We start from the raw sequence: 288358 nt of genomic DNA on the forward strand, positions 1-288358 counted from the left end.
GTCAGCAGCAATGCTGTGGTTTCCACCACCACATGGGTGCTTCCTCTTTTCTGTCGTCATCTCATCTGACATCACCAAGAGCTTTTGTCCTGGCCCAGCTCAGCCACTCTGCCCCTACCCAACTGAGGGAATGCTCCACACGTCACTGATGGGATTGTCACTCTCTGACTTAAAACCCTCCAAATCCTTCCATTGTACCTATGATGAAACCAGACTTCTTACTTTGGTTTCCTAGGACCTCCTACCTGATGAGATCCACCTGGTTCTTCCTTTGTGGAGATCTTTTGCCAATTTTGAGCTGTATTTTGTTCTGTCTTTCCATACCCACGGTGCTTTTCCACACACTTTTTCCCTGTCACTATACCACCACCCCTTCCCAAACTTGACCTCTTGGTGTGAGTCCAAATTAGTGCTACTTTGTGGATGACCGACTCCTTCTTGTCCTCCAGATTTGAACTCGAAGATCGCCTTCTCAGACATAGCTTCTCTATCTGCATAATGTAGCAAGGACCTACTCTGTTTTCTCTAAGAAGGTACCTTGCTTCCTTTATAGCACTTCTCATAGTTGGTACTCATTTAAAAAATGTATTTACTTGGTTTACTGGTTAGATGTCAGGCTCTTCGGCTAGGCTGAAAGCTCTCAGAGGGCAGGAGCTGTGTTGGGTTAGCTCCACTATGCATGCAGTACAGTGTTTGCTCAATAACTCTTAACTAATGTGTGACAGGATGGTTTTGCTTTTGCTTCCCTCCTTTTCGACCTCTGCTCTGAGACTCCGGCAACAAGGCATTTGACCAAGGAAATAGCAACTCAACTCTTGGAAGAGTAAAGAGACAGACTCACTTGGCTTAATAACACTTGGAGTCATGCTAGGAAACCATCCCACTCAGCACTGGGGAGACTCTGGTTGGCTTGCAGGTGCTTGGCCTTGAGGCCAGACAGGGCTGGGAGCTTTCCCTTAACTTCTCTTCCTCCTGCTGAGATTCCAAGTTCAGTTCATCTTCCTTTAGGGAAAACCACTGGAAACTAAATGCCTGCAGGATTGACTGGAAGAAGATGAAAGAGAGTTGGATCTGAGGATATTCTTAAGGTAAGGTTTTTGTCCTTGTCTGTCCCAAAGCTGATTGACATCAGACATGGCCTCCACCCCCAAAACCCCAATAGGAATAGGAGGGGGAAAATGGTAATAATCTGGGAAAAGATCACATCAAGAACTACACATACATCAAAGATAATGGGGGCGGGTGTCCCTGAACCCACCTTGTTCTCGGGGAAGCCAGGCCTCACTCAGTTTTCTTGGAGGCTGAACAATCCCTTTTTTGTGGAGCAGGATGATGTCACCAGCTTGTCTCCTGGGCTGGACCAGGGCTTGTGAAAGGGCTATTTAAGAAGAAGTGCACATTTATAGCCAGGGAATAGGAACCATAAAAATATTCCCATTAGGTGGAAAGCCTTTCGGCGAGGATTTAAAAACTGTCACTAGAGTTTAAATTTCCTTAATAAATTGCTGTTTACAGCACGTCTCCTGACCACCCTGTGTAACTGATGTGTTTATTCCACTGGTTGCTATTTTAAAGTTGCTCTAAGCTGCTGTTTTCCAGAGTGTCTAACAAACAAGTCCATCGTCCTACTTGCTGTTTGTTAGTACTCAAGGCTGAAATCTTTGAAGGCTGTGTTCAGAGGTTCAAGCACAGCATTTAGGGAAAGTGACAGGGCTGAAGTTGGATATAACAGAGGTGAGGTTGAAATGCTTGAAGGAAAGATTGGTTATGGTGTATATGCAAGTTGTCTTGTTTTTACTTAGGGCCTTTACTTGTAGGTGTGATGGGAAAAGTGTCAGGAAATTTGAAGAGAAAACTGAAGACAGGGTTTAGGAATAGGGTTCAAAGACCCTGCTAACATGAGGCAGCACTGGATATACATAAAGAGCCAAGGACTCCAATAGTTTGGGATTAAAATTTCAGCTCTGTTACTTTTTAGTTGTGTGATGTGGTCAGATTTTGTCCTTTCTCCTAACTGGCTTCCTGACCTGTCTTAGAGAATACTAAGAAAACTAGAGCATGTGTACAAAACATGCAAGCCACATCTTGTCACTGTAGGGGATCCATCCGGGGAGCCTAGGCTTCCCTAATAACCATCAGATAGATGCAACAGGTATCTCTGTAAGGTCCTCAGATTCATCCTTGCCCTTACCTCAACCCCATAGATTTGGTTCCATTTACACCCACACTGAAAATACTTTATCATAAAACTTGTCAATATTTTATGATTATTTTATATATTTGTATCTCTCACATTTTTTTGCCTTGGGATGGATCTTGCCAAGATTCTCTGCTGATTTCCTAGACCAACACTGTCCAGTAGAACTGCTCAGTGGCCACATGTGACTAAGAGCTGCCATATTAGACAGCACAATTTTAGTGCCTCACAAAATGACTAATACATGGACATTTAATAAATGTCTATTAAGTGAAATGGTCCAACCAAGAGGATTTGGAGTAAAGAGAGTGGTGATTTAGATTCAATTAATCTCATCGTGACTATTGTGCTAGGATTTTTGTGTGTATGTGTGTAAATCCTATAAGGAAAGCATTATTCTAGGGATAGAAGGTGGACTTAGCCTTAGGGAGTAATGTGACCTTTCTTAGAATCTTCAGCTTCTAAGTATTAGTCAAACTTGGTCTCCTTAAGGGACACCTGGGTGGCTTAGTCAGTTAAGTGTCTGCCTTTGGCTCAGATCATGATCCTAGGGTCCTGAGATTGAGCCCCTGCATTGGGCTCCCAGCTCAGCCTGGAGTCTGCTTCTTCCTCTCTTTCCTCTGTCCCTCCAGCCCCCTGCTGCTCATGCTCTCTCGCTATCTCTCAAATAAATAAAATCTTTAAAACAAAAACCAAAAACCAAAAAGCTTCGTCTCCTCAGTTGAGGGGAGGACCCAGCTGGGGGTGAAGGGGATTTGGGGCTTTTGTAGGCTTACCTAGGAAGTCAGAATGAGATTTTTTTGTAAAGTCAGAGTAGTGGAATTAGAACAATGGAGTCTCAGGTTTGGGAGAGACAAATCTCCACTTTGAATACTTCTCATGATGGAAAATTCACTATCCAGTAAGGCAGCCAATTTTGCTAACCTCTCCCTGAGTTTCTTGGGTTCTGCTCTCGGCCTGTGATAGCTACTCCTTTGAGCTAGTTTCTAGTGTATGATCTCATCTTGAGCCAGCTCCCTCTCCTCTTCTGGGACCAATTTTTCTTCTGGCTCCATTCCATTCTCCCTTCTTGTGGGCCCTCTCAGACAGTGGCTAAACCAGTGAATCCTTGGCCCTGAAAAGCCAGACACCTCACTGAAGTCCTCACTTCCCATAGCAACACAAAGTAGTGGAAAGTGCACAAATGACATCATATGGACCCAGGGTTGAATTGTGGCTCTCTCACTTACCAATTAGGTGATTGGGGCTAGCTCACTAATCTCTCTGAGCCTCTCAGTCCTATAAGTTGTTGGTCATAATAACTGTATGCCACCATTATTGGGAGAATTAAAAAGATTCTCTGAAAACAATCAATATACTGGTTGATACAGAAGAGATATTTCATATGAGCACTTTCTATTGATAAATTAGTTATTGTTATAACCATCATCATTATAATAATGTCCTAGCTCTTACTGACTTCACTCTGAAGTCATTCCTCTGCAGCCATCCAATCTGCCCCCTTATTGTTATCCCTCTACCCCCCCCCCCAAGCACCCAATATAGTGAACAGTTCATTTTTTAAAGAAAGCAAACATTCCATTGGTCTGTTTTTCCTAGGTGTACTAACATTTCAAATTTATTGTGAGTTTTGCCTGGCCCTGCTGCCAAGATGGTCCAAGAATACAAATAAGTCAGTATTCACCTCCCTTCTTCTGGGAGCAAGAGCAGCCCTCAGTGGAAAACCTTCATAATTCCTCTCTGTAGGCCTCCCAAGGTTGGACCTGGTGAAAACAGTTTTCAACCTTCAGGTAACAACAGTGTGATCCTTGTTCTTCCTTAGAATCCAGAGGCTTGCAGACTCTCTCTGTTTAGAGCAAGATGACTGCAGATTGTAGAGTGAACCATTGAGAAAATCTGCTTTTTTGGATATTAACTAAGTTTCCAACTTTTAAGTCCATGACCATTTCACCGGAGGAAATTTAATGATATAACTTAAGCCATCTTGTGTTTCCCTTGAGCTGTCTCAATTAAATAGTCAAGCTATTTCATTTGGTTTAAATGGCATAAAGAGGGATTGCCTCATAGTCATCTCCCCAGAAAGTGCCTCCTGAGGCTGAAACCCTGCATGGCTAAACTGAAGAAATTGTCCTTGATCGGCATACCAAGGAAATTGTGTCCATGATATCTGCTTCTTATAAAGAGTAGGAAAAGTAGCCAAATAGATTAATTGTATGTACAAGGCATTACTTATATTTCTTTGGAATCTGAGATAAGTGAAGAGATAGAGGAAGAGAAGCAGAAGATGGAGAGGATGGAGGAATCGAGACAAGTTTGGTATTGGACAAATCAATCTTAAAGTTTTCATGGGACACTGCTGGATTTGTCTAGTTGATGATAGGAAATAATGATTGGACACTGGAATGAAGTAAAAATAAAAAGAGTTCTTTGAGAAAAATCAATAATTTGTTAATAGCGAATCAATGATACATTAACAGTGGGAAACTGATGATGGGTCTGAAGCCAGGATGCTCCTACGGGGAAAGAGGAGGATCAGAGACAAATCCATGGGGTCCCAGATACTTAACGGGTGGGTAGAGACAGGGAAGGGACTCAGTGGTCAGAAAAGCTAAAGAAAAGCTGTGTTTCCCTTCATTGATTCCACATTTTTTGAACCTGAAGTGAAGGTTCCTGGGGAGGAGAGTGGAGACAGAACTGGCAAATATGTCAAAGAAGTAAAACAGGAAAATGACTAAAATAAACATTGGTCTTGAGAGTTAGAAAAAGGACTCTAGGCAATTTTTGTAAGGCATAAATCATGGAAACTAGATTGCAGTGAGGAAAATCCTAAGTAGAGATTTAAAAGTTAATTTATTTAGTAGAGTTTTTTTTAGGTTCACAGCAAAACTGAACTGAAGATGCAGAGATTTCCAGTATGCACCAGCCCTCTGCATGTATGTCCCTGCTCGTTTTGTCAGGGGCAGGAGAGTAGGTGGTGTATGGTGCAAAGGGGGAGCACCTCTGTCCCTCCACAGTCTCCTGCCTGGTCCCTGCTTCTACCCCATCCTCTATGCAGACCAGGCTCTAAACCCACAATCTCGCGTATCTGTCACTCTCAGTGCAGGAATGTGCTGGCCACGAGACCACACACATCCATGCCCACAGGCCGGTGGGCAGAAGGTGTGCCCACCACAAGCTCTCTGTGGAAATGGCAGGGTTGGGGGTGGTGGTTAAGGCTGAAGACTCTGAAAAGAGACCACCTTGGTTTGAATTCTGTCTTTATGACTTCTCAGCTGTTTGTCCCTGCTACAGTATCTCCTATCTCATAGGAAGAGAAGGTGCAATAATGGCACCCACCTGCTAGGTAGAGATGAAGTTGGTGAATGCCCATAACACACTGGCAACGATGTCTGTTCAATAGCAAATGCTAGCAACACCCATTAAATAGATGGAAATGTTGAGTGGTTCTAACTCTGGGGTGAAATTTTTGTCTATCACGGTGGGACTAATTGTCCATTTGGTGAATTGTCCTACAGCCTCTACTGGGAAGCTGGCCTCCTGATTCTTCTTAATATAGGAGGGCAGTAGGCGGATGGCTGATGGCTCACAGGAACCCAGCTCTCTGCACCATATAGAAGCGTCAGAGGGGTCTGCAATAGCCACAGGTTTGCACCTGGTACTCTGCCAACAATCCAAGTTCTCACACACTGTTTTAATGGATACATAACATGTGCCTTACTTTACTAAACTTCCTCCAGTTGTTTAATTTCCAGTTTTGCCTTTATTATAAACGATGGTGAGATCTACATCTTTGTGTGTTAATTCTTTTTCTGTACTCATGATTATTTTCTTAGGACACTTTAGTCTATAAATGGATTTCCTGAAAGGCAGCATAGTCTAAAGATTGACAACACAGATTGGAGTGTGGATTGCTTGAGATCAAATGTCGACTATGCCGCCGGCAGTTGAGTTTTCTCAGCTCTCCCACGTCTTGGTTTCCCCTATCTATAAAAGAGGGGACAACAGTAGTATTTAAATTATAAGCTTGCTGTGGGACTTAAATTAATTCTTGTAAAGCACTTACTTAAAGCAACAGTTAGCCTGCAGTAAGCATTAGTAATATTTAATGTTACTGAGCCAAAGGGAATGAATATTTTAAGATTCTTGATACATATTGCTAATTATATTTGATGCGAAGGAGGAGAAGGCCTTAGCTTGTCTACTTCCCAGGAGGACGGAGCAGTGATGGGCCAGGAGGAATAAAGGAGAGTCCATTTTAGGACACAGGTTAGATCACATGGCCTGGCAGGCAGGGTCATTGATTCTTAAAAGGGTTCCACATGGGAATGGCTGGCTCTTTCTCTTTGCTTCTTCCCATGAACATTTCTTCCTATCTCTTTCTTCTCTGTAATATGCAATTGGATGGATGGTGTTAAGGTCCTCAGATGTGGGTCTGGGCTAAGAAAGATACAGACGCTCCTAATTTGGGGCAAGGTTCTGTGTTCTAGTTCAGTATACTGTGGAGTGCTCTGAAGTGGATGTTGAGACACAAGCTCTGTGCTGGGCAAATCAGTCCTTGTGTCCATTCACCACTGTCCTTCATGCATGAAGGAGGAGGGTTGGGTGGGCCAAGGCAGGATTCAGGTATTTATGTGCTCACTGACCATAATATCATCTAATAAGGCCCCAAATGCCATCATTGCACATAACTATTTAAAATGAATGTGCCCATTTTCCCACCAGGAAAAAAAAGTATGTAAGAAGCAGATTTCTATGTTATATCCTTGCTTAGAGATGTGGAGAAGTCCCTCAGGTTAGGGAGTAAGATAGTGGCTTATTGGAGAGCCATGTTGCTGTCCTGAAAGCACTGCTATTTTTCTCAGAGCCTTTAGGGCTTTAGAATATGAACCAGTTTTTCTTTGCTTTCAGGAAACCAGTAGCACATCCATTTTGAATGTCTGGTAAACAGTGAAGGAGTCAGTGTTTTATGAGTATCTACTTTTCATCTCAGGAGATTTTTTCAGCTTCTGCTTTCCCCCGATGAACAGAGAGGGGCCATCCAATTTGCATTGGATGCTGGTTTTTGCCAAAGGCTTCCTTCCAGTAGAAACCAGACAGGAAATATTCCCAGAGCCTGGTTTTTTGGGTGTGGAGACAGCAAGTCCAGGAGACAGGCTGATGTCTCTGAAAGACCCACATTCACCACGCCCGCTTCCTTCTATAATTTATTTCTGCCCAAGGAGACTAGGCCACCCTCCAAAATATATACCAGATAACTGGGATTGCAATTGAAAAACCCACTACTTGCCTTGAGTATGCCTTGTTGGAAATAAAGGAGCAAACAGTCCTGGCTTGTGTCTGTTGACAGTTTAGAAGTAAAAGAATTATTTCTATAACCAAAAATTGAAAGAGGATTACTCAAGGGGGATTAATATATCGGACTTCTAAACCATCATTAAAATTCTGCCAAAAAGGATATGGAGCAACATGGAAAATGACCATAGTATATTTCTAAGGGAAAAGAGCAGTTTTAAACCAGAACTTATGGGGTGGACAGTAATAGGTAGACAGAGTGTGGATGAGGGTGTGTGTCTGTAAATAGATTAGAGATAGGTCAAAATACTAATTATGGTTACTTTTGGGTGTTGAGATTATGGCGGGGTTTTTTCCTCTGGTTTTCTAAGCTTTTATAAGTGTAAAACATATATTTAAATACAAACATTTTATTGAAGTATAACATATGCACAGAAATGTGCCCAAGTTGCAAAATACAACTTCCTGAGTCTTCATAAAATTTAAATCTGGCCCTCCTACTAGTACCTAGATAAAGCAAGCAGAAGGTTCCCGACCATCCCCCCCCCCCCCCACCCCGCCCTCCCGCCGAAACTTCTTGAGCCCTGTCCAAGTCACTCTTCCTTAAAAGGTAAAGCACTGCAGTGGTGTTGAAAAATGTCAACTCTGCCCAGGTCAGCTGTTTCCCAGAATTCTCTTCCCTGTATATTTTGGGTTATAGTGAGGCATCAGATTCCCCTGAAGATACTCGCAGCATCAAAGTAAGAGGCAATGAGAGATTGATCAGTGTTTGGCATGTATTTGAGCGTTCTAACTCATTTTCCCTCTCTTTCACTTTACTCCCATCTTCCCCTTTCCCATGGCCAGCCCTATGGACCTTAGGCCTGAAGACTACAGTCTTACAGAGACCATTTAACTAGCTTACACTATTGAATAAGGTCAAATCCCTGCAGTAATCCCTTTATTTATTTTTTTAAAGGTTTTATTTATTTGAAGGAGAGCACAAATGGGGAAGGACAGAGGGAGAGGGAGAAGCAGACTCCTCACTGAACAGGGAGACCCATGCAAGACTTGATCCCAGGACCCTCAGATCATGACCTGAGCCAAAGGCAGATGCTTAATTGACTGAGCCAACCAGGTGCCCCCCTGAAGTAGTCCCTTTAATATGTGGGTGTGTACGTACACGTGTGCATCTTGTAATGGCTTTGCTTCTCGGGTAGAACCCTGTCTGATAAAACAGAATTATAGGGCAGATGATGGACAGTCTTCAGGATGGCTCCCAATGAATAGTCCTCACTTCTTGGGACTACAGTCCCCTCTTATGAGCAACACTGAACTGTGGCACTAGTAAGATGTTCTGGAAATGGCAGTATGGGACTTTCAAGATTAGATCATAAAGCACATTGCAAATTCCTGACCCACAGAAACTATGCAAGATAGTAAACGTTAATTGTTATTTTGAGTCACTAACTTTTGGGGTAATTTGTTACACATGGTAATTCCATTAGACCCATGGAATTCTGAGTAAGCGAAATAGCTATTATTTTAGGTCCATAAGTTTGGGGTGGTTTGTTGCCCACAATAGATGTAAAAATCCTTTCTAAAACCCTGACAGTCTGCACCTTGAACAAAAGGTGCTTTTTTTTTTTTTCTCATATAATAAAAAAATCTATAGGGAGATTGTTCCAGTGTGGGCTCAGTGGCTCACTACTGGGCATGGGTTCAGCATTTTCCCAATCCTCTGGGCCTTCTCCTTAGTTATAAGATGGCTACAATAACTTCAAACATCACATCTTCATAGCATCACTTTGAAAGCAGAGATCAGATTTGTGGGATGGAAGGACAATCCTCACATGCCCCCTTTAATCACAGGAGGAAACTTGCTTTCAGATGTTCCCTAGCAGATTTCCTCTAAATGTGTCATTGGCCTGAGTTGGGCCACAGGGTCATCCCTAGAGAGGTAGGCCCACTTTCTCTGACATGAAGGGCACACTACAAGATCCCTCTTTTTTTCCTTGGGAGACACACACACAGACAGCAGGCAGATGCAGGCAGAGGAAGAAGCAGGCTCCCCGCGGGGAGCCGGATTTGGGACTCAATCCCAGGACCTCAGGATCACTACCTGAGCCAAAGGCAGACACTCAACCACTGAGGCTCCCAGGTGCCCATACTACCAGATTCTTGAATAAAACAGGGTTCAGTCAGCAAGGAAGAGTGTGGAAAGACAGCCAGTAGGGTTTGTCACAAAATCTTTACCTGACAAAATCCCACTTATCTTTCAGATTCCTGCCTCTTTATAAGGAATCCTTCTGTTAAGTCAGAGCTTTCTTTTAAACTCCTGGGGAGGGGGTTGTATGTTGAGTTCTTTCTCTTTGGAACACCAATCACTGTAATCTGGGTAGTTTGTTATTTAACGATGCCTGTATCTCTTGCTATACTATACATCTCATAATTCAGGCCTAAGGATTCAGGATCTGGCACATGGGACTCCAGGAAGTCCCTTCTCCTTCCCTGATCTGGCTTGCTCATTCAGTTTTTTCCTGATCAATAGAAACCATTGTAAGCAGTAAACTTTTCAGTGTTCCACTGACTGTTATTTGTAAATCTGTCCCAGGATTGTTCAATTGACTTGTTGAGCATAACTGTTTAATAAAGCAAGATTCTTGGATGTTTAGCAATTAGAATGTTCCACTGTGAATGAGTAGTCCCATGACAGGGAAATTGGATTTCTCCTTTACTTTGTATAACTGACAAGGCTTGATTAAATATTAATCAGACTCTCCTGGAAACAGGCTCTGAGTTTAGCGATATAATTGTAGCTCATATTCATAACTTAGGATTCATGCTCCTTACTGCTTCCTCTGGAATAATAATGCCATCCCCCACCAAGGCTTGTCGAGTTGATGAGAATAAATAGAGAGGGAGATGGGGCATGTGTCAGACCTGGTTTGCTGGACTGTGAATGGGAAGGCCATTGGTTAGTTTTTACAGGAATATGGCCCTTGTCTGCATCCTTCTTTCAGGTTTGTCCATTTATTAATATAGATTGGGTTCTGCAATGTGCCAGGAAGTGTTCTAGGTGAAAAGATACAACAGTAAACCACACAGACAAAAATCTCTGCCCACATAAAGCTTAAACTCTAATGTTTCCTGACATCTACACTTTTGAGAACTATTACGTGTATTCTCAATTAATGCTCACCTGTGAGATACAATTTCTTATTCCTCCATGATGGACATAAACAGATTTTTTTTCTGCCCATATGTTTTTATTCTCTTGGGTATAAAATCTCTGCTGTAAGGAACAAATTCTGCTTTAGGTAGAGATGAACAGCTCCCATTTCAGGGCTCCAGAAGTAGACCAGTAAACCAGATTTGACTAACCAGAAAATCTTATCTCCAGGCCAGTCATGCCGAGCCAGGCCAGAGTCCTCTCTGGGGCATAAACATCAGAACCATCAGCAAGACTCAATTTTTCCCCTGTTGAGACTACTGAGGAAGTAGTTACTGGCAGACAAAGACTCACATGCTACTCTTTACCCATCTGGACATATCTAATGCACACACACATGTGTGAGAGAGAGTGAACCAGTCTACCAACATCTTTGGAAGTTCTGGACTTAGTTGTTCTAATTTCAAATATCTTCCAGAACCAACCTGGCTGTTTGTTTCTTCAATTTCCCTCTTTCCTCTCTTATCTCTCTGTTTTTTGCCAAATATTTATTGAATACAGTTTTAGTTTCGTATTGCTGTCTAATATGCTACCACAAACTTAGAGTCTTATTTATTACAAACGTAAGTTTATCTTCTGAGTCTTATTGGGTCAAGACAAGGGTCAGGGATTAGCCAGTCCTCTGCTCAGAGGCTTCTATCAAGGCATCAGCTGGGCTGTGTTCTCATCCGGAAGCTTGCTTAGGGAAGCATCTCTTCCTCGTTCACTCAGGCTTTTGGCACCATTTACTTCCTTGGATCTGTATGACTGAGGCCCTGTTTTAGTGCTGTTAGCCATGGGCTACTCTCAGTCCTCAAGGCCACCCATGGCTCTTAGCTATGTGGCCCTTCACAAGCCTACCCATGACATAGTAACTCACTTCCTCAAAGCCAGCAAAGGCTCTAGTTTGCTAAGATGGAATTGTATACAATGTAACCTAATCTAGGGAGTACCATCATCATAGTTGCCATATCCCACTAATTAGAAACAAGTCACAAGTTCCACCTCCTTTTAAGGGGATGGAATTATGTGTGATTCACTGGGAGTCACCAGTAAGTGTGTCTGCTATGGGAACCTACTTTATGTACTGGGCATCACACCAGGGAATACCAAAGTGCAAAAGAGATATGGCTCCTGCTGTCTTGGAGCTTACATTTTTGTAAATTTGGATCTTGTAAATTATATAAGCCAATGCAATGCTGCCTCCTCCCCAGTTTTGTTTTGTTTTGTTTTTCCCTCTAAGCTAGTTTGAGTTCTTGGCAGCAGAAAGAATCCTGGTACAACTCCATTTTGTAGATGGGACAAATATGTAGGTTGTAGGAATTGAGGATCCTATCCTAGGGCTCTTTCCATGGGCCCCTAGTCATGGAATGGGTAAGACTTTGGAGTGAAATGTGGGGGTTATTTATGTCTTGGTTCCACTGTTTACAGGCTCTCTAACCTTAGACACTTCGCCTTTTTGAGCACCAGCCTTTTGGTCTCTGAAATGAGCATAGTACCTATCCACTACAGGCCTATTCTGTATGGTTCCTCTGTGACAATGTTCTGAGAACAGCGCAGACCTAGGCAGATATTGCTCAGGTACTTGGAGACCAGCAACAAGATCATACCACTATGGAATATTTCTGGACCAGCTGGTGGCTTACCTGGATCTTCCCAAAGGACACATCTTGAGAGGAAGGACTCTGCATCTTTGCTTATCCAGTTCTTGACACACAGAATGTGCTACGTGAATGCTGGCTGGTCCTTCCAGGATCCTACGTGTGCTTTCATCAATGCATTTGTGGGAGATGGAATAATGGCCCCTCACAGATGCCTATACCTTGTTCCCTGGAACCTGTATATGGCAGAAGGGACTCTCCAGATAAGTCAAGGGTCTTTAGATGGGGAAATTGTTCTGGATTATCTGGGTGGCCAGTGTAATCGCAGGGTCTTCATAAAGAGAGAAGCAGAAGGGTCAGAGGTAGAGGGAAGGAGATGTGGTAACAGAAGCAGAGTTTGGAGTGATTCCGTAGCTGGGAGGGACCACAAGCTAAGGAACATGGCAGCCTATAGAAGTTGAGAAAGATAAGGAACAGATTCTTTTCTAGAGTTTCCAGGGGAATTTGGCCCTGCTGATGATACCTTGATGTTGGCCAGTAACACTCGTTTCTGAACTTCTGACCTGTAGAACTATAAAATAATAAATTTGCATTGTTTTAAGTTGCTAAGCTTGTGCTAATTTTTAATGGAAGTAATTGGAAACTAATATAGTACTAATCTGATAACAGTATTGTTTTGTATGTGTGGCCGTACTGTGTGCAGGAACCGACTAGTATCAGCACATCAGAACCAGTGTGTAAGTATTTGGGAATTTTGCAAGCTCATTGTCAAACTTGTGATAGGATGGAATTAACCATGTTGGGATTATTTACACAAATCAGCAGCTATAAATTATAACTTAAAAAATTCTGGAGAGCTAGTTTGCCAGCATACTCGCTCTGAGTGGGTGTCTGTGTATTATGGGGAGCAGGGGTGGGGGGCAATTGGGTCTAAGTGGAGATATATGTGATATATGGTGATTCCAGAGGATACCAAGGCCCTTGAAGGCAGGACGCATGTCTTGCTAATTCTAAAGCTGTTCCTCCCCTATGCTTTATACATTGCACATCCCCAAAATATTTATTAAATAGACATTTATCTTTTAATATGTTATCCTTTAATGACTGGCCCACATGAGATCAGTCCTTCAGTCTTGGCCTCTTGCATTACTATTGTCCAACCAACCATCCGACCAGGGGCACAATAGCAGAAAACTATGGGATTTGAAACCGATGAGAATCTGAATTTGAGACACTTCCTTGTCACTGGTCAGTTATGGGACCCTGAGGGAGTAGCCTTTGTGAAGTCCAATTTCCTTATCAGTAAGATGGAAATTATGCTTGCACACTTCCTGTGAAGGTCAAACACAATAATGGATATGTTTGTTGAGGGAGTTTGTAAGCTCTAACGTGCCATATAGACGTCACTATCACATTGAAACTGGGCAAGAGCCTCAGGATGTAAAACTGGTTTCCAACTTAATGTGTGTGTGTATGAGAGAGAGAGACAGAGACAGAGAGACAGAGAGAGAGAGAGAGAGAGAAAGCAAGAGAGAGAGAGAACACGTAAGAAATAAAGATCTGTAGAGTTTTTAAAAATATATTTACTGGGAGGGAGCCCATCTGAGGCTTTCTGAATATGAAGCTTTGGGAGTGGGCCTCTCCTGAAATAGACGGGTGTATTTTCAGAAAAACCCCATGGGTGATTCTAGTTTACACCCCCTGTTCCATGGAGGTAAGAGTGTTTGGGGTGATTTTTCAGAGGAAGCTGCAAGGAACCCTGAACTCAGTTTCACCATTGGGAATGACTTGACTTAATGAAGTGACTGGTAGCATTACTACCAGTGAATAAAAGTCTTATTTACCTTCAGAGTCCTGCGAAGTGCCTGACAATACCATAGGCTCTTGACAAAGGTCTGTTGGATCAGGGAATGAGAAATGATGGGAGGTAAAGATAAATTAGCAGCGTGCCTTTGACTGACCACTAGGTGGTAGGAGCATCGCGCTAAGTCCAAGCTCAGGTATCTCACTGCCTTGGGATGAAGATGGTTGACCAGGCCTTCCTTGGGGCCTTGAATATCTTTCTAGAATAAGGTTTGCATGGGAGTGTTCGGGGGTGGGGGTGTGTGTGCAGGGAGCCAGGAGGCCTTCTTCACAAAAAGCCTCACGCTAAGACTTTACAAATTCACGAAAAGGCCTCACAGACAAATGGATTTATTTCCGTTGTTGTAAAAATACAGAGAGAGGATGGAAAAAAATTTTTCACGCTATTATGATCTGTGCATTTTTTTAAACTTAACATTTCTTAAATTCCTTAAATGTACAGATAATCTCAAAAACATAAGTGGCAAGTTCTCCCCACTTCCCTGCTTCCCCCATTACACATTCACCAGTCTTGCACGCTTTCTCACAGAGCCAGGTATGGGACAGGGCCTGCTCATGGAAGGGGTGGTGGGCTGTAAATTGGAATCCCAGGAAGCACTTTAGTCTGTGGTCACCCTGGCTGTGAACTAGCTGCCTGTGATTCTCATGTACAACCCACGCGTGAGAACCACTCAGCTGGGCTTTCTCAGGAGGCTTCCTGAGATTCTCATGGGCCCTTTCAGAGGTCCAGGGATGCTCCAGCCACCTCCAGCTTCACATACATACACACACGCACAAACATGCAGACAAATGAAGACATATGCACATTCACAGGTTGGTTGGTTTTTTTTTTTTTTTTTTTTTGATTATATGCACCATGGCCCATGGTCTTTTCACAAATTCACACATTATGAAAGTAATTAACACAGGAAACAGAAATCCTCTGTAATGTTGTAGATTAGAGCAAGTTAGAATGTTAGTAGTTGATATTTTACTGCCTTCAATCTTGACCCCTCCCCACTTTTAGGCAGAAAAATAAAGTCGTTTTCTTTTTCCTCCAGAAAAGCTTAATCAAAGCAAATAGGATGCCTAACCCTGAAAGACAGACTTTCAGAGATGTGCAACAGCCGTCTCTGATGCAGGTAGAGGGACCTCATTATTGCAATAGTGTATCTTCCTGAGAAACACACTGGAGTCCAAGTTCAAGGGCATCTTCTGGGACACATTTTTTTTTTTTTGCTGTATAGTGAGGCTTAGAGTTTGTGAGATACACACATGTCATTGTGCTCTTTTGAGATTTCCTTCCTTCCCTGACACCGCGGCTGTCGGCTATGCCCATAAATTGGTGGTGTTTGAACCTTTCCTTGTGCCAAGCACAGGACTAAGTGCTATGTCTGTGATCTCATTTCATTCTCTGGCAACTCTACTGGCTGGCAGCTGTTAGCATCCTCATTCTATGTATAAGGAAAGTGATTATGGTTACATGAGGTGATGACAGGACTGGTCTGTGGGCCCATAGGTAGTAAAGTAGTGATGGCACCAGGATTTCTGAAATCCATGTAGTCTAACTTTAGAGCCACACCCCTTAGTTACTACATTATTAATGGTGCCATCCAACTGTTTGCAACGCCGGCCCAAGAGATTCCTTGTAGGCATCTGCTGTTTTTCTTAAGAGAGAATCAACCATGCTTTACTCATTGTCTAGGATTTCCCACTAATTCTCTCCACAATAGTGCAAGGTGGGTGCTCTTCCATTTTGCAGAAAAGAACTGGTAGTTGGAGAGTATGATAGGCACCGTTCTTAGTGATGATTCCTCCAAACCCTCCCCCTATGATTCCCGCCCTAGGGTCCATGCCCTTGTATAATCTCCTCTCCTTGAATGTGTGAAGAACTTGTAATTCCCTCTCAATTAATATAGGATACAACAGAGGTGAAAGGATTTTGCAGATACATTACAGTTTGCAAGAACTGTCCTTGAGCAGTTGATTTAGAGCTAATAGGGAGATTATTCTGAGTGGGCCTTGCTTAATCAGGTGGGCTGATGAAAGAGGGTCCAAGCCTTCCATCAAGCTAGAAATATTGTTCTACTGACCTTGAAGGTTTATGTTGCCATGTTGTGAGAAGGCATGTGAGCACGTGTGAGCATCGAAAAGGGCCCTGGGATCCAGAAGGGAATACACGTTTCTGATAACCTTGATTACAACCCTGTGAGACAAGCGAAGGACCCATCTCAGTAATGTCCAGATTCCTTATCCATGGAAACGATGAAATAATAACTGTATTGTTTAAAGTCTCCAAATTTGTGGTGATTTATTATGCAGCTTCCCTGTCTTACACACCAGACCCAGTACTGCAGGATCAGCCTACAGGTTCTTTATAATAATTGCCTCTGGGATTCTTTGGCATCTTTCTAGAATTCATACACCACCACCTTTCCACCCCTAAAAAGTTCTGATATGATTGGGCATGTAGATTTTAGTGAAAGATCCCAGAAGACCCAGGTCCTACCTGTATTGTCCAACCCTGTGGCCTAATAGTTAAGTCACACATCTTCAAAGCCAGAGGTGGTAGGTTTGGAAACCACTGTATTTGTGGTTTCCAGAATTAGCAAATAAAAATACAAGATGGATACCCAGTTGCATTTGAATTTCAGATACACAGCAAACACTAGTTTAGTGTAAGTCTATCTTGTGCAATATTTGGGATATTCTTATATTAAAAAGTTATTTGTGTCTGAAATTCAACCTTAAGTGGGCATCCTGTATTTCAGCTGGCAACCCACCAGCGAGGTTCCTCTTTATCTCCCATGAGGCAGCACAGCTTAGTGGTTGATGAGGGCTGAACACATGGATTCTAGAAGCAAACCTGGGTCTGAATCCTGTCACCACACAGCTGGCTGTGGAATCAGGGCAAGTTACTTAACTTCTTCATCTGTAAAACGAGAGCATATAGTGAGAAAATGAGATGAAATAAACCCTGCAGAGCGCTTTTTGGGGTTCTGCCTTGATAAGTGATACATAAATTTTGGTGGGGATGATGCTGGAATCCCTAAGGATGTCCTAACAGCGACAGCAAAATACTCAGTGGGCATGGCTGTGGTTTCTTCCCTAGCACTCTTGGGTACCGCTAAAATTGAGCCCTTTCAAAGTACTGGAATTATGGGGGGGGGGCCTTTGGAGGATTCTATTTTGATTTTGGGACTACAGATGCTTGGCAGTGAGTGACGAGCTACAGAAGCGGCTGACAGATGGTTTCTCTTTACATCTGAGTTTCCTGGTGTGGAGGAAACAAAACTTCTGTCGATGATTCATTGTTGAAGCTGGCCTTAGCCAGCATTTAAATAGAAACGGCTGGCTGAAGAAAACATTGTCACCACCCAGAAGTGAGATCTGTTTCAAAACTGTGGTGTGCGAAATGCATGTCTTAGAGACAAACCAGGGTACTAAATTATATGCACTGGCATGTCTTCTCAAGAGGAGGCAATTTTAATATGATAATATGATGTTGGTATGTCTTTTAAAATCTTTCCCAAACTCGCTTATCTCTTTTTTTATTAACAAGAAACTGACCTGAAGCCCAGAGACTCTAGTAGGCACTAGTTTTTAACTAGACTCTAATAATGTATTATATTAGTTTTTAAAAGTTATTTTATTTATTTATTCGTGAGAGACTCAGAGAGAGAGGCATAGACACAGGCGGAGGGAGAAGCAGGCTCCCCTCTGGGGAGTCGGATTCGGGACTCGATCCTGGGACCCCAGGATCACGACCTGAGCGGAAGGCAGACACAACCACTGAATCACCCAGGTGCCCCATATTAGTGTTTTTAAAGTGTTCTTTTGGTAATTTTTAATTTTGACAAAATTTCCAATTCACAGAAAATATGCAAAAAGGAGTGTAAGGAACTCCTTTATACCCTCCACCCAGATTCACCTACTGATTACCTTTCGCCCCATTTGCTATGTAATTCTCTCTCTCTCTCTTTCCCTTTTTTCTCTTTCTCTCCCTTGCTTCTCTCTGTTTTCCCCCTCCTCCTCTTTCTCTTTCTATATATTTTTTAAACCACTTGAGTGAATTTTGGACAATTATTCCCCTAAAGTACTGACGTGTGTATTCCCTAAGAACCGGGACTTTATCTTAATGATCAAAATCAGGTCATATCCTGTTGATACAGTGCTGTTACATAATTTGCAGTTCATAGTCAATTCCATCAGCTGTCCCAGTAAAGTTCTTTATAATACCCTCCCTCCACCGCCACCCCAGTCCAGAATTCTACTCAGGATCGCCCATTCCTTTAGTTGTCCTGTTTCTTATCTCTTCAGTAGTTTGTAATAGTTTTTCAGCCTTCCTTTAGCTCTATTGATCTGGCCATTTTTGGAGAGTATAGTCCCTTTTCTTTTTGTTTGTTTGTTTGTTTGTTTATTAGAACATTCCTCAGTTTGGGTTTGTCTGGCATTTCCTCGTGAATAAATTCAGTCATGCACATTCTAGCAGGAATGTTACTGAAGTAATATCCTGTCCTTCTCAGTGCATTTTATCAGGAAGCATATAATGTAAGTTTGTCCATATTAGTGATATTGCCTTTGACCACTTGGTTAACACATTGCCTGTCAGATCTCTCAACTATAAAATTATCATTTTTCACTCTGTAATTGATATGTGATTTGTGGGGAACTAGTTTGAGACTAGGTGAATAACCTGTTTGTAATCAAATTTTTTTTTTTTTTGTAATCAAAATTTTAAGCAACTGGTTGATTTTTTAACATTTCCTTTGTATTTATTTGTGGGCATTCAACTGTAATTATTTATCATTTAATAGTAGACTCTTAGATTTTTAGATTTTATTCATAATCCATGACTACCATTATTTATTTTGATGCTCGAATTATCCCATATTTGGGCAGTAGGAATCCCTAACCTACCTTCATTGTATTAATGTTTATGATTACTTTCTCTTCATGGTAAATGATACTTATTTTCCATTTATAGTAGCAATGGAATTTTTTGAAATTTATGTTTAAAAGTGAGTTTATTTAAAGAGAAATATTAATATAATTAACTATATAATATTAATGATATAATAATATATGCATATACATAAAATATTAAGAAAAATATTAGTGATACTTTGGGCCCAAGTATGACAAAAATCACAAAAATGTTGGTATGCAAATAACAGAAATTTGGGAAACACTGCTCTTATATTGTAGTTGGGTCAGCTCTATTTTTTTGTATTTCAAATATTTGACCATTGTGTCCCAATTAAAAACTTGGAATGTTTCCAAAGTGCTTCTGTTTTAACAGGCACACTTTGTCTCTTGCACTGCCTCTTTTCCTCGTTGTGCAATAATAATCCTTTGTCAGGCTTTATGTCCTGACCTTCCTTTGAGAAATGTAGAATACAGCCGGGAAAATAAACTCTCCCCATTACAACCTCACCAAGTTTTTCTTTTTTTTCCTTTTCCTTTTTTTTTTTTTTTAAGACTTTACTTATTTATTCATGAGAGACACAGAAAGAGAGAGGCAGAGACACAACAGGCAGAGGGAGAAGCAGGCTCCATGCAGAGAGCCTGACGTGGGACTTGATCCCAGTACTCCAGGATTACACCCTGAGCCAAAGGCAGGTGTGCTTAACTGCTGAGCCACCCAGGCATCCCCTGACCAAGGTTTTCAAGGCCCAGTTCAAAGACCCCCTTTTAATCAGGTAGGGTTCTTTATGCATGCAATAAAAATTAGGTCTGGCTTACTTAAGCTATACATACAGGATTGCCCACAGAATCTAAGACAAGTCTGAAGATCTAGACTAGGGGAAAATAGAAACATGATATCTTTGGGGACCTGGGTAGCAGGGAGTCATGGGGAGGCTCTTTAGGGTACCACCATTGGGATTATGCACTGCGTTCATTTTCCTGTATTTGCATCCCTCTTCTTAAACTTCATATTACTAGGAGAACATCCATTTGGGCTTTCCCTGGGTCATGAGTCCCATTTGGTAGAGAAGGGAAGGGCACCTTGACTTACCAGACCCTTGAAACAACATACAAAGCAGGGTCATTCCCCAAAGGAAAATCAGGCACAATTGACAAAACACCTCAAAATCACAAGTAGTTTTTATGTACCAGGCACTCATTTAAAAATTCAACATCTGTATTGACTGATTTAATATAAACCACAACCTGATAACATTTTAATGCTGTCATTCCCCTTTTACAGAGGAGACAACAAAATAAGAGATTAAGCACATAATGTGTTCAAGGTCATATAGCCGGTAACTTTTAAGAGTCCCAAACCTAGTGATCTATGGAGTCCCTGCTTTTGACCACTGAACTGTAAGTAAAGTGCAGTCAGTACTTAGCAGAAATCTAGAGTGCCCACCCTCTTCCATTCCATAGAGACTTAACTCTTGTACAAATATCACATCTACCAATTTTGCATCCTAGAGCTGTATGCATCTCTCCCTTTTACACTGCTAGCCTTCTCTGCGTGATTGGGTCCCTGTCTCACTCTGTCTTCTGGACAGTGGGCTCCTTACCAGCAGTGCCAGGCTGTATATATCTCTGAATCCTTAACAGCGCATAAAACAGGGTCATGCACATAGCAAAAGCTGAGTAAATATTTGTAGACTTGAATTGAGTCTCCTTAGTAATATTTCCCTTAGCAAAGATAGAAAGATAATAGATACGTACATACATACTTACATATAGATAGAAAGACAGGTCGCTCCTGATTGAGAATGGGAGCTTTTAAGATCCTCTTAATTCATCTAGTTAACAATAAAATACTTTGTGTCAAAATGATGTACAGTGACTTCCTGTCTTGCTAGTTGATTAATCTCAAAAGATTATTGGGATATCCAGACCTCTGCCCTCAAACAGACAATCAGCCCAGCTCTTAATATCACCAGTCTGAGCTTAGGCTCAGTAAATAGGTATTTATGCTTATTTTTGCAAAGGATTGGTTGTTTTTGCAAAGAGATGAAGAGATCAAGTATGTTGCGATGTGTGTGTTAGTCTGACTCCCTGCTTCCCAGGACAGCTTTTTAATTCATCAGGCTGTTGGGCCCCCTCCTGCTGGCTTTGGATAGAATTCTCTGGAGTCAGGAAAACAGCAATAATCCTTTCTTGCTCCCTGGGCAGGCTTTCGAAAAACTGAGAAGGTCTGGCCCCAGAAGTCATTTTAATTGACACTGGCTTGGCTTTTGAATAAATTTTTTTTTTCCAATTTGTTAAGTGGTATTGTGTGTTTTCAGTGACTCGGGCATTAGAGAGTGCTTAGCTTGATTTCTGGGCCCAAATTCTGGAAACTCAGTTGCTCTGTGTAGTGTTGGGCATTTTACTTAACTTTTCTCAACTTTACTTTGTCATCAGTAAAATAGGAATAATATCACTTACTTTATAAGGTTGTTGTATTTGGAAAATTAATACATCAAAAATGCTGTTTTCTCCCCAAAGTAGCCCCCAAGATAAGGACTTGGGGGCAGGTCATTTATTTAGAAGGTGATATCAAGAAGCAAGAATGGAACCTTTGAGATCCTGTGTGGAACATGCCCCAGAATCACGACAGCGGAGGGAATGTGGGATTTATCCACTGGCTCCCACCCTCTGCTTCCGTGATTGGTTTAGGATAGATGCGTGACCCAGGCCGGAGGAATCAGAGCCTTCTTGAGAGCTCCTTGATTCTCAGCAGAGCTAGTAGATTGGAAGTTTTAGGGGTGCTAAGTTGGAAGTGCTGGGCCCCGTCTTCCCCAGCTGAGTAAACATGGCCAGGTCACCTAACCTGTCAGAAAGATGGTGTGCTTATCTGAAAGCAGGATTGATGCCTTCTATCCAAGGAATTGTTTTGATTCCGCAAGAATATATCTTAAATGCTTGGCAGAAGCAAATCCTCAGTTAAATGTTAGTTTTGTTTTTGTGGTTTGCCTTGATCTGATTCCATTTTGTGGAAATCTCTGAACGCTAAGCTGGGACAGTTTTTTGAAAGCGATTCCCATCTTTATACATGTGAGTGTTTGTGAGCATGCCATGTGGGTCCTCTGTTAGTTTTGACACCCAGCTCTGATAGGTGGTGATTTACGTTCTGGGGACTTCCCATGGACAAGTGTCCCCCAGTCCTCAGGAGAAGCTGCATCAACAGCCCCTCATGGTCTTACCACTCCAGAAAGATGTGTCCTTCTGTTCCCACTCATGCTAGATTGGTAGCTACCTTAATTCATGAGCAAATAGACAATGGGTCGGCCTTGGGGGACAAACCAGAGAACCACTATGTACCAGGAGGACACTGCACCACTATGTCCACCCTCCCAGTCTGTTCTGCCTCCCCAAACTAGACCAAGTAAAATGCTGATATTTATTTTTGGAAGATTTTCTATTGTTTTCTCTTACTTGAGAATATTCTCCAATAATCCCTTGATTAGTCTCTATGCTTTTAGTAAAAGTCCAGAACTCTCGAAGGGACCTTTGTGGCTTTCTATAATCCAATCTAGTTCATCTTTTGTCTCTCCTCTCAATACACACAATAGCTAAAAGGGCCATTCTGTGAACCTACCCCACTGATGTGCCCAAAGATAGTTTTTTCTCCTGGACAACTCTCCTCACCTGCTCTTGATGGACATTATTCAACAATTATAGCACTCTTTACCACTCTGCCCACATAATTTCTCAGTACCAAGGCAGGCTTTCCAAATAAGCTGCCATTTCCAGAAGAGATGTAATTTATTTGTTATTTCATCATTAAATTGTAAGCTTTTGGATGGCAGAGGCTATGTATTTCTTATTTTTCCTAAGACATTAAAAATATTGTGTTGGGAAGATGCTAAGTATTTGATTGATGTTTGTCGAATGAATGAAAAACCTTGTTTGAAAGCATTTACCATCTGGCTTCCAGACTGGAACTTGTGGGTCGTGGTTTCAATCTGCTCACACATACACAGTTAAATTTGATCTTCATAACAATTCGAGGCCATAGACAATATGATTATTCCCATTTTAGTAGGGGAAGGCTCAAATGCCAAGGAATTTGCCCAGATTTGATCCCCAATTTGCAAGATTCCACGTCTTATGCTCCTAATCACAGCACATGTGGGTACATATGCTTGTGGTGTATTGAGGTTGCAGTTGCTCCTGTCTGAGTCATTCTTTCGTTTGGTGTTTGGGTGCCAATTTGAATAACTCGTGGGACATATTTCCCAGCATCTTTGCTTGCCTGATAATGGGAGCTGTGCTCATTATGCAAAAACACTTATGTCTTAGACAATCCAGGCTGCTGTAACAAATTGTTGTAGACTGGGGGGCTTCTGAACAATGGAAATATATTTCTTATTGTTTGGAGACTGGAAGTCTGAAATCAGCCTGCCAGCATTGGTCAAGGTCTTGAGAAAGCCCTTGTCTGGTTGCAGACTGCCAATATCTTTGTATCCACACACAACGGGTGTGTGTGTGTGTGTGTTTGGGGAGGGAAGGGACACTGTCCTGGCTTTCCTAATGGCAGTAATCTCATTCATGAGGGCTCCACCCTCATGACCTCACCTGTTCCTGATTACCTTCTGAAAACTCACCTCCTGATATCATCCCATGGGAGGAGGGGATTGCAACATAAGAATTTTGGAGTGTCACAAATATTCAGTCCATAACAACTATTTTTCTTCCACAATCAAATCTAGAAGCGAGGGGCACCTGGGTGGCTCAGCAGTTGAGCATCTGCCTTTGGCTCAGGTTGTGATCTCAGGGTCTGGGGATCGAGTCCTGTGTAGGGCTGCCTTCGAAGAGCCTGCTTCTCTCTCTGTCTATGTCTATGTCTCTGCCTCTCTCTCGGTGTCTCTCATGAATAAATAAATAAAATCTTTTTAAAAACCCACACAAATCTAGAGGTGAAATATTGAGATCTACGTATTTTCTATTGTTTTAAAAAAAAAAAAAAGGAAGCTACTATTTCCCAAGTATCCCATTTTTCCCTGCACTAGCAAATGGGAAAAGAAGCCAATGTTGATGCTTACTATGTACCAGGCACTATGCCATGTGCATTAAGTACATTATTCTCATGAACAACAGCCACTCATCTTAAAAGTCCTCACTCAAAAAAAAAAAAAAAGTCCTCACTCAAGCATCACTTCCTCTGTGTACACTTTCCTTGACATCCTCTTTTATCATAGAGTTGACCCCTCTCTACTTTGTGCTCCCACTTGCCCCCCTAATATTGTCTCTTTGCATATATTGGTGTCCATTTCTGCCCATTCTCTAGACCTGTCTGTCAAAATGGAAGCCACTAGTCACAAGTGCTACTGAGCATTTGAAATGTGTTCAGTCCAAATTGAGATGTGCTGTATTAAAACACACACAAGACTTTGAAATCTTAGTGTGAAAATTGGAATGTAAAATACCTCATTAATAATCTTTATATTGACTGTATGTTGAAGTGATAACATTCTGTATATTGGGTTAAATAGAATATTAAAATGATTTTTTTTTACTTTTTAAAATTTGTTAGAAAACTTAACTATATGTGTGGCTCATATTCATATTTTTATTGTATAGCATGGTTTTAGACTGTGAATTTCTTAAGGAAAGGTCTGTGTCTTACTTTTTTTTCTATTTCTAGGGCCTGGAATAGGGTCCTACGCCCCGTAAATGTGCATTAAAAATCTGTTGAACAAATATGTCTTCATTTAACATAGAGCCCCAGATCTTCTGGCCCCAGTGATGAGACCTGAAATTTGGCAGGAAGACCCCAACGAAGGAACTCATCACAGTGAAGGTTAGGTGGGGGGCAGGGATTTTGGCTGTCTCTGCGCAGAAACCATATTCTTCAAGTCAAGAGACCAGTTAACAAAACAAATGCAAAACAGAAAGAGTGGTATGAGCTAATGGGATAGCTGGAGTGGGGAAGTACTTAGTAAGCCTGGAGTATGGTTAGTGGAAAGCCTCAACAGCTTCCCCCTGTGACTTCCAAAGAAAGAGCAAATTCCCTGGAAGAGTCACAGTAGGAGCTTTGGGAACTTAGCTGTTCTGAATTCCCTTGCTGCTCCCATATATCCTAATGTCTTCTTGTGGCAATTCATCTGAGGGCACTGTCTGGTGCACGGTTCGCACAAGGCGATGGTCAAGTGCGTCAGGGAATCAACACACTTGTTAGAAGCAGCCTTCTACCAATGATACATTGGAATTGATGGACAAATGGGACAACTTCTTTACCTTTCAAATGAAACAACTATAGGGGCTGTTTACCTCTCCCACAGTGGTAACTTGCTCATCAACATAACCTGAACTGGCTTCTTCCCTATTCCTCTTCCCCACCAGCTGTGCTTCTTGGGAAGCCTCCCAAGACTGCTGACACTCAAGTCCTTGTTCTGACACTCAGTGTCTGATTCTGGAGGATATGAAGCAGGGCAGAGGGTATGAGGTACTTGATGTCTAAGTGGGACCACATTTAGGCTCATCTCCTATTGCTCATCACACTGAACCCCACATTCACTCTTGGTAATCACCTCCATGCCCAAACTTTCATGCCACAACACCACCACACATCCTGTTCCTTTCCACAGAAATCCAAGATTATCAACTTGGCATTCAAAGGCCTCCACACGTGGTACTGACTTCCCATGCTGCCTTCCTCCTTTTCCACTCCATCCCCATGTGTATATTTCAGCTACACTGTTCTACTCTCCACTCCTCGCTATGCCCTTCAGATGTTCTCACCTCCTGGCTTCTACACAAATGTTTGCCTATGGCCCCAAATGGCTTTTTTAAAAAGACTATTTATTCATGAGAGACACAGAGGGAGAAGCAGAGACATAGGCAGAGGCAGAAGCAGGCTCCATGCAGGGAGCCTGATGTGGGACTCGATCCCAGGACCCCAGGATCGTAACCTGAGCTGAAGGCAGATGCTCAACCACTGAGCCACCCTGGTGCCCAGCCCCAAACAGCTTTTTAAAGGTTTACCTCCATTACCACCCAAAGCTCATTCACACTGCTGAAAAGAATTTTGTTTCCAACTGCTTCACTTCTTCCCCCTTCTCAGAGTGGTGCTGGGCTGTGTTTAAATGTGACGGTGTACCAACACTGGCTAAGTGAGACCGTAAGATTTAAGTGGGATACATGAACATTAAATTAGAATATGTAAGAAAACCCTTTGTGGAAGGAATTTCACTGACAATGTGAGTAATATTTCTACCTTGCAAATTCAGGTTTATGTATGTGGCATTTTATTAATATGGGGCTTAGCTCTATTCTTTTGGCTTCCTGCTGAGAATATGGTTAACACAGTGAAGCCTCCCTAATCACGAATTCCTCCTTCATGAAATCTTAGCCTTGGGGATTTACTTTTGTGTATCTCTTTGATAACCTTGAGGATCATGAAAATGAAAATGGTTGAGATGTGTGAGGTGTTTCTTTTGTTTTTGTTTTTTGAGAGAAAGATGTGTGAGTTCTAAAATCAGCACCTCACTGAACACTGGGATGGAGCCAGAAAAAAAAAAGCTTCTTAATATGCATAGTATTTGCTATACAGCAAAACAAATTTACAAACATATCCTTGAAATCAGAGGAAACGGAATACCTGAAGAGTTTCTAGGGAACAAGGGATGGTAATTTGAGATGCATCATATTTCACCCTATTTAAGCCAAGAAGCATGTTAAGGTGGTTAAGAGCATGGGTTCTAGCTTGGCTCAAAATCCTGGCCCCATCACTTACGAGCTGTGGGATCCTGGCCAAGTGCAAAACCTTAATCTTCATTCGTGTCACCTATAAAATGGGTGTAATGATAAACCCCGCCTCTAGGGCTGTTGGGAAGGTAGGAAAGTTACTGTATACAGTATTTAACTTTAGTTTATATATATACAGCTCTCTTAACAGCATATTGTAGGTGCCTTATAAGTGCCATTATAATTATTGCCATTATTATTATACGATGTCTTCAATAGTACTTTTATTTAGTGGTTTTACTTTCTTGCTTGAGGGAACTTGAATATTTTTTTATTTTTTATTTATTTTATTTTATTTATTTATTTTTTTTTTTAATGATAGTCACAGAGAGAGAGAGAGAGAGGCAGAGACACAGGCAGAGGGAGAAGCAGGCTCCATGCACCGGGAGCCCGATATGGGATTCGATCCTGGGTTTCCAGGATCGCGCCCCGGGCCAAAGGCAGGCGCCAAACCGCTGCGCCACCCAGGGATCCCTGAATATTTTTTTAAAGGCTTCTTTCATCCTGACTCCTATTTCCTTTACACAGTCTTTAGTTTCTCATTTGAGAATTCTTCTATCACATATTTTTAATTTTTTTCTTTTTTAGTCACCCACTCCTTGCATTTTTAATAGTGGGGCTGCTTTTCCAACAACTATTTATGTGGAGTCACCAATGCCAGGCGAGGTTATGCTATGCTGAATACTTTATTTATATATTTTATGTAAACATAATTTGCTTTGTAGGCACAATGTAACAAAAGCTCTAAAGCCACAAATACATTAGACAATGTTTCAGTTCACTCCAATCAAGTTTAAATGACAGAGAAGCCTTCACAGTTCCTTTAAGGCAAACTGAGACTTTCTTACACTTCCTTCAGAAAACCAATCACGTGACAGAAAGAAGGTGCTTAAAACGAGAGTGCATTAAATGGCTAATTTTGGCATTATCTTTCTCCTGTTCTTCGCAGCATAACTTGACCTTGATAGTCAAACTCTAGTTTTCTCTTTTCACTCTGTATTCTGAAGAGACCAAAGGGTTTTCTTTAACCAACTGCCATAATTTGTGACGACTATTGATTTTGCTAGTTGAAAAACAGATTTGGGGAAGCATGATTTTCTTTAATGCCTCTCCTCCGGATAGAACAAAGGCCATTTGGATTCTGCACGCAGAGTTCCCACTCCCTTGGCAGAGGACAGCTCTGGTATGGCCAATGGCTCTTTGTTACCCCAGCCCTAGAAAATGCCACTCTGTCCAGCTCACCAGGAATGTCACTTGGGTTGTGGTTCTTCTTAAAACCTCATTGTCAGCTTGGTTATGGGAGAAACATGACCAATAATACAGCATTTAGCAAAAGTGTTGGGGGGAGGTGGGGATAAACCTCCACATTATCTTTCTGAATGGCCCAGAAATGAAATATTGGTGAGCCCTGGGGTACGAACAAAAGATGATGTGAGTGTCTTTTTCTGATACTCTCATCTCTCTGCTCATCAGATGGCAGCACCCTTTCTTGTCTTCATATTTTACAAGTACATTCACAATGAGGAGAAACTCCTGTCAGATAAATATTTGGCATAAATAAGTCATCATCACAAGCTCAGGGTAGGAAAAAAGAACATGATTAATGAGGTGACATTTGTTACAAAAGGACTTTGGAAATAGAAAGGTAATTGCTGGAATGCATTCATTCCCATTGTTTGGGGAAAGAGTTGGGTCTACCCTAAGGCTCACTGGTGGAGAGATGGGGCAATCAGGGAGCCCTCCAAGGTCTTTTAGAAGGCAAAGTGACTTGGGGTGCTAATCATGCGGGCTCCTTGTGTCTCCAGCTTGGTTTGTGAGTGAAGGAGTCACTCTTTGAGCCATAAGGAGTGGGAGGAGGGAATGAGGAGTGCTCTTGTGGAGACATCGAGCATCTCCTTCATCCTCCACAGGAACTGTTCGCCTCATGACATGTCAAGTATTGGTGGGGCAGGTGTGGGGTTTCTTAAGAGTTTAGGAGCTGGAAAATTCGACAAGGGTATACAATCAAGTAGTTTGGTCCCTGATTTCCAAAAAGCAGGGGCTTGCAAAGAGTCTGCACCATAATTTTATGTTTTAGAGGAGAGGAACTGCACATTTGGCATCAGATACTGAACATCAACCGGTTTGTATCACTAGAGTTTGTTACATGTCAGAACATGCTTTGGCAAGAAAAGAGATACTCATTGAATATTTTTCCCAAATATGGTCTACAGGGGAGGTCTTCCTTGGGGGATCCTTGGTAAAGGTAGCTGCTCACTACCTGGAAATGAAAAGAGCAAAATCAGTAATGCCCATGGCACGTGTGCAAACGTAGGCAAATCTCAGTAATGACTTCTGAAATAGTCCTACACATGTGGAGTTTTCTTAAAATTAAAAGAAAATATATATGGTGGGGAAAGATTTTGCTCATGAGACCTGGTTTCAGAGGAGAAATCTCTGTGGCTGATCCTCAAACTCATGCTATTGACCCATCTTCTATCCTGAGAAATCCATATCTACTTTCCGGTATTGATGATTAAGAACCAGCGAAGGGATCAAGCATTGGAGGCTGCGAGGAGAGTGGTTTAACCTTTTGACCATTAAAAAACTAAATGAATGTAAGGAAGTTGCCTCTTAAATGGGGAGAAGGAAAGTACGATTTGGAGAGATCCTACACATATGGGTTCATAAAAGCACCTCCTGGCCTACCCTCGTTCTGCCAGCCACATTGGCAAGTGCTCTTGTCAGAATCATGGGTGGCTGGCAGCAAAAAGTGTCATTGGCCCGAAGAATTCTACAATCTGGACAGTGCTTTTATGATAACACCTTTCAATCCACACTTGTCTTTGCCCATGACTGGTCTCGTAGGCATTGGGCCTGTGGGCTTGTATTAATTTGCAAGGCTGTTCTAGAACTGCTCAAGAAGGACCCGAAGATGGATAGTTTTGAAGTAGGAGAGAGGGGAGAGTGTAATACACAGATGGGGGAGGGACATAATACTGCATGGAATGGGATTGGCACTTAATGTCAAAAACAACAGTGATCAACAGCTTTTTAGCTCAGCTGACTGCAGACAAACACAACACACAGTGGACTACAGCATTTGTTCACTGGGGCACAGAAGAGCTTTCTCAACCGGCTCCTCTTGTTCCAAACCATCCTTCACATTTTCCTGTCTGGGTCCTGGGTTACTGGATAAAGGGCATCCGCTCCTTGTTCTCGCTGTCACCCTCGTGGTCCTCCTCCTCTTCTCCCGCCTCACTGGTCTCTGTGCTGTCATTGGCCATCTACAATTCAACAGAGGATGTGTTAGAGGGTCTGCAGTCTGTCTCTTACCTTCTTCAAGTATCTGAGGACGCCCCTTGGGAAGGACTTCTTTGAGAGCTCAGTGTTAGGGTTGCTTTCTTCCCCAGGAAGGCAGTGTGCTGCTAGCCATCTTCTGTTGGGTGTCCTAAGAAGCAGACTCTGAGATAAGGCTTTGAATGCAAACATTTGGAGTTTGGGAGATGATTCCAGGAAGCACAGGTGGGGAGGGAGGAGATGGGACAGAAAAGGCAAGGTAGTCAGGACGGGGATGTGTTAATAAGTAGGCTCCTACTGTGGGCACCTGGGGCTCAGTCCTGCTGGGGACCACTGGGAGCCAATGAGGGACACACCTCACAGTTGCCCTGCATGAGGGAGAAGAAGCCAGGGAATGGCTAAGGTGGGTCATCTCCCTATCATCTCTGGCCAGTTCTGGACATGCTGGCCCAACATGCTCCTGCCACTAGAGGTTCTCAGGCAGAGGGGTCAGCACTGGGGGAACATGGGTGGGCCGAGAGAGCATACCCTGCACAGACTGGCCAGGGTTTAAGTCCTGGTGCTGTCAGTTACTAAGTCAGAAAAACAATGCTAACAAATGCATGTTTGTCTACTTTGCGGTCTACACTCTTCCCTTGGAAGTTGTTTCTGTGAAGATGTGGAGTTTGGTTCTACCCAAAGCCTCATAAAAGCCCTCCTTAGATTCAGGAGCAAGGCTCTTGGCATATGCCAAAGCAGGCTCTGAGCTCTTACACTCAAAGGTGGGTTTTTCCACTCCTGCTCTGATGAAAATCCCCTGTGGTCAAACAGGCCTTCCTAAATCGCAGGGGTCCCAGTAGGACCTCACGTGTTATGGATACAGACAGGAAGCTGATGTCAACTATCCTGCTTAAAAGCAACACACTGTCCAGGATGGCTCTAGATCTCTTCTACAGACAGGGTAAAATAGAGCTGGTTGTATGTTTTAAGAACAACACAGGTGCACAGAAGACCCGTGACCCAGCCCCCTTCACCCTAGCCTCACCCCCTAATCTGCCTTCAGACATTTGCCGGCACAGTCCTGGAACTTAGTAAGCACTCGCTGAACAATGTCCCTATTGTTATAAGTCACTTGCACTTTGTAAAATGCCTCCTCATGAAGCCATCCTTCATTGAGTGAAATGACCATCACTCCCAAACCACCTAATGGTTACAAAAGCCAAGGAAACACTTAAAAAAAAAAACCCACACGTGGTAAAACATGCAAAGATTTAAAGATTTTAGTTCTTTCTCTTTTACAAACGTCTGATGCAGAGTTGAGACTAGACAGGTGAGAAAGCAAACAAAAGACTCTTCCTAAATATGTTCTTGGTTAAGCCTTCCCTAGGATTTAGTATGAATTCCTGTGTATCATTCTACCCGACTTGTGAGAATTTACCAATCTCCAGTTTACAGCCAGGGGTACTGAAGATGGAGTAGCAGAATGACTGCCCAGGGTCACCCACAGGAGCTCAGAGCCGGGCTTCAGGTGGAGGAGGTCTGAGGGCGCTGTGTGTGTAGACCACCCACCACATTGCCCCCTGTCCTGGACCAGTGGCCACTGCAAGGGGGCTGGGTGTGAGCGTGACATGCTTCATGCCTGGTGGGTTCCATGGGTGTAAGGGTATCATCCTGATGAAAGGAGACGAAAATCAATGCAATCATCAGGAGGCATCTCGGAGGCAGGTGGCATCCTCCTCCGAGTACTGAGTGTGAGTTTATTAGATTTTACCAGGAATTCCTCCCACTTGTGGCAGCCAAGAGACGGCCCTTGTAACCGACACAAGTCGATTATCCGCTCCTTTCCTGACTGCCCTCTGATTGCTCCTCAAATGCTCTCATGGGCACCTTCCTTGCCCTTTCGGCGTGCGTCCCAGCTTTGTGACTAATGGCTCATTTGCAGGATCAGTTGATTAGGCTGGTCGAGAACTGCGGGCTTTCCCTCTACCTGCCCCGTACCTGCCCCGGCAGGCCCTCTTCTGCTGAACTGAACGGATCCCTCGGCTTTTGACTCACCAGTGGAGTCGGGGTCTTCTCCACATCCAGAATTAATTTGCCGATGTTCCCCCGGTCATGGATCCGCTGCATGGCCTCCTTCACCTGAGAGGAGAAAAGCAGAAGCGCTGGGTGGGGGAGAAGCGCCCAGGTGGAGGAGCGACGCCACTCGCCGCCCACCTGGGGGGCTGTGGCTCAAGGTTAGCCGCCAAGCTGCGCTGGAGGGGGGCCAGGGTGCGAAGACATTCCGGTTGTGTCACTCACGCACGCTGAGCTTGTGCAAGCAGCTCAGTCTTCTGGGTCTAAGAAATGAAACTGGTAGTTCCTGAAATAAGACGAAATTTTCTTAAAAATAAAGGTGGGGGGGCACCCCGGGTGGCTCAGAGGTTGAGCGACTGCCTTTGGCTCAGGATGTGACCCTGAAGACCCAGGATCGAGTCCCGCGTCGGGCTCCCTGCATGGAGCCTGCTTCTCCCTCTGCCTGTGTCTTGGCCTCTCTTTCTCTGTTGTCTCATGAATAAATAAATAAAATCTTAAAAAAAAAAAAAGGCGGGGGGTGGTGGAGAGGAGAGGACTGTGTAGTTCTAAGAGACAGAGGACACATCAGCCAGAGTAAATTTTGACCAGCAATATCATTTTTTTTTCAAAGTCACTTGTGATCCTGCTTACCAAAATGTTATATAACTCTGATTCATAGTTTTAACTAAAATAACCCATTGCCTAGGCTAAACCATATTCAGGAAAATTCCCTTCAGTTAGTCCTGGTTATTGGGTGGAAATTTTGTTTCCACCAAAGTAGAGATTTTTCCAGAATTAGTAGTCTACCCAGAGAAGAAGGCCTAGATTCCTTTTCATATGATAGGGGCCTGTCAGACCAAGCCCCTCTAAAAAAAGGGCAACGTGTGCCCTCATCTGATTGATGCTTTAGCCTTTCACTCCGTGGCTGTGAGGAAAATGGACTTGGAGGGGGCGCTGTGCGGGTAAAATGAGATAAGGAAAGGGCCACACTACCCAGTGCTGGGCATGAATAGGTCCTCCACATCTCTTACTGCAATTTTTTTCTTTTAAAGATTTTATTTATGCATTCATGGGAGACACAGAGAGAGAGGCAGAGACACAGGCAGAGGGAGAAGCAGGCTCCCTACTGGGAGCCCGATGTGGGACTCGATCCCACGACCCCAGGATCACACTCAACCACTGAAGCACCCAAGTGTCTCTCTCTTAGTGAAATCTAAATGGAAATACAGCATCTCTTGATTAAAAAACAAAACAAAATAAAACAAAAACAAAACAAAGCTACAAGAGATCTAGCCTAAATATTTTTCCTACAGTCTCAGATTTTTAAATATTTTTGTTTACTCATTCAGTCCACAAAGTATTCACTAAATGTCCTCATAGGCTAGATGCCATGTTTTGTTTTTTGTTTTTAATTTTTTGCTATGATGTCTGTCTTTGAGGAACTCAAACTGGGGCTGATGGAGTAGTGTTTGCTTAAAACCCCAAAGCTGTCTTCTCATTTGGATAACAACTTGACAGAGCCATTTACATGTGCATACTCTAATTGCTTTTCTGGGACTTATCCTAAAGACATAATTCAAATTGTTGGAAAAAAAAAAAACTTAATCACACAAAAGACACTCAATCACAGCATTGCTTTTAATGGCAAAACACCGAAGCAACTTATATATCACAGAATAAGGGAATGGTTAAGTAAACCATGGCTCTTACATTTATCTATGAAATGGAAATATTTTGTTGCTATTAAGCTGCTAATTATAAAGAATGTACAGCAGGATTAAAAGCCTTTATAATATTGCTAACTGAAAATTGAGATGCATATTTTTATTTATATCCCCGTAAAAACATGGACATACTAAAATAACTAGAAAGGGATTTGAATATATATGATAAAGCATTAGGTAGGGGAAATAAGTGCCTTTTAACTCCAAACATTGCTATTTGGTAACATGTTATCAAATTCAAATCAGTACTTAATATAAGTTAAATGCATATTTAAATATAGTCTTTGGAAAACCTAGCATTGGTTGGAATCAGCCTTTTTTATAGACTGAACCGTCATATGATTGTTAAATTTCCTGACCCTAATACATATGCCAATAGATTTATTTCTGCGGTGAACACTGCTTTTCAAAATGCTGTCATGTCTGGTCATAGCCAGAATTTATTTACTGAGAAATTTAAGATATGGCAGACAGCTTCCACAGTGGCGCCCAACCATCCTCTCCTCCTGACACTTACCCTCCCGTGTAATCTCCCTCCCTTGAGTGTGGGCTGGACCTCCTGACTTGCTTCTGACCAGTAGAATATAACAAAAGTGATGGGATGTCACCTCTAAGATCAGGTTATAAAAGACTGATTTCTGCCTGTTAGTCTCTTTCTCTGACTCTTCCTGCCTTCTTCCTCTGATGATAAAAGCTGCATGTTGTGAGCTGCCCTGTGGAGAGGCCCACATGGCAAGGAACTAAGAAAGACCTCCAGCCACCAGCCAGTGAGGAGCCATTACCCTTAATCCAAAAGCCCACGAGGAACTAGATTCTGTCAACAACCAATGGGAGAGCTCAGAAGCAGACCCTTCCCCAGTGAAGCCCAGAAATGAGACCTTATCCCTAGCTGACACCTTGATTGAAGCCTTGGGAAATCCTAAACCAAAGGACCCAGCGAGCCCATGCCCAGATTCCTCACCCACATAAAATGAGATCACAAATATTATTTTTGGCCACCAGGTTTTGGGGATAATTTGTTATGCAGCAAGAGATAACTAACCTTCTTATCTTTCATACACAATTCTTACCCTGCGAGACCTATATTATACCCATTTTACAGGTAAGTACCTTGATGCTCAAAGATATAAGCAAATTGTCCAAAGATGATAATGGCTATCGGTGACAGAATTGTAATTCAAACGCAAGTTTGTGAAGACTTCAAAACTGATGTTTTTTCCAAGTTCCACGCAGACTGTGTTTCATTTAATTCTCAAAGGCAGAGGAAGGTGGTAGGTAAAGTCTCACATAATGACTTCCCAGAATTCAGTTGTTTATTACCCTGGCAAGTCATTAAGCACCTGGAAACTCCTTGGAGATCCAGAACAATTTTTGTGCTGCATCTCCAACTAGACAGAGCCCAGGGAAACTGAAAAGCTGTTTTCCTACCAGTTAAAGCTTATTGTGATGTTACAAAAAAGCCCCCTGAAGGGCTGACTCTAATCTGCATATTTTGGGGACACTTCTTCTTTGAAATGAACTGACTCCTTGAAGTTCCTTTGTGGGGGGTAGAGAAAAAGGTAGGAGTCTTTCCAAGAGGTGACTGAAGTAGTCTGATCCCCAGCCATGCTGTCTGAGTTTATATCCTCTTAGGCTGCTCTTGGAGACGTGCAAGAGACCTTTTGAGGACAGCTTAGAAAGAAAGAAATGACCAGTTGTTGATCAATTCTTTATCAGGTACAGTATGAAGCGTTTTACATACATCCCTTCTTTTTATCTGCACAACCTAGCTTCATAGACGAGAGACCTAAAAGGTGAGAAATCTAAGGAATCTGTCCCAGGTCACCATCTGAAAAGGTGATGGTTCGAACCACCTGGGAACGGAGAGAGCGGGTTCCCCTTGCCCAGAGTCTGGACGAAATCCAGGACAGGGCTCTGCTGTCCACACTCCAGAACTGCCCTCCAGGAAATCCACGGCAAGGTCAAGAGACTTTGCTCCTAAATTACCAGTTTATAAACTGAAGGACCTCAGTAGGTGACAGTGACCAAAAGGTGGTGGCAACAACTTCCAGAAAGCTACTGGTTGTCTCTTTGGCTAGCAGTTGTCGATACAGTACGCTTCTGCTTAAAACTCTCTCCCTTAGGACTCAGGGAAAGCTTGGTAGACCTGCATTGCCTCACACAGTAGCCACAAGTCACATGTGGCACTGGGCACTAGAAACGAGGCCAGCACAGACTTCAGCGCACTGTTGGTGTAAACCACCTGGCCGACTTCAAAGACTTAAGACAGAACAGACACTGTGACATCGATCACATGTTGCAACGATCGTGGGTTAAATATTCTGGGCTAAGTAAGACATACTACTAAAGCTAGTTTTGCTCACTTTTTTTCTTTTCTGAATGTGGCTACTACCAAACTGAAAGCTTCACGTGTGGCTTGCGTTGTACTTCTGCTGGACAGCCCTGGACTTGATCTTCAGGAGCTGCTGCCTGTTGCTCTTTCTGGCTTCTCTCTTTTCCTCTTACACCGCCCTCACTCCTGCTGCTGGAGATTTATCTGAAGTTCACTGGGTTTCTCATCTTTGTGCCTCTGTATGGATTGGGTTCCTTCCTGGAGTCCTGGAGCTAACTCACATCTGTCCTGTGGCTGGTTTAGATGTGAACCCTTCTAAAGCTGCTCTGCACCCCCGCCCCTGCCCCTTGAAATTGGGGCCGAGTCTCCTTTGAGCTCCCTTCACAACCTGGGCCAGCTAGTAATGTCACCCTTGCCCTCGGCTTAGAACTTGGCCCCTCTTCTCTACAGTACAATTCTCTAGACCAGTGCCGTGCAGCAGAAATAGGAAATGAGCTATAGAAGTACTAAAATTTCTCTAGTTACTCACACTAACAAATGTGAAAAGAAACTGGTGAAATTACTTTTAATAATGTTTTTTCTTTAACCAAATCTATCCAAAATATTATCACTTAAGTATATGCCCCATGTAATAATGTCTTAATGAGTATCTTATATTCCTTTTTTCCCCCTTTTGTACTACGTGTTTGGAATCCAGGGTGTATTTTACATTTACAACATGTTTCAACTTTGGAGAGCGCAGCTTCAGATGGTGGGACAGGGCAAAGGGACCCCAGGGCACTGGAGTATTTAGCATATGATAACCTCCAGAATGAATGAATGAATGAATGAGCAAGCGGGTATGTGGAGAGAGTGAGATGCCACGTAGCTGAGCCACACAGGAGGTTTCTGTTTCATCTAACCCATATGCCTCTTGGTGGCCTCCTCAGTGCTGCCTGCCTGGGTGGCCCAATGGATTCTGTTTGTAATCAGGGCCATGGTCCCTTCACATCCAGTTTGAGATGCCACTGCCAGCTGTGCGGCTGGCCAGATCTGGTGGTAGCAGCTGGATTTTCCAGGGTGAAGGATTCTGGGCATACTCAGACTGTCCCAGCCAGAGGTGGTATCCCATCCAGACAGTGGGAGGAAATTTGAGTCATCTCATTAAAACATCTCAAGATGCCAAGATCCTGCACACAGAGGCTACGTGAGCTTTTCCTTGGTACCATCCCAAGTGAATGGCACAGGAGGCAGTGAGATCATCACTGAGTCCTAGGCTCTGCTTTAACTCAGCAATGTCATTCCAGCAAGTTACATCATCTCTACTCTTCACCTTCTTAATATATTAAATGATATTAGCTATTCTATCCATTTATTCATGCAGTCACTCATTCAACAGTGCCAAAGCCCTACTTGGGAGCTGTGTATAAAGTAATGGATGAAACAGATATGCTTTCTCTGTGCCGAGGTACTCAATGCAGAGGTATACAGTGCCTTTGTTTGCTTATTAGATAGGCTAGTCATAATAAAAAGAATCTCACTACTAAAAAATGTGTTCTTGATTTGTTTAGTTAGCCCCCACAGATTGCAGCCCATCAGAGCTGATCCTTTACCATGGGTTCATGCTCCAGCAAAGTCCACTGGCATTCAAAGCGGTATTCAAGCATGACCTATGGGGGAAATGTAATTGATTCAGACCATGTTTGCAGAGGAACAGTAGTTAACGGTCATTCTTATTTCTGTCTGCAGTAGAACTAGGAGTTGCGGCTTCTGGAAGCCTAGGAAGATAACGGTGAGTAAACACCTACAAGATTCCCTGCTGTCATGAAGTTCATGGTCTTATGGGAGACATATGCAATCAAAGAATGATTCGAATAAATGTAAGATTGCTACTTGATAATTCTAAAATGGTGTTAAAAGAAGGTGGGTAGGGAATTTGATCTGGTTGGGAAGATCAGGGTGGGCGTCCCTGAAGAAATGGTAATTGAGCTGGGATTTAAAGGATGAGTAGGAAGTAACTAAGACAAAAAAGGAGACTGACCATTCCAAGTGGAAGGAGCAGAATGTGAAAAGAGAGACTGAAAAGAAACCAGTGGGCATGAGGATGAAGAGCAAATGTGAATATAGGGCAAGGTGCTGGCAAGTTTGGTTAGGGCCTTTGGTATTATATTTCAAAGAGTTTCCAAGGATGCGGTGGCCACACTGACCATACAAATCTAGAATATCTCTCTACCTCCAGTTACTCACTGAGTAGTCAGTTTTTCACACTTGAGTAATGAGAGTTAACAATGCTCAATCTTTGTTGGGATCTCATTTAATGTTTCACGGTATTCAATTTCCTTTTGAATGGTGTGAAAGACAAAAAGTCATTAGGGTATAAATGATACCACTTAATAATCAAAGCATTTGGCTTGTGCTATGAATAATAATAAGCCTAGCCACCTAAAATAGGAAAAAAATTAAGATGGGTTATTCCATGGATCACTGTGCCTATTAGGTGATAAATTAAAAGGTTTGAAAAGGAAGGAATGAGTAATACTATAATTAAGTAGCACATCTACCACTGTCATCTATGGAAGATTACTCACATTAACAACAGCCATCTTTGGGATGGCCTAAAATACAAAGTGGGTATTGAAAAGTAACACATTCGTTGCAAGTGGACTTGGAATCCGGAATTTCTGTGTTCTATCAAGTAGTTCCAGGAGTCTAAAGTGAGTGAGCTCCCAGATTTTGACCTAGATGAAAAAGTGACCAAAAAAGTAAAATGTCAGGGACCATGGATTAACCCACTTGGGAAAACAGAAGATTCAAACAGGCAACTGCTTTCTTGGGGCTAGTTGCACATGGGGTCGTTGCAATAATGCAGAGTCTGGATTAGGGTGGAAAAAGGGAGGTGACAAGGGTGCAAAATTTAAGGACGCACTCATTCTCAGGGTCATGCAGGGGCTGGGTTGGCACCTGAGAGGAAGCCCCTCTTACCTTTTAATCCTTGTCACCTGCCTGGCCCCATCCTAGTTCTACTCCTCAAGGATAGCTGTTATTTTCTTTAAGAAGGGAAACATTAAGTAGCTTTTAGAAGCATCTGTTTGGCCAGTGGACAGAAAATGGAAGTGCTCCAAAAGGATTTTTCAAGAGGCCATTAGTAGGGAACACTTGTTTAAAAGAGGTAAGGAACATTCTGAGTAGGAGGGAGAAGGAAGGGAGAAAACAAGATGGTGGAATCTGGCTGGAGTAACTGGTCCTTCGTCCTTCATGGGTATGTGGATGACACTGACTCTTTTGACTAAATATATATTGTGGTCACGAGGGGTTCAATGAATTGAACCAAAAGCCAGGATATTCTGCAGAAATCTGCAATTAATAATTGAGCCAAACTATATATTTTTATCCATATTGTATTTTGAACTAAAGCAAAAGCGGAAAACAATCTTATGAATTCTCTCCACTGTTTTATCTCATTCAACCGTGCTTCCCAGTGTTGGATTTGGATGGTTGGATAGAATTGAAGTGGACACTCAGTGGACTCTTATTCCAACATGAGAGTGAGGTTTCTGGGGAGGAAAAACGTGCAGAAGATGATTCCTGCTCCCTGCAGAAAAATATCTGTTGTACAGTCCGTAAGAGGGACATTTAAAATATGACAGGGCACAAAAGAGGAAGCAGTTGGGGTTAGGACAAGGATGAAAACCAAGGAAGTAGCTCTTAGTCTGAGACTCATAGGTTGAGTAGAATAGCCAATAGAAGGACACTCAGCCAATAGAAGGACATACACCTAATCCATAGGAGTATTGCTCAACTCAGAGAATGAGTCACTGATGGCCACAAGCACGTGGAGGGTGACTCTCATATCACTACGCTGCTAGGTCCTGAGGTCCATACATTGTGTTAGGAGAAGGCAAGAGTGCCAAGGAAAGAGCTGCATCTAAAAATCAGGTAAATGTAGAGCACAAGAGGGCAGAGGCAGCACCTCCATGGGGTGGAGGTGGGCGTTGTTCGTCATCATCACAGCAGCTGACATAGGACGAACACTCAGCAGGTGCTGTCACCGAGCAAAGCACCTTATAGACATGACCTCATTTCATTGCATCAACCCGGTGAGGTAAGCGGGGGTTTGTCGGACTGTCAGTCAGAAGTACATAAAAAATTCTCCCGTTTCTTCTGGAGTCCCCATTGCTCTTGGAGGACAGCTGAGATGAAACTGAGGTTTAGTGAGGAGAAGCGGCTTGCCCAAGGTGAAACAGTGGAATACGGAAGAGCCGGGCTTCCAACTGAACCCGGTGTAACTCCAGGGCTTAACGCACAGTTGCAAGGTATGCAAGCGTGGGATGCTGCAGGAAACAGGAGGGAAGGCTCTGGGGCCCGGGGCCCTGCACTGTAGGACCAATAATGTGTTACTTCCTCTGTACTTTGGTATACGCCTTACTGGTTTCTTGGTTATGACACTTTCCCTTCCCTCTTGAAGAGTTTCTCAACTGAGGTACTATTGACATACTGCGCCAGAGAATTCTCAGTTGGGAGGGGCTGTCCTGTGCATTACAAGGTGTTCAGCAGCATCTCTGGCCTGTACTCATTCAATGCCAGTAGCACTTCCAAGTTTGACACGTAAAAATATTTCTAGCTATTGCCAAGTGTCCCCTGGAGGGCAAAATCGCCTCCAGTTGAGACCTGTACTATTATGGGAGCATATTCCTCATTATCCCCTCTCCACCCCTCCCACTGGTCTGTGGGCTCAAGGGCAGGCAGTTGCCACACCTCAGTACTCACATGTCACCTTGGACAGGGACTTGCCCACAGGATCCTGGGTTCTGCTCTATTCCTAGGACTAGGAAGAGTGTGTAGTACACAGCAGGTGCTCAATAACAGAAGAACACAAGATGGCCTATGATCTCAAAATGCTCATTGGTTATATTAGGTTCTCTCAAAGTGTGGACTGAAGGCTGCCTGCATCAGAATCGCAAAGCATGGCTTTTAGAGTGGTGTTTTGGCCTCGCCCTACACCTGTTTGTGGAGCCTGTGGAGACACTTCACTTTAGGTGATTCAGGGCTCTTAAGTTTCAGACCCTTGAACTTAACTGGTTCTTCATTTAACAAATATTGACTGCCGACTATAAATCAGGCACTGTGCTTGGCTAACTCATGGCAAGGAACAGGAAAGACAAGCCCCCTGCTCGGCTAAGATCGCTCTTAGAGAATGAGCTTCTATTCCCTTTTCTCATATCTGGGTAGAGCCTAGTTTAACACTTGGCTTATATATCATTGCATGTTAGAAAGTGGCATAGGGCCACAGCTGCAGCCCCTCCCACTCGGGGCTATAGGGGAAGTAATCAGATGTCAGCTTTGGTTCTGCACCCTTGTGTAGACCTCAAACAACCTGATTTCTGCTCAGTGCATCAAGAAACCTTCAGGATATTGTCTTATGATTAATTATACCCATTCACTGGCTCTGTGTGGCCCCTTAAAGGACCCAGCAGCTGAGTTTCATGCACTCATGGTTGGACGGGACGATCACTGTGGTGGTGGGGTCATAGGATGTGTGTGCATCAGTTAGAATTGGTGAGTTATTGAGCAATTCACAACCTGTGGTACAATGCGCCAGATCTTACTGTGACATGAGCGAAAAAATCAGAAGCAGAGTTGCATGCTGGAAATGCAGTGGGAAGGATGGTTTCATTTTGAGGAAGGAAAGTAGGATCTAGTGTGACCCAATGGCTGGTAGAGACGTACATCCTTGAATTAAGAAATGCAAATCAGTGCTCTGCAAGGTGAAAAAAAATGTCCAGAAATAAAAATTGTATTTAGCTATAACTACAACCAAGTAAATAATTGTCTGCATATAGACAGGAATCCGGTAGTAATACCTTGAATAATCATACCCAGTGTACTGCTAAACCATTCTTTTCGTTAAAAAAATTATGAACACGTGGTAAAGTTTGGGTAATAGTTTTGTAGGGCTGCAGAAACAAAATACATCAAACTGGGTGACTTAATAGCAATTTCTCACACGGTTCTGGAGGTTAGAAGTTCAAAATCAAGGTTTGATTGGTTCTCAGCTGCCGTAATTTAGAGGAGACATGTCCCTTTATCCATCATTTAATTACCAGTGATAAACAACAATTCCTATAGCAGAGGCAGAATAAACTATTTATTTTTTCCTTATGTTACTGGTAGCAACAGCTTTTCGAGAGAAGCAAAATGAAAGAAGGAGAATAAATCCGTATGAGTAAAACATCCACTACTTTAATAGTTAATATTCCTTATTTGATATTTAAAGGCAAAAAAACTAGAGAAAGATATTCATTGGGAATAGAATAGTTATGAGAATTGCAGGATATCTCTGTATCTTACTGACATGACAAGGAGAGTAGGTAATTGTATATTCAGTGTGATCACATGTATATAAAATACATATTAATGTAAATAATAATAGGTTGTATCAACCTAACAACCCTGGCGACATCTGAGTGGTAAGGACATGGCTAGTTTTCATTCCCCTCAGTATCTGTGTTTTAAATTTTTATTCATTCATTCATTCATTCATTCATTCATTCATTCCACTTCATTGAAGTATAACTGACATGTAAAAAGCTGTATATAATTGATGATTACAGCTTGATGAGTTTGGGGATAAGTGTACACCTGCGAAACCATCACCACCATCAAAGCCATAAACATACCCATACCCATCACCTCCCAAAGCTTCCTCCTGTTCTCTTCATTATAATTATGTTTTAGTCATATTTTATGAGAAGAGCACTTAATGTAAGATCTACCCTCTTAGCAAATGTTAAGTGTACAATACATACAGTGTTGTTAGCTGTCGGCACTATGCTATATAGATCTCCCGCACGTATTTATCTTGTATAACTGAAATTTGACTTTGCTTTTGACTACTGCCTCTGCAGTCCTCCCTCCGCCAGCCCCTGGCAACCACTGTTCTATTCTCTGCTTCTGTGAGACTAGTTTAGATTCCACATATAAGTGAGATATTTTTTTCTGTGTTTGTAAAAATGTCCACAATGAGCCTGTGTTCATTTTTGTTAAAAAAATTCATTGTGTTCATTGTAGAGTATAAGCGATGGTGAATATACTCTCTAGGTCCATCTGTGTTGTTGCAAATGGCAAGATTTCATTTTTTTTTTTATGGCTGAGTTATATGTGTATGTATATATATGCCACATCCTCTTAATTCATCCGTTACGGATGGACACAGTTTGCTTCCATATCTTGGCTATTGAAAATAACGTTGAAATAAACATAGGGTGCACATATCTTTTTGAATTAGTGTTTTTATTTTCTTAGAGTAAATACTCTGTAGTGGAATTACTGGATCATATGGTAATTCTATTTTTAATTTTTTTTTTTGAGGAACCCACAGGGTATAATGCTAAGTAAACCAGTCAGTCAGGGAAAGAAAAATACCATACGATTTCACTCCTATGTGGAATTTAAGAAACAAAACAAAGAAAGAAAGAAAAAGACAAACCAAAAAGCCAGACTTTTAAATACAGAGAACAAGCTCGTGGCTGCCAGAGGGGTGGTGGGTGGTCGGGTAGGAAAAACAGGTGATGGGGATTAAGAGTAGACCTATCTTGATGAGCACTGAGAAATGTATAGAATTGTGGAATCATTATATTGTACACCTGAAACTAATATAACACTGTACGTTAACTATACTTGAATAAGACAAATAAAAGAAATAATCCCACTTAAAATAAAAGTGATGGTGAGTAAAGCAGCAGCTCCACTTGGATCATCCCAGTAGTGAATGGAGGTTACAGAGCAGCGGCAGAGGGAAGCTTATGGGGGCGGGGGGGGGGGGTGGAAATCTGGTGCCTTTCATGGAGATGTGCAAGTGAATCCAAAGTAAATGAACCAGCAGCCACATGAGAGAACCATGTGCTAGCACAATCAGTGTCTCTTTGAGGATGCCCCATCCATGCTGCCCAAGAGGACACTCATTATTTTCCACCTGACTCTCCCCAGGCCACCAGAATCGAAACTCAACCTTTAACTCCAGAAGGTGCCACCCCTGTGGCAGCTAGTCAGTGGGAGGTCTTTGCTTTCATCTCTTTATGTATGTTGTCTCCCCACCTCAAGCCCCCCATCCTGGAGGGTGATTTTCCCAGCCTCCTATCTGGTCCCAGGCTCCAGTTTTTCCACATTCCAGTCTGCCCTCATTCTGCTGCCAGAGCCATGATTGCTGACGGATACTGTTGTTTGTCTTTCATGCCCCAGATGCTAGGACTGTGCTGTAAATTCAATAATCATTGTGATAATAATCATGATTTTTGATGGCTAATCTTGACCACTTAGCACATGACCTAGGCACATGTTAATAAGCACCAAGTGCTTTTCATGGACTATTCCATTTGCTCCTCATTATAAGTCTGTGAGGGATGTATCATCATTACTCTCATTTTACATCTATAGAAAATGAGGATCAGGGAGGTTAATTAACCTGCCTGAGGTCACAGACACAGTAGCTGGAAGAGCAAGGATTTCTAACCTAGATTGTTTATGAAATATAGACAAATGAAACTATTATGTCTGGGATTGCCTTAAAACACTCCAGATAAACAGTGGCGTGGGGTGGGGGCAACAGAGAAAACAAAACTGACCAAACGTTAATCATTGTAGAAGCTGGGTTGATGGGTGTGTAGTTGGGAGAGGGCAGTTAGTGTTGTTGCTAATTTTGAATACGTTTGGAATTTGGCAAAAAGCTTATAAATATGAACTTTGAGCATTGCTCCCCTAACAGCAACCACAACAACAACTGGAGCACCCAAATGCTCAACTATTACACCATTATTAGGAACCCAGTATATATTTGATGATGACGTTACAACTGAGGGCTTGGGTTCCTTAGAAATTTGGTGCTAGAGAAGTTCGAGGTGTTGATATTTCCCCATAGAGAAGAATGTACCCTTTCAACCAGATAGCCCAGCTATGAGAAGGTAACAACTTCCAGTACTGACCACATGCCAGGCTGCATTAGGGGGGATGATGCACGTAGCCCCTACCCTCCACGAGCCCAGGGCTGCCGACAGGGGAGGCCACGGGAACACTCAATTCCAGGAGAGTGTGGGAAGAGCAAGAGCTATATTGTGGGAATTAATGAAAAGGCGTTGGAGCCAGGAGATGAAATGACTCAGTTTAGAGAAAAATGGCATTTGTGTTGGGTTTTTAAGGATAGGGAGGCGTCTTCCGGGAAGAGGAAATGCGTGTACTTGAGGCAAGAACAGAGTGCTGGGAGGGAATTTATGACTCATTCAGGGAACTGAGTTTAAGTGAGGGGGACACTGCGTGCTGAGTTTTGATGGTTGGGCTCTCTCATGGGTACAGGGAATGGGGCAGGGAGTGGGAGAGCCTTCACCTGGATGCAATCGGAGGTGTACCCTGGCAGGTGGGGCACTGGACAAGGAGAGATTGGAAACCAGTGAGATCCGGGACTTAGGGATGCTGTGGACATGGAACTGCCAAGATGGCAGTGGGATGTCGAGATATGCTGTTAAATCCCACTTCTCCTTTAAGACCATTTCAGGCTATTTCCAGAAGCCATATAATTCCCCACAGCCTAGAAAGATCCTCTAAAATGTCCTATGTTTTGAAAGATTCTCCATCAAGTGGAGATGAGATCTGAGGTAATCTGATTTATCTTCATCCATTTTAATTAGCTTTGCAAACAGATGACCTTGCTAGCCCTGGGACCTTCCTTATGTCAGAGTCTGTGACGCTGAAGTCTAATTTCTAATTATCTGTGCCCATTTGCCGAGGCTCAGAGGAGTACTGGGGGGGGGGGGGCTAGCCTCTTCTTTCCTGCCTCTCTCTCTCTCTTGCTTGTCTGTCAGCTTTTTTCCCTTTAAGCACCAAGGAATAGCTATTAGCCTTGAGATGGGGTTGCCATGGCAACGAGACAGCAAACAGACTCAGTGTGGGGGGGAGGAAGTAGGAAGATGAGGGAGTTGTCATCCAGCAACTTCCCATTCCTGGTCAGGGGTCCCCTGCCTCAGCCAACTTGTTGGCATATAGGGGACAGAGTGGCTGAGTCACTCTTGCTCCAAAGTGGGGTTCAGTGACTGTGTGGTCAAACTGGACTGATCTCTAAGGGATGGCTTTTGGACAAGAGTCAGATCCTCTCGGTTCTTTGGGGGATGGTGGATCTGGGAAGGTCCCCATAACAGACAAAGGGTTTGGTAGTAGCTGGAGAAGCAGATGGCAATTCACCTACACTAATAAGACACTGAGGTCCAGTACTGTAGGAAATGTTTGTAGGGTCTTTAAAAAGTCCTTAAAACACCTTGCAAAGCCTTTAAATTTCCCTGACTTAGTAATTCCACTTTGGGGAATATAGTCCAAGGAAATAATCCTACAAATGGAATAATAATAGAAAAAAATATATCCAAAATGTTTGTTACAGCTCTAAAAATAAAAATGAAATCTAGATGTCCAGAAACAGGGAAACAGTTGAGTAAACTCTGACATGTTAATTTGTTGGCATATTATGTGACCACGATAGTTTAACATGCTTAACATGCTCTGAGAGGCGAAAAAAAAAAAATCAGTCTGCCAAGTTTTCAAAGCAGTGTGATTATGATTTCTAAAAAAAATGTCAAATCCCTGAGCCAAAGAAAAGCAAAGCCAACCCCCCAATATGAAAATATCAGAAGAAGAAAGGAAAAAAGTACAATTGCCCCTTGAAAAGAGCAAGGTTAGAGCAGCAACCCCACCCCCCAGGCCCCACAGACAATTGAAAATCCAAATATAACTTTGGACTCCCCCAAAACTTAACTGCTAATAACCCACTGTTGACCGAAAGCCTTACCAATAACACAGTCGATTAACACATATTTCATACAACACATATTGTATGTTTCATATACCGTGTTCTTACAAAGGGGTAAGCCAGAGAAAAGAAAATCAAAGGGAAGAGAAAATGCATTTATAGTCCTGAATTATAAACAATCCGCGTGTAAGTGGACCTGCACAGTTCAAACCCATGTTGTTCAAGGGTCAACTGTATTCACAAGGGTTTTTATTGGGTGATGCGGATACAGATGGGTTTTTTCTTGTATTTTCTCTTTCTTTAAAGGGGCATATTTTTAAATGTCTCCACTGAATGAATATGTGTTATTTTTCAGCTGGAAGGAAAATTTTAAAATTTCTACAATCTGGAATTGGCCATGTTTTCAAGCAATGAGCTGATAGGCTTAGCAAGTACAGGTGCCACAGGCCCCTTACTATATACTTGTTTTCAGGCCCTTCTATTGTCAAAGCAATTTTAGGCATTGTGGGACCTAAAAGACCGGGTGACACAGCAGTTTTGCCCCATGGATATGACGGATTAGGTCTGTTAGCTTCTGCATGGTTCTGTCACTGAGCATTCAGAACAGACTCCGACTCACCCCAGACAATCTGTACGAACACACAGCAGACAGTCCTGTGTACAATACGGAATCTGTAATTAGCCTCATCATTTCTCATTACTTGGGATTCCATGCAGATTTTAAAGAAATTATCCCTTGGATGAAGAAGGGTTGGGAGAGCGTTCAGTGAATCTCTGCGTGTGTGCAGGTGGAATTATGCAAAACCTGCCCCCGTGAAGGTCCCATCTGCCTGGGTTGTTTTCCTTTGCCACTGCTCATCAGTCTGCAGAGTCTTGGCACAAAAAAGAGGCAGGTATACCTGCCTTTCAGCCACCCACAGCTGTTTAAGAAACTGAAATAGATCCAGAATAATAATGTGGACAAAAATAGCTATTTGAGCTCTGATTATGTTAGGCAATATAATAGTAAAAGTAATGATGATAACGGTTATGTTTTTTGACTAAAAACATGCCAGCAGTGACCAGGTAATGGGTTTAGAGGCATCACCTCCCTTACTTTTCACATCAGTTCTGTACCTGCAGGTGCATTGTTTCTACTTTACATGAGGGAATCAAGAATCCTAGAGCTTCCTATGCTCAAGGTCACACAGTTGAAAAAGTGGAACAGCGAGGATTTAAAGAGGGGAACCAAGGTATTTAAAATATACTTAAAAAAAAAAATAAAATATACTTTAAAAAAGTCTACTTTAACATCACCATTAAGGAAGTCACTTAGTGCTTCCAAAAAAGTCTGAGAAGCTTGGAGCATCATTGCAGTTTCTAAGGATGAGAACCCTGAAGCTGAGAGAGGTTGAGTGACTCTCCCAACATCATGCAGCTGGCAGGCAGCAGAGCTACGATCCAAACCCAGGTAGTGTGTGTGTGTGTGTGTGTGTGTATGACCCCAGAGCCTACTTCCGTCTCCCTCCTACAGTGCAGTGGCCCTGTCACCTGGCAGGGGCAAATATTCCTAACACTCAGCATTGAGCCCAGGACAGGGCAGATGCTTAACAAGATTTGTTGAAAGCCTGAGTAAATGACATATAGAGGCTGAGAAACTGTAAGCAAGACAGTGAGAGTTCCAGGTGCATTCACCCATCCCAAACGTAATAGTCAACCAACCAAACCAAAGCGTCTTTGAATCAACATCAAGAGTGTTGCACACCAAGTATCAGGGTGTTCATCCATACCTTATGACTGGAGAGGTAAAAAAAAAAAAAAAAAAAAAAAAACCTCATGCTCTAAGTGACTGGTTTTGCTGTCCTGGAAACTAAGTGCTGCTCCAAGGTGCCTTGGAGTGTCATATGGGAGGCAGTCACCAGGAGTAAGTGAAGTGAGAGCCATTGTGGAAAGATGAGGGAAGTGCCACTGCAGTCCCAAGATGGTCCCTAACTCCGCCAGCAGAGCACGAGACGTAGTTACAATTCACGGAGGCTATGCCATTCCTTCTCAGCATGGGAACTCCAGAGATGCTTCCACTATCCCAGTAGAACAAACGCATCTTCCACAGTGACCCAGCTCACTAGCTCTTTAGATAGGTTTTGCAGCCTCGACACCGGTGGCATCATGGGGTGGATGATTCCTTGTGGTGGGGAGCTATCCTGTGTATTGTGGGATGTTTAGTACCATCCCTGGCCTCTATATGCCAGTAGCAGTGGGTGAGCAGTAAGTGCCAGTCTCCCCCAGTTGCAAGAACCAAAAACGCTCCCAGACATTGCCAACTACCCCCTGGAGAACAGACTCTCTCCAAGTTGAAAACCACTGCCTAAGAGGTAGGCATTAGAAATTGCAAGCTGCAGGGGAGGACAGGTCTGTGGCCAAGCATCATGTAGCCAAGTATAGGTGGAGTTAACTCTGAAGTTGTATCATCTTTAAGCAGTGCCCCTTTTCCTTGGTACTGCATTCGTGGGAGGTAAATAGGGATGAGGATCCTAACAGCATTCTGCTGGCTACCACTGCAATGGGAGAGCCATGTGTTCTGTGCTTCTAGACACATGATGACACCTTGAAGTTAAATGACTTGCCAGGGACCACACAGCTAGTGAGTGGCAGGTCTGTGGATTCAAACCATGGTGCTGCAGTGTCTACATGTATATGACCGTGGGGCCTCCCTTAACCTGATCCTCCTACGTTGTGAGTTGGAGAAGGAGAGACAGAGCTGTTCCCTCAAAGTATCTCCCCTTCAGTTTCCACTCTCACCACTGCCATTACCACTCCAACCTGTGGAGGGCGCTGCTGTCCTTCCCTGTCTGGCCCGAGTGTGCCATTGCAATTTTTACTTACTGAATGAGTTGAAAATTGGTTATAACATGTAACTAAGGCTTAACCAAAGGCTCTGACTTTACCCTTCCAATAATTTACTCATCTCTGGATGAAGACCATGGCATCTTCTCTTCGTCTCAGGATAACCCGGCAGTGATAAAGAACAAAGAACGCCAAGGAAGAAACCAGCAGTGAGAGGTAAAAGGGACTTGCCTAAGGACACACAGCTACCCAGTGACCAAGTGTGGATTAAGATCCAAGTCTGTCTGACTTGGCCATCCTGGCTCATTCCACTATTCTTGGAGGACTGCAGTCAATGTGGATGCTGAAAATCTCGGCCAGCATACTTAGGGACTCACAAGCAAGCCACGATCACTCTTTCATGAGAGGCAGCAACAAGAAAGAGGGAAAGGTGGCTGAGTTGGGTTCTCAGAAGACCACCAGTGGAGTATGGCTTCGATGCTTCAGAGGACTCTGACTTTTTGCCACTTGCTTCATTTTCATGCCTTTGGTTTTTCTTTGGAAATAGGACTGGGGGCAGGTTCTATCCGACTTGCAGGTACCAGTATTTAAGAACCGCCCCCACCTGCACATCTCATAGATCATCTGGAGAATTGAGATCACCTCCAGAACTGAGAGAGCCACAGCAACCTTTCTAGAAATGACTGCATTTGAGGAGGCTCAGACAAGCTGCCAGGGGTGTGGCCACCTGCCACAGTGTCACACACCAGTTGGCAGAGTCTGGCCTCAGACCACCTGCTCTGCGTCCATGCAGCCTCTAGCCCATCCTTGCTTCTGAGAGCTTGTCTCCAAGACAGTGCACCTGGGCAAATGACAGACACCCCAACACCACCAAAGTTGATCCATGTGATCTATTCACTCAACAAACATCTGCAGGGACATACCACCTCCTTCCTGGCTTAGGAGCTCACTATCAGGGACCAGGGAGGGCCAAACAGCACACTTACATCCAGAATAGTGGGGTCTACTTTGGGAGGATGAAGCAAGCACTGTGACATCCCAAGAAGATGGTCCCTAACTGTGAGGGACTGTGAGGTTTAGTTACAATTCCCAGAGGCTACACCAGTCCTTCTAAGGATGGAAATCCAAGGAATCCCTCTAGTCCTCAGTATAATATGCCTTCTGGAGTGACCCAGTTCAGTAAATCCTGCCAATAGCTTCAGGAGGTCAAGTGGCCTCCTCTACTGCCCTTCTGTTCTGTACCTTGACAAGGAAATTTAGCCTAAATTCAGTGTGTCTGGGCTTGTGCTGGGTCATGGGGCAGAGCTAGCTCAGGGGAGACAGTAACACTGGAGCTCCAATCCCAGCCTCATCGCTCCCAAACGGGGTGACCTTCAATAGGTCACTCAACCTCCCAGAATCTCACTTTTGTCATCTACAAAATGGCATAACAACACCTACTCCATGGAATGGTAATAAGGATAAATGAAAGAGGATCCTGGGTGGCACAGTTGATTAAGTGTTCAACTCTTAGTTTTGGCTCAGGTCATGGTCTCAGGGTGATAGGATCAAGCCCCACACCAGGCTCCATGCTCAGCAGAGAGTCTGCTTGAGATTCTCTCTCCCTCTGCCTCTGCCCTCCCCCACTGATGTGTGTGCACATGCATGCACATTCTTTCTCTTTCTCAAATCATCTTAAAAAAAAAAAAGATAAAATGAGAGAAGAGGGTAAAGCCATAAACAGAAAGCCAGGCATATAGCAGGAACTCAATAAACAATGGGTCTTCTCTTCCTCTTTACCCTAGTGGAAGAGGATATTCAATGACATGGTCAGGGTGAAAGTGAGCTCTACCAGCAGGATGCTGACTGGGACTGTCAGGGGGCTGAATGAGGCCCTTATGAAGTACCAGGTGGATTAAATGTTTTTCTTCCATTTTTCTTACTTGCATGCTGTGTAGATGGGCTTGGGCCAGAAGATGTGCATCATGAGAGATAAGGCAAAAGGGCAAGATGGGCAGAGCTTTAGATGCCACAAAGGGTGTTTTGAGCCTCAAGTGGTAGAAGAAAGGGAGCTCCACTCCTCATGCTGGGGGCTGATGCATCTGAAGGGATGCATGAGGATAAGGCACCGAGTGCAGCGACATCTGCTCCAGGGGTAGAGAAGGATGTTTGTGCTGACTCAGACCTGGTTCAAACCCCAACTCCATCACCTACAAGCCACATGGCCCTGGGCACGTCTTGTAACCTCTCTGTCCCAAAGTAGTTGCTTCTGCAAAATGGGAAATCATTTTTAGCAACTACAGTTTTGGGGATTTGCATGAGATGTCAAGGAAACATGCCCTGTGTCGTGCCTCGCAGCATAATCTGAAACCTATGATACATGGTGTTTAAATCCAACGGTGGGGGATCCCTGGGTGGCGCAGTGGTTTGGCGCTTGCCTTTGGCCCAGGGCGCGATCCTGGAGACCCGGGATCGAGTCCCACGTCAGGCTCCCGGTGCACGGAGCCTGCTTCTCCCTCTGCCTATGTCTCTGCCTCTCTCTCTGTCTCTCTGTGACTATCATAAATAAATAAAAATTAAAAAAAAAATCCAACGGTGTGCTGGAGCCAGCTCCTACTGGTTCATGAAAACTGTGCATGTTTCTTCCCAGTTCTGAATCCTGTGATGTCATGTTGGTTGCTTGAAATCAGCCATGGTAGGAATATTTACACCAGAAAAATTGGCACCTGCAAATCAGCATATGACAGCACACCACCGCTTGAGTCTAAATCTATTTGATTTAGATGAATGGGAGCAGGAGACACCAAAGGTAGAAAATAATTACAAATGCAACCAAGCTGCCTCCAGGCCCTTCTGCCCCCAGAGAGGCTTGCAAGCATACCCCATGGAGGCGGGGTGTCATCTTCTGAAGATTCCCAGATGCAAGTGACTTCTGCTTCATCCAGATACCTCCTAAGGATCAGTAGCACATTTAGTAACATGCTTAAAAGAAAACTCTGAGGGCCGCCTGGGTGGCCCAGTCAGTTAAGCATCCTCCTCTTGTTTTTGGCTCAGGTCATGATCTCAGTGACCTGGGATTGAGCCCCAGCATCATTGGGCTCCATGCTCAGAGAAGATTCTGCTGGGGATTCACTCTTCCTCTCCTTCTGCCCCTCCCACTCATGTTCTCGCTCTTTAAGTACATAAATCTTAAAAAAAAAAAAAAAAAACCCACCAAACTGCTGTGCTGCATAAATGAAAAACATAAGAATCATTTACTATAAAAAGCTAAGCATAGTAAGTAAAATAAGATGCAACAATTTTATTACATCCTAGCTTGATACCACTGCCTGCCTAAAGACTTAAACCTGAGGCCCACTCCCTCTTTGTAAAAGAGGGAGAGGAGCAAGTGTTCTAGAGGTGTTAAAGCACACTAGCTCCCCCGCTGGGATTTTACTCTTTGCAGGGAGGATTAAGGTGGAAACCCAAAGGACATACCTTTCTCACCGGGTGTTTCAACCCTGAGGCTATTACATGTTCAAACCCTACACCATGCCATTGCACGTAAGCAGATGAAACACTGTATCAGATGTTATTAAAAGATCTGAAAGCAGGAGGAAAGCCATTTAAAAAAATTTATGCAGGGATGTATCATTGAGCTGAATGCAAAAATTCTCATTAACCTTAAAACCAAGTCAATGGTGTGTTGGACTTGCTCATGAGAATTAATGGTTAAATTCTCCGGATTTTCAGCAAATCAGTAGACAGCATGTTGGCTGCTTTAAAACCACAATGCTGGGAATCTTTACATCATGAATACTAGCAAGTGCTACAAATAAATCAGAGCTTCCCATACCCCTAAAATCCCATTGTTGAAACATTCGGGAGCATTCCTCCGGCTAAAGCTTTCCATGCCATTTTGGACTTGTAAAGGGGTTTCTTCATTAGGCTTAGAGTTCTGGGGACATCCCTTCCCTTCCTCCTGCCTTGGAGACTCGGTGTGGAACAATCTGAGATGTACTGAATAACTTCTTTAAGTGTGATGACCTCATTTCCATGATTGCATCTTAAAGAAGAGTGATGGAAACCGCTGCTGAGAAATCTGCCGTAATTGATGATTGTGTATAAAGCACCCTGACAATCCTTCTTTCCAACACGCACTCTTTAATGAGCTCTTTTAGTGCTGGCTCTGCTAACTGCTGGAATTTATAACGCCCTGGAAACTCAGTGTCTGAGGCTATAATGGCTGTTAGGGAGCAACAACAAAAACAAGCTATAAGACAATAAATTGAGTGCGTGGATTTTTCACCCTTTGTATTCCCTCGTGTCACCACTGTCTGTTTCATTCCAAGCCTCTCTGTGTATCTTCTTGGTCCAAAATCCCAAACCCTTTGGTCTTCACTAACCCGGGAAGAGTGAGACCACACCCAGGTTACCTGACAAGGAAAGGGTGGGGCTTTATCAGCGTGCTGGTAAGTGGGTAACTACACATTTGTTTTGGATCTGGTGTGTGTGTGTGGCGGGGAATCTGATTTGTGGCACTTGCTGATTACTACGACCACGGCCAAAGTTAAGCTCCATTATAATGTCACTGATGCATAGCTGGAAAGAGGTGCATCGTAAGGGGCTCTCAGGAGCTGGTGCATGGTGGCGCCAGCACACTCCTGAGTGTGGCTTAAGTGAATTTGCAGTCCTTCCAGCATTTCAGAGAACTAACAAGTGCTCAGTTCTGCAGAGAGGTGTGGGCAGGTACTTCCCCATAGTTTGGAAAGGCGGTGACACATTCCAGTCAGCAATGGAAGGGTTGGCCTCCTGTCCTCTGTGGCGGGGTGGAGTCCACGGGGACCGGAAGGGGGCAGCAAAGCGCTTGCAGGGGAAGAAGCTGCTCCGAAAAAGAGGCGGTCCAGGGCTAAGCAGTGCTGATGGGTGCAGGTGGAGAGGCCCGAAGCCTCATTCCAGGAGCGGAGAAAGGATTCTGGGACACATCCGAGCCAGTACACCCCCTTCTCTCCCAACCCTGCTCTCACATTTCCACTTTATCCTTCTATTTTCTTAGCTTCTATTACCTTCTGATACAGAGTGAAAAACAATTTATTTATTCACTATGTTTATTATTTTCCTCCCCCACCCCCATCCAGGAGAATGTAAACCCTAGAGATTTTTTATTTTTTTGTTCTGTTTATAAGCGTAGCTCAAGTGCCTAAAACACAGCTTGGAAAGTAGTTGCAATTCAATAAATTATCCGCTGAATTCGGATCCAGTAGGCAAGGCAGAGAAACCAAGAGCTTAGAGCAGAGGTTCCCGACTTGCGGTGGGAATTAGGGTCGGCAGGGGATTCTGATAAAATGGAAGACTCTGGTCCCCTTTCCAATAACCTCTGGTTTGCTGGGTCAGAGGGGAGGCTCGGGATTGGCTCCACATGGGTCCACACTGAAATGCAGTCTCTGTACTCAGAGGGAGTAACTACCAGTGGCTACAGCTCATAGGAGGAAGGGATCTGCCCTGCATGTTCTCAGCACCCCCCTTCATGGGTGGTGGCGGGCAGCTGAGTGGACCTGTCAGAGGACGCCTGGTCGGGAAGGCATGACCCAAGCAGTGGTCTTCTCTCTGGGTAAGTTCAGAACCATTTTAATTAACTGTGGCTCTTCTAGTGCCAGCACCAGCATCAACAGACGTGGAGGTGAAATAACCATCTTACCGGTTCAGAACGATGCTTTTTATTTTCAGAACTGCACATTTTCCCAGTTCCTAAACCTTTCATGACTTAGCATCTTCCTCAAAGACCATGGTTCTATCTCAAGTCTTGGGAACGTTTTCTTGTTAACTCTCTTAAAACCTCTGGCTTAACAGCCTGTTTTGAATCCTCACCTCCTAGGGGCATCACAGCTGGTTGCAGGCTTGCTGGTCTTCTCCTCTATGTAACTCTAGAGATGCAACTGGCCTTGTCGACAGGCTTTTCCCCTGGTCTCAGAACTTGGCTCCTTCTCTTTGCTGTTGGCTTTTTCATGAAGGTGGGAGGCAAGTGCATTGAGGCAGAAAAAACTTCCTGCGTGGTGATTTGAGAAAATTTGGTGCCTTTCACCAAATTGAACTTAGTGATCCTGGGCAAGTCATGAAACTGCTCTGAGCCTTAGTTTCTTCTGCTCTAAAATAGGACACATACTGCTTCAGAGGTTTAGGCAGAGGAAATATGGCTACGGAAGTACAAGAACCTTTGACCTTCGGTGTCAGTATATTAAGATAACTAGGCTCTCACTGTACCTACCAGGCCTTTCCCCAATCAGCCTAAGGAACCAACAGCCTAAGCATGCCTCCCCCTTTCTTCCTACCTGCTCTCCTTTCACCCAGGCACATGTCACCAATTCTTGAGGGGATCCCTGGGTGGCGCAGTGGTTTGGCGCTTGCCTTTGGCCCAGGGCGCGATCCTGGAGACCCGGGATCGAATCCCACATCAGGCTCCCGGTGCATGGAGCCTGCTTCTCCCTCTGCCTATGTCTCTGCTTCTCTCTCTCTCTCTCTCTCTCTGTGACTATCATAAATAAATAAAAATTAAAAAAAAAAATTCTTGGAAGAGAAAACTCAGGGGGTGTGGAGGATGAGAGGCAGGATGCTCTGGAGAATGAAATGAATATTTATTAGGCATCTACTATGTTTAGACAGTGCTGGGCACTTTACATACATCAGAATGCTTAAACAGCCCTGCACACAGGTGTGATTCCATCAGTCTGATGGATGGAAACCTGAAGCTCAGAGCTTGGACATCTTGCCCAGGGTCTCCCGGATAATTTGCGCCAGACTCTGGTCAGCGTAACTTCGCCACCAGTACTGATTATACCAAGCAGTTCCGCGTCCTGCAAGGGCTGTAGACACAATCCTAGGAGTCTGAACCTCTTTCTCCCATTAGAACTTCCTGTTCTGATCTCCATTTGCTCCCTCCCTCTTTGGAGACAGTCTCTCTCTGAGATTTAGGGTAAGGGCAGGATCTTCTCATAAACATCACTGAATGGGCAGTGGAGTGAATGGGCACAAGGTTCCCGCTGACTGGAAATATTTAAAAACTTTCTGGTGCCCCCAAGAGGCTGCTCACCTCCGATTTCCCTAGGAGTTGCAATTCTGTAGAATATCCGTTCTGCTACCCGCACTGCCAATTTATTTCATTATCTATAATGAGCAGTAATGACATTTCTTAATTGCACTCCATAAAAGTCTCAGTTATCACTTTAGAATTATATCAGATTCGGTGAAGAGACGTCTCCTACAACTGAAAAAAAAGTCACTCTTCAAATAAGTCTGTCATAATTTTTTTTCAGAGATGCCTTACATCCTGTGAGTCATTTGTGCTGGTTTCATTTGAAAGTCAAGAGTCAAGTGGAATAGGCCAAATTTGGTGGGGCTACAGTAAGAGAGAGGAAGACTGTCTAAGGAAACATTCTGGGGGTCTATAAGGCAACAGAGTATTGTGAGGATACTCAAAAATGAAGGCTAGATGAGGGTCCCTTTGAGAGGTCACATGAAAGGTGGGTCCGTTATGCTGCACTGAGATGGCTACGCAGCCTGCAGAGTTCATCCATGACATGTAGCCCTTCCTCTTGCTCATCCTTACCCTTCTGTCATCTGATGCAGGACCTGCCATAAACGGACACCTCCTGCTTGTCTTTGAAACCCTGTGCTACCACACTATTAATTTCGCTTCTGTTTTCCACTTGAACAATAAAGCCATCTGTCTCCCTCTGTCTTGTCTGCTCTAATTCCTAGGTTTCTGTGGTGGCCATTGTTTCATGTTTTACAGTTTTCAAAGCACTGTTCCGCATACCCCTGTATTAGTTTCCTCTTGTTACCACAACCTTAGTGGCCTAAAACGACACAAACCTATTTCTGGAGGTCAGAAGCTCCAAAATGACTTTCATTGGGCTAAAATGAGGATGTGAGCACCTCATTTTCTGTTTCTTTGGATTCTGGCTATGTCCTTTGGCTCATGGCCCCTTCGTCCTCCTCCATAGCCAGCAGCATCCTCAAATCCCTCCCTGACTCTGACCCTCCTGCTTCCTTCTTATAAGGACCCTTGGGGTAACATTGAGCCCACCTGGCTAATCCAAGCAAACACCCCCACCTCGGGACCCTTAACTTAATCACATCTAGAGATCTTTCATTTTGTCCTGTAGAATAACATATTCACCGTTTCCAGAGATTGGAGCATGGACATGTTCGGGGGGCACTCTTCTACTTAACCACACCCACATCCTGAATAGCAAGTGGTACATGTAGGAGTTTAATAAATAAGTCAATGAATGAATGGATTTCTAATTTAGTCCTCAAAACAGCCCTGTAAGGTACATATAGCATCTAGAGTCAGACAGCTATGGGTTTGGTCCTAGCTTTATTACATAATACCTGAAGGACCTTGGGCAAGCTACATTCTGAGCTAGTTTCCCCCAGTTGAAAATTGGAACTAAGGTGAATTACAAGTTGACTCAAATGAAATAGATTAATGAAACTGTTAAAACGCGATACTTGAAGTATTCTATCGCATTAATCTCCTTTTCTTCTCTTGGCCATTGAAATTAGGTACTTGAGGGTTTGAGGTAGAAACACGGGTGCTGCCCAGATCTGGTCCTCTCCTTCCTGGAAACTCGGGAGAACTACATTTCCCAGCCTCGTTAGAGTTAGCCAGGACCATGTGACTGGTTTTAGCCAATGAGACTGGTGTGAGAGAATTGTCCCACTGCATTGTCCCTCAGTGCGCACTTCTAACATGCTTCAGACAACATTGTCTTTTGTGCTCTCTCAGCAATCCTGGTTCAGAAAGACCCCTTTTGTTTTTCTTCCCCCCTTTGGATTTCTGTGAATTCATGGAGGCAAACAAGAATGTAGGTTGGTGGGCAGAACAGAGAGAAAGAGCAGCCTGGGTTCTGTGGCTGGCATAAATAATGCATGGTGATATCTCACGGATTGCTTCGTTGGTAGGAGGTGGTATTCTTTTCCCCAAACGTGCTGCATCTCTACCGTGGATTCGAAGTAGGGAAGCACCATCCTGTCCTTCCCCCAGGTTTGAACTATTCCATTGCCAAGATCTGACAGTCTGATGGCAGAGACATAGATAGCTATATGTCTATAAAGAAGGTATTTTCCCAAACTGTGTTCCATGGGACACTTGTGCCTCAGGAACCTTTAAGTGAACTACAAAGGAAAAGAGTTTCCACAGTCCAAAGTAGGACAGTGCAATAGAACCTGTTAACAAGAAGTCCTGCACCAAGGAGGAAATCTGCTGAACTTTCTTTAAGCTGGCACTTCTTAAACATACCCTAGTTCAAGCTTAAAAGATGCATTTCCTGCATGTCCTCTCCCCACCTTGCAACAAAAGAATAAGAATCCAAAGATCCTGGTATGGATGGGTGAATGAAAACCTGAGGCAAAATAATACTGGATGACTCCCTTAGAGGAAAAATGGGTAGCCGAAAAATAGCCCAGTAAAGATACTTTTTTTTTTTTTTTTTTTACATTAGTTCAGAAGTTTTCTTATCAAAATAGCAAGTTAAAGGCCACATTCTGCTTAGGTATAGAATTTGAGTTTTCTCCCTAACATTTTGAACTTAATTTATTACTACTAAGCCTGCCATGTGCCAACATTCACTAAGGCCCATACAGTCCTGTAAGCTATATAATGTTCATATCCCCTCATGGTTTTGCAAGGAATTACTACATATTCCGATTTTATGGTTTCCAACTAGGATTCCACTATACAACATTCTGTACTTACATGTATATGGGGTTTTTCCTCTCTATAATATCACTTCCTAAAAAGTGATGAAAAGTACTATTTTGCACAAAAATGAAATTGGGATAGATCTCATAAAATCAGTGAATTTTGTACACCAGCAAATATAGTATTTGACTCCAGAACCTTTACTCCCTTCCCTGATCTACCTTTTAAGATCTCGCAGGCCTTACTCTTTCGGGAACACATGCGGGAAAATCTGATGTAAAAATGATTTCTAAGTAGATTGCTACTGTTTGTTTCCCAGATAAAATCTGTGATCTGGGCCAGGTTGTTCTACCTCTCTGGCCCTAAATTTCCTTATCTCTATAGGTAGGTAGATAGTAGATTAGGTAGGTATATATAGCTGGATAGGTTAGGTAGGTAGATAAGTAGGTACAGTAGGTAGGTAGGTAGGTAGGTAGCTTAAGTAGGTAAACAAGTAGGTAGGTAGGTAAAAGAAGCTATTGAACATTTCACTTCCAATATTGTTATTTTGTGTGTGCTAATGTAGTCTTGAATGAACTAAGCTGCTTAATGCCCACTCACCCCCCCTTTAACAGAAGAATGTTCTTCTGAGGCAATAATTCTGATTTGGAAAGTAGTCTAATAAAAAGATTAAGCTCTTAGCCTCTGGAGTAGAATGACTTCAGTTTGAATTTCAGTTCTACTACCAACCGGCTGTGTGCTTCTGAGCAAGTGACCTTTTTTTTTTTTTTTTAGCCTCATCTGCAAAATGAAGTAATACTTTATCCACCTCTAGAATTGTGAGGTTTAAATGAAATAAAATTTAAAATACTTAGTACAGAGCCTGGAACATCACAAGCACTTAAGAAACGAGGCTGAATATTATGTCTTAAGGTTGGGTCAGGGTCAAGCTGAAGAGAATAAAGTTCCAGAGACCAGCCCACCTTTTTTCACCTACAGGACAAACGCACTGGCTGGAGAGAGAACATATATCTTCATGTTCCCTTGGATAACTCTGCAATATCAGGATAGGCCAAGAGGAGATGTACGTCTCCTATGAATAAGAACAAAGGATTTTCTTAGCAGTCAAGACTTTCAGTGCTCTGGGATTAATATTGTCCAAGCACCAAAGGGTGATCCATGCCATGCAAGGCCCATGCATGGGGTTTTACTGGGTGTCAGGGAATTCACTCTGTGATGTAAATTGAAGCAAGAAGAACCCTGAGACCCATCTAAACACTGGATCAGGATTAGGGGTGTGCAATTGAGTATGATTCACTGAGGTATCATCTATATGACACCAACTCCCCCACCCCCGGAACCTGTCTCACATGCTGTGACAATCATTCAAAGCATAATGTTATCCTGAAACCAATACTACACTATATGTTAACTAACTTGAATTTAAATAAAAACAAACAAAGGCCAATGTCTGACTAAACTTCTGCTTGTCCTCCTCAGTGTGGTGAGAGACAGGACCAATGGATGGGAGTAGGGGAAGGTGGCCATTACACAGAAAACTGCCGAGCAGTGTACGCTAAAGAACACGAGGTAGTGGTAACAGTGAAGAAAACCCAATGGCTGCCACTGGGGCCGCGCATGGCTAACAAACTCAGAGTATGGGCTGGGGTGGAATCTGGGTTTCATTCCACAAATGATAAGAAATATGGCCCCACGATAGATGTTGGTGATTCATTTTAGGAAGATGGAATATGGGCTGGGGATGTTGGTGGGAAGTGTTGGTGGCTCATTCCAAGAAGGACAAGATGTGGGTTAGAGAAGGGGCTATATTGGTGGTTCATTCCAAAAAAGATGGGGGCCATGGGTGTGGTTTAGAGGTTCATCTGGAAATACAGTGCTATTTCTAGGAAGGCATGCAGGAAGCAGAGTGTATTATGTTGGATAGGATGGTGGCCTGGGGGGATGGGCATTTCGGAATCATTCTGCTGGCTTCAAATCCCAGTTCTATCATTTACCAGTTGGGTCTCCTCAGACAATTTGCTTAACCTCTAAGTGTTTCCTCAACTGTAAAATAAGGGTAATTATAGCACCTCCCTCATATCACTTTATGAGTATGAAGCACTTATTAAGGGTGAGGGTGGCCTTTGCTTCATTCTGTGAGTCTTCATTCCACCAAAGAATTCCCGTTTGATTCCCTGTCTCCCTCTCCATTCCGGAAATGTCACTGGTTTGAGATATGTTGACTACTTGGGAAAATGGGGCTGTTTGCTTCCATTTCAAATTTACTTTTATATTTTAAATGTTCTCTGGAACATATCCATGATTTGCTAGAGCTGAGAATTGCCACTAAGGCTTTATTTATGAAGTATTAAACACTAAAAGAAATTCAGCATGTCTCAAAACTCCTTAGGGAATAACACAAATATATGTCCTTAAAAACACATGCAGAGAGCTTGTGTAATTCCTGTTCCCACCAGTGTAGAAAAATATTGCTGGTCTTTCCCTTACTAGTGATCTCTGCTTGGAAGAGAATGTCCCACTGTTCAGGTGGCATGGAGCCAAGTGCTAATTATTGAAGAGGGGGCAGGGGATTTCTTGAGACAAAGAAAGATGTCATATTCCATCCATCTAGAGAATTCAGCGCTCAAATAAAGGGCATTCAAAGTACATCAATACCATGTAGCATTAAAATAACAGCTTTCTGATGCAGTAACCTGGAAATTTTCAAATACTCTTTAAAAAAATTTTTTTTACTTGTCTGATTCTATCAATGTAAGATATTTTGCACATTTGTTTTTACAACTGATTTTAGTAAGTCATTATGAGTATGAATATGAAACAAGTTATTTCAGAAGGGATTCTTTCAAATCTTATTCCCCTGATCATAGCTACTTCTTTAAATGTCACCATAGTGGTGAGAGTGAGGTACAAATGTTTTAAGGAGGAAAGGTTGCACGTAACACCCAAGGGAGAGATTTCCATGACACCAATTAACGGGACATTTGGATATGACTTTTGTCTCACATGTAATGTAATGTTATAAAGAGTCTCAACATTTGATGATGAAGTTTTATAAGCTGAGACACAACCTCTTTCCATCCCTAAGTCCTCCCCCATTCATGTGGAATAATAGTGAGAGCCAAATAATCAGTTAACAATAGTAGAATTAGTGAACAGTCTTTACAAGTACTGGGTATGGAGCTAAGTGATTACATAATTTTTCTCATTTAGAGGTATCCATATACACATTTGTCAGAAAGGAATGGTGTCTAGAGAGATTACGGCTTCCTTGGTACCTTATGGGTAGCAAATGGTCCACAGCTGGGTGGGGATGTCCTCACAAAGATTTCACAAAGGGAAGCCAGCTCTGGGGTCTTTGATGGGATTCAACTACATGAAAACTCCCTCGTCAATAAGTCCTGCTATGAAAACGTTCCACATGAGCCAGCAGACACCAACAGAAGAACTGCTTTATTATTCTGATATCGCAGAGAGAGAGGAGGCATCTCATTGGAAAGAACAAGGATCAAACCAGAGGTCAAATGACACTTGATTTCCACACACAAGAGAAAGGGGAGTTAGAATCAGGAATGCTAATTACAAGAACTTGAATTTTGAAATTCAAAAAATTGCCACAGCAATTTTATTTTCTGAACTACAAGTCAGGGCAGATGGCAGGATGTGAATCAATGGGTGTATCTAGAGTGACCACAGGGACACAGCAGTTGTTTGACCTTCATCAGGTCATCAGGTCATCCCTGATGCATTTGTTATTTAAGCTTGCCAAGCCTCAGTTCCTCCATCTGTAAATTAGGGACAATAGCAGTACTCACTGTATGCAAAGCCCTCCTGTGTGCTGGGTACTATCTTCTCAATAAGTAGCGAATGATTATTATATTGTATTGCATACTCCTAGTGGGATAGATGACTATGTGAATGTGTAATTGTCATTAAAAATATGGAGGAAGGGATAGCCATGATCGAGTGACCCAAGGAGCCGCCGGAGTCCTTCCTAGGTCACAAATCGGGGTAAAAGTGCCCCCCACAAAGGGAGACTGCAAGAGGGATTGCAACTCTGAGCTGAAAACAAAGGCTCAGTTAGAGCTGTAGGTCAGGAAGCCACACAGTCATAAAAGCCATTGGGCCTGGTGGTGGGGCTGGGAGGACTGTGAGCCAAGTTTATTTTGTATTCTGAGATACTTTAAAAAACATAACTGCACATACTTAATCAACTACCACATTTTTGAGTGTTCTCTTTTTTCCCCATTATTCTTTAATGATGGATCATTGGCAGGAAAGAATCAAATGGACATGAACCATTGATCATCAAAGGACCAAATAAAGCATCTAGTCAATTTCATGGTCAAGGACTTTCAAAACAAGAAAAGGTAGTGGGGGGGATTAAAGAAAGATGATGCTTCCAGATTTTTATGTTGTTTTAAAGATTTCTCAAAGGGCACCGTCTTGTGATCCAGCAATGACTCCCAAGTCCACGATCTATAATAATCTCAATTTCCTCTAGCCTCTCCTCTAGACTTTATATCATTCACAGTGCTGGGGGAAAGCAAAATTGATTTTAGGAAGGGAAACCGTGAAAATGCTTTGGGTTAGTCTCCTCTCCTGCTGAGTTTCTTTTATTAGGAACAGAGAAAACACTGGAACCCGGGAAGCTGAAAGTGTCCTTTTTTCTTATATTAGCTGGGGCATGAGGAAAGCAGCATTTACTGAATGAACACCTTTCATATATGGACACTTTTCATTCCTCTCAACAACTCTTTACATTTAGGGGTATGAACTCAATTTTATAACCAGGGTGAAGCTCCAGCAACTGAAGTCCAAATAGAGACTATTTGGTAAAGCTGAGCTCAAATTCACAGCTGTCAGAGGCAAGTACCTATGAAGGCAGACAGTGCTGTAACCAGGACCAGAGTAAGATGAGATTTAAGAGGGGGGGGGGGGGGGAGGCGTTCACTCACAAGATTGTACATGAATCTGAGAGTGAGCAATTCCTCACATTTTGCACTGAGTGCCTCCTCTGTCCTAGCCTTGTCCATCCATGCGACTGTCAGGATTCGTTGTTGGTGGGGGAGGGATAGGCAAGTGGGCTCCTAACTTTAGGGGCCTTCTATGAACTGGACAGTCTGCCAGGAGCTTTATGTAAAGAACCACTATCTTCTGAAAAGCCTTGAGAGATGGTATATTTACCTTCCATATGCCCATGATTAGGTAGAAACAATTTTATAAACCAGAATTTCTCTTCTTGAGAGGCCCATATACTTGGCAGGAAATCCTTTTAATAAAAAGAAAAGGGACAGAGAATGAGCTGGCATGTTCCCTGCCCTGGGGCTTAGGTATTTGCTGATAGCAAGTCTAAGAAAAGAAGAAATTACTCTGCCAGACAGAGGGAAAAAGAATTTGAAGGTCTTAGGAGACAGGGTTGAGGGAAGATGGAAAGAGGAGGGAGTGAGTGGCAATTTAAAGAAGGCTGAGGACTCGTGAACCTTGATGTGACCCCTCCCCACACCCTCATATGTTCCTAAGTCTCGAGCAGATTTGACTAAAGCTCAGTGTGCTGGACAAGTGTGGCGGTGTTGGTGGGGTGGGGTCGGGAGGGATGTGTTATGCAGTGATGGTGCTGAATTGATGCCAGGATGGCTCCAGGTGAAACAGAGACCCTGCCACAATCATGGGAAGACCACCAGATCACAACAGAGCAAATCCTGGAGAGTATCAGACTTTTGCAGACCGTGGGAATCGCTGGGCATATGAGCCAATACTGTTTTTTAAGGGGAAAGGAGGTCCCCAGAAGGCTTCTGTATATTAGGTACAATGGAGAAGATGAGGTTTGGAGATCTTGAGTCTTCTGCTCATTGGCTTACAGCTGGAAAGAGTGGGGGTCCAACCTCTGGTGTGTCTAGGTTCAGAGTTGCATGAACCTCGTCCTCATGTGTGCTGGAGGGAGAGAAGGTGGGAAGGCAGGTCCCAAACTATGAGGGAGACATTAAGGCTCGTGGAAAGAGGGCTAACTCGACAAATACATCCCCTACACACCAGTTTGTGGCCACTAAGCTCTGACTAGCTCTCCCGGGATGGTTTTCTCAGCAGCCATTTGTTTTCATGGAACGCACTTTGTTTTCAGAAGCTGCATCTATCAACTCAAGTAGGAAATTTAAGCAGGGAGGGGTATTGGGGGATGTCCTCGCATTTTATGGCTTGGAAAATCAAGGCCCAGAGGAGAAAGTCCAGTGACCACGCAGGAGGCTGCCTTCTGAAAAATGCCAAAGGGATTCTACAGAAGCCCAAACGAGAGCAGAAAAGGTCTTTCGAGTGAGGAGGTCTGCTTGATTTTGTTAAAATCAATCCTTCCTGGGGCAAGGATTTGAAGACCTGATTCTGAGTCTGAGGTTGCTCCTTTTAATGGACGGCCTGTACCCAGTCCCTGGCTACTTACTTGCTGGCTGATAAACTGCCAGCTGCCCCTCCTGCTGAACTACTCTCTAGAAGTTGAGGTGTGTGTGTATTGGGCTGGAGGGAGGGGGATCTTCAAGTTATGAGGTCAGCTGCTGGGGGAGGGCATCATGAATTGCAGAAATTTCCAAACCCCAGCCCTGTGGCAAGATAGCACTGGCTTTGAGAGGCTACCAAGCCTAGTGCCATGGTTCTCAAGATTTAGTGCATGTAAAGTTCAATTAGGATTCTGAATTAGAAGCTCTGGGTTGGGGCCCTGGAACCCACATTACAGAGCTCCCAGGGAATCCAGCTAGGGTGCTTCACAGACTGCGCTCTCAGGAGTACTGATCCAGAGCAAATCACATGGGTTGGGAAGCCCCACAAAGCTGGGTTGAAATCCTGGCTCTCCCTACTAGTAGCTCCCTGGCTGTGGGGAAGGAGCTTTGTCCTTTGTGCTTATTAAGCTGCTGCTGCTTTTTTGGATCTAAATGGAATTCTAAACTGAATTAAAAGAATTTCTATAACATCAAGACAAAAGGGTGCTGATTGTACTTAAGCTTCTTCATGTATCACATGGAAAGGGTTATAGGGGTGTGAAAGTTTAATAAGAATTTCCAAAAAGTGCCTAACACAGTGCCTAGCGTATAGTAGGAGCTTTATAAATGTTCGCACCCATCTCCCCCTCTGCCCGTCTTTGAGAGGTTGCTTGCTTTCCCGCTTTTCCCCCACCATAAGCTCCCACCTCTGCTGTCACTGCCAAACCACCTCTCTTCCCAGCTGCGACAAGCCACCAGCAGCTGCCTGTCTTTTCCTCATAAGGAATTAATCTCCATTCACTGTGAGGCCAAGGCAGAAAAAGAACCTTCCCTTGCAACCATTAATAAGCAGTGCATTTCTCACAATGGCTTAGGCTTCCTTTGTCTGTTCAGTTGAAACATGTCTAGCTCGGCTGCCTTGATGGAACAGGCCCTGGTAATTACTGTACTTTTGTGGCTCTGAAACACTCAGCTTGAACACTGTGCCTTTTAATTCCAAGACCCGATAAGAGCTGCATGCATTTCATGTACATATGCATGTACAGACACACAGATATGCAAGCAGTTATTCTCCATTTACCAAATACAGTGTCCCACATGCTTTGAGTTTTCCAGATTGTAATGACTTGTCTCAATAGGAGCTAATCTGAAAAAAAAAAAAAGTTTTCCTGAAGTGTACACAATTCCCTGTTATTTATTGAAGAGGCATTTGAGATGGCTTAGATACATATGCCCCCAAAGTCTCAAATAAGGACAGAGGGAAAATGTTAATAGAGACATAAAGTTAGGGGTGAGAGGAGCAGACAAAAGGCCTACAAAAGGCCCTACAAGTTTATGGGAGAGCCCACATCTGGCTCCCACAACCAGAGCATAAAGGATTTGCAGTCTCCAGCAGATCAGAGACAACCCGTTTCTTAAGAGAAACACCGTTCCTCCTCCCCCTGGATGTTTTTTTCCCATGGGTCCTCATCAAGGGGAACGGAACCCCTGACATGGTTAAAGTTCTGCAAACACCCCCATGAGATACATAGCAAGTCTCGTCTTATTGCAGCATCTCTCAGGGGAGAACAGGAACATGTCAGCACACCACTCGGTAAAAGCAGTTCCATGAGGAGTCAGACCAATAAGGCCTTGATTTACAGTGTTCTTGGGCTCTCACTTGCTTCAACTAGGAAACCGTCAGAAGCCTGTCAGCACTCGCTTCCCAGGTCCCAAGACACTCCTATCACCTTTCAGTAAGAGCCCTTCTAGCTAACATGAGATTTGGCCTCCGAATCCTTCCCAACACAGATTTCCAGGTAGCCCCTGGCAACCCACTGAAATTGGTATGTGAGAGAAAACTTATCTGCCACTGCCACTCATCTAGAAGAATGGATGTTCATGTTAACTTCTAATGGATTCGTTATACTGTGTGTGTATACGCTCTACATGCACACACTGGATACGCTTGTAGAGTGCATATTCATATACAGAGGCATATTACGTATAAACATATATTTAGTCTTCTGATCATTAGGTAACATCTTGAACTATAATCCAGTGGGGTTTTTCAAGTGCTAATGTGCACACAGAGTTATTTTGTTCCTGCTATAAATGGCAGCTGTGTTTTGCTGAGACCTGTGGACGGCTTTGTGGAGGTCTACTCTGCTTTTTCCTCCCCCGTTGCTGGGCTACTGGCTGTCATACTCCACTCCTTGTAAGTGGACCTGCCTCTGTCAGTTTCCTCCACCTTTTATTTTTTTTATTTTTAATTTTCTTTTAAAGATTTTATTTATTTATTCATGAGACACACAGAGAGAGAGAGAGAGAGAGAGAGAGAGAGAGAGAGGCAGAGACAGGCAGAGGGAGAAGCAGGCTCCATGCAGGGAGCCCGACATGGGACTTGATCCCAGGGCTCCAGGATCACAAGGATCACGCCCTGGGCTGAAGGCAGCGCTAAACCGCTGAGCCACCCGGGCTGCCCTTCCTCCACCTTTTAAAACTTCATATCCCAAAGCAGCCAAGATCTGCAGTGGTTAGAATTGTGTGAAAAGTACAAGTCCCCAGGTACTGAACTAGGTCACAACTGAGTAGGCTTAGGCTTTCAGCACCTCTGTAAAGTTCCAACAGTGAGGTCTTTCCCTCTCTTCTGGAATTATGACGTGTCTGGGTAAGGTTTGCAGTTTAGGTAAATGAGATGTGTTGAACCTGTCCTAATAGGTCCAGGTATTTCTTGCTTTCTGAAGTCCTGCTCTTTGAATCCAAGAACAAGGAGATTTAGACAGAAAAGGATATTTTCTCATTTCTTGCCCTTTCCCTGCTGTCTCTATTTCATATACAGATGCACTTTCAGTCTTGCTCCATGAGATCCCGTTTAAAGAAATGGGGTCCGAGAAGACAGCTCAAACTGACTCAACCATCCTTGCAAAGTCCCACATCCTCCTCACCCTACCTAGCACCGTGGAGCAGGAGAGGCAGCAGGGGTGGGGGGCTCTCCCATTCTGCATATTTCCACCTCTAATTAATTTTAAATAGGCTGCCTGGCAGTGTTGTTGCTGAACACTTCACATTCCAGCTCCTGACTCTATTTCTGTTAATTGGAGAATGTTTTATTTCAACTAATCAGCCCAGCATCCTTTCCAATCAAAACAGCATTCTGGTCTAGGTACAACACCCATCACCAAAGGGCTCAATCAGATTTGCAAATTGGGAAGCACCAGTGGCTTTCTATCCCCCACCTCCACCCCCCACCCCCGACATCCAGGTTGCAGACAACACACACACACACACACACACACACACACACACACACACCTAGAAATTCTCAAGGGACTTGTATCCTTTCACTAGTCTAGTGGCTGGCTGGTTTCAACCCTTCCACTTCCCCACTGGCACAGTTTCTACTGTGAAAGGTAATATTGATGCCTCAGCATTGTTTATCAAACCAAGGCTCTTGTGAATAAATAAGAAGCTAGATAGGAAAGAATGATGGACAATGCCTCCTTCCCGAGCAATTTAATTTTAACTAATAAGCAAGCTAACCTCATGAGAGAAAGAGCGCACTATTCCACTGAGCAAACATTTACTGGGAGCCTATTCTGGGCCAGGTATTGTGCTATACATTGCGAACCCTGAGATGATAAAGCAAGTTTCCTGCTGCCAAGGAGCTCAGAGTTGGATGGATTTGCCATGAAAGGCAAAGTAAGAATTATGTAGGGTGTAATAAGAGATAGGGCAGAGGTCTTGGGAGCATGGTGGTGAGAGTGGCTGGTTCTACATGGGGAGCAAAGAAGGCTCTCTGGAGGAAATGTTTGGTTTGACTATAAAAGAATTCTTGGTAGGACAGGATTTTTTTTTTTTAATTCTTGTGACCTTCTTTTCCACCCTTCCTCATCCATAGTGTCTGTGTTGGAGGGAGGTTGCCTCTGGATAGAAGAGTAGAAAGAAATAGTTTACTTAAAAAGTAATCTATTGAAGTTATATTATGGGAGGGGGTGTCAACAAGGTCACCAAGAAGAGAAACGTGTTTGACTTGTAGATGCCCCTTTTGTAGAGTGTAAAAGGCAATATATCTTTTTGACTACACAGCAGGATGGAAATTGGGATGATACCCATGTGTGCTACTCCAGGATGAAGCCAGGGCCCTGTGGAGTGTCAGGGATGAGGAAGGGCCCAGGAGGCTGTGGGGAAGGAGGGAAGACAAGGAACCCTGAAAGCTCATACCAAAGAGAGTATGGACTGAAAACTTAAGAAGCCTTGTTCACTGCCCCGCGAGATGCATACTCATGATCCCCTTTGGAGGGCTGACATATGTCCCTTCCATTTTAAGACTGTATTTTCAGGGATGGGGCTGGATATTGAGAAACAGTCAGAAGAGGAGATTTTTCCATCCCTCCTACAACTCAGGCACATCGAGTGCATTGTGAGTAGCACCTACACTCCCAGCAGACATTTGCTGGCCACAAGGAAAGCAGGAGTCAATGGGACAGGAAGCAAGGAGACAAGTGGCCAGAGAAGTAGCCTAACAGAGAAAACAGTGAGTGGGCTTATACCAAGTAGCCATAAGCTCCTTTCTCCCTTTTCTATGGGAGAAAAGACTAAATTCAAGAGAAATGCAGAAGAAAGAATGGATAAAATATGTGTCTGTGGAGGAGAGGGTTTTGCCATGGCCGCCTGTGTGGATGATAGTACCGTTAATTGGGATATAATGAGAACAACATATCCAAATGTCTCCATCAGTAACTAGCTTACTGGGCTCACTGTATCATCTTTTCCTAGCCTCTGAGACAACACAGAATAAACAGCTTGCTGGGCCAGCTGGTGTAGGGTCAGTGAGAGAACCTTTCAGTTTCCTGAGCCAATTAGCAAATTCCTTAATGCCTTTGCTTTGCATCCCCACAGCTCCCCATTCACACACTTACTGGACCATGAAATTCTTCAAAATGTGTCTTTTTGATAGAAGAGATTCAGGCTTATGTCTCTTCTCCTCATTTCCCTGTCTAGGTGGGTGTCCTATAATTTATTGTTTCCTAAGATGATGGGAAGGGGCTGCCTACATCTGGAGGGTCTTATAGATCGAGAAATTCAGTGTCTGACTCGGGTGATTTCCATTCCTGGGGCTCCCATGAAGATGGGGAAGTCTGGGAATTCAGGATCCTCCCAACCTGTGTCTCCCACTCAAAGGCAAAACAAATCATATACCTTCCTCATTACTCTTTAACATATTTCAAGAAATTTACTTGGCAGTATAGTAGAGGGACCCTTAGGTTAGAAAACAAGAACCAAATCTCTGCTCCCCCCATACCAGTCTTGTAGAGCCTCAGTTTTCTCTCAGTAGCTATGTAAACTGCCTATTAATGGAAGCTGCAAATACTGCAAAACATGAAGAAAACGTGGTTAGTTCTCTAGCTGGATTGAAAAGTGCTTTCCTGAATGCAGTGATTTCAAGCTGAACAGGGATCTTTGGGACTACATTAGGATGAATTTAATGATCTCAGTTAATTTGCAGTGGGACCTGAATCCCTTTAGCAGTTTCTTTTTACCCAATATTAGAGGAGGTAGGGTTATAGGAACTACTTTAATAAAAGGTATTATCACTGACATTACAAAGCGTAGATATGTCTTTGCACATAATAGGCATATCTTAGAGCTCAATATGCCTTAACCTTCCCTTTTTTGTCTCTTCTAACTTTTCTCCCCTTCTGATTCCACCTCCCATCTCTCTTCATAATACTTACTGAGAAGATGAGCCTAGACTTCCTCTAATCTCTTCCTTTCTTTTCTTTTCATCATCCATCCAAATTGGCCCTCCATTAATAAAGTGAGACTTCCAAGGTGACTCTGAGAATCTAGGTAACATTTCAGAGGCTCTGTTAGGCCAAGAAGACAAATCACTCAAGAATATCTCTTATCTAAATCCTTCAAATGCTGGCAGATGAATCATAAACTTTGATTCACTGAAGTAATACACAGAGATGACTTTTATTTTATTATTATTATTACTTTTTAAAATCAAAGCAGTGTGTGTTAGAGCTCCTGGCTGGCCTGGCTATTACTGTGAGGATGACTAATGTCACCATGAGAGCAATCATCACTAATCAGAGGACACTCTTTGCACAGGATGTTGACAACAAAGTGGAGAAATGACAGAGGTTGCTTTGAAGATGTGCCTGCCTTTCAAAAAAGGAAAGAATTCAATATGTCATAAGAAGGATCCCCTTAGGAGGTTAAAAAAAGAAACTCTGCTATAGATTCCTTTAAAAACCTTTCTTTCTTTGATATTTCTACAGGTGATCAAGATAACAAAATAGCAACTTAGAAACCATCCTCACATTTATATGTATATATTCTTTATCCTCAAACCAATCTTATGGGAGCACAGTAATATTCCCATTTTACAGACAAGGAAGAGACAAGGACCTCCTGAGTTTCATAGTCCTATAGCTACTAAGTGGCACAGGTGGGACTTGAACTTTAATCTTCTGAACCCAAGCCCCTGGTACCTTCTTCTGTACAATGTTGTAGGGATCTTATCATAGGAGAAGTTCCTGTGGAGGCAGCATTTCCAAGGATACTTCTTTGCTCAAGAACATGCTCACGTGAATCTCTACTGTTGAATTCACTAAACCCAAAATTAATGGGTATAGCAGACGCTCATCCTCGCTGATCCCAGAGCGCTGCTCACCCATTTCTTTGCCCAAAGGCTTTCTCTTGCTGATGCTACCAACACAGCAGGCCAGAAGTGTAAAAATATTAATGTTCCTCATCCTTGGAGCATCTGTCAGAAGTTGATACTTAAGTATTCTGGTTCCCCTCATCCCTCAGGTGGGATTACTCTGAGATGGGACTTTTGTGGAGCCTCCTATCTCCCCCATGGGATTAACCTCCATTACCCACAGGGGTAGTTGGTTTGCTAAAGTGCCTTGCAATGATTGCCTTTCTTTTCCTATTCTTTCCTACCTCTCCCAGGATTTGCTGGATCCTAAATAAGTATCTTGTACTTAGATCCCTGTTTCAGGATCTGCTTCTGCCTTCTAAGATCCTTTGGTCCCATCTCATCTTTCCCACCCCTACTTACCATTAGTTCTCCATTCATTCATACAACCCTATAGGCTTAGTCTTGGAGCATAATCAGTCCTAAATGCCAATGATATGTTCTCCTGCCTCTAAGCTTTTGCTTACTCTGTTTTTACTCAACCTTGGCACTGTCATATTCTATGCTTTCTTTAACATTCTACTCCTGTCCATCTTCTCTGTGAGGTCTTCACTGATGATCCCCATATGGGTCCCTTCCACCTACTTACCAGGTTTTCTGCATTATTTCCCCACAGTAAACAATATACTCTTTTGTCATGTTTCTTTGTCCCCTAATTCTTCTTTCATCCATACCATTTGTTTTCCCCAAAATAGACTTTAAGTTCCTATATATTAGGATCATGTGCACAGCCAGCAGTATGCTGGTAAATGTTTAACAACTGACTCTCTGGAAAAAAAATATATATATGCATATACTGACATATATACATTTACTAGAATTTTACTGACATGGAGGATAGTCCACGATTTACGATTGATAATAAGACACACACTACTCTTTATTTTAAAGCCCATATGAGTCAACTGACTCATTTTCACAGAATGCTTTTGCTGATTTTTGCAGAACTGTTCTATCTGTAGCCAACCGATGGTCACAATTCAATCATGACTTGACAAATTGAGTTGCATGCCCAATAGATTCGGTGTTATTGACCCTGATATATGATTGATATCTGATCTACTATTAAGCTATTTCTCACCTCCATCCAGATTTAACTCAATAAACTGTCACGTCTTTCAGCTTCAGCACCAGATGTGACATATTTTCAAATTTAATCTGCAGTATTCACATTTTCTGCCTTACTTTCTTAAGTTTATGCAATCAACGGCAACAAAAAATCAAGCCCTGGTTTCCATGGTGTAAATACTCCCACTGTAGCTGATCTTCAAGCTACCCAAGTGATGTCACTGCATGTAGAGTCATGAAGCACCATTATATAGTACTTTACCCATGCAAATAAAATAAGTAACCTCAAGAGCACAGAGAGTGAAATATAAAATAGTTAAGAACTCGTGAGTTTTAAGTATATATTATCTTTTCTTACAATATAGTTTTTTAAATTATAAGTTTATATACTTTGAAATTTAATAAAATAGTTTTGTTGAATGACTGGCTCACAAAATTCCTGAGTATCTAACAATAGGCTCTTGTGAGCTGGTATGAGCCAGCTCCGGCACACCACTGCATCTATTTTGTAATTCAGAGTGTCTAGCACAGTTCTGGGCTGCAGTAAAAGCTCTCTGAATACTTGCTGTGTGAATGAGCAGCTTTAGTTTTCAAAAGGGCAGAAGACCAAAGAACTTGAAAAAATAAGGCAGCCCTCAGTAAATGTTGTTGCCCAACTGCTCAGGGCACCAAGCCAGAGGATGAGAGGGTCGGTCCTTGCTCTGATAGTGGGGAATAAGGTCAAGTAATAGAAGCTGCTGATTGACCTCTTTGTTACTTCCTTATTATAAACAAGGATTTTGGCCAATTAGCATTTGGATTCCCCTTTTCTCTCCTCAACAGAGACATGGAGCTAACCAAAGATACTGTATGTCTAAGGCTGGGATTATGTTTCTCATTGTCAGTTAAAAACTGGCATTCTGGTTTAGACATTGGCCTTATTGGGTGGTGCAGGCTGGTGTAGATACTGGCTGGTCACTACTGCAAACCACTTGGGCAGCCTTCTTCTGCAGGATGATAGTCGATGTTCACATGTCATGATTATAAGCAAGGCTCTGGAGTCAGACTATTTGGGTTCAGATGCCCATTACTAGCAATGTGACCTCGGGAAACTTATTGAATCTCCCTGAGACACTGCTTCATCCTCTATAAAATGGGGAACGTGATTGCGTCTTACTCACTTGTTGTCAGGGTTCAAGGTGAAACTGAACATAAAGCTCTTAACACGATGCCTGGCATGCAGTATGTGCCCAAATAATGCACGATGCTCATGCTGATGCCAATGTCAGTGATGTGCTAGTGCCTTTGGGCAATGATCATCTAACCGGTATTAATAAGGTTTCTTTAATGCAGACTTCTCCAATCCTTAAGATGTCACATGCCAAGTGATACTATATGCCAAATTTCCCAAACCGCTGGTATTCATGCTTGTGAAACATGCCCTGAGAAGTCCATTTTTAGCTCTATCTGGAACTCTTTGAAACTTCCCTTCAGGAGAAAAGAGCAGGTGCTGTTTCTCAACTTTTCATTTTCCTTCCTTTGAAGTGGAAATGTTATTTGTGCCTGTTTGTCAGATACTGGGGCCTTCGTTAGAGCTCCAGGGAATTGAGAGGAGCTTCAGGCATCCCAGTTTTCCATGTGGGAAGGATGTATATATTTACAAACAATATTCAAGTCTAATTAAATTTCACCCTGTTGGTCATTCTTGTTTCCCAAGAGATCAGAAGAGGAGTCTCCTAGGACTGCCCTCTCTAGCAGTTTGGCTATAGTATTTTCAACTATATTCTTCCAAGAGCCTGAGGTGTCCCTGAGCAGCTCTCAGGAGGAGGGTGGGGAAGAGTTGCTGGCGGGATGGGGTCAATAGGCTGAGGCAGTATGCAGGCATGGACAGATTTAGCATCCCCGTGATGGGGGTTCAAATCCTGTTTCCTCCACCAAGTAGATGTGCGGTGTTGGACAAGTTCTGAATCTCTGTCTCCCTGCCAACCAGGGAGTTGGACTGGTTGGGAGTAGGTTGCAAAGATCACAGGTAGACTGCCTGGCACCTAATAGCTCAAGAAGTCTTTACAATCCTTAATGCTGAGAAGCAAGGCAAAGAAGTGCAAGAGGAGGCAAGGATGAGAGGAAACATACAATTTTTTTGAGAAAGAACTGCCTTCCCATTTTTAAAAATTAATTAAAATTAAACTGATTTTTAAAACCCTCTTTAGAAACAAGAAATTGTCTTCTCTTTCATGTTTGTGTGATCCTGGGCAAGTTACTTTCTTCCTCTGTGTCTCATTTTCTTTCCTCTGAAATAGGGATAAATAATACTACTACTTCCTATGGTTATTGTGAGGGTCAAATATAATTAAATAGTGCATTTAAAGTGTTAAGACGGTGCCCAGGGCAGCCCCGGTGGCGCAGCGGTTTAGCGCTGCCTGCAGCCCGGGGTGTGATCCTGGAGATCCGGGATCGAGTCCCACGTCGGGCTCCCTGCATGGAGTCTGCTTCTCTCTCTGCCTGTGTCTCTGCCTCTCTTTCGCTCTCTCTGAATAAATAAATAAATAAATCTTAAAAAAAAAAAAGACAGTGCCCAATTCATTGCAAGTATTCGATGTGTGTTTGTATTTTTATTATTATTATAGTATTGTTATTAGCATCATCCTTTGCCCGCACCTTCCTGTTGCCTCTTCTCTCAGTTCTCTCCTTGTCTTGTTTTTTGGTTGTTTTCAAGATTTTATTTATTTATTCATGAGAGACACAGAGGCAGAGACATAGATAGAGGGAGAAGCGGGCTCCCTGAGAGGAGCCTGATGTAGGACTCGATCCCAGAACCCTGGGATCACGACCTGAGCCAGAGGCAGACACTCAACCACTAAGCCACCCAGGAGCCCCTCCTTGTCTTATTTGAAGTCACTAAAAGATCATCACTACCAGGTGATGACTGCCCAACCCTTCTGCGCATCCCACAAGTGTTCTCGCCTTCTGAGCTTGGAGATAGATGCTATTATCTGGGCCTTCACTTGAGGGCTAATCATGGAGAGCCTTAGGATGGCTTTTTTATTGTTGTCTGAGCTGTTATTCAATCTTTCATTGCTACTCTCTGCTTCTGTTACCATTCTCCCTAAACAGGTACGAAATAAGAGTTAGAGGTCCTCTCTCTAATCACTGATGCTGAGAAACACAGCTGGGCTTTTGCTCTTCCCAGACCCAACGTACCCTGCTCAGGGGCAAACACAATGCACAGCACAACTCAGTACTCTTTCCTGGGGTAGGGAAGAAGAGGAGAACTAATATTCATGAGGTTTCAGGCACTGAACTATAAGTTCAGCGTTGGGAATATAAAACTCAGCACAGTGTCTGCCCCTGCCTTTAGGAAGCTCACAGTTTGGTGGAGACTATGGATGGTGGAAAGACAGTATATCTCAGTGTTGGAAGTACAGGGTGCTGGGGAGCCCACAGGACAGACTTGAGCTGAGAAAAGTCCAGCAGGGAGTGGGGAGTATCCAAGAAATGCCAGGTAAACAGAAGCCTAAAGACTGACGCAGGGCAGCCTGGGTGGCTCAGCGATTTAGCACCTGCCTTCAGCCCAGGGCACGATCCTGGAGATCCGGGATCGAGTCCCACGTCGGGCTCCCTGCATGGAGCCTGCTTCTCCCTCTGCCTGTGTCTCTGTCTCTGTGTGTGTGTGTGTGTGTCTCTCATGAATAAATAAATAAAATCTTATTTTAAAAAATTATGCAGAAATGGACCTGAGGCAGGCCTGAAGCCTGGATATTGATTTTTTTAAAAATATTATTATTTATTTCAGAGAGAGGTAGAGCAGGAGTGGAGAAAGGAACAGAGGGAGGGGGGAAGGAGACTCCCCACTGAACAGGGAGCCCAATGGGGGGCTCGATCCCTGGACCCTGGGACTATGACCTGAGCCAAAGGTAGATGCCTGACTGAGCCACCCAAGCACCCCCAGATATTGATTTTTTTTAACAGTCTCACAGTAAACATTCTGGAATGTTCTGAGATTGTTTCCGCCTGTGTTATATGGCAACGGTTGGTCAAGCAAGCACATAGCCAGGTTTGCTCACACAGGAGGCTAGCAAGAGTGAGCTCTGTGCCTGGTGGAATGCGTCCTCCAAGTGACCGGACTATCAATCAAGCCCTGGAGCCCGGGGCCGAGGCATGTGTACCAGGGAAGCTCCCGCAGTGGATTATGTGCGCCTCTTCTCAACTGCGCATTCAGTGACGTCCTATTGATAACCTGGTCGTGGTAGGAGCGCTTATGCCACCGACACTGGCAAGTGCGACACATCAAGGCTTTCTTCTCCAGGGCCAGCTGCTGAAGCACTTACTACCATAACCACTGTGTGCACCTCCTGTTGAGAACTTTCTGTGCTACCCCTCGCAAGGTGTATCCCCCTTGAAGCGTCTGCGTCTTATTTCACTAAAGAAACTTTATCGTATCAGACCCCTCCTACTTAGCCCTTCATATCTTCTGGCTTCCCTTCCTACTCTAGCTGCTGCCGCTGGAACCATACAGGTGCTGAGCAACTTTGTGCAGTGCTTCAGTCCTGCTCACACCTGTGCCTCACCCTGAGGGGTCCCTGACGTGGAAGTGGGGGACATGCACGCACAGCCCCGTGGCACCCCCTTTGCTAATGGGGCCTGACGTTCAGTGATCACACCTCCCCTCGGTGTCCTAGGAAAGCAGTTCCAACACACGTTTCCTAAGTGTCCCCAGGAATCGAACACTCTAGCTGTATTTACTCATACAATCTACCCACGACCAGTCTGACTTTGGCAGCTAAAGAGACGAGGGCTCAGAGTGACTCAGTCACTTGTCAGAGATGGTGCATCTGCTCGGGAGGAGACCGAATTTGGACCCGCATCATTGGGACTCTGAGTCTGTCCATACCTGCATACTGCCTCTGCCCATCAACCCGGTCCTGCCTGCTTCCCCTCCTCTCCTCCTCCTGATGCGGCTCGTATGGGATCACCTTGGTCTCGGAAGAGTGTGGTTGGAAACCACTTCCCAACGCACTGGCTGCTTCGATAACACATCCTTTCTTCGGTTCCTGAATGTTCGCTTCCCTCACTTCTCTCTCCTCCTTATCACTTCCCACATAAATGTTTGCACACAAGCCTGAACGCTAGGCTCTGCCTTGAGGGGATCCCAGCCTAAGACATGTTCTGACTGTACCAACACCTGGCACGTGACCCACCTGTTGTGATAACCACAGTGATAAGTAGGAAGTGGCCCAAGACAGAGAACCAGATCAAGGGCCACCTTGAAGCCTTGCCTCGCTTCCCTACCCCGGTCATACTGTGCTCCCCACAGAACCACCCTGTTCTAGAATCGATGGATTTACACACCAGACCCCTCTCCTTCCACACTCGAGACATTAAGGCAGTAGGCACGCTGCTTTTCTCACAGCATTCCCTGGCACAGAGTAGGTATCAGGAAACTTTCTGAAGAGTGAATAAAGAAGGCAGTTTTTAAAAAGTTTACTGTTCGGCACATCTGAGAAGAGCCTATTGGTCCAACACTCACTGCCCAGTGGAAGATGGCAACAAGAAGTCCCGCTGTGTGCCAAGGCCATCCCCAAAAGGCAGAGATGGATGGTGAAAGGAAACACCAACAACTGGCAAGGAAATGTAAAAAATCAAGCCTATAGCAAACATGAGCCCTGACAAAATGCTTGGAATGCCAATGAGAGAAGCGGTGGCCACTGCTCTTGACTATTTTTAATGACTTTTTTTTTTTTCCAACCCTGCAAGTCTGGGATAAGCTCATAAACGCTTTAGGGGAAGCACAGACATTGGTGATGAAAGCGACAGAGTGAGTCATATTTGCAAAGCATTGAGGGAAGATCCTGTAACACAACAAACCTAAATTGCATCTAATGACATAAACAGAGAAGAGGGATGCAGGGAAACCTGCCAACCGGGAAAACAGACCAAAGGAAGTCAACTTGGAAATAACAGGATGGCCAAAGACACTGGGAGCCACCGGGAAACCAGGAGCAGGAAAGCGATGAAAATTGATCTGAACAGAAAAATGATCTCCGTGGGGGCAGCAGGAACTCTTCCCTATTTGCTCTCAGAAGCTTGACTCCGGGGAAGATCTAAAGAAACCTCCGGGTCAAAATTTTAAACTCAAGAAATAAAGGTGGAATCTTGGCAAAGGGAAGGAGGGCAGTAAGAATAATATGCAGCTGTCTCCTCTCAGCTCAGCGATTGCTTTTTCTTTCTTGATTCTGCCTCAAATTCTTTTTTTCCTTAAAGATAACAAAGCCATGGCAAGACACTAACTCTTACTTTTCTTTTTTTTAGCCATAGGAAAATTATTTCAAGATCTGGAGCACCGAAACATCCCATTGTCTCCGCAGGCTGCCCACCAGGGACATGCAAATAAAGCCCGGGTCCTGGGCAGGTAGGAGGCTTTGGTAACCAGGTAACCATTCAGGCAGAGCTGAATTCCTTCTGTTTGCCAGCAGGCTTTCTGGTGAACCTCTCCCATTATTTAGCTTGCAACACTATAGTTTAATTGTCTGTTGACACGTCTGCTTTACCACCAGCTGGTATTCTCCTCAAGGACCCTTTACTTTTCTGCCTCTCCAGGGCCCAGCTCTGGGCTTGGGAGATAGTAGGTGCTCAGTAAAGGCAAGCTGGCTTACAAATGAATGAAGGATTACTACATGCAACTACAGGGAAATTGAAGAAAGCATTTTCTTAAATAAAAAGTGGGTCAGGGAAAGAATCCCTGAGTCTCCCAAGCAACACTGAAAGCGCGCTTCTTTACCTGAAACCCTTGTATTAGAAAAGGATTGATCTAAATGTCTCTAGGGAATCAAGGAGGTGTTTATGGACTGAATGTTTATGGCCGCCCCCCCCAAAAATTTGTATGTTAAAACCCTAACCCCCGATGGGCCAAAGCAAATACCTCCTCCATTTTTAAGGGACACTCTGTCCCTCCTTAAGCAAGCATCAAACACACTCCTAATTTGCTCACACAGGCTCATGAGCACATCTGGGGCACTTAGGACCAGTTTTGTGGGCAGGGGCAGCAGATGTAGGAACAAAGCCAGGAATGGGCTACATTAAAACAATAGCAGTCGTTTTGCTTAGGGTTGCACAACTGAGTGATCTCTTTTCTTTTGTCTTCTAAATGCTGTCTACTGTGATTATATGATATTTATATAACTTATTCTTTTAATTGCAAGGAAAAAGTTATTCTGAGGAAAAAGGCAATATAATCAGCAACACACGCACACAGACGCACAAACACGTACTCACAAACATACATGAGCTCCAGAACAAGAAACCTATTCCTGGTTCTGCTACCTCGTACACATTATCTTGCCCAGTCCCTCTTTTAAAAATTCTCTATGATGGGCATTGTGTCATCTGTCCTGCCTATCACCGTGGGTCTTGATGCCCAAAAGGCCAGTAAAATGCTGTGCAAAGAGAAGGTGCAGGGCAGGGTGCAGCCTCTCCGAACTGTCACCTCTATACTTCCCAGCACAGCTTTGCATTCAGGGGTTTGGATGATAAAAGCCATCGTGTGGAGTACATCCAAGTGCCGAGCAATAGAAATGCAATAACATTAGCCCCAGCTAGCTCATAATTTGTAGCCACTGGTGCAAGACAGGGAAGGGAAATAGCAAGCTCAAGTACCAGCCTTGAAGTCAAGGTAATTGTGCTACCATTAGAGTCCTGTGTCTTGGAGGAAGCATCAGCTTGCCTGGCCTCAGTCTTGTCATCTGAACCATGGACATAACCATGCCACCTACAAAAGATCGAGGTGAGCATCATGTGGCCAACAGCTAAATCATCATGTCCCCATCCTCACATGTCCCCAACCTGAGGGTTTGTTGAGCAAATTCACCAAATGATAATGTGTGTATGTGCTAGGGAAGCCACAAAAATGACCCACATTTGGGAAGAGATATGGCAAGAAAGAAACTAGAGTTGTGTTAAGCACCCACTCTGCGGCATTTCCATACAGCATGCAGTCTACAGCTTACACAAGGCTTGTAACAGACTTTAAAACTGGCAGGAAGAGCAAGGGTTACCAGCCCATTTTTACGGGGCCAGGAAACTGAGGCTTGCAATTCAAAGTCACCCGTTTGCAATCACTGAAGTTAGGGAAGAATGAACCAAGGTCTTGAAAGACTAGTCTTCTTCCCCTGAACCAAGTGCCCTCTAATCAGGAAGACTGGGCAAGCAGGGTGAAGAAGGGCCTGGGACACCCCTAGGAGTCACCCCGACTCCTGAAGGGGCCAAGCTGTGGCCATGAGCACGGATTCAGGAGACAGCCAGCTTGAGAGTTGAATTTTGGCTTTAGCACTTTTGTCTGTATGACCTTATCCAAGCCACTAACCCCTCTCAATGTCATCTGGACAGTGGGGAAATAATAGTTCCTTACAGCACTCAGGATTGCTGCGAGTCTAGATGAGCCGGTGCATGCAAAATGCCCAGGACGATGCCTGGCTCAGGGTAAATGTCAAACTTGAGCCACCATTGTTACTTTGTCGCTTGCCCAGGGCTCCAGAGGCAGCTGCTCACTTGGAGTTTATTAAATGACTAACCAGAGCATGGCACTTTCCTGGCAGCACCACCTCAAACAAGCTAACGGTTTAGTAATCAGAGCTTAGATGGTTGGAGGATCAGAGGATCCAAACACCAGCATGTGTTTATCATTTGTGCTGCTTAGAGCTTCTGTTCCAGAAAGCAGCTCCCACAGATGCCTTTGGAAATGAGTAAAAACAAAGGCAAGAGCAACGGTAAAGCCTGTTCACGTCATGGTGATGGCAAACCAGAGAGGGGCCAGCTCTGGGAGGATGAATTATAAGAGACAGACAGGGCCATACCCTATCCATGCATCCCCAGGTGATAACACAGCTGACTTTTATAGGCTGCCAGGACATGCCCCACAACCTTGCCCTGTACCACCCATGGCATTTTCACAACAACCCCATAGAGGAGGCACCGCTACTATCTCCACTTCACAGATGATCAAAGGGAGCCTAGATTCCTTTCCCAAAGACTCACATCTGTAGCCAATGGAAGGAGGACTTGGCCCTGTTCGGGAGCCTACTCTTAGGCAAAAATTTGTCTCCAGCCCTTTACGGTTCACAAAACATTTTCTCATTTTGAGTGTGTCTGACTTACCATCTGTTGTGTCTTGAATTGCGCTCCCAGGCCCTCATAGAAAATTCATATGTTGAAGTCCTCACTCCCAGGACTTCAGAATGTGACTGTACTTGGAAAGAGGGTCTTTGCAGATGTAATTAGTTGAGATGTTGGAGTAGAGGGAGCCTTATTCCAACAACTGCTGTGCTTCTAAGAAGGGGAGATTTGGAGACAAACTGTCACATAGAGAGCGCCCCATGTGAACACAAAGGCAGACATGTGGTGATATGTCTACAAGCCAAGGAACAACCAAGGATGCTGGTGAAGATTCTTTCTCACAGCCTTCAGAAGGACCCAACCCTACTGACACCTTGATCTGGAACTTCTGGGCTCCAGAACTGTGAGACAATTTATTTCTGTTGTTTCAAGCCATTCAGCCTGTGGTCCTTGGTTCCAGCAGCCCATTTTCAATGGAGGAAAGGGATGCTGAGGGAGGAAAATGCCTCCAGCAGGTGGAAGTAAAGGCAACATCCACAGCACGCCTACCTGCCAACGAGCCACCTTTCTTCACGCATTCTCTGATTTAAATGTGTGCTCTAGTGGTTCAAACGATCTTGGTCTGCCACACGCTTATCTTCGTTATCTGCTTCTAGTGAATAGTTCAGAATCTGTGATTAACACATCAGTACAGATACCTCGGAAAATATTTGAAAACAGTCCTTCTGGTGTTGGCCTTGCAAATGAGACCTATAAAGTGATTGCTCCATCGACTTGGAAAGCAAACAGAAGCAACCAGACATTGCTAGCCTCAGAAGCAGCAGAATTTTGTCTAGGTCTTTTAAAAACACGGTCAAAAACAGCCTGCGTCGACTCTATCCCTGGCTTACAAGAAACTCCAGTTTTGTGATGTATTTTCAGCCAAATGATAGGCTTGGAGGCGAAAGCAATCATTTTCTTCATCACAGAAATGTATTCATTGCTGAGCTCCCAGAAGGAGTACTTAGCTGTGAATAAACCTAATCCCGAATCCTGCTGTGGTCTCTGGTGGAGACGAAATTGGTTAGAGCCTGGATGGTTAGATGCTGTACCAGGCTGGTGGGCACACCTGCCCTGAGGCCCTAGAAATCTTCAGCATGGCGCACCCTGTGTTCTCCTTGCTTGATATTTTGCCTGAGAGTCTCTGGCCCCAAAGATCTCAGCTCTGTGGGGGATACATTTACATCACACTGCAAGAGTAATAGCTAGTGAGCACTTAATTTTTGTCAGGCATTAGGTCATTTAATTCCTCCAATTAGAAACTGGTAGAATATACCATTTTCTCCATGTATCTTTTTTTCCCCCTTTTCCCCATTTTTCATAGGTAACTGTCCATTAACATGTTGATGAAGGAGCAAGCCCAGGGAACCCAAAATCAGAGGTTCATCTCTTGGATTTGGGCGTCATGGCAAGACCATGGGATGTTGAGGATGCTCTTGCAGAAGAGCCAACACCATCCCTGAATCTTGAAAGGGGAGCAGGGACGTCATAGGCTAAGAATGAGGGAAGGGCATGATAAGCAGAAATAAAAGAAAAGCATGAAGACAGGCAAGGGGGCAATAGAGACCCAGGTTCTTGAAGAACCACACAGTCCAGTTGGCAGGAGTGACGATGGCACACTGGGTGGGGGTGGGAGCTTGCATGTGCTCGGTCTTCCCATCCTCCTCTCAAGGTCTGCCTCTTGGCATCCCCACATCACTTCATGCTCAGCCAGATGCGCCTTCTCCCTGTGCTTGGATGTGCCAGCCACCTCCTCTCTCTCAGCGTCCAGGCCTGGGCCTGGGCTATAGCACATGTCTTGGTCACCCCTCCAGCTCTCTCCCTTGGGTTTTATGTCCTGCTTAGGTAACCGTCTGGCTGTTCACTTCTGCTACCTGGCTGCTACCTGAGTGTGGACCCACCGCTTCCCACTTATAAGTGTGTTTTCAAAGCCCAGCCTCTGTGTTTGCTGAATAGATGTTGTCTTAATTCCCAATTGCTGCTGTCACAACCCCCACCCCCACCCCAAACTCAGTAGCTTAACAACACAAATTTATTCTCTTACAGTTCTGTAGGTCAGAAGCCCGAAATGGGTCTCTGCATTAAAATCTGGGTGTCCAGTGAGAATGGAGAAAATTGGGATCCCTGGGTGGCGCAGCGATTTAGCGCCTGCCTTTGGCCCAGGGCGCGATCCTGGAGACCCGGGATCGAATCCCACATCGGACTCCCGGTGCATGGAGCCTGCTTCTCCCTCTGCCTGTGTCTCTGCCTCTCTCTCTCTCTCTCTCTGTGTGTGACTATCATAAATAAATTAAAAAAAAAAGAGAGAGAGAATGGGGAAAAGTAACAAAGCAGGAAACCACAAATGTTAGAGAGGATGCGGAGAAAGGGGAGCCGTCTTGCACTGTAGGTGGGAATGTGAACTGGTGCAGCCACTCTGGAAAACTGTGTGTGTGAAGGTTCCTCAAAGAGTTAAAAATAGACCTGCCCTACAACCCAGCAATTGCACTGTTGGGGATTTACCCCAAAGATACAGATGCAATGAAATCCTGGGACACCTGCACCCCGATGTTTCTAGCAGCAATGCCCACAATAGCTAAATGTGGAAGGAGCCTCAGTGTCCATCGAAAGATGATGGATAAAGAAGGTGTGGTCTATGTATACACTGGAATATTCCTCAGCCATTAGGAATGACAAATACCCACCATTTGCTTCAATGTGGATGGAACTGGAGGGTATTATGCTGAGTGAAATAAGTCAATCGGAGAAGGACAAACATTATATGGTCTCATTCATTTGGGGAATATAAAAAATAGTGAAAGGGAATAAAGGGGAAAGGAGAAAGAATGAGTGGGAAATATCAGGGAGGGAGACAGAACATGAGAGACTCCTAACTCTGGGAAACGAACTGGGGGTGGTGGAAGGGGAGGTGGGTGGGGCGTGGGGTGACTGGGTGACAGGCACTGAGGGCAGCACTTGATGGGATGAGCACTGGGTGTTATTCTATATGGTGGCAAATTGAACACCAATAAAAAATAAATTAAAAAAAATAAAAAAATAAAATAAAGAAGCCAGAGAAGAACAATTTTATATTTCAAAAATAAATAAATAAATAAAATAAAATAAAATAAAATAAAATAAATAAAATAAAATAAAATAAATAAAATAAAATAAAATAAAATAAAATAAAATAAAATAAAATCTGGGTGTCTACAGGACTGGTTCCTTCTGGAGGAGAATCAGCCTCCTTGCCATGTCTGGTTTCTGGAGGTGCCTGCATGCCTTGGCTCATAGTACCACATCATGTCATGTCCTTCCCTCAGCTTCCTTTGTCACATCACCTTCTCTGACTCCAGCTCTCTTGTCTCCCTTTTACAAGGACTCTTGTGATTATGATCACCACACAAATAATCTACAGTAATCTCCTTCCCTCAGAATCCCTAATCACATTTACAAGGTCTCTTCTGCCACATACGGTAACATCTTCAAAGACTTTGGGGATTAGGAAGTGGACATCTGGGCAGCCCGGGTGGCTCAGCGGTTTAGCACCGCCTTCAGCCCAGGGCCGGATCCTGGAGACCCGGGATCGAGTCCTGCATCAGGCTCCCTGCATGTAGCCTGCTTCTTCCTCTGCCTGTGTCTCTGCCTCTCTCTCATTCTGTGTCTCTCAAGAATAAATAAATAAAATCTTAAAAAAAAAAAAAAGGAAGTGGACGTCTTGTGGGGCTGTTATTCAGCCCACGACAGATAGATAAGCTAGCCGGAGCTGTGTCTCAATTTGCTGATGTGTTGGGTAGCTCTGAGCAGGGTTGAGGGCAGGTGCATGGGAGGCTTGTGGGCAGGATGGTCCTGGGATGTTTGAGCTGCGGAAAACACCTGTGACTGGGGCATGCAGGGAGACTGTGCGTGGAAATGGAAATTGAGATTGTGTGTGTGTGCACGTGTGGGGCAGGACTGATTGAATTGAAAAATCTAAGATTCTACTTGAGAGGAAGGGGAACATGAAGTAAAGGAAGAATGAAGTTTAGGGACACAAAGCAGACATAACAGTCGCTTCTGGAGACTCGGTTTCCTTATCTGGAAACTAGAGGAAGGGACCAAGATACGTGGATGGTTTCACAAGGTCATGCAGGTAGGATTGTCTAAGGATAGAGGCCAGGGATCTGGACTCCCCAAGCTGTACCTCCTCCCATCTCTCCCATTCCCAATTCTATGCAACCCCCCACAATATCACAGCCTTACTGAGATATCATTTGCAAACCATACTGCATGATGCATGATAATGCATATAATGTGTATAATGCAATGGTCTTTAATATAGTCATAGAGTTGTGCAACCACCACCACCAGGAATTTTCGACCATTTTCATCCTCCAAACAGAAGCACCATACCTCTTAGAGGTCCCTTTTCATTTCCCCCCCAAATCCTCCAGCCCTAGGCAACCACTAGTCTACTTTCTAAACAGCCCTACCCTGGAGCCTGTTCCTCCTGGCTATTTTCAGGGCTTTTGTTCCACTCAATGTGGAATGGGAGGCTTATGCTGGCTGTCAGCCTGTCTTACCCACACGTTCCCTTCCTGACCCTCTGCATCCAGACTTCTGCCCTCATCATCCTACAGAGAGGGCTTTCTGAAAGGTTAGCATGACCCAGAGTCAAATCCAAAGGCTTTTGCTCTATGTGCTTCCTGACTTGTCAGCAGCCGCCGACACTAATGACCTGTCAGACAGTGGTGGTCCCCATGCCACTGCCGTCTATGGACACCTCATCTTTTGCCTGCTGTCGTGAAGGCCGGGGGATTCTGGGTCTCAGGACTTAGCCCTCTTCCCTCTGCAGCAAAGAAGTGACACGGACTCGAGAACCGATCTGTCTTGGTGTGATTGCCATCGTGGACACATACCAGCCGTGTGACCTGGGGCACCTTACTTCATCACTAATCCCATTTCCTTACTCATGCCACAGTGATAGTAACACTACCCACCCCTCGAGGTTATTGTGGGGATGAAATGAGTTAATTAATGGAAAGTGTTTGGCACATGTAGACACGCGATGCCAAGTGTTTGCTAATGTGATTATTTTGCTTATTCTTTTGTTCAGTGAGTTTACTCATTGCCATTTTTTCAATAACTTCTCTGCATCAGACTTCACTGGGCTTCAAATTTTCATTAAATTCAACATAAGCAGGAGATTTGGACAAGTATAGCTTCCCAAAAGCCTCACATTTGTAACCTGGAGGATGGGGATAATGGCAGCTGGGTCTCAGGGCTTGGGGCAGTCCAAATGATTTAATACATGCAGAACACTTAGAACAAAGTCCGGCACACAGTGAATCCTCTGGAAATGGCAGCAGTAGCCGCAGCAGTAGTCACAGCACCAGTCATGACCCTCCTCTTGCATCTCCATGTGATTGGGGGTTTGAATTGTGGACATCTCCACCTGCATGTTCTCCCATCGCCCTTCAACCAAACTCATAACTAAGTTCATCAGATTTTTTCATGGTAGTATCTACCACTGCTGAGTAAAAATGGTGTTTTCCAGCACCCCACTCCTCGTCTCCTAGATAATAAGACCCTTGGTCATCTCTGACTCTTGCTTCTCTTTTCTCTTTTATTTTCAATTTCCATCCCTTCCAGTGACCCCAACTCACTTATTCTTCCCATTCCACTGCCCTCACTTTTGCCTGGGGCTCACCTACCCCTATTTCAAAACCTGCAGTGACTTCCGGGCCAGATGAGCTGCCCCCAATCCATCCTCCAAACCAACGCGCCCATGATACAGCACACATTGCCTGCTTGGGGATGATGTCTTTAAAATACCCTCCCTACCCCCAAATGTGTCTCAAAAGGAGCTTCTAAATCTTTAAAGATAGTCCATGCTGCCAGCTGCCATCTGCCATAATTAAGTGGGATTTTTCATGGTTTCTCCTTGAATCTTTGCCTCCTTAGCTTGAGTTTAGACAACTGTTTCCGATGCCTGGCTTCATCTTCTGTTAACTTCCCAGTCTGGTGTTGGAGTCGAAACCTGCCATTCTTTCACACTGACAATCACACCCCCACCCGATCTTGTCTCTTGGGTCATTCCACCTTTGGTTGCTGGTTTCAACATTAAACTGTCTCTTACCAAGTTACCCTCCTGCTCCAGGACAGAGAAGTGTCCCTATCAAGCTCAGCATTGTATTTTTTTTCTTCATTAATTCTTTAAGGCAGACCTATCTCTGTATAGGTTTTGTGATAGCTTTGTGATGGCATAGGATGAAAGACACACATGTAATTAAACCATGACTATTAACAAGAAGGGAAAATGCAGGGAAAATATAATGAGGGCTTAGGGGCACTTAAATAAATGACTACATTTGGATAGCAAAGAGAGATACACAAGGAAGGGCATAATTAATATAATTTGCTAAAAGGTAATCATGCCAGATTGCTAGGGAGGAAAATTTTTTCCTACTTTCAAATAGAAGGATGACATCATCTCAAAGATCAGCTCCAGCAGGATTTCTGTAATGACAGGCACGTTCTTCTATCTCTGCATGGTCTAATACGGTAACCACCAGCCATGTGTGGCTATTGACCACTAGAAATGCACCTAGTACCCCTAAGGAACGGAATCTCTAATTTGACTTAATTAACTTACATTTAAATAGCCACATGTGGCTAGTGGTATCAAACTGCAGAGTGCAAACACAGACGATTATGTAAATAATATTGTAAAATGCTACAGACCATGCCTTTAATAAAAGATTTTGAAACTGCCAAGATCTCCATGCAACCCTGTATCATTTTCCTGGGGCTGCCATAATAGAATACCATAGACTGGCGGCTTAAACAGAGATTTATTTTCTCACAATTCTGGAGGCTGGGAGTCCCCGATGAAGGTGCCGACAGGGATGGTTATACTCTGGGGCCTCTCTCCTGCCCCTGCAGATGGCCATCTTCTCATCATGTCTTGACGTGGTCTCTCCATATGTCCTAATCGTCTGCTCTTAGAAGGGTACCAGTCAGATTGGATTAGGGCCCAAGGCCTCATTTTAACTTAATTAATTCTTTAAAGGCCCTATCTCTAAATATAATTCCATTCTGAAGTACTGAAATTAGGGCTTCCACATATGAATGTGTAAGGGTATGCAATTCGGCTCATAACAGAGTCGACCCTGTGCTATGAAATGGCAGATGGGAAAGGCATTTTTAATTAGAGGCCACACCTACATATTACAGGTGTATCATCCTAGTGTCCCACTTGGGACCAGGATGGGCTTCTAGAAATTGAAAGGATCAGATGGTACCATGCTCCTTAGACCATGCTCTCCAAGAGCGATCACCTCACCTAGAACATCAGTCCTACTTCTCTGCTTGGCAGTGAAGGCCTCCAGGATGTGACTCCATGACCAAACCTACCTTCCTCTTCTCCTTAGGCAGCCACCTCTGCTGTGTTTCACTCAGACCTCTCACCCCACCTACCCCCTACTCTTGCTTTGGAGATTTTTCACTGTCCCTCCTGCTTAGAATGCCTTGTTTTTGCTTTTTTTTTTTTTAAAGATTTTATTTATTGTCTGAGAGAGAGAGAGCAGGAGTACAAGAAGGGGGAGGCAGAGGGAGAAGCAGACTCTCCGCTGAGCAGGGAGGCTGACTTGGGACTCAGTCCCAGGACCCTGGGATCATGACCTGAGCCACCCAGGTGCCCCTGAAAGCCTTGTTTTTTTAACCCAACATCATCCAAGGAATTTGTATCCTTCTGATCTCACCTAAGCCCCATCTCATTTTTGGAGCCACTTCTGAGCATTCATTCTTACTTAACAGTAGTCTCTCTAGTTTTTAACCCCATGACTGACACCTTGGTGTTGTCTCAGAAACTAAGTCACAAACATAAGGATCAGGGAATCCTAAAATAGTACTAGCACACAGTAGGTCTCAATAAAGTCACTCCTCCTGGTTGACAAATACAAGTATTTTTCATTCCCACCTCTGAATTGTTTGGAAAGATGAGCTTTTCTCTGACTTAATGTATAGCTACACATTTAATATCTAGAGGCAAACCTGAAGCCGGAGTGTATCTCTGCCTCAAGTATTAAATTTACAATAAAGTCAAAGACAGATGGCTAAAAAGAAACACTAAATTGTTTCTGAAATTATTAAATCTTCTAGTCTGAGGGCTCAGAGAGCCCAAGAAAATTTTCTTTTAATCCCTATGGGCTTTATATTCCATTGATGAAGTTACAGAGCTGGCCTGAAAAGCAATTTTGTGAAATCGTTTACCAAAGGGGAGGGGAAAAATCATTACAGTCATCCTTCTGAGGTTCGCAAGTAATAAGCATGCTCTATTCTCCTCAAGCCCAGAAGAGCCGCGTGGGCTTGATAAATAACCGAGTCTGTCCCAACTGCAGCTCTAAACAGATGTCTGTAAATATTGTAGAAAAGAACCCCCAGAAAGTCGGTGGGTGTTACTGACGAGTGACTGTAGATGTTTTTGTTGGCAAACAGGCAACATCCTCTGTGGATGACTAGCCTGCTACAGGAAATTGTAATTCCTTTGTTATCCTAGTCACTATCTTAACCAATATGGCTTCTTTTAAAGCAGTGTTTCTCAACTAATGGATGCTTTGCCCTTCTTCCCTCTCCCATCTGGGGGACATTTGACAATGTCTAGTGATATTTTTTATTGTCAAATAAAAAATGCTGGCAGGGAGGGGTGCTGCTGGCATCAAGTGGGCAGAAACCACTTGATGCTTTAGATGCTGCTAAACATCCTACAAGGCATAGGGCAACCCTACCCCCAGCAAAGGATGATTTGGCCAAAATGTCAATTGGGCCCAAGTCATCTTAAATAATACCTTGTTTTAGTATGTCTTGTTCATTCATTCAACAGGCATTTATTGTTGAACAGAGACAATACCCAAGTAATCCTATTTCTGTGTATTGCTGGATTCATCAATTCACTCATATAATGCGTGTTTATTGAGCATTGACTCCATGCCAGGCACTGGGATCTTGGAATGGCACAGTCGGGGTCTTTCCTCATCTGAGGTTTATTTCCTAGTGGAGGGAGACTAGAGTCTCCACAAGCCAACAGACCAACTAGATAATTTCAACTAATGGTAAATACAATGTAGATTGTGGAGCAGGGTAAAAAGGGGGAGAATACCTGGGTGGGTGGTTGTGCAGGAAGCTACTTTGAGAAGGGGCTTTGGGAAGGCCTCTTTCTATAGGTCTCATTGAAGTTGATAGACGAATTGGTAGAAGGAAGCAGCTCTGTGAAAATCTGGAGAAGGAGTGTTCAAAATACCCCTATTCACACAGGTTTGGGTAGTTTCAGTACCAGGGACACGCGTGCCACTGAAACTCAGATGGAGGAGGTGAGGTGGACAGTGTAAAGATAGATGGTAAGTGGGGCAGGAGTTGTACAGTCCAGGAAAGAATTCAGACTGTATCTCAGGTGCAGTGGGAAGTCATGGCGGGATTTTAAGCAGGGTGGACGTGTCTGGGTTAGGTAGTGAAAAGTCCACTTGGGCTTCTGGGTGGAGAATGCGCTGTAGAGGGGCAAGATGGAAGTGAGGAGCCAGTCAGGAGCTCACTGCAGGAGGGAGGCCAGCTCAGGCCACAGTGCCATGAGTAGAAAGGAGGGCAGGTGGGTGTATTTGGGAAGCATTTGGAATAAAGTTCCTGGACTTGCCTGGATAGGACCCATTACTCAGTCCATTGCCAACTGCCAGCCTGAGCTACCCATCTCTGGTCAGTGAGCATCCTGAGAGCCTTTGCTCTGCATCCTCGGCTTAGCCCACCCTGTTAACTCCCACCTGCACAGGAGTTCCACAGTCCCCCTGCCTTACATGACCAGATCTTCCCTAATAAAAGCCGGGTTTACGTTGGTGACCCCTCTCATTCCTTGGTCAGGTTGAGAGCTTTCCTGGATATCAGACTTCTACAGCTGGAGCCTGGGATGCAGCCTTAAAATTTTTGCTTCTTCCTTGATGGATAATACCCTTGGGGGTCCCAAATGTGGCAGCTTTTGATCATGACCTGTTAGCAGCCTCCCATGGGACTTAGACTAAAATCCAGATTTCTATCCAGCCCCTGCTCACCTAGTCAGGCACTCCTTTAAAATTTTTTTTTAATTTAAATTCAATTTAATGAACATATACTGTATTACTAGTTTCAGGGGTAGAATTCCGTAATTCATTAGTTTCATACAACACCCAGTACTCATTACATCAAGTCCCCTCCTTAATGCCCATCCCCCAGTTACCCATTCCCCTACCAACCTCCCCTCTAGCAGTCCTTGGTTTGTTCTTTAGAGTTAAGAGTCTCTTATGGCTTATCTTCCTCTCCGATTTCCTCTTATTTTATATTTCCTTCCCTTCCCCTATGTTCATGTTTTTGTTTCTTAAACTCCACATACAAGTCAAATCATACATTTGTCTTTTTTCTGACTTATTTCACTTAGTGTAACACCATCTAGTTCCATCCATGTCATTGCAAAGAGCAAGATTTCATTCTTCTTGATGGCTGAGTAATATTCCAGTGGGGTGTGTGTGTGTGTGTGTGTGTGTGTGTGTATACCCCCACCCCCACCATGTCTTTATCCATTCATCTGTTGATGGACATCTGGGCTCTTCCCATAATTTGGCTATTATAGACATTGCTCCTATAAACATTGGGGTGCATGAGCTCTTTCGAATCACTATGTTTGTGTCCTTTGGATAAATACCATTCCCACATTTGCTCACACCAACCTGTTGAAAGGGGCCACATAATCCATCCCTCTAATCCTTGTCCTTTTACTTTTGTGGGCCTCTGCCTTGCAGGGGCACTTTTTTTGTAGCTTTCTGCCTCTTTCATGTCCCAGCGCAAATGATACCTAACGTTTCTTGTCTGAAGTCACTCATCAGCATGTATTTCCAGTGAGTACAATATGACCCCTCAAAGGGATGGAAATTGATTCTTGGAAGATGAAAAAAATCTTACTCTTCTAATCTGTAAAGCACAGACATACATGCAGGACATAAACAGCAGGGCAGCTAGCTAGATGATAGGTAGGTAGCTAAATTGATACAGAGGGATGGATGGTATATCCATGGTATTAGAATATCGTAGAGGGGCTTCATCAGGAAAAGAAGTCTAAAAAGTCTCCTGAGAGGGCAGATAATAAGGAAAAAGAGGTTGAAAATCAATGGTCTAGGGAAACCATCTCCCTGTTCCACTTACTTGCCAACATATACCCTAATTTAAATTTTTTCAGGAACTTCAGAAAATTGACAAATACCTTGCTTATTTTTGTCTCCTTCCCAGTATTTTCTGGGCTTCCCCCATCCCTCTAAATGTAAGCTCCATGAAACTCAAGGTATCTTGGCTGTCTGGTCACCACTACGTCTCCAGCATGTGCACAGTGCTGGGTATACAGTAATTATTCAATATATATTTGTGACCAAGGAATACCATTGTGACCAAGGAATGATTTCAAATACTAGAATAAGGACTCACCAGGCCAATTGGACCCCTTCTGGATTTCATCTCTTACTTAAATGCTTCCAGATTTGTTGGGTCCTTTGGAACACTGAGTTTAAGTATAAGCCCCCTTCTTTGTCCCATAGTCAAGTCCATCTCTTAGCCCTGGTCTTGACTACCTCCAGTTTTCTCTCCTCTCTGACCACTGAGAACCAGTAACCATGTAGTCCAGGCCTCCTCGATGCCACTGAGATACCACAGTGAATACGGAACAGATGTCTGACTCGGTAAATTAAAATCATTTTTGAGGAAAGCATAACAGTAGGCTAACCATCTTGGAAATTACAAAGCAAAGGAATGCACGATTACTGGATTTAACAAGAAGGCGGATCACAGTGAACATCTGCAAAAGAAAAAAGACTGGAAGGACGCAAACCAAAATGTCAGCAATGTTATCTCTGGAATGTAGACTTGCAGTTTATTTTCTCCTTATGCTTCTGTTCTTAATTTAGGACTTTCCTACAATAAGCATGTATTTCTTTTATTAGAAGACACAAGGGTTTTAGTGGTTGGGTTTTTTTAAAGACCATCCAGGATACTGCAGTATCAGAGAGGCATATACAGGTGCACCCCTGGTCCGTGCATCCAAGACCAGTTCTACTTGATTACATGGGGACCCCCACAAAGCTTTTTGTAGGGCGATTTCTGTGCTTAGGGGAGCCATTTGATCTCAGCTAACCTAGTTCATTAGGCAAATAGCACCAGCTTTATTGCCAGGACAACACATACTATCCATTCCACAGCACATTATGTTTGTTAGCTTTTTCAGGGATGTGTGTGACTCCCAAAAGTACAAAAAATTTCTTGTATTGTAAGGCACTCACCCATGCAAAATCCAAAGACCAAATAAACACAAAACACATTCCCATATTTTTAAAGATATTTCTCAGGGGCTTCATGGCTCCCGGAAGCCAAAGGCCTGACTTAGGAAGATTTCCTACTGAAATGTCTCTTGAAACCTAGGCTGTACCTCTTTATTTTCTCCCAGCAGGTAGCCACCAAGACTGGCCACCCATATGCCCAGAACTTCCCTGGTCCTGGAGGATTTTCTAGACCCTGCCTCCTCCTAGCACATCCTACCTGCACCAATGCAGACAGTTCATGCTTCAATATCCTTAAAGATTCATTAGGGATTCTTGATTTTTTCATGGTCAAAGAAACACTTTCAAATGCTAGAACTTTTGGTAGATCAATTAATACACTCTGATGAATACTAGATCCAACAATTCATTAATAATTACAATGCCCATTGTGACAGCTAATAGCATCTCATCTCCAGGGGTCTCCAAGCATTGGGGTTTAGCACACAAAACATATCAGCTCTGAGTCATTGTCTGACCCCACCTTAATGTCATATGCCCACAAGGTGATATTATAAATGATGCTGCAGTAATATTCATGCCCTCTAAGAACCCAGGTGGATCGTCCACACCCATGAAAACCTGGTGGCCTGAGAAGGGGTCATAGTACAAGTGGTAGTTTGAGGCACAAAGTTTGAAAATCACTATGAAACTGAGAATATTTCTCATATCCAAAGCACGATTCTAGAGGACAACAACTTTTAGGACTCTCATTTAAAAGAACAAGCCCGGAGAATAATATTCGAATAAAAGACTGTATCTGGCTGCCCAGATCTTCTTGGAGTAAAAAGAGATTATTTGCTGGGGGTGGTGACATCATTCTTACCTCCTCTAGGGCCCAAAGGGAGTCTACCACAGGCTTGATCTTCTTCTGGTTGTAGAGCCCAATGAGTTTGTCCACCACTCCTCGAATGAGGCCTGCACGGCCCTGTTTGAAGAGCAGATTTAGGAGGGAAAATCCCGCGATGACTTTGTTCTCTTCATAGAGCTTGATGGGGTTCACCTTCTCGACCTGCCACCACTGGAGGGAGAGCAGGTGTCAGTTAGAGGGAGCCTAAGCCAGCCCTGTCCACAGCACTGCAGGCAGAGGAGGGGGCTGCTATAGTGGGGTGGGTTCCAGCTGGCCCAGGGGTGGTCCTTGTTGGGGTATTTTTTTAAAGCAGCTATTTAGCTGGCAGAGCTATAAGTGCCTGGTGATGCTCATGAGCAAAGCACGAGCTCTAGGTGGAAGTGAGAAACAGACTTCCTGAAAACAGCTACTAGGACACATATCATGGGACCATTGAGGCGTGGGGCTGGTACTGTTAGCTCTGGAGCCAAATCCTGGCTCTCACTTGTGCTCTCTCTTTTTCTGTGTGTTTCATATCCCTTGGCTACGGATAGTGGCTGGGTATTTCCTCAGGTTTCTGGGAGAATTTAGCGTATGAATGGTGATGGCAGTGACCTGGTTGAGGCAGGAGCAGGGTGGCAGAGAAGTCTACCAAGTGTGGTGGGGACTCAGTGGGATGATGATTCAACCACAAGAGCAGCTTTCCTAGGGGGATGATGGCACAGCTGGAGAAGTGGGTGGGAATCCACGAGGAAAAGAGCGAGGGAACATAAAATAGGCAGGAGGAACAGCATGATGTGGCGGCGAAGCCATAGCATTGGGACTAAGCCAGAGGTTCTTATCTGAGGTAAGTTTTACTTCCCATGGGACAGGTGATAACATTTGAGGACGTTTTTCTTGTGGTGACTGGAAGGCAGAGGAATCTACTCCATCTATTGGGTAGAAGCCAGGGGATGCTGGTAAACATCCTATAGTACACAGGACCAGAATTTAGAAACCCCAAGTTCCAATTTCTAGAGGGCTCCAGAAGGGAAATGTGATGGGCACTTAGGAACATTGGTAATGTTTATATTATTGGTGTGTTTATTTACACTGTGTCTCTTTCCTGAATTGTGGGAGCTCACAAAAGATTTTGATTTTTTTTTAAGTGGGAAAATCATATGGTCAGGAAAATCAGTGTGAGAAAAACAAGTCAAAAGCAAGGATAAGATTCATGCACAAAATTTTTTACTAATGCACATTCCCTGAGGGCCTGGAGGCCAGCTCCAAGAGACACATGTATTTGGCCATGGACTGGCTTCCCGTAAAAACAAAGTAGAGATATGATTAATGACTCGTTTCATGGTGCATCTGCGGTGTCTCAGTAAATGTTTGTGAAACGGATGCTTGCTAAATCTCCAATTCCTGCATAGTTGTGGTTAAGTGAGTTCTAGAGCCAAGTGTCTGGTTTTAAATCCCAGTTCTGCCACTTACTAGCTGTGCAATTTTAGGCGAGTCACTTAACCTCTCTAGGCTGTGTTTCCCTCCTGCACCTCATGGGGTCATCATGAGGATTAAATGTGTTAATATACAGAAAGTTCTTGGAACAGTGTCTGACCCAGAGTAGGTTTTCTATAAATATAAAATATTTCCCTTATCTTTGACTTAGTGAGTAGGAGCTCTGAAATTGGAGTCAGATTGCTCTCTAAGCGCTAACCACTGTTAACCATTGCTATAGTCTAAAAGCAAATAGCATGTTTGATAAAGAGTGAGTACAAGCTCTGCAAGAGCTTTAAGGTGGAACATAATTAGGATATCTGAGTGAGAAATTCTTGTATAGTTCTAAGTATGGCTTTAATTTCTAAGCCTTTCTTCAATAGGTAGACGAAAATTCCTTTCTAGAACCTTCTAGAACAATGTCATCATTCCACTCCTTAGCATGCCCTATCTTCATTTTGCTTCTAAATGACCAACTAACATTGGACCAGGTCTCAGAAAGGAAATAGTCTTTGTTCTTGACCTCCAACTATATAGCATTCTTGTAATTGGTACCCCTGTTTCAGGCAGGAGAATCTCAACCTCCATCCTGGCCATGTTTCTATGAGTGCTGTCATTGAACCTGGGCACACTGCAATTATTTCATTAACACTGTGTGTTGTGATTGTGCGTTTAGGGGAGAAAGGGAAAACACTTCTTACAATTGCATGTAATTTGGGATCAATCTGGTTACCCACAGCAGGCTGTCAGCGTCACGTTAATTACAGCCACAGCAACAAAACAGCTGTGAGTGGCACAAAGCCTATCTTCAGGGGACTTGCTCCAGACAGCATCCTTCATTACATGCCATTCTTGCTCCCTTACAGATTCTTTTGTTGCAATGATCTTGACTTAAACTCTGAAGTTTAAGGGCAAAAACAGGCCCTTAATTCTACTGTAACAGGGCAGGCAGTACTAATAATTCGAGAATCAGGGAATGTTTAAGGGTAAAGCCAGCCAATGCTGGCACTTAGGGGGCATATGAATGCCCCATAGTGCCATACTTAGAATGATTTCTATGGCTTTCCCTGGCCACCTATGCAAAATGCCTCCACCCCATCCTGCATCTTCTTTTTAATCCTTTTCAGAGTTCTTATGACCACTTAGAATAATCATCTTATTAATATGTCTTTCTTATTTCAGTTTGTCTCCCTCATTAGAATGTAAGAGTCACAAGGGGCTAAAATGTGCCCATCTCATTCACTGCAATCCCCTGGTGTCTTGCACACATGGCAGGTGCTCAGAAGATGCTTGTAAAGCAAATGAACCAATGAGTGCTGCACTGGCTGCTAAGGCAGTTGAGAGGAGAGGATACAAGAGCAAACTCTCTCATAAGAAGTAGCAATTCTCTATTGAGGGGGCATGGCTAAAAACTGAAGTTCTAGCCCAAATGAGCTTAATTCTAGCAAGTGTTGTTCTAGGTAGGAATATAGATCTGAGTAGGTTTGAATACCCAGGGATGTGGTTTCTCAATCGCAAAGTAAACACTGCATTCAGAGCATGATTATTTAAGCTAGTGGTTCACAAATTTGCCTATGTCTAAAATCACCCTGGGGACTCACTAAAATTGTGGGATCCCATTTGTATCTCCAGCTCAGTAGAATGGTGATACGGAAAAATCTTAAGAACCCCCAGAGGACCTGGTCAAAAGAGGCCACACTCACAGTGGGTTTCTCCATGAAGCAAATAAAATGCACTAATGTAAGTTTATTTTTAACCAATGATGAAAAACACAAGAACTTAAACAATCTCTGCTGAAATCAAAATGCTTTTGTGATTTTCTCAAACGTTCCCACCTCTCCACTTCATTTAGACAAAGCAGCCGAAGTATAGACACAGTCTTGCCCATGTGTAGTGTGCAAGGCAGGAATACACAGGCTTTATTGAAAATGAATGATGCAGATGAAGAACAAAGAAGATTTAGGTGCTTAGTCAATGTCTTTAGTTGGAAGAGTTCACAACATGCAAGTCACTGCATTACCACAGTACATTTGACATGTATGGATACTTACTGATTTTGCAAAGCTAAAGAAGCTCTTGGTCTCTCCAGTCACCATGTTGGATGAACCTGTAAATGGAGGATTCCCAAATCAAGCTATTGCTAATGAAAACCAACATCTCTTGCTATACATGGAAGAATGGCAGTTGTTTGGTCCAGAACTGCCCAACTCAGCCTTGGAAAAATGAGGGAAATGGAGGGAGTGATGACATCAAGTTGACTTAATTTTAGCCAAGTGTCCCTGGATCAAAGAGAAAGTAGTATTTCTCAAGGTGACCACGTCATTATTTTGGAAAATTGGGCATGTAGCAAAAATGTGATTTACATTCTAATACAATGATGAATTGCTTAAAATATTGGTTCTGTTCTTCAAGATTGGGAAGTGAAATTCTATGTGAGCCTAATTCATGGTTTGAATTTGATTTCTTAACAAGTAAGGAGCTTGGGGCTCTGATATGGGCTGGACACTTAAGTGGCAGGGAGAGATGCGACTGCACTAGAATTTAGATGAATGAAAAAATGGCGAACAGGAGAGCAGGTGAGGGTGAAAATAGGTTCAGGAGCCAGGGAAGTGATATGATGAACATGCTAACTCCAAAGATATCTGAGCAGAGAGGTCAAAACCATTTGAGACAAATAGTGTGAGAAACTGAGCTTTGCTAATGGAAACAAACAACATTCAGAAAGAAGATGGGAAATGGTGTTAGGAAGATTTCCTAAGATTCTCTTTCAGAGAGAAAAGACTCCCTTGTGTGGTTCTTAGGAATGTGGAGGGGATGAGAGACATCTTAACAAATCAGATGTCATATTGGTGCCTTTTCAGTGACGTCCTTGCCTTGTCTCCAGAGATTGGGAATAAGCTCTTAGAGAACCATTACTTAATGAAAAAACAATGTACATTTTAAACTTCATTGTTTGGCCTGGGTAGACTAGTTATTTAATCACTGGCCTGCTTTTATGGGGTGACTACCACCAAGCATCATGGTACCAGGTTTTGGTTCCTTAGTAATCAGTGTAATCAGTTAGATACTTGCAAGGTGATAAAATTGTACTCTGCCAAATGCATCATGGAAGTGGGGCAAAAATAGAACTGGTGAATAAGTAAGAAAGAATAAACTGGCCATCGAACATTTAACTCCCAGGTTAGTTCTATCCAATATCCCCCATTGTGCACTGACACAGCTTCTGTTATCAACAGTAATAGTTAAAGAATTATGAACCCACTTCTAAGGACTTTCAGATACTATTGAAGATACCAGAACACTCCAGCAACGGGAGGCTTATTCCCTCTCTTTCTGTCATAATAACAATGACAAAAAGATGCTTGAATATTTATATCTTTCAAATATCTCTTTTATAAGTTTCTCAGGGAATAGCAGGGAAATGAAATTTTTTTTCTGAGTTATACAGAGCTAAGTCTCAATTTTCTATGGGATCTATGGGACAGAACTGCCAAAAATCTCAAATGTTGGCTAACCCCAGTATCATTTGGCTTTGGAATATGATATCTGGCTTCAGATAGGCTTTTTTGACTTTGTAGAGAGACTAATGTTTAAATTGGTTTACAAGCATATTACAGAGGAGAGGAAGAAGATGAGGAGGCGGCTCTGAAGTCTTCTGCTTGAGAAAATCTCCCAGATATCTTTGATAAATCCCCTCAGACTTAAGAGCATACCGGGGACTGCAAAAGCAAAGGTGTGCTTTAACCACCCAGAGCTTCTTTGTGATTTGGGACATACAGGGGTAGTTTCAAATTTGAGAGTTGTATTTTGCAACATCATCTCCACTAGGGAAGAATGGCCCTTAAAACCTGCATATCGTAGCCACCCCTCCCATCCTATTGTGGGTCCTTCATTCCTCCATTTTTAAAATTTCCTTTGAAGCCATTAATATTTCCCACCTGTGCCACCTTCTGTGGGCCAAATCAATGACTGCACTGGCTTGGTCTTTACCCCTTTTGGAATGAGAAGTATTCACAGGGGCAATAGGGCAGTAGACACATATGTTACTTTTATAATTGAAAATAACTAATGGCAATAGCAGTATTATGGAAAACACTAAAAAATTAAGCCCTCCCAGGGCTCCTGGGTGACTCAGTTGGTTGAGTGTCTGACTCCTGATTTCGGCTCAGGTCATGATCTCATGGGTTGTGAGATCAAGCCTCATGCTGGGCTCTGGTGCTCAGTGAGGAGTCTACTTGAAGGTTCTCTCCCTCTGCCCCCCTCTCTCTCAAATAAATCTTTAAAAAAATTAAGCCCTTTCAATCTCATTACCCCAACATATCAACACATTTCATTCATCAGAGCCTTTGTGAGCATATGGACAGTGCTCCCTGCTGCAGACCATCCCCACTTCTCTTTAACACTTACCATATAAAATGTAGGTTCCCAGTGGTTTGAGAAGGCTGAGACCTTTTCCAGTGTTATCCCCACAGAGGCAATCCAAAACAATGTCCACTCCTTCAGCCGAGATTCTAAATGGTGTGAAGACAAAGTAAGATACTGTTACCTGTTAGGGACCAAACTTGATTACTCTCCCTTCCTGTGTCATGCTTCCAGAATCAGGAAGAGCAAGGGCTCTGGGAGTAGCCATAAATAGGATAGCAAAGGGGTGCCTGGGTGGCTTAGTCGGTTCGGTTAGGCATCTGCCTTCAGCTCAGGTCATGATTCCAGGGTCCTGGGATGGAGCCCCGCATCAGGCTCCCTGCTTGGCGGTGAGCCTGCTTCTCTCTCTCCCTCTGCTTCTCCCTCCCGCTCTGCTACTCCCCCTGCTTGTGCACATGTGTGCTGGCTCTCTCTCTCTCTCTCAAATAAATAAATCTTTTTTAAAAATTTGAATTTGTATCTAGCCACCTCACACTGCTTCTCTGAGCCTTAGCTTTCTCCTTTGTAAAGTGGAGTGAGCATGTCTTCTTGTGCTGAGGATGAAGAAGGTGACATGAAATGTGTGGCCCATTGCCAGCCATACAACAACAGTCACTCCGCAAGTGAGTCACTCAACAAGTCTGATCTGTGGAGCTTAGGTTATGGGCTAGACTCTGTCCAAGGTGCTGGAGACAGAGCCGGGGGGTGGGCAAAACTAACATGCTCCTGTCTTCTTGTGGCTTCCAGTCTAGCAGGGACTAGCTTTCCTCACTCTCTCTCTCCATCCTCAGTGCCATAAAGGCACATTAATGTAACTCACAAACTTGTATTCATTCAATCTCTAGGTTCAATCTAAAATGGAATCTTTGAGGAAGAGGGTTAAATAGATAGGACCTTGGAGCCCCTGGGTGGCTTGGTTAAGCAGCTGACTTTTGGTTTTGGTTCAAGTCATGATCTCAGGGTCCTGGGATTGGGCCCCCAAGTTGGGTTCTGCACTCAGTAGGGAATGTGCTTGTGGATTCTCTCTCCCTCTCCCTCTGCCCCTCCTCCCCTAAAATAAAGAAATATTTAAAAATACATAGGATCGTCTTATAACAATAGAAGGTTCCAGAGTATAACCACATTTGTATTGTATTAAGTAGACAAAATATTTTTTGATCCCTTCTTCCATTAATTTATTTATACAGTCATTGATTCACCTACTTACTCATGCATTTAACAAACATACACTGGGCTTCCACTGTTTTTTTTTTTAATTTTTTTTAATTTTTATTTATTTATGATAGTCACAGAGAGAGAGAGAGAGGCAGAGACACAGGCAGAGGGAGAAGCAGGCTCCATGCACCGTGGGCTTCCACTGTTAAAAGATATTATGCAGAAGGGAGCTGTAAACAGGAAGGTTCTGAGGATTGTAGGGGAGCTATTATTCAGGCCCCCAGGGCTCCCAGTTGTGGTTAGGCCTTGTTCTGCTAAGATAAGAATAGCATTTCCCCGGATTTGTGAGTTTGCAGGATCATCTTGTCTTAGCACACTGCTCAACATTTCTACCTCCAACCTCATCCCCAAACCAAGTTCGGCCATTGCAGCTCATGTGGACAGCTAGATCCTGTTTTCAGAAGTAGGAAATTCTGCATGTGCATTTTTAGAGATCAGACACTAAGTCAACTGCCCCATGACCCAAGACAGCTGAGTCATGACTTTCAAAAGCTGAGTCATGACTTTCGAAAGCTGAGTCATGACCTTCAAAAGCTCCAAAATCCAGGCATTACAAAGACTCATCAAAAAATTATCAGCTTTGCTTTTGCCTGATAGGATCCTTATCTGTAAAGGTGTATCTATTCAAGTTCCACCTATAAATTCAGAACCAGGGAGTCAGGCCAGTGGATCTAAACCCTTCGTGAACATCAGAATCTCCGGGGGGGCTCATTAAAAGAGATTGCAGTTTGCCCTCCCTTCCCCTCTTCTCCTAGCTTCTGATTCACTTGGTTTGAGGTGGGCCCCGAAGATGTGCATTTCTAACAGGTTCCCAGGAGATACTGATGCTGCTGATTCTGGCTCTACACTCTGAGAACCACTGGTCTAAGCCAGCTACTCAGGAGCCAAACTGGCATTATTTCTTATATTAATAATTAATTTGTCGATTAAATATTTGGCACTGCACTTGGCACTGGAGACGCAGTGGTGAGCCCAAACAGCTTTGATTTCTCCCCTTTTAGAACTTTTATTAGGTAGATGTTAAACCCACGATTACATGAATAAAAATTAAATTAAAATGCATGGTGTCTAGTGCCACACAGGTGCTCTGGCTCTGAGACCATGTCAATCTAGAGTTTGCCCAGTCAAGTCTGCCAGAGAAGGCATCCCTGGGGAAATGCGAAGTGGAGGAGTTATCTAGGCAAAGACCAGCAGGAATAATGTTCCAGGTGAGGTAACAGCACATGCAAAGGCCCTGTGGTAGGAAGAAGACTGGGAAGCAGCCAGTTTGGCTGGAGCAAAGGAAATGTAAAGAGGCGAGGCCTGAGAGTCAGGTGGGAGTTGGAACACACAGACTCCATTGGTGGGCTCTAGGTTGGTGCCTCACACCGACTGCTCAGGTCTGTACCTTGCATCATGGGCTGGGTAGCTATGCTCCTGCCTTCCTCACTTCTCCCGAGTTGTTTTTTTTTTTTTTTTCTGCCAAGTGTGTTCACTCCTATAGAAGTAGGACCCTCTCCATTTCTACTACCAGCCATCCTGGGCCACCAAGTCTTCCCTGTAAACTGCATTTCTGCAGGACGTGTTTCCTTTACTGCAAGATGCCCACCTGGGCTCAGGAGCAGCCTCCCAAATGCTGGGCTGTGCACACCTTTTGGGTATCCCAAAGGACCTGCCCCCCAAATGCTCACTTCTTGCCTGATGCTCCTCACGTCTGTATTCTGCTTGTGAGTGCACATTTTCTCCCACAAACTGCCAGTCACACCTGCTCATATTAATTAGCTGCCCCATCTAGGCCTGTTGCTCTATACTCTGGTTCTGCAGAAATGCAGGGCAACCTATTGGCAAGGGGTGACCTATAAGCTACAGCCCACTTCCTCATCCTCACTTGCCACTAACTGCTCAAGGCATTCTGACTTTGGAGCTATTCCTAAAACTTCCTTACCTCAGGTCCTTTGCATATGCTATAATCTCTGCCAGAACAGCCTTTCCCCAGTTCTACTTAGAGCTGGCTCCTTCTCATCTTTTAGGTCTTACCCACATGTGACCTCCCTGGAGATGATGTAACTAACCACCCCACCTGCAGTGGCAGCCCCCCGTTATCTCTGCTTCAGTATCTATAATAAAGACTCTTTTCAGTTTGTCATAGGCTGTAATTATTCTATTTCTTTGTCTCTTCCACCAAAATGTAAGCCCCATGAGACAGGACCATGTTTGTGCTGCCTGTTGTTGTATCGTTGGTCCTTCTCATTCTGATGGACAAGGCATTAGATCTCAACATATATTGATTATATGAATGGATGATTAAATAAATGGAGGAGTGAATGAATGCAGAACAATGAAGAAAACATTTTAAGACTGGTATCCCACATTTCTATATATGTGCTTCCTTCAAAGGAAACTCACATTTTCTGAGCTCTGCTATATCCTGGGCATTTCAGAATTAATTTTCAGGACAAGTCTGAGACAGGCATTTTAACTCCCATTTTTTTGAGGAAGAAATGGAGGTTCTCAGATACAGTGCCTTTCCCAAGCTTATGTAACGGGTACAACTGGAATTCAAACCTTGGTCCAGTTTCACTCCAGAGCAATGGCCTTTCACCATTCTGAATTTGAGATTTAATTAATGTTCAAATCAGTCCAACTATGGAAGCATCATTTTAGCAAGCAGCTCCAGGAAGCAGTCAATTTAATTTATTCTTTGTAGAATTCTGGTTTAAATGTTGTCTTCAAAAATAAATATAGATATATCCAGAGTTAGACCATGTTATTCCAAACAGGCCAGGAGGTTTCTATTTTCAAACTGCTTTTTTTTTTCCCCATCCTAGATTATAGAAGAGGCCCAAGGTCAGGGTTGCTATACATTCATCCTGCATTTCCAGCCACTGGACAACCACTCAGTGCTGATACCATGCTGGACAGGGTATATGCTGAGCTGGGGGGACATAGATAGGGGCTCAATTCCTCCCTGACATCTGGGAGCTTATGGATATTAGGGAAAGCAGACTAAACAAATGGCCCAGCCAGTCACCACAGCTTCAGCAGAGCCACTTGGGGCAGTGGAGGAGTATCCTTCTGTTGAGTGCTGATGGATGAGCAGGAATTAGCCAGGTGATGAAGGAAAGGCATTTTGCAGAAAGCACTGTGACAGGTTAACCCAGGGCAATCAGTGCTGAACAGGCCAAAGGAAGAGGCTTTGGGACACCAACCATGGTAATGAGAGACCCTGTCTGTACGCTGTCTCCTTCCAGAAGGACCCAAGAGTGTCTGCCACAACTGACAACCAACACAGAGGTAGAGGGCAGGCATGGGGTTGGCATGGGGGCTGCATAGCACTGGGCTTAGGAATATGAATTTAATCTCCATATTAATCATTTAGTTTGCCTCTCAGTGTCCCCAACTATTGAAGGGGATGATAGTTATAACACCTGCCCCATGCTTCTCTGGGAAGCTTGGATGAGTTGATGCATATGAGACATAGAGCCTAGCTTATGGTAACTTCTGTGTCCATTGGTAGCTTTTTAATTATTTTTTTCAGAGTGGGCCAACTTAAAGAGAATTCTTTTAGTTTGGGAAAGGAGTATAAAGGAAAGACTGCAAAACCTCAACAACCCAACCATTAACCCAAGCAACCTTCAGGGTGGGTGTAGCCACCAGTCCAGAAACCATTAGAGCAGAGGCTTAATACCCTTGATCCTCCTAGGAGAGCATGTCCCACATTCAAAAGCACTTGCTATGTGCCAGGCACAGTGCTGAGCACTTCCTAAATCCCATCTCATTGAGAATGCCTCATGCCAACCCTTTGACTCAGAGGCCATCATTACCCCACTTGTGCATAAGGAAGCTGAGACTCCGTGGAGTCAGGCAACATACCCTAGGACCCACTACAGGGAATGAGGGGACTCTGGTTTGACCCATCGAATCTAGAAACCATGTGAGGGCCCCGGAAGCAGGGCAGGGTTTCATACAGTGAGCTGTGGCCAGCCCTGGTGACCACCGCCGCCACCACTAGGCACGCAGGCTACCAGCAGGGGCTGAGCAAAGCTGGGAGCTGCCTTCTTGAGCTTCTTGCTGGAGGGAGACACCATAGATCCTCTGTGTACCTCTCTCTCAGCCTCTCTTAGCATTGTGATAGCTGAATCAGGTAAGATAGGGTTTGCACAGGCACAAGGGTCATATAAGCCACAAATTCATGCCTCCTTGCTGTCACTGTGTCCTTTTGAAGGTCAGTGGTGGGGTGGGGGTGGTAGGTGAGAGCAAGATGGATAGTGAGCAGAGGGAGATGTCATTTCCCAGGCCCCGAAGGTGAGGATGCTTTGGTTGTTTCTATCAAATCTTCAAGCAGATGTTGCTCCTTTTAAGGCTAGATATGTTCCTTCAGGTGGGTTTCAAAATTGAAAAAATGCTCCATCATGCATTCAATCAATTATAAGCCCAACCAATGAATCAGACGGAATGGGACTCAGTTGCATCTATTTCCAATGCTCCAGGCCCCACAAGAAGTAGCCTTGGAACAGGGCCTCCTTTACTCATGCTCACACTGAAAAGCACCTTAGCAGCTCTTTTTAATGGAATAATCACGAAAATCACAAGCAGAGCTAGGTGACTCCTCGGAAGCTCAGAGGCCATCCTCATTTCTTGGCACCTCCCCAATTCCTGGGGGTGTCAGCCTCGCCTGCATGTGTATAATCATAATCACACAAAAGCAGACAGGATGAGGGCTTTCTCCTGCTGCCATAAATCTCTGCAGATTCAAAAAAGCAAACACAAAGAGCCTCGGTTCAGAGATTCTCTGAGCCAAATTCAGCAGCAAGACATTTTGGAAATGCTGATCCAAGGTTTTCTAAGCCCTGCTGGATCCCCTAAAAAACTATTGCCCCTTTATTGTGAATGCCATCACTTTGCTTCCCACCCACACGGGTGAGTGAAGCATTTCTCCTGAGCAGTGCTAGGTCCAATAGGGCTATTACTGGGAGAGAAGCCCTTGACTTTGCCAGGAAATTAATCCCCCTTTACTCTAACTTTCATCTCCAGCTGATTTCTTGGCTCTCCGCTCAGTGCTTCTCTTTCTGAATTCCTTTTTCTCTGAGAATTCATCTGTGCCATAGCTTTAACCATCACCTCCAAGCTCATGATGGAGGGATGAGGCCATTTCAGGGTGCCCGGCACACTGCGTGGTGCACAGCAGGCTTCTCCCAGAGGGTCCAGCACAGTGTCTGGTGCACAGAAGGCCAAGTGCAGTTCCACACACACATAGCAGCCTTCTCCCAGAGGGCTGTGCACAGTACCCAGTGCACAAGAGGCTATCCAAAGGGTGCTGAGCACAGTGCCTGGCACAGAGGAGGCTTCCTGGTGAATGTGTACAATTACTTAGCAATACCATCTCTAGGAATCCATTCCTGATCGTGGTCTCTGTTCTCTCCAGGTGATTAGATTCCCCTTGATTTCCACCATCTCAGTTTCTTTATCTGAAAAATGAGGAACTTTCCCCTTGCAGGACTGAGAAGCATGCACCATGGTCCAGTCGTATGGGTCAGCAGAGGGAGAGGAGGCCAGCAGAGCCTGGTGCTATGATCCGCCTTGCCTGTGCCCACTTGCCTTGCTGGGATTCATTCTCCACCTCCCTTTACCTGCTGAAATGTGTCCCATCCATCAGGCTCCCTCTCGGGGGCTGCCCACCTTGGTGCTCTCTCTCTATCTTTCTTTACTTTTGAAGTCCTTACAGCCAGATGCACATGACTCAAAGCTTCTAATTCTTCTACTCGGTTTTGAGCATAGTCAAACAGAGAAGAGGCAAGTGACATAAAGGTTAGGTCTATATTACAAATAATCTCCCTCTGCCACTCCATGTCTGGCTGAAGGCTGAGAACGTGTTCAAAAGAAGATTACCAGTTGACTGGCTTATAAAATAATTTTCGTCTCAAGAAATCTTATATTGTTATTTTTTCCCTAGCCTATCACCACAGAACACTATAACAAACAATATCCGCAGTCAAAAACCAAAGAGAAATCACTCTACATTCTGCTCCTACTGCATATTAGTGGTTGGATGTTGGTTTTTTTTCCCACTTTCCTTTCATTTTTTTTTTTTTTGTCTTCATGCGCCAAGAATTTATACAAAGCTGTGATCACACTGTAGCTGGAATTTGGCATTCTGCTTTTTTCCCCACTCAATATGCTACCGTGGGTATTTTTTCATTTTGTCACAGAATCTTCATAATTATCTTTTTTTTTTAAGGGCTGCATAATACTCAAGCGTGTGGGTGTAGCATAATGCACTGAACTGTTTCCCTCCCGTTGATAATGGAGGCTGGTTCTGAAATCTCACCATTACAGACAATGCTACAATTCATCCCGTTGGTATATGCTGAGCACCTACCATGCAGCAGAAGTGGTGCTTGGCTCTGCAACAGGCACCGAATACCTGTTGCTTTTATGTTCTTCTGGATTCTTTCCTGAGGGAGGGTTGGTGGGAACCTATCTGTGGCTTCCTAGTCATTTTTAATAGAACCCTCAGTTCTCTGCTTAATAACATAAGAAATCATTGGAAGTCACTTTTGAAAGAAGATGGTGGCTAAGTGGGTCTCAGATGCTGTCATCTCCGGCTCTTCTGACATAAGCATGAATCACTGACTCAGGCTAGCAAGATGGCAGGTTGACGACAGTGAAGGGATGAGGGGGCTAGGAAATTCTCCAGGGAAAACTGGGAAGGCAGGAGCTCTCTGGTTATGCATTGTCACTTTTTTTCTTTTAAAAGAATGGCTACCTCGTGACCCTCTTTGCCCATTACTTCCTATATCCTACTACCTTCAGTGGCTCTGGTCTCCTTTCAGATTCTTGAATTTACCAAATCATTCCTTTTCTTTTTTTAATTTTTATTTATTTATTTATTCATGAGAGACACAGAGAGAAGCAGAGACATAGGCAGAGGGAGAAGCGGACCCACCACGAGGAGCCTGATGTGGGACTCGATCCCAGGACCCCAGGATCACAACCAAGCCAAAGGCAGATGCGCAGCCACAGAGCCACCCAGGCGCCCCTACCAAGTCATTCCTAACCCTGGGCCTTAGCACATCCAATTCCACTTGGTCAGAAATGCTGTTCCTTTGTCCAGTTTCTCCTCCTTTAATGCTCAGTCTGAACCTCACTCTTTGATGTCTGATCTGCTGCCTGCATGTATCCACCAGCACCTTGCATTTCTCCACCAGAGCACATACCAAAAGTGAAAATCAATACTTAAAAATCAATATTTAAAAATACTGGTTTTTATCCCTCTTCCCCAAGTAGACTCAAAGCTCCATGAAGAAAGTGACTCTCAAGGTGTTTGTTTGTTTTGCCAAATCTTCTGCCCTAGCACAGCACCTGGCCCATCACAGACACCTTGTATTAAGTAGGTCAGGGTATGAATGAGGAAAGGATGCTTGCAAAATTATCATTGAAGTGGTTAAAGGCAAAGACTGCTGGAGGGACAGTGACAGTTCATTTTCCAGATCACAGCTTGAGAGATGCAAGTTACAAGAAGGAAGAGCTACCCAATGGTTAGGAAAGTAGGCCAAGGTCTAGCCTGGAAGCCTTGAAAACATGCCTGCAATGTCTAGACGTCTGAGAAACAGGTGGCGAACTTCTAATATTTGGTCTGGAAGGTCTTTTTTCATGTCCCATTGGAAATGTTGGTACAACCTTAAATTCTGTGCAAATCTCTACATTTAACATTTAAAAACAAATCTGAAAATCCAGGCCATCAGAAGACTCTCCTTTCCAAAAAGCTCACCTAGTCTGGTCTATCGCCTTACACAACCAGATCTCCCATCTTCTCAGTTCCTCAATTTGGAGAAAGTTGCTTCTTTGTTATAATGCTAGTCAGACAACTGAATTTCTTTGTATCTTACAATTTAGTGCTGGGAAATGAGAAGACCACAACCACAGCTCTGAGACATCTCTGAATCCCCTCAGGAGCTGCTTAGCAGAGCCTGAGCATCAGCCTCCACCCATTCTGAGCAGCAGCAGGGGTGTGACACACAAGTCATCTCAAAGATCAGCTGGGCTTTCCACCTGATTCCCTGTGTTGACATGCACGGGCCACAGTCAATAGCTTCAGGATCGCAGGTGGAGCACGGGTCAGGTTATAAACCAGCATTCCCCAGCTTGGGTCTGCAACCACCAGCAACCCGATTTCCCACCTCCCAGTCCTTCTCTACACAAAACTCAACTCTGATCATGTCACCACTTTGTGCTCGGGGGGCTCTCAGTCACACAGGGGTTGTTCTCTTACATGAGTGAGAGATAAACTTCTCTATGTTAAGGCCCTGTTATAGCTGCTATCATAATTTAGCTAAATTATGCAAGCTTAGCACATTACTCAACTGCACGGTTTCTCAGTTTTATCCTCTCAAAATAGGGGCATTATAATAGGGCTGCTGAGAATTAAATGAGAGCATACATGTGAAGTATTCAGCACAGAGCTAATAATACTATGGCCCCATTATATCCTTACTATTATTGCTATCAGCCTTCCTCTAAACAAGTGCTATTGTTCTTTAAGAAAGAGAAGAACAAGGAACAACCTGGTGCTCTTTAGAGCAAACACCTTACCTTTTCACTTCTTGCACATAGTCTGCATTTCTGTCAAAGAGGTGGGTCATGGAGTCTTTGATTGCTTCATGCTTGAAAGTAGAAGCTGTTCCAAAGACAGTCACATTGGGGATAGTGGAACACAGCTGAGCCACAGCTTGGCCCTGGAAGTGAAATGCAATAGACAAGTCATGCAGGACAGTTATCATCCAACAGCCAGTCTTGCTGGTTTAGAGTAGGGTTTCCCAACCTTGCCACTGCTGACCTTTTTAAGGCTGGATAAGTCCTTATTGAAGGGGGCTAAGTTGGGCATTGTAAAATGTTTCACAGCATCTCTCACCTCTGACCTGCCAGGTGCCAGTTTGGTTTTGATAACCAAAAATGTCTCCAGACGTTTCAAAATGTCCCCTTGGTTGATGACTACTGGTATAGAGGAAAGTCAGGGTGAGCCAGCAAAACCCTAGTACTTAACCATCTTAACAACTATTATTTTACCACACTGAGCCTTAGGTTCCTTATCTATAAATTAGCAATAATGGTACCTACTCCACAGAGATCTTGGGAGATGTCTTAGCCTGGATCCCCCAGAAGCAGATCCTGAGGCAAGGATTTGAGAGTAAATACTTCATCTGGAATATGGACCACAGGAAATAAAAGGGTTTCGAGACGGAAAGAGGAGGCAGCCAATAAAGGGTGTGCTATCAAGTCAATACCCACCATGGCTAGGTGGAACTCAGTCCCTTTGAGGAATTTCCTGAGCAGGTGTAGAATATATCTCAGAGTTATCCCAAACACATGGTGAGGAGGCTGAAGTATTTATTCCCCAAATTTCCATCTGATATCACTCGAGGGTTGTTCCTGTAGTGTTAACTCCTAGATATGTCTGGCTTGTCCTTTTGGGCCAAGCATGTCCCCACAGCCAGACAGATGCCTTAAGTAAGCAACCTTCAGCCATGTTGAGTGCAGAGAAGATATAAGGACAGCATCTGCTATGGGGTGTGTTAAATGAGGCAATATGCAACACAGGTCAAGCACCTGGCACAAAACATGACACAATATAAGGTACCTAAAAACTCTTCATCATCTGCACCCTTTTGTGGCTGAGATGTGCAGGCATATAAAGAAAAGGTGAATGCATGAAGTTTAAATACTGAATGGTCTAAGAGAAATCACAAACGTATTTAGGAAGGGGTGTTTTTTTTTATATCCTTTTTCAGTGTGGTCAGAAATGTAAGCCATCGGACAAAACACTGTGATCATGGGAATTCGAAAACCATCCAGTAAAATCCAATGTGCTGGTAATGAAGGAGCATTCTAAAACCAAGTACTCTTTCCAGTCTTCCAAGTGCCACCCTAAGGAGGCAGGAATTATTCTACCAGAGTCACCTGTGATATTAACTTCTGCCTATCACCTCATTACGTGCCTTCATGTTGGTGGACTAAATCAGGTTGGCAGCTCTATTTTTGGAAATATTATTCTCTCTAACACTGGCAGTGAAAGGCAACATTGACAGAATCCTGGAATGTCAGAGTTAGAAGATCATCCAATTACCCCCTCCCCATCATTGTTTCACAGATGAGGGAAAGGTTAAGTTGACCCAGTTCTTCAGAGGCAGATCAAGATGCGAAGCAAGGTCTCCTAACTTCTGGTTCTTGCCATTTTCTGTAATGCCGCGCCGTCTACTTATTTTGACATTTTAAGTTAAGCAGACTTTGAAGTTGCTGCCTAAAATAGACTTGGAGGTCAACATTTCAGAACATGGGCATGAACCTAAGACTCCAGTCAGGCTATCATTTTCTGTTCTAAGAATACCTTTGATATTTGGTTAATTTTTTTTTCATCACTTGATTTTAGAGAACAAAGAGGGAACTATCCTTCTTGGTGACTGGAAATATCGGCAACCAATGCAGCAGTCCTCTAAAATTCAACAGGGCTGGAGCTAACCTCGTTTGTCCTGGGATGGGAGATTAAAATGAGTTCCAATATCTGTGTGGTCCCTCCTGCCTACTGTCCTTAGGCCACCATGACATCCACTCAACTACTTTTTCAAATTCCCATTATGTACTGGTCACACAGTGCTATGGGTGGATGCAGGAGTGTCAGAAATGAGTAACACACCTCAATCACTGTTCTCTGGTCCCAGGTCCCCCACCGAGTCTTAGATTCCTGTACTGAATGACCACTTTGGTGCCTGTCCCCACCTGGCTATCCAAAAACACTTCAAATTCAACTCATCCAAAATATAACTCTTGGCTATCTCCAAATGAGTTACTCCTCATATTGCTTTGCTGGAGCAGTTGTAACAAAATGCCACAGACTAGGGATCTTACACAACAGAAATGTGTTTCATAGTTCTGGAGGCTAGAAGTCCAGAATCAAGGTGTTGGCAGGATTGGTTCCTTCCAATGGCTGTGAGTCTGGTCTCGTCCAGGCCTCTCTCCTTGGTTTGTAAATGGCTGTCTTCTCCCTAGGCCTCTGCACCTGGTCCTCCCTCTATGCCAACCTGTGTCCAAATTTCCCCTTCTTGTAAGGACACCAGTCATATTGGGTTAGGACTCATCCTCATTTAAAGTTGATTACCTCTATAAAGACCACAGTGCTAGAAGGGGACACCTTTTGAGATATCAGAGGTTAGAACTTCAACATATGAATGGGGGGTGCACAATTCAACTCATAATATTCTTCTTACTGCATTTCCTGCCTCAGTGGATGAAACCATTCACCTATCACTAGACTAAAGTCAGGAATCCTGGGGTCACCTGACTTTTCTTCTTCCTTCAGCCCACATCCAGCTAAGGTATCATTTCTACTCAGATCTTTGTGACTATCACCTCTTATTCTGGAATAATAATAGGAATAAGACTAAGGAAGTTCTTATTGTTGAACTTCCTCTCCTGGATAATGACAAGGCCCTTCTGGCTGGTCTGGCTGTTTCCATGTGTACTTCACATTGTGGACAGTGATTTTTCTCAAACAAAACACTGAGCATCTCACTATTTGTCTCAAAGCTTCCCAATGCCTACCATGGCTTTCAGAATGAAAAGCACACCCTTAAAGTTTCTCCCACAGGCTAGTGCTCTGGGATCTGACCCAGTCTACCTCATTAACATGCCGTCCCTCCACTTTTCCAGTGTCTGCTCCCTGACAAACATGGTGCTCGATCCACCACTGGTTAACATTCGCCATGATCCCAGTGCTGTGCAACCCTCATTCCGTGATGTTCTCAGAATGAACCCTTAACCTGATTTTGCTGAGCAGGAGACAGAGGTTAGATACCAGGTCCAAGGCCAGTAGGATAAGACGGTAGACTCTGATCTGCTGTACTCCTCAGTTGAGCAAGCTTGAGTAACATATCAGTTCTCCTGGTCATTCATTTTAATATGCAGAGTGTAAGGCTATATATATCCTAAGGTTTTTGTGGGACTATTTGACATAATGCATCCAAGGACTTAGATTCAGTGAATGCTCAGTATTTGCTATTACTACTACTATGAATACTAGTATTCTTTTTCTTGCTATTATTATGTCAGTGGTATCTGACAGTATGTCAGCAAATCTACTGTCCTACTCTCCTGGATGTATCATGCCATTTTAATTTTGACACTAGTTCCTTACATGCTGTCCCCTACCTACCATGCTTGTCCTCCCACTTTCTTCTTCAGACCATAGCCACTCCCTCTTAGGGGAGCTCCTTTTCTAGAAATCCTTCCCAGGCAGTCACTTGCCTCTTTTTGTGCCACCATAGACCTGTGGTTCCTTCTTCCAGGACAGCGGCCACCGTGGCCCTCTGGGGCTGCTAAAGGGACCCATCTGTGAGTCCCATGAGGCCAGGGACCATGCCATATCTGACTCTGTACCCCAGTGCCCAGGGAAGAGCTTGCCACATGATAGGTGTTTAGTAACACTTGTCGGATGGATGTATGAGAAGCTACAGGAATGTGACATAATGGGGAGCCCCCTCATAATTTTGCAGATTGCCATGTCCTTTAGTATTGCATACTAGGTGTAAAGCACAGACTCATTTAACGTGTCTAGCATCTGACTGGAGCAGAACTTGACCATTTCCATTTTCAAGAAAAAGATACATGTGGTAGCAAAGTGAGATGATGTAAGTAACTGACTTACTTATGTATTTATATAATTATGTAGCAGATTATATATGAGTATTTTATATAGTATAAAATACAGAAATATATAAATATTATATAATATGTATCACTAGAAGAATATATATAATTCGTATTATATACACATATACACATGTAAGTAGCAATATCTGGTATATAATATATAATTAGTGTAATGTTACATAGTCATAATATATGAGTAGCACAACCTGCAAGTATTACATAGAATATTATATCATAACTTGTATCACTATATAAATAATACTGGGTGGAAAACCAAATTCAGTGGACATCTGCTTGTACCGCCCTCGGTGTTGAGCTCTCTATTAACTCACTAAGGCAATGAGAAGCCCTTGCAAGATCCTCAGTGATCTAAAGTAAATAATACTGCATTCTGTACTGAAGTAGAACGTGTGCTTTCGCTCACATTTACAGAAAATCTGTATTCTCTCCCTTCTCCGACTCCCAAGGTGAGTGCCGGATCAGCATCTAATTTATCCTTGTTTCTCCCACGTGCCCAGAAAATAGCATGGGCTCAATAAACATTTGTGGAAGACGGAATGAATTTTCAATAAAAAGGATTTTGCAATTTACCTACAGACCCAGAACATAAAATGAACAAGGCAATCCATTCTCCCAGCAACAGCAGCAAATGAAGCCTTGCACGTACTTGTTTTTAATTGATTTTCCTGTCCCTCTTTGGAATGTAAGAATTCTGCAGCGAGCCTCTGCTTCTCTGCCCTATGGCCAGCAAGAAAGCAAGTACAGCAGCTGACGTTCCCCTTTGCCTCGCCATATGCCAGGCACTGTGCTTAAGTGCTGTGTTAAATCCTCAAACCACTTTGAGAGTAAATGCTTTTATTTCCCTTTTGCACCTGAAAATGGGGATCTAGATGGAGACAGGAACTTGTCCAAGGTCATATGGCTTGTAAGTGATGAGGCTGGGGGTCAAATTCAGGTCTCCCTGACTCCGAAGCCACTCTGCTATTAGTCTTATTATCCATCCAGCTAAGCACTCAAGTTGCTGACATGGAACCGAAATCTTAGAGAAAACCATGGGTGCTTGGCATTAGTCTGGAAGGCTTCCCTGAGTCACTTTTTAGATAGCTCTGTCTCAGGTTCATGTGGGTGAGTGGATTTCAACTAGCTCAATCCTAATTCCAGGGCTGTCGGAAATAGCACAACTATGAGAAATCCAGGGACAGTTATTACAAGGGAGTTGTTTGGGGGCACGGAAATCTCTTATCAACAGACTGAGGTTCAAAGCTAAATCCTATTCCAAAAAAGCCAGACAAATGAGTCCAGGGGCAAATGCATCTATATCAAAGGCTTAGTACACTGTCTGGTACATACGAAGTATTCAACAAATGGCATTTTTTAGCTATCGCTGTTCTGGAATTAGGACTGAGCTTAGTAGAAATTCCAGTTACCCCTTCAATGAGAATTTAGGATAAATGATCCTGTCAGTGCACTGATATTCGTACATCAGCATCACAGACTCAGCTAAGTAGGATGCAAAGAATGGATGGCTTTCTCTAGAACACAAATAACATCTTCCTCCTCAGACTTGTTTTCATCATATACCCAAACTCTAGTTTCAGCCATTTGGAAAATGCTTAGTCTTTCCTAAGTGCCACCCCCTTTCTCACCACAGGACCTTTGCACATGCAGTTTCCATTGCTTGGAATCCTTTTTCCCTGTCTTTTCTCCTGGATGGGTCTAGTCATCCTTTGAATCTTGGCCCGTCTGGTACTTCACTGAGTCATTCATTCCATCATTGAGGTTATTTATTTACTTACTTACTTATTGAGATATACGTGTGTGTGTGTCTGTGTGTGTGTATAGTGCCCAGTGGTCATCCCATCAATGGTCCTCCCATCCTCAGTGCCCATCACCTAGTTACCCCAACCCCTCACCCACCTTCCCTTCTGCAACCTTTTGTTCGTTTCCCAGAGTTAGGAGTCTCTCATGGTTTGTTTCCTTCTCTAATTTTTCCCACTCAGTTCCCCTCCTTTCCCTTATACTCCCTTTCACTATTTCTTATATTACCCACATGAGTGAAACCATATGGTGATTGTCCTTCTCTGATTGACTTATTTCACTCAGCATAATACCCTCCACGGTTATTTAATATGTGCCTCTAATAGGTTAGACATTATGAGAGGTGCTGGAAAGATAAAGATGAGCAAGTTATATATGGTCCCTGTCATCTTGGAGCTTGTATCCTTGTAGAGGCAAGCATGTTAATAAAATAAGCATACAATTAAAAGTACAATTATACACCTAAAGCAGGAGGCTGAGAATACCAGTTTCAAACCCTGAACCACTGGGATAAGACCACATTGGTACACTATGTTTTTTTCAAATGTACAGAAAACGAGAGCCGTGTACTAAAATGGACATGTGGGAGAAAGAATAGATAAGATGGAAACTAGACTTGGTTTCTATGTCCTCTCCGGTCCTAAGATTTCTAGCGCACACCAACCAGTTCTTCAGCTGCTAAAGAAAATCTTTTTGAAGAAGCCTCCCAAAGAGAATGCACGTTTGCTCATTACCCGAAGTCTGATGAAAAATGTAACTTTCTATGGCTAACTTGACCATTTCTGAGATCATTTTAGAAACAGGATTACTTTATCTCTTCCAAAAGTCACTTTCACTTTTAAACAGCTCATGTAAACCACTGAGCAGTTATGTAGAGCCAAAGAATGGAAAAGAATTAGCAAAGTGAGCTCATGAAAGTACCTAGAAGATTCCTTGGGTAAATGATGAGGAAAGATTGTTTTCTTCCAAAGAATTGTCAGTTTACCTTTTCATCTTCGTCAGTGCATAGAGGCACTTAGACTGAGAGAGATAACTGAACGTTCTCACATCTTGTGCATTGGGTCCCTGAGCCGGCCTTATGCTTTTCTTATGACAATACACATTCCCACGTTGGGATTTAGACACAAGTTTTGAAACGTTTATTTCAGAGCGGTGCTGTCATTTGCTGTTCAACAATTCACTTGACTCAATTGTCATAAGGGGAGGATTTTCAAATCCCACTGTGGGGGCTGATCCGCGTGACCTGTCATCAAAGGCAGCAAAGAATATTCTATGTTCTCACCGAGTACACTCTAAGAATCAGTCAGGTTTCTTTTTCTTTCTTATTTGCACTGCAAACCTGTTGTTCTGCACACGATACTCGCTTTAACATACATGTGCAGAGAATTTCAATAGCAAGGAGCTTCAGTGGCTTCTGGCTGAAGGACCAGAGAAAAGGAGGAATCAATTGCTTGAGATAGAAGTATGCAAACTTTTCTTTTTAATCCAAGAAAGCAGTAGACACATTCCAGGGAAGACCTGGTAGATAAAATCTTTATTTCCTGCTTATATTTATTATATACATCAGTGCTTCTCAGTATGTGGTGCTGAAACTAGCGGCCCCAGCATCACGTGGACTCTTGTTAGAAAGCTCCACCACCCTGCAGGGACACCAGGGTGGCTCAATCTGTTAAGCGTCTGCCTTTGGCTCGGGTCATGATCCCAGGGTCCTGGGATGGAGCCCCACATTGGGCTCCCTGCTCATAGGGGAGTCTGCTTCTCCTTCTCCCTCTGCACCTCCGCCAACTCCTCCCCCCCCCCAAATAAATAAATGAAATCTTAAAAAAAAAAAAAAACTTCAACCTAGACTACAGAATCAGAAATTCAGGGAGTGAGGCCTGAGAATCTGAGTTTTAACAAGCTTTCCAGAAGATTCTACTGCAGCTCACATTGAGAACCACTGATATAGATAATCTTCAATGGCACCCATTCTATTCCACATAATTTAGGTACTAAGGCCCCCATGATGCTCAGGATATCTTAATATCAGATACTTCATTTAAAACCAAGGTGGGGCTTTATTATTAATGTATTATTGTATTAATGTATTTTATGTACATTGTATACATTATGTATACAATGTATTAATTGTATTAATGTATTATTAATACATCTTCATAGTATAGAGTAAATATTTATAGTATGTATAATTCTAACATGCAGCCCTTGCTACAGTCCAGCGCTCTATAAAGTATCCCTTCTACCAATTTGGTCAATGATGGCATCATAGCAACCCTCTTTTCCTAGTTGGGGTTGACATCACAGCCCGTGAGTTTACGATGTGGGATCCTATAGATCAAGGCATGACTAACATGATCTTCTGTGAATCAGAGGTGCAAGAAGAGAAAATAAGTCACCATCGCATTAGCAGGGTCTGAAGTTCTGGACTCTTGGAGGAATTCAGCCTCCTTGCTCCCCAGGCCTCAGCTTTGCTGTCCATCATCCAGGCTTTCCAAGCCATTCACAGCTCTGCCCATCAGATGACTGCAAAGGTGAATATTTAACCTTTTCCCCTGCTCATACGGCACTGAGCTCATCCCAGAGGCACTCAGATGAGAGGCAGGAAGGCAGAGCAGTGAAGGGTATGGGTTTACTCATTCAACTTCATCTGCATGGAGTTTGCTATATGCCAGGCCGCGTCTATATGCTCTCTACAAACACAGGCCATTTGACTGCACCATGGCCTCCTGGAGGCTAAATACTATTGCATCCTCATTTTCTAGATGAAAGAACTGAGGCACAGAGTAGTTATGTAAACGCCTACAGTCACACAGCGATACCAGAGACGAGAACTGACCCACGCTGTCTGGCTCCAGGACAGTAATGACTCTGAAGGCCAAAGGGAGAGAAAGAAGGGGAACTGTCTCATACTGGCTAGCAACTCTTTGTCGAGCCCTGAAGGCACTTCCTACACCTCATTTTACCTCCCGACATCATATTCCCATCATGAAGACAGGCTCAGAAATGGAAGCTCAGAAAGATCAGTGAATGCACTCAAGGTGATCCTGCCAGTAATTGGAAACTGAGGTTCCAAAAGTATGTACTAGCAACCGGAAGTGATGGGATTTAGACCCAAGCCTCCTTGTCACTCGGCCTGAGTTCTTTTTTCTGGACCTCAATAGAACACAGATGAGACACATCAGGGGTTGCGGAACAAGCTAAAGTTCCTGAATCCCACACCTGATTCAGTCCTGGAGTCACCACCTAACCTGGCTGAGCTTCTGATTCCTCTTATTTAAAACAGGGATGATAATGTCTACTTCATGAGGTCTACTTCATGTGGGACAAAGGAGACAACATAAGTAATGTGATTCCCCAGGGATGACCCAGAGCAGGTGCTCAATAAGTGAGTTATCTCCCATTGCCCTCTGAAGCTACCTCTTCTGGGAAGACCTCCTGGAGATCCCCAGAAGGGTTAATATCTCCTGCTTTGCCCCAAACTCACACACATCACTATTCAACCATCTTTTACTCTGTGCTATGATTCTTCTCTCTCCTCACCTCCCTGCTCCCTTCTTCCTTTCTCCTCTTCCTTCACCTCTGTCTCTCTTTCTTCCTTTTGTTTTTTTTTTAAGGTTTTATTTATTTATTCATGAGACACACACACACACACACACAGAGAGAGAGAGAGTCAGAGACACAGGCAGGAGAGAAGCAGGCTCCATGCAGGGAGCCCGACGTGGCACTCGATCTCAGGTCTCCAGGATCACACCCTGGGCGGAAGGCAGGCACTAAACTGCTGAGCCACCCAGGCTGCCTGCCCTCTCTCTTCCTTTTGAAAAAAATCTTTCTTTTTGTATCTCCCACCGGGTGTCAACTCCTTAAGGGAAGGACCATATCTTATTACTCTCTTTATCTAGAGTATTGAGCCCACTGCTTAGTTCTCAGTGACTGTGTTATTGACTGTAGGAAACAGCAGTAAACAGAAGTTTGGAGAACAAATAGCAAAGGTCAGAGAGGACTCTCGAGGTCAGAGGGCAGTCCAGGGCTGAGCCTGGGGATGCAAACCCTTCTCTGTTTTATCCCTTGGTTGGATGGGGATAGAGTCCACCCCACACCCACTTGGTAGTTAAAACTTTACACTGATGAGGGAACTTAAGTGCCTTCCAAGAGTAAATATTTTCTAGTTTTTCTTTTCCACCATCCATATGGAGTGGGGAGAAAGGTGAGATGAGGGAGGGATAGGGAAAGAATGTTAGGGTCAGACAGGTGTGGGCTTAAAAATATATTTCTCGCAGAGCCACCAGAGCCTTGTCACAGTTGGCTCACAGCCTTCATTCCTCCTTGCCCAGTGTTTGGCAGATGCTGCCCTCCCACCCATGCACACCTGCCAGTAGAGGCCTGCTTCTGAGAATCTGGTCACCTATGGGGACAGAGGGATGTGTTCATGAAGGGACTTGGCAAGAATGACTCCCACACCAGGCATGAGCCCAGCTCCCCACCTGATGCCTGAAACCCTCAGTCTTATCACAGCTGGTATCCTAAGGACTGTGCATCATCAAGCTGCAGGCAACTTGGGGACTGAGAGCAGGAGGGAGGTGACTTTTGCTTTTCCAAAGTTCCTCCTAGGAGATGGTCCCATGAACACAGGGTCCAACTGGGATGATGCCCTGGTGGCAACTCGGCCTTCTGCTCTGATCGAGAAGGAGGCCAGTCTGGTATCACTTCGTGGTGTGTTTGAGGGTCCAACAACATGGTGCATTTTTGAGCAAAAAGGAAGGATAGCCCCAAGATGGGTCGAGGGAGACACAGATATGGGGCCATAGAAAAACAGATTATGTGAGCCCTCCTCCCTTCCAAACAAGACCCAAAGTAGGGTGGCTCCAAAGGGAGCCCTGGACACACAGGAGCAGAAATGCTGAGTCCTGGGGTACCTGCGTGACTCTTGATTTCAGCTCAGGTCATGATCTCAGAGTCATGAGATAGAGCCCCATGTTGGGCCCCGCACTGGGACTGGAGCCTGCTCAAGATTCCCTCTCTCCCTCTTCTTCTGCCCCCCCCCCACACCCCTAAAAAAATACTGAGTCCTAATCCTCCTGCCATTTCAGCTTGAGTTGCTCATAATAGCAGGAAGGGCCAGAACACAGGACTTCATGTAGGCCATCTCTGCAGTCCCACATGAAGCAGCTCAGCATGTTGGGAGAGAAGAATAGGGACTTTAAAAAAAAAAATCGGAATGAGATTAAAAGAGAAAAGCTCTACATATTTAATATATACATTTTCATGAACTTAATGCATATATCCCATAAAACTCTCACAATAAATAATGCCACCAACTCAACCGGCACCTCTAAAATCTCCTCCTTCCCTCTTTCTCTTTTTTGGTGATAACATTTAAGATAAGATCTACCCTCTCCACAAACTTTTAAGTATTCAGCACAGTATTGTTAACTAGAGGCTCTGTGCTGTACAGGAGATCACTAGGACTCATTCATCTCACATAACTGAACCCACACACCCTTTGATACCTCTCCACCCCACCTCCTCCAGCCCCTGGCAACCAGCATTCTGCTCTCTGCTTTTGTGACTTTTAGGTTCCTCTTCTAAGTGTGATCATGTAGGTTTTGTTCCTCTGGGTCTGGCTTATCTCCTGTAGTGTAATGTCCTTCAGGTTCATCCATGGGGTAGCAAAGGGCAGAAGTTCCTTCTTTCTAAAGGCTGTAAGATGCTCTATCGTGTGTGTCTATACCATATTGTGCTTATCCATTCATCTGTTGAAGGACATACGGGTTGTTTCCATGTCTTTGTGATTGTAAATAATACTGCAACGAACATAGGAGTGCAAACATCTCCCTGAGATCTTGATTTCAGTTGAGACGGATAACCAGAAGTGGAATTGCCGGATCCTACAGTAGTTCTATTTTTAGTTTTTTGAGGAGCCTCCATAGTGTTTTCCATAATGGTTGTACCAATTTGCATTCCTCCCTACAGTGCAGAAGTGTTCCTTTTTATTCACATCCTTGCCAACACCGACCTTTTGTTTTTGAGAACAGCCATCCTAGCAGGTGAGGGGTGTTATCTCATTGTGATTTTCATTTGCATTTCCCTGATGGTGAGTGGTGACCGAGCACCATTTGAGTCAGCGAAACCTGAATCTTGATGTACCACTGACAGGCTGTGTGAGTTTGGACAGATACTCCATCTCTCTGAGCTGCAGTGTCTCGTCTATAAAATGGAGAATGAGCCAACTATGCAAAGCGTTGGTGAGCTGCAGACTAGAATGCTTAGTGCCAAGCAGATAGTAAATTTTAGGGTCCTTCTGTTCTTCCCACATGCTATGCTGCTACATGCTATGCTATGATCTTCAGCCCGCTAGTTCCAGGCTCTACAGCCTATTCTCAGGTGCTCTGGGATTTATGATTATCAACGACAGGACAGGTAGCTGGGTTGGAAGGGTTTGATTTATGGCCACCGCTCCCCACTCCCCCACCAATTGGCAGACACAGCTGTGAGCCCTGGCAACTGGAACGTGGGCATCTGTATCGTAAATTTTTCAAATTTCCCGTAAATTACATGAAGTTTTGGCATCTTAAAAAATCTTTCTGGCTAGGGAGACTGTCCTTCTCTAGGTTAGCCAATCTTAGAAATAAAAAAGGGCTCGGTTGGGAGTATGCCACTGATATCAAACTGACTAATTCAGAGCCAGACCTCCTCCACCTGGTCCATATACTCCAAGAGGCAATACTCCTCTGCCTGGATCACCACAGGGCCGGATACAGGCAAACAGAAACCATTTCTGTAACCCAGAGCCCACACTGAAATTATTCAAACTAGCCAATCCTAAACTGCCCACGCTGCCCTGCCTTGCTTTTCCCCAGAAACCCTAATAGAGACCATTGCTTAAGTGCATGCACCACTGCTGTCTTCTGCCTCCTGACCACCCTGGTATCTTTCCCTTGTGGTCCTGCGTGCCTCCATGTCTTTAGGACCTACGAGTATAATAAACTGTTTTCCTGACCCTCGTCTCTGTCTCCTGTTGTGGCCACATCTGACTGACCATCTACTAAAACTATACAAAACAGCATCCCTCTTTTGTCCCAGGAGTCGAGCGTTTTTGTGCAGTGTACAACCTGCCCAACTACATACGGTGACTCTACTATCCAGCCCTCATGGGGATCATGTCAAGTCTTGCGTCTCTCATCAGTACCACTTTCTGACTGATGGAAACCACGGGTGGCCATAGGCCAACCCCTAGTTCACAGACTCCCACATTGCCTGAGACTTGGACTCCAGGAACCACGTGACTGGAATGCTAGCCAGGGAGCCAGTCCAGCCCACCAGATGGCAAAATCTCCTTCATGGGGCTCTAAATCATGGTGGGGCAGAACCACTTCCAGGCTGGCTGCCTTCCATGCAGTGCATCTGGATAAATTTCCTGGATGATTACATTTGCATGGTGGGATGCCGGATTCCCATTTCCAGCCAAATTACAATTTGTACCCACAGTTTGGAGCTGTGGTTTTGATAAATGCATCTATTTCAACCAAAACCTTGTTAGGTAGAGTGATCATAGAATTTCTTGTCTAAATTGGGAGACTCTTCGAGAGTGAAGAGGGATACTATGTGTCCCCCCTAATTTTTCCCGTCCAATAGGTATAAACTGGAAGTGTCGTAGGTGGATTGGGTCACCACTATTGGAGTGGCCACCCTAATAGTAAGTCAAGGAAATTCAAGGTGGCCAGGAGAGGAGAGGAAAGGTGTAGGAATCTATGGGACTTGGAGTTTGATCCTTGGATCTACTACTCATTACTTGAGGGACAATGGGCCACTTATTCTGAATGAACAGCTTATCTTTAACATTGGGGTAATGTTTCCTACCTCACAGGGTCGGCATGAGTGTTAAATAAACATATATAGAAAAGCTCTGCACAGGGTCGAGCACAAAGAGGGGCTTAGGAGGTATAAGCTTGCGTGCCCTACTTCCCATCTACTACATTGATGCATCCCAACTGCAGAGTTTTTTTTTTAAGATTTTATTCATTTATTTATGAGGTACACACAGAGAGAGGCAGAAACATAGGCAGAGGGAGAAGCAGGTTCCCTCCAGGGAGCCTGATACAGGATTCAATGATGGATGATGACCTGAGCCAAAGGCAGACGCTCAACCACTGGCCCACCCAGGGACACCCAACTGCAGAGATTTGGGAAGACAGATGCATCAGTGCCTGGCAGTGTCTGCCCTCACTCGGATGATGCTTTCCACACCTCAGTGACCTGCCTGCCTGCCTGCCTTTCCCTGAGTGTCCCTGTTCATTGAAGGTACCTCATTAACCAGACCTCGGGACAGGAACATGAGCCTGACCTACTGCTACAATCAACAGCTTCACTGGAAAACAACTTCCCCGGGCATGAAATACCCAAACTCTCAAAGCGCTGCTCTCCCCTGCCTGCCCTCGGAGATCACACACCAAGGCTCTTTCTGTAGCTTCAAACCCCTTGGCTGAGGTTCTGAACCTGACACTGCAGAGCCTGTCCGAGCAGGGGGTGGCATCGGATGCCTCTGGATAAGAGCACGTTTCATCTTCAGGCCTGAGGGGAAGCGAGGTGCAGAGGCCAGTCTCCAGATGGGAATTCCCAGGGGGATGTTTAGCCCAATTCCCCGAATGCTTTCTGCCTCTCCATCCTCAGACCCACTCTCTCTAAAGAGCAGCTCACTTCCCAATGCCTTGTCCTGCTGTCTCAAATCAACAGCAAACGTTCAAAGTTAACCAACTTTCTTTGTAAAGAGAACAAGTGTAATATTAGTCCACTCGATACTGTTTCTCAAGCCCTCTCTCTTGTTTACAGTGACGCCACCAGGTCCAACACTATGTCTTTAACAGCCTTTATCAGGACCCCACCTACCTTTGCATAGCAGCAGGCACATGGAAGGGGTTCATAAAAATGTGGGAATGAATGAATGGAAGAAAATCTCTTCACATCTCTTCCTTCTCTGGCACATCTCAGTAAGGTGGCATCCTGCTCCTTTCACGGTTTGCTTTTCACAGTCCTACAAATCTTACATTTACCTGTTGTACCATTCAGCACATAAATCAGTGTGCTATGCTCTATACATACTTAATTCGTGCCGTGCACTGAACTGGGTTCTGGGAATACTAGCCGCAGGCAGCAGGTTCTGGACACAGATTGCCTCTGGAATAGCCCTGGCTGTGCTTACTAGCCATCTGGAATTGGGTGAGTCACGTGAGCTTTGACAACGGTAGTTTCCACACATGTACGTGGTAATGGTGCCCGCCTCTCAGAGGGTGTGAGGAGCGACAGATGTGATCCTGTAAAGGGCTGGGCATCCTGCCTGCACCAGCTAAATTATGGTTAAGGACGGGGACTCCTCCTCCATTTCTCCAGCAAAGACTCTCACCAGGCAATCACGCACGGTGGGACAAAGAGGGAGGACCACGAAGCGTTGAAAGCCTAGATTTGGAGTCTTCGAGACCTAAAGACGTTATGGGGTCCCTGCTCTCTACCCAACACCTGGTGCAGAAAGCCTGACTCAGCTCCCGCTATGTGCTTCTGGGATGCAAACCGATGAGATGGGAACGGAGAATGAATGGCCTCCCCGGTTAGCCCATCCTGTTTGGGGCCAACTCTATGGTTCTGAAGGTCTCATTTACATTGTGCTGTGGGAAGCCTCCCTGTGGATTTTGCTCCCAGAGGGCATGGCACACAACACATCTGGAGGTCTCATAGCCCATATTACTACTCTGTTGATAGTCCTAACATCATTCCTACATCCCGAATCCTTTTTTCCAGCCTGTGTCCAATCACTTCAGTTCTTGTCACTGACAAACAGAACTATGTCCAGTGGACAATATAGAATGGAAACCCTCTTAAATGTGGCATGGTGGGACCATCTCCCTCCACTTGAGCATTGGCAGTTCTAGATATTTCTGTGTTCACAGCCTACTTTTGTATAACAGAACTTGAATAGATCAAGAAGATGAGAAGAGCACCAAAAAAGTAGGGTGAAATTCCATCGCTACTCACGATCACCATGTAGCAGTATCTCACAGTCTCTGCAAAGGCAACACAGTCATCCCACGGTCTGTGGGTTTTGCCACTCGATTTTAGAACCGCTTACTGGCTGATCAGGCTCTCTTTACAGGTCCGCATAAGACAGTGGTCTTGCATGGCCCAGTAAATAGGTATTTTTCTTTCGATAACCATATCATTTAACCTCATTTTGACACACAGCAAGTAGTATCACATGATATGCTGCATCTTAGAGCCCTCTCAAGTCCACACTCTGGTGGGCAGGCAGGATATGCATCCTCAGTTATAGCAAAAGCATGCACGTGGGTCCTTATTGCCACTTTTGTGGCACTGCTGGTACAGTATATGAGCAACCCAATTCGAGGACCACAGGTTTGTATGGGGGACAGAAGCATGGGGAAGCATGGGGGGACATGGGGGAAGCATGGGGGACAGAGGGAGAGATAGGTCGTTTGGCTTTTGTCTCCTTCCTCCCCCCCCCCCCACACCCTCACATATCCACTGCTTCTGGCCACTAAATATTTATAGGTCGCAATCAACAAAGGCACTGAAGGTAAACCATTCACAGTTTCTGAGTTTCCTGTCTGCTTCCTCATTCCCAAAGAGCTCCTGGCAAGATTGAAGCTATTATTTCCCCAAGCACAGCACAAAACTGAACATCTTAGTAAGCTCTTCTGATATATGGGAGGATGAAATGCCACATTTTGCAGTGGAAGGATCTATTCTGATTTCCACTAAGCTCTTTAAAAAGTATTATTATGAAAGCAACACATGTTCATGCCCATGGTAAAGAATAAAATGTGGAAAATACAGGAAACTGTAAAAATGCCAACCACAATGTCGTATCTCAGAGATAAATACTCTACATAATCTGGCTCATTTTGTGCCAATAGCTTTGCAACATGTAGACATCAATATTTGATTGTCCACAGAATTGGAATCACACTGAATATACCACTGTGTAGCCTGATTATTGTTTTCTTTCTAAGCTTATATTGTAAGTGTTTTCGTGGGTCATGAAAAATTCTTTAACATCATCATTTTGAATGGCCGGGGAATCTTTTATTATGTAAATCTATTATAATTTCTCTTAACCAACCCCTGTCTTACAGGAAATTATAATGCCACAGTTTTATAAGCCATATTTCAGGGAATATCTTTGTACATAGATCTTTGACTTTAAGTTTCAGAAAGCAGAGACTAAATCTGTTTTATCGGCTGCTGTATATTTTGTGTCGAGCACATTGTTGGACAAAGTGTGGATGCTCAATGTTTCAATACAGACTGGGTCCCTGTTTGATGAACTCTGAATCTTTCTTTAGAAGATATTGCCAGTAGATAGCACAGTGTCATGTATTTTAAATGGCAACCCTACCAGTATGAAATTTCAAGGTCAAAAGCTTAGCAGAGTTCCAAAGAGAAGACTGGAAGGCAAAGCGGGAATTCCAGACTCTGTGATCCACAGAGTGATAAAATAGAGCCTGCCAAGAGCCGTTTCTGCTTTGAGAATACATTTTGGTTTTGGTAAATCAAACATGGTCACTAGTTTAATGGCTTACAAGCTATATTAAGTAATGAAACTGCCTCCATATTGTTCACAATTTGATGAAAACATACTCATTTATTAATTCTACATACTTAATAAATGTACCTTCCTCTGTGTAATTAAAAATCTCATTATCATTGCACAGATGCTGTCTGCCTGGAACAGGTGAAGCTCATCAGTTTAATTCGATCAAACAATCACCATGCGCCCACTCCATCCTGGATCCTGTGTTATGTGCTAGAAACACAGCAGTGCTTAAGACTCACTCTGCCCTCAAGAAGATCCGTCTAGACAGGAAGACCCATAGACAGTTGTGGCATGCTAGGTCTTGGCATTTGGAGGTAGTTAATACACATCTGTTGGATGGATGGATGGAGGCTGGTGAGAGCAATATCAGTAAAACAATGCTGAAGGTATAGAGATGAGAACGGAGGGAAGGCTTCCAAGAGGAAGTAACATTTACTTGATGGATGGGAATTTGCCAGGCAGAGGAATAAAGGGAACTAGCAAAGGCTGTCGGGTTGAAAAGTATATGGTCACAAGGGGAAGATGGAGAGATGGGCATGTCAGAAGATATGAGGGTTGGTCAGGGCCGGGGGATGATGGGATGTGGGATGCTTGAGTTCCTTTTGGCTGACTATGAATGGCTTGTTCAGATGGTTTGTCTCCCAGCCCCCCAAAGCAGCCACTAAGATGAAGATCTATGTGCATGTAATTTACTTAGGAATCCCAAAGATGGGATGAAGAAGTAAGATGAGGGTGTGGGATAGAGAAGCAGGGGAGGGAGAGAAGCCCATCAAATGGTGGGCCTGGGTACACAGCTGGACACATCCCTTGGGGACGGGGAGGGCTTGTGAGAGACCATGCAGATAGTGCTGATGCTCATCCTCCCACCACAGGGGTGGAAGCTCAGGAATCTGGCCCCCAACCCCCTCGCTCATATGTTGCGGGAGGTTCCCAGCCTGCCCATGGAAGGGCCAAGTTCAAGCCAGGAAATGACCTCAGTGAGTGCTGGCACGAACCAGGAGGGGTGGGCGTCTGGGCGCCTGCCACAAAGCCCAGTGGGTAGCAGCCTAGATGCCAATAAGCCAACTCTGATGAGGCGGGGAAAACAGGCCCTTTCCAGTGACTTGGTACCATCAGCAATTCCTGCCTGGGGAGGGTTGGTGCTTCCTGAAGCCCACAATGAGCTTCTTTTGCCTCCTTGTCTCTGCTCAAATGTCCCTCACTCAGTGAGGTCATCTTTGAAGATTCAATCTGCATCTTTCTTCTTGTTTATTCTTAACGCTAGCACCTTGATCCTTTATTTATGTTTGTATATATACACATATATAGAAAACACGTACCCATGTATTTGTTATTTGGCTATGTGCCTAGCTCCTTTATGCACCACTGCCTTCCAGACACCTAGCATGCTCCTAGCACACAGTAAATGCTCAGTAAAGGTCTGCTGAGTGAATAAATAGGATCTACCGCCTGTCTCATGTACTCCCTGGCAGAGGATGGCTCGTCTCCTCCATTGTCCCCTCTCCTATCTCCAGGCTTTAGGGTGCTGTCATTTCTTCATGCTATGGGCTTATGTGGCTGCAGAAGAGCCCTGAGCAGCAGGGAGTAAGGCTGGCTCTACTTAGCCCTGGATGGGGAGTCCAGGTCTTGGCATTGAACTCATAGCCACTTATCATCATGGGGATGGGCTCTAGAGAACAGGGCTCTTTCAGTGCCTTTCCTTGAGGCTTAAAATATTTGCCCTCCTTAATGCATTCCTCACTGGATGTATCTCCTAATCATCTAAATCCAGGATTTCAGCCTTGCTAGTATAATTAACTCCCTGGAAGGTTTAGAACTTTTTGTGGGAGAACTCAAGGGGCCCTGGAAAGTGAGGATTGCCAGATAAAATCCATATTTGCTAAACCTGGCAACCCTATAAGGATTGACCTTCTGTCAGGGCCCTGGAGAAGTGGGGAGTAACGTGGCCACCACTCCACGCTGGGTGGCTTGGTGCATACCCACCACCTTGCCCTGCTCCCTGTGCTTCTCTCCTGCCCTCCCACGGCCACCTGGCTGCTCAGGCCAATGTGACCCTATATGCCATCAAAAAAGACAGCTGGTAGCAAGGTAGCTTCGATGCTCCCAAAATAGGTGAGTAGGCAAAAAGCATTGAGCAGATGGGTAGACCTGTACCTGCTGTCACCTTCCTCGTTCCCTGGCTTACCTTAGTGGTTTAAAACACAGGCTTTGAGAAGGACCCATCTGAGTGTGACTTCTACCTCCATCTTTGCCAGCCTGTGGCTTCGGATAACTGACTTCACTTCAGCAAGCCTTGGTTACCTAACTCTCAAAATGTGTTGATGATGATAAATATATACCTCACAGGGTTGTTGTAAGCATAAATAAAATAATGGGTACAAAGCATTTGACAGCATGCTTGTAAAAACATTAAGAAAAAATATATTTCCATGCCTAATTTTACATATATAAAATCTATATACATTATACATAAACTTCCTAAAATCTGAAAAATTGGCATTTGCCGATTAAAACATCATTTCCAGCAGAACAATCAAAAATAGCCAAACGGGCATTATTCTGTGCCAGATCCCGCTGAATCTTTGGTACGCATCTGCTTTTACTAGAAAATGCTGAAATATATACAAAAGCATTATCCCATTGCTGTTGTCTCCTCTGAGGTAGGGTGTAACTTGGATGTAATCACAGGCACCATTTACTGTGTGCTCACCTGGAGCTGGCACCCTCTGATGATTCTCTCATCTGGCTAACTGAGGGGCCACAGTGAGAGCATGGTGCTATCACGCCAGCCTCACACACAAGGGGATGGAGCCTTAGGTTAGGCAACTGGGTTAAGACCATCCCATCAGTTGCTGAAGCCAATATGCAAATACAGGTGGGTCTGGCTTTGCAGACTCTAAGCTTCTGTGCCTTGATCAACATGAGCTAGCAGGCCTCAGCACGGGGGATTGAAGCGAATACTAACGCGTTCCTTACATCTATATTTAACGTGCATTACGTAGGACAGCACTGCCACACAACGACTGCGATGTCTAATTCCTCCTGAACTTCTGTCCTACGCAAGCTCTCTGTATCGCTGGTTCTCAAACTTGAGCTTGCATTGGAGTCTCCTTGTGGGGGAGGGGGGTGCAGTTGAAACACAGACTGTGGGCCCCATCCCAGCTTCTGACTCTGTAGTAGGTCTAGGGTGGGGTCCAAGAACTGGCATTTCTAACAAGTTCCTAGGTGATGTTGATGGTCCGGGGACCACACTTTGGAAGCCACTGAATCAACTCACTGAACACTCACATCAACACTTCATGATGCAAGGGAAGAAGCTGAGGTCTTAAGAGTTTATGTAACTTGCCCAAATGAAGAGAAATACAGCTTTAATCTCTTCTTTGAGCTTCTCTTCTTTCAGCTGATCCCAGAAAAGAACATTACTTCTCGATGCTGCTGGCAAAGCCCACCACAGGGGCCTAACGCCGGGGCCCCCATTAACCCAGCTCAGGGCCATGTTGTGGTTATTCCAATGTTTTGGCTGGTACATATCCTTGGTGTATTAATACCAAGAGAAGCCCAAATGATTGAGGAAGAAAAAAATGTTCAGCAGCTCCCTTGTTCACCCACTTGTTCAACCCATTAGCATTCATTAGCTCCTTCTGGGCACTCAGGGAAGATTCTGAGAAAAGAGATGAGCTTCCTGAACTAAGTGAGACCAGGGCTATGAAGCAAGGTCTAAGGGAGATCCATCACTGAGGTATGCACCCAGTGGACCAGGTAGGCAAATAAGTTTGCATGGGCTCCAGATACGATACCCGATAGTAACGATGGGCACCACAATAATCATCATAGGCCAGGATCCCTGAAGAAGGACTCTGAGTGAGGTCTGCATGCGGGGTGTTTACTGGGGGGTACTCTCAGGCATGGCATCTGCCAAGGAATGAGGGAAGCAGGACCGGGGAGACAGGGGAAGTTGAGCTGGGGCGCAGTTGCAAGAGATGCTTTAGCTCGTCGCAAGAGTTGCTCCAAAACCGGGCTAGCTCTTCAGAGTTGTGTCCATTGAGGCAGGAGGACTGGGCTTTTGTAGCCCTGTATCCAACAGTGATGAGAATACGGGCTGCCCCAGCAAGGGGCAGGAACTTGTACAAGGCAGCTCCTTTCCCCCGAGGCCTATTCCTAGAGAGGGATATGGTCACCAGGAGGCATCCACCGTGGCAGCTAGGGGAAATGAGTACCTCAGTCCTGAAGGGTCTTCTGGGTGGCAGATCACAGCTTTATTAGGTAACATTTATTCAGTACGCACTGTGGTCAGGCCATGTTTGAATGCTTTACACGTACTGATTCATTCAAGGCTCCCAGTACTATGAAGTGAGCATCATAACTATATTATACATGAAGGAACTAAAGACCAGCTAAGTAAGAAGTCAGAGAAACCAGCACTCAAATTCAGCAAGTCTGCCCCAGAGACTGAATGCTTAACAACCATTGTTAACTGTTTCTCTAACTGTGAAAAAGTTTCAAGAAGGGAGCCATGGGTTAGGGGAGGGAGTGCTGTTGAGGAGAGTGACAGGTTAGGGAGTTTTCAGCTGGTGGGTAAAGAAGAAAACACACAAGGGACACCTGGGTGGCTCAGTCGGTGAACGGTCTGCCTTCAGCTCAGGTCATGATCCCAGGGTCCTGGGATCCAGACCCATGTTGGGAGTCCCTGCCCAGTGGGGAGCCTGCTTCTCCCTTTCCCCTCTGCTCATGCACGCTCTCTCTCTCTCTCTCACTATCTCTCCCACAAATAAATTATTCAAAAAAACAAAATAAAACAAGAATACACGTGATCTCCAATAAAGGACAGGGCCTTAGAAACCATGTATCTTCCTAATTTTACCAATGAAATATTGGGTCTACCTTATTTTTACAGAAGCAGCAGTGGGTCTGCCTCATTTTACAGAAAACCTGAGACACAAGAAAAAGTTATTCAAAATGTGAAAAGGCTATTCAGGTTCCACTATGATGATACCAGCCCAAAGCACAGAGTCTTGGGTACTGCCCTCCCTCTAAGTGCTCTAATGAGAGAAGCTGGAGAGAACACCCTGGAACACAGCCATCTCTAAGTCACCCGGCTGACACCCTGACCCACTCAATCTATTCACCTTCTGGAAACACAGGATCTTATGAAAATGTCAACCATGAGTTAAATGTCTGCTCAAAAGCCTCTATGACTCCACATGGCTTTTAGGGTAAGGATAGGGATAAAATTATCAACACGGCTGCTATGTGGTCATTTGTCTGCCAATGACTCACTGTCACTTCTTTCTCCTTCTCTCCTGCCATGGGCAGGTCAGCTCCATGAACGTGTGCAGATTCCACGTCATTGCCCATTCTTGCAACCTTCTATCGCTCCTCCACTGTGCTTATCTCCCCGTCTCCTCCTCATCCTTAGATACCAGCTCTAAGTTTCGTTCCTAAGCACAGTCATCTCTGATGTCCTAGAGCAGGCGCTTGGGTCCCATGTTCTACAATCACTGCCCTGTCATGCCATCAGGGATTCATGGGCCTCCGGGAAATGTGAGTGATATGCACAGGCTGCAGGCTTCAGTGGGGGTCGGTGGGTAGGGAGGGAGGGAGAGAGAGAAAGAAGAAAGGGAAGAAGAGAGACAGGTACATAGAAAGAAAGAAGCATGAGAGAGAGAGATCTAGAGAAACAGAGAAAGAGAAAGAGAAAAAGCCCAGGCAAAGAGAGATGGGAGAGAGATGGGGGGGGGGGGGTATGATCAAGGGTGGTGAGTGTGAGCCAGAAAGGATGGAGGCAGGGTGGGAGGACTCCACAGCTTGTGTAAGCAAAGATTGGGTTCAGATTTCTCAGTATCCTGTGGCACAGCTGAGAAGCCCGAGCACATACTGAACAGGGGTGAGTAATACGTAGTGTTGAGTATCATGGAGTGAGCTGCAGGGTGCCCCGGGGCCAGCCTGGGTGCTAGGGTACCCAGGCCCATGGCCAACACCCTGGTGGTGTCCGTGAAAAGAAACGAGGCTGCTGCTTGCTATGCATCTCACTCTTTCTCAGCTTAACTGGTTTTTCTTCTTAATAAGGGCAATAATATTCTGAACAGCAACTGTGGCCTTTTGGGTGTGTCACTGGGGAAGTGGATGCGTCCCCAGGGCCATATAAACTCAGCAAAGACTGGTTTATGTCGTTTGGAGTTCTTGGCATGTGTCCATGGGCTGGAACTATGGAGCTAGGTTTTCCTGAAAGTCTAATTATGTCGTCTGTGTTGGAGGAAAGTGATGTTTGGAAAGGGGCTTGTGTGACAGCCCCACCTACCCCTACCTGGGAACACCGAGCAGCTGGCCGTCAGGGAAGATCCACAAAGGGAGCATAGATCTGCTCAGGCTGCCCGTTGCCCCGGGTTCCAACCACCAGCCACCAGTGGACTGTACTGTTTGCTGCCCGCTGGCTTCTGGCTGTAAAGGCCGGAGTACTCTTGAGAAATATTCTTTAATCAGATAATGATCTTAATAACATGATGGTAATAATAATAATAACACTAATAATAGCCGCTGACAGTTGAGTTTTCTGAGCCCGTTACAAAATGCTCTTTTAAAACATCATATAAGGGACCCCTGGGTGGCTCAGCGGTTGAGCGTTTGCCTTCGGCTCAGGGCATGATCCCAGGATCTGGGATCGAGTCCCACATCGGGCTCCCTGCATGGAGCCTGCTTCTCCCTCTGCCTATGTTTCTGCCTCTCTCTGTGTCTCTCATGAATAAATAAATAAATCTTTTAAAAAATAAATAAACCATCATATAAAAACTATGAGATAGGCATTATATCCATTCTTTTACAGATGATAAAACAAGGTCCAACGAAGTCAAAGTACTTGTTCTAGGTCTTTTCTCACCTGGAAACCAGAGAAGCTAGGATTGGAAACCAGCTCTGACTCTGGGATCGGGGCCATTATGTCCATAACTTCAATGCTGCCTTCTTGGCCCCCTTCCCTCCTTCTGAGGATCCTCTAATTCCTGGGCAACCCCAGGTTGGCCTCAGCTTCTGGGGGGAAAGCCACCAACAAAACCTATGAGGTGGAATCCATTTCACCACAATCTAAGCAGGAGCAATCTAACCTGCCAGCACCACCTCACACTTGAAAACGTGGGCTCCCCCACGTGCCAGCTCTTCCTCTTTTGTAGCTGTGTGACCTGGAGCAAGCTACTTAACCTCTCTGTGTCTCTGTCTCTTTGTTAAAGTGGGGATATGATAGTATCTTCCTCAGAGACAGGGTATGGAAGTGACTGGCCTCCATCTATTTAGCCCTTACCCGCTTGTGAACTGATATACTTATTCAACTACTGTTGAACGAATGAATCCCATCTCAGACGTCAAATTAACCTTTATAATTTTATGATAAAGATAGTTCCTTTGACCCAGTCATGATTTACTATAAAGGAGTTAAAAGCAACTAGAATAAAGATCAAATGAGGCTTTCGCAGACGTAGATATAGCCTGGAAGAAGTGTTTGTAGACATATTCTTTTCTTAACCTAAGGCATATTGCTGATAAGGAATCCAGGCACTGCTTGCCAGCCCCAGAGGTTTCCAGAAGCAGGGAGGTGGGGCATTGCTCTAGGACATGTCACTGAAGCACCTCTGAGATTTAGGAAGGTGATGGCCTTCTTCTTGAGGCCATCAGAGAACAAGGTGTTGGCCATTCCAGGGTCCTCAGTCTGCAGCCCTTGCTGCTGGCGCTGCCGAGCCGTTTATCCTCGGACCTTCGATTATTCATGAAGGATATGACGCAGCCACTTTGTTCTCTTTAAATTTTCAGAGGCTTCGTTTCCTAGTGCTGTAGCCCCCGGGGAGCGGGAGGTCTTGCTCTAGTGAAGTCCTCATTGTCTGGGGTGCAGGAGGCACGCATCTCTGAGGTCTAGTGCCAAGAGCACCAGATTGGGAGCTCCCCCCAGTCCTGGATATTTGCGTTTTCTCGATCCTTCCTACTAATTAACATTGCAGCCTCAGAAACAACAGCAAACCTCTTAACCTACCAAATATGATCACCACATTTCACTGGGTGTTCATCCTCTGCTGAGCACTGCCCCAAGTTCACAAGTACCACCCAAGGCTGGAACTAACATCAGCCCACTTTACAGATAAGGAATTTGGGTCTTAGGGTTGGGAAGGTGGGGCTGGGGTTAGACCCAGGGAGGTTGACTCTAAAGCTCATGCTCCAGCTCTTCACTGCCGTGTGCCATCCAACGGGCTCCACCGGGGGAGAGCTGTTATGAAGGCTTATGTGAGTCACATTTTCAAAGATTCTACTACATGGCTGGTGTATGTTCGACACAAGTTGGTATCGGTCTTGTTTCCTTCCTGCCCTAAGGTCTCATGCATATGTCATGCTAGTTGGGCGGGGTGGGGGGAGGCTGAAGGATACAGGCTGAGCATGGCTGGACCATGGAATGATGGAGGGGTGATGGGTGGGACAGCCACAGGGCCATGAAAAGAGCACCTCATTCAACCAGTAATGCACACTGAATGCAGACAAAAATCTCGCTGAAGAACACTCAGAATGTTGGATGAGCAAGATCACCGAGGACTGCTTAATAGATTAAAATTGGTAAGATCGCTAAGAACAATTTCTCCCCCCTGGGATTAACTCATTGACGGGGCTCTCCTTAGTGCAGCAAGCAACTCTTCTAGAACATAGAAAAATGGCCTGCAATGGCTTTTTGATTCACAAACGTTTACTGCACTTATTAAGTAGGAAGGAACAGACACAAAAAAGAATAAGACCCAGGTGCTCTGGGATGGGGCTTAGAGCTTGGGGGAGGGGATAAGATAAGCAAACCCACAAATAATGATGATGATGATGATAATAATAATAATAATAATGATAATGATAACAGCTAACATTTTGTGTCTGGTCCTATGTTAGGTGCTTCCTAAGCATCAACGCATTTGACATACATAAAAACCCTCTGCAGAATAAATGTAATGTCAGTATTCCCATTATGTGAAGGGACTGAGAAGATAAGCAGCCCGCCGGAGGAGGTGGGCTGTGGAGGTAGACTGTCTGCCTCCAGGGCCTGTGCCTTCACCGTTACCCCAGGGACAGCAGAGGGAGGAGGCGGGTACAGCCTGGGGATGCAGGAGAGCCAGGTGCCCTGTGTGGAGTAATGGAAATGCAATGCTAGCTGCTGTGACAGGCAATCCCTGGAATCTCAGGAATTAAGACAACAGAGTTTCTTTTCTTCCCCTGCTTGCATAAAGCCTAAATGGCAGTGGGGTAGGGGCAGGGGTAGGACCCAGCATGAAAAGGCAGTCATTGAGGGCCCTGAGCTGGCGAAGTTTCTACCATCTTTAACATGCACTCCCAGGTCAGCCTTGCCACCTCCCAGGAAACCACAAAGACAGAGAGCATGGAGGGTCTCACAGGAAGGGGCAGGCCTGGAAGTGAGAAGCATCACATGGCTCCTGCCACGTCCCATTGGCTTGAGCTCGGGTGTGTGCCCCAGCTGGACACAGGGGCAGGGGTGAGGGAGACGGGATTGAAAATGCTGTCCCTGGCTGGGCAGCCAGCTCAGCCACACATCTGTGGAACCTGTGAGTGCTTCCGTGTTACTGAAAGAAGAGGGATGGCGAGAAGTGGCCAGGGGGAAAGACAAGATCCAGAAGATGAGGGCCATCTGTGCAAGAAGCTCAGGAGACTGAACTCGATCCTACCAACAGTGGGAGTCTCCATGGGTTATAAGTAAGGAGTGACAAGAGCGGATTGGTGTTTTGGCTGCAAGTACAGAGCTGACTTAAGAGAGGGAACTAAAAAAAATAAAAAGGAAAGAAATAAAAAGAGAGGGGACTGTGCGTGGAAAGGCAATCAAATGCCTGCTACAGGAAAGTGGGTGAGAGAGGCCAGGGCCATGAGAAAACCAGCGGAGATGGGGCAGGGAGAGGCGGGTGGCTATAAGAAACATCCTGTTGGCCGGAATTCTTTATATCTACCCCTGCCTCTATTTCTCACAAACGCCTTACCCTCCACCTCCACCTCCAGTCTTATCCAGCGTGCCTGCTTATCATCCTGAGATCGCAGTGCAAATGCCACTTCCTTGGGCACCCTGAGATCGCGGTGCAAATGCCACTTCCTTGGGCACCCTCTGCTGAGTGCCTAGTGCCTAATCTGATGTCTGGAACTGAGTGGGCCCTTGCACCTCTGTGGTGGATGAGCGAATGAATAAAAGAATGAATCATAGGATATGGAAATTTACTGCATACAAGAGAAGGGCTCCCCACAACTCCTGGGTTGCTGGCTAGGCTGGCTGGGTAGATGCTGGTACCTTTCATGGTCAATGAGGATTTTATTTTCAACGAAATATTCTCAAGTAGTGATTCTGCAGATGGTCATGTCCTTCCTGCTAAAATGGAATGACTATCTGATACGTCCCAACCCTCCAACCCACCAAGGACCCCTACTCTCCCCAGGTCCTGCTACTTTACTGTTGACCTGATGTATGGCTAGTTGGCCATTCAGGGAGGACCGTTTGAGGTAGGGAACCTCAGGATGCCTCCTCCAAAGATCCTGGCTCTCCTTCCTTTATGATGATTTGAAAGGCACGGGAAGTCCCCCATCCATAATGAATAGAACTTGAGTAGTAGCCATTTGAGTCTGTCCGGAAGTTGAGCTCTGCTCAACTTTCCAAGGTCTCTGGGCCATCACAGGCTCCCCTCTGTTCAGATGACATGATGAACAGGTAAAAGGACGCCAAAACCTGGAAAGCATCAACGTCGGACACAGACACAAGTAACCACAGAGTGACGGTAGTGCTGCTCAGCAGAAACCAAGCCCTTTCCAGTCAAGATGCTCCAAGTCACAGCAGCTTGTCAAATGGGCCGGGCAGCAAAATCGTCCCCGTCATGCGTTCCTGACGTGAGCCCCTCTTGGTTGCTTTTCTTGTTACTTCTCCTCTAAGAGATCGTCAGACCATTTTCGGCCAGAATCGAAAGAAATGATTTGAGGGACCTCCCTTCTCAGACCGTCTGGTTCTGTTATTGTCAGTGGGAACGTGTCTTCAAAGACATGACAGAGCAGTGTAGACACTCCGGCAATTCCACGGAGTGACTAACCTGCTCTGGATCGAATGATTTTCCTATACAGCGATTCCCCCTTAGCCACGGTTTCTCTTTCCACAGTTTCAGCTACCCACAGTCCACCTGTGTCAGGAAGCAGATGATCCTCCTTCTGATGTTTGGTCAGAAGGTCGGTAGTAGCCTAACGCTACATCCCAACACCTACATCATTCACCCCATTTCAAGTCAGCACATGGGCATTTTGTCATCTTGCATCATCACAAGAAGGGGGAGTACAGCCCCAAAAGGTATTTTGAGAGAGAGAGAGAGAGAGAGAGAGAGAGAGATCACATTCATAAGGCTTTTATTACAAAACACTGTTGCAGTTATTCTATTTATCATGTTGTTGTTAATCACTTACTATGTCTAATTTAGAAGTTAAACTTTATCATGGGTGCACACAGGTAGGAAAAAACACTGTCTACATAGGGTCTGATACACCTGCAGTTTCAGGCATCCACTGGGGGTTCTTGGAATGTAATCCCCTTGGATAAGAGGGTGCTGCTGTGCTGTATTAGTGTTCTTCAAAATCACGGTGTAGGCGGGCATTCCTCACATTCTGTCTGTAAGTTCCCCCAACCTTTGACAAAAATCAGATGGAAGTCTTGGGGCTGTTAGAACTGCAAACTTCATATTAACTCGATTTAGGAAACTTTATCCTAATTAGGGATTTTGTGGGGTTTTTTAGAGAGGGAGAGAAGGTGAGGGAGATGGGCAGAGGGAAAGGGAGAGAGAGAATCTTAAACAGGCTCTATGCCCAGTGCAGAGCCAGACACGGAGCCTGATCTCACGACCCTGAGATCATGACCTGAGCTGAAATCGAGGGTTGGATGCTTAACCTTCTGAGCCACCCAGGTGCCCCTATCCTAATTAGGTTTAATCTTTGTCATGTCATCAACATCAAGTGAGAAAACAGGTACTGACCACAGCCCTCGGTTCTACAGTTAACACTGGGTAGAGGCTGAACAAATATTTGTCAAATGAATAAATGAAGGAATGAATGATCTGGGTTCTCCTAACATTCTGAGTTGTCTAATGGAGAGAAGAGGTTTTGGAATCAGCCAGACTTGGGAGAGAATCCTCGTTCTGCTGCTTGCTACTTGCATTTTTTTCAAGTCCCTGTGGGCTCTCCACCGTGAGAAGGGAGGCAGCCCAGGAAATGTAGCTGCATTCAGTTCCTATTGTGGCTGCAATTAGAACTACTCACAAATAGTGGTTCCCCCAAAAAAACCCCAACACAGTTGTATTATATTTGGTTCTGGAGATTAGAAGTCCAAAATGGATTTCACTAGGCTAAAATCAAAGTGTTAGTGGGGCTGTTCCTTTCCAGAAGCTCCAGGGGAGAGCCCATTTCCCTGTCTTTTCCAGCAGCTAGAGCCCGCCCACATGACTTGGCTTGTCGTCTCTTCCTCCATCAGCAAAGCCTGCAGTGTAACATCTTTAAATCTCTTTCTGACTCTTCCACCTTCTTTTTCCATCTGTAAAGACCCTTGGGATGACATTGGGCACACCTGGATAATCGAGGCAAATCTATCCATCTGAAGGTCCTTTCCTTAATCACATCACAAAATTCCTTTGCCATGCAAGGTAAACTACTCACAGACGCCAGGGATGAGGGCATGGGCCTCAGTGGGAGGTCATAATCCTGCTACCACCACAATCATGAGCCAGAGGCTGCACTTACCAGATTTGTTCAACAGTGGTGGGAAGTACCTCCATTTCTCCTCAGGGTACCACAGAGAGCACATAAAAAGTACTCCCTAGGGAGTTCCCCCCACCATGAGAGCAGTGTCTATTTGTTTCTTTGGGAGGAATCTAGCTCTGCCTGGTCTTTCCACAGTGGAGCAATGGAATGGTCTGGTCTTTCCCTAGGACTCCTCAATTTTTATAAGATAGTGTCAACTCCACCCAGTTTGGTTGAGTATTCAGATATGTGGATCTGCACTTGGTCAAAAGTCTTTCCTCTAATGGTCACCTTGAACTCAATGCTGCACACCATCTATCAAATCTTGGTTGAAACACCATTCAAGGAGACCCACTCACCTGAGTGTTGAGCTGTCCAATGACACCTTTAAACTCTGCAGAGGTTAAACCAGGCCATCTCCTTTTGGCCCCAGGATATTTACTTTCACAAAATATTGCTTTACTTTGGTGCTATTAGATGACATCTGGGGCACATCATAAGCAAAAGCATCACGGAAATAGTTGCATTTACTATAACAGTTTTGCAGAAGATGGTTTATCGCATGTCAGCATACGTTTCTTATGAGAAACCACAGAGAAATACTTCCAGTCTCAGACCCAGTACTAGCTGCAGTTCCCCTGCTAATTGGTTTGTTTCCTCTTAAATGAACACCAGCTCAAATGGCTGATTGTTTTTCCCTCTTTGCACTCACTATTAGGAAGGAAGAACTTTAGGACATCAGAGTCCACATTATGGGCACACACTTATCTTGCAACCACCTCATTGTCTCTTCCCCCTGTTTGCCTTTATCTATTTTGCATTTTGGGTCTTATTCTTTTAATGTCTAGAAGCCCAGAATAAGGCATGATAAAAACTTTTATTTTCCAAGATTTTCTTTCCTTTTGTGAGACACATGCCCCTGATACATTCCTCTTTGTTCCAGGGACAAACTCAAAATGAAACACACACACACACACACACACACACACACGAAAGTAAACATGTTTAGGGATCCCTGGGTGGCGCAGAGGTTTGGCGCCTGCCTTTGGCCCAGGGCGTGATCCTGGAGACCCGGGATCGAATCCCACGTCGGGCTCCAGGTGCATGGAGCCTGCTTCTCCCTCTGCCTGTGTCTCTGCCTCTCTCTCTCTCTCTCTGTGACTATCATAAATAAATAAAAATTAAAAAATAAATAAATTTATTATTAAAAAAAAAAAAAGGAAACATGTTTAAACACTGGGCCCCAGCCAAACTGGGTCCAGCACCACTGTAGAGACTGGAGCTTATGTTGACGATATGAAAACAAGTCTCCCAAGTCTCTGTCTCCGGTATGCTGAGCACGCTGAGACCATAAATGCCAGCATTCTAAATGGCTTGCTTGCTGTTAGTAGATTCGCTGGCAATGAAATCCATTTCTTTCCTAAGGATGTTTAGCTTTTATTATATCTTTACTCATGGTCAGGAGACATCAGCACATTTGCTAAAGCGATGGAAGATATTCCTCATAAGGCATTCCTAAAGTTTCACATCTTTGCCTTCATGTTTTTGTAAGAGAGTCTGTCCTCTTGGAAAGGAAAACAGAAATGCGCTTTACACCATGTAGGGTTTTGATAGTTGTAGAAATCCAAGATAAGAAAAAAAATGATGTTGGGAGAACCCCCAATGAAAACATCTTCAAGATAGACCCCAACATACAAGCTCATTTCTGAGCTCACCAAACCACAAAATCACCAGTACTGAGAACAAACCTTATTAAAAGGTGTATTAGGAACGTCTCTTTTTAATCTCTAACCTATAAGAATCCAGAATATGGTATATATTCAATAAATACTTGCTGAATTAATGAGTTAGACCTCTCATGCTCAGAAAGACTGAAGTTCTACTCCAGTCCCAGTAGATTGTGATGGGAACACAGTGCTTTCTGTGTGGCAGTCATGCAATATGTACTGACAGACTGGCACTGAGATATAGCCAAACCATAGAAGAAATTTCTGCCATCTCTAAACTGCAGGGCAGGAATTTTGTATTTCCATTATTTCTCCCCTTATCAAAGACACACCTGATAGGTGATATTTGCGTATTCAACCACTCTCACAGCTATTCTTAGGTTCATGTGTAATTCCCAGTGTGCTAATACAATCTCCATTCACCTCTCCCACTCAAGAAAATATATCAGAACACGAATGAATAAAGATGTCACTAATATGGGAACAACCTAGGATCCATGGCAACTTATTGAAGAAGTAAGTCATCTACCATTTTGGCGTTTCAGATAATATTAGTCGTATGTGACTTATGAGGCATCGCACAATGACTGACATCACAGCTTATTGTGCTACCAAGACTGAAACCATCTCTGAGACTGAGATGAGTCTCATCACTGAGTCCTAATATGCCATCTTGGAGACCTCTCAAACTCCAGAGGTTCATCCTACCCCTAACACAGTCATCCTACTCCCAATGGATGGGGAGTTCTGCCAGGCATGTGAGCTTCATCCAGAACCACAGAGATCATCACTACTAATGGACATAGCTCACACAGGAATGCCACTGTCAACTGGATATCAGTCCACTTTCACCCTTATGATTTTGAGGAAAAGGACACACAACCAACCAACTTACCACGCCGCCACCAGCTGAGTGCACGAGCACAGACATCCCTTCTCGGAGATTGGCAACTTCAAAGAGCATCATATAGGCTGTGACGAAGTTCATGGGGAATGCAGCGGCTTCCGAGAAGCTCATGTCATCTGGGATCTTGTAGACAAACTCCACTGGCGTGCAGACCACCTCTGCCCAGGCATTATAATTGACAAATGCCATGACACGGTCCCCGATCTGGAAATGGGGAGGCACAGGGTTAATGGAAACTTATTACTCTTTTCTGAAAGATTTCTCAAATCTTCTTAGGAACCTAAATGGAAACTATAGATTCCTTTCCTGAAAACACAACAAAACAACCAAACCCTCAAATATGCACCCCCTCACCTGCCTCCCAATTCCAAAGCATCTGTGGATGCTCTGAAGCCCATCTATGAAAACTTGCCAGGGACTCTGGAAGCCAGGTTCTCTACCCTTCTTCTCAAGCATAACTATACAATGCTGTCACATCACACACCAGGCCACGTTCGCGTCAGAAGCTCATTTTACCCACTCAACCTCTCATCCCATCTCTGTTTGGGAGTTGAGGAAAATTAAGCCATAAGGAAGTTTAAATGGGCAGAGCTGGGAATAAAAATCACTCTCATTCGTTTTCTGCTGCTCCTTAGGGATTCCCTGCCAGGCTAGTTTATTGGGGTATTTGCATCACAGGTTAGCTCTGAATTACGGATCACAGTAGATGTGATCAGAAGAGCCATGTAAATCTAAGTGCAGAAGACTGAACAAGAACAACTAGACTTAGAGCAAAATAGGAGGATACCGTGAGGTGTGAATAACAACGAACCCTTTTTTGGAACACATACCATACAATAGGCATTGTCCTAAGGGTATGCTTTAACTCATTTGATCTTTATTTATTTATTTTTTTCATCTGATCTTTACAAAACCCCTAGGAAGGCAGGGCCAAATACTGTGTTCTTTTTTATCAGTTGTTTACATAGCCAGACATCATGCAAAAAAATAAGAAATAAAGCATTCTTCCCTCTAGAGTGGTTACCATGGCATGCTAAGCTTTTCCATATCATTATTAAAGGGAAATACAAATGAGTGAACTGATCCTAGGAGCTTGTGTGAACTGCCAAGCGCCGGTGAAGTCAAACCACTCTGCTCTTTGACATTAGTTGCTTGGACTGCGACTTTCAAACATAATCTTCAAACTGCTGTGGTCAGAGTGAATTTTCAATAAATGAATGGCTTTCATACTCGTGTGCTTTAGTTTTTATATATTTGTAACTGAGTCTCCTGTTTTATTTTCTCTGAAGCTTAGCACTTCTCTTCTTCCCTACTCAACACACAACAACAAAAGCCTCCTATGAGATGGGTCTATAAGAGTTCACATTACAGATGAATGATTATAGATTTTCCAGACATTGAAATTGAGGCCGAGAGAGATGAAAGCACATGCCCAAGGTCACGCAGCTAGGGAGTAGCTGAGCAAGGATTTAAGTCTGGCAAGGCTGATTCCAAATACAAGTGATTAATTCATCACACCTGAGGTAGGTGCTACAAAGAAGACATGGTTCTCTAAGGGTGTGCACCAGGGGGACCTACCACCTCTGGGAATATTAGTGTAACTCTTTACGTTTCCTCAACTGTAAAATAAGTATATTAGGAAAGGGTCCTTATGGGGAGATTAAGTAACATAATATGCATGCAGTGTATTTGGCATGGTGCATAGAAAGTGAGGAAAGAACACTCAGTGTTCACTCTTAAAAAGAACAGACTGGTTTCTCATCCCATAGAACTGATGGAAAGGAGAGGCTGCCGCACTGGCAGGGAGTCTTCAACCCTGGAAGGGTTGAAGACCAAATGATGAATGCTGGGAGTTACCATTTTAAATGCAACCACTTAGACCAGAGGATAATCAAGGCAACACTGGCATCCTTTTTTTTTTTTTTTTTTTTGCATAGAATCATGCATCCAAAGGTACATAACATCATGGAGTATGATGGCCCTGTGCCAACACAGAGGGCAGTGAAAAGTAGCTCAACCACCTTGACAATGATGGTCACAGCCAGCACACCAGGGTTGACCACTCCAGGTCTCTCATTCAACTTTGCTCCATCATTACATTATAAAAATGACAAGAGTGGCTTAGCCATCACATCAGCCCTAACCTGAGTCCAGAGGTAGGCAGCTTTTTTTTAATATCCAATTCATCTCATTATTTGATTTTGTTAATAAAAAGAAATTAGTCCTGGGTGACTGAGCCCCAATTACTCCTTTACTGCTGTGCCTCTGGAGACAACTTTGCAAGCCTCCCTTGCAGTAGATCAAACCAAGAGAGCTATTCAGTGTACTGCCCCATGAAATTCCATCTTTGACATGACTAAAAATCTTAAGTCAAAATTATAGAGGGAGGGCAGCCCAGGTGGCTCAGCGGTTTAGTGCTGCCTTCAGCCCAGGGTATGATCCTGGAGACCCGGGATTGAGTCCCATGTCAGGCTCCATGCAGGGAGCCTGCTCCTCCCTCTGCCTGTGTCTCTGCCTCTCTCTCTCTCTCTCTCTCTTAATAACAAATAAATAAATAAAATCTTTAAAAAATTATAGAGGGAATATTAGTATTGGTTTTCCCCCAAGTCACACCCTGAAAGGAAACCTGGAGGTGGCTTCCTTCATTTGTTTGTGCAGCTAGAAGTCACTGGAGGGGAGTGGGAGTGAAGGGTAGGATTGACAATAAGTAAGCAAAGCCTAAGCATCAGAAGAAAGATCATATATAAGGGAAAAACACATAATCAAGCATAGTATGTCCTCCTTCTAAACCGAGGCCAACAACATCCCCATCTACTGTTATATTCTAAAACAATGGATTATTTATGCAATGCTCAGGATTAATAGCATTAGTAGCATGATCTTTTCCTTTGGGACCAGGTAGAGGAGCGAAGAACAGATAATATTTCTCATATGCAGCACTTTCAGGGAGCATTGGTGCTGCCTCTGGTAATATTGCTTACCTGGGGACAGAAAAATGCAAAGTCATAATGAAAGAAAATAAAAGTACATTTACTTCTTTCTTAACACTTCTCCGCTGGAATATCTGGAAACCAGTGACATAAAGACTGATGTGTGGGATGAGATTTTCAGACATTCATCACAGTGAATTTGGAACATACGGATATTTTCAGAGTATGTCGAGGCTCAGACGCACTGAGCCTGAGTGGCGGGCTCCAATTTGATGCCAAGGGCATTTTGGCATTGCATTTATAGGATTTTCGTCTCTGCATTTAGCCCTGCAGCTTTTGCAGGTTGGAAACGGGTGAAGATCTGGTGACTTGAATGGGTGAAGATCTGGTGACTTGAATCCATGTTTGGCTACCTTTCTGACTTCACCGGAAACAGCTGTACCCTTCTGAACCTCACCTCCAAAGGGATAATAACAATCTTTACCTGCATCATTGTGGTAAGGCGGAAGAAGGATGACGTGTCCATGTTTCTGGTTCTGGTGGATCCTCAAATGCTAGCTCTATTCATCTCTCCCTGGGGAAGCACTTAAGTTATGCGCAAGAGCTCTCGTACCTGATTGGCATTGGTTTTGCTCACTCCAAACTGCTGCAATTTTGTGCAATTGATTTGCCCACAGTTTTTCAGTTTTTAAGAGACTGGATTCTATTTGATATGCATTACAGTGGTAGGAAGGGTCATATATCTTTTCATCGATTAAAAATTTTTTATTATGGAGAATTTTTAACACATACAAAAGAGCCAGAAAAATAAAATAACCCTTTTTATCCATTGCCCTATTCCTAAAGCCATCAACCCATGGCCAATTCTGTTTCATTGGAAGGTGCATCTACCCTATGCCTTTAAAATCATCATTCAAAAATGTCACTTCCCCCGTGTCTGAAATAATCATTTATAAGTGATTTCTTAAATGCATCAGTTAAGCAGATAGTTAAAGGAACCAGATTATGAAATACAGGGATATTTCTCCCCATTTCTCTTATATGTTTTGTAGCTGGTTTCTGAGCCTGAGGTAGTGGGAAAACGGGAGCCATGGGTAGGGTGAGGGGGTATGCACACCTAGTTAATCCAAGGCCAGGTATTCTTATTAACAGCTACCTTACATGAGCAAAGGGAAGACAGATTTTGCCCTGGCCACTTCACCAGGCTGTTCCCAGGAGCAACCAAGATGGTACATGAGAAAGGCATGAGGCATGTGGAAAATCCTATCATTTATAAACATGTTAATAAGACAGACCTATAAGACGACAACAATGACACACCCCATAGATTCTCTCGAACATTTTTTTCATCATCTTTTATTATCTCAACAGATTCCAAATAGGTATTCCTTTTTTCCATCATGAGTTGAAATATTACCTCGTATCCTTTCACGCTGTCCCCCAGAGCTTCAACAATCCCAGAACATTCAAATCCCGGCACTAGGGGAGTCTTGGGAGGGTTGTCGATGTTCCCCTGTCGCACCATCAAGTCAATGAAGTTCAAACCACTGTGAACAGCAGATGTGAAAAGAGAGACATTCCAAATGAATCCAATGGAACGCATGGGCTTGACTTTTTTTGCATTCCCTTTTTGACCCTCCCCCCCCCCCCCCCCCCCCCCCCCCCCCCGTTCCTCTCTCCTTTCTTTTGTTTCTTTCTGGTAAAATATGCCTAAGAGTAAGTCATTTGGCTAGAAGTCACTAAGAAAGCAAAAACAATGATCTCTATAAACAGGGAATGCTTTCCTGGCAGTTAGAATGACCTTTGCAGATGTTACCCTCTGATTTAAACGACAGCCCCCTTGGCCTCATTCAGAGCCTGCTAACTCTTACTCTAATAACACGTGTCGGCTAGCCTGGTCATTAGCCATACTAGCACTTCCTCAAGGGTAAAGAACATACTAGGAAGAAGTTATAAGAAGACACATGGAAAGCAGCCAGACACAATGGCCATCAGCCAATCTATGAGAAAGAGAAAGAGAGAGAAGACAAATTTAAAAGGTCTCGAAATAATCGACACACAATTAGTCATTACACAAACTCATCCCAGCACTGTGCCATACACAGCACCCATAATGGCAAATACGAGCCATCGAGGGACTATATTACATCCAACTGGGGGAGTGTAACTAGAAGAAGTGAGATCAAATGGATGGACCAATGGATATGGTAATACTGGAAGGTTTGCTCCAAAGATCTTAGTTCTCTTTGGATGAAAAAAGTGACTAGGTCTCTTCGATTCACATACTACTTTTGAAACAGGAAAGTTACCATTAAGATATATTAAGCCATCACCTTGGAAAGCCATATACTTGATTTTAATAACATCAGTGCTCCAAACTGTTATTCACTTTTTAAGAGCTAGTCTTGGAAACTGCGCTGAACACTCATTGACTAATCAAATGAGAAAACACATCCCACTGAACATGTATATTTTTTTTGCCAGATGTTCTAATGTACTTCCTGTTTTCATAATCCACCATTTTTAAAGGATTTTATTTATTTATTAGAGAGCATGCACAAAGTAGGTAGAGTGTATAAGCTGCCATTCTAAGAAAGACTTGGGTTATAGAAACCAAACTGCTTAGTCTGGTCCAAGGTCCATTAGCATCTGGCCACAGCTTCTTTTCCAAGCAAGATGATTCAAAACTTGCTCATTTCTTCCTTGGCCTCTTTGGAGAAAAGGAAACATCAAATTCTACCTAAATCTCCTGGTCATTAGTCTCACCCATTGAAAATGGGTAATGATGAGGAGATGACTTCCTTGAAAGGTGGGTTCAAGAGTGCCACCTTCTCAAGGTTTTCCTGGCCACACATCAAGCAAGTTTCACAGTGGCCCTAGCTGAAGTAACTCTAATGTGTGTCCTCCTCAAAGGCAGATGAATGCCTCATATTTCTTTGTTTCCAGAGTCCCCGGCATGCATCAGGCCCACAGCAACATACTAAGTACTCAAGTTAACATCTGCCAAATGAAGGAATATTCATGAGTATTCAGAGGTGCTGCCAGCTTGAGTCCTAACTCCTTTCAACAAGTGGCCAAGGGGTGCTCGGAGTAAGGGACACGGTGCTGGAATGTGTATGTAGACCTCCAAAGATGCTACACTTTGATTGCTAATAGTTCTTAGGGTCATTGTCTAACCAAACTGTCCTCCAGTAGCATGGCCAGTTTCTTAAGAGCTTGGAGAGGCCTGAGCACCAATCTCAATTTCACCACTTCCACCTGTGTCTTTGGACCAGCTCCTTAGCCTCTGTAAACCTCCATTTCCTTGTCGCTAAAACGGAGGCTCCGGTAGTACCTGTCTCACAGGGATGTTGGGAAAATTCATGGCAGGTAAACACCTACACATGATGCCAGGTACATAGCAAGTATCCAGTAAATGCTTGCATTTAAATTTGCGCCTTCTCTTAAGAATGAAGAAGTATGTGATACATTTTAGGAAGACTGCCATTAAACGGGAGTTAAAAATAGTTTCAGAGCTGTGATGGGAAAACTGAGCTACCCATAAGCTCCACTTCTGTGAAACAGCCCTTTTTCCAACATAACCAAATAAATAAAGCATCACCACGTAACAATAAAAGGAATTCCTATCTCCCAAATCAAGCACTCATCTCGTTTCATGCATATATTAGCTCACTGTGTCCTCCTTTGAGTGAAACCCTATGATTTCCCAAGACCCTGATGGAGAAATGCCAGAAGAAATTACTTGACAGTTCTGTAAACATACTAGCCCCCTGGAGAAGGTTTCATCCTAGATGCTTGTAATGCTATTCAATCGGGCTGCCTTCTACCCCATCCAGCATGAAGTGGGCACACTGATGGTAAATTGAGAGCCCAGCTACTCAAATCCAGTGAGAAGGGCAAAGTAAGACTGACTTTATTATTTTTTATTTTTATTTTTATTTTTATTTTATTTATTTGTGAGAAATAGAGAGAGGCAGAGACACAGGCAGGGGGAGAAGCAGGCTCCCTGAGGGGAGCCCGATGCAGGACTCGATCCCAGGACCTCAGGATCACGACCTGAGCCAAAGGCAGACGCTTAACCACTGAGCCACCCAGGTGTCCCAAGACTGACTTTATAAGAGCCCATAGCACCCCACCTCCGCAGTGAGGCAAGCAGCAATTCTGTCAAGGGCATGGAGAACGCTGCCCATCTTCAGGAAAGCAACGTGAAGTAGGCATATCCCAGGGGACGGTGATGAACCATGGTTAGCGGAGTACCTCTACATGTTGTACCAGACCAATTTCCAACTGCCTGCCCACACACCTGCTCCTGATAAGGACATAGCTAGCATTTACTGAGAGTTCCCTTTGTAGCAAGAATTGTGCTAGTGCTTTACTTTCGTTATTTAAGACTCAATCATAATACTACGAGGTAGGAACTATCACCCATTTTTCAGATGAGAAAACTGAGATGAGCAAGTTGAAGTAATTTGCTTAAGGTCACATCTCTAAAAACTGTCAAAATCAGGATCTGAATGCAAGCAGAGTTTAGAACTTGAGCCCTTACATGCAACACCTCTTGTTTTTAAAAGATTTTATTTATTTATTCGTGAGAGACACAGAGAGAGAGGCAGAGACGTAGGCAGAGGGAGAAGCAGGCTCCTCGCAGGGAGCCTGATGTAGGACTCGATCCCGGGACTCCAGGATCACACCCTGGGCCAAAGGTAGATGCTCAACTGCTGAGCCACCCAGGCGTCCCAAGATTTTATTTATTTATTCATAAGAGACACACAGAGAGAGGCAGAGATGTAGGCAAAGGGAGAAGTAGGCTCCCTGCAAGAACTTGATGCAGGACCTGATCCCAGGCTCAACCACTTAGCCACCCAGACATCCCCACACCACACCTCTTTATGGGAACTTCGCCCGCTGCCCTTGCTGAAGTGACATGTCCAAGGGGCCACATTTATAACTTATCTCTCTGACAGCTGATTGCACCAGTGGTGGGCCCAGTGTTGGAGGAACGGCCATTCCTACTCTAAGCAGGAATCCATTGCATTGTATGAAATAAACGAGCTGATCTAAGAACTGAATGTTCTCTCAAAAACTCGGAATTAGGAAGCCTGTAGCAAGAAAACAACTTATCAGAGAGGACGTCAAAAGATAAAACTGAGCTAGAGGGACCTACTGACCTACACTCTGGGGAAGCATAAGTGAAAAAGCCAGTAGGTAGGGAAATTAAAAGAAAAAGACAAAGAGCCTCAGAAGCAACCCAACAGCTTGCCCCCCGATGGGCTTTATAAACTTCTTTGCCAAGTTGCTAAGAATGTGAAGGTCCAGTCTCCAGTGAGGCCCAGGCCCAGTGAGCCTCCTGCCCTCTGATTTCCCAGAATTCTTTTGCTACTCCACACCTGTCTTTAGAACAGAGAACCTCTTTGTTTGGGTTACGTGTGTGGTCACTGTCTCATGAAGCCAAAAGACAAACTAAAACAAATACCGTAATCAATAACCCTAAATCATCCAGCGGACAGATATTATTGACTTCGTTTTTTTTTAAAAACAAAACCAGTAACCCTGTGTAGAGATGATAAGTTATTTGCCCAAGGCACACAGACAGTGAAGAGTGAAGCCATGGACTTAAACTGGGGTCTAACACTTTTCTTTTGCCAACCTATACACCTTCTTAATTATAGTTTCCAGTATTCTCTAAGATAATTTGATCTTCACTTAGAGATTGTTTTGGGATGGCAGTGACTATTTTCATGACCCGGGCTCACACAGGGGCTAATCTTCAGATGTCTCTCTTATCTAATACTTATATGGCTCTTAAACATTTAAGATTGTTGCAAGAAATAAAATAGTGCTGGAAAGTGCTTGGCATAGTATTCTGCCGGATAATCTCAGCTTTCTCAAAGATTAGTATAATTTTAACAAAACAGGCCTTAAGTGTTTCCTCCCATATTCTTATTCAAAGCCCACGTTTAAAGGGTTATTAACAAGACATTGGATCGTGAAGGAATGAAGACAGGTTTGACAAAGGGACCCCCAAAACCTCAAAGCAAAGGATGAGAGATGTGATAGAAGACACAGCGAAATGTGGGGATAGTCCTTTTAAAAAATAATCCTCTGTTACATCTGAACCGCATGGTGCAGTTTGCAGTGTGCTTTCATACACATCGAATTAGACCTTGTAACACCCCAGAAAGGCACAAGTGCAGATGTTATTATTACCATTAAATAGGTGTGAATAACAAGATTCCTTAGTAAGAAACCTGACTTGTCAAAGACAACACAATTAGCACATGGCGGAGCTGAGACTTGAACTAAGGTCTTCAAACTCCTTGCTTGTTGTGTATCCTGTGACACCACAAACTCTTAGATACAAGTAGATGTGGCCATTCATGCATGCTAGGGCCTTGGCGTCTCCGAAGCCCTCCTCAGCTCTCCCACACTGTTCACTCAGCGCTCCTTTGTCCTGTGCACTCCCCTTAAGATATTGTCACATCAAAACTTAAGTAAGTAAATAGGGGGGTTACCTGAGTGGCTCAGTTAAGTGTTTGCCTTCAGCTCAGGTCATGATCCTAGGGTCCTGGGATTGAGCTCGCATCAGGCTCCCTGCTCAGTAAGGAGCCTATTTCTCCCCCTTTACCCTTTTCATGCTCTCTCACTCTCTCTCATAAATAAATTTAAAAATCTTAAAAAAAAAAAAAAAAAGCTTAGGTAAATAGGAAGGAATGCTCGGTGGTTTTAGGAAAAGACACTGATTGGGGATGCTTAGATCCTATTTAGAAGGGAGGCAAAATACCATGACCCCTATCCTTTATTTTCTGTTATCTATTAAGTGATGGATGCTAACCTTGTAATGTCTCATGAGAGAAGTTTAGCTGTCTTCTTTTTATGTTCTGCTAGAGTCAACAAATATTGCTCCCCTGATGATGCTACATCCATTAAAGCGTGGACCATTTCATTCTCCATTTTGTGCAAGAGGAAGGTCAGGCCTGGAGAAGATAAATACCTTGTCCAACATCATACCTTAAGTGACAACTGGGGTACGAGCCCTTTTCATATGACTTCCAGGCTTGCGTTGTTGACCACTAGGATAGTCATTCTGTTAACTGTACACCATGGTGGACCACTATGTATTCCTGTCCTCAAAGCTCATGTCTGGGAGCTGTCCATTTCTTTTAGATATGCTAATATCTTGAAGAAGTCACAAATGATTTATTACGGGACACCACTAAGTGGATGATGGAAGAATCGGCTATGGTTTATGAAGTTTCCAATTTGAGATAAAATTGGCCCAAAGATGTTTAGCAAAGAAGAGGCAAGTAGATATGGAGAAGTTCCACTGTCTTTTATTCCCTAGGTGAAAGGAAGTGGGGAGGGGTTGCTCATATGAAAAGATTGTAGATCTCTTGTCTTTTAGTTCCTTCCCCCTGTTGTCAGCATTGGCCATGGGAATTCAAACATCGTCCGACCACCACACAGAGAACAGTACCATGAAAACCTCCCTCTTCCAGCAGCTTACTTCTGTTGACACAGATCTCTAGAAAGAACCCCATCATATATTCTGATCTCACATTCAATAGAAATCCCAAGTATTGCCTCGTCATTGGTTCAATTAAGAGATAGATGGCCAATCCCCTTCAGAAGCCTATTATTTTACCTACTAGGGAATATTGTTGAGTATATCATGTGTTACAATATATATATTTGCTTCTTTATGAAGACAGAGGAATTGTTCCTCATACATAAGCACAAGGATTGATTTGTATGGATCTTACGGTCCCAGAAGTTTATAAACTAATGGTATTCCTTTCTTTGCATTGGCTAATAGGAAGCTCTGAGCCAAATTTGCAGCCCTCCCCCTGCCGCCACCCAAATGCAGAGCTTTATGGTATTCATTCTGTCATCCTAACACTCAACTTCATCTTAACTTTCTGAATGCTTTGGAGTTTCTTTAAAAAAAAAAAAAAGCCTTAAACTCTATGATAACACATCTCAAAACTTATTATCTATCAGAATTCCCCAGAGGGCTTGTTAAAATGCAGATTGTAGGGCCCCACTGCTGAGTTTCTGACTCAGCAGGTCTGGGGTGAGGTCCAAGACTTTGCATTTCTAGCGAGTTTCCAGGTGATGCCGCTGCTGCTGGTCTGCGGATGCCACTTAGTGAACGACTGCCGTATCCTTTCTTTTTAAGCTACTTCAAGTCCTTTTTGGAATGAGGCAAGGTAAAAATTAATAGACGATGATTAAATAGATAAGAAAATGGAAAGCTCTCTCAATTGTTCTCTAGGGCACTTGAATTTTTTGATCCCAGTCCAAAGGATTATATGTATCCTTGTGAAATGTGGTCTTATTAGATTAGCTTCATCATGCCAATTTGTCTGGCTCTTTTTTGGATCCTAATTCTTTCATCCAAAATATTGGCTCTTCCTCCTGAATTTGCATCCTCTGAAAACATGATTATCATGCCACTTACATCTATGCCCTAACTGCTGATAAAATATATAGGTTGTCACGTTCTTGGTGACTTGGGGTATTTGTGAAGATCATGGAAGATGTCATGGGAGGGGATCTAAAACACAGGAATAGCTGACATGTCTTAAGTTTCTTGAAATCATGAGCTCCTACGAACCTCTCCAAGACCTTTGAATTTGTGTGTAACAAGTACTCACCCAGTAAGACCATGAGACCTTGGTCTTTGTGGGTGATGGCAGTCAGTCCCCTTCCTCTGTAGTAGTAACTGCTGACCACAGAGGGTGCAGCCTGACAGAGCCTAGTACAGTCATTTTCTGGGTCACATGTTAGATTATTATGGTGTTCACTTATATATATATATGATTTCTTTTGCTTTTTCTAAAGGTGTACATCCTGACCCAGCAATGAGCCGCTTTAGCCCACACACATATTCTCATGTGCTGTCAGGGTTGAGAAAAATTGCTCTAGTAGCCCAAAGCCAGCTGTTCCCCCAAAGAACAGATGTACTCTCTCTGAAAAGGGTTTTCTCATAGGGATTTGTGACAATTGGAGGGTCCCCCCTCCATAAGCTGGCAGATATGTAGAAACCCCTATTCTATTTCTCTGATGATGGGGCATGGGGACAAAAGGGATCTTGGCTTGATCTGTGGCTACTAATTGTGGCTAGATAACACTTATGGGATACTTGCTATGTAGCAGGCATGGGGTTGAGGGTTTCATAAGCATAATTTTTACAGCAACCATAACAACGCCAAGAGATAAATCCCATTACCACATTTTACAGAGAATAAAACCAAGGTATGTTGAGGTTCACAAAGCCAAGGTGTAAAAGCAAACAGTGTGAGTCCAAAGGCTGTACTTTTTGCTACATGCTTTGCTTTCGAGAGACCATCACTCAGTTTTCCCAGTTACAGAGAGGGCTTCTCGACTCATCTGTCAAAATGAGCACTTCCTACATCTTGAGCATATTCTAAGGACTGGATATACAGAGGGAACAGGGGACTGCAAGATTATAAGAGCTGATTACAGTACGGTGTGACGGGTGGCTTCACAGAGGTATACGCAGAGTGCTCACACAGCCACCAGGACATTTGCTATCCCACAAGGTAACCATGAAATCAAAACACTGACCCCTAGAAAAAATTTCCCAAGGAATTGTTCTAGTGTTCCTCTGCAAGCACTAAAGCTAAATTTAGGTCCTTAGCATTAGCTTTCTGACTCCCCCTCAAGTGAGTTGCTGAAATCCTTGAGCTTTAGTTTATTCATCTCACAAATGGGGTAGCAACACGCTCACCCTATGGGGTATTGGATCGTATGCGACACTACATGTAAAACAGAGTGCCTCACACAGAGTAAGTACTCAGTAAATGTGAGCTGCTGTCATTGTCACCACCATCCCCCACCCCCACCATCAGGACACAAAGAAGCATCACAGGTCAGGTTCCTTGGGAAGCAGACTCTGAGCCTGAGATTTGCATGCAGGAGGTGTGATGGGGGGAGCTCTAGGAAACAACACAAGGGGTGCTCTCGTGAGGCAGTTGGGCTGGGCGGAGGAAGAAGTTAAATACTATGGTAGTAGTAAAAAAGACTCCATCTGTCCACGGAAAGTTCCAGAGCTAGGATGGCCCCTCGAGTCACCATGAATCAAGGCCAGGGGACTAGGCCTTCATACCCTCACATCAGCTTGTCATGGGAGGGAGAGCAGCCTTGGCCAATGCCTCAGCAGGGGTATAACTGGGAGCACTCAGCCACCCTCAGTCTGGGTCCTGGGTCCTAAAAGATGATTCCAGGTAGTGTACCCAGTATCCACTACGAGAGGGGTGGCACATTCTTCCTTTTCCAGGTTTTATTCCCTGTGGGCACAAAGCAGTTGTCACTGATGGTGAATATTTATGGAGCTCCTTTGCATAGTGGCCCCTGAGGAGGAAAGTTCTGGGCGTTCTATAACTAGTGCAGAGAGGGAGGAAAAGAGAATGAGATCTTTAAGCCCAAACCTGAGAAAATAAGAGGAAAGGGAAAGGCAGGAATTGAAGAGATCAAAGCACCAAGGAAGGGACAGAGACTGAGGGGAAAAAAAAGGTAAAAGGCAGATGGATTTTCAAAATACATGCAGGGAGGACACCTGGGTGGCTCAGTGGTTGAGTGTCTGCCTTTGGCTTAGGTTGTGATCCTGGGGTCCTGGGATCAAGTCCCACATCGGGCTCCTCGTAAGGAGCCTGCTTCTCCCTCTGCCTGTGTCTCTGCCTCTCTGTGTCTCTCATGAATAGATAAATAAAATCTTTAAGAAAAAATACATGCAGGTAAATTGCTTGGGAAGGTCCAGGAAAAATAGGAGTTTGGGGCTTTCTATGGGTCTGTATGAAGTCAGAGGTTACAGGATACTGGAAGCTACGTGCACATGAAGGAGAACGCTGTCACACTCCAGGGGGGAAGTGTGGGATTTGCTCGGCTTGGGGAGCATCCGTGGGCACCTCTGCCAGCTCCGGGAAGAGCGAGAGGGCCACACGTGAGGCTTTGCTCTGAGCAAAGGGGGAGGTGTGCCTTCTTTATTCTGCACTCATCTTGCTGCTGCGTATGTTCATCAAAGCATTTAACTCCGAATCCAAGGGGGGCAAAGAAGCAGATGTCTGAGCCATTCCCTCATCTCCCCAGAGCTGACATTTTTGTTTTTGTTTCTTCATCTCAGCTGATAACTTGAGAAAGCCCAGGACAATAGGCCTTGATCTCAGAAAATCTTGCTTCCAAATTCCCCACCCCCACCCCTTTTTTTTTTCTTTTTTGGGCTTGTGTAAGCACCTGTTTTGTTATCTCAAGACTGATACCAATCTGCTGGGGGAGGGCAAAAAAAAAAAAAAAAACCACTCATTGTCTAAAACAAGGACACCTTTTATGCAAATCTCAAATGGCACCTCTCATCTGAAAACAGCCAGAACTGTCCTGGATGGACCTCAGGATAGAGAAGCCACCAGTGTTCCATCAGTGGTTGGAAGGGATGCTCAGACCCCCTTCTTCCCATAGCTGGCCTGTGGTTCCTCACACTGGCTCCCTCAGTGTCCCACTCCACATGACCCTGCCCACCCTCTCTAACCACTATTTTTGGATAAACAGACCACTGTGGCCATTTGAAACATATGAGGTTCTCTGACACATCTGATGTTTAGTTATCTACCATTTTGCTAATGAATAAAAAATCCTATCGTTGCCCCACCCCACCCCCAGAGCCCCATAGCCACAAAATCTGGATGATGATGAGGGCCACAGTTTGGGCTAGCGTTGTACACGTCTGTTCTGTTCCCTCTGAGAGAGGAAATATATTCAAGCCATATGTCCCAATTAGTATTCAAAACACACTTCGGTAGTATTCCAAACATGGAACAAAATGGCCAATGATTGAGAATCTAAATATCAAGAGCCAGCTTTCAACAGAAGCAGACAAGCATGGTACCAATGGGTTTAAAACAAGCTCTGCTGGATGCCAAGACTCATCCCTTGATTTTTGGACCTAGAGTTATTTATTTACCTGTAGCCTCTCCTGGGGACACCGCAGGTATTTGTTCCTGAGAAGGTTCCAAAAAAAGGTTAAAATCTCTGGGTCCCATGTTAGACGTTGACCAAGTCTTTGACTTCAAACAAGTGCCTGGCAGGGATTGGTTATGTAGAACATTCAATCTAATTCGATTGAAACTCAGCAGCCCCTTCATGGCTTGGGGCTTGGCTCAGCATTAATGTTACCACGGTGACAATGGCAGCTCTGCTTCCCAGGAGTTCAGAGATCAACAAATAAGTGACTACATTGTGTGACACTCCCCCCTAACAAGAGACGGTACAAGGGTCATAGCTAGAGAGGGCAGTTACTAAGTCGCTTTGCAGGAATCAGAGAGGTGTCCCCAGGAAAGTGTCACTTAGGAAAAGGGTGTCTCCTTTGCTCCTGTTCTCCTGACTTCTGCTTCATCCCACCTCTCAAGGGAAGGAAGAAAGCAGTGTCAGACAGTACAAAGCAGTTCCTGCTTGACTTCTCACTGGAGACCCAGAGGGGCAAGGGCCCCACAAAGAAAAAGTCCATTTTGGCTATAACATGACAGTTATCCTCTAAGTCATTGCTACTGATAAAAACAATGTTTAGTATAACAATTGTTACGTAGGGATAAAATGAGCTGAAGACAAGAGCAGCCAACTGTCCAACCGAACATTCTGCAGCAGTGAAAATATTCTGTACCTGGCCTGTCTAATTTAGAGGCCACTGGCCATATGTGGTTACCAAACACTTGAAATGTGGCTAGAGTGATTAAGGAACTGAACTTTTAATGTAAGCTAATTAATATTTAAATGTAATTAGCCTAAGAAGGAGGCAGTAGCAGAATCACTACCCTGCTGCCTTCCCCATAGACAATGAGCAGCTCCAAGGCAGAGTTTGTCTTAAAATCCACCTTTCTCAGTGTTCACTGCTTAGCAGAGGGCATGGTCTGGTCTTGCAAAAACCATTCCTCCACTGAAGGTGTCTGTAGGAACATAGGAATGACTCGAGCTCTTTCTTTCCCTCTTGCTGAAGGGAATGATCTCAGCCTTGTTGTGTACTTTGGTGGAGCAGGAAGGAGGTAAACAGAGGATCAAAGTCCTGATGTGCTTTAGGAAGAGTAAAGATTTACTTCTGGAAGATAAAAGAATAGGTGTGAAAGGTGAGCAGAGATAAATGTATAAGACAAGAGATCCAAGGGTAGGATTTGAGAGTCTGGAGGTGTTTCAAGAGCACTGGGGGCCAGCCTGGAGGTTAGCAGGAGGCATGGGGGGATGGAGATGGGAACAGGACATTTTTGGGAGGCTTTTCTCTGTAGCACAAATGGATCTAGCACTGGTGTTTTCCAAAGGACTCAACAGAATTTGACAGTGCTTTGAAATTATATTGGAAGTTGGGCTTCTATTCAAGAATGAAAAGACCCACCTACGTCAAGGATACAAAAGGGGTAAAGAAGAATAGGAAATGCAAAGACAATGTTAAAAGAGCAAAAGCAAGAAGTCCAGTCTCCCACAAGTGTTGCTGCTGGCTGAGGACAGAGAGGATGAGGGGCTCCAAGGGAGTAGGAGGGTGAAAATCACCTTTGCTGTTTATTTCCTATGGAGGAGGAGTCCCAGAGGCAAGGACTTGTCTGCAGTCAGAGAAGGCTCTCAGGGATCCGAAAGCAGATAAACCTGGAAGGAATGTTTGGGGAAGGTGGGCACACTGCTAGCTGCATTTCACATCCTGGGTTTTGGCTGCAGAATGCAGGCTCAGAGTTTATTACCAAGGTCCCCCAATAAGTACAATGTTAGTGAGTCTAGCGGGGAGGGTAAAAACGTGTCCACTTACAAGATCCTTCAGGCAAATCAGAAGAATAGTGGGTTTAACAGCTCCCCATTAGTTGATGAACTGGGTGTAGTATAGACAAATGAAAAACAATTGTTTCTGATCTTAGACAAGGAATTAAAAAAAAAAAAAACGAAGTCTGTAACTTATGGATAGTCCATTTGAAGAGGCACCTATGTCCACATTGGGAGGAAGGAGGGGGGACTACAGAGTTACAGCTTGAGAGCCTCATCAGAGTTCATTGTAGAACTCAGACTGTCTGGGCCAGTGGAGCTGCCACTATGGATCATGAAGAGCAGCTAAGCCTTCTGGGGAAAAGAAAAAAGATTCATCCTAAGGGAAATGTGAGTTGGAGAATTTAAGTAAGTCTGGGTGAAACCACCTGTGGCAATTCAAGGCAGGGAAGGGCTTGCTTCTGATATGAGGTATATACTACTATGCAAATCACCCGTCATCTCCAGGGGGGCTAAGTCTAGGACAGAGCAGTGGACAATGGGTACAAAATTCCTGGAGAGGGAGAGAGGGAGAGAGAGAGAGAGAGAGAGAGAGAGAGAGCCCTGGCTCAATCAACATCAGCTCTCTTTGTCTAATTAGTTGTGTGATCTTGAGCAAGTTCCCACACTTCTTTGATCATGCATCTTCATCTGTGAAATGTTTGGTATCCTAGAAGTTCCTATAAAACACTTAGCATAAATACTCAATAAGAGTCATTATGATAATAGCGATGAGAAGTAATTAACGAAAGAGTGTTACATTTACTAGCTCTGAACACCAGAGGCATGAACACGTAAGGTGGCATATTGATGCTTTTCACCTGTATGAAGTGGAAAGGGTGCCATGGCCCAAGCAGAGGGCCACAGCACCAGGGATGGAGAAGAAATAGGGAACATAGCGGGGTGGCTCCAGTGTACAGTAGGAGGGATGGAACAGGGCAAAAGGAGGGGGTCAGAATCAATGGGGCAACCAGGAGAACTGTTTGTGAGTGTCAGGGCAGCACCCCCTAGGAAACCCCCGCAACCCACCTGGCAGGTGTCAAAGGTGGGGGGTCCTGATACCTACCAAGGAAGGTAGGAGCTGTCATGGACATACTCTTTGTTTTAAAAAGACTAGGTTTTCCCCTCCAGTAGTTTGAAATAACTGATTTATTTTCCAGTGTTACTGAGCTATAACTGACATATAACATTGCTTCAGGTGAAGACGTACAGCATAATGATGTGATATATGTGTATATCGTGAAATGATTGCCACAGAAGTTTGCTTAAATACTGTTTGAGCGTCCAGGCGGCTGGGGCCTGGGTCCCCTGGTAGACAAACAGGACTCAAGGAACACTTGAGTAAAGTGCTCCAGGAGTAATAATCCCCAGACACAGCACCGAGGGTTCTCTTTAAGATCCTGGGCCTCCAACACTTGAGGCAGTGGGATGTCAAGAAGGAGAAAATTATAGAGCATCTTGAGAAGTCAGAGACCCACATTTCCCAGCCTAGGGAAAGTAGTTATTAGAGAATTCAAAAAGCCAACATCCAGTTTCAAGAGAACGAACTGGATCAAGAAGAGGTAAAATCAAACCATTTGAAAACATTTGGTACCCTCCTTGGGTGTCCTCTCAAGTCTCCCCTAGAAGCCCCACATGCTGGAGAGGAAGCGGAGGTGACAGAGGGGAGCTAGAAACCACACTGGCGTGGACCGGCTGCCCCCATATTAGGAAAGTAAATACTACTGGTATTTGCAAGTGACACAGCAACTTCTGCAGAAAGTTGCTGCAACTTGTGCACCTAACCTTTGAGGGAAAGTCGGTAATGTATTCGTTCATTCCCCAGACATTTATTGAGTGCCTACTGTTAGCCAAGCATCAGGCTTGATATTCAGCAGTTAAATGATAATAGAACAAGTTTCCAGAATTCCCAAGGTTACCAAAGAGATTTAAAAGATAGTGGGCCTTGGATGGAACTAGAGGGTATTTATTATGCCAAGCAAAGTAAGTCAATCAGAGAAAGACAATTACCATATGATCTCACTCATATGTAGAATGTAGGAAACAAAACAGAGGATCAAAAGGAAGAGAGGGAAAAATAAAACAGGATGAAATCAAAGAGGGAGACAAACCATAAGAGACTCTTAATCATAGGAAACAATCTGAGAGCTCCTGGAGGGGAGGGGGATGAGGGGATGGGGTAACTGGGAGATGGGCATTAAGGAGGGCACATGATGTAATGAGCACTGGGTGTTATATAAGACTGATGAATCACTGACATCTACCTCTGAAACTAACAATACATTATATGTCAATTAATTGAATTCAAAATTTTTAAAGAAGTAAAAAAAGGACAATGGGCCTCAAAGTTGAAAATATATATGTCATTTAGATGATTCAATCACTTTGTGCTAAGAATGTAAGGTCCTAGCATAGGAAATGGAGCTGGCTTCTCCAGTCCCTTCTCTGATTTGTCACTTTTTGTGGTGAAGGTCAGTCTCCCATTCCCCGCGGTGGCTACCATTTTGACCAGTTCAGTGTGTTTCTTACCCTGGTCTTCTGATAACTGCCCTCCATTCCTTTCAGAGTATATACCCACCCCCCAACACACACATACACACACACTTCATGCGTTCCTAGTAGGGCAATCAATCATGATGTTCTATTCTTCTAGGTCAGGGTTGGAGGGCATGAGATGCAAATGTTGCCAAGCACATCATTCCCTTGGGCCAGGCAGAGAGAGGAAGAGAGATCCAGAGGCTGGTATGTGGGCCATTAAGATTCCTTCCTTGAGGGGATCCCAGGGTGGCGCAGCCGTGGCGCGATCCTGGAGACCCGGGATGGAATCCCACGTCAGGCTCCCCGTGCATGGAGCCTGCTTCTCCCTCTGCCTGTGCCTCTGCCTCTCTCTCTCTCTCTCTCTCTCTCTCTCTCTCTCTCTGTGACTATCATAAATAAATAAAAATTTTTTAAAAAAAGATTCCTTCCTTGATATTTGAAAATTGGGAGAAAAAATTGGGGCTCTGCATTGAGCCTTGCTACACTTGCACAAGGCATCTGGGGCAGAAGGCCACCATCTCTCCAAGTATCAGGAAGGAAGCTCATTGCAGGAGAAGCACATGAAGCTACCTTGTGAGAAGACAAAATAGGGAAGTGAAAAGAAAGGGGGGAGCTTAGAAGTCCATGATGGTTGGCAGAACTGAACTAAAGGAAAAAGAAATCAGAGCAGAAGTGACTGGTCTTCTTGTTGAAGATCCCTGAGCTTGGCCCAGCTTCTGGCACACAGGAGGAGACAATACATCTTGGCTCTGTTTCCTCTCCTGTTCCTTCAGAAATCCACCTGATTCTTCTTGCGTATCTCATGGCACATCCTGTCTGGACCACCTTTGATATCAGTCTTGTGCCCTTTGGAATCTGAATAGGGACTCCATCCAGAAAGCTTCATGAAGCCTGGAGGGACTTTTTAATGTCCTATTCTTTGCATCCCATTAATATATATTAAACATATACTATATGACAAAGACTTAATTCAAATTACAAATATTAAATATGCCAACATCATTGCTAGATACTTTAGACATATTTATCTCTTTTTACCTTCCCACAAAGAAAATACCCCATAGGTGCTGTAAGTATACCCATATTACAGATGAGCAAACTGAGGTAATGAAAGCCAAAGTCATTTTCCTAAGGTCAGACAGGTCGCTAAAACAATCAGATCCAGGACTCAAAACCAGCTCTGTTTCATTTCAGACATTAACTATTTTATAACCAAAAAGCATACTTCCTCCCATCTAGTCTGGGTGTGTAGTCAATGCCAGCCCAAGAAATGAATCATTACCATTTCCCTCACAGAAGATAATTATCCTGCATTGAGCTCTGGGGACTACAGCCATTTAGACAAATAGGGAGTAAGAGGGCCCAGTGCGTTCACTTCCAAGGTGGGTCTGCCTGGGAAAGAACGGTTTAGCACACCCCCGGTCCCGAACAATGGTAGGGATGAGGCTTAGCTCAGGGATCAAGGGTCACTGACAGAATGAGATTGCGGACAGAAGCTCCCTGTGTGTTTTCATCAAGAAAATATCACGTTCAAAGATGAAACAGCCTCTTTCCCTGAAGCATGTATTTTGTCTCCTGGGCCTTCAAACATTAAATTTCCTCATTTTAATACCATGGCTCCAACTGATTTTCTGTGTGAGATCACACACAGAGGAATCAAACTAATTTAAGATTACACGCCTGTTGGCCTTTTCCTATGAAGAGGCTCTTCTTGTTTCTAATTAAACTTTTTCTTCTCTGACAAATGCCAAGATGCCAAAAAAGACCCCTATTAAGAGAAGTGCCAGGAACTTGGGGCCATAGGGGTGTCATTTCCCCATGCCTGGGTGAGCTCTCTTGTCGGTGGTAAATGTCAGTGATGTGCCCAAAGGTTGTGGGATTTTGGTTCCTCTGAATGAGAGTGAACCAAACTTGAGAGGCTGGGCTCTTCGGCACACCCTGCTATCCTAGAAATCCCTGCTGCCACCAAAGGGTGGGCATGCAGAGGGCTGGTGTGAGGGTAGCTGTAGATCAGTCCAAATCCATTCCAACCCTGGGGAAAAGATTCAAAAGCCAGCACCTTTGCTCCTTGGTACCAATGTAGTTTGGCGGGAGAACAGCAAAGCCAGGAACCAGAGGATGGCATCAAGTTTCCACCTGTCTTTTACAGCCTGAGCAACTGAGGAAGGAAAATAATCTTTCTTGAACACTCCTGGTGTGCAAGGAGCAGTCAGGACTTGATGGACTCTCAGCTGGTCCTCATGACAACACTTAAAAGTGGGTATAATTCAATGAGACTGAAGAAAGAGAAATTAAGGAGTCAATCCCATTTACAATTGCACCCAGAAGCATGAGATACCTAGGAATAAACCTAACCAAAGAGGTAAAGGATCTACACCCTAAAAACTACAGAACACTTCTGAAAGAAATTGAGGAAGACACAAAGAGATGGAAAAATATTCCATGCTCATGGATTGGAAGAATTAATATTGTGAAAATGTCAATGCTACCCAGGGCAATTTACACATTTAATGCAATCCCTATCGAAATACCATGGACTTTCTTCAAAGTTGGGACAAATCATCTTAATATTTGTGTGGAATCAGAAAAGACCCTGAGTAGCCAGGGGAATATTAAAAAAGAAAACCAGAGCCCGGGGCATCACAATGCCGGATTTCAGGTTGTACTAGAAAGCTGTGATTATCAAGACAGTGTGGTACTGGCACAAAAACAGACACATAGGTCAATGGAACAGAAGAGAGAACCCAGAACTGGGCCCTCAACTCTATGGTTAACTAATATTCGACAAAGCAGGAATGGCTATCCACTGGAAAAAAAGACAGTCTCTTCGATAAATGGTGCTGGGAAAATTGGACATCCACATGCAGAAGAATGAAACTAGACCATTCTCTTACACCAGACACAAAGATAAACCCAAAATGGATGAAAGATCTAAATGTGAGACAAGAATCCATCAAAATCCTAGAGGAGAACACAGGCAACACCCTTTTTGAACTTGGCCACAGCAATTCTCACAAGATACATCTATGAAGGCAAAGGAAACAAGCAAAAATGAATTACTGGGACTTAAGATAAATAGCTTCTGCACAGCAGAAGAAACAGTCAACAAAACTAAAAGACAACCTACAGAATGGGAGAAGGTATTTGCAAACGACCTATCAGATAAAGGGCCAGTATCCAAGATCTATAAAGAACTTATTAAACTCAACACCAAAGAAACAAACAATCCAATCATGAAATGGGCAAAAGACATGAAGAGAAATCTCACAGAGGAAGACCTAGACATGGCCAACAAGCACATGAGAAAATGCTCTGCATCACTGGCCATCAGGGAAATACAAATCAAAACCACAATGAGATACCACCTCACACCAGTGAGAATGGGGAAAATTAACAAGGCAGGATGTGGAGAAAGGGGAACCCTCTTGCACTGTTGGTGGGAATGTGAACTGGTGCAGCCACTCTGGAAAACTGTGTGGAGGTTCCTCAAAGAGTTAAAAATAGACCTGCCCTACCACCCAGCAATTGCACTGTTGGGGATTTACCCCAAAGATACAGATGCAATGAAACGCCGGGACACCTGCACCCCGATGTTTATAGCAGCAATGTCCACAATAGCCCAACTGTGGAAGGAGCCTCGGTGTCCATCTACAGATGATGGATAGAGAAGATGTGGTCTATGTATACAATGGAATATTCCTCAGCCATTAGAAACGACAAATATCCACCATTTACTTCCATGTGGATGGAACTGAAGGGTATTATGCTGAGTGAAGTAAGTCAATCAGAGAAGGACAAACATCATATGGTCTCATTCATCTGGGGAATATCAAAAATAGTGAAAGGGATTAAAGGGGAAAGGAGAGAAAATGAGTGAAAATATCAGAGAGGGAGACAGAACATGAGAGACTCCTAACTCTGGGAAACGAACAAGGGGTGGTGGAAGGGGAGGTGGGCCGGGGGGTGGGGGTGACTGGGTGATGGGCACTGGGGGGGGCATTTGACGGGATGAGCACTGGGTAATATGCTATATGTTGGCAAATTGAACTTCAAATTAATTAATTAATTAATTAATTAATTTTTAAAAAGTGGATATAATTACCAAAGTGAGGATATGGGCAGGTTGAAAGTACTGTTCGCTTAATGTCACATAGCCATGGTGAGGTAGAGTTAGGGTCTGAACTCAGATCTTCTGTAGCTTCTCGCTCTTTCCACTTCAGCTCTGAAAATACGCATGATAACCTCACGGAGTTATGAGCATCTTATGGGAAATGGAGGATAATGGGCATTGTTGCTACAAAGATGGTGCAAGTGTAGGGTAGGATGAGCACGATTCTCAGCCATCACTCCCTTTGCCCGTCATGGGTAACCTGCCATTGGTTTCTGATGAGTGCCGATATAACTAAGATCGGGCTGCTACTTATGGGAACCTGCTGTAGGCCGGATGTTCTATAAGATGTTCTGTACTTCCTTTTTCTATGAAATAAAAGAAGCTCTAGTTCTGGGCTTCCTTTCTCCCTTGAATTGCTGGGAAAGCAAGAAGCCCATTCAATTGTTGGATGAAGAGCAGACATAGTCACTGTCCCCAGCCCTCATCAGGGAGGACACAGTTAATGGAAAAAATGCAAACTTTCATGAATAAAGTAAGATCCCTCAAGTAGCATCTCCATCTCCTCATCACCAAGTGGGGCTCAATGTGAGTCAGCACAGAGTCATCCTTTCCTGTCAAATCCTGATATCTCTATCCAACACAGAGTGATTCAGAACACTTTGTTCCAATCTCCATGCCAGAGTGGCTCCTGGCTTGGGTATTATAGGTCCCTCCAAACAATTTCTCAGTTTTACAAACATCGGTATCACTTAACCTTGTGCATTCTATTTGTTTATTTGCATAAACACAGGAAAGATAATATTGGCCATATTTCATTAGCCTGGTTTTATCAGTGACACTTTAATCCTATGTTGTTTGGGGATATTCTACAGTCAAGTTGTCAATGTAGCAATAGCCCAGTTGAGGCAAAGGGGGCAGAGGAAGGAATCTGAATGTCTTGAGTGGGTCCAAGGAGTGGTGACTGTGTTTAATCAGCACGGATATTCTGGGTCAACAGCCATAGCAATTTGATCCAAAGTGGATCTCCAAAGGGTCCCATACATTAGCAGTGGAGGGAAAGTGGATGTGGTTTGGAAACCCAATGGCCATTTGGAGGGGGCAAGATGGCACTGTGCCATTTTGAGTCTTAGCAACTTCCAACCAGTCAAATGCACACATGGTTCTTTGTATTCTTATTTCCAGTTTTTGTGTCTGTCTGCCTCTCTGTATTCCTTGGTCCCTTACTCTCTCTCTGTCCTTTCTCTCTTGTGCCTTTGTCCCTGAGTCTTTCTGATTTTCCCAAATGTAAAGAGTTGAGGAGCCCGTGGACTTGGATTAGCTGTTTGTGATCTTAACATATCTCTGAATGTCAGTTTCCCATCTTTAAAACGAAGATAGTAGTATTGATCTTGTTGAGTTGTCACTAGGTAAAATGGAACGAAGTACAGAGCAGGCAAGTCAGTTTGTGGCTCCTCACGAGTGCTCAGCCAATGTCAGTCCCTTCCCCTGGCCCAGTGCACTCTACCTACCCCTCTGACATGTCGGAATCCCACCGTGTGTTGGCTTTCCTTTAGTGTGGCCTGCCCTCAGCCCATTTTCAGATCAGCCAATAGAGCCACGACCGGCTGGGACCATTTTTCATCCAACTGCTCTCATTCTAGCCTCTCTCTGTAAATCAGTCTGGGAAAATAAATGTCCCCAATCCATTAGTGCCTTTCCATCACAAGCCAATTTGAGCCACAAACCAGACACGGCTTGTTAATGGCCACTTAAATATATTTCTGCAGCCCAGCCTGGAGACCCTCAGCCTCAAATCCTCCTAGCTTCTGTCCAAGAGAAGTCCCCACTTTGACAAGACGCCAAAGGCATAGACCTGACCCTTAGCAGTTAGTGTGGGGTACATGCCTAGTTTGCCTAGAACAATTCTAGTCTGCTCCTGCTCCAGAGTAATTTTTTTTCCAGAGTAATTATTAATCAGTGCCCCTTTACCCCAAAAGTTCCAGTTTGAATGACAACACTGTAGACGGTAGCTATGGAAACCAAGAACAATGGTTTAAATAATAATAGCTATCATTTATTGACCACTTGCTATATGCCAGGCATCACCAAAAAGGTCTTTATACACTGTATCTCATTTCAGCTCCATGACAACACTGTAAAGGGAGGTGCTATTATCATTTCTATTTTATAGACCAGGAAACTGAAGTTTAGAGAAGTAAACAACATGTTCAAGGTCAACCAGCATAGAGGGCCATGTTTGTGCCTCACTCAGATCCCTTTTTCCTGGGCAGTACACCTATCCCAGTTGGGGAACTGCTGGGAGTGTTGGCGGCTCATAGCTCAATGCAGTGCCCTAACCCCCAGCCCTCTTCCAGAGGAATGGAGCTCAAACAGAAGACACCTTTGCCTGAGAGGCTCCAAGCCTCCACTGCCCATACCCGACTGACGACAGGGGGTTGGGGTGTGCAGGAGGCACAAAGGCTTCCCCTATTGCTTCAAGGTCAGATTGACTCTATGGTACAATTCATGCTCCAGAACTCCTGGTGGGGTCCAGGGGAGATGAAATCCTTGCTTAGCTCCTTCCTTGTCTTGTTCCCCTTGCTCCCATTCTCCTGAAAGCACCCCCTCAATCAACCACTTAAAAAAGCACCGCTGTCTCAGGCTCTGCCTCTAGGGTGCAAGACCCAAGACATATGGTTAGCAAGTGGCAGGGCTGGGACTCATGTCTAGGAAGGTCTCACTCTTCATCACTGAGCAAATGTAACATGACGTTGCCTATGTTATATACATGATTTAAATGATGGCCTCCAAATTACCAAACTGTCAAGAAATAAGTCATATAGGCATAGATACTACAACCATGATGACAACAGTCACAACAACTACTACCTATTTAGTGCCAGTCTCTTTCTTATATCTGATCCTCTGAACAACAGGAGGTTCATTGTATTATCTGCATTTTGCAGTCGAGGCGTGGCAAGATGGAGAAGCTGAGATGTGTCTGTTGAGGTCACACAGATAGGAAGTGATGGGGCTTGGGTCTACATCCAGATCCTTCTTCTTCCAAAGGCCATGGGCTTTTTCCGCATGGCCACTTAAATCACTTGCTATGTAAATTGTTTGATGAATGGGTTCCCCATCAAAGCTGATGCCCTTGTAACAAATTAGAAGACTCTGCAATCCCTCCCACCCTACACTCTCCAAAGTGGTTCTTTTTAAGCTGCATTTCACCATCAAGTCTCCATTTGGGGAGAAAAGCCCTATTACTCTGGGAATAGTCAGAGAATGTTCTCTTAAGTTGGACATAAAAAGATCAAAGGAGCCATATTCTGAAGAAAGGTAGGAAAGCAAGCTCGCATGCCGAAGGTCCAGAGAGGTAAATCACATTCCCTGTGGCTCTTTCACGGAGGGAGACCAAATGGAATAAAAGGAAAACAGTAGAGCTTTAAGGAGAGACAGGCCAAGACTCAAATCCTAACTGTACTATCTGTGTGATGTTTTTAGCAAATTACTCAACATCTCCAAGCCTCCATTTGCTCTACCATAATACCTATCACACTGGACCATAAATGAGAGGGAGTAAATGAAATAAAATATGTATTTCCCTGTACCTCCTCTCTTCCATTTCCACAAAATTTATAGAGTAACTAACTGGGACCTTCATTCCAGGTCTGAATAATACTAGTTAAGATGGACTATGCTTTATCCCCAAACAGCATATCCTATTTGATGATAAAAGGTTTCCATTAAAAATAGAGAGCAGATAAAAGGGGGACCTTCATCCAGGAAGCCATCAGCTGATTCATAAAAATACAGAATGAGTCATCCTGGCTCCCAAGGCTAAACTTACAATCAGTCGGCATCTTTGGCCAGCCAATCCTGGCCCAGAGGAGGAGGAAAGGCCCAGCGGGCAAGCTTCACAAACCTACCTCAATCCCCCCTTGCAAACTGATTAACTATGCTTCCAGCTTGGGGAAATGAAAATCAATCTGGGCCCTTTGCAATACTGGATCCCACTTGTTCCCGCATGCCTGGTTGGCTTCCTGAACAACTAGGGTGGGGAATCTGCAGTGATTTTACTGTGTGCGTGCGTGCGTGTGTGTGTGTGTGTGTGTGTGTGTGTGTGTGTACAGCTCCGATAAAGAACAGGCTTGTGCATCTGGCTTTGAAAAGCAATCTCCTGGCTTTCATCTTGACATGTATCATTTCAAAATGCTTCAGTTCCCATCAGCATCTATGCAATTAGCATAAGACTAGAGAACCCAGACCTATTTGTACCGCAAATGATGCTCTTTTCTTTAAAAAGTAGTTTCAACATTTCCACTCTCTGAACATACCCTGGATGGAGGGTCATAAATTATATACATACACACACACACACACACACACACACACACACACACATATAATATTTCTGATAAGTGGCTAAGGAGAGAGAATTTTCAATACATAGTTTTAGTTTTACGAGGCAGACGTCCTTCCAACAGCAAGTGAAGAAATTAAGGACTCAGCAACCCCGATCCAAGCATCTTTTCTCACTCCATTCATTTAGCAATAACTTGGTCCCTCAGCAGTAACTGATGCTGGACATACTGTGTGCCAAGCACTGTGCTGGGCATTGGGGATTTTTTTGTGCAAAGGGCAGATGTAAGCTCTGCCTTCTGGGACCAATCAGCTTAGTTCACAAGAGTCAACAAAACAGAACTGTACAGGATCCCCCAGTTTGCAAAAGCCTTTTCCCGTACCCTGAATTCCCAAGAGTCATGTTTAGAGTCAACCACGACCGGCTACACGTATGAGGAGTGAGTCAGAGACCAGAGCCCGCTTCTCTTGCCAGCTGCCTTGTAGCCTGGCAAGTGAATCCTGCACCTGCTCTCAACGCAGTGAACAGGAGAAGAATCTCCTTTGCATTTCTCTTGCCTCTCTGCATAGGGTCCTAGAGTCGGGGTTTGGGGTCTAACCTAGGAGCAGTAAGCTGACTGCGGCTTTCAGAGCACTGTCTACTGGGGACTTTAAGACACAGGCATGAGAAAGGGTAAGTCCATCTCACTACGCTGAGAGCAAGTGCCCCATAGGCGCTTCCTACTACCGCATAAAGAACTCAAGAGTGTTGGATCCAGGGAACCCTCTGGGGCGAGCCCTCCCTCCTGGAACTTCAGAGAAATGATCATCTAGTGACAGCACACGGAAAAGCTCAAGCCCTGCAGCGGGGAATCCTAGCTGGGCAGGAGTTCCCCCGGGAGGAGCGAGTGGGGAACGAAGGACCCTCAGATTGCTGAGCTTCCTTAGAGAAGGGGGCACGGGAGTCCTGAGGTTGCCGGTGGCTGGTTCTTCCACTCTGGAGAGGCACGGGAGATGCCAGCGGGCGGAGGGCGCCCTGGCCCCCCTCCTCGCCAGCTCGCGGGCCCGGTCTCCCCACGGGGCAGACCCCGCACTCGCCCAGCCCCGGCTCGGGGGCCGGCGCCCGCGCACCCGCAGCTCACAGGGTTACGGGATCGAGGAGCAAGCCCCGGGCAGGTCCATCGGGAGCGGCGGGGGGCCCCGGGGGCCCCTTACCCCGTCCGAGCCCCGGTCTCCTCGCCTGCAGCGGGGGGCAGGGATGGTACCCAACTCCCTGGGTCCCAGAAGTACTAAATGAGACCGCACGCAGACAACTCTAAGAGCCAAGGCGGGGGCCCAGGGAGCCGACGGATACGATCCCGGCTGCGGCGGGCGTCCGAGTCCCCCTCCCGCGGCTGAGCTGCCCTCCCGGCGGGACCCCGGCGCCCGGCGCCCCCTCCACCGCCGTCCCCCCGCCCCGCCTCCGGCTTGCAGAGCGCCAGGGCGGCCTCGCAGCATCCTCCCCGGCGCGAGGCCCTGCGACCCGGGCAGGGCGCGGGGGGCCGGGGGCGCCCGCGGCCGAGGCTCCGCCACCCCCGCCCGCGGGCGCCGAGCGCGCAGAGGGAGAAGCGAGCGAGCCGCGGATACTGGACCAGGCTTTGACGCGGATCTTGAGCTCGCCGTCCTGCGGCTCGGGCATGGCCTTCCTGGAGACCCGCAGCTTGCTGAGCCCCCCGAAGCCGGCCAGCAGCACGGCGCGCATCTCCTGGGCGTCCCCGAGGCGGTGAGAGCCGCCGCCGCCGCCGCCGCCGCCGCCCTCCGCAGGCTCCTTGCCTGCCTCCTTCTCGATCATCTGCTCCGTCTCCTCCGCCTTCTCCGCGCCTTCCTTGGCCATGGCGCACGCGGGCGCGGGGCGCACGGGCTGCGGCGGCTGCGGGCGGGGGGCTCGGGCCGGGCTCCCGCGGGCTCCTCCTGTTGAATGCGGGATGCTCGGCGGCGCAATGGCTGCAGCCTCGGCGAGCGCGCCCGGGCCCCAGCCGCCGCCGTAATCCTCGCAAGAGCCGCGCCCGCCCCGCCCGCCGCGCCCGCCGCGCCCGCCCCGCCCGCCGCGCCCGCCCCGCTGCGCGCCTCCCCCGCGCGCCCCGGAGAGCGGCCGCTGCGGCCCCGGAGCCTGCCTCCAACCGGCCCGCGGGTCGCCGCGGCGGGGCCCAGGTTTGCCCGACTCGTGGGTGAACACGCAGGGGCGCCGCGGCCTCGGGGAGGGCGCAGTGCTCTGTTATTTACGGCACAGGCTCGGCGCCTCGGAATGGACCGAGACGGCCGTCCGGGCCCGGAGGGTGCCGGCCCGAGCCGGGGCAGCGGCAGGTGCCGGCTGCAAAGGGGAGGAGGTTCGGGGAGCGGGAAACGAGAAGTCTCACCCCCCTGAGGAGTCCCAAGCGGGGTCTTCTCCCTCCAGACCCCCGGGGTCAGTGCAGATGCTCTTTACCAGGCACCCCCCGGAGCCGCTTAGGACGGCTAAGTCTCCCCACCCGCACCATCGCCGGCCATCAGAGTCTTCAGGAAAGAATCCTGCACCTGATAGGGGTCCTCTTGTGTTTTGACCACCCCAAGATCCATGTGCACACCCTCCCCGACACGCGCGCTTGCACACACACACGCAGACACCAATAACTGGCTTTCTGGGGTTTGTTACGAGCCCTTTGAAAAGGAGCTTATAGAAAAACTTGGACTTTTTAGAAAAAAAAGGTGGGCAGGTGGAGGAAGATGCATTTCTTTAAAGAAACATTGTGGTGGGGGAGTGATGGATGTTTCTTCTACTTACTGTGCGGCCACTGCCAGCTTTGGGACTTGGGCAACTCACTCAACCTTTCTGGTCCTCAACTCTCTCATCCGTAAAATGGGTACATTAATCTTGTTTATTTGCATTGTGCTAAGCGCTGGAGTGGGTAGGACTTTCAGTGGCAACATGGCCCTTGCCTTTAAGGTACCTTATTCTCAAGCATGAGAGAGGGAGGACACAGCCAACAAGTAGGAAGGACAAAGTGAATGGTATAAGTGGCTCTTCTCCCTCCATTCTCCCTGCGCCTCTCTTCTATTCCTCAAATAGAGTATTGTGGTCCCTCCTACCACCTGTGCCTGAAATGTATGTTCCACTTCCTTCATCTGATGTTATCTTCGACTCCACTTTCAACTTAAGCACCTACTCCTTGTATCCAGAGGTTGGGTCTGCATCCCTTATAGTAAACTCTTGTGGCAGTTTGTAGTGAACTTTTATGTGATCACCTGATAATTAATGTCTGTTTCCGTTTTCCAACCGTGATCTTCATGTGGGCAAGAGTGATTTCTGCTTCTATCCAGCATGGTTTCTCTGGCGCTTAGCACATGCTTGGGACATCATAGAAAGTGCTCAGGAGAACCCTTGTTGAGTGAGTGAATGAATGAATGAGCCAGTGGATACAGATGCCCAGAGGGAGCATCCTCTATGGGAGCCCAGAGGAGGGAACAGGCTCCTGGAGTTGGAGAGGTCCTCACGGAGGTGAAGAGGTTTGAGCTAGAGCTTGAAGGATAAGTCAGATTCCTCAGACAGGGAAGATCACAAGCAATTCAAACACTTGGAAAGGTGACAGGTGGAAAGAAAAGACACTGTCTTGTTCTTTGTAGGCTGACCATTAGCTGTGGCTAGCAACCACTGGAGAAGGTGCTGAAAGATTGGAACCAGCTTTTGAGGTGTTTTACATACCACATTATAAAATTTAAGACATACTTGTGGAGGCAATGGGTACTCCTGAAGTCTTAAAAAAAAAAAAACAGGGAATGGCATTACGGTATTTTAGCATAATAACTTTGGCAGTAAGTGGATGGTGGATTAGAAGACAGATTTACTGGAAGCATGGACATTGGTTAGAGACTATGGTGCAGACATAAACAAATAGATAGATAAATAAGAGCCCTAACTGAGGTAGGGGCTGTGGGACAGAAGAGGGGCTGGAGAGGAAACTGAATAGACAAGGCTTGTTAGTGAATTGAATATGTCGTTGTGATCCCCAAGTTATGAAGTCTGTTTCCAGTGTAAGATATAGTGCTGGATTCTATCCCAAAACAAGACTTTGAGTGCCAGTGGTTTATTTTGGAGATAATCCCGGGAAGCTCCCATCAGAAAGTAGGAAAGTGAGACAGGGAAGCCAGAGAAGCCATCCAAGGTGCATTAATCAGCAGGTTAGCACAGGGATGAAGGGGACTCAAACCCACAGTAGACCCTTGTGAAACAAGCCCCAGAGTTGTCCTGCCCAAAGAACAAGGCAATGGGTACTTACCACTAAATTTTCTGCATGATTGGCTAAGGGCTATTCTTGGGAATATTAACTCCCTGGCACTTCCAACCTGCCTCATGCCCCTGGACTGAGAGAATCCCCAGGCAGAGAACTTTAGGTGCTTTCACTAGGGAACCATTGTCTTGTTGTACAGGGAATGGTGAGTCCAAAGGGAATATGGGCTTGAGGCTGACAACATCTACAGTATATGATATTGTTTTGGAGTACCTGCTGTTCTGGAGACTTCAGATATGTTTTATAATTAGTTTCTCAGAATAACTGTATTAGATGAGCATTATTCTGCTTTCTAGAAGAGGAAACTGAGTCTTAACATCAATGCTCTTAACATCTCATCATACATGTTTACTTGAACAGGTCAAGCCGGCTCCACCCCTGAATGATAATACTCCATGGCATCATTTATGTTCTCTGCTCATTTATTGGCCTCCTAATATCTCTGTCCTACCAAGATTCCTTGCCTTTATCCCGAGGGTTTTCCTTTAGCATGAGTAAAGTAAATCTACTTTGCAGTCAGCACATAGCATGTTTAAGAAAAAAATGTTTGCCTTATATGTTAAAGGAATATAATTACTCCCTCCAAGGGAATCTTCTAGCTGTTTACAAACCCCAGATTATAATTGGTATGCAGCTGATTGTCACAACAACCAAGAGGAAGCATACCGCAGTCTGTGCTGCTGGGGGGACAAAAACCTTCCTCTGAGTCCTATATTCCACTATTTGGATTGTTAAATATTCCCAAATCTGCGCCTCTCTGATGGCAAGAGTCATGCTGCAAGGCACCTCTCCAAATAAACACAATAAATCTATTTTCAATTTGTAAAATTGCTTTCTTGGGCATTCACTCACTTAGAACTTCAATTGGGAAATAGTTGTGGGGCGATGTCAAACAGCAGCCGCTTCTGGTGGGACACAGTATTACAGCTCAGCTCTATGGACTTGTTTATAGCCTGGGAACAGCTGGGTGTGCCTTTTTTTTTTTTTGGTATGCCTTTGAGAGCAGTGCAGAGTCGAATTTAGGAATCCCTCAAAATACTGACCATCTGAGGGAGTGGCTAACAGAGGTGAGCTCTTTGAGTAAGAATATATGGGAAGCAGTCTTAGTACAATTTTAGGAGTGGTTTTCTAAATAACTTGAAATGGTTCAGTAACTTTCTGGAGAAATATGTTACCTAGAGCAAGGAGAAATGTCTTCAGCTATATCTTTTAATAATACTTATTCTCAGGACACCTGGGTGGCCCAAGTGGCTGAGCATCTGCCTTTGACTCAGGGCGTGATCCTGGGATCCTGGGATCGAGTCCTGCATGGGGCCCCCCACAGGAAGCCTCTTCTCCCTCTGCCCATGTCTCTGCCTCTCTCTGTGTGTCTCTCATGAATAATTTAAATCTTTACAAAATAATAATATTTATTCTCTTGTGGCGCCTGGATGGCTCAGTTGGTTAGGCATTGACTCTTGATTACAGCTCAGGTTATGATCCCGGGGTTGTAGGATCGAGCCCCACATCAGGCTCCATGCTGGGCATGTAGCCCACTTTGGATCCCTCCATCCTCTTTTGCCCTTCCCCAGTCTCTCTCTCATAAAAAAAAAAAAAAAGCTTAAAAAATAATATTCTCTTGTATTTTCCTCAATACAAGTAGGGTCATTTATTATGCATATGTTATATTATTTAATCTACACAGCAATCCTGTGCCATAGGTACTATTATCCCTATCTTATATGGGAAAAAAATTTAGTAGAAACTGAATAACTTTTCCAAGGTCACCAACTTAGTCTGTGGCAGTGACAGGATTTAAAGTGGGAGCCATTTGAGTCTAAAAGGTGGATACTTACCCACTATGCTGTAATGTCTGTAGTTTTATAGGCTGTTATAGTTTCAAAATGCTATAGAATGGGTCAAGAGGAAGGAGACAAATTTAGAAGGTCAATAGTAAAGAAAGGTAGGAGATTCTGGCCATTGAAAACCCTTTGTAAAATCTAAGGGCCCATACGAAAGAACATGTGCCGTAATTTCCTATGGTTTGTGTTGATGTAATTTAACAGAAAATGGAGCATGATTGCCATGGGCATAGCATTATTTTCAGAGAAGTACTGGATAGGTGTGCAGCCCATCCTGAATGCGGTAGAGTACGCTTCCTAATTATATCTCATAGGACCAGTCATAGGCGGATAACTCTAGATGTGTAAGAGGGGAGAAAAAAGTGAACTGACATTTATTCATCACCTTTTGAGTGCTGGCCTTGGGCTACTGCTAATACTGCAGATAGAATGGTGAATAAGAAAAACATATTCCCGGCTCTAAAGGAGCAGAATTCCTCCCAGGGAGACACATATTGGTTGAGGTTGGGTTCCCCAGAAGCAAACCTTTCTTCATTCAAATTTCTGAATGCAAATGACTTATTTGAGTGGTGATTCCAGGAAACAGGGGTCTGTGGAAATGAGACCAAAAAGAGAAAGAAGTCGATACAAGATACATTATCCAGCAGGTTATCACTGTCATTGGCTCAGGTGAAATCCTGTTGGAGAATTCTAGATGACGGTGTAGAACATATTTCAGAGGCATTCTGACCAGGAGGCAAGTAGATGGAGTGTCTACCAACTCCTGTCAGTCCTTGGTCTAGGGGTGTTGGGGGGGGTGGCGCTAACCATCTGCCCCTCTGGTCTGCCCTGTGCGGTGGCTGTTTTAGAGTCAAAGGCTACACCAAGCTATCCTGAAAATGTTGCACGTGCTTCAGTGTAATGCTGCTCGACAGTCCCACATGGCAGTGAGGAGTTCCAAGAGGGTGTGGGTAGAGCATTGAGAGTCTTTGCTACAAATATTAAGCCAAAAGTATTAAATAAGTAATTAAAACATTTCCCAGCCTGATAAGCACTATAAAGAAGAAGTATAAGATGCTGCCTAGAGGGTCAAAGAGGGCTTCCCTATGAAAGTGATGATAAAGTAGTAGATTCAGCTATGAATAACAACAACAACAAAGTAAGAAGTGGCTTAAAGAAGATAAGCATACATAAGGATAGTATGGAGCCTCTATGAGGTCAGTCACCAAGGATCAATGTTCCTTCCAGCTCTGTGCCTCAACTAGATGAGGATCAGCCCTCAGTCTCATGGTTCAAGTTACAGTCCTCACATCCATGGTCCGGGTAACAGGATAGAGATTAATGGAAGGGAGGAGAAAGACCCACATGCTTCTTTTTAAGGAGACTTCAGAAGTCCTCTACATCCATCTATTCTCTCTTTTTGGCCAGAGCTAGTCACACAACCACATCCTGTTGAAAAGGAAATTAGGAAATAATAGCTTTTTCTTACTTATGTGACACTGTCCTAGGTAAAAGTCAGGGTTATTCAAGTGATGGGAAAGACGAGAGAAAACACTGGAAGGTATAGCAGGGTATGGAGATGCCACTGGAAGAGAATGGAGAATGTGTGGAGGATGGAGGCCAGTCCTTCCCAGGCCTCCCAAAAGCACAATGCTACCCAAGGATCTCAACCCCTGTGACCCAGCACTGCTCTCTCATCAATTCCTTTAAGAGAATTTTCCACCCTCTTGGAATCTTCTCTTAATAAGAATTCTTCATATGAATTTCTCTTCATAGAAACTGTAATTTTATAAAGGAAGTTAACAAGAGAATCCAATTCTCGTTCCATAACCAAAAGATACCAGTCATAGGTCACTGAAAATTGTTTTTACCACTTTGTGAGCATGATTACGTATGAATAGAAATAGAAACATTTCACCTATTCTTACCCTTTTATCCATAGAGAGATGATCTTATCAATTGTTTAGTATCATTTGGTAAACGTGGATGGCTAAGTAAGGAGAATATATCACCGAGGACTGAGTAAGGAATTTAAATCAAGTACTTTATGTTTTTGAGCCCTGTTCATGCTAAAAGGTAATTTCTAAGTGATTTCTTTTACCCTTTCCTCTGATTATTATCTAGGGTTTTCCCCCTAGTTTGAGGCTGTTTGATTTCCTTCATGAATCATCAGTACAATGATGCTGTCTGCCTCTTTAAAATGTTGCAGAGAGCTGTGTTTTTCCCAAAGTACTTTGCTATAGATCATGGTGAATAATGGTAAAGGGAGGAGGATGTGAAATTCAGGTTCAGAAGTAAACAAAGCATTCACTCCTCAGATGGAGTCCAAGAGAAACCAGGAAGAGGAGCATTGCCTCCTCCACCCATTGTCACCGTTTTTCTTATAAACCGAGAGCATCATACTATAAATCAGGATGAAGTAACCCTCCAGCTAACTCAGCCTCTTATATCCCTGATGTTTTGGGGCTAAGAGTTTATTTCCCTGAGAGTTTTGTTTCCTTTGTTGTTTTACTGGCCCATATCCAGTTGGTTGGGTCTTTCTCAGAGTAATGACTGTGTGAAGCTACAAGACCTCAATGTAAATTGAAAATGCTCAGTATGAGAAAAGCACATTTTGCCTTTCCTGTTCTGAGATTAAAAGACTCCAACCCCAGGAGAAAAAATTTTCAGGGGCAGGCATCCTACCTTATCCCTTTTAGTATGCCCCTCCTCTTTACAAAGTTTATGGGGTGCTTTACCCAAACTAAGTGGGCAAGAAATAATGTCCTTTCATCATCCATCCATCTACCCACCCATTCATCTGTTTATCCATCCCTCCACCCGCCTAGTTTTTGTATTCCCACTATGCAATGAGCAAGGTAGAAGGAGCATATAACATTTCCAGAACTTGTTTAGATCCCAGTTTTCCACTTACTAGCTATGTGGCTTTTGGGCTCCGATAGGTTCAGAGAGTTGCCCAAATTAAATAAGAACTAGAAGACCTCATTTTCAGGCATAGTGTGAAAAACTGCATAAGACACCATGCCAAACCCTTCCAAGTATTATTCCCCACACATAACAGTAGGTGAATGGACAATAATTCCCTTTCTGCTTCCTTCATGACTAAGGTTTGGTGCATGTCTTGAGAGGGAGACAAACATATCAATAGCATGGCACAATGTCCCAGAGAGGCAGGACAATGAAGATACAGGATAAATGCATAGAAACGGGTTGGGCAGGCTGTTTTCCAACCCTGGCTTGAACTGTTCCTAGCTATGTAACCATGGGCTAATTCCTTAATCTTTCTGTTGCTTTATTTTTTAAACTGTAAGATGTGGATATTGATCACACCTACTTTACCAGTTTGCATGGGAAATTAAAAGAAGTAACCCAGATAAATATCAATGCTTGGAAAAATCACTCCACGATAATACTCTGTAATTGCCTTTGTCCTAGCACTTAGTGTCTTTTTTTTTTTTTTTTTGCACTTAGTATCTTAACAACTGTGTTTACTTTGAAAGTTTTAGAGTTCTGATATAATCTTTTCCAAAGTACATTCAATAAAATAGTAGTTTAGAGTACAGAAGACAGCCTCACCCAAACTTGCTCAACTTCTAGCCCCTTTTCCTTGAGGTCCACAACTAGCATTCTGCAGGGTATCTTTCGGGAGATATTGCTCTGGACAAATCAGTGGAAAACTTTTCCTGAATGTCTGCTCAGGGTTAGGCCCTATTGGGGAATCAAAAGGAGAAAATGACATGATCTGCCCTCAGTGAGCTGAGAGGCTTGCTCGAGAAAAAAATGAAACTACAAACAGTTTTGAGAAGACTTAAATATTAATTGGTGCCCAAGAAGATGGTGAACCTAATCACATGTCTGTGTGTGGGGCACATGAGAGGGCAGTGGGGACAGTGATACACAGGAGGGTAGACAGCCATTCTAAAGAGACTGGAATCAATTCGATTTCGATCCCTCATGGCCGTGGGAGAATGCGTGCTCACAGAATGCATGCCAGGTCTCCCAAATGTTCAAGAGAAGCCAGAAATCTGGATTTTTAGGTGAAATCTCCCAAATTTAAAAAAGTCTAACCAATGTTATGTATAAGGAACAAAACATAGCTGAGCCAAACTTAGCCCACATGGTGCCAGTTTGCAATTTTTGCCCAAAGTCAGTAGTTCTCAGCCGGGGGTGACTTTGCCTCTCTGGGGATATTTGACAATGTCTACAGACAGTTTCTATTGTCACAACTCATGCTGTAGATGTCTAGTGAGTAGAGGGAAGGGATGCCACTAACCAGCCTGCAAGGCACAGGAGAATGCCCACAACAAAGAGATCTCCAGCCCCAGATGTTACAGTGTCAAAGTCGAAAGATCCTGCTGGAAGCCATGGATCCTTAGATCCTGTGAGCAAGGAGGCCCGTGGTTTTGACTTGCTGCCTGTGTGACTTTGGAAATGTCCTTGTTCCAGTTGGTAAAAGGAGACACTTGCACTAATTGATGCTCAAGGGACTTTCCAGCCCAGGGGCTGAGGTCACATCAGTCGTCAATGTTGGCAGTAGCCTGGCACCAGGGCTGTCTCTGCAGAAACGACATTGATCAGAAATGATAGCTCCTGAAATGACAGCACACACCAGGGGAATGTGTCCAACCTGGGATACTGTTTGTCCTTTGGAAGAGTTCAGAAGCCTGTTTCATGCAGGTCTCACTCCAGACACTTGAATAAATTTGAAGCTGATCTTAGAGGGCTGCTAAATCGTCTTGGGCAGTTTTGTTTTAGACACAGTTCATATTTTATTGAGGGGGGAAGAATCAAAGGACATGCTTTAATTTAAGATACCCCTGCCTTTCCAACTAGGACCATCTCTTAGATATTGAATTTGAGTCTTGGCATTGCATGAACCTTTGTTTGATTATCACAAACAAAGTTTGTGTAAGTGTGTGTGTGTGTGTTGTTTTATCTTTTTTTATGATTTTATTTTATTTGACAGAGAGAAAGCGCACATGCACAAGCAGTGGGAGCAGCAGGCAGAGGGAGAAGGAGAAACAGGCTCCCATTGAGCAGGGAACTGGATGCAGGGTCAGGACCCTCGGATCATGACCTGAACCAAAGGCAGACGCTAAACCTACTGAGCCACCCAGGTGCCCCTCTTTTGTCTTATCGGTATGATTGAATTCAATCACACCTACAGCAGAATTGAGGCAGGCTGCAGGATGAGGCGCATGGAGTGGGGGGGTCGATGCTTTGACCCGGATAAGCAGTGGTGGAAAGGGAATGGGACAGAGTAAATGGAGCTAATGTGACATTACACCGAGTGTGTTACTGCTGATGTGAACTCTGAGCCCAACCCCCAGGCAGTGAGCCACCCACTACTCAGGCAGCCCTCCTGTGGACTCATTCCTCCTCTCCTCCACGTGCTGTGGGATTTCCCACATGGGGTAAAGCACTCTGGAGAAAAGGCTTTCTGTGATGCTGGAGAGGTACAGGCGGGGATGTTGTTTAGGGATCCTGGGCACTGACCAGATTCTCCCCCCCACCACCTCCAACCCTGCAAGAGGAGGTTGTGACCTTTGGTGATGCCGAGCCACGTTCAGGAACGTTCAGGGAAGCTAGGCGTTTACAATGTTTGCTTTAACAGTGGTGTGTAGATTGTTTGGGTAAGATCTTCTGGTAATACAAGTTTGAAGATACAACAGCAGTAGCAAAGCAAAACCCTATGCTGGGTGCACAGCGTTCTCGGCAGCTGTGCCCCTGGTAGGTCTGGGACCCAGAGAAACTGCCACATGTGCTAGCTCTGCCCCTTCTCTGGGCAGTAATCACTCTTCTGGTGACTTCCTGTACCCTCTGCTTACCGGGCTGGCAAATCAGTGTAATTGTATGATACAAGTGTGAGTGAGTTCCTGCAATCCCTGGCAGCCCTTCACACACATGATATCAGGTAAATGTACAGTGTTGATGACGCACAGCTATCTTAGCTAGGGTTCCCTGTCAAGCAGACCCGGAGGCTAGGATGTGCAATTCCAACAGTTGGGAGAGGATCCCAGGAAGTGGTGGTACTGGAGCGAGGAATAGATGAGGATTGGAAGGAAACAGGAGAAGGGTGCATTGTCAAGCAAGTTGCACCCAGTGCTCATCCCCACTGGGGAATTATGGAAGACAGTGGAACACATGCCTTTGGGTTATTCCAAATGGGCACCGATGAAGCTGAGGTATTTATGCACCAGGAATTTCCCTTGTACGATTTGCTGAGGGCTGCTTTCAGGAGCATTAACTTTTCAGAACTTCTGGCTTGCCCTGCTTTCAGGCCAAGCTGGTTCCCAAAGCAAAAGCCCTCAGGCAGAGAATAGCAGGTATTCATAGCCAGCAGCTTTAGGGGTGCAGAGGTGAGTGTTAAGGGCATACGGGTAGGGCAGCGCTGGGACCTGCTGTAGCATATTGATTTAAGCTATTATTACCATCACACTACTTATAGAAATACAAGCCAACTGTGATATCCTTATACTTAGAGCCCTTATAAATGATTCAAAAAGGCAAGACATGCTTACATACTACATTTTTATTTTTTTATTTTATTTATTTTTAATGTATTTATTTTTTACATATTACACTTTTAAGCAGTAAAAAGGAATACAAGTCAAAATTACAATGGTAACTTGATGCGATAGGTGGTATTGTTTGGTCAAACAAAATCAAGTTTTGCAACGTAGATAGGGCCCTAATTATCAAGGGGCAGGTTCTACTGAATCCAGAGTTCCAGTAATACCCTGTGATAATTAGATTTCCCGCTACTTTTCTGTATCCCAGCTGCTGCATAAAGTCAATCCAGCAGTTAGGAGGTCATTTGGTCTTCATGTGACATGGTGCATCATTTTTCAGGCCAGGTCCTTACTTGAAACTGTCTGATCTAACATACAGAGGATGGGAATTAATTGCAGGGATGTTGGGTCACTTGGGGGATCTGCGGGAGGATTGGCGGAGTCCAGGCTCTGGAAACCTGCTAGAACAACAGAAGTTGGAAAGTGGACAGGACCCCAGCTGAAATTATGCCACAGGAGCTGTCTGGTAAGGACATGGCTCTCACCATATCTGGTAAACATGGGACCCCTTTATGCCCCCACCACCAACAGCAGGCATTGGGTGGGTACCACTGCTGTTTCATCACTCTGTTACCAGTAAAACCTTGCCATCGCTGCCCCTGCTCCAGGCACCCATCCTCAGAGTCAGTTCTCTGCTTCTTTGCCGCAAAGCCCAGGTTGGGCGTGAATCTGATCAGTGGCACTTGCACCACAATCCTGCATCTTAACCATGGGGGAGGCTGGCAAAGCAAACACTTTGTATCATCAGGTCCTAAATTGGGATTCAGGTTTTGTCTATTTCCAAGGTTCAAGGTGGGGCATGCCTAAGAAGGAGGTTCAGATGAACCTGAGTAGTCAAAAAAGTTGACTAATGTCCATTAGGATCTTTCTCTTTTCTTCCCTTTTTTTTTTTTTTTAAGAATTTATTATTTATTCATGAGAGACACAGAGAGACAGACAGAGACATAGGCAGAGGGAGAAGCTGGCTCCCTACTGGGAGCCCGATAGGGGACTCGATCCCACGACCCCAGGATCATGACCTGAGCCAAAGGCAGATGCTCAACCACTGAGCCATCCAGGCACCCTGATCTTTCCCTTATCTTTTATCTTTAGTATGTCACCATGAAAGAGGCAAAGGAAAGCTTGGTGGGCTGGTGATAATCCTCTGAAAAAGTCCCAAAAGTGTATTAAAGTAGTCAAAAACAAAAAAAAAGTTTTAAAGTTCCCCAGGTAAGGAAATGGGAAGTGCTCTGAGTAGGTAAGCACAATGTAGTCTTATCACTGCAGGCCTGTTATGACATCGCATTCTGGAAGGCCAGGGTTATGTCTCGTTTATTTCTTTGGGGACAAAAGTAGGCATTGAATGTGTCCTTAAAGAAGGTAAGGAGGTGGCAAAGGAGAGAAGGAAACAGTTTCTGTTAGGTCTCCAGCTCTTGAACACAAATAGATCGGGGCAATGAATCTTCAGGCAGGAGCCAGAAGAGAAGTGCAATTTTTAGAACAGAGCAGAAAAGAATTCCACTTGGTATGGGAAAAGATATTTTGAAGGGTAGGGAACCGCGGTTGTGGTTTGAAGAAAGAACACATGGGTATAAAACCAAAGTATTTATAAGAAAACCAAATGTTCTACAGAAAAAAATACTAGTGGGACATTCAAAGGTGATATGGCTTTCCAGTCTGGAAAATAAAATATTTCTCTGGAAATAAAACACAAAGGAAATCTCCTAAACAAGACCTCTTGAACAGTAGTTCTTGCTGACTTCAGTAAACACACCAGAGCTTCTTTGGGGGAAAATGAAGCTTTTATTATTTTTAATAAAAAATTCTAGGGTCCCAGGTAAATTTGCTTTGCCAACTTTTCTATAATTATGTAAAAAATAAAATTATTCCCAGAAGAAGAGTATTGGAAACAGATGGGCTGTATAATCTATTCAAGAGTTTTCCATCTGTATTTTTGGGTATTAACTTGGGATTTCATGGAAAGGCATATGCTCAGAAGTGAAAGTCATTTTCAGATAGACACAGTTCAAATGAGAAGACCATCCGTATTCATGGAAAAGTCCCAAGACACACAATCTGGATAGGACAGTGACTTATTTAAGAATGTTCCAGTTGGTAAGCAAGTCGCATCTGAAAAAATAAGCTCAAATAAATACAAATTTGAATGCTGAGCTCCTTTCTCTTGCCAGGAAATTTGAAAAGCATGTGACGAGTGTGTCGTTGTGTGTCTTTGAATGCTACAGTCCAGCGTGACTACAGGCATAGAGCAGAGGATCCACATGGGTGTTTTTGGAGGTGAAAAGTGGTACAAACATTTGAGAAGATAATTTGTGCATGTGAAACAAAAGGCTCTGGAAGATATAAATTTTGACTCAGCAATTCCTTTTTAGAAACATATATTAAGGAAATTATTAAAGACGTATGCAAATATCTCCTCTCTAAGCATTTTTCACTGTGGCATTAATTATAATACTCTGAGTCTGGAAATCTTAACTTCTACAACAGAAGTGAGAATAAGAGATTTGTTTTTCATATCCATAAAATTAAAAATCATGAGCTCTTTGAAAATATCAATGGTAGAGTATTTTAAGCAGGTTGAAAAAGCACTCAGATAAGCGATACCTACATATATGCTTGTGTATTTAATGTTCAGATGATCAGCAAGGATCAAGGGAGGTCTTCATGGTGATTATCTGTGCTTGATTATTTTATGAATATCCTGCAATTTTTATTCTTTGTGCGTATCTGTACTTTATAATGTTTCTACAATTAGCATATATTGCTTTCATACTGAATACTTTTAAATGACTTCGTTTTAAGAAAAAAAAAATCTGGCATACATCTTCCCTTCCAGCTCTACTGATGGGAAGAAGAAGTAATTTTGTATAAGTAAATGAATAGCTGTATGGTGTATGATCTTTATATATATATATATATATATATATATATATATATATATATATATCGTCTCATTAATTGACTCAATTATCTATGGAGTAGAAAGTAGATTTATCTTAGTTTTACTGTCACTTATAAGAAACTGAGATACACACACCAGAGAATGGAAAAACTGGGTACAACCCAGGTTGACTGGTTCCAAAACCCATATATGTTCATCACACCATCTGTCACCAAGTCCCAAAGGATCTTCTGAAGGACTCTTTCACCTATGTTTTTCATTTCCCAAAGTTCTGTCTGGCTTCGAGATCCTTTTCTGGGGTTGGGGGGAAGGCAGGAATTTAAAATTAAATTAAATTAAAATTAAATTTAAAATTAAAATTAAAAATCTATCAGATTTTTAAACATCCCAAAATATTTACCCTTGAGGTGGAATTACTTCCTTCCTCGCCCTTCCCCTGGGACAGACAATGTACCAAGCCTCGGCAAATAGATGGTATTTGGTAAAAGGACACAAGGTGGGGGGGAGGGGGGGAAAGAGGTAAAGTCCTCTGGGACAGCACAGAGGGCAGGTTACAGGTGGCAGCAGAGAGGCCCCAGCTACACTGAAGATGCTTCACCTGCAGGGTCCAAGAGGAACATGCATCTTCATTCCCAGTGAGCTCACCCAGAAAAAAAGAAAGGAAGGGAAGAAGGGAGGAAGGGCGGGTGGGAGAGAGGGAAGGAAGGAAAAAAGAAAAGGAAAAACTCTCCCTTCACAGGAAAGTGGGGAGAGATAAAGGACTAGAGACACAAGGGCAGTGGATGGAGGAGATAGGGAGAATTTAAAAAGGAAGAAAATAATTTTAATCTTCTAACTGTAAAATAAGTAGTGCTAAAGCGTGACCTCAGATGCTTAGAGTTGGAAGATCTCATCGCTGTTCACTTGCTGGAGAGTTGGTGCTAAAATGATGACATAGGGAAGCCATTGGCCCTAGGGTTGGTATGGCCTGGATGGTCTAACCCAAACCCAAGATGAAGGACTGTTTGGCGGATGTGTAAGCAGCCGACTGACACTAGGTTGCGTAACATCGGACCACTCCTTCCTGGTCATCCTTATGGATTTCACTTTATTTTTTGAATATGTGCAGCATTAACATCCTTCCAAAAGTCAAAACGATACAAAAAACAGGTATGCTTAGGGAAGTCGACTCCCTTCTGCATCTCTTCCCGCCCTGTTCCTCCTATCCGAGCCCTGCAGGTAACCAAGTTCATTGTTTTTGGGCTTATCTTTGTTGTCTTTTTGGAAAAGATTAGTGCATACATGTTTGTTTTCTTTTTGTCTCTTCTAACACATTCTGTATGCGCCTTTTGGATCTTTCCTTTTTTTCACTTAACAATCTCTCCTGGAAGTCACTCTATAATCCGTTCATGGAGATCATTCCTACTTCTCTTTACAGCTGCTCGGTAATCCATTGTGTGTATGTACCAAAGTTGATTCTCACCCCATTTTAAAATCTCAACAAATTTAATTTGTAAAATAGAGTAAAACACATCTGTGGGCTGAGTCTATCACCTCTGGCCTGCATGTTTGCATAGAGTCAAAATGTCTCTGAGGGAAAGAGAAGATTCCAGGGTTAGGAGGTTAGGGAGGCAGAAGCAGCCAGGTCGTAGGCGGGTGTTGAGACTCTTTTCTAGGACTGAGGGAGGGCTGCGCATTCCATGGGTGATCTAGACCCCCACTCTACCCTCTCCCAGCACAGGAGAGAGGTCACCGATCCCCTCCCCGGGGAAAGTAGCTGTGAGGAGGAAGCTCAGAGGGGGCTGAGCTCCAGCTACCAGGACCCTCTGCCTCGCCAGAGCCCTTGCACTCATACTGTGCTTGGAAGCAATAGGACCATACTGATGAGGCCCAGGAGGTTCCTGAATGAATGCTCTGCTCTTGGAAAGACCCTCAGGGCCTTCACAAGTTGGCCCTAGAGTTCCATTGCTGTACTTTCTGCCATCCTGGTGGGATGGGTAATCAGCATAGATTTTTTTCTATGTTGATTCTACAAACAAGTAAATACTTGTTTGTAGCTGAGATGCAAAAGGCTGTTTGTTAGGCTACATTTTATTTAGAGAAACAAATGTGATGTTCTTGCACCCTGTATGTTAGAGCTAACTTCAGTGCCCCTTCATATATATAACATCTTAATTGATTCTTCTAGAACTCCCAGAAGATTATTCCCACTTTATAGATTTCAAATTTATAAGATCCAGAGAGACTAAGTTTCTTGCCCAAGACCACACAGCAAATAAGTGACAGAACTAGAATTTGTACCCCATGTCTGATCTGCAAATCCCCAGGCCATTTTCTTCAAAGAGTCATATTTCTCAAAAGCACTGAACCCACAATAAATTTATGGTGGCAGCAATCAGAGTCTTTCAGAGAGTTGAAAACTACATTTTGGTGTGTTTTGTTGCTTTGTTCAAAGCTCAGAATGTACAGAGCAATCCAAAGTATTATACGCTTTAGAGTCTATACAAGAAAATCTGTAAATATCCAGGAGTGATTTTGAATAAGCAGATGAAGCAGTGATGAATATTTATTTCGCATATTTTACGAATCTCATAATTCAATTTTACCTCTTGTTTGGAGTGGGGGAAATTCACTCTGAATAGGAGGGCAGCCATGGAAACTCCAAGAGCTATAGGTGAATTAATTAGCTTGCTGCAGAAGTGGTTTTTGCTTTTTCAATACTGTCTGTCTTAAAAGCAAAAGAAAACCTTCAACAATGGGCTTAAAGAAAAAGCTGGTGGTGTTTGGAAGGATGCCAGGCGCGGCTGGGGCCCCGGAACAAGGAAGACGTCTGGAACCCAGGCATTTTCTAGGTCTCTCGGGGCAGTGGGGTGCTTTCTCTTTGCTTCTCTCTAAAAATTTGCTTTTTTCCTCCTCCTTTTCTTGGCTTCTCTGTGCATGTAGCAGAAAATGGTTGTATAGTCCCTCGGTGAACCTTCCCTACTCTCCTTTCACGGATAAGAAAGGAAATAAGTCAACAAGTGAAAGCCTCTTACAGTGAATGAGAGCTACTAGGTTGGTAGGAAATGAAGAGTCTTCAATCAAGAGGGGCTCCCCCTGAAAATTCTAGAAGTGACCTTTCAAGGGTGCTGAATGGGCTCTGCAGCAGAGAGAGAGTAAGGGGGTAGTGAGGCTGGTGAAGGTCTGAATTCTCTGGGAAGGTTAATTTGCAGATCACCGCTGGTTGCACACTTGTAAGAGGTAGATATAGGCTTTGAACCCAGGTCTCTGATAAAAACTACCTGTCTATGACTCTAAAACAGGAATGATTTTTATTTTCCTGGCTCCCTCATGGATTTTTGGGAACTTCAAATAAGATGCTAATAATTTGTAGCATTAAAGAGTACTCCCTAATGTGAAAAGTATTGATACTACCACACCCACCAAATACAGATACTACCTACAGACCCTGGATTAGGAGGACACAAGTTAGGATGAGTTCTCCAAACGCAGGGGCAGATCCTGTCTTTATTAAAATATTGATGTTTCGGTTTTCATGGATACTTGCACTCTTTCCAATTTCTAGGAATCACGCATTAGACTACTGTTAGCGTCGGTTACATTTTTGGTATTGCTTTAAATTGTGCATCCTAGGTGAGTGCCTCAATCCTCTGACCCTAGTCCTGCCCCTGCAGTGGTTGACCTTATAACAGGGTTTCCCAAAGTGTGGGCCATGCACAAGATAATCGTAGGTGGTACATGGCCATGACATTAAATAACACCACTCACTTCATGAGGAAGTTTTTTCTTTTTCCATACCTTCTGGCTAAGTTAAAGAGAAAGTATCAGGTTGGGTGTTAGCAAATATTTAACACCTCTGCAACTAACCCTTGCTAATTTTTTTTTTTTTTACTAAAAGGAATTCGATTTGGGACTCAAATATCCTGGATATTTGAGATACTGAGATACCTGTGCTAGGTATCTTCTGTTTGCCTCTCCTTTTTCTGCCCTGCTCTATGCCCTGAGAGGCTGATCTCCACAGAAACCACTGGAAGACTGTCAATAGGTTCACTTGCCCAGTAGTTTCTGGATTCTTCTAATAATGGGAAATACCAAGAAGTGACTGGAAGCCTGGGGAAGAAGCAAGAGCTCAGATCTTCATTCCCTTAGCTCCTTCCCTTGTCCCATGGGCTCTCCTCCAGATGCCATGCTCTGTGGTGTTTTAAGAACCACTTCTCCTACTCTTTCCCTCCTAGAGCAGTGTTGCCAGAAAAGTGCAGGATGTCCAGTTAAATTTGTATTTCCAAAAAACAACCTTGGTACAGATGGGCATAAAATATTGCATGGACATAATTATACTAAGAAAAAATCTATTTGTTGCTTTCTGAAATTCAAATTTAATCGGATATCCTGTGTTTCTGTTTGCTAAATCTATCAAGACTACTCTAGTGGGTCATTGCTCCTGTCATTTGCCAGGTTAATTTCCCTTAATCTTGGTCTGCATCTTTGTTAATAATCTCTCCGTTAAATTCTCTTGGTTTCCCCATTTGAAAGTATCATCTGTCTTCTGAGGAGCCCTGGATGCATACTAGTAAGCACTAATAATGGGTAGAATTTTATAGCATTGTTTTATTCCTCATTTTGAGTTGATCTTCTCAAGTGATATTGGTTTTCCTTCCACGGTAGTGAAATATATTTTCCTTTAAAATAAGTATATGTAAGTTTGAAAATAATAGTGGGAGTGCCACATGGCATTTTTTATGGCAAAAATCATGGAGATGATACACAAGCCAACTGGCTTTTGAAAAATTGAAAAACATGGCATCTGAAGTCAGATCAACTCTGGGTCAAATCCCAACACAGGGCTATTGTAAAGATTAAACGAGATAATGAACACAAAGTACCCAGCAGAGTGTGGGGGCTCTACTTATAGTGGTGTCCTATCTATATATAAATAAGCATGCATGGCATTGCCCGCTCAGAGAGGTAAAATGACTCACCCACAGGTGCACAGCAAACTGAGAACATTTGGGGCTACAGTGCAGGAACCTGGCCTCATGCCCCGTGTTTTTCCATGGGGCCATGGGCTGATTAAGTTGTATGCCTAGGAAATGCTGTGTCAGCGGTGGTGCTGCTGATTGCTCTCAGAATGTCTGGCAAGAGTGGTCCGTCCTCATGACTCTGGCTTTTTGGAATGCTCAGATGAAGGCCTTTGAATCTGGCCAAGTTGATATTTCGGAGGGAAATGTTGAATACAAAGTTCTCCTTAGTTTAGTAAACTCAGAGAAAGGAAGGAGTAGCCTCATTTATTACTGTCTGCCTGACTGGATGGATGTATGGATGTATGGATGGGAGGATTGATGGATGAATGGGATGGATGGATGGATGGATGGATGGATGGAAGGATGGATGGATAGATTCAGGGGATGTGAGGCATTAACCTGCCAAATTCCAGTTGTAGTACCCGGCCCTTACATCTTGTGAACACTTCTCACCAGATGCAATTTGAGTCCCTATAGCATCTTCCTGGCTCCTGGAAGATTTGGGCTCAGGAGATTTGGGCTGGCTGGATCTTGGTTAACTTGCTCCCCAAGTGGTGTTCTGCTTTTCACAAATACTAACCTAGTGCCTGCTATGGCCAAAGCACATCATTAGGCATGGAGAGAACTCCCCAAAATGAGCTAGAAGGCATGAGAGTGTCCCTTTTCCCTAGCCAACCACAGGGAGAGCAGCTACTGAGCTGCTCACACTACCGGGGATGGTGCTAGGGACCTCACACAACAGCCTTTCCTTCCATCCTCACAATGGTCCAGAGATGGCGAAGTTGAGCCTCAGGCAGCCATGGTGCCATCGTGCACACCCCAGTACCTTGTCGATCCTCAGGGCTACGCCAGGAAGAAGGTACTATCATTTCTTCAGTTTACAGGTATGGATGCTAAGACTTAACAGTTGTTAGCAACTTGCCCAAATGCACTACATGCTATGTGCCATGTTCTAGAACCAGGATTAAAACAGCACTGTGACCCAAATCCTGGGTTTTATCCCATCAGGTCTCGTGTGGAATGGTATATAGGATTTGCTTACACCGCTGCTAAGAGGCAGAGTGGGATTTGAATCCACACTCTTTTCTTCATACAATTATGTTTCTTAAGAAATTTGGGGGCAGCCTGGGTGGCTCAGCGGTTTAGCGCCACCTTCAGCCCAGGGCCTGATTCCAGAGACCTGGGATGGAGTCCCAAGTCAGGCTCCCTGCATGGAGCCTGCTTCTCCCTCTGCCTGTGTCTCTAAGTGTGTGTGTGTGTGTGTGTGTGTGTGTGTGTATGTGATGAATAAATAAATAAAATCTTAAAAAAAAAGAAATTTGGTGTTGGTGTGATCTTGGAACTTGTATTTCCACTGAATTGAGTTGAAGTACTAGAAGAAGTGCTATGGAACGAGAGAGACAGACAGAGAGATAGAGACAGGGAAAGGACAGCCCACAGCTGGATGAGATGGTGGCATGGAGCAGACATCACAGGGGAAGGAACAGTGTAGACAAAGGTTGGAGGTGAGAGGGAACTGTAGGGACACACCTGAAGGATGGTCTAACTTAGTGCTTCCTCTGTGTGCCAATCTCAGCTGGCTCCAATAGCAGAGCTTCTGGTGTGTGTCCATCTGGGGCCCATTTCTTAAGTGTCTATGGAGCTCTTCCTTCTGATATTGGGTTCTGGATTTCTCATGCAACTTCCATCCCTTTGTCGTCCAGTTTTCATGAGCAAAGGCCTTGCTGGAAGAGCTAAGAATGGGTAGAAGTCTCATGGATAGAGACAAACTTTCCCAGGCCCACTTGGTATCCAACATCCTTGTAGTTTTCTGGGTGCGTGATGGTGGGCATGGGTTTCCAGGGCCAGTGCCGACGTCTTCCGTGTCTCTAGAAGGGACCGATCCCCTCTTGAAGTGTCAGCTTGGTGTATGACGGCTGCATTACCTTTCTTGGAAGGAAACAAGGTTTTGTTTTTGGCTTTTTATTTTGTTTTGCTTTTTGTTTTTGGCAAAATGCCCTGTTCTATCAGGCTTTTTTTTTTCCTGAAGCAAGGAACACCATGACTCATATTTGCCTTCTTTGATGAAAGGACAAAGCTGAGGGCTTTGCATTTTTCCATCTTCTTTGCTAAGTGGGCCTTTCAAGAAAGGTAAGCAAGTAAGGAACTGACATTTGTACAATTTAAGAAGGGCTTTCGCACTTTTGATCCTTAACATAACTAGTTGATGCTTTTGCTGGCATCTAGTGAGTAATCGGTCCCCGTATCCAGTTAGGTAATCCGAGGTTGGAATTAGATAGTGGAGGTCAGGGTTGAGAGTGGAGCAAATGGAAGGCTTCGGGTGCTCAGTTCAGTACATGCTCCATTGCACAGTGTTGTCTCTTCGGTGCTATTTCTCCATCACTGGAATCAGGAAGCTTAGGACGCTGGGTATTGCGTCGACAGGGCTTAGAAGGTGCTAGCTATTAATATTTGTTATATCACTGCTGTGGTTGTTGTTATATCCCTTCTCTGCTGTACTGAGGCATTTCTCCAAATAGCAGAGGCTCTGTGCCTTGGGACACAGGATGATAGGATGGGAACTGCAGACTGGGATCTGCATTGCCCTGGGCAATGGTGCTAAATGCATCCCATCTTCAATTATTTTGCTAGGAGATAGGGGAACCACCATACTCATGTTTTACTCTTGAACTGCAGATCACTAAGTCAATTTGGGACATGATGACCAACATTTAAAAAATGAAATGGGGATCCCATCCCAAAAAATGAAATGGGGTGGCTTAGCGGTTTAGCCCCTGCCTTCAGTCCAGGGCCTGATCCTGGAGTCCAGGGATCAAGTCCCACATCAGGCTCCCTGCATGGAGTCTGCTTCTCCCTCTGCCTGTGCCTCTGCCTCTCTCTCTCTGTGTCTCTCGTGAATAAATAAATAAAATCTTAAATAAGTAAGTAAATAAATAAATATAAATACAAAATGAAATGAAATAGAAAAAATGGAATAGAAAATGCCATAATGGATTACCCACAGTGTGTAGTTTCACGGAATGTTTACACGTATGTATGTGTATAATGCATTACGGTATAAAATGAATTTTCTACTGTGGGTGGCGTTCAAAAGTTTTAGGGACACTGTTGCAAGGACTAGAGGCAATGTAGGTAAGGCAAGTGCTAGGCACAGAGGAAGTGATCGAATGATTATTGTTACCAGCAGCTTCTTCTTTGTTATCTCCATCTCCAGGCAAGGCAGGAAAATTCATGGTTGTCTACCTACATTGAACCAGATAGTTCCTGAATCTCACACTATCAAAGAGCAACTCAAGTGGCTAGGCCGGTGCTCCTTAATCCTGCTGACCATCAGATATGTCCATTCAAAAGGTCAGAGGACTATGGCCGGCACAAATCTTCTGAGTCTGAGAAGCACTGAGCAGAGATCTGACCGAGCTCGCCTTGAAGGAATCAGGGTGCCTTCTGGGCACACTATGCCAAAAAACATTCTTGCCATTTAATACCTGGTGTCCCCTTTTTTTTAAAATTTTATTTATGATAGTCACAGAGAGAGAGAGAGGCAGAGACACAGGCAGAGGGAGAAGCAGGCTCCATGCACCAGGAGCCCGATGTGGGATTTGATCCTGAGTCTCCAGGATCGCGCCCTGGGCCAAAGGCAGGCGCCAAACTGCTGCGCCACCCAGGAATCCCGCTGGTGTCCCCTCTTTAGTTAAAAAGGACTGAGCAGCAACTCACATGTTGATTACCACTGAGCAGTTGTGCCCCCGCTCAGATCAGAGTGGCACCTGCTTGGAACAGAACATCTTGTTACTCTGGGTCCCTTTTTCTATGGCAGTTCGAGTGTGATGGTGCATAAGAAACATTGAGCAGATATTTGTTCTAACACCTACCATGAGCTGAACGTTAATTTAATTGTGCTGAGCTTTTGCAAAAGAGCCTCCACATAGTTATCAGAATGACCTTTCTTCAACAATGTCTGATTTTGTCAATATCCTGATTTTAGCACTTTAATGCTTATCTACAGGATGGTCACTGATCTCCTTGGTCAGGCACTCAAAGCCCTTCCTCATGTGATCCCTACTGACTGCCTTTGCTTCATCTTCTGATCTTCCTGGCTTCACACTGATGCTTTATTTCCCCTATACTTATAGCTCCTTGCATGGGCTTTGCTATTTCATGTCTTCACGCTTATTCACATGCCTTCCCCTCTGCTTGAAGTGTCTCTCCCTGTCTCAGTCACCTGCTGAGTTTCAATTCATTTATCAGGGCTTCGTTCACCTCTTTTGTGATGCCTTGAAGGTTAATTACTTCTTCCATTGAAAACACATGAACCTGAGGGATATGTTCATTAATATTTGATTAAGATCAATTATAGCCAATTTATTTAGTTGCGTGTCTCTATGAAGGCATGTCCAGGTTGGCATGTACTAATTGTGACATCCACTAAATGATAGCGGAGCCAACCAACTTCTATGAGAGACCTACTAAGTGCCAAATTAGAGCCCCAGGCATGGTGAACTGTGTAATGCCCCACCCCAAATATCCATGTCCTCCCCCTAGAACCTTGAATGTTACATTATGTAACATTACTTTATGACAAAAGGAACTTTGCAGATGTGATTAAGCTAAGGATCTTCATATATGGAGATTATCTTGGATTATCTGTTTGGACCCACAAGAGTCCTTAAAAAGAGGAAGCAAAAGAAAGACACAAGGCCATGTGAAGGCTGAAGTAAGATGCTACCTGCTGTTTTTGAAGATGGGAGCCATAAGCCAACGAATGTGGTTCTAGAAGCTGGAAAGGATAATGGAACAGATTCTTCCCAGGAGCTTCTGGTAGGAGCATTGTGCTGCCAACACTTTGCTTTAAGTCCAGGAATCTGCTTGTGGACTTCTGGCCTCCAGAAGCTCAAGAGAATAAATGTGTGGGTTTAAAAACCATTCCATTGGTGATAATATGTTACACCAGCAACAGGAATCTAATACACCAGGTAACATGCATGATGGGACAGAACTTACAGATGGGATTTACTGGAGAAAAATAAAGTAGAGCAGTGCTTCCCAGACTTCCCAAGAATCACCAGGGATCTTGTTTCACTGTAGATTCTGATTCATCAGGTCTAAAGAAGGGCCTGAGATTCTGTATTTCATATAAGCTCTGGAGTGAGAACCATGCTGCTTGCCCAAGGACCACACTTTGAGAAGCAACAGACTCGAGCAGTGGGGTAAACACAAAAACTGGATTGAGTGAAGGGAGGGTTTTAGAGAGGTAGCTGTGGGCACAGAGTTTTACAGAAAAAGATCCACTAGACAGGGATCTATGCAGTGGTGGCCCTGGAATGGATGTATGATGGTACCAGTGATTACTCAGTGCCCTCTTGGTTGGGAGTCCAGAGGTCACTCTTTATTGTCTCTATCACTTCCAACAGCCCTGATGACGAGGCACTTAATGCTTTTTTTTTTTTCTTTTACACATGATGATTTAACAGCCTAGAGTATTAAAAGACTGGCCACACCCACACAGAGTGAGACCTAATGGGTCCAAAATAAGTGGGGTTTTTTCCCCTACTTCCTTCGACCACCTTTTCTCAATAAGGAATAATATGCATGTGCTATGGGGTTTTGCTGAGAGAGCAGTGATTTTCAATTTTCCTGCAATGTCTGGAGCCTCAGTGGAGATCTTCACATCCCTCAGTGAAATATGCACATGTTACCAGGGATTGAAATTGGACTTGGCAAGACCAAGGCTGAAAGGGAACCAAACCTTTTACCATTCTGGTAGATTGGTAAATCTTTAGAATTCTGGTAGATTAAGTGACAATCCAAGTGCTTGCTTCGGCAGCACATATACTAAAATTGGAGTGATACAGAGAAGATTGGCATGGCCCCTGTGCAAGGATGACAGTCCAAGAGCTGAGGGGTAGAGAGAATCCCTCCAGGCATGGGTAGAGGACAAGCTTGAGAACATGCGATGGCCCTTAAAGAGGCCAAAAGGCCAAATCAGAGAAGCCAAGGGCATTCAGCAAGGCCAGGGAGCAGGGGCAGGACTGCAATAGGAAGAGAACATGCAGGGATCCCTGGGTGGCGCAGCGGTTTGGCGCCTGCCTTTGGCCCAGGGCGCGATCCTGGAGACCCGGGATCGGATCCCACATCGGGCTCCCGGTGCATGGAGCCTGCTTCTTCCTCTGCCTGTGTCTCTGCCTCTCTCTCTCTCTCTCTCTGTGACTATCATAAATAAATAAAAATTAAAAAAAAAAAAAAAAAAGGAAGAGAACATGCAGATCCAGAACAAGAATGGAAGAGCAGTGGTATCAGGATCCAAACAGGGGCCATGGAGATAGACCACATCTCTTGCCCCTCACCAGGTCTGTGGCTGTGATGGGTCTATTCATAAGTAGCATGGGAACCTTCATACTGATGCTCTAGGTGGTGGTGAAGGTCACTACTAATCTACAGAAGTCATTCCCAAGCTGTCACGAAAATGCCGGATTCCTTCAAGCAGCCGTGCTGTCTGTTGGTCTTTATGCATGTATTATTGGTTTTATAGTCTGACCTAAGAGTTTGTCACAGAGTTCCTGCAAGTTCTTTATTGGTGTGATTTTGTCTCCTGTTGTTCTATGGCTTAGAACATATAGGGAAATCCTTGAGTTTTTCCTAAATTATTAAAGATCATCAGAGGTTAGGAGACAGGAGAGAGTATATTTGGGCAGGGAAGCTTTAATTTTATGGTGACATCTTTGGCCGCTGGCTGATATTTATGTTATGCCTGATTACAGAAGGGCTTTCCCCGTAAGTTCTCTTGCACCCACCTCCACAATCCATTCTTTGGAGGCTCCTATCCTAGTTCCCAAAGCTATTTTTCTTGCCCAGGCAGCAGATCTTATAGGTTTTAGAGAGTACTGGTGTAAGGAAAGGCAAGAGCATGCAGGCAATAGGCAATAGGCAGCACTGCGGGTTCATTAAGAAGGTAAGTTTTACATGGATTGGGCCCTAGCTTTACTTGGAGAAGTTACTTGATACCCTCTGGGTCTCAGTTTTTTCATCTGTAAAGTGGGAATGGAAATAGCATCAGCCTACCTTATAGTCTTTGTGATGGTTAAAAAGGAAAATGCTGGAACCATTTAGACCAGAGTTCTGCAAACTTTTTCTGTAAAGGGTCAGAGCATTAATATTTGTAGCTTTTTAGGTCCATAGGTCCCTGTGGCAATGCTCAACACTGTCAATGTAGAGCAAACACAGCCATAGGCAATATGTCAATGAATGGGTGTGCTCTGTTCTAATGAAGCTTTATAAAAACAGACCAGAGTTTGCAGATCTCTGCTTTAGAATAATACAAAGAAAGCCTTAGGGCACCTAGGTGGCTCAATCTGTTGGGTGTCCGGCTCTTGGTTTTGGCTCAGATTGTGATCTCAGGGTCCTGAGGTCAAGACCTTCAGCAGAATCTATGCACAGCAGGGAGTCCACTGGAGATTCTTTCTCTCTCCCCAGGACCCCACCCCTGCCACTCACACTCTCTCTCTAAAATAAATACATATTTTTTTTTAAAAAAGGAATATGAAGTAAACCTTCAAAATGGCAGTAGTAATTTTAACTCTACACTAATGTTATTAGAAGTATCTCATATTGACCTAACTTTTTCTTTTTTTTTTCAGCTGCCAGGTTCTCAAAGATTAGGGTTGATACCATTCATTTTTATCCTCTAGGGAGTAGTTTGTTTGTTTGTGTGTGTGTGTGTGTAAGTGCTGGTAGGGCAGGGGTGGATTCTTTCCTTTAGGCTTTAAATCTGACAACAGAATTCTATAATCCAAGTGTTTTGGGTATCACTTTTTAAATATGTCAGTCCCTTAATAATTTAATTTTTATTGATCAAATCTTATAATAAGTGAGGATAATTTGAGAAATAAATAATAGATAGCCTGGCTCATTTCTCATTAACATAGTCAAGAGTCAAGATTCAACTGAAGAGCAGGAGAAGAGAAATTTTATAGGGAACAATTATCTGCAAAATGTGAGTAGACCAAGATAATCTAATTGTTTACATTTAGCTATCCCTGAGGTCTGAGCACTTACAGCCAAGAGAATTTATCTGATGACTTTAGTCCAAAAAACGCAACTTTAACCTAACCCTCCCACCCTCTGCCACTAACAGAGCATAAGCGTTAATTTAACAGTGTTGCATGCCCTACAAACATCAGTGGCCTTATGTTCCAAACGAAAAGTTCATCAGTGAGCTATCTCCTGATGTGTTATTGGCTAGAGGTCAAAATTAATTAATTTTGTCAGATTGCCTTGAGTAGAGATCGAAAAGGATAGAATTCTTTGGCAGACAATTTCCGCTCTGTCATCTGCTTAGTGTTTGAGGTTTTTGTTGTTCTGTTTGTTTGTTCAATGTCTCTCCTGTGGGTCCTCCAGACTTCATATTGCCTAGAGTTCTCAGGACACAAGACTGAATAGTATTCTATTTCCCCAGTACCTCCATAGGATCATCCATAAGGTCTGTAAGTTTGCTGTCCAGAGAGGAAAAGCAATACTGGTATCTATGACAGGAATGTCAGAACAAGTGATTGAAAAAAGTCACTGGAGTACAGGTTCTGCAGTAGTGATCCTCACTTAAATAGCCTTGTATTCTTAGGCAAGCATCAGACATCACAAATCTCTTTGCTCATGCTGAACAACAGAGCTAACTGTTCCAGTCTTGCACATTGGATCATAAGAACAATTGAACAAGAAGTGTGACATGGGAATGCTCTGTAAATACACATTATTGTTCATTCTGTTCATTGCTTGGGTCCTTTTAGACCCAAACACTTCCAGTAGGAGTGGGTAGAAGGGAAAGCCATAGGGAAATAGTTGCCTGATCAGTGAAGGTTTTCAATATCTGTGGATCCCACAGAAGGACCCACTTGTGGTTTTATATTAAAAATATGTGGAATGAGAAGCAAAATGTCTTCTCTACGCAAAGGCTCAGACTCATTTTTAGGTACAATATTTTTTTTCTCAAGTGATTACCTCTATCTGGCCATAATGGAAACTCATATCTTCGGCTCAGGGCATTCGTGATTATTAAGTAGCCTTGACATTTTGCAAGATTGTGAAATATTTTTTTTTCCCATCTTGGTGAATTAGTCTTTGGGGATGGTCTTACGATAAATCTATATCAACATTGTTTAAGACAGGGGAGTGGCAAGAACCTCAAAGCCCACAGAGACCTCACAGCTTCAGCCCTCTGAGGCATGTGCTTCCCCCCATGGCTACACATATCCACTGTCAAAGTGGCAGGAAGAGTACCAGGAGCCACTGTCTATCTTGGACCATGATTTTTCTTTTCAAAAATTCAAAAGAACTTTCAGATTCTTTTCCCAGTCTCAGTCTGTTATTCTAGACTCTCTTCCAGGTTGATTTTCTCCTAGGGGCTCTGTGGTTCTCCTGGCAACTTGTGTGCAGTGGGGGTCCTGCACCAGGTTCTGACATGCCAGCATGTTGCTGGACCCCATTCATTACTGGCTAGTTTCAATTCACTGTCCTGGAACATGGCTCTGCCGCAGGAGAATTAGTTGGTGAAAATAGATGCCCAAGAAGATGTGTAGCCATATGTATATTCCATACATTCAGAAGACCTTTTCAACTTCTCTGAATGTTTTATACATGACCAATTTGTAATGTGGGTATGTGAAGATAATACACTGGGATGTAGAGGGATGATATGGGGTGCAGGGAATGGAGTAGGAGAGAGAACAAAAAAGAAGACAGTCTCAAAGTCACCCATAGACTATCACAGTGTTGCCTGGTCAGCGGAGCCAATGCTTGCCAAAGATGCAGCCAGGATCACCATTCTCTGATTCCCGCCCCGCCTCCCCCGCCCCCGCCCCCACCCAGCTGAATGCTGTCATTCAAACTCTTGATTTCAGAATTTGGATTTTTTACCTTTTTCTCTACTGGGGATTAGGTTGTTTTTTGTTTTTAAAATTTTCTCCTCCTACTCAAACATCCCAGGTCCTTATATTTTATAGTCCTTCAAAGTTTTTGTGTTAAAGGGTAGCATGATCTTAATCCTCTTCCTGAGAAGACAATTTCAAACACCTTGGTGAATAACTATCTAAATAGAGAGGTATGGATAAAATTATTTGACAAAAATGAAATAATATATACTTTTCTATAATTTATGGTAATTTTTTTTAATTTTTATTTATTTATGATAGTCACAGAGAGAGAGAGAGAGAGGCAGAGACACAGGCAGAGGGAGAAGCAGGCTCCATGCAGGGAAGCCCGACGTGGGATTCGATCCCGGATCTCCAGGATCGCACCCTGGGCCAAAGGCAGGCGCTAAACCGCTGCGCCACCCAGGGATCCCAATTTATGGTAATTTATTTAAACAGTTCACAAGTTGTTTGGGTGCCTAGGTTGTCCTAATTTTTTCCTAATGTATACAAACATAGAGCCAGACTAATTAGCTGGAGTAAATTAGACATTTTTTAAGAAGAAAGCAAAAGATGTTAGAATTCCATTTAGAATCGTTAACAATGTGTAAATGGTCAAAACTAAAGGTGCATAAATGGTTACAAAATTGTCCCATTGTGAAATGAATTACCAACATCAAAATACAATAAAAATAAAAACTGGAATACCTGAGAAATTTTTGACCTGATCATTGGTATGATTTCACTGTGGTGCTGACCTAATTCATTGTGGCAAAATGACTTGGCCACCTAGTTTTCAACAAAATTAATCCATTCATGCATTCAAGATATATTTACTGAGTCCTGGCAGAAAATAAAATCTAATAAAATGTTTCCATACTCACAGAGCTTATGTTCTAGTGGGAGAGAAAGGAAAAAAATACAAGTAAATAAATATACAAAAATATCAGTATTGAAAGCGGAATGCAGAAAATTGAAATATGGGTATATAATAGAGCATGGCACCAGGGTAGGACTCTTCTGAAAGGACAAGTACACCAAGAATTGATGATAAAACTGGCACCAGGCATGCAAAGACCAGAGCAAGACCATCCCAAGTAGAGGAGACAGCTGGTGCAAAACCTCTATTGTAGGGATGACCCTCTTATGCTTCAAAGAGAGAAGGAAGATTGTACTGAAGGAAGCTAAGTGGCCCAGGGTGAGAGGGGATCAGAGGCAGGCAGGGTCCAGAATGTGCCAATTTGTCAGCCAGGAGACAAGCTTGAACTTCATTATAGGTACAGTTGGAAGGTACAAGAAGGTTTTAAGACAAGAAGTGATATGATTTTGCTCAGGTTTTTGAAAGATCACTGTGGATGTTGGGTGAAGGATGCAAGGGTGAGAATAGGTGTAAAGAGAGGACCAGTTAGGAGGCTGTTGTGGGTCCAGGTGGGAGGTGATGGTGGCTAAAACCAGATGTAACAGGGGAAATGCAGAGAACTGGATGGATCTGGAGTATGACTTGGACACAGAATGAACAAGACTTGCTGGTGGAAAGCAAGTGAAGGACGTAGGGGAAAAACCTAGAATCAAAGATAATGCCAATGGAACTGGGTGCCAGAAGAGTTATTTTGTCTGATAATCATTTTTGGAAAAAAATAGCTTGTTTGCACATCTATTATAATATGAAGCATAGTGTGGATTTTTTTCCCGGTAAGAATAATAGTGCCTTCCATTTATTGAGTACTTACCCTGTGCTGCTCATTCTTTTCCTTACCGTATATGTAAGGGGGATACACACTCGCCTTACTCACTAGGTTGCAAAATGACCCATGTGTTTCATATGGCCTTTGCCCCTCTGGGGATTGCATTGCCAAGGAAACAGACTGTTGAGCATAAGCACCAAAGCCAAATCCTATTAAATGTGCAATAATTCAAACAAAACATACAAAGCCAACCAGCCCTTGGGTTTGGAATATTGGCTTCCAAATGTCCCCCTCTTAATGCCTAGCTAGATACCTAATAAGGTTCAACGTTTAGATGCCTGTCTAATTCTGCCCAGAGTTCTGGACTTGTACATTCCTGCCCCCAAATCCCTGCTCTGAATGTCAGAGTTTTTAATTAATCTCCCCAAATGGTATTTTAGCATAATGAGCTCTCTGCATGCTGCTAGCTTCAAACAGTAGACAAAAAGCGATTCTTTTCTTTTCCTCAGATTTTTTCCTGAGGTCAACCTGTCTGAACCTCAAGTTTCTCATGTACACATCCAGGCATCCCAACAGGACCTTTTATAAGAACATGAAAACACGATATTCAAATTTAAGTTCTGCTCTGTTAGTTACAGTCTACTTACCTGGCTGATGCTGCTCTGTCTCTAATTAAATAAAGACATTCATGGGGCAGCCCGGGTGGCTCAGCAGTTTAGCGCTGCCTTCAGCCCAGGGCCTGATCTTGGAGACCCAGGATCCAGTCCCACGTCGGGCTCCCTCCATGGAGCCTGCTTCTCCCTCTGCCTGTGTCCCTGCCTCTCTGTGTGTGTCTGTCATGAATAAATAAATAAATAAAATCTTTAAAAAAAAAAAAATAAAGGCACTCAGAAGTTTTTCTAAAAGGTATCTTGAGGAAAAACATGGAGAGGCGGCATGCGACCAGATTTGGGCTGACACTGGGGTAGAGGGGGGAGAAAGGAGAGACCTCAAGATATAGAACACAAAGCGCAGCCCGGTGGCTCAGCGGTTTAGCGCCGCCTTCAGCCCAGGGCGTGATCCTGGAGACCCGGGATCGAGTCCCACGTCGGGGTCCCTGCATGGAGCCTGCTTCTCCCTCTGCCTGTGTCTCTGCCTCTCTGTGTGTCTCTCATGAATAAATAAAATCTTTAAAAAAAAAATAAAAAAAATACAGAACACAGAACTAAGATTCGCTGAAGGTAGAAATTGAACCAGAGGTGATTCGTGGAAACGTAAGCCCTTAAGGGTTTGAATAAACCCTTGAATAAATCTCAGAACATTGGACGTTGAGCTTTGCATTGGAATTACACTGGGGATTTAAGTCAAGTTTATCTAGATTGGCAGGAGCATGGGGTCCCAAACATGTGTCATGCATTGGAGATAGGATGAAGAGATCTAATTCTTGCCCTCTAGTGCTCATAGGAAAGTATATGGAGAGCTAGGTGTGGAAAACAACCAAGTTACTGACTGAAGATAGGAGCCCCTCCCTGATTCATTCGTGGTAAGGCACTTTATACCCTTTATGCTGTGAATAGGGTTGACTAACAATGCTGAGCTATTTTTTTATTTTTATTTTTAGTTTTTTTAGGTTGATATTTGTCAAGTACTCTATTTGGAAGAGACTGGATTTTTTCTCAGCCCACCCAGCTGGCTATTTGATTAGGAATAGCTGTCTTTGCCCATTTAGTTTTCTTTCACTTAATTAATAGCTTTTGGGCATCTACTTTTTGCCAACGACTACACTAAATGGTAGGGTACAATGATGGACCAAAACTGAGACGTGATCATGCTATTGTAGAACTCAGAGTCTAAAGGAGGAAAGGGGCATCAATCAAGGAATCAGACAAAGAGATGTAATAATGTAGTTCTGATAGGAGTTATGAGGGAGAGGTACAGGGTACCAAGAGAACGGATCACCAGGGGAACTGACCTACTTACAGTGCCAGAAGAGGCTTCCCTGAGAAGCTGAGACTCTTGTACAAGAGTCCTGTGGCATTCATGAATTTAACCAATGATATAGGAGTGGGACAAGCAGGAAGGGGGCACTTGATACAATATACAGCTGGAGTAGGTAGGCAGGAGCAGAATACAAGGCTTATATGCTCCATTAGTCTTTCTCATAAAAACAATGGGAAGTCATCAAGGTGTCTCAAAGAAAGTATGATCATATTTAAATGCTGAAAAACAACTCTGGCCATAGGGGAAAATGGTACAGAGCAGTGTTCACCAGAGAGATGTTTTGCGGAAGTCCACAATGCCTTAAATTAAGTTGATGTCTGTAGAGATATGAAAAACTAGCTTTGACAGACATTCAGAAGGTAAATTCAGTGGAATTTGGTGGCAGTTTGGATATAGGAGTATCCTAGTTTGAGTTTACTAGAAACTCTAAGACAAAGACTCAAGTACTTTATTGGAATACATAGAACTCATTGGTAGAGGAGTAGGGAAATGAGACAAGAAAAAAGAAGGCAGCCACTAAAAAAGTGAGGTATTAAGCCAACTACCATAGAGGATGACTGGAACTTAGTTTATTCTCAGCATCAACGAAGAATTGCACCTCAGAATTATCCCACCTAAGAGGTGAAGTAGCTGGGCTACTGATATACCTAATTCTTCTAGCCATTGACTGAGGATTGATATAGGGGCCATTAATTTTCTGGCACTTCCAACCTGCCTGCTATGGATTTAGAAAAATCTTCAGGCACAGGATGTAACAATTGGCTGTTGGGAGTGATCTGGAGCTCATTGCATTGATGGGGACCTAGGAACATGGGTGACTGTGTCTGCTACGGAGTAAGGGCAAGGACAGTGTCAAGGGCAACTCAGATTTCCAGGCTATCGAGATAAGAAGCATTGGAAAGTACTGCATGCCAGACACTGCCATGCCCTGGAAATGCCAACAAGGCAAAGTCACTGCTTTCATGGAACTTATAGTCAGTCTAGCAACACTGACTAGTTAGCAACCACTAACTAAAATGTATAGTCTAGGTAATGAGAACACCCCAAGGATGTTCTTCAGAGTGCAGGCAGACAGGCTCTGGTGCTGTTTGATCCTAATCCCAAGGGAATTACTGAGCAAATAAATCTAACAGTCCAGGCTGTGTGCCAATCCCTGGACAGTCAACAGTGGACTGTTTCCATGTTAATCCTAAGGCAGAGGGGAGACTTATTCCTCAAAATTGCGTGTGGGGGTTCAGAACCAGGGGGTATTTGTTTCCTAGAGCTGGTGTAACAAATTGCCATGAACTTGCTGGCCTTTAACAACAGAAATTTATTCTCTCACAGTTCTCAGGGCTGGAAGTCCAAAATCAAGGTGTTGACAGGGTCACACTTCTCCCTGAAGTCTCTAGGGAAGGCACCTTCTTTGTCTCTTCTAGCTTCTGGTGGCTGCCACGTTCCTTGGGTTTGTGGCTGTGTTCCTCCAACCCCTGCTTCATCTTCACATGGCCTTCTCCCCTGTGTTTCTGTGTATGTCTCAAACTCCCTCTGCATCCACTGATAAGGCCCACCCTGACAAATGGCCCATATATAAAGCCCACCCATCCAGGATGGTCTCATCTCAAGATCCTTAATCACATCCACAAAGACTATTTCCAAATAAAGTCACATTCACAGGTGCTGTGGATTAGGACCTGGATATATTTTTTGAGGGCCACTATTTACTAAAAGGGGCTAAGTCAGATTGATAAATGTTTATAAGAGGTTAGGAGCCCTGGCAAAACTATCTTCAGTTTATCATTTGGTTCAATATTAGGCCATACCGATTTAATATCAGAAAAAAAGCTAAGTAACTTCTCAGAATGCTTTATGGGCTCCATGGGATAGAGGAGATTTAGAAGACAAACCCAGGCTAGTGGAAGGAGAGGAAATGAGCCCAGAGAGGAATCTGTTCACAAATTAATAAGGAAACACAAATGAATTAAAAAAGTAGAACAAAGTAGCCAGAAAGCTTTGGTTTCACATGAGAAAGAAATGAAAAATAGAGAAACAGAAGTGCCATTGACAACCGTGATGAAGTATGGAATAAAGGCTTGACAATATAAAATGAAAAATGAGGAAAGTTATAGTCAAGGAAATATCAAACCAAGGCTATACCTATAAAATAAAAATTTATGGACTTGAATATGAGCCCTTTAAAAAGGATCTTTAAATTGCTTCAGGAAATATTTCTTCTTCTTCCAATTGTATCTGGTGGACTCTGACAGGACCGAGACTGCCTAAAGACACATTTCCACCAATTACTGACTAACTAACCTTTAAACTCTGACTTTTTGGGCTTACTCACCATTATTCACATGGCCCAAAGTAGTTCTTGAGCAAGTATTATGTTCTGGTATAATGCAAATTCTTTGGAAAAATCCAATCCATTTTGCTCAATTCTTTAAGCAGACCACACAAGTCATAGATTACTGGCCATCAAATTGGACACCGCCTTTGGGTTGGCCATTGATTCCTCGCTTCATTTCAGGCCAGGAGAAGTTAAACTGAGGGGTGTCATGGTATGCTGATCTGTCCCTTCCTGGGTCATGGCTGGAATAGACACAAAGATACACATGTACTAATCAGATAAGCAAAGCAGTGCAATGAAACAGTGTCCATGCTCTGATGCAGCATGGGTGGTTGAAGACTTGGGCACCCAGGGATTGACACTGAGAGGCTGAGTGCTGCTCGACAGTGGGAAGGCACAGGGAAAGGCTGAGTGGCGATGGGAAGGCAATCAGGAATTCTAAATGCAATATACACACAGACTCCATTAGGGACCCACACACCACATCTAAGACAACTAGACTGAGTGATGATCACTCCAGTGATTATATCAAAACCTTGTGCTAGTCTCAGATAACAAGCCAACTGGAACCAAGCATAAGACTCAAGTTCTATTTAATCATCTTGTCTGAGGGGTGAAGCAATATTTCCCCATCTCAGTTCTTTAACTGGAAAGCTGGCACCACACACTGAGTTGTTAAACTACCAAGTATGCCAGCACTTTCATTTATTAATTGGTAGGTTCCATTTTAATTAAAATCATCCTAGCTAATTACTCATTCCACTGTGTGCAATGCCAGCTGAAGAAGCTGGAGGACATGATGAAGGCAAAAATAAACTCTGTTCTCCCTCCAATTTATTAAGTTTGTATTGTTTTCCCTTTCATATGTGGGGAATCAAGGGAAACATAAATTTAACCTTTTATTCTTGCCTCTATACGATGAAATGAGCCTCATCTGGGAGTAAGTGGGAAGTAGCAAAAAAAAAAAAATTATAGGTTCCAAAATTCATACATGTGGGTTTGGATGGGCTCTTTCATTTATGAACCGTGTGACCAGGGGCAAATATTTAACTTCTCTGATCCTCAAAATTCCCTAAGAATGGGAATAAGACTAATACTCACTGCAGATTTGGTATGAGGGTTAAATGAGTAAGCAAACTCAAAGGCCAGTATATAACAAGTGCTTAATCAATGTTAGTGCCCATCATCACCTCCACCACTCCATTCACTCAAGTAGCATCTCCCTATCTAGCAAGGCTCAGCTCAGCCACCATCTCCCCTGAGATGGCTTCCCTGAGTCCCAAGTCTGAGTCATGTGTCCCTTCTGTGTCTGCATGTTTATTCCTATCACAAGACTGTATGTGAATCTTCAATCTACTTGTGGGCTGAACTGGTGCATGTATCCCCTTAATGAGTGATTATAAGATTCAAATAAAAATAGTATTTTTCTAGCATATGGTATAATTTCAAATGGCTACCAAGTTAGTAGGACATGAACACTTACTAAATTGTTTGGATGTGGGACACCTGGGTAGTTCAGTGTTTGGGCGTCTGCCTTTGGCTCACGGTGTGATTCCAGGTGTCAGGATCAAGTACCGCATTAGGCTCCCTGTGAGGAGCCTGCTTCTCCCTCTGCTATCTCTGCCTCTCTCTGTGTGTATCTAATGAATAAGTAAATAAAATCTTTTTTAAAAATTTAAAAAATAAAATAAATTGTTTGGATGTAACAATACAACAAACGAAATTATTCTTTTGGCCTACATGTACCGTGAAAAAATTACTGAGATGCCAAGGGTGCTCACTGTGAACCAAGAAAGCTCAGGAATCTCTGGCATAAGGAAATGATGATGTGTGAACCAGAGAAATGACAATACTTAATATTATTGTTATCATATAATCTTGCAGTTATAATAATGCTACAACTACCAGCTAACAGGTAACTGAGCCCTTTCTACTTCCTAGGCATTATTCTGAGTATTTAGTTGTGCTTTCAGTAAAGGGGCCTAAAACAAAAAGTCTCTTTCTCCCACTTACAGAAGAGGAAACTGAGGCTCGTAGACAATGAGTCGCTTGCTAACGGTCACCAAACGGGCTGATGCTGGAGCTGGGATTCAAATGTTGGCATGCTGACTCTCAGGATCACGGCTTTTAACCACCTGCTTACCGAGGCTGGCAGGGATGCAAAGGAGACCTAGCTGAGCTGGCTGGATGGCACAGTCTACAGAATTTAGGTATAGACTTTAGGGATGGAGACAGCAAATATTTTGGGATGTTCGCCTAGCCCACTTTCTTCAAAAATGCTCCTCCTCACAGCCTGCTGACTCTGGGGACTTAGAGAAAGGGGTGCATTTGTGGCCCCGAACCCTACCCTTGACCATATCCACAGGTTACTGGGAAGCTGCCAGGTGACCCAAGCTAGGCTAAGTGACGCTTCCTCCAAGGACCTGGAGACTCACACACTGAGCTTCTGTTGCTTTTCTATGCCCCATCAATGAACTCAAATGGATGGTTATTCCCACAGTAATGACTGGATGGAACACAGAAGGTTTACAACTTCTTGCTTTTGAGGTAGCTAGCTGAGGTTGCTCCTTCCCCATTGCTGATGTGTTCAGTGGTTTTGCAGACTCCCTGAGAGCCGTACCCTGCCAATAACTTCTTTCATTTGAGCCAGATTTGCTAGACTTCTGTTCCTTTTAACCAAAGGATGTTTAACTGGAACCCTGAACAGAAATGTCCTAAAACATATAAAATATAGAAAATACATCAAAAAAGGGTGTTTGTGGGAGGCAATACCTCCATTGCTAAATATTTATCCCCTTAAATTGGGTGGCCACAAGTTCACTCAGACTGTAGACTTCGGCTGAGCCAACTCCTCTTAGAAACCAGGCAGGTCTGAGGAGTTCACAGAAACAAACAGTTCAGAAAGGCAGCTTTCTGCACTGCCAGAGAGGTCAACAATCTACCAGGCAATTATACTGCTGTCAGATTGTAAATACACATTTGCAAATGCTTCTATAATTGCTCGGAAACAGTTTAGGCCTGTTCATGCAGGGCCAGTTACTGAATGTTAATGGAGAAGCTTATCCAACATCTGCTTTCAAGGTTGGAGACAGATCTGTGCCATTTCCATGCTTATGGGTGCAAAGCAGCATATCGGGTGTTTTTCTTCCGCCAGCCGATTGATTTGTTTGGTGTAGGCAATCACATTTTCAGCTATACCAGAATCTTGCTAAAACTGGTTTGGCTTTCTAAAACTCTGCTAACTGTCAGTAAGATAGGAAATTGCCACCACGGACTTGAGGTCATGTTGCTTCATGCATGGTTTCTCTGACCTTGTGCAGGATGGTTAATACGATAATTGAACAAAGAAATTCTTGCTAACTAGAGGGCATCATGTATGGAGATGTCCACATAAGAGTGGTAGATCTCAAGGCATGCAATTCAGAACGTTTGTCTTTTCGACTTTTGACTTAGGGCTTGTGATCAAAACCAGTGTTTTTCTGCTTTCATCATCTTAAGAGAGAGAACATTGTCTCTCCCAATTGGTGGGCATGTGGGCCTCTTAAATTCCTTTGTTTCAGTTGCTCTGGATGATGACTGCTAAATCTACCAACACCCATGGGTGTCTTGTGCATGTCACAGACACATGTGTTAAATGTCAGAATCATCCCAAATTCTAATTGCTGGCAACACTTCAAGTTTGGGTAAATAGCCATCTAGCCATTTTCAAGTGTTATGGTTTATTATTTAGCAGAGCTGTTGCTCTGCTCTAATAAAATGACCCCAAATAACGGTGGCAGAAAAGTGACAGAATTTTATTCTTCTCTCACATAACAAGACCAAGTGAACAATGCAGGGTGGCAGTTTGCTTTACTCCAGAGTCATTTAGAGATCCAAACTCCTACCACCTTTGGGTCCTGCCATCCCCCTAGGAATTGTCCTCCCTTGTACGGTCAAGGCTGGTTTGCAGATAAATCCATGTTGCAGCTCCTGGAAAGGGGAGAGTCCAAGGAAGCTGGCTTATCTCTTCACTTAGAGATGACCTGCAAGACCAAATTTTACTCACATCCCATTGGCCCAAATTAAGTTCCAGAGACACATTTAACTGCAGGGGATGCTGGGTAATACAGTTTCTTCCTAGGGAGATAGGAGCTTAGCTTCGACTTTACTGCCAGGGAGGAAAAGGTGGATAGATCCTAATGGCCAGCCAGAAGTTTCCAGTCACATGTAACAACAGACAGAAAAAGATATTACCTCTCATGAATAAAATAAATGCCACAGGGTCATTCATATATTCAGCAAATATTTATTAAGTGTGCCAGATACCTTTGTGCCAGATACCTTTCATGTGTAGAACAAATACTGACATGTTGTGGGTGAAATGATGCAACACTATGAACACATTTTTCCACTTTTGAAAGACTTTTTGCTCTTCCAGGTAATACAGGGCAAGTAGGGAAAAAGTCAAGGTTTTTGGTCTTCATATTGCAGAAAAAAGAGCTGCACCTGTCAAATTCCAATAGCTTGCATTGTTGTTGTTCTTCTGGATCAGCACCCATAAAATCCTCTTAGTTATTTGGGTGGTGGTCTCACAAATCACAACTTGCTTGTAGCATGTTTATGAAGTTTCAGGAAATTCTCTTCAGAGGATGAAATTAGGTCATTGAGATTAAACTCCATTTCAAAGATGGGTTTTCTCCCCAAAATAATTAAGGCAAGGAACAGGGCTAGTTTTGCAGTTATTCCCTTGACTTGGTAAGTGACACCATCTTCAGGGCTTGTGTACTCAAAGCAATGAATAACAACATGATGATCACTACGTGTCAGGTAGCTCTGGTGGTAGACATGCGGATGTAGGAAATATTCTAGAGGCACCAAAAACACACTCTTAACTTCATCGGGATTAGGCTGGGCCTGGAAGTTGTGGTCTATAAATCCTACAACCGGGGTTATCAATGTATCTCTCTAAAAGCAGAAAACAAAATACGCAGATTAAGAAAACAGTGCAAAGCAGTCAATTACACAAGGTGGGTAGGGAAGGAGCAAGAATTTGCTCCAGAGGTGAACGTCATATCCCCTTTGAAATGGGCGTAGTCTCGCCGCTACCTGACGCAGTGTCTATGAGACAAGTCTGAAAATGGTATCTTTTGTGAACATACTGGTATAATATTTTGGAAGGGCAATCTGACAATATCATAAAAACATGGTCCCTTAGACCTAGCAACCGCATTTGTGTAAATATATCTGTATGATAAATTTCTACCAGTGAGAAAAGATACAAGACTGAAGCATCATTTGCAATAGTCCCAAACTATAAAGTTATCACTCCTCCACTGATGGACATTCAGGGTCGGTCAGTTATGAGTGTATCTACAGGATACTCTGCGGCCCTCAGAATGCATGGGATAGACACCCTTCCCCATCAGTACAGATAAGGATGTGCCATCTTATTAATAGAAAAGTGACAATATTAACTGTGTCATATACCCAATTATGGGAAACTACATTTATCATTATATATTAACTATTTTACATAACAGATGTTTATATGTGGAGAAGGATTTCTATTTATAACCACAACTGCTTGCAAATGAATGCAGGGTATTGTTAAGTGAAAGACCTGCTGGGAAATCTCCAGGGTGAGGCCTGGGGTTTAGTGTAGGAGCTGCATCATAAGAGAAGATCTGCATAAGCTTGAAATGGAAAGTGAGAAGAATCTGAGTTAGGGGCGGGGTGGGCATTCCAAGAGGAAGTGGCTGGGAAAAGCCAGGGATACCTTGTGAGGCTGGGATAATAGAGCAGGATAAAGAGGTCCATGGAAAATTCTCAGGGGTGTGACAGCTGAAGCATGTTTAAGAGCAGTAATGAGTCAGACCATTAACTGAATTCATGGTGAAAGTCAGTATCTGGACCAGGAGTGTAGACTTTAGCTGTCCTTGGGGTGGGAGATCTGGGATCCTAAGGGGCCCCAAGGCAGAAACAGCATTCTACCAGCAGTGAACAACACATGGCCCTGGGTGAATGCTTGGCCTCTTTGGCCACAGGTTCCCCAGAAGCAGTCTCTGGGAGGTAGGGAAGACTCAGATGAAAGTGATTTCTTAAGGAAGCACTCCCAAGACAAAGCCTGAGGTAGGGAGGAGGCCAGGCGAGGGCGAGGGTGCTGTGGGGCATCCAGGTGTAAAGCACGAGGGTGAGGGTGCTGCAGGGCATCCAGGTGTAAAGCACGGTGCAGAGCTAGGTTGTCATGCCCCTCAGCACAGTCACTGGTGAAGGCCTGCCCAGCCAAGACCATTCTCAGGCCCTCCAGGCTCTCAGTGAGCAAGGAAGGATGGAAAGCTGCAGGTGAGAACTTTCAGAAACACAGAGGGATATGATGGCTTCTGAACAGAACCCGCAGTGTTCGTTCAACGTGCATTTGTGGTTGCTATCACCATGAAGTGACCACAGCTTCTGGGGCCCTGGTCTAATACTCAGCACCCTCTCCCTGCTTCTTCACAACATGTCTGAACTTGAAGAAGCTCTAACAGCAGACTTGAGGCAACCTGCTCAAGGTCACGGCCATGTAAGACTTGGTAGAAACCAGGATTCACCGGCTGCTGCCCACACGCTAGAGTATAGTGCTTAAGTGCTGTGAAGACACAAATGTCGCCATATCTCAGAGATGACACACCAGCCTTGCACATGGCTTACATACTGCAGTGGAGAGTTCTCAGCTGCAGCTCGGATTCAAGCTCTTCCTGAGGGCTGAGCTAGGAGCACAAACTCACCCTTACTGGAAGGGCCAAACTGCTAGGCACAGGTATGGACAAGCAACTTAGCGTGGCAGTGCTGGCCCTTGGACTCGCATGTCTGAGTCTAAGGAAATAACTGGTGTGTGTGGTGGGGGAATCAAAGCCACAAAGGGAGGTAACGTTGTTATACTGAATGTTTCTGCTGGGAAGTCAGGCATGTTCAACACGGCTCTAGCTTAGAAAGTCAGAAAGACTTTGGAAATCTGTGGATGAACCAGAATCTCTGGACACATAGTTCCCAAAACACAGGTGTCTGCCTTAGAAGGAAAAAAGGATGGTGCATGCACAGCAGACATGCTAAGACAAAGGAAAGACTGAATTTTGACCACCTGCTGAGCTGAAATCCCATGGAGACTGTCTCCTGCTGTGGCAGCAGGGATAAGGCATGTTTCCAGGCTCCTGGAAGAAGCCACATGTGCTTAGAAACATTCCCGGGAAAGGAAAGGCACCGAAATGCTTACAGGAGCTGAAGCTGCAGAGGTGGCAAAGTGAAGGAGAATGCATGGAAATGTATGGGTTTGTGGCTTCTAAAGAGAAAAGGGAGAAATGTCTCCCGAAGCTGTTAGAAAGAGAAGCACATACATGTATGGCAGGACACCTTGGGTGGGCTTGGAGGGCCATAGCCTGCCTTGGAGGATTAACGAAGGAGGTGGGAAACAGCCAACAGCACCCCCTCTAGCTCTGACTCCCAAAAACACCTCCAGACATTGCCATGTACCCCGGGGGCAAAATCAGCTCTAAGTAAGAATCACTGAGTTAGATTCTGCTTGTGTTTAATAAATGGTAGTTTTATACTACGTTTAAAAGATTTGCAAGGTCCCAAAGAACAAAACAACCCTCGCCAGCACTTCCAAACACAGGACATCTTTCTTGAAAGCCTTTGTTCGTCCTAATTTCTTGATAATGTGATTGGCATTATTATATCAAGAGGAGGTCATTTTAGAAATCTCTGGCTTTAGGAGCATCTGGCCCACCGAAATCTCCTGAAGACCCAACATTCTCCTGTGAAGACAGTCGTATTCTTACCCCTCATAGGCAGAACTCAGTAGCTCCCAGGAGCCTTGGAAACTGAGTTACTCTCACTTTGGGAACTTTTTTTACCATTAGGGTTCAATCTGTCAATAGAGTTTTAAAATAAATCCCCCCTTTAGGCTGGGGGATTTGTAGACGTTGAGTGGAAGGGGTTCCCATTAGAAAACTTAGTTGCCTAGGAAGTAATTGATACATTTCTTGTCCTAATCCCATGCTTTCCCCTCTCATTTAGGAGGCATTTATTTGAGAGGCCATTAACTTCTTCTGAACAAAATCTCCCTTGAGTGGTGACCTTTCTGTTTTCAAAATGGGCCTGATTAAGATCGATGTCTCAGCATCACTGATCGTCACAAGACTGTACCACCGAGACTTTAAGCCAAATGGAACATAAAGGATGGTCTGACTCACTGTTTTTCTCATTGTTATGCATCAGTGGGACTCTCCTCCTGAAATAAAAATGTACCTGAAAGCCCAATGTATATAAAGCACACAGTTTATACCTACCTTCAATATGGGATTAGAGCACTTCACCTCTGTGGTAGTCTTCTCCCAAACCCATAACCCTAGCTTAACCGAGGAAAATATCAGGTAAATCCAAATGGAGAGGCATTCTACAACATACCTGAGCAGTGCACCTCAGAAGTGTCAAGGTCACGAGAATAAGGAAAGTCTGAGACACTGTCACAGACCAGAGACTAAAGAGCCGTGACAACCAAAAACACTATGGTATCCTAGATGAGATCCAGGACAGAAAAGAGGACATTAGTAGAAAAATTAGTAGAAGGCAAATAAAGTCTGGAGTTTAGGTAATAGCAGTGTATTAACACTGGTTTCTTAGTTGTAACAAACATACACCAGTGATGTAAGATGTTGACAATGGGAGGAACTGGGTGCGGAATACATGAACCCTCCATAGTATTTTTGCAACTTTTCTGTAAATCTGTAACTATGCTAAAAAAAAAAATCTGTAACTATGCTAACATTACAAGTTTATATTAGAAATTTTAAACCAATAAAATAATGCTGTCATCCAAGTACAAATTTACAATATTTACTCCTTCTAAAGTCCATTAATGCAACAGTTGAAAGTTCATGTGCAGTAAGATCTGGGTATATCAGCCCCAGAATTCATTTTACTGCTTTCATGTTTGTTTTTTTATGTATACAATCAAGGAAGTCCTGATTCACACAGAAATGTAGTTACAAATAGTAATAGTTCTTAAACAGCTTGCCTAGTGATCTCAGGGTACTTCTCTATTAATGTGATATGGATAAGCTTGATTCCATGGTATGTATAAAAATATGTATATTTAGGACAAAGGTAAGACACTAGTGGCTTCCAAAAGGCTAAAGTTTGGAACACAGCATGCTCAAGGGCATGATTATTTTTTCAACTGAATTCTCAAAAAAAAATGTATACTGGCAAAAAAAAAAAAAAAAGTGTAAATTGAATGTTAAAGAAAGAATCCTGAAGCACCTGCAGGATTCTAGAGATCCACTTTCAGAGATGGAGTTCGAACCTTTCATTTCTGGATGGGCAAAGAGGGGCTCCAAAGGGAAAGGGGGCTTGCCCAAGGCCACTTGACAGACAAGGGGCAGAGTCTACATGAGAATCTGTCTCTGGGCTCCATCTGTCAAGGGTCATGCTTGCCCATACACGGAATGCTGACAATCATGGATCCACCAGGGGCTCACGACAGTGTAAGCAATCCAGTTCCACTCTACCACTTACATCAAACAGATACGGCACCAGGCAGCAGACAACCTCCACCTGATGAGGATGTAGCCCTACTTCTTCCTGGGCTTCCCGGAGAGCTGTGGCCACATCATCCACATCTGTAGGTTCACACTTGCCTCCGGGGAAACAAACTTCTCCAGGTGACCTTCTTAGCTGGATAGTGAAAGAACAGAGCTGTGATGCAGGATTCCAGTTGACTCATTCAACAAGTATTTACTGACCTATTTTGTGCCAGAGACCACTCCCACACTGGGGGTAATAAGGGGGGGGATAAGAACACCCCCTCCCCAAAAAAGTTTTTACTTGAATCCTTTTTAAAAATGAGCTTTGAGAACTTCCTTCACTTGTAATTTTTTTCTACTTGTCCCTAAAAGATACCAAGCACACGAAACAGATCTATGCTTAATGGGGGGAGGAGGGAGCCAAAAGGAAGTATAATAAAAAGGGCAATGTTATCAATAGACAGCCTTTACTGGGTGCTTACCCTGCTCCAGGCATGCTTCTTCACAAGAAGCTTTTCCACTTAGCCCTTAGAACAGGTCCGTATGCTGTTATTTTTAAAAAGCATTTATTTTTTAATTGAGGTGAAATTTATATAACATAAAATGAACCATGTTTAATTTTTTAGGGAGAGAGAGTGTGAGCAGCAGGGGGACAGGGAGAGCAGAGGGAGAAGGAGAGAATCTTAAGTAGACTCTGCTGAGCTCAAAGCCTGACAAGGGGCTCCATCTCATGACCCTGAGATCACAACTTGAGTCAAAATCAAGAGACAGATGCTTTACTGACTGAGCCACCCAGGTGCCCCTAAAATGAACCATTTTAAAGTGAACCACTCAGTGACATTTAATACATTCATGATGCTGTACGACCACTACCACTGTCTAGTTCCAGAACATTTTCTTCACCCTGTACTTGCTCCCCAACCTCCCGCTTCCTTGCCCCTACCTTCTATCTCTATGGATTTACCTATGCCATGTATATCATGTATTTGTTATCCATCCATCCATCGATGGATATAGAAGCTACTATTATACTATTACCATTTCCTCTTTTGACAAGGGAACAGAAGCTCAAAAGAGTTAAAAACAAAAAACAAAATAAAACAATACCTGACCAGCGTCACACAAGGGTTATATATGTAGTAGAGCCAGAATGTACACCAGTGTTTTAACTCTCCATCCCATGCTCTTAACCAGCATACCACACATGTATTAAGGCCTACTAAAAGGCAGGTAATGTGACCACTTGAGCCATTAGCATTGACACATCGGCACCTCTGTATCTCTGTGCATGCATGCAAGGGAATAGAAGTCTCTTCTCCCTACACTGCCCCTTCCACTCCACTCTTGATTCCATGCCTTCCTGACTTTAGAAGAACTGTGGCTCCATTTGTAGCATCCTCCATCTTTGGGTTGGGTTACAAAAAATATAACCCAACTTTATTGACTTCACTCCTGCCTGGTGCCCACCATCCTTTCTATTGAACTGCCATAAGGCCTCAGGCTCAGCAGGAGTCCAGGTGGGCCTCTTCTCAATGGGATGACACAGGAATAATGTCCCTGTATATCTCCCAAGGTCACAGAGCCAGTCACATAGGCTGATGGCTGAAGTTCATGGCACAGGGTCTGGCCAATGTGATATATTTATTAATGAGACCTTGTAAGGTCAGTTCTTGATGTTCAGAAGCTAAATCAAGAGATCTCACTGGCATTTTTAGCACCAGGGCCAATATATCTATGTAAGAATAAACTAGATGCTGTTATAAATTCTGTAGTGCTCTAGAATTTAAAGTCCCATTTAAGCAAGCTTTTTTAAAAAAAACAAAAGATAACATTTTAAAGTAACTCTCTGCTAGTGTATCAAGAACACTGCAGGAATTGCTACAGGACATAGGAATCACACACATCTTCACGTCAATTACAGTTACGAGAGTTGGTGAAAACAAGGTTGAGGGATATGTTTCTACAATCTCGACTACTGACTACCCAAATGTTTAAGAAACAAACCTACTGTTACATCACCTCTGAAAAAAAGTATTCTATTGTGGTAGCACATGGAGCACCAGAGCATTCGTGGCAGAAGGCACCTACGGGGAGTCACCAGGCTCGACAGAAATACAGACCTGATGGGATGGCTATTTCAAACACTATTAAGAAAATGCTATGCTGTTTTGAAGAAAATAGACACATTCATAAAAATCATTATTCATAACTGTCAGTGCCAAAAAGGGCCCCAATTACAGACGTTTTTAATCTTTCTTTTTAACGGCATAAAAATTTTTATTAAATAAAACCTTTATGGAAATCTATTTAGAAGCCAGTAAGGTTGTAGGCTAATTTCCCAAAACTTTAGTCTATGTTTTGTTCTTGCATTTTCTTTTGCCTGTTTCAAGCCCTAGCAAGCTGGGGGGAGAGGGAGGAAAGGAAAGACAAGTAGAATGGTGGAGAGGAGGGGAGGAGAGAGGAGGGGAAGGGAGGGGAGGGGAGAGGAAAGGAGGGGAAGGGAGGGTAGGGTAGGGTAGGGTAGGGGAGAGGAGAGGAGAGGAGAGGAGAGGAGAGGAGAGGAGAGGAGAGGAGAGGAGGATTCTTTACCCTCATAACATTAGGCACTGTTTTCAATCCCATTTTAGGAATGAGAAAACAGAGACTCATAGAGATTAAAAACTTTGTTCTAGGTTCCAGAGCTGGTAGGAGAGCCCATGCTAAAGCAGGAGGGATTGGGGACAGGTACCCCTTCCCTTTCTCTACTTGTGCTACTCCAGGGAGCTGTGCAGCTCCAGTAAAGCCTGGGAGGGAATTTCTTGCCCCTAGAATGAGACAGGGGTAGAATCAGATCTAATTAGATTTAAATACTTTTAATTAATTAATTAAAAAAATTTTTTTAAATACTTTTTTTTTAAACGTGATCTTTGCACACCAGAGTTTATGGTGTAAGATGATTCTCACATAATAATCAACAGGCAAAGCTCTCTGGATGAAGCAGTAACCTGAGATCCATTTTGGTCTTGCCTCAATTGTCTACATTATTATTTGTCTGATGGTTCGAAAAATATATTGAAGTGCTTCTCCTCTGCATTTTGGCAAAACTGAGAACAGACCCAGGTCCCCTGGCTCCCAGCTAGGTATCTTCTGTTGGAATCTGGACTTTCTTACCACCTGTGTTTATGTGATTGTTACCTGACCCAGACCCAAAAGAATCCACACAAGTCTGATCTCAAACCCACAAAACTTCAGCTGATTCCTCAGCTTTCTTTCCCCCCCTGAGAGAATACTATTCATTGTTCTGCTTTGAAGCCATGCTGTATGGCTCAGTTTCATTTTTTGTACTTGGATAGCTTTGAAGTTACTGCTTCCCCAACTTTTCCTCAGAAGCACCCCAACAGCAAAGGAGAATGACTATATCCAGGGGTGTACCCAGGGAAGCTCCATTCCCAGCCCAACATTTCTTTAAAGTTAGAATAGTTTATCTGAAAACCTCAGGCCATGTCTGCCAACAGCAATAGTGATGGCAGCTGAAGCTTACAGCATCCTTGCCATGTGCTGGGGCCAGTTTAGTTGCTTTGCATTTGTTTCCCTGGAAAAATCCTCATAGTAGCCTTATGAAGCAAGTGCTAGTGTTTTGTCTGCATTTTGCAGGTAAGGAGACTGCAGCACAGAGAGGGCAAGTAATTAGAACAAAATCACAGAGCTGGCAAGGAGTGAGCCTGCATTCAAACACAGGCAGCCAGCTTCAGGGCCTAGGCTGTTAATTTCTGTGCTCTAGAATTTTCATATTATAACCCGGGTGGGAGTCTAAAACAGTGGCTGTTGGAGGCAGCAGTTGTACCCATCCCCCACCCCTGCCAGGACAGGGATGTCTGGAGACCCCATGGTTGTCACAAAGGGGGTGTTTGTGTGTTTGTGTGTGTGTATTACTGGCACCTAGTGAGTAAAGCCCAGGGTGATGCTAAACATCTCATTATGCACAGAATAGCTCACACAACAAAAAAAATTATCCAGCCCAAATGCCAATAGCACCAAGATTAAGAGACCCTGGTCTAAAAGTATTTCAAATTACTTGCTAGCTAAATTACTTATTTTTTAAAAAAAACTTCTCCAAAAAATGCCTTGTTATCCTGTGGCTTCTTGTACCCCTGAACATCACAATCTTGAAAGTCCATTTGAGAATGCATGGTCTCAAAATGTGTGCAAGTGACAAACTGTTGTGGGGTTTTCAAATGTCCTGGAACTTGAATGGCAGGAATCTTTTTGTCACCTACCTTCTCTGACCGGAGGGTGAACAACAGGTAGAGTTTTCCTTCTTTTACCAACAATGGTAAAAGGACAGAAAATTTGTTAGACGACAAGTGAGAATATTTGGTCCCAACATCATGCTTTTTTAAGCGAGCCTTAGCTTCATCTATCAAACTGTGTCTAAAATGGAAACAAACCAAATATTTTAGTAACCAGAGTTATGATAAAAAGCTCCTAGTCCTATGTTTCTGTTTCGCTGTGTATCTTGGAGCTTACCATTTCTGACTCTCATTGTATTTTCCAGGAACACAGCAGAAATAACACACAAATCACATGACTGTTGGCAAGATAAAATGAGCAAAAAAACAAAACAAAACAAAACAAAAACTAAGAATACAGTTTAGTACACAAGTTCACTTTGAAACTTAAATAGAAATTATGGTAAAATATTCTTTCAACAATGCCCTAGTTAAATGTTGAATTCTTAATTATATTCCAGTAAGGCAGTGTTGGTAAACAAGTCATTGTAAGGTTAGACAACTGTCAGGTTAAGGACTTTCTCTTATATTATCAAACCCTTTCGTTTTCAATTGCCTGGTAACAGTGGTTCCCAAACTTTAGTGGCAACAGATTCACCCAGAGGGCTGGGCCCCGCCCCCCCCAAAACTGTGACTCAGGAAGTTTGGGGTGGGGCCTGGAAGTTAGCATCAAACTCCCAAGCAATAGTGATGCTGATCCTGTGGACCAGGGTAACCCACTTGGAGGACAATGTGCAAAGTATCTGGATTTATAACAAACACACTGGGTGCCCTGAGTTCATGACCCTGAATGTTTTGGTCCTTTCGACTGGTGTCTTTTGTGGCTGGTTTGTGTAGCAGTTTAAATAGCGTCTCCCAAAATTCATGTCACCCAGAAGGCTCAGAATGTGACTTTATTTGGAAATAGTATCTTTGCAGATGTAGTTATGGATCTTGAGATGAAATCATCCTGGATTTAGGGTGGGCTCTAAGTCCAGTGATCAGCGACCTTGTATAAAGGAGAGGTCATAGACACACACATAGGGAAGAGGGCAAGGTGAAGACACAGAGACTGGAGTGATGTTGCCACAAGCTCAGGAACGTTAAGATCCATCAGAAGTTGCAAGAGGCAGGAAATTTTGGATGTCCAGCCTTCAGAACATTGGGAGATAAATTTCCGTTGTTTTAAGCCATCAGGTTTTGGTAGTTTGTTATGCCAGGCCTAGAAACTAACCGTTTGGTTTTAATTTTCCGCTGGGAAAGGCATCGTGGGCAAAATGAGATACGTAAGTCAAGGCAGTTGTGGTTTTCAAGTGTTGAGGGATGACCTCCCCAAGCCTTGCTTTCCGCATCTGTGACATGCTTGAAGGTGTCTGTGAGCCCGGAGTGACACCATCGGTGTCAGCATACGGTGGCTGGCACCGGCCAGCGCCCAGTGCAGCGGCAACTACTGCCCTAAATGTCTCCAGCATCAGGTGGCCCTGGAGGGCGTTCTGGAGCGAGCGCATCCCAGGCACGCACCGGGCCAACCTCGGCTTTTAAGAGGCTGTCCCAGAACCAACCAGTGGGGCCAGCACTGGCGAATGTGTCTGTCCACATTTGGGGCTGGTCCCTGGAGTAACCCCCACACTACACCCCAGCAGCAGGCGCCTGCATGCGCTCCTCGGGTGCACTTTCCGCGCTTCTCTTCCAGCCTCGCAACGGGCCCGCGAGATGAGGCCTGCTCGGGGCTCAGGCGGGTCAGGTTCCGCAACCGAGACCCAGGGTCACCTCCGGGGCCCCGAACCCTGAGCTGCCGGGCGCGCTCGTGCTTCCCGGCGTCAAGGTCCGCACAGCCCTGGGACGGAGGGGGCAGGCATCTGGGCAGGCGCAGCGCTCTGCCCGTGGGAGTGGGCCCGCGGCCCGAAGCCCGCCCGCCTCGCGGGGAGGTGCAAAGGCGCCAGGGCCCAGCCGGCCAGGTAGGCGGGCGCTCCGGCCGGGCTCCGCGGGGCAGGTGCGCTCGGCAGGAAGCCCCGCAGGGAGGCCCGCACGGCGCTCCGGGGCTCCGGGTGCCCAGGGCGGGGGAGGATTTACCTGGCCGGCTCCGGGGACCGACTAGGTCCCGACATCCCGCAGGCAAAAGTTTGTTTTCTGATGGAGACGCCTCGGAAGCGCTCAGCCGGTGGGCATGCGCAGAGCAGCCGCGGCCTGGGGCGTGGGCGGGCGAGGGGGCGGGGCCTGCGGCCGTGGGCGGGGCGGGGCGGGGCGGCGGGGCGTGGGCGGGGCCTGCGGCCGCGGGGCGAGGGAGTGGGCGGGGCCTGGGGGCGCGGGGCGGGGCTTAGGGCCAGGCCCTTCGCGGTTTTGCAAAGCGGTTTCTGCCCGGCTTCTTCAGGAGGGAAAAGCATCTGAAGAATTCTGAGGTTGGTCCTTGTACAAAAAAGCAAAACAAAACAAAACAAAAAAAAAAAAAAGGGAAGAGGAAAGAACGTACAAATGCAGTGCTGGTGAGTTCAGAGCATTTGACACCTGCATTCACTGTTGCGGGGAGGTTAAGTTGGCTCAAGTTTTCTGAGCAGCCGTCTGCGCATGTTTACTATGTGCTAGCAGGGCGCAGATCCCACCTAGCAAAAAGACACGCGGAGCCTACAGGCAAGTGGGGGAGAGAGAGGGAGGGAGACATGGATGAAACAAGTGCATAGATAAAGCAGAGGCCTTTAGTCCTTGACGAATATATGAGGGAGAAACAGGGAGAAACGTGGGTGAACCAAGTCAGAGAAGGCTTACCAGAGACCACGGAAATGGGGAGGAAAGCAGCTGTGCTCAGGCTCCGACGGGAGCTTCTCCCTCTGCCTATGTCTCCGCCTCTCTCTGTGTGTCTCTCACGAACACATAAAATCTGAAAGAAGAAAGAGAAGGAAGGAAGGGAGGAGAAAGCAGGTGTGCGTGTGCTCTAGGTGTGGTCCTCAGAGCATGAGCATCATGTGGTGCTGTTAAAAGTGTAGATTCTGGGGCTCACCCCAGAGCTGTTGAGTCAGAAACTGGGGATAGGGCCCAGCAATCTGTGCTGTAAGGGAGTGTGATCATTGGGGAGCTACTCTAAGGCATGTGTGCAAAATAAATAAAGGAAAGAGACAGAGGAGTTACAGGAAGAAGAATAAGTTTGTGTGAAGACCGCAGAAGTGGCTGGAGGAGAGGCAGTTGGAGGGGAGCCTGGTTTGAGCTGATACTTGTAAGACCCCAGACTTCAAAGACTGAAAGCCAGGTTGACTTCTCCATGGGGCACAGGCTCAGGAGGAGGTACAATGCCTGGGGTCCACAGTAACTTGGGGCTTCACAAAAATGTTCCAACTTATATTCTTTTAAAAATCAAAAGAAGGAACCCCTGGGTGCTCTGTGGTTGAGCGTCTGCCTTTGGCTCAGGTCGTGATCCCGGAGTACTGGGATCGAGTCCCACATCAGGCTCCCTGCATAGAGCCTGCTTCTCCCTCTGCCCATGTCTCTGCCTCTCTCTGTGTGTCTCTGCCTCTCTCTCTCTGTGTCTCTCATGAATAAATAAAAATCTTTTAAAAAATTTAAAAAAAAATAAAAAGAAGAGGGGCACCTGTGTGGCTTAGTCAGTTAAGCATCTGCCTTCAACTCAGACTAAGGTCATAATCCCAGGGTCCTGGGATCTGTGGCATGGGGCTCCCTGCTCAGCGAGGAGTCTGCTTCTCCCTCTCCCCTGCCCCTACCTCCCCCCTGGTGCTCTCTCTCTCAAATGAATAAATAATCTTTAAAATCAGAAGAAGAAAATGAATATAATAATAGGCAACATGAAATAATGAATCCAGCCTGAGTTATACCCTTCTTTATATGAATACAGTCATAAAATAGAATTATTTTATTATTTTATGGAGGAAGGGGTCCATAAAAACCTAGTTGCCTGATCTCCATGAAAGTCACACTGTGGCGCTCAATCATGGGACAGCTGAGCTACGGTTCCTAAGACCTTTAAAACTACTCAGGTCTCAGATGTTCACCTGGCCAGTCCTTGGCAAGGCTGGGAGAACCCAAACTAAAAGCTTGATGACATCCAAATAACAACGTTCATGGCACTTTCACCTACATTAGCAAACTTAATTTGAGCAACTGCACAAAGTAGAGTTATTTCTCTAGAGCTATTACTATCCTCACTTTCCAGATTAGGAAATAACTACGTGTCTTGTGTTATGTCACACCACTAGGGTTGAAGATTAGCTGGTTCTGACCTCTGTGTTCATTTATTTTGACATCACTTCTCAGAGGCAACTGACCTTTGAATTATGTGAGTCTGATGATGAATAGGAGATAAATCAAGCCCCTCATCCAATATCCATTGTGTAGCAACTGCGTACTAGCCATGTCTAAGATGGGGCCCCTTGATGTCTAAGGGTTCCTGGTCTATTGGGGGTGATAATAAACATGATCCTCAGCTCTCATAATGCACAGTGTGTTCTCAGCTCTATATGAAAATAGATAGGAGAGTGATTCAGAGGATTAAGTTGAAGGCTGAAAAATCATTGAGGATTTTATTTGCTCTTCTTTTAGATATCTTTTGATTGGATCATTGTGAAGATGAGCACGCTGGAGTGCCTTGCTCATGGTCACACAGAAGGTAAATGGAAGAGCCAAGTTTTGATCTCATCCACTGAGCTACAGCTCTGGCACTCTAGTGGCATTTGAGAGATACGTGGGATTTCAAAAGGCCAAGGTGGGAAGTCGACATTCTGGGCAGAGGGAACAGCAGAAGCCAAGCTTGGGTGAAGAGTCTTGTTCAGACGGAGAGGCAGTATAGCACAGTTGGAGCGAAAAGGGACATTTTGCAGAGTGTAGCTCTGGGAAGACATAAAAAGGTTTGGAAGCCAAAGCAAAATGGAAGTTGAACTTCTTCCTAAAGGGAGAGGAATAACAGGTCAGGGTTTCCAAGAAGATCTCTGTGGAAGCAAGATGGGAATGGAATGAAAGTGGGGAGACACCGGAGGTGATCAGAGGGCTCTTCCAAAAGTCTGGGCCCTAGGAGCAGAAAAAGATGCTTTAAACCTTCAGAAAAATTCACATACTTCCAACATCAGAAAGTCAGAAGGTAACAGGAGTTTGGGTTGCTTTAATGTATAACACGGCATCCCGAGGTGCACCAAGGCTATATGCACAGCATCTTCTTTCAAGATCAGAAATACTGTTGTAAAAAACTCAGTTCTTATGGCTTTTGTAAGGCTGGAAGCCATAGCACAGAGAGCATCACAAGGTGAAATGTATCATAATAAGATTATATATGTATGAGGTGTGTGCATATATCTGCACCTGTGAAACAAAACAGGCTTCAAGGTTAAACTGGCAATGTCTTTTAGGGGAAGTGACTTGTCTCTGTAGTTTTTGCACACAGACTTGTTGGTAGTAACATAATTCTGGAAAACATGTTAAAGAGAAGCAAAGCTGTGACAAGGTTCAGGCCAGCCTGCAAAGCTAACACCTCACTGGTGCAGTTTCGTTAAAGAAGCACATCCCAGGGGGCAGGAGGGGCCTTATCTGAAGTCTACTCACCTGGAAACTTTATTTGAGCAGCACCTCATGGCCAACTGGGGTGGTACAGAGATAAGAAAATACCAGTCAGCCTTCAGGAACAAAGAACATCTGGGGAAAAGACCTATAACAAACAATTAGCCTTAATGCCAGATTAGTGCTTTAATTGTGGAGAAAGGGCTAACTGCTCTGGGGAGCGAGAACCAGCAGCAAATGATGACTTCTCTCTTGGCATAGGCCCTGGGGCCTAGATAGGCTGCGGAGAGCAGGTGAGACACTAGGGAACACATAGCACTGGGCATTATTTTCCTAGGAAATCCAAGTTTCCTCCACTCCCTCAGTTTGCAGGAGGATCTCTAAACTCTTGGAGGGAAGTCATAGGGGAGGGCTTTATTTTTTTATTTTTTTTAAGAAGATTTTATTTATTTATTCATGATAGAGAGAGAGGCAGAGACACAGGAGGAGGGGGAAGCAGGCTCCATGCTGGGAGCCTGATGCAGGACCAGGATCGCACTCTGGGCCAAAGGCAGGTGCTAAACCACTGAGCCACCCAGGGATCCCCAGGAGAGGGCTTTAGATTAAGTCTCATAGACACATCAGAGTGTACTGGCTACCACTGCTGGGTGGAGCATTTGCCAAGCAGACGCATGCTTCCCCCTCTCACCCTGCAAGCTCACAGCCCCATCCTCCATCAACTCTCCCTCACCCCCAAATCAGATGAGGTTAAGGAGCCATAGCCTTCCCCTCTTTTAAGGAGAGGGAGTTCTTTGAGGACTAGGTTTATTTATTTATTTATTCTTAAGATTTTATTTCTTTATTCATGAGAGACCCACAAAGAGAGGCAGAGGCATAGGCAGAAGGAGAAGCAGGTTCCCTGTGGGAACTCCGACATGGGACTCGATCCCAGGACCCCAAGATCATGACCCGAGCTAAAGGCAGACGCTCAACCACTGAGCCACCCAGGTGTCCCAAGGACTAGGTTTAAAGACGAATTTCTCTATGGGTCAGGGGTCCTCGGCATCAAAGTCCTCTGGGGGCAAGGATGCTGTATGGACACCTCAGTGTCCCCAAATCCCACCCCACAGGTCCTTCTCTCAGGGTAAAACTCGCCAAGGATCATGCATTTCTGAGCAAGCGTTGAGGTGAATTGGCTATAAAGAGATTCCTACATGATGCAGTCCTTGCCTTTTTTTTTTTTTTTCTATTTTTCTTTTTAAGACCCATTGAAAAAAAAAGAGTTTATGAGTTTGGTTCAGTACATTCCCTGGTCAAGTGCCCATTCTTGGCTAGGCATGGAGTTGGATGTTAGAGATACAGAGATACATAGCAGTTGGTCTTTGCTCTTGAGGGTTTGGTGTCAAATATGGTAGTGAGTAGCTTTAGTTTGCACAAGAATCTCCTGGGGCTGATTAAACATGTATGTTCTTGAGCTGAGGCCTCAGGGATACTGACTCAGGGCCCAAGCATCTGCATTTGTGTCATAACCTTTGGGTAATTGTGATATAAGTATATGCTTTGAAAGGGGGAGAAGTGGAATTTAAATCTGAAAAAAATAAAATAAAATAAAATAAATAACAAAATAAAACAAAATAGTGGAAATCAGCCTGGCCCAGAAGTCTGGGTAGGCACCTGAGCCAAAAAGTCAGTGACCTGAGGCAGCCCTGGATTTCTGGCAGCAGGTGTAGGCTAGGAATTAAAGGTTAGGTAGGGATTACAGGGAAATGCTTTTAGAACTGTCCTAGATTACAAAAACATAAATTGCTGAGGATTTATTTCCAGGCACTGCAAATGTGATTTTTCAAAGTAATTCATGGTGTTTTCATCCACGTTTAATTTTCATTGTGAAACAATAAAACAGATATATGCTTGCATATTAAGATGTCTTAAAATCTCTGTGTTTCCGTGAGCCAGGCTGGCAAAAAACACAAAACTGATGGGCGTGCATAATTCGTCTATTTTATATCATTGTTGGTTCTCATTTCTGTGCCCCTCTAGAAATGAGATAAAGATTAGTTATGTTTGATTCCTTTACTGTCATGTTTCTTTGTGTAATGGAACCATCAAGTAGGTTTAATTACCAGTAACAAGTGTGCTGGGAAATCTGTAATCTAAATGAACGCTCGGCCTAGGATGCATGTAATGGCGTGACTGTGCCCCACAATGAGGAGCCGTCTGGTCCCAATTAGCTTGTGAATTAGTTGTGAAATTGGTTTAAGATCTTTCCAGTGCATGTAGGAAGCTCAGTGTCTGCAGAAGAAGACAGCCTCTACTCCACAGGGAATTCACCCTGTGTCCTCACCTTGGCCTGGGCCACCCAGAACTCACAATGCAACCCTGGTTAAATTCTCTTGCCTTTACAGGTGGGTGGGGGAGGCAGAAACTCATATCCCTCCCCAAATCCAGACTCTACCACTCACCTATCTTGATGCCTTATTCAACCCATTCTTGACACTTCAGCAGAAACCATGCTACCTGTGCTCTGCCCGTAGGAGTGACACTCTGCATGCAACCTCTCCTGATATAACTGGCATAATAAACACTGCGGTGGGCAGAGAGACAGATGGACAAGTCTTTTGAGAAGATGCTACCAATTTGCTGCTAGCCTCTGGTTTCATGTTTGTCCCATGGCTGGTGTCCTTTTCTTTTTTTTTTTAAGACTTTATTTATTTGAGATAGAGTGAGAGAGACAGCACAGTGGGGTTGGGGAAATGGGAGAGGGAGAAGCAGATTCCCTGCTGAGCAGGGACCACCCCACACCCCAATGCAGGGATCATGACCCTGGGATCATGGCCTGAGCCAAAGGCCATTTAACTAACTGAGCCACCCAGATGTTGTCTTAAAATGGCTGCATAATAGTGTTGTCAGGGAAGAAGGGTACTGGTCATTGCTTGAGGTCTTCAGTGGAAGCCAGAAAAGGACACAGGCTGTTCTGGAGCAATTTCAAGGATCTGGTGGTGGAGGGTTATGCTTCTAGCAGTGCTGTATGTAAACTTTCTGTAATGAGGGAAAGAATCTCTATGTTCTCTAATGCAGTGGCCACCAACCAGGTGTGCACTTGATTACTTGGTGTGCCTGAAGAACTAAACATTTTAAATTTTATTTATTTTCAGGTAATTTAAATAGCCACAGGTGTCTAGTGGTCACCATATTAGCACAGTCTGATGGTTGTAGTTTCTGAGTTTCCAACCATCTTGCAACCTTTTTGGAAATATCAGCTCGAGGACCTAACTTCTAGTTAAACATGTGCTTTGGAGAAAATTCTTGCAGGTTTCTTCCCAGGGTATTTTTGGGAGATGGAACCTAGAAGCACTCATCCTTATTAATTCCCTTCTTTTACAACAGCAACAAAAAATGTGAGCTCACATTCCCTCTGGCAGACACCTACTCTTGTCCTCCCTCCTATCACATCAGTGAGGATTTGTATCAGGCCTCTAGATTTACCCAAGACAATAAGCTGTTAGCAACGAAAGTGCTTATTTGCTCATGCCTACTACATGGCATGAGCTGTGTTATCATGTGTTGAACACAATGATCAAAAGTCATGCTCACACTTGTCGAAGTGTTGATATTCTAGAAAGGGAAATTTTGTGTTTCCCAAAGTGGGATCCAAGCAAATGCAGGCCTGTGAAGTGCTCTGTGGGACAGACTGTGGTCAAATACATTTGGGAAAAGCTGCATTTGATGCCTCCTCTTGCAGATTTATGATCTATATTAACATGGCAAAGTTTCCAAGAAGTAAAGCTGTAAAGAAGTCTCCTTTATTTTGTTTATGGCAGCTTTTCTTGATGTATTTGGCCATGGAGTTCTTTTTACTCCCATAATACCCACTAGCATTGATCTGAACTAGTGTTTTGTTGAAGGCACTTTGGGCGGTGTCGAATTAGAGCGATGAGTAGGGTTTAGGGGCAGGAGGCACTGTTTCCTCCTGGGGATAAAGGAAACCTTCATGGGGGAGCATGATCTGCTGCCCAAAATAGCCCCTATAATGCTGCCATTCATTTTTCCCTTAACCCACTTTATTTCTCTTCAAAGCACTCATCGCTGAATGATACCATACGTGTTTATTTTTCCGTAATTTCCTGCCTCTCCTCACTAAAATCTCAGATCCAGGAGACGGGAAGAGTGCATCTTTTCCCCTATTACTGTAACTGCAGCATCCAGATTTCAATACCTGTTTTTTTTTGTTTTTGTTTTTTTTTTTTTGCTAAACGTGGAAATGAAGAAAATGTTTCAACTGGGCTTTGAAGGACAGGGATGATTTTGATGGGCTTCGGTGAGGGGGTTAGTCACTCTAGGAGGAAGGAGAAGCTTGGAGGATGCTTGAAGGAAGGGCAGGAAGCCAGTAGTGGGGGAAAGCCTACAAAGATAAATGGAGGCCAGCTGGTGAGGAGAGAAAGAGAGGGAGAGAGGGGAGGAGAGAGCGAGAGAGAGAGAGAGAGAGAGAGAGAGGACTGGCTTGCTGTATAGGAGCAACTCCTAAGAGGGGTGAGATGTGGGGGGCACCCTTCTGTCTCCAGAGAGTGCTGGGTTCTCTACTGGGGAAGAGGCAGTGTGGGCAGTGGGCCACTCGCATCTTCTAGCATTCCGGCTAGGTTAGCAGCGCACAATATACCCCTTGCTATATATAATACATGATGTATGCATGGAATTTGCTTTTATAAATTTTTACAAGATTGTACATTCCTAGTGAACTTGCCTCACTCTGTGTACACGGAAGCAAAATGCATAGCATAAAACATGCACAACCAGAGGTTCCCAGAGGACACCATCCTTATAAACAAGTCTCAGCAGGACACTCACAGAGGAGGTGAGTCATCTTTCTGGGAAAAAGCATCTGCTGTCGGACCGTATTTCCTTTCTGTGTTGTCATTCAGAATACAGATGTGCTCTAGAGGCAGGGATAAAAAGCAGAGCATGTTTCTATTAATGTTTTTTGTCTCTTCATAGTTAAAAGTAACATTTTTTTCCCCCAGGTAGGTACTGGGCAGCTAAGTAGGCTCATTTGTATAGCCTCATGGGAAATGAGATGTTTACAGTTGCTACAACATGAGTCCAACTCTGACCTTGTATTGAGATTAAAATGTATGCCAGCTTAGTAGAGGTAAAATGTGTTTCTGATAGCATCTTCCGTCACCGTGGCAGCCCTGGGATTACTTGTTTTCCTTTTCCGGCACCGTGACAATGTGAGTTTTATACTCTTTCTATATCAGAAATCGTCATCAGTGACAGCCCTTTATGCTTGGGGGCCCATGTATGAGGTGTTGTAGGGAAGTGTGTTCCTTGCTTTACATGGATAGGTTTAATTAATCCTTATAACCACGCTCCAAAGTGGAACTTCTTTCCCTTTCTTTGCCTGTGAACATTCTGAGAGAGCAGATAAACAGGTGAGTAGCATAGAACAGATACAGATGGAGTTAGGATTTGCATAAAAACCATTTCACTCCAATGGCAATATCCATGTATGACTTCTCCTTATTGAGCATGGGTTTTATACTTTCTCTGTATTTTTGTGTCTATTTGACTACTACTTAATATATGTGTGTGTGTGTGTGTAAGTATATGCCCTGAGACGTCTTTTATTTGTAATGTATACCTTGCCTATTAGAAACTGGTTTAAGATGATTTGCCTGATATTAAAACTAAAGAAGACCGGAGACACAGATTGTGTAAGTGGGAAAGAGTAGGAAATTGTACCAGAAGCGGAGGGCAAGGTGGCAAGATGTTCATTGCATTCAGGTTTATCTGCGACCTCCCAGGTAGCCAAGGGAAGAAAAGAAGGCTCCTCTCTTTTTTGTCCTGTGTCTACATCCTGTTAAATGTTTCCAGTTTACATCTTCCTCGTATGTCCACAGACAATAGGCTCTTCTCACTGCTGGTGAGGACCTGTGTCCCCCTGTATAACAATATGCAGGGCTGAGAAGGATCCAGTATAATCAAGCAGGACACTGTCTCCCCAGCCCCCTTTCTCTTGGAGCTAACTCTATCAGAGCCAGCCCTGTCAGGGCGCTGTCCAAATCCCAATGGTACATCAGGGTTAGATAGAAGACGCACCCCGGACCAGACAGCCAGGGAGAAAGTGCCAGAAACTAAGGGATACAGACCTGAGACCAAAACCCAGCTCTGGGCTGGTAACCTCTCCCAGGGGGGAACGGATTATTGGCAGGTCCTAAAACCTACCCACACAGGCTTCTGCAACTCGTCTCATCACTTCCGCCCTCTGCTGCCACCACCTCTACCTTCTACCACCTGGTCACATACTGATGAAAGAAAAGAAAACCAAAGGGAGGGTCAGAATGGGTTTGTTTTTTAAGATTTATTTATTCATTTTATTAAAGAGTTTATTTATTTATTCATGAGAGACACACAGAGAGAGAGGGGGGCAGAGACATAGGCAGAGGGAGAAGCAGACTCCCTGTGGGGAGCCCTATGTGGGACTCGATCCCAGGACCCTGGGATCACGACCTGAACCAAAGGCAGACACTCAACTGCTGAGCCACCCAGGTGTCCCTGTTTATTTATTTCAGAGAGAGCACAAGCGGAACGGGCAGGGAATCTCAAGCAGACTCTGTGCCAAGCCCAGGGCCCAGCACAGGCTCGATCTCAGGAAAATGTTGGAATATTTTGTTTAACAATCCCCAGACTCATGCACAGTGTGTGTGGCCCATGACTAAATGACACATAAGAGCGGAGAGTGTCTTGATTCAAGCAGCTCTTCCCCTTTCTAGCTGTGTGACCCTAGGCAGATCACTCAACCTCTCTGAATTGCAGAGAGTCCTCGAGAAGCATGGCAGTAACCGTTAGATCTGCCTGGGTGCATTGCCAGGATGCAGTGGGGCAGTGCATGGAGTACATTCAGCCTTGGGTCTGGCCCCTGCAGGCAGGGAAAGGCTCAGGAAGGTGGGCATGGCCAGGTCCGCAGGGCTTTCCGGCCAGATCAAGGAATTGGGAATCCAAGCCTCCACTTCAACCTAAGCACTGTAAATAGTCCCCCGAAGATGCTCTCCTTAAACTGCCTCTTAGCTGCCGTATTTTTGAAAACTGTGTTTAGGTGGCAGCTGCTGTCAGGGGGCTTTGTGTTTTGTGATTACTTGTCTCACTAACAGCTGTTGGTTCCTCCTGGAACTCTGTTTACCTAATTTGGTTAGGCTGGTACACAGACAAATGGGCTTTGATATGATAAATGGTCCGTGAAAGCGAAAGGAGTCAGCATACAATGCTAATTTTCCATTCTATCCAGGAATAAAGGAAAAGGTTACCAGCTGTGAAAAACCACCAGATTAGAAGCAGATTTCTGATTGCCAGCCTGCCGGGAGATCATCTCGGCAGCCTGACCTGCAGAAGTGGTAGTAATTTGCGATTATGTACCAGCCTTTCTCTTAGGACACACAAACACTTTCTAAATATTTCCCTCCGCTCAGGGAGGCAGAGATGCTGGGATATTAGTATTTTGCAATTAAAAAGTCATCTTAAAAGAAATGCCTTAATCATCTTTCTCATGCTGCATGTTTGAGAAGCTTCTCAAGCCGAAGTTTCGGGATGGAGATGCTATCTGGTTATGTCACCTGAACACCTAGAAGCTTGGAGCTTGCACGCATGTTTCTACACTGGCCTACTTGTTACATTGTGGAGCAGTGTGCCTCTGGTTTCCTTCACACGTGTCAGAACAAAAGTGCCTTAACCCATGCATCCTACAGAACCTGCCCTACCCGGATGATTCCTGAACGTCAAGAGAAATAATGGTGACCAAGTCCTTGCATAAGGCCTTCCTACATGCTGGCTCCTGGAGCGTATCTTACTGATGGCTGCTGGGCACGGTGTTTCCTTTTCCTGTTTCAAACTTCTTTCTAGAACAGAGACTATGGGGTTTGCCAGTGAGTCATGAGAGCTGAGCCTCTGCACCAGGGGGTATGACAAGAGAAACCTGAGAAAAATGGGTTTTGATCCTGGTTTTTGAAAGCCACTAACACCGCGTGACTTTAGGAAAGTCACTTACCCTCTGTGAAACTTTCCTTTCCCTTTCTCGAAGATGCCTGCCTTCTGAGTGTTGAGAATTACAGAAAGAGAGAACACAAGTAGGAACGGTTCAAAAACCATCAAGGGATGTACATATCTGGGGAAGGATTGTCACATGTTATTTGGAATCGAGGCCTAACATCAGGGGTTCTGACCTCTTTTCTATGCTGATGGTGAGATAGGCATTGCCCCAACATCTGTGTCTGCTCCCCCTGGAACCTGAGGGGCGAGTGCATAGTGTACATACACTTGTTCTCGCCCATTATTCACTCATCATGACTGATACTCATCCATCCCAGAACTCATTCAGAGCCAACAGTCCGAGATCAAGGTGTCATCAGGGTTGGTTCCTTCTAAGGGACAGGGAGAGGGAGGATCTGTTCCAGCCTCTCCATAGCTTCTGGTGGTTTGCTGGCAATCCTTGGTATTTCCTGGTTTCTAGAAACATCTCTGCAATATCTGCCTTTATCTTCACTTGGCTCTCTCCCTGTGTGCATGTCTGTCTCTAAACTTCTTCTTACCATGAAAACACCAGTCATATCAGACTAGGGACTTGACCTACTCCAGTTGACCTCATCTTAATTAATTATAGCTACACTGACCTTACTTCCAAATAAGATCACATTCTGAGGTAGTGTGGGTTAGGACTTCAATATATGAATTTGGGGGAAACAAAATTCAACCCATAATAGTATTGACCCACATTGGATGTGCCATCTGTGTGAGGGAAAAAGAAACTTTGGTTTTAAGCAACTGAGACTCGGGGGTCATTTGTGCTATCAGCATTGTCTCACTTGTTCTAATTAACACCAGGAGCTTAAATTAAATCCTCAGCTTCCTCATAGGTGAGCATAAGTTAAGAGCAGCATTTTTGCGGAGAGACTCTCCCAGGTGTGACCATCTCATAGGCTAGTCGGTAATTTACTCTCAGCCTCACAGAACTGGTGCCACCCAAGCTTTCTGAAGACTAGATGAGTCCTCCATGCCTCGCCTCTTACTACCGGAGACAAATCACAAAACAAAGACAGGAATAAAAGAAAAATGCTCTTTTTCTGGAACTAAAGGGCAGACAATCCATTTGTTAGCATTATTGAGTTTTAGAAAGGCATCTCCAGAGATCTTCCTGTTCAAGAAATTTACATATAGATGAGGATATTGGGATCTTGTTGGATGAAGTGGTCACTTGTCCAACCAAGGTCATAGAGTTAATAGGCAGAGCTGGATTTGGGAATTTAGTCTGCTATTCCAAGTGTGTGTGTGTGTGGGGGGGGGGGTTTGGAACAAATGATAGTGGCCAAATATATTCTCTGGACTTGAGCACAGCTATGGTGTGAATGTCTGTGTCCTCCTAACATTTATATGTTGACATTCCAAAATTTGATGTGCTGGTATTAGGAGATAAAGTCTTTGGGGGGAAGTGATTAGGTCATACGAGAGGAGCTCTCATGAATAGGATTAATGCCCTTATACAAGAGACCCCACAGAGCTCCCTCCTCTACCATTGGAGGGCAATGAAAAGTCTGCAGAGAAGTCCTCACCCAACCACACTGACCACCCACCCTGATCTCTGGCTTCCAGCCTCCAGAACTGTGAGAAATAACCTTCTATTGTAGATAAGCCACCTGGTCTGTGGTATTTTGTTGTAGCAAGTTGAACAAACGAAGCCAGGAAGCTTTTATTTCAGCAATGGGAATCGATGCAAGTATGATTTTTGCAAAGCTGATTGAGAATGATAGATCTCTTGCAATAATGACAGTTGAGCACTTGGTATGTGGCTACTATGAACTGAGGTGTGCTGAGAGTATAAACTGCACACCAAATCTTGAAGACTTGGAAAAAAATCAAGCATTTTGTTAATAAGGACTACACGTTGAAATGACAGCTATAGGGGTGCCAGGGTGGCTCAGTCAATTAAGCATCTGTTGTCAGCTTAGGTCATGATCTCAGGGTCCTGGGATCCCCGCTCAGTGGGAATGCTACTTCTCCCTCTCCCTCTGCCTGCCTCTCCCCATGCTTGTTCTCTCTCTCTCTGTCAAATAAATAAATAAGATCTTTTAAAAAATTGAAATGATAGGTATGACATGAAACGAAGTACTTTTTTAAAGATTTATTTGCTTATTCTAAAGAGAGAGAGAGTGTGAGTGAGCAAGAGGGAGGGGCAGAGAGAGAATCTTATGCAGACTCCCTGTTCAGCTGACACTTAACTGACTGAGCCCACCCAGGCACTCCAAAATAAAATATGTTTTTAAAATGAATTTCTTCTTTTTCTTTTTGCCTTTTAAAAGTGTAGCTACTAGAAAATATAATTACATATGCAGCTTGCAATTGTAGCACACAGTGTGTTTTTCTGGGTTAGTGCTGGCACAAGGTGATTTTTCAGTGCAGACTCCAGAACCTTGTTCTGGACCCCATGACTGGAATCCTTGGCTTTCTGGTTCAGGAATCTCATTTTTATAAAGATTCTCAGGGGAGGGATCCCTGGGTGGCGCAGCGGTTTGGCGCCTGCCTTTGGCCCAGGGCGCGATCCTGGAGACCCGGGATCGAATCCCACGTCGGGCTCCCGGTGCATGGAGCCTGCTTCTCCTTCTGCCTGTGTCTCTGCCTCTCTCTCTCTCTCTCTCTCTCTCTCTCTCTCTCTCTGTGACTATCATAAAAAAAAAAAAAAAAAGATTCTCAGGGGATTCTGTTGCATGCTACATTTTGAGTTCGCAACATGATGATGGGCGGTGGCTGCCCCTTGAAGTTCACCTAAGTCTGCACCATTCCCTGTCTTGTCCTCCAGACTGAGAAGTGGGACAACCCTGGCCATGTACCATGAGACACACATCAGGACAAGTGAGAGAAAAGGAGAGTGAGATACCTTTCGTTACCTACATCTCAAACTTGGGAAAAATAGGAATCATTTTCACTTCTGCAAACACTCTTTCCCATATTTCTTGAAACACAGAATTTCCTCTCTACCCGTCTGTGAGGAAGTGTGCATGGATTGTGCATGTATAAAACCCATCCTGCTTCATTAGGACGAGGAGGGGGTGATTTGCTGGATCCCTCTGGCCGTGGGAGTCCATGCTGAGTTCCCCTCCACCCGTGGCATGAGTGGTTCTGTCTGAGTGCTGAGAAATTGTAACTTGTGCTTCCCCTTTCTGCTGAGACTCCCTCTTCTCTTTCACACTAGATTTCTGGGGAAATGGGAGGAAGCCTTAAGGTGTGTTCACATTTTTTTTCCTATTGTGTTTGAGTCTCTGACTCTAGGCAAAGGTGGTTCGTCTAGAGGAGAATAGTATTTCGTGCTATCCTGGAACTAGAAAATATTCTTTCCTCATATTAATAAAGTTATATATATATTTTTAAAGATTTTGTTTATTCATGAGAGACACAGAGAGAAAGAAAGAGAGGCAGAGACACAGGCAGAGGGAGAAGCAGGCTCCATGCAGGGAGCCCGACGTGGGACTCGATTCTGGGTCTCCAGGATCACACCCTGAGCTGAAGGCAGATGCTTAACCACTGAGCCACCCAGGCATCCCCATATTAATAAAGTTATAGTTTAGACTTAGTGATTCAAGAAGAAATATTACCCATTTCTGGATTCTTCTTTGATATGTCAAGTGGGCTTCTCTAAATTAATTAATTTATTTATTGACTTCTCTAAATTTAAAAATAATCTGGGAATAACATTAGTATAATTTCTTTTTTTTTTTCAAGGATTTTTTAATTTATTCATTCATGAGACCCACAGCCAGAGAGGCAGAGACATAGGCAGAGGGAGAAGCAGGCTCCCTGCAGGGAGCCCCGTGTGGGGCTCGTTCCCCAGACCCCAGGATCACGACCTGAGCTGAAGGCCGATGCTCAACCACTGAGCCTCCCAGGTGTCCTAGGCTTCTATTTTCAGCACAGAAAAATTCCAAAAGAGTTTACTCGCCTGACTATGTTTCTTTTTGTGGCTGGGGCCCCTCTGATTTGGGGAGCAATGCTTTTCCTGTCCTGACAAACTCCAGTAATGTCTGAATACAAAGGCAATTTTATTTTGTGGGGGAATTCTGAATTTCAGTATTCTACACAAATCATACAGTCGGGGCACTTATTCCCCCTTCTTGTGGAAACCAAGGAAAAAGGGTACCCGTGTGTCATCAGGCAAGCATGCTGTGGTCCACTGATCAACGATTAGGTTGGACAAATCTGGTGCCCACTGAGGGCTGGCAGTGACCTCCCCATGCCTCCCCCTCCCTGTCACTCCACCTTTTCATTCTTCCCCTTCTTCCTGTCTACTCTCTTCCTTCTGTCAGAAATAAAAGCATTCTCCACGGCCCAATCCAAGTTTCACCTCAGAATATCATTTGACAGAAAAAGATGTAGCTGCCTTAGGGCTCATGACAACTCCTGTTTGCAGTTATTACTAATTATCTTAACTACACAATCAACATCTTTATTTCCTATTTCCTGGTTAGGCTAGCTAATGAACTCGTAATTTCCATGAGTTAGCCAGGATTCCCATCCCCCCTGAAGTAGGAATGCCCCGCTGTATTATTTTCTTCATTGTCTATGACTACCTGAGATTTCATTATACGTGCTTACACTGATTTGCTCATTATCTGCCCAACTCACTAGAATTTAAGCACCCTGGGACAGGGTGTATATTGAGTTTACTGTAATATTTCCAGTTGCCTAAAATAGCATCTGGTTTGTAGTCAGTGCTCAGTAAACACTTGCTAAATGAAGAGCTGTACGAACAAGAGCTGACTAGTGTTTAAGATAAAAATGGCATCCTGCCTCTTGTCTCCTTCTTGCTTAAGAAAATAGTAGCAGTGGTAACAAAATGAACACAAAGAGCGGTGCTATACTTTCCTCACCTTTACTTCTCACCGACAGCCCCTCGGCTAGTCTAGAAGTGCTGTTTGCAAAATATGTCTTGAACCTTGTCCCCATCTCCATAGTTAGACCCATGCGTAAGCCACGTTCAATACCCCATGTGGACAGTAGCCGAGACCTCGTGTCTCCGTGGTCCCCCATTTCAATCCATTCCTTTGCACGCAACAGAAGGGATTTTCTTAAATTTGAACAGCATTGCACCAGTTTTCTACTTAAGGTCCTTCAAACCCAGGACTCTTGGCAGATAATCCAAACTGGCACAGAGCCCTGAGAGGCCCAGCATGACCAGCCTTTTCTTTACTGGTCACTGCCATCTCACACGTCCTCTTCTCTGGCCTACTGTGCTTCACCCACTTTGGCTTTCCAGCAGTGCCTGGGGTGTGCCAGGCTCTTTTCCACCCCAGGGACTTTGCATGTGCTATCTTCCTCACCTGGCATTCTTTCCCCTTCAACCCCTTCACTTTCTTTAGGCTGAGATGTTGTGTCGAGATACCTTCCATTGTTCCCATCTAAATTCCCCCATTCCCATTCTGCTAGTCTCTTTGTCAACTCCTCTTTGGTTTTTCTTTATGGTGCATCTTGCAGTCTGTGGTTCTTTGTTTTTTTCCCTCTTGTCTCCACCACCAGAGTAGAAACTGCAAGAGGGTAATGGCAGTGGCTGTCTCCCTCATTCTTATGTTCCTAGTACTGAGCTCTGAGCTGTTGATGAAGCTTGTATTAGGGTGTTATGGCTGCTATAACAAAGTGCCACAAACTGGCTTAAAACAGTGCAAATTTATCAACTTACAGTTCTGGGGGTCAAAGGGTATGAAAGGAGTCTCACTGGGCCAGAGTCAAGGTGTTGGTATGCTCCAGAGGCTCTGGATGCTCTAGGAAAGAGCAGTCTCCTTGCTCTTTCCATCTTGTGGAGGCTGCCCTCATTCCTTGGCTCACGGCCCCCTTTTCCATCCTCAGAGCCAACAGTGTTACATCTCTCTGCGTCTTTCTTTTATAGTCAGATATTTACCTGACTCTCTTCTCCTGCTTCCTTCTTCCATTTTTAAGGGCCCTGGTGATTGCCTTGGGCCCACCTGGATAATCCAGGCTAATCTCACTATTATTTTATTTTTTTCAGGCTCATCTCTCTATTTTAAAGTCAATGGATTAGTGCTTTTCATTCCTTCTGTAACCTTATTTCCTTCCCCTTGGCTATGTAATTTAACATAGTCACAGGTCCTAGGGATTAGGAGATGAATGTCTTGGGTGACCATTATTCTTGGAAGTTCTTTGTGGGCAAATGGCTACATTTGTTTTTTTTTTTTTTTTTTTTTTGTGGCTTCTTGTGCCTGTTCATGTCAGGCCAATATTCAGGCTTAGTAATTATCCTGATGGACATTTTCTGATTCCCAGAGGAAGCTAGCAGATTTAGGACAGAGTTCTTTCTTTAATTATCAGCCTCAGAAGAAGACCCGGGGACCCTTAAGGTACTAGGTGGAGAGGGTTTTAAAGATCTAATTAAATATCTAATATTCTTTAGAAGCCATGAAATTTATAGTTGGTGCCACGGTAATTGGCATGGTTTCTCCTGGAGTGACGAATGTAGGCATCAGAAGCATTTGCACCAAAGGTGGTTCCAACCAAGGTGATTAATTTCTGGAAGATTAATACAGGGAAGCCGAAGGCCATGTTTTGCAATCAACTAGGCTGCACTTGCCTCGACCTGGATTGAATTCCAGCTTTGGAGTGGAAAGAAATATGGAGATACTTCATGAGTACCATACAAATGGCAGCCCCTTCACCTATGAGGTGAATGAGTGGAATGAAGTAGTGTGTTTGTGGAGAGAAGCTGCTGATGCTCAGCCTACCATAATTTCACGTGCTTTTCTCAAGGACGACACAGCCAAGACACTCAGTTACAAGATAGGTTTTTCTTCTTGGAGGAGACCTCATGTTTAGCTGTCATTTCTTGGGCTATTTTTAGTGATGGTGTTTTAAAACCTTGAGGAGCCTTTCTCCCCTCACCACGCTCAAGCGCAGGGTTGCTATGCAACAGTCCCATCTCCCCGGTGGTGCTCACACTCTTTTCTCCCAGATATTCAATGAACTGGACCTTGGCTGGAGCCAAACAATAGAGTGAGACAGACTCATGCAAAGATAAAGCAACAGCTTTTGCTCTCACAGACCAGGGTCTGCTTCCGCTGTGCCCAGGTGCGCGGCCCTAGGCAAATCTCTCTCTCTCTCCTTGGGTCTCAGTTTCAGCATGTGTGAAATGGGGATGTTACTCCTTTCTAGCCTGTAAGCCTTTTGTGAGGATAAACTGGGATCCTACCTGTAAAACCTTTAAAACACGATAATTTCATGAGACAGAGGTCTGTTTTAATTTTCACAAAATGGGTTTCATAAAGCCATGTTTGGAAAATTGAGGAAATCCTATTGATTCACCCTTTGGTGCTTCTCTGCCTCCTAGGTTTATTAGAATCTATCACAAGATAATATTCTATGAAACTAAAAATAACAGCAATGCCAGCAGTTAACATTTGTGAGCATTTATGAGCAAACGCTTATAATTAAACACTATTTCATGGGTTTTCACAAAGAGCCTTGTGACTACATGGCTTTGCTACCTATACATCACGGAGAAACCCTGAGTTACTCTCAAACTAAGGTCTTGGTGCCTCTATGTGTACTTTAGGACATGGGATAGAGGTCTGGGAAATTCCTTGGTGAGCCATGGGTGACTTCTTAATTCTCATCTAGGGGTGATCACCTTGCATGCCTGCCTACTACTGAGAATGAAACCCATGCATAGAGCTCATCACTGTTTACCAAATGGTTTTCACATTGGTGATAACACTGACCAGTTTCTTACTATGTGCCTATGGAGTGTCTTTGGTTTTTATTTTTTTTAAGATTTTATGTATTTATTCATGAGAGACACACAGAGAGAGGCAGAGACATAGGCAGAGGGAAAAGCAGGCTCCCTGCGGGGAGCCTGATGCAGGACTCAATCCCGGAACTGGGTTATGCCCTGAGCCAAAGGCAGATGCTCAACCACTGAGCCACCCAGGCATCCCATGCCTTTGGTTTCTTTTTTTCTTCAATTTTATGTATTTATTCATGAGAGACAGAGTGAGAGAGAGAGGCAGAGACACAGGCAGAGGGAGAAGCAGGCTCCATGCAGGGAGCCCGATGCAGGACTCCATCCTGGATCTCCAGGATCACACCCTGGGCTGAAGGCAAGTGCCAAACCGCTGAGCCACCCAGGGATCCCTGCCTTTGGTTTTTAAAATGTTCCAACAACCCTATGGGAGAGGTACTATTATAACAGAGAGGCCAAGCTACTTACCTAAGTCTACTCAGCTAAGAAGTGGTGGACAAACATTTTGTATTTGGGGCTGTCTAAATCTAGGGCCCTAGATTCACTCTCAACCATGACCCTGCCCTCCCTCCCATTTGACATTTGCAGAAACGCTGCCCCATGGACAGGAAAGGTAATATTTGCTCTATTTTGAATTAGATGAAACAGAGCCTTAGGGAATTCCAGTGACCTGAGGATAAGTGGCAGGGCTACAGTTAGAAGACAGGTTTTGGACATTTAGAACAGCGGTCCTTTTGCCGTTCCATCATGCTGCATTCAAGTCTTGAAGAGGGACCATTCTCGACTCTTTATGAGGGGATAAGGGACACCTCTATGGTCTATGTATATCACCAGATCTCACTGCAGGTTGGTTTCCTGATTTCTTGAGGATGGCTGTAATAACGGCCCTTGGCCAGCTGGGGCGCTCTAACCGTCGGCCGGGCACCTGCCTCTCTTGCGGTCTTTCCAGCTGTAAGGTGCATCCAGATCTCCACCACCACCCCCGACCCCCGCAACCCCTGCCACCCCCGCCCTGGGAATGGGGTGCTAAGCGCAGATTCCCATTCTCTAAGTCTGAGGAAGAGCCTGTGATGCGGCATTTCTAGCCAATTCCCAGGTGATACTATTGCCACTGGTTCTGAGACCACGCTCTGAAGAGCAAGTGCGCAAGTGAGGGAGCAGAAGAAACTTTAGTAGGCTGACTGACAAATGAGAATTTAGGGTCTGGGAGTTTTTCCATTCCTTTCCATTTTTCCTGTTTGTTACTCTGATACAGACTCTCTGATCAAAATTTGAGTCTTTGGAATCACAGCTGCTAAAGAGGGAGAGGAGAGAGGGAGGAGGGGAGAAAGGAGGAGGAAGGGGTGAAAAAAAGAAAGGAAAAAAAATATAGGATATGTAAATCACTGTGACATATGTCCTGGACTAGAAGAAGATTCAGAGGGACGCCTGGGTGGCTCAGCAGTTGAGCATCTGCCTTAGGCTCAGGGTGTGATCCCGGGGTCCTGGGATCCAGGACCATCGGGCTCCCTGCATGGGGCTTGCTTCTCCCTCTGCCTGTGTCTCTGCCTCTCTCTCTGTCTCATGAATGAATGAATGAATAAATAAATAAATCTTGAAGAAGAAGAGGGAGGAGGAGGAGGAGGAGGAGGTGGAGGAGGAGGAGGAGGAGGAGGAGACAGCAGGCCACAACTAGAGGAGCTATTTTGCTAGGCTTTCTCCCAGTGGGAATAGAACAATGTGTGTGTGTGTGTGTGTGTGTGTGTGTGTGTGTGTGTCTAGGCTGGGAGGTAAGGAAAAGGGTCTGATCTGGAAATTAATGCAAGGGGATGGAATTGTAAAAAGGTCATTAAAAGATCCAGAGTCTAGTACTGATTTTGCCAGTAACTCTGTGGTCTTCACAGTTACTGCTTTTTCTAACTTGTTTGACAGGACCCCCTAGTAATTACACCACATTTCCTCAGCTCCTGTCACATCCTGACAGCCTTATTTCCAAAGTGACTGAATGACTTGGGTTTCCTGGAACAATTGTCATTTCAATATCCTGTCTTGGTGTCCAGCTGTGTGCTCAAATCTGCACCCCAGCTTTTAGTTTTGAAAATGCGGTCATTGTAATTATGCCCCAGCAAGAACACATCTGCAGTTGGTTAGCTTAATTGATACCCTGCGTATGTCAAGGGTTCTTAACTTTTGGGGATGAGGAGTCATGGGGCTTTCAAGAATCTTGTGAAAGCTATGGACCATCATCTCATGTGCATAGGCACGCAAAAGTTTGCACTTTTCTAGGATGTTTCAGAGACTCTCGAGTGCATTGCATTGCAGGACCTAACTGGATCCATGGGCTCTGGCTGTAGGTGATGAATGCTTAGGTAGACATAGAGAAATGAGCTGCCTTTCTATACACAACTTATCAATATGCCACCCATCATGCTGGCAATTTCATTTCTGCCCCTGCCAAAGAGCATAGGTGATTTTTACTCATGGAGATAGACTATTAAGCAGATGGCTTCATCCCACATAATGTGTTCTGAACTCAAGCAGTGCTTCATTTCGTCAATTCATACTTTCCATTTAATATGGTTAAGATCCTCTTCTCCAGAGACATCCATTTTCTTGGTATGTGAGTTACACTCGTAAAGAAAAAGAGAGAGCCCTAAAAGGTGAATAAATGGCTTTTCCCTTTTCTTGTTTCATTTATTTTTTTAGAATTATTTTTTATTTTTATTTTTTAGGGAGAGAGAGAGTACTCAGGCACGTGTGTGAGGGGTCGGGGGGGGGCGCAGAGGGAGAGGGAAAGAGAGAATATTAACGAGACTCCCAGTGCTGAGCCAATGTGGGGGCTTGATCCCACGACCCTGGGATCATGACCTGAGCTGAAATCAAGAGTCTGACGCTTCCCTGACTGAGCCACCCAGGCACTTATAAATGGCTTTTCTAAAGCAGAACACACATTTTTCATAGAGTTACTAGAACTAGAAGAGACCCCTGAGATCATCTCATCTGGGAGATGATACACTAACACTATACACTATATACTAACACTAGTATACACTAGTATACACTAACACTGGCCTTCCAGATATGTAGCATCAATGAGTGAAATCATCCTGTTGCATCAGTTCAACAAGGATGCATCCTGTTTGCACAGGATACACTTAGAAATAGTCTTTGGTTCCACAAAAACATGTTCTCTTTGCCACTTTTATTGAAGCACGCAGCTTTCATTGTCTATCTGCTCCTGTACATACTCTCCCCTCCGCCCCATCACTAGTGGGAAAATGAAATGGTTCTCTACAATAGGAGAACAACAGAGTCATGTGAATATAAATGAAAACTAACTTCTTCCAGTACCAGGGATTGATATGAGGAGTCAGGAGATGGTGGCGAACTGTATTGCTGGGGCGCCAGGGAAAGTGGCTAGCATTACACCTTCTAACAGCCATGTCCATGAGGAATGCATATGGATGTGGCCCCATCTTCTGATTTCTCTGGAGAGCCTGGAGATGTGGAATTTGAGTGGAAATCTCTTCAGTTGAAAAATCTTGGCTATGTTGGGTTTTAATGTTTGCTTGCTGGTTTGTGTTTGTTTTATACTGTGCAACCCAAAGAAATTAGGTTGCCAGCCAAATCCTGCCATTTGGCTGCTGGTTTGTGATCTCTGATGCAGTCCAGCTACTTCATTCCGCAGATTGGGACGCTAAGGGGAAAAGTGACATCTGTGTATATGTAGTGAGTGAAAGTGTTAGGGGATTGAAGCCAGGCCTCCTGGTTGTCAATTTATTTCTAATCCTGTTTTACCATGATGTTGCATTAATTTCATTCTCTATTTTTTTACTTTGCATTGAAGGCAAGCAGTGTCCTTAAATTTAAGACATTTTTTAATCCAGTGTTAGGGGTTCAAGGATCTCTTAGTTGATATGTAAAAGCGGGAGAATCACACTATTTCTGGCAACATGGCTTTTCTCTACACTCAACCACAACATGCTATGCCCTGCAGATAATTTGTCCTAGAACATACTATGTTTGGAAAGTCATTAAGCCATAAATCAATTACTCTCCAGAGCATTTTATATTGGATTCAAATAAAACAGTTTGGGTGGTCTGAAACCAGAAGCTCTTGCAGGCTGCAGAAATTGTATTATGGCAGAAAATGTACAAGAAAGCTCTTTAGCCTGATAAAAATCCATAAACATAGACAAAGATTTGTCAGTATTTCAATTCAGGGCTTTAATGTGGTCCAGTGAATCAATAGAGGGAACATAACCTCCTTTGAGGACGCTCAGAGCAACAATGCATTGATTTTTCATATTTTGCATGATGACTCTGGCCAGGCATTTAGTCCTAGAGGGGATAAGCAAAAAAAAAAATGAAGATTATAAAAAATACTCATTTCAAACATCAAAGTGGATGAGAGAAATTCATGCAAGAATTAAGGAAGGGCCGCTTGGGTGGTTGGTTCAGTTGGTTAAGCATTTGCTTTTGGCTCAGGTCATGATCCTGGGGTCCTGGGATAGAGCCAGCATTGTTGCGGGCTTCCTGCTCAGCAGGGAGTCTGCTTCTCCCTCTGCCCCTCCCCCTGTTCCTGCTCTCTCTGTCTCTCTCAAATAAATAAATAAAATCTTAAAAAAAAAAAAAGAATTAAGGTAAATGGAAAAGGATCCAGAGCCAATGTTCTCGGGAGGATAGGGCCTCTGGGACTGGCTACCAGAAACAAGTGAAACAGCTTCCCTGTTGGAATAGTTAAGATGTTTGGTTCATGATCAGAAAAGGTTGTAACTGTAAGGTCTTTGGAACCAGGCCAATCTTTTCCATCAATGTGATCCCATCATTTAGTGTAGAACCTGGTGCTTACAGAGTGCTCAATATATATCCAGGGTCTTTTTATTTTTAATTTACTAAGTGCTTACTATGTGCCAGCCATAGTGTTTAAGATTGAGAAAAAAGACACATGTACATATTTCCATGAATCTCACGGGTTTTGCTCTACTGTGTTGAAGCAGCTTCTTCAGTGGACTCCTGAGCTTTCCCAGAGCTATTTTCATTCATTACATGGATGTCTGTCTAATTAATTGCACAGGATACACTTAGAAATTTGTTCGCTGGGATCCCTGGGTGGCGCAGTGGTTTAGCGCCTGCCTTTGGCCCAGGGCGCGATCCTGGAGACCCGGGATCGAATCCCACATCGGACTCCTGGTACATGGAGCCTGCTTCTCCCTCTGCCTATGTCTCTGCCTCTCTCTCTCTCTCTCTCTGTGACTATCATAAATAAATAAAAATTAAAAAAAATAATTATTGTTCGTTGTTGGAGGATAGAACCTGGGTCTCCTACTCTGCCATCTTGGTCCTAACCATTCTGTCTTAAATGTGCCGTCTGTTCAGATACCAATGGATTAACAATGGCCAAACTGGGAAATCTGCTCAGAGAAGGATGCTTTTAGAGCTGGATAAAATAACTATTTAATATCTTTTGAACTTTTTTGTTTTGTTTTGTTTTTTGATCAGCATAGCAATTCTTAAGTGATGTCTTCTCAGGGATCATAATATATGAGAGGTTCCCTGGTTGATGCAGAGTGGTGAAGCTGAGCTCAGGAGGTGACTGTCATTGCCCAAGAAGCTAGAAATGCCTGCAGGGAAACTGGGAACAAGAGGGTGATATTGGTAGTAATGGAGAGGAATGGGTGGGCTCCAGAGGAGCCCTTGGGAGGTAAAATCAATTATACTTCTGTTGGATAGAATTGGAGAAGAGGGAGAAAGAGGCAGTGCCAAGGGATCTCCTGGGTTTCTGGCTTGTGTAGATGATTGGATGGTGGTGCCATTTGTGGAGATAGGGAGCCTTGGAGGAGGATTTGTACTGGGGGAAGGCCCACGAGTTCAGCTTTGGATACAAAAAATTTGTGATATCTAATGGAGATATCAAGTTGTACATCCAAATGCAGGAAAGTTGAAAAAGTCAAAGGAGAGGTCAGAGCTAAGAATGTCAATTCTAGTATATTTAGTGTACAGGTTGGACTTTGGGGTACAGACAAGCTCACCTTGTAAAAGGTTACAAAAGAGGTGTAGAGCAGGGTTTTTCAGCTTAGCACTGTTAACATCCTGGGCTGGCTAATTCTTTGTTGGGGTGACTTCTCCGTGCACTGTAGGATACTTACAGCACCCTGACCTCTGATGCCTGATGCCAGTAGCACCCCCTACCCCCCGCAGTTGTAATAACCAGTATGTCTTCAGATATTTTCAATTATTTCCAAGGGGGCAAAATTGCTTCTGGTTGAGAACCATGGGTAAAGAATTATGGTTATGAACTGAGGTTGTGGTACTTGGTTGCCTGGCTTGGTCCATGACCAGCCATACTACACAGGGTGGGTAACTTACTGAATCTCTCTGTGTCTCAATTCCATCCTCTGGAATAGAGACAATAGTAGAGGATGATATCTTATTAGCTTTCATGAGGTAAATGAGAAAGCTTGAGAAAATCTCATAGATGAGTGGCTCATAGGCAGTGTTTGCTGTTATATTCCTGGTGGTGTTCTTATTGAGAAGTGTGTAGGATCTAGAAGCCTGGAGAAACTCCAACATTTAACGTGATAGGTAAGTGGAAGGAGCCAGCAAGGGAGCCAGAAAATAGGAATGAGTAGTTGGAGCATAGGAGCAAAGGAGGGTGAATGTGATGTCATGGGAGTGCAGGGAGAAATCAACTCAATGTATTTTATTGAGACAAAGGCTCTAAAATAAACACCTTTGTTAAATTCATTAGTGTACGAGGACGATAGTTTTATTGTACTATCACATGGCGGCACTTAGGACATTTGGGTAAAGACTTCTCGCTCACTCTCAGGCTGATAATCATTTTAAAGCCATGTTACATAGTCAGTGGAGACACAAAACATTGGTGAAAGGTGCGCCTGGAAGAAGCAGCAACTATGTGTAGAGAGATTACCTAGCTCTGATCACTCCTTCCCAGAAAGCAAGACAGTGGAAGAGGGAAGGGATAAGTGACAGTTACCTGGATAAAATGCAGTTTACAAGCAAAACTGCATTTTGTCTATACAGCCAAATTATTTTGTCTATACAGTTCAACATCTTTGGTACTGATACCGCAGACCAAGAGCAATTTTCTGTGTACTTCTCCTTCCTCCTTCACCCCAGTTGACCTACCACGTTTTGCACTAAGTCTCCACTTCAGAAGTGTAATTCTGTTGGAAGAAAACGAATGGATGTAATGCACGGAAGAATAGGGTTCATGGAAATTTCGGATGTCTTCCCCTCCTTCCCCTCCTCCTTTCCTTCCCTTGCTCTCTGCTCTCTTCCTCCCTTCAAATACACATGTCTTCGGTATGTTCCTGGCACTCAGCTAGGTGGTAGAATACAGAAGAGAAAAAGAGAGAGGAGATATTCTAACCTAAAGTTCCTTACTTTTTTAAAAATAAGAGCAGGGGAGCCCTGGTGGTGCAGCGGTTTGGCGCTGCCTGCAGCCTGCGGTGTGATCCTGGAGACCTGGGATCGAGTCCCACATCGGGCTCCCTGCATGGAGCCTGCTTCTCCCTCTGCCTGTGTCTCTGCCTCTCTCTCTCTGTGTCTATGAATAAATAAATAAAATCTTAAAAAAAATAACAAGTGATACTGAGGAATTTTTAGACTTCTTGAATCACTATATTGTACACCTGGAACTAATTTAACACTGTATGTTAGCTATACTGGCATTAAAATAAAATTTTAGGGACACCTGGGTGGCTCAGCAGTTTAGTGCCTGCCTTTAGCCCAGGGTGTGATCCTGGAGTCCGGGAATTGAGTCCTGCATCGGGCTCCCTGCATGGAGCCTTCTTCTCTCTCTGCCTGTCTCTGCCTCTCTCTCTCTCAATCTCTCTCTCTCTCTCTCTCTCTCTCTGTGTGTGTGTGTGTGTGTCTTTAATGAATGAATGAATAAATTTAAAAAAAAATTAAATGGCTTAAACACACCACACACACATACATTCCCAGGCACCCCCCCCCCCACAAACACAGACATACTTACGAAAATGGTAAAGAAAATAACCAGAATGTGTTGATAAGGAAATGAAGAAGTACTTATTTTCCAAAGAGAGATCCAGAAAGGACCCTGTGAGGACACAACATGTAAGCCAAGATCTGAACAGTAAGCCTGGAGCAGAGCTGGCGGGGAGAGGTGGGGGAGAAAGCCACAGGTAGAACAGGTCTATGCAGGAGAAGCTTGGCCTGCATAGAACTGTTGGGGTCATGGAGTCCCATGAGGGACTGGAGGGGACCATAAGGACCACATGAAGACCATAGGAGGCCTTTGAAGTTGTCCTGGGTGTAGATCAAGGGCAGAGCTGAGGTGGGCGGGACACTTGTGAGTAAGCACACCTGATCAGGTGGGAGGGGAGGGTACCCTGACTGAGAGCATAGCTGGGGAGAGAAGGCTGGTGGGCAGATTTGAGAAGCTTTCTCTTCTCCCCCCACCTCTAGGTGACTACACTTGCTATTAGCATTTGAAACATTTAAATGACTCATGATGGTATCTTATCTCTTTTCTTGAATGAGTCTTTGGAGAATAAGGATACCTTCTAAATTCTCAGCATAGTGTTCTGAGAAACAAGTCACTAGTGTGTATTCCTATCTTGTCATTTGTCTGTGAGAGATGGAGGCTTGTTAAAATACCATCCTCAGCTTTAGTATTCTTTTTTTTATAAGATTTTATTTATTTATTCATGAGACACACACACACACACACACACACACACACAGAGGAAGAGACACAGGCAGAGGGAGAAGCAGGCTCCACGCAGGGAGCCCTATGTGGGACTCGATCTCCAGTCTCCAGGATCACGCCCTGGACTGAAGGCAGGGGCTAAACTGCTGAGCTACCCAAGGATTCCCAGCTTTAGTATTCTTAAGTGAGTATCATGTTGCTTCCATAGCCTTTTTTTTTTTTTAAAGATTTTATTTATTCATTCATGAGAGAGACAGAGAGAAACAGAGAGGCAGAGACATAGGCAGTGGGAGAAGCAGGCTCCATGCAGGGAGCCTGATGTGGGACTCGATCCTAGGTCTCCAGGATCACGACCTGGGCTGAAGGCACAGCCAAACCGCTGAGCCATCCAGGCTGCCCCCCATAGCCTTTTATGAAGAGTAAATTAGGGGATCCCTGGGTAGCGCAGTGGTTTGGCGCCTGCCTTTCGCCCAGGGCACGATCCTGGAGACTTGGGATCGAATCCCACGTCAGGCTCCCGGTGCATGGAGCCTGCTTCTCCCTCTGCCTATGTCTCTGCTTCTCTCTCTCTCTCTCTCTGTGTGACTATCATAAAAAAAGAAAAGAATTGAAGAGTAAATTAGAATAGGGCAAGGGTGGGAGGGAAGGAGTAAAATGAAAAATTGTTTTGGCTTGAAGCTCATTGGAAAGCCTGTTTTTGCTTTTGTTTTTGTTTTTTTTGTAAGGATTTATTAAGTGCCTCTGTATACAAGGATGAGTAAGGCTTTTTTGTTTGTTTTTTAGCTGCTTGGGTCTCAGCCTAGTTGTAAAGTCAGATACATAAACAAATAGAGTCAGATGATTGCATATTTTAATAGAGTACATACTAAAGAAAATTATGAGGGATAAAGTAGGGAGTTAAATTTGCCTAGCAACACTGGGGAGACTTTCCAACACAGGTGAGATGTGAGCTCGGTTAATAAGCTTGGGTGGTGGTTTACCAGGTGGAAAGGGGAGCAGAGGGGACTTCAGCCTTAAAGAAATAGTACATGCAAAAGTCCTGAGGCCTAAAGAAGCATGCAGATTCCCAGAAAGCCAAGCCATTTTCTAAAACACATAGTGATTAGCAGCAATTAGATGAGACTGCAAAGCTTACAGTAGGCCAAGCTATGATGGGCCTATCAGATATTCCAAGGAGTGCCTGGGTGGCTCTGTTGGTTAAGTGTTCAACTCTTGATTTCAGCTCAGGTCATGATCTCAGGGTTGTGTGATTGAGCCCTATATCAGGCTGTGCTTGGGATTCTCTCTCCTTCTTCCTCTATTCCTTACCCCTGCTCACTCTCTCTTTCAACAAATAAACAAAGAATCTTTTTTTAAAAATTTAAGACATTCCAAGTAGTGCACATTCTCCTGCAGGCTGGTGTTTCCAAAACCTTATTTCAACCATTCAAGTACCATTGTTCATGATATTTTTCTATAAACATATGAAGGGGAGCAGAATAGACCACACCAAAATGTGCCTCTTTGGCATAAGGATCAGTTTAGGCTGATTATTTTAAAGAAAAAGCAGACATAGGAAATGCTTTGAAAATTGAGTAGTAGAAGACATTTATATTTATAAGGAAAACTTCCATTTGTAAGAGTGTCTCCCTCTCTGTGCCAGGAGCAGAAGGATAACTGAATCTCTAGAAATTCTTCTAAATAGACAAGGAATGGACTTAAATCGACATTGCAGTCTTATCCTTATTTGCTGTGTTTTTCTTTTCCTGGTAACCCCCATAACTAGTTCCCCTGCCCCCAACATCTTCTTTTGTCTTTAGTTGGAAATGATATTTAAGGTAGTGATTTAGGCCATATGGGGGAATTACTTAGTTTTTCAGTGTATTTCCTATGTATATAGGAGGTATACATATTTCATAAAATGTTTTTCTTCTGTTGATCTGTCTTTTATTATAGGAGGATCTAGTCAAAAATCTAGAAGGGCAAAGGGAAAATTCTTCCTTCCCAACATACCAGTACCATTTGCTTAAAAGTTATTGTTTTTTATTTAAATTAATTTATCTTGTTCACTTAAACATATTTAGGAAGGAAGTTTTTTAAACATAGAATTTTGAAAAAACTTTACATTTCAAATGAAGTTATGAGTTTGATGTGCTGTTATGTTTTTACATAATATATCTTAAATTATATACGTGACTAATGAAACTTGAGAGGCTCACCTGGACACTGCCTACATCCCCTTACCCTACCTATATCACCTCACATGCAACATCTCACTTTGTTAATTAGGCTGCAGGTGAAGAGAGGGGTGGAGGATTATAAGCAAGTACATGGTATTATCATGTTGGGGAGGAAACATTTTTCTATGTTATTCAAGATTCTTCTGGCTGGTCTAAGAATGAACTTGAAATGGCACAGATTAGCAAGAGAAAATAAAATTTAATAAAGTGCATACAGGCAAAATGAGATTATGTGTCATCCTGGACTAAGGAGAGGGGGGGTTGGGGTCTGGGGCTTCAACACAAAGGATGGCAGTTGGCTGGGCCATTCAGAAACAACAGGACATAGAGAAGGCCTTGATCAAACAGGCCTTGCTGGGTTCCTCCCTGTGTACCACAACTAGTTCATTCATATTATACTATTGATATCTATGGTGATAGCTCCCTTCCTAGGTCTCCCTCTAATTTCTCTTAGACAGTTGAGAGGAGGCAAAAAGACAATGTCTTGAGTCTTCTGTTTCTTAAAAATAATAAACCTAAAACAACCCACCTGCCAAAAGTCACGTTTTTGGTGGAAATTTTGCTCCATTACAATCACATCTGTGTTTTTGAAGCATCACTGAAATGGCAGAGTGGATAGTAGAGTGGAAAAGGAATTTCATTTCAAAATGCTTCCCATTCATTATCTGCCGAGTTCAAATAATTATACAAACGAGTTACCTCTGCTGTGTCTGGAGTAGCACCAGGGGAAATCACAGTATTAGAAGCCTCTAATTTCATGGTGGAGACATCACCAGTCCCTCCCTCCCCTCTAAACCTGAGCATCTTTGATTTTGCTTCATCTCACGGGTGTTTTGGATGAATTCAAGATTTAGGGGGCTTATGACAGATGTGACATTTTTTCATTGGAGGAGAATGTTATTGCAAAAATGCAGATCAGAGAACCTGCAGGGCCTGGTGATTAATCAGAGGGGACCAGTCCTTTGCAACTTCTTCAAGAAACACAGTGAAACTTGTTATAAAATAAAACCACAGGCCTGAAATTGCTTTACTTAAACCAAGTCACCAAATCTGAATTTCACACTTACCCTAATTGTAGTTTCTTTAAGATTTATTTATTGATTTTAGAGAGAGTGTGAGAGTGTGTGTGTGTGTGTGTGTGTGTGTGTGCTCGAGAGGGAGAGGGGCAGAGGGAGGAGAATCCTAAGCAGGCTCCATGCCAAGTGCCCCTGACCAGGGGCTCGATCTGGATCTTATGACCCTAAAATCAAGACCTGAGCAGAAACCAAGAGTCTGCTCAACCAATTGAGCCACCCAGGCAACCCCCCTACGTTGCAGTTTTAACCTCTCCTAGTCATATAGTTTTAAAACTGATCTTTTGGGCATTTTTAGCATTAATGGAGTCATCTGTCACAAAGGCCTTCTCTCTACCCCAAGGAAAGATGAGGCAATCTGCATAATAAGACCCTCTGCCCTTTCCTGAAAGGCACTTTGAGCTTGCTTGAAACCATTTTTTCCTTTCTTTTGGTAATCACTTCTTACCCCACCCTCCTTCCTATAAAAACCTTCCATTTTGTACTCCTGGGAGTATCCTCCTTGCTATATGGGAAGCTGCCCAACTCATGAGTGGCTTAATAAAGCCAATTAGATCTTCAGATTTACTCTGCTGAATTTTATTTTTTAACAGCCCAGATGGCCTCTTTTGAATCAAGACCTTGAGAATCCCTTTTCAGCAATGGAAGTACAGAATGGTTAAGGCATGATTGCTCACCATTGAATATAGGAAAAAACTGTATGTAGCAGCAAGCCCCAGGGTCAAATATGCAGATGCCTCCAGGGGCCCAGCAGGTACTTGAAATTAATGATGTGGAGTCTGCAGGAGGGTCTGACTCATTTAAAGGAATAAACAGCTACTCAGCCATACCTGTCAGTTATCAAATGTAGCCAAAGGGAGTGGGCCTAGTATCTTTAGATCTCTGTTTTCTAGAAAATCTGGATCTTTTTGGTGTTATCTCACAAATTTTTTTGTTGTTGATGGTCTTCCTCCCCCAATCCCTGTACCCCTTAAGAAAGGAATACTCTGTGGAATATACATTATAATGCCTAAACTATTTTGCCTTCCCATCTGATTTTTGCAGCATTTCTGACAGAGAATATTGGCCTCTGCTTAATCACCTCCAGAGCCAGAGGGCTCACTACTTCACAAATAAGCCCACTGTATTCTTTGACAGGGAATGTCTGTTCAACAGAGAATCCTTATGAAAAAAACAAAGCCCAAAAGTCTTAGCCTGGAATTAAAGCCTCTTCCTGCACCCTGCAGTATGGTACACACCTCAGGAGTGGTCTACTGCTTTCCAGAATGGCTGATCAGTGTCTCCTGAATTTACCATTTACCTTCCCAACATGAAAGTCTTACTCACTCACCCCCTCTGTCTCAAACCCCCTGGGCTCTGCTCTTTGATGTTCTAAATTTAATAGCCTGTTTTTAAAATCTAGCAAATCGTGTCTGCAAAAGCAATGCATTTCAGGAAAAAAGGCAAATTATGGATTTTGAATATGGTTTGAAAAGCTTCTCAAGCCAAGCTTGCCTATTTGAACACTCCAAGTCAGCTACTGGCATCTAATATTTATTACTTAAAATATTTGTTGTATGTTTAACCACTAATATCAAATTCACTTTCAGAACTCTCTCCCATGTATTTCTCTAGGCAGCTCAAGCAGCTGAACTGGCATGCAATTCAGAATCCTGACTTGGGGTCTTTTAGGCACCAGATTTGGTGGTTTTTTTGGGGGGGGGGGAGCGAGTTCTAGCTTTGAGGGGCTATTTTGAAAGTCTAATGGAAGGTGGGGTGGAAGAGAGTTTTGAACCTTAGGGGAACTCCCTTCAGCCTCATCAGAAAAGCATCCTAGTAGAGTAAAGCCTGCTGAGTTTGGGGCCTCTTAAAGGGATAGTTAGGTTCTTAAGATGCTGAAGTGAGTACTTCAAAGGCAGCTCTGTGATACCCAGCTGTAATGTACTCCTCCTCAGCTGCTGCTTCATTCTTTCAGTTTTCTGCACCTACAATGCAAAACCTGCTGGGACCAGAGGGCTCAGTTCAATTGTAACATTCCAGCAGTCCGCTGAGAATTCCAACACTGTGGCCAACATGTTCTCCAGACTGTCCTCCCCTATACCTTCTCCAGTTCGCAAAGTATGGAGCTGATGTTTCTCTTAGGAACAAAGCAGTGTGTACACATTTAGACTAGCACATTAGAATGACCTCACCTGGCCATATGGTGACCACAGCCAACTTTGAGTGGATCCCCAGATCTTCCGGGTATATAGAATTTAACTGTAACTAACAATTATTGGTGAGTATACACCAGGATTGTGCTAGACACTTAATATGCATGGTTTCATCTTATTCTCCCTTCCCTAAGACATAGGTAGTGTTTTTCTCCCCCATTTTACTAATGAAGATACTAAGGCACAAATACCTGAGATTTTCCAGGTAGTTACAGAGCCAAGATTTAAATCCAAGGCATTTTGTTCTCAAACCCTGTGCTTTTAATTCACAAGCCTACAGGATAAAAGGTTGTATGTCTTCCCAGTACCTCCATGCCTCTTAACCCATAGGTGCCAAACTGCCATCTTAATCCTCTAAGTCTAAATGCTGAAAGAACTATTCCTGTGAATGCTGTTGGTTGTTTTGAAGACAACTTACATGTTCCTATTGGGTGGTGGGGTGAGGGGAAGCAGAGGAGGAAGAGACAGAGCATCCCAGCAGGCTCCATGTTCAGCAAGGAGTCTGACACGGGGCTCAGTCTCAGGACCCTGAGTTCATGACCTGAGTCAAAGCCAAGAATCGGACGCTTAACTGACTGAGACACCCAGGTACCCCACAACTTACATTTTTGACCATCTCCCTTGATTCCTGAACTCACTGTTTATTTCCTGCAATTGGTAGCATTTGTGTCCTGCTTCAGGTAGAGGGACATTTCCTCTTGTGCACAGTCCTATTCCCCATTTAGAGCCCAACTCAGAAGTTCATTATTCTCAAAAGCCCTCCAACACCCACTATCCTCTTCCTCCTCTTTATCTCTCTCTTTCTCTTCCCTCTTCTCTCCCTTTCCTTTCTCCTGCCCTTCCTCCTCTATCTCTCACCTGGGTCTCAAGACTTCGGGCTTTGGAGCTGGCTGGTGATAGAATTGGATCTCAGGTGAGGGGAAGATGAAAAGACCCCTCCTCTCAGACCATTTTTCTGGAGCCCTGCTTGAATGGTGATGAGCACCATCTGTCCCCAAAGTAGAACCTCATTCTTTAGATGCCAGAGTTCCCATTGTATCCATGTCACCAGTTCCTCAAAGAACTAATGGATGGTTGGCAAATGTGAGGCTTAGGCACTGCCAGCTCCCTTGTACTGATTCCATCTTAATGCCATCAAACCTCCAAGATCATCACATTTTCAATTGGTCCATGCTTGATGAGACCATCCCATGAGCAATTTAAAGGATGGATGGGCACAGGGACAAAGTTGAAATGATAAAGCCTCAGGAGGAGATGACTAGAATACTCTAAGAAACAATACGGCTAATTCAGGGGACTAGGAGAAAGGAATCATAGTTGGGGGATGCTAGCGGGGTGGGGCTGCAACATTTGATAGCTGGAGATAGCAAAGAGCATAAGCTTTGGAAGCTAGAGACCTGGGTTCAAATCCTGCCATTAAACAGTGGCTAAACCTTAGATGGACCATTTAATTCCCCAGGCATCAATATCCTCCTGTAAGTATTGTTAGGTCATTTGAATATCTATCACAAACATTGATTAGTCCTGGAGACTAACAAGAAGGCAAGATAAGATTCTCTTTTGATCTTAAGGAGGAGGGGCACCATTAACCAGAGGTGAAAATATCAGAAAGCAGGGAGGAGAGGCATTTGGGGCAGCCGGAATTGTGAAGAATTAGGCATAGGTTGACTCAGTGAGGTGTAGTGTGTATCCAGGGAAGACACGTAGTTTATGCTTGGTTTTATTTATTTTGCAGACATATCATTATGTTAAGGATTAATGGGAACAGATGACTAACATATTTGATCTTGAGCTAAACAGTTGGATGCTTGATAAATACGTAAGGATCTACACTTCTCTGGGTTTTCTTTTCAACCTCATGGGCCATGTGATAGATAATCCTGCTTAAGAGCCAGTAGCTGGAATCTGAGGCACTACTCTTTCTAGCTGCAGCTGGGCTTAATACTAGGCACAATCTCAGCCAAGTTTTTTGTTTTTTGTTTCCTCTATAACTTTGAGTTTCTCTGGCCCATCATTAGCACAAGCACCGAGGGCTGTGTGACCCAGAGTTTCCTTCGGCTCCTTTCTTAAAGGAAGCAGAGTAACACTGTGGAAATGGACATTTTCACATTTTCAAAGCTTTTTTTTTTTTTCTGGGTAATTCCAACTCCCACCACTTTGCTTTTGGCAGGCAATGTAGCCTCCAAGTAAGTGGCAAAACATCTTTTGTTTTCATAAAGACAGAATGAGCATTTTATTGCACTACAGTGATTAGCAACTTGTGGTCAGTAAAATCAGGGCTCTTGGTCATATAATTGGTGGATTCCCACCAGCAGTCTCTCAGGTCAGACTGCTCTCTGGAAGCTTCTAACATGGCTGGGTATTCTGGGGGATTGGGGAGTGACAAGTCCTTAAAGAAGAAAGCAAAGCAAACCTTTAGGAAAGGAGGAAAAGGTAATAGTTGGTGAGCCTCCCAGGCTAGCAGCAGACTTCATTTACCCATTAGAAGCATTTCCTGTAATTAGCTGAAAATGGCTTTAGGCTCTATTCGATTAGGACTAGATGAAACAATTGACAGGATCTCAAGGCAAGTTAAGAAATGCACTTCAAGCACGCTCATTAGAGAGTAAATGATCTTCCCTTAGACAAGGTTCAGCTCTAGAGAGTATAAAGGGGAAGGGACTATCACTAGTGATCCCTGGTTCCACCACGTGTTTTTTTCAGAGGCTTGTACTTGCCCCAACATGGACAAGAAGCCAGTGCCAGCGGTGGGACCAGAAGCTGCCATGCCCCAGCACAGGTTTCTCCCCCAGCCACCTGTGTGATCCTGTGCAAGATGCTGGCCAAACCTACCCTTATGTTTCCCATCACAGAATCCAGAGCTCTCTCACTTTGAGATCCTGTCATCTCTTTGGGAAGATGCCTGTATGGACCCCCTTCCCCCCAAGGGATGAGTAATTCCACTCTATTGTAAGATCCAAATAGGAAACATGTTAGGAAAAAGGGAGAGGAAATCCTGGGCTATACTGATTAGAACTTGAATCAAAGTAGAACCAGGAAACGTAGTAGTGAATGGCACAGAATTTGTAGAAAGTCCTGGGTTGAATTCCTGTTCTGCTACCACCTGGACAAGTCACATAATCTCTCTGAGCCTCAATTTTCCCATGTACAAGGGGATGACAGGGCTCCTTTGCAGAGCTAATTGAGATGATGTGTATGTATAGAAGTTGGGGCAGTTACTTAACAGCGTTACCTAGTATGTCCATTCTGCCTTTTGAACTGCTGACCACAGCTATACATTCTTTGCTACTCCTTCTATTAAGAAGTAGAGCCAAGTCCCCCTCTTCTTCAAACTGGGCAGGCTCTGGTGTCTTCTTGACAAATGGAATGATGCTCTGGGACTGACAGAGCCAGATCCCAAGAAGCCTGCAGCTTCTGCCCTGGCCCTTTGGAAAACTTCACTCTATCGCACTGAGCCACCATGTAAGAAGTTTGACCACCCTGAGAGTTTCATGCAGGGGAAGCCACATGAGAGAGCTCATAGAGAGGCCCTGAGCTGCACAAAGATGCCAGGTGGTCCCAATAGCCCAGTCTTCAGCCACTGGATCAAACCAGGGGAAGCCCCAGACATTGTGTAGTAGAGACAAGCTGCCCCCACTCTACTCCATAGAACCATGAGAGATGATAAGGAGGAGATGTGAATTTAAGCCCCTAAGTCTTGGGGTCATATGTCATACATCCTACGGAGCTGCATAAATACTCAACCCGTGTTGTTGACATTTACTGAAGGGGAGGTCCAGGCATCTGTCAAGTAAGTGCCCTCATTGAACTAAGTCATTTTAATAAAACTGAGTCATTCACTGGGGCACAGCATTTGTTGTAATTTAGAACACGTGGTTCATGTTCTATAGCATTCATTTATTTATTTGGAATGTCTAATCTGCACTTGTTCCTTTACAGGAGGAAGAAGCTCACTGCATCCAGGCACATCTGCATCAAAATCTGTGCTGAAGAGCCCACATGGGGGTGGAGTCTCTATGGCAAAAAAGCCCTTCCTGCATTTTGGCAGTTACACAGGCTTTCTGAGAAGATGGGGTATTTTTCACTAGACTATGATCATCAGTGGACCTCTATCTTCTCTATCTTGTTTTATCTGAGATTATTCTGAGTTTCTGATAAAAGTTATGGGCCCTGTTTCTGAAAACATACACACAAGAAACAATACTCTGCTTATACGTTTGGAAAGTGGGGGAGGTCACAGACCCCAGAAGCCCATTCTTCAGTTGAGAATCCCTGACCTAAAGAAGGATCTTATCTTTTGATAAGACCTTCTTCCTTGGGCAGCCTGGGTGGCTCAGCGGTTTAGCATCTGCCTTTGGCCCAGGGTGTGATCCTGGAGACCTGGGATCAAGTCTCCCTGCATAGAGCCTGTTTCTCCCTCTGTCTGTGTCTCTGCCTCTCTCCCTCTCTCTCTGAATAAATAAAAAATAATAATCTTAAAAAAAAGACCTTCTTCCTCAACATATTTTCTGTTGTTTGATTTGCCTACTTGTATGGTATAGAAGAATCCACTGCCCCTCCCCAAGCTATCAGGGTTTTTAGTATGGAATTAAGGTTGTTAATAAGACTTTGGTAAGCTTTTATACAGGTAGGTTATCAGAAATAATTACACTGATTCTTTGCTTTCTTATTTGTTTGCTTTTCTCTTAGAGGTTTCTTGATTTTGCTCCACTTATTAAAATCTATACTCAACAGACTTATGAAAGCATCTGCTTATGAGGGGGACTCATCTTTAGCCTGAAATCAGCTAAGCAAACTCTCTTCCGACCACACTGATTGCAGAATGCAACGCATAATTAAGTGTTTACAGAAAAAGCCAGCAAACAGGGCCTAGAGGAGTATGTCGGAGCAGCTCTTGTTGCCATAGCAACACCCTATGAGCCTTGCAGAAAAATGAACGCATTCGCAGGATCACTGATGCAAAATGATAAAGCCACAACTAACAAGAACACAAAATCAACTACATCATTATGTTCAAGGCATTAAAAATTTAATATCTCAGCTTTTCATGTTGGCTTTCAATAATCCTAATTCATTTTTGGTTGTTTTTAAGTCGCTTAAGTGGAAGACAACTGACGTCTGATGAGTAAACTTCATGATGGCAAGTCTTGACATTATTTACACAGTATTGTAGAACAAATTTTGTAAGCAATTAGGAAAATGCAGTGTAATAAATGACGGCAGGTTTTACTAGCCATGATGCCAGACTACACTCACTCACTGATGAACCAGTGTTTATTCTTTGTTGAAATGAAAAGCCACTCTGAACCACTTTGGGCAACTTTCCTTGTCTTTTGAGAAGTGTGCTCTGGAGGTTAGTGGTCTTGGAGGAGGCAGGTCGTGTTGACAAAGCTACTAGTTTTCTAAGGATGTACATTCACTGTTCACTGTAAGTTCTCCTAGAGTCTGGGTCCTTGACCTTGTCTCAGGTGCTTGAGGCAGGACAGGAAGCCTCAGCTACCTCTGCTAGGTAGGTCATCGTTCTCCCCATTACGCGGTTTTCCAATTGGGTGGCTCGGCAAGCTCATTTACTTGGCTGACTCAGTGACCTCACCATCCATTATAAGTAATCAGAATATATAAGTAAAAAAAGCAAATCAGCTCAGTCACAACCAGTCAGTGTAGACAGGAGGACCGGATGTAAAAGAAACTATGCAAATTCATGGAGAGGAGAGCCTTGAAAAAGCACTTTACCAGGGTGTCTGGGTGGCTCAGGTGGTTAAGTGTCTGCCTTTTGCTCAGATCATGATCCCAGGGTCCTTGGATGGAGGCCTGCATCGAGCCTTGTATTGGGCTTCCTGCTTAGCAGAGAGTCAGCTTCTCTCTCTCTCCCTCTTTCTTTGTCCCTCCCCACCACTTGTTTTCTCTCTCAAATAAATAAAATAATTTTAAAAAGTACTTACCTTTATTTTCTCATCTCTGTGTTTGGGAGATTTATGCTTGTAGGCTGCATATTCATAAACATATTGCTGAATAGTATTTGTGTATATGTAAGTATATTCATATATCCTTTGTAGAATAGCGACATCCATTAACTTATTCAGTGACTATGATTTGCCACACACTTTGCTGGACTGTTTTATATTTATTGTATGTAATTATCCTAATGACTCAGCAGTGTATTTGATCCCCTTTTCCATATGGGGAAACCGAGTTTCAGAAAGGCTAAATGATTTGACCAAGAGTTGCAAGTGGTCCGTGAGGATCCTAATCAAATTTGGCCTTAAAATATAGCGGTTTTCCACGAATGTGTGGGTGTTCAAATGCACACCTGTAGCACATCTCCTGGTTCTGTAGTCTCACATGACCCCATCATGGAAGATGCTGGTCAACGCAGCACCAAGGATTACCGCAGCCTTATAAACCCCTTTATTTTTGGACTGGATCACATGTGGTGAAATGCTATTTCCATGCCATGGTTTGCTCCCAGTCTAAGGATTCCAAAGAGGCTTCCCGTGGCTTTTGTTCATTCACCCAAAAGAGACCAAAGAGGTGGATAGTGTTCAGGCAAGCTGGAGCTCTTGGTAATGGGTGTTGTGCTGAAACCAGCCTCCCTTAGACAAGAATCTCCCTGGATGCCAGTTCTGAAATTATAGGATCCACGAAGATTTGAAGAAATTGGAGGAGTGTGTGTGTGTGTGTGTGTGTGCGCGCATGTGGGCATGTACAATAGATTCATTGCCATTTATTATCTTTGGCTTTCATGATCTTGTTTTTTATAGTCTCAATAAATGGCTATAATTTGGAGGTTGGTTTGATAACCTGAGATTGTTATATAGATGTGAGCCCAAGCGCCCTGGGGATGTGACATGCATATGAGAGCCCATAGCAGGAGATACTGCATTTTTAGGAGAGCTCATAGCAGGAGATATTGCATTTATAAGCAAGAGACATCAGCCTCCATACTCATATTCATAAGGACTTTAGTAAATATGCAATAAACGTTAGAATGGTGATGTAACAAAATAGCAACTTAGGGATTTATGTAGATTATTTCATTTAATCCTTACACCACTGGATTTAGATAAGGAAACTGATGCTTGGTGAAATCTGGTAACTAGACTGACCCACAAAGCTGATGAGATGGAAAAGGCAGCCTTGTTTTAGAGCTTGCAGCCTCCTTTGGACTCTGATTTAAGTCAATGCTAGGTTCAGTTCCTAGTTATTTTTGAAGAAAATAAAAAATTACCTAGACAGAGATCGAGGCTTTCATTATCTACATTTTATAACAGGCTTCAGTTATTTGAGATTAAGACCACGATGATACACTGAACAGGCAGGCATGTTCTATGTTCATAGATTTATTCACTGATCCATAGACTATTATTGAATATGTACAATGAAGCAAAGTCCATGCTGAGTACTAAGCAGACCAAGGTTGGCAAAATATAGTTTCTTGAGAGGAGCTAGGAAATTATACAGTAGCAAAAGGCACACACTGCATGAAAAAGGGGGCTTGACTCAGGTTTAGGGGTGGGGTTGGAGTTCATGATAGTAGTGTGGAGTCAATAAGGGAAGCCAGAAAGTTGCTATGAACAGTAAGGAAGTGTGCAAAGGTTGGGCGTGTATTTGTGTGACAATTTAAGTATATAATTGCTGGATTCTTTGCTAAGAGGCCTAATATTCCCTTTTCGACCTCTCCCCACCTGTGGAGCAACAGCAAAGTTTGAAGCAGCTTAAAACCAAAAAGCCTCCAATGGATTAAAGATAGTTGAAATTCCCAACATTGTGGAGTTAATGCAACAACTGGAAAACTCACGCTCCTGTTAATGTGTCTTATTAAAAATAAGCAAGGGAATGTAAAATGGTACAGCCACTTTGAAAAACTCTGACCATTCCTTAAAAAGTTACAAGTATAAGGAAAGTGAAACAAAGTGGAAAAAAAAAAAGTGAACAACTGAGTGTATGACCCAACAATTCCATTCCCTTGCATCCTCCAAGAGAAGTGAAAACATATGTTCATGCAAAGATAGTAGCCTGATTTGCAACTGTCAGAAAGTGGAAACAACCCACATGCCCATCAGCCTACACAACAGGTGCTACCTCTATACAATGGAACACTACTGGCTGATACAAAGGAACAAGGTTCTGTTCCTTGCTACAACATGGATGACCCTCAAAGTCATAAGCCAAATGAAAGAAGCCAGACACAAACACGTTTTTGTATGTTCCCATGTACATATGTCCAGGGAAAGCAGACCTGTCGAGACAGAAATAAGATTAGGGATTTCCTGGGTCTGGGAGTGGGAATGAAGAGTTGAGTGCAAGCTGGTACAGGGTGCGGGAGCCTTTTGGGGCAATAGAATGTTGGACAACTGAATTGGAGTGATGAATGCACAATTCTGAACATTCCCTAAAAAAAAAAAAATCATTGAATTGTATACTTAAATGAATTGTATAGTATATAAATTATATCTTTAAAAAACTTTTTAAAAAAATGACCAATAGCCTGCTCAATTTTCTGTTTAGGTTAGCTGAAGTATCTGAAGTGTCATCTTAAACATTATACAGCAGGCGTCCTGGCCGTACACTCTTTTATTTGTTCACTTATTTGTATTGTAGCATACACTCTAACCCAATCCTACATTAGTTTCAGGTGTATAACAGTGATTTGACAAGTCGAATTATGCTGTGCTACCAGCTGTGTATGCCATATGTATAGCTATCACCTGTCACCATACAACGCTATTATAATACCATTAACTATATTCCCTATGCTGGGCTGTCCTCTCTTTTAAACATAGCTTTGAAAGCTGTTCCAATCTTTGGCTTGGGAAAAAAAACAACACAGACTTTAAAGATGGCTCAGGGAGTTAGTAAGTCATTGAAGCTGAAATTTTCTCCATGTTAGTTAATATTAAAAGATCTGTGATTTACAGATGTTTTCCGCTAAACCTGAACTTCTTGTCAGCATTTCAGATTCTGTAGGACTTTCTGGGCATATGATAGAGCAATTAGTGCTGACAGCCCCTTTCCATAATTGTGCTATATCCAAGGCAGGCCCTGGAAATAAATGGCATTGCTCAACCAACAGCGATGAATTAACCAAGACACGACTGCGTTATTTTGGGGGGAATGTATCAAATTAACATTTCACATCTCTTTCAATGAGCTCTGGGACTAACATTTATGGGAAGGAAACATTGGAAGAAATCGTTTCCTTGAATTCCAGTTCTCTGTATTAAGCCAACTTTTCTTAGATAAGCACTGAAGAGTCAGTCGAGAAATGTAATTCTGGGAGAGGAATTGATGAGATTAGCCCAACTCATTCTCAGGAATGGAGGCAGACAGGCATTATCTGAAATTGTTGGCTGAAATTTTCACCCCCTAGGAGAGCTGGGTCTCTTGTTCTCTGTTTCCATAGCGATTGGGAACAAACAGGCTTGTGGTTGAGTTCTGGTTCTACTACCTCTTACTGAGTCCTTTTAATCCTCAGTTTTTCCATCAGCAAAATGGAAATAATAATTGTATCTGCTCCAGAGGGCTATGGTGAAGTGTTACAAAGATAACCCCCATATAGAGTTTAGTCCAAAATAGGTCTCCTAAAACATAGACTAAGAGTAGTTGTGGCATCCTGTAGAACCTACTCTCAGAGGTAGGAACAGTTTTATAATTATAGATTAAAATGTGTTAGATCTAAAAAAATAAAATAAAATAAAATAAAATGTGTTAGATCTAGAATGTGTTAGAATGCGAACTCTTGTGTCCTCAGTGTCAAACACAATGCCAGGCACATTGTCCTGGGTTAAAAAATATTTCTCTAGTAATTGAGCTGAATGGTGCCTCATTGGGTAGATGAGGCAACAAGCTCAGACATGGTGGATGGTTTTCCTGGGCTACTCAGATGATCAGTGGTAGAGCTATTGATAGAACCTTGTAGCCCTGGCCGTTCCTCTGGGGCAGATGGCCTATTTAGTGTCACAGACTGAAGACCATTCTGGAAAAGAGCTGGGTGGTGGGGTCATAAAATCTTGACCAGCTGCAGCTGGGGGCGGGGGTGGGGGTGGGGGTGGGGAACTTGTGTTTTTAACTGAACTTCATGGTTGATTGTCTGAACCATTGTCTCCGTAGTTCTTTGAACCACCTCCCCAAACCCCACTTTTCACTGTGCCTACCCAGCAAAAACCACAACTCCAGGTTAGTGTTAAATTTGTCTTAACCCCAGGTTCCTGAGCTTTGTGGTCGAAAAACACGCGATGGGTAGGGATGGGTAGGATGTCATCATTACAACTGTATGGATTCCAGGGCTTAAGGAAGCTCCCAGGACATAGTAGACACTTGAGAGAGGGTGTGAGTGAGTGAATGCATGAACCAATCCTGGTTCAAATAAGGAGCCATAGTTGTCTTTGGTCAGTTTTTCTCCCATCCCCAAAGTCCTCGAGCACAGTAACAGAGAACAGCTGTGTGCCCACTTTCTGGAGTTCACATCCCAGTGCCACCATTGCCATCAGCACATTGTTGGGCATAATCTCCCTGTGGCTTTGTGACCTCATCTGGATAACGGGTATGGTGGGAGGAGTTAATGGGTTAACTCATGTACAGTGCTTTGCATGTAGCCTTATGGCACACCCATAAATATTATCTTATTATTATTACTACGACTACAACCACCCCAACCTCTGACTCTCAAGCATGGGAAGCTCTTGCCTTCTACTTGAGGGACTGACTTGGAGCCGCTTGGTGGGAATGGTCTCACATTCTAAATTCCACTTCCAGGTTATGCACTGGGAAGACATACTCATATACATTTATATTTCAGCAAGATTAGGACTTTGAGAGAGTTACTTCAGGATAGGTGAGAGAGCTAGTATCACAGAATTTCAAGGAGAAATAAAATCCAGGGGGTCATCTAGGATAATGCCTTCACCATAGGGGACACTGAAACCCTATAGTGTAAACTCAGACAAGTGGTTTTTCTCTTTGTCACGCAAGTGTCTGATTTAAGCTGTGATTGCCCAGGCATCCACTTCAAAGAGGCACCCACTTCAGATGCACTAGACTATCTCAAATAAACATACTGCCAGCCCCAGGACTAGATAAAAACCAGGCCACCCCACCCGCAGCCCCCAGGCTCCTTTGTTTTAGAGATCTTGATTGATTTCAGGGATCTTTAACCGCCCATGTGGGCCATTGTTTTTCCTCTTCTTGCAAATTAAACTCTGGCTCTTATATTTTAAATTCACCAGTGAAGAGTGAGCCCTAGAAACCCAAGGCCCCCACCCTCCACCCCAATAAAAGCAGAATCCCAGAGCTGGTCTCTCTCTCTCTCTCTACCTGTGAGCTTGCTGTGTGGCCCCACTGGGCTGTGTAACTTCCAGGACTTGTAAGTAATCTTTTTTTTTTCTAAGTTTCTTGATGGTTATTGCTGAGGGTGTCCTGCAATCTTTTTAAGAACCCCAAGTGCTGGTCCAGCCCCAACATGGCTGTGGTTAGGCAGTGACCTGCACAAACCAGACCCATAGGTACAGTGACTGACTTCTCACCAGCACTGGGACCCAGGCACATGGGCTCTCAGCCCAGAGGATTTCTCATGCTGTCAGGCACACAGCACACAGGCAGTGATTTATTCTGTGCTTTAATCTGCGTTGGTGCTGGTAAATCTGGGCCCTCCTGTCTCCCTTGGTTATTCCTAGTAGGAGAGGAATGGGCTGCATTGTGCACTCCTGCCCTCTGCTGGCGGTTGCACATATTGACGCAAGGAAGGTGCTCGAGAAGGCCACCCTTCAGCAAGCCGGACTAAGCGATTCTCTAAGGGGAGAAGGCAATCCTTGGGTCCTTGAGGGGTTAGGGGTGTAAGGTGGTCCCTGGGAATCCAGGGAGTAAAGACAACTGCTTTTATTAAAGGACCAGAGGCCAAGCAGGGGGAGTGTTAGTGTTTCAAGTGGAATATTGGAAAGGCCTCTACTGCAGCCACCACAGCTCACTCCTCACTAGGTCTCAGACTCCCCGACTATTGCCAAGAAGCATTTTGCAGGAATCCTGGTCTTTTCTAGTTGTGAGTCTGTGGACACTTAGAAATCGGTTCGCAAATATCTGGAAGAGTGAATGCAAAGAATAAAGAAGGGATTTAAAAAATAGCTACACACAGTTTATAGAAAAGATGTGGTTAGGTTAGGCTATGCCTGGTCGTAGCTATGAGTGTTCCTGTTACTATGTCAAAGGAGAGAGCTTTGGGCCGCCTCCCCAGGACCCCTGTGGTTCTCCATCACAACACCCGTCTTGCTTACTGAGTTCCTTACTCTTTCTTGGAAGCTCCAGGAGGACAGAGCCTGTGTTTACCTGATTTAATACTCTATCCCCAGAATCTGCCAACAGTGCCTTGTATACATGAGGCGCTTACTAATTAGTTATTGACTGACCAATACAAAACCCCGTTGACTGCCCCTAAGTCATGTTGGTAGTATACCGATGCAAAGTTCCTTTACATTTTAGTTTAAGTACATGAGGTGTGGGTTATTATATCGCAATCGTTGATTAGACTGTTTATTATCACAGCCAAAGAATCCAAGGGACCAAATATGTGAATTGATCTTTAACACTGGCAGCGTTGAGCCTACCATTTGCTTAAAGGTGTGACCATGTGAGTAATAAAGATTAACTCGATTATCTGTGATCCACACAAAATGTGTGCTTTTGTTAACTAGGGTTTGATACTGGGTACAGCACTTAACCAGCTGTGAGGATTTAGGGAAGTTATTTACATTCTAAGCTTCTGTTTGTGCATCTGTTAAGTGAAGATATAAATAGTAACTATTGCATGGGTTTTTTTTTCTTCCTGAAGAATAAATAAGTTATGTATTTCGTTTACCTGGTACCATGGCTGACCTGTGGAAGATGCTTAGTAAATATGAGAAAGTATTATTACTGTTGGAAGAAGAAAGGGGGGGATAAAGAGTTATGGTTGTTTCAGGTACAATCGATAATTCAAAAATCCTTGTTATGTTGGGTATTACATTTCCTTCCTTTAATTAATTAATTAATAACCAAATTATAGCTTTTAACTTCTTAGATGCTCTAATTGGAGAAATGGCTTTTAAAAAATAGCATTTCCTGGGGTGCCTGGCTGGCTCAGTCAGTGGAGCATGTGACTCTTGATCTCAGGGTCATGAGTTCGAGCCCCACGGTGTGGGTAGAGTTTACATAATTAAAAAAAAAAACATTTCTTTTACATAATTAAAAAAATAACATTTCTTTTTTTCTTATTTCAAAAAGTAATGTATTCTCACTATGGAGAAATCAGAAAAGATAGAGAATATAGAAAAACACCAAAGGAAGAAAGTCACCATGAACCCCACCACTCAGGGTTAACCTATAACCTATAACCTTTGAGGCATTTATATTTTATAAAACTCACTAATATCACTCTGCTTTGTAACTTGTTCTTTTTTATTTTGTATCATGACTCTTCTCCCATAACAGCAAAAACCAAATTTAGGGGACTGTTTAAAAGCTGTGTAGTATCCCTTTCTATGGACCCACCATAGCAGGGGTAAAGAGAGTTCCCTGTTTCTGGACATTGGGTAGTTCTAAACATACTACATAGCAATGTGAGTTATATCCATCTTCCTGGTGACAACATCTTGGCACATGTTCTTAACCGTTTATTGGGGAGTAACTCTTTTAGCAGCGAAGGTACAATCAGCATCTGGGAGGATAATTTTCTCCAGTACAGTTTAATTCTCAGAAACAAGTCACAGATCCCCACCAAATTTCAAAAATGGTGAAAGATAAAGAAAGGTCTTGCATCCAAACTCCAAATTCTGGGTTTCCTTAACTTTCCTGACTCTTGGTCCATTCATCTGACCTCTGTTATCCATTCTCCGCCCTTCTAAGAGATTTCTGGACCCAGTGGTGTGCTGGTAAATGTTTAACATCTGGCCCTAGGAAGGGTAAGGGAAGCCCAGCTTTATAGCATTTGGCAATTTCAATGGTGTCAACAATCCCACCGCGGCCAATTTCAAGCTACCAACATGGTTTCACTGACCAGGGAGTTGGGTAAAGTGCACAATCCGCTCTCAAGAGCTGGGATGAGCAGACTTCAGCACACCACTGTGGCTGTCAGTGGAGAGCCAATACAGCCCCCAGGTCCTCCTTCCTTCCCCAAGGGAGCTATGAAGTTCAAGAGAAGGGGCACTTTTTATTCCTCTTTACTTTTGGTCTTCCTTTATTTATAGCCTTGAGAAGAACGTATTTGGATTTCAGGTGCAAAAAAAGGCACCCCACTGCCTGTTCCCACCACCACTCTCCCTCCCCCAAATATTTTCATCTTGTTGTAGAGAGTTTATGCTCCAGGGAGATATACATGCTTTCTTTTTATGATTATTGGTGAAAAATAGCTTAATGCCTAATTATGGTAATAATGACTAAAATCTGCTTATACTAAAATGAAAAGGAATACTGTAAGATTCTTCTTTAGATTGTGGCAAACAGAAAATAGATGGTGTCAGATGTCAGGAACATCCTTTTGCATCAGTTATTTTATTTCATAAATTAAAAAATTAAAATACAGAGAGGTCCCCTAGAATGCTGATTATATTTCAGTATTTTTAAACAAGTATTTCCTGAGCATCCCTGTTTAATAAGGGTTCATATTGGGTGCAGAGATGGATACAAACTAGCCAATAAGAAATGCCACATATTGAGCACTTCCAGGTACTAAGAACTGTGCTGAACAATTTACATATATTACCCAAGTGGCTTAGCCTTCCTAATAAGCGTGCAGGGAAGGTTATGTTCATCCCCTTCCCACAGAAAAAGGAAACAGATGTTTAGGACCAAACCCATCTCACTGATGACCAGCTCCAGGTCTTCTGAGTCACTCTGTTAATCTGCTGGGACTGCCATCATAAAGTACCACAGCCTGGGAGGCTTACACAATAGAAATGTATTTTCTCACAGTTCTCGAGGCTAGAAGTCCAAGATCAAGGTTTCACAGGGTTGACTTCTGGTGATGAGTTTCTTCCTGGCTTGTAGATGGTCACCTTCTCCCCATGTCCTCACATGGCAGGGAGAGAGTGAGAGAAGGAGAGAGGGAGAGAGAGAAGAGAGGGAGGGGATGAGAGACAATGAGAGAGAGAGAGAGAGGTAGATAGATCTCGATTTCTCTTCCTCTTATAAGGATCATATGGATTAGGGCTCTACCCTTATGACCTCATTTAGCTTTACTTACCTCCTAAAGATCTTATCTCCAAGTATGGTCACCTTGGGGTTATGGCTTCCCTATGTGAATTGCAAGGGGTGGAGGGCACAGTTCAGTCCATAGCACACTCTAACATGCTTCTTTCCCTTTAACACTTCCAAACATAGATAGATAGATAGATAGATAGATAGATAGATAGATAGACAGATTTCTATATTTATATATAATGTTATGTACTATATCTATGTATATATATAGATATAAAACTGGGAACAGGGAACACACAAGCTGTGTGTGCCCGAAGGTCACCATCCTTTGTGGTGCATATGATTGAGAAGGTGAGCTTTAGTCAAATGTTCAGGGATAGTAGTAAAAACAAAGGACTGGTTTATCCCCTAACATAGATGGATCACAAATGCACTATACTGAGTGAATGAAGTCAGACTAAAAGATTCAATATGCATGATTCCATTTACATGACATTGTGGAAAGGTGACACTGTAGGAACAGAGAACAGATCAGTGGTTTGTTGATCTTCAGGGACTGTGAGTTGGGGATGGTAGGAGGAGTGGGTTTCGAAAGAGCAGGAGGGAATTTGGGGGATGATGGAACCATTCCATACCTTGAGTGTGATGGTGGGTTATACAACTATATGCATTTGTCAAAAACTGTTGGAACTATGCCATAAATAGTTTTTTGATTTTTAATGATATGTAAATTTTGCTTGAGGAATGTCTGGGATCTTTCATCTTTGTAAAGTCTGGTGTCCACGGCTATGCATCCATCCATCCATCCACCCATCCATATATCTTCCTCCTTGGATGTACATTAGAGAAACTCTTCATATAGAATTTATTTCACAGTAAACATAAGCCTCCTTTTCCCTTTGTCTGTGACCTTATTGTGTCTTCATTGATTTCTCTGTCTAGGAAGCAGGCTTGGTCCTGGGCCTTTCATTTATGTTGTATGGCATTTTATATACAACAATCCCGAGAGACCGTTACAGTTATCTCCAGTTTCCTGATACAGAAACTGAGTCTCATGTTTTCTTCAAATGACTTGAGTGTGCTCACAGAAGTGGCAAAATGGTGGAGCAGCATTTCAACCCTGGTAGACTGATACGGCAGATGTTTAGTTATGGCTTCCTGATTAATTTGTCTCATTAAATATTTCCAGGTTTTCATTTGATGGCTCAATATCAACTGGAATACTAAACAAAATCATTAACTCAAGGGGCCTAAACTATAGGAGAATTTACTGGTTTGTGAATTTCAAAGGCCATAGGCTTTTGTAAGTTTCCATCTACTGACTCAACCATGTCATTACGGATCAATTTCTCTTCATCTTGCCACTCTATATGTAATAGTGCTGTTAATTTGCCATCATCATTCTCAAACCAAATGTTCTTTGTGATCCCAAGAGAATGGCCAACAATTTTCCTTCACATTTCATTCCATCACATGCCCAACTCTGAAATAATAATTGTGGACACGGGGTTGCATTCTTCGATTGACTCAAGCCAATCCCCAACTGAACCGCAAGGCTGGGAAATACGACTCTGTTCAGAAGGAGAGAGTAGGGTAGGATGCTGGGGAGGCTTCCAGAATATCTGTTACAGTCTTCAAGCCTGACCAAAAAGCTAGATCACTGGCCAAAAGTATGTTTCCTATTATCTATGTATGTGTTGTCAACATCTTTTATTTGTAAAGGATCAGACTGGCTGGGAAGGTGTCTTGTCTCACACGAGTTTCTGGAAGAGCTCCCTGGACTTGCAGGCATGCCATCACTTTTTCAGTAATGATGGACAGGAAAGTGGCTATCCTTGGGTGTTTGGGAAGGCTTCCTTTTTAATTGAAGCAATGTTCAAAGTCACCCCGTTCTCCTTTTCTTCCTAAATCCACAATCATCTGAATCCTTCCATGGGTACAATTCTGGTGAGACTGGAGAGGAGAGATTTGTGGTCACTTTTGTACAATAATTAGAATAAACATTTATTTAGTGTTTTATGCAGCATATATTTATGGGATTTATAAGCAAACAGAATGTGGAGACGGCTGAGTGCACAATTAAAGATGCAGTCTTCCCAAACTGCATTCCATTATCCAAAGATCTTCATTTGGTATACATCCTAGATCCAGATGGTATTTTTTTTTTAAACAGGAGAAAAACAAATGGAAGTTTAAAAACAGGTATACCTCCTGCATACATGGAAGATAATCAGGGAAACTGAGTAACTCCTTAAATAGCCCTTGGAATAGACTCTGAATCTGTGGCAGAGACAGCTAACTGTCTCCCAATATCTGTTTTTCCTTTTTTACCCTACAGTAGTAATAATAATAGTGATGCTATTATTATTAAATTATTATTATCTATTAAATATTATCTATTATTATTAAATATATTAAAAGCTACATTTCCCAGTCTTCTTTAAGACTACACATGACCACGAGACTAAGTTCTGCTCAGTGGGATGTAAGCAGAGTGTTGTGCACAACTTCTAGCACAACTTCTCCCTTAATGAGAGGATGTATAATTTTTGCCTTTGTCCTCCTTCCTTCTGGCTGGAATATGGACAAGTTGTCTGGCAAGGGGGTCCCCATTTGGGATGAGAAAGAGAGGATTGTGTATGGAGTTTGGTGGAACATCAGGTTCTAGGTGGGATGAGGTCATCACCCTGGTCCTGGACTTCCTGTGTTTATATGAGAGAGAAATAAATTATCATGTACAAGCCATTCCAATGTTATTTTTCTTTTACTTGCAGCTTAAATGTACTAATGATAATAGCAATGGTTAAAATAGTACTAGCCTGGCACACAGTGACACTTCTATAAGCGCTTCACATGGACTTGGCTAATCTTTAATAACCCCATGGAGGTTATTGTTTTACCCATTTCCAGACAAAGAAAACAAATCCAAAGTCACACACATCCTAAGTAGTGAGATGATCACAGACTTGGGATTTGCACCCAGGCGGTCTGGCTCTGGGGTCCCAGCTCTTAATCTCCACGTCGCCTTTATTAATACAAATTCCACCCAGCAGACTCTGCTGGAGAAACCCATGGAGAAGGAGTTCAAGTCTAGCACAGCACACTGAGGAAGTTATTAGGGTGTAGCTTCTTCAAAATTGCTTCTGATGAATCTAATAGAAATAATCTGAGCCATATGGATTAGATTGTCATTAAAATATACATATGGGTTTAAAAGTTGAGAGCAAAGCGTGTGGTCAAATACATAGTGTGTTTTCTTGAGCTTGGAAGGTTGCATAATTGGCCTGAAATGTCATATGGCCTCAGAACATAGAAGTTCATCTATTTCAAATTAATTAGGTTTTGTGGTGCTTTTGGAGGCCCTTTGGCCAAATTACAGATGAACAGGGAGCCATGACTTGGAATTTCTCTCAAACTCCTGAGGGCAGGTGTGTCTTCGGTGTTTCCACATCTAACAGTGTACCTGAGCAACTAACTTTTTTTTCAGTAGAGCATTTTTCTTGTTTCTATCCCAGGATTTCATATTTAAAAATCTCTTAGGAGGGCAGCCCCGGTAGCTCAGTGGTTTAGCACTGCCTTCAGCCCAAGGCGTGATCCTGGAGACCCAGGATCCAGTCCCGTCAGGCTCCCTGCATGGAGCCTGCTTCTCCCCCTGCCCCCTGCCCTCTCTCTCTTCCTCTCTGTGTCTCTCATGAATGAATAAATAAAACCTTAAAAAAATCTCTTAGGAGGCTTTCTAAGCTGGGACAAACCACCTTGAATCATAAAACTGAAGGATTTGTATTCATGTATTCATGTTCAAGGCAACAGAAGCCTAGAGAGATTTCATTTTGACTCTTGTTGGGCCTTGTAAGTTTGTGTATTCATTCACTCAGTTATTCATAAGCAAGCATTTAGTAAATATGCTTGAACTCTATTAATAATGTGACTTTGGTCAAGTTACTTCACGTTTATTACTTCCTTTTTACAACAAATTTCAAATAGATTAAAGGTGTTTTGCACATAATAAATGACTTAAAAGGATAGTTGTAGTTATTACTGTTTTCAAGGCCTGATGCTAGGCAAAGAAAAAAAATTAGCAGAGTTAGGGCAAATGTACCATCTTCTTTTCAACCTTGACAGATGTGGATAATCATTTATTTATTCAAATGCCAAACAAATATTTATTCAACATCTATTATTTGCCAGATATTATGTTAGATAGTGAGCCTAAAATAGTGAAATAAATAAATACTTAGTTCTATTTTCCAAGGGCTTACTGGGAATGAGAGTGAGGTAACCTTTCTGTGGCTGTTTTCAGCTGTGAGAATTTTGGCAAATCACTCAACTACATAGTGACTCAGTTTCTCTATCAGGTTAAAGAAGGAATATAATTCTCATCTTGTGAAATCATTATGGAAGTAAATGAGATAACAAATAGTGCCTGGCACATGATGGATGAAAAAAAAAAACGTGGTTTATCACTTCCTCTTACCCCCTTCAAGAGGACCCCCTGTGCTCATTCCTGTTATATTTAATCCAACAGGGAGGCCAGACAAAACTCTAATTCCCTATTAACTTTTCTGTATGCTTTTTTTGGGAATAGGGTCTACACTGTGCCTGGCACATGGTGAGTTCCCAGTGGTTCTTACTGAATAATATTCAACAAGAACTGTACACATGGAGAAGAGGTAATGACATCTCAGGTGAGACAAAGCAGCAGGTAGAGGAACTAAGGAGTGAAATCAAAAGTGTGAAGTTCATTACTGTTATCTTTTCTTTGCCTTTCTTTCTATTGCAAACTATACTAAAGACATTCTCCCCATTTGAATAGAGTTGAAAGCACCTCAAAGGCAGCGATCATACATTCTACATGAATGCATTTTATACTTTAATATAAATCACTCCAAGATCTTGTTAAAATTCAGATTCTGATTCAGCAGTTCTGGGGTGGGGCCTGAAATTGAATTACTAAAAAAGTTCCCAAACAGTGATGATGCTTGTGGTCTCAGAGCATGCTTGGAGGAGGAAAGGTCTGTATCTTTCCAATTAGTTACTGACCAGCATGTCCAAAACAGTATTCTCCTTGGATTTTATTTATTTACTTATGTATATATATATATTTTTTATTTTTAAAAATAGACTTTATTTTTTAAAGCCCTTTAAGTTCAGAGCAAAATGGAGCACAAAGTACAGAGATTTCCCAAATACCCCTACCCCTTGTATAGTCTCACCCATATCAACATTGACCACCATATAAAAATAAATGTATTATAATCCATGAAAGTGCAGTGACTCATGATCACCCAAAGTCTCTAATTTACCTTGGGGGTCACTCTTGGTGTTACACATTCTGTGGGCTTGGATAAACAGATAATGATATGTATCCATCATTATAGTATCATAGGGAATAGTCTCACTGCCATAAAAATCCTCTGTGCTCTGCTTATTCACCCTCTCTCCCACTAGCCCTTGGCAACCACTGGTCTTTTTTCTCTCCATAGTTTGGCCTTTTCCAGAATGCCATATAATCGGAGTCACTTTTCAGATCGACTTCTTTCACTTAGTAATAAGCATTTAAGTTCCCACCATGTCTTTTCCTGGCTTCATAGCTCATTTCTTTTTAGTGCCGAATTAATCCCATTGCTTGCAAGTACCAGAGTTTATCCATTCACCTCCTGAAGGACATCTTGGTTGCTTTTATGAGTTTCAAGTGATGTCAAACGATACTTATTTTCTAATGATCTTCACTGGCAAAATAAAGGACTATACGAGGCAGGAACTGCACACGGTTGACAATTTACTATTTTCCTGCTGTTTCTTTCAGTGCCCTTTTTGACAGTGAATTTCCAAAAGCTGCAGGGCTTGGGTGGCCTCTGTGCTCTCAGCTCTGAGTGATTTACAAATCCCTGCGAAAGGCCACTAGGGGGAACCGTTTGGTAGCGTTGGAAGGGTCCTGGGTGGCCAGAGGTGTGGTTTCCTTGCCTTGAAAAGTCGACCCAATAAACAAGATGGCTTGCGAAATTAAACATCCCTCTGCCAGATGGCTTGCTGCGCGAGCTGCGGCGATTTTCCTGCGGCCCGCGTGAATGGTCCGCGGGATGGAGGCTCGGCGGCCGGGGAGGCTGATGCAGCGGCAGGATGCCCAGCGAGGATGCCCAGCGAGGATGCCCAGCGGGCGCGGCGCAGAGAGTCTGGGAACAGGAGCCCGAGCATTTCCAAGCAGCGGGCTGAGCGTTTTTATTTATAACAAGTAAACCGAGCTCCAGAGTTGTTTATAGAAAGGAGGTGTTGAGGAGATGGAGCTGGACTCTCAGGGGCTTCCAGGATGCTGCACACACATGTTAGATGACAGGTACTGAGAAATTATTGCCCTGCAGGACAGGTGCGCCCCGGCTTCTGGCCTCGTGTGTGCCCAAAGAGTGGGTACATTTACTCTCTATAAGCTGTTAGCTGCGCAGTACACTTTTAATGATGTTCAGAGTGCTATGCCTTCTAAAGGGACGTTTGTCATAGTGCCATTATTGATGTTTTAGGACCGCCGGCTCCAGACAGTCACCTTTTGTAGATCCTCTTCCCAATTCCTGCCATAGCTACAGCCCGTTACTTTTCAATAGTCTTTTTTTTTAAGGTTTATCTTAAAAGGAGATGTACAGATATACACTGTATGTAGAAAATAAGTTCCACTTGCCATTAAAAGAAAGCACATGTAAAAATAAATTCCACCAAGGCACTTAACTCTAGCTGGATATTGTGGCCCCTTGAAGGTTTTAAGCCTGAGACGTGCTCCCTGTTAAACGAGGCGATTAGCAAGGGCTAGAAAGAGGTGTTAAAGATGTTTTAGGCCCCATGTAGGATTTTTTTTGCCTTGACAAAATAATCAAGAAGCCCGAAAGAAAACAGCTTTCTCCCAGTGTGATTCAGAGTTACTTAACGTCTTGTCTGTGTGCAGCTAGTCATTCTGTAATCCACCAAAAACCACCTAATATAACACTAGTTGGACTCCTCTAACACTTTGGGAACTCAGCTTTAAATCAAAGCGATGAAAGCATCACCTGCTGGAAAGATCTCCCTATGTTGCCCAGAAGTGAGAAACTGCTCAATTTCTTCAAGAGGGAGGAAGCTATAGGTCTACCCTGAAGGCTAACTGTGTTGTTAAAAATAATTCCATGGGTAAACTAGAATTTAAGAGCACCCCACCACCTGGCAGTGCATTTCCCTGTTTTAGGATTTCAAAATAAAAAATAGCTGAACTAGTTTTTGGGAACTTTGACTCTTCCCTTTTTTTCTCACAGCCCACATTCAATTTGCTACTAAGTCAGTTTTTGCAATCTGCCTTTTGTTTTGTATCCCAAGTGATGCTGCCTGAGTTGAAGTCCTGATCCTCTGTTGTCTGATCTTGATATTGTTTTCCTGTCTTTGTCTCTCCACCTTTCAATCCATCATCTATGCAGAAATGATCTTCCAATACCAATGCATATTTTTTTAAACTGCAATCTTCTTCTGTTTAGTGATTTCTAAGTAATTTGCCCAACATCACATAATTTGTAAGTGACAGAGCTGGGATCCAGATTCAGTGGTTTGATACCAAAGGGCATAATTTTAGGACCATATTAATCTTCTTTGCCAAAGAATTTAAGCAACTGACATTGCTTTGCAGAAAAAAGATATTTTGTAGACTTCAAGGATATAACATATTCAACATTTCCCAAGTCTAAAAATGGCTATTAACTCACCAATCAATATCTATTAAGATGAAATAAATGTGCATCTTTTTGGTTGGAGTGATAGAAACATTCAGATTATTTCAAATATTATGTGATATTATTAGCTGTGTACTAGGGATAACTGAAAAGTTCAGGAGGTAGTTCTAGCTTCTGGCCCAAATGAATCCATAAACCAGGTCTCTAGGACTTAGTCACTGGCCCTGTGTCCCTCAACCTGCCTATATCCGTGTGGCTTCATTCTCAAGCAGCTCTTCCTCTAGTGGAGAAAAGATGGCGGGTGAGGACCCATTAGCCCCAACAACCTCAAAGGAGACCATTCACTTCCTTGGCATATTTGCAAAAGTTTCTGGACTGAGTCTCATTGGCCCAGCAGCTTGGGTCATGTGACAACCACGAACCAATTGTTGTTTCAGGAGAATGGGCTTTCCTGATTAGCCCAAAGTAGATCAGGTGCCCAGTGGGACTCAGGATGTGGAACTAGCTTCTCTGAAAAGAATGGACGTAGGCTGAAGGAAGGTAGTTCTGGAGATATTGGAATGTGGTTCCCAGAAAAGAATTAGGAGCAGGGTGTGGGGGATAGATGCTGGGCAGGCAAAAGTGACAGATGCTGCTGCACCTACTCTGTGCTTATGATTGGCTGTATGTTTGTGGGACATAGAGACACTTAAGCAGAGGCACTTAAGGAAGTGCTGGCTCTCAGAGAACTAGTAGTTGGGAGGCAGATAAGAAATGAGACAAGAGGTTACATTCTTTCTACTTCATGATTCACACAAAACAGTTAAACTAAATGAAATAGGAATTCAAAAGGGAAAGGATCCTTTGTGGAGGGTAGGAGGACAATCCTCAGGAGATGCCCTAGAGAGGGTGGGCAGGAAAGGTGAGTCACTACCTTGGGAAAGGTCTTGTCACTCTCCACCATCCCCACCTTCTCCCCTGGTGTTACACCTTCGAGTGTTTCATTACATGGCAAAAGGAAAATTACTGCTGTGAATCAGTTGAAGTCACTAGGTGGGCAATTTTCAGGCCCCGAGTCATCCTCCCTACATCTCTTTCCCAAATGCCCCACTGTAGGCCAGGATGGAATGGCCGCACATCTAGTACTCCTGATGAGATGATAGGTGTTTGTGCCATTTCTGGAGAAAAGAAGAGGGGTGTGTAGTTTGGATCTTGAAATACTGAGATTTATTAGACACTGAGGAAAAAATACAAAACTAGAAACCATCAAAATTGTGGTTTCAGTGACCACCAGCTTCAGAATCACCCAGAGTGTTTACTAAAAGTCACAGAATCCTTTTGAAGCTGGGGCTGGTGAGGAAATCTGCATTTTAAGGTAATTTCTCAGCCGGCTTTTAGGCACGCTTAACTATGATAACGAATGACTCATGAGGTCAGTGGAACAGACAGACTCTTAGGAACGTAGGGCTGGATAGAATATTAGAAATTTAAGAATTTGGGCTTATTCTTAATAGTGCTTTTGCTCTTTCCCTCAAACTTTCCTGTCTCCTTAACTTCTGGCTTTGATGTTGATCACATGCTTCAAGGTCTGCAAATGGGACCAGTGGACGGGTCAGAGGTGAGACTAGTGTATGGCTGAGTAAAAGTGGATACACGTGGTGGTTGGTAAACAACAACTATTATTTGAATTCTTAGCTCTCCATGTCTCAAGCCCTGCTTCTGCATTCTAGAATAAGAGTTCTGGGTTTGTAGACCATGAATGACAGGGTGTTTGCAGAGCTTCTGGAGGATGGGCTTCAAATATGGTGTTAATATATATCTGTGAATTTCTGTGCAGGGCTCTATGACTTTATCATGATCTCAAGGTGATTTCTGATCTTAAGAAATATCAAAACCACCCCCTTGGAGATTGATTTTCCCAGTGACTAAAGTCTGTTCAGAAAAGTTCCTTCAGAAGAATTTGGATGTAAGGCTGCTTCTTGTTTCATCTGTTAGTGAATTGGAACTCAGAAAGCCCCAACCGCCAGCCCTGCACCTTTTCTGTGTCTTGGGAATATAGAAATATGAAAGGAATTTGTTTTGCTGAGTAATTTTGAGTAACTTGAGCTGTGTATTTGAGGGAAAGAGAAAAATCTATCAAGCAGTTCTGTGCCCTATGGCACAGACAACATTTCTCCAACCCAGATGCCCCCCAAATTGGAATCACTGTAACCCTAAGAACAATGGGTGGTCCAGGAAGTGGTATGACTGATTTTTAGAAAGCCAGACTCATCACTGGGGTGATCTTTAATAGAACTCTTTGTTGAACAATGGTTTTTGCCCCAGAATGTGATCACAGCTGTTTTATTTTAGCTAATGCAGCAATTCAAGCAATTAAATCCATATTCCTCTGTGGCTATTTATTTTCATGAAGTAGTTCTCAGTGTATTGTCATGAAAGAATTCTTTGAGACTTGCAAAGTTAAAACAGAATGTCGACTTTTTTCCTTCTAAAATAGCCACATCTGCTTCTTCAAATTGTCTTTTCTTTGTTGATGTCTCATAAAGATGTCAACTTTTAGTCTGTAGGAGTTGAGTTCCATTGGGAGAAGTGAGATTTATAATTCAGAGTCTATAGAATTAGTATTATGGTAAATCATAAACCAGGACAAGGAGGACCTATTCCTTTTAGCAGCAAAATAATAACTTAAATCCTAGAGCTAATGTTGAAATCTTATATTGTTGCAAAATTAAATCATAAGTAATTATTTCCTCTTCGTAACATTGTATATGAATGAAAGATTTGATGGTGTTGTATAACTTTCTTTCCTTTTCCTGTGATTATATATTGCATACTTATTTTATCCAATCATTCAACAAATATTTATTGAGCTGCTACTATGTGTCAGGAGCAGTGAACGAGATGGACACAACTCTTGACCTTGTTCCGTCTATACACTGCCAGAAAGACAGGCAAGGAGCAAGCACATCGAGAAAAGAATAGAAGAATTATAGATTGTGGTACATGGTGCAGAGAAAATAAATAAGGGAATAAAACGGAAAGGAACTGGGGAAGGAAGTTACTTTAATTTAAAAAAAACTACAATTGTAGAAGCCCCCTCTGTGGAAATATTTAAGGTGGATATTAAAGGAAAGATGATTTTTGAAGCAAGTTCATACATTCTCATGAATAGGGGAAGAGCATAATAGGCAGGGAGGATTGCCCATGCAAAGGCAGAGGGAAAGCACCTGGTGTGTTTTGAGACCTGCTGGGTGAGTGACGAGGCTGGAATATGAAGAGTGAGGTGAGTGTGGATGGAAATGATTATTGATGGCTGCTCTTGCCTTACTGAAACAAGCTTCCATTGTTAGCTCTGGAATTATATTGGCATATTCGCTGCCATCTTGCTTGCCACTGCTGGGGATAAGGTGTGTGCACCTTTCAACAAAATCTAGGATGGACTGTATGGAGATCATGGATGGGTGGGGTATTATGGATTAATTGTTTATGTCTCCTACAAGTTCATATTTTGAAGCCCAAATCTGCAATATGATAGTATTTAGAGGTGGGGTGTTTGGAAGGTAATTAGGTCATGGGACTAGAGCCCCCATGAACGAGATTAATATCCTTATAAGAAGAACCAGGAGAGAGATGATTTGTCTCTCTTCCTTACTCTCTCTCTCTCCCCCAGTCTTATGAGGGTACAGCGAGCTGCTAGACATTGTATAAACCAGGAAAAGTACCCTCACCTAGAACCTGACCATGCTGGCACCCTGATCTTGGCCTTCAGCCTTAGAACCATATGAAATAAATGCCTGTTGTTTAAGCCCCAGGTCTATGGAGCTCTGTGGGAGCAGCCTGAGCCAAGGCATAGGAGTAAAAGGTACCAGAGTGCTTTAAGAAGGGAGCCAATTTGCTTCAATGTGGATGGAACTGGAGGGTATTATGCTGAGTGAAGTAAGTCAATCGGAGAAGGACAAACATTATATGTTCTCATTCATTTGGGGGAATATAAGTAATAGTGAAAGGGAATAGAAGGGAAGGGAGAAGAAATGTGTGGGAAATATCAGAAAGGGAGACAGAACATAAAGACTCCTAACTCTGGGAAACGAACTAGGGGTGGTGGAAGGGGAGGAGGGCGGGGGTGGGGGTGAATGGGTGGCGGGCACTGAGGGGGGCACTTGACGGGATGAGCACTGGGTGTTATTCTGTATGTTGGTAAATTGAACAGCAATAAAAAATAAATTTATTATAAAAAAAAGAAGGGAGCCAATTGAAGACACTCATTAGTTTCTGCTTAGCCATAAGGAAAACAGCCATCAATCTGCAGAACTCATGGAGCCGGACGCTGGCCAAGATACTGGAGAAACTATTCCAGCCCTTTGGGCTAAACCGGAACCTGTATCAGGGAAACTTGACAATTTTATATGGTTTATTATTGTTATATCGATTTCCTTTTTTGCCTACTTTTAAATAGAAAGAGAAATTACCTAACTTTGTCAGCCAGCCCTGAGTTAAAGGGGAACACTGAAGGGTTCCACTTACTCTCCCTCACAAGCTGAGGAATAAAGGTGTGATCCCCACAGCAATGGCAGCAGGAATCAGAAATGGGGAGCAGAGAGGAAATGAGGGAAAATGAAGTCTACTTGGTCAAATTTTCTTCTCCTCTTCTTTAAATGAATTGGTTATTATTTAATACATGTAGTTTATCAAGATGATCTAAAAGTATCACGATGGGACTTCATCCTACCCATTAGATTCATTTCCACTGAGCACCAGTTCTGTGCAAAGCCCTGTGACAGGTATCTTTGATGAAATAGGTATTAATATGAATTACATACTGACTTCCAACTCAAGGAGACTGGAATTATTAGGAAGAGTCACCAGTATATAAATAAGTGCTAAGATCATTCAAAGGAGGGACAGATTATTTCTGGAGGGAAGAACCTGGAATGGCTTTATGAAGGAGGAGAAATTTAAGTCAGGCTCTGAATTATCAGTGAGGTTTGGGAGACAGGTATGGTGAGCAGAGAGTAGTCTCAGGCAGAGGGAACATTGTCACAGACAGACAGTGGGACTCATCACCGGTGTTTGCAAATATTGCCTAGGGAGCCTGTTAAAAATGAAGCTAGTCAAGACCCATCTAGAGAGATTCTCATGAACAAGGCCAAAGGTGGGGGCTGGGAATTTGAATTCTAAGGGCACGTCAGATGAATCTGATACAGAGGGCCCAAAACCACCCTTGGAGGGATGGGTCCTAGACCACCCTTGGAGGGATGTCGGTCTAGAGGACAGGTGACCTCAGAGGTAGAGATATTTGTTGAAGGGCATCAATATGGGGTAAACTTGGAAATGTTGGTAGGAGCCATGAACCTAGAAAGCCTTAAATGCTAAGTGCTTTATTTTTCATGCAGCTACCATATTTTGAGAACCACTGAACTAGATCTTCAAAAGAACATTATGGGGAAGTTATTTTTTTTAAAAAGATTTTATTTCTTTATTTGAGAGTGAGAGAGCACAGAGGGAGAGTGAGAAGGGAAGGGAGAAGCAGACTCCCCACTGAATGGAGAGCCTGATGTGGGGCTTGATCTCAGGACCCTGATATCATGACCTGAGCCAAAGGCAGATGCTCAACTGACTGAGCCACCCAGGTACACCTGGGAAATTTGTTTTCATCACATTTAAGAAGAAGGCACCTAACTGAAGATGAGTATAAGTAACATGTATGTGTTTCCCCCAGAGGGGGAATGGCAAAGTTGGAGTTCAAACCCAGGTGTTTCAGTAGGGAATGGGAAGGGGGGGTCAATGTGATGAGGACCAGATTTGGAGTGATGATTGGCTGCATGATGAAAGAGAAGAAACAGATGATGGGGAGCCTACTGAAGCAGTTTAGGCAAGGGTTAGGTACAGATCTGCCCAGTGCAAGAGAGGGGAAATAATGCAAGAGGTCCTAGAACTTTTGTGAGATTGCACCATACAGGAGTTCTTGGACTGACCACACTTCTCAGCCTCTTGTGATTCCCGTTTGGGACTCGGGGTACTTGGGTGTTGTCACCATCATGTGTGAGGTGCTGACTCCCAAGTCTCTCTGGCCCACGGAGGGGCTGTAAGTGGTTAAGAATGAAGATGCTGAAGTCAGATTCCTGGATTCAAATCCTGACACCCCATTCCCTACCTGAATGACCTTGAGCTAGTTTATTTAATCTCTTTGTGCCCCAATTTTCTCACCTGTAAAATGGACAAATAAACTCTTCAAATGATTGATATGGGACTTAAATAGAAAAAAGATGGAATAAACACTCACTACATGTTAGGATTCACTAATATTGCTACTATTTTTTATTATTTTTACTTTTGTTTTTGTTTTATTTCAATTACTAGGTCTTGTGACACTTAGACATGCCTCTTGCTAACCTTACAAACCACAGGCTTATTCACTTACCTCTGAAAGAAGTTCTATATCAAGTGTCCGTCTTATGAGGGACAGTGATCAAGAAGAAATTCCTCTCCTGATTAATTTTATTGCTTTGCAGCATCTAAAGAGTATGAAAGAGGCTGGTAATTCAATCCTAGAAGAACACCGAATATTAGAGAAACAATCTGTTGTTGCAATCACATCAACCTCAGTTCTTTCAATGGCAGTTGAGAAGCTCCATCATGAATAGGATTTCCTTGAGCAAAATGTTGCTAAAGTGAAGGGAGTATTTCCTTTTCTTAATGCTTCTTCCTGGTGATGGCTCCATGGCTGTTATGGAGATAGTTTTATATATAATTCACATTAGTTCAGTGACTATAGGATTGATGTACACACGCCCCACCTGGCCCCACACTGGGCAATGCCACAAGTCTTATGCATAGATTCTCTTCTCATTAGCCTTTTCATTTATTTAGAATTGAGGCCATCAACTATATAAATCATGGCAATCCTAGGAAGGCTGACATAAAAAAAAAAAACAAACAAGCTGAATTATTTAAAGAATGGATTTGCAGGGTGAGGAATGGGGTTCTACTTTAGAATTCTTCAAGGAAGCTCAATGTAAGATGAGAGAAGAAGGTGAGACTGAGCCATGTAACTCGGGGAAGAACAGTCAAGGTGGAAGGAAGAGTGAGTACAAAAATCCGAGCCCTTAAGCAGGACAGACTCCATGCACACATTTGAGGGACTGGAAGGGGACCTGTTTGCTTGTGTGAGGTAAGCAAAGAGCAGGATGGTGTGGGGGAGTGGAAAAATATCAGAAGCCAGAGTAGATAAGGCTTCGAAGTCCATGATTTCATTTTGAGTACAACAGGAGCTATGAAACATTTTAAAGAAGGGTTCTAAGATATTATGACTTACATAAAAAAATCTGTCTGGGATCTGGTAGAGAAGAGGTTATAGAGGGCAAAAATATAGAGGACAAAAATATAGGATCAGGGATCCCTGGGTGGCGCAGCGGTTTGGCGCCTGCCTTTGGCCCAGGGCGCGATCCTGTAGACCTGGGATCGAATCCCACATCGGGCTACCGGTGCATGGAGCCTGCTTCTCCCTCTGCCTGTGTCTCTGCCTCTCTCTCTCTCTCTGTGACTATCATAAATAAATAAAAAAAATTTTTAAAAAAATATAGGATCAGTTAGGA

At 43.9% G+C, this 288358-nt stretch overlaps 2 protein-coding genes, 1 long non-coding RNA gene and 2 other non-coding genes across 5 annotated transcripts; 3 read left to right on the forward strand and 2 right to left on the reverse strand.

Annotated features, from left to right (window-relative positions):
- Window positions 1–27482: 27482 nt before the first annotated feature.
- Window positions 27483–174317, reverse strand: VAT1L (vesicle amine transport 1 like). The gene is made up of 9 exons (XM_026012498.2): window positions 173872–174317; window positions 148898–149027; window positions 144539–144754; window positions 111613–111755; window positions 101833–101936; window positions 99477–99532; window positions 95947–96141; window positions 32129–32212; window positions 27483–30081 (listed from the first exon to the last, which is right to left on the reverse strand). The coding sequence occupies exons 1-9, from the start codon at window positions 174111–174113 to the stop codon at window positions 29983–29985; spliced, it is 1269 nt and encodes a 422-aa protein (XP_025868283.2). The 5' UTR covers window positions 174114–174317; the 3' UTR covers window positions 27483–29982.
- On the forward strand, window positions 145475–145622 carry LOC112930212 (small nucleolar RNA SNORA15). Its single transcript, XR_003237068.1, has one exon. It is a non-coding gene; the product is annotated as a small nucleolar RNA SNORA15 (small nucleolar RNA).
- A 24326-nt stretch (window positions 174318–198643) lies between the features above and the next one.
- Window positions 198644–198752, forward strand: LOC112930218 (U6 spliceosomal RNA). Its single transcript, XR_003237072.1, has one exon. It is a non-coding gene; the product is annotated as a U6 spliceosomal RNA (small nuclear RNA).
- A 14245-nt stretch (window positions 198753–212997) lies between these two features.
- On the reverse strand, window positions 212998–224678 carry NUDT7 (nudix hydrolase 7). Its single transcript, XM_026012497.2, has 4 exons — window positions 224591–224678; window positions 222527–222680; window positions 218263–218421; window positions 212998–213672 (listed from the first exon to the last, which is right to left on the reverse strand). The coding sequence occupies exons 1-4, from the start codon at window positions 224623–224625 to the stop codon at window positions 213304–213306; spliced, it is 717 nt and encodes a 238-aa protein (XP_025868282.1). The 5' UTR covers window positions 224626–224678; the 3' UTR covers window positions 212998–213303.
- Window positions 224679–224853: 175 nt separating this feature from the next.
- On the forward strand, window positions 224854–262417 carry LOC112930128 (uncharacterized). Its single transcript, XR_003237056.2, has 3 exons — window positions 224854–225000; window positions 227063–227129; window positions 261877–262417. It is a non-coding gene; the product is annotated as an uncharacterized lncRNA (long non-coding RNA).
- Window positions 262418–288358: the final 25941 nt, after the last annotated feature.

Source organism: Vulpes vulpes, chromosome 12, assembly GCF_048418805.1.
Source record: "Vulpes vulpes isolate BD-2025 chromosome 12, VulVul3, whole genome shotgun sequence".
Classification (NCBI taxonomy): domain Eukaryota; kingdom Metazoa; phylum Chordata; class Mammalia; order Carnivora; family Canidae; genus Vulpes; species Vulpes vulpes.

Bases quoted from the DNA above. Each gene is read 5' to 3' on its own strand.
- VAT1L (XM_026012498.2), bottom strand. From the start codon at position 174,113: ATGGCCAAGGAAGGCGCGGAGAAGGCGGAGGAGACGGAGCAGATGATC. The intron at 149,028-173,871 runs GTCCAGTATCCG...TGCTGTTCACAG, and splicing joins AAGATCCGCGTCAAAGCCTG to TGGTTTGAACTTCATTGACT. The intron at 111,756-144,538 runs GTAAGTTGGTTG...TTTCACTTCCAG, and splicing joins ACTCAGCTGGTGGCGGCGTG to GGCCAAGCTGTGGCTCAGCT.
- NUDT7 (XM_026012497.2), bottom strand. From the start codon at position 224,625: ATGTCGGGACCTAGTCGGTCCCCGGAGCCGGCCAG. The intron at 218,422-222,526 runs GTAGGTGACAAA...TTCACTATCCAG, and splicing joins TCACCCTCCGGTCAGAGAAG to CTAAGAAGGTCACCTGGAGA. The intron at 213,673-218,262 runs GTAAGTGGTAGA...TTCTGCTTTTAG, and splicing joins TGGTGCCGTATCTGTTTGAT to AGAGATACATTGATAACCCC.